Source organism: Caloenas nicobarica, chromosome 9 (genome assembly GCF_036013445.1).
Source record: "Caloenas nicobarica isolate bCalNic1 chromosome 9, bCalNic1.hap1, whole genome shotgun sequence".
Classification (NCBI taxonomy): Eukaryota; Metazoa; Chordata; class Aves; order Columbiformes; family Columbidae; genus Caloenas; species Caloenas nicobarica.
Window position 1 is genome coordinate 13,068,347 of NC_088253.1, and position 214,656 is coordinate 13,283,002.

Consider the following 214,656-nt stretch of genomic DNA (forward strand, 5'->3'; position numbering starts at 1 on the left):
GTACATACATTTCATATGGAGAAATTATAGAAAAAATATGATTTGAAAAAGGAGGCAATTAAGGTGAAGGTGTAAACATCACTAGCAGTTTATGTTCTGTTTTGGGTTTTTTCCTGCTCTTCAACCAATTGTTTACTAACAGACAAGTATATATAAACAGAAGCCACCTGGATTTGTTATACAGTTTGACTGATATGACTGTGGAAATGTCCCAGCTCTCAAATTAATATAGATCTTCAAAAGGTTTTGAGTAGTTAAACATCAAGTAATCCATATAGTAAAAGTCATAGCTTCGTTGTCGTTGAGAAGGAGAAAGCTGTGCAAAATACTGTTGTGTAATTTTAGTGGTCGTTCTTTCTTCGTTGGAGTGCCTGTCTTTAAACTTGGGGAAAGTTAAATTTTGTGGAGCACCAATCAAGTGCAAGAAAAAGTTTGCATCATCTTCCATACTTTCAAATTTCCCAACAAAGTCATAGTCTATTAAACATGGGCTGCAAAGCCTGTTGACGTGATCCCAGTGGATATCCATACCCACTGGCCTGTGGACGTCCAGGAGATATTGAATGAACTCTTTGAATTTGACTCCAGAGCCTGTCCTTAATGCTTCTTTGGTGGCATTGATGCGGTATCTGGAAATGATGGCTTTTCCAAAAACCGGGTGGTAGTAATTGTTTGGATGTTCAAACTTGTCCCGAAATGCAGATACTAGCTTTTCAAAAGGCTCACGAATAAAAAGCATCTTTGTGTAAGTGTTGAGCCTATGATAAATTCCTTTGTGATCAAACCCATCTAATCTTTTTAAATAGTTTCCATAGTGCACTGTGTTGTGCTGGATGTCTTTTGTGGAAGAAGCCAGCCCGTTAAGAACCATGAGCACCCTTTTCCAGTTAGAGCAGCCGGCTTTTGGTACTTCGCAGTATAAAACTCTATATTTATCTTCTACAAATATTCTAGAAACATGATAAGGAGTGATTATTCTTCTATTATTACTCTTGTATTTAGAACAAGTTTCCCTCATAATTCGCTTTCTTTCTCTTTGGATCTGGTAGAGACTTTTCCACTTACTGTTGTTTCTATCCTCAGATTTAAGCGTGGGCAGGTTGAGAACGGAGCTGTTCATGGAAATCAGAACTGGGCTCTTTTTAATTATAAATCTCCTCCTCCGCTTATGGAGCCTGATGGAATTAATTTCTTCACCTTTTTGTTGATCTTTCATCACAAACATTATGCTGCTTTGCCGTCTGTCTGTGCTTTGAAGCTTAGTGGGCACGTTTTCAGATAGGTGTAATGAATCGTCCTGCTTTACCGTTGCTACTCCATCTGCAGTATTTTTTCTTAATCTTCTATCCTGGTTATTGCTGGAAACACAGTCCTGATGGGAAAAATAGATTAAAGATGTTAGTAAATGAGTGCTTGTCACTGCTAACAGCTTGTACAACTTAATGTGGATCTTTCATACACCAAGGTCAGCAGAATTGTACAACAAAATGCATTTCTGCAAGTCCACTGTGATGTGTCTGCGTTGTGGTAATGACTTTTCTCTTGTCATCTTGTTTTGTGCTTATGTGAAACTCAAAGGCCAAGATGAGCCTGAACTGCTAAATTCCAGTTCAGGTTTGGATTTAGTTGTATTTTAGTTGGTGCCTGCACTGAGACTTTGATATGTTGTCTTTGAAATTTCCATGAAGGTACCTGAGTATTTTGAGGACTTAATTCCAGAGTGCCAGCTGTCACCCAAATCTGTTCCTCCACCCTCCCCAGCTTTCCGTAGCTTCTCTTCGCAGTCAGGGCAGCTGTGGACAGTGAAGCCTGACAGGGAGGAGAGGTTTATAGTGAAGATGTAGAGGGAGCAAGAGTGGGAAGTGGAAAGGACAGCAGAGAGAATGGGGAGGCTTTGCAGAGAAGGGGCTTTGGTGAGAGCAGCATGAGACAAGACCCCAAAGGGAGGCTTGAGTGAGGTGAGCCTGGGACCAAAGCAGTTGAGACCTCATGAGAAGCAGGAAGGGTGGGAATGAAGCTCCGGCTGGGGTTAGGCAAGTGAAAACACTGTGAGCAAGGTGGGTCTGTGGTAAGGGGTTTCTGGGACCTGCTCGTTTTCATTAGGTGCTTCTCAGTGGTTAATGCTGCTTCTGGCATACAGCCCAGATGTGCTCTGCTACTGTTGGCTTCTCAGAACAGCTGAATTAAATCCTTGTCTACATGTCTGTGCCTCTAAGACTGAAATTAGGTTCTGGACACTGTTTAACTACATGTCATCCCTGTTTTGAGATCTTGCCTGGGAACTGAGTGGCATATGAACCATGAGGGAGTATTTCAGCAGAGAAAGCAGATGTAGTTGTAGAATGTTTATTGCTTACCCCAAATACTTAATGTTTGTTTAGAGGTTTTATAAATTGTCAATTTATAACTTTCAGTCTTTACTTGCTGTCTAATACTATTTAAAAGTGGCTTCAAAAAATGAGATACTGGATGGATTTTTAAGGTGTACAGTATGGGAATTAGTAGTGTCATGCTCTTTCAAGGTGGTAGATTAAATCTTAATAGTGATTTTTTTGCGAGTCTTTCTGTTGGCTGAAAAAAGCGGTGATATAAGTAACTTAATAAACTTGTGCTGTTATGGAGGTTGTATCTTGCCATATCCTTCTTTAAGGGTGAGAGATTTTTAAAAAGTCTCAAAAAAGAGACTTAGTATTCATTACCGAAAGTACTGGTGACAAAAGAAGAAAAAATCTTATTATTTTGTAGGTGACTTGCTTAAATTGGTAACTACCATATAAAACTCAGAACAGAACAATATTAAACACAATTTTCAGAGTACTGTGCATGTTGTTGCAGAACTTGGATTTCTAAAAATGTTTTGCTGGCTATTCTGGTAGTGGAGGTGGTACATGATATGCAGACTAGGAAACCAACTCATAATTTATCATACAAGACACTATGTATTCAGTTTTTGGGAGTGATTGTTTCACTCTGCGCTCATCTTCAGAGGTTGTTTCTGATGAATGATATATTAAAGTTTTTGTCTATGTAAAATACATATTTCTAAATATTACCCTTTACAGAGTGGCTGAAATTCAATCTTAGACTTCCTAGATATTGACAGCTCTAATGATGATGGCGATGAACGGACAGTTTTTGGGAAACTCCAATGCCAGGATGTGAATGTAACTCTTCATCCAGAAGGTCAGGCTGGAGCTGCAGAGAAGGGGTGATGTCAGTCGCATCACACTGATTCCACCAGGCGATGGCATTTGGGGAACAGCTGGCAGCTGCACAGTTGTTCCTTTGCATATTTTTCACTTGTCCTTTACCGATGAAATCCTGACAGCCCACAGCACCCTCACTGCTGCTGTGGGTGTGCTGACAGCCACTAGATGGAGGAGTTTCACCAGGATTTTTCTTTAGTCTATTTTTAAGCACACCTCAAGACATTCACTTGATCAGTATGATTTCATACAAAATATTAATATATGCAAAGCTTACAGTATCTTTTAGGAATATCCAGTCTAGGAAAAAGCTCAAAACTAAAGTTGCCTAGCTTATCAAATTCATATTTTAAAAGGAAAATTTACACTTCATGGCAAAGCTTTGATGTGTTTTTCCTTGTCAGTGCTTCATCTCCACTCTAGTGGCCTTAGCTGAGCCATCTCTATATGTACTCTGTACTCAGGATACAGGTACAATTTTCCTTATGTACTTCCGAAAACTTACTTTTTTTGGTTGCTGGAATCCCATGTTATATTTTATCCCTAAACAAAGAAAGAAATTAAAGTCATTATTTAGTAAAAATAAAAACATTAGTTTCATTTTTTTTTCCTGGACTGATAAGCGTGTTCTCAGTAACTAAAAGGAAAACAGGAACAAGTTCTGTTAATGCAATGATAAATAGACCAATGGTGAATCATAATTAATGTATATTTCATAGTAACAATACTCCTTGGAAGGCCTCTTTATTTATAAATGTCATAACAATTGTGAAATGGAGTGAATGTCTCTACCTCTCTTTTATAGATGGGGAAACTGAGATGGAGAAAAGTGATTGCTTAACCTCAGCTAAAAGGCCAGGAGCGGAACAAGAAGCAGCTGAGATTCATGATCTCAGATTAGAACTCTTAACAATGGCTGTTCTTTGTGTACTTACTTACCTAAAGCTGGTGTTTCTCTCTCTGCCTCCCTGCCCCTTCCACCTTTGGATAGTTGGTACTTAATCATAGTAATAACTTGCATTGAGTACTATCCTTTGCTATAAAACCACAGCAACACAGAACGGAGTTGTGTGAGGTAATGTTTGTGGAGTTTTGGAGAGACAAAACAATACAGAATTGTGTTTTGCTAAGTCTTCTGGCTTCTACAGTGATGTCTACCTGAAAATATACTAATAAAGATGTGACAATCTTAGAAGGCAGCTTTAGGAGATGTGTAGGATCTCTTCACTGTTCCTAATCTCTGCTAAGTTAATAATACAAGAATGTATAATGGAAATGCTTCTTAATAATTAAATTAGTTTGGGGCTTTTCAATTTCTAAATATGTTGTCATCACTGGCAATTTTGCTTGAGAATTTCAGCTGCTTGAAGACTTCCGTTTCATAAGTCTGCATTATGAATCCACAGCCTTTTGACAAAGACAATTAGAGGTAAAGGTATTGCAAAGCATTCTAAGTGAAAGCATCACTGGGATAGCTCAGTCTATCAGCTTAACTCTTATGGTACTATGAAAGGTGTCAAACACTGTGTGTACATAGTTCACACTGCACCTTATTGCAGTTAAAGTAGCGAGTCCAGCTTACATGATTTTTTTTTTTAATTGGATCTACAAACTGGTGCTTACAGTAGAGTTTCAGTGAAATTGCTATGGTTATTTCTGTGCTGTTACATCTCATCTAGCAATGCTCATTGCTCTTTTGGTTTGTGTTTGAGCTTTAATTCCGCTGCAGCAATTTGTTAGCAATAAACTCAAGTTAAGGTGGATGGGGGGGATATTGTGATTCTATGCTTGTTAAAAGCAAAGGGCTTGTTATTTTTACTTCATCAGAAATATGTTCAAGACACCTTACAGAAGGAGTCTTAAGACTTTTTCCTAGTTGCTTCTCAAAAGTGTTTAGCTGCAAAATAACATCAGAAGGCATATTCTAAAGAGAAAACAGAGCTAATCTCTATCCTCCTTGTGTGGGTTCTGGAGGATTAAATTGGATTCTGTTGCCCCAAGTTTTAGGAGGTATTATTGAGCTGTTGTCCCGTTCTTGGTGTGAACAGATAAAGAACCACATTTATTCTACTGCTGTGTAATATGTTACAGAGCAATGAAGGTGTGGAAACTGCTGTCCAAGAAGAATAGCAAAAACTGAGCACCAGCGCTTTGAATAAATTGATACTAGAGCATGGGTGATTTGTTTAAACCATTAAAAAGTTCTGTTTGTCAGCAGATGTGACCTCTTCTTTTTTGCAAACCATAAAGGGACAACTTTAAACAACTTGAACTGGATTTGCCTTGGCTGCTTGGCCTCCACTCTAAGGCATTGTCAATACAGCTAGTTGGAGTCATTGCTTAACTTTTACTTTAGGCTTTCTTGTAGTGGAGCTTGAAATGAAATAGTATTTTCCTTATAAATTCAGAATATTGTTATGCTATCTATTCTCTTACAGGCAGAAATCGTATGTGTCAGGTACAGTTTTGAAATGATAACATGGTTAAGAAATGTAGTCTTGTCCTGTGGGTTGGTCAATTCTGTTTATTTTCTATGGATATCTTTTAGTTTCTTGTGTATTAATAATAGAATGCACTTAGTAATTTCTATAATAATGCTGTAATAGTGTTATTACAGATAATAGTAACCATTCTGTTAAGTACCAATTTATTCCTCTCAAGTATTTCATTTTTGATCTTTCTTTAAACTGGATTGAGTACTCTTAAGTCATTCCTCCTCCTTTGTCATGGATCTTGGAGATTTACTTTGGTTGTCAATACTGTCAACATGCACAGGTGAGAATTTATGTATTTAAATATTTCTTCTACTGTGAACTAGTTACACCTATTGCTGTAAGATGGGAGAATGGTTGTGCACTCTGCCCTGGAAGATCATATCATGTCTACAAATCCACTCCCTTTCTAAAGGCATTTTGAGCTTTTCATAATTGAAGATGTAAATCAGTGAGAAAAGAATTGGTCAACTATTGGAAAAATGAGCAAGTATTTTGGACAGAAAAGTATGAAAATATTGGAGCATTTGCTGTGTCCAAATAATAATGTAAAAGTTAGGTTTTTTCCCCCAGGTTTGTTTAGTTGTTGCCATTCGTCCTGATTTCAATGGGAGCATTAAGAGCTTGTAGCAAAACCACACACTTTGTGTAATTACCTGTTAAAGTTGGTATGTATCTGCTTTGAATAATAATTATTAAAAAGATCCACAGAAGTGTGAAGAACAGATTTGAGACCTATCTTTTCGTGGTTGATTATGACTAGTAACATTTTTGTAGTAGTGTTTCATAAAGGTAACTTATGAGAGATTAATACTTTGCACTGATATGCTATGCTTCAAAAAATTAAAAAAAAATGCTAGTAAGAGATGAGTAAGCGTTTATAGAAATGATTCTTCATTTACTGGCTTTAAGATGTAATCAGAACAACAATTCATGTTTAATGTAAATGTTTGGTGAAGCACTTGCCAATCTCTTCAATGTTTTCTGAATTTGTGACTTCCAAAGTTGGCTTCTTTTAGCTGTCTTTCTCATGATACAGTCTGTCACTTCAAATTTAAAGCTACATGGGGAAAAAACCTCAAGCGCAGTCAAATCAGGGAAGTTATAGTGCAAAGATCTACTATACTAATAAAAATCTAAATTTAATGTTATGCTACATCTTTATTGGCAATGTTACTTAGGAACTCTCAGATGTTATTGCCAAAATGGTAATATTTTTTTTCCTTAAATAAATCACTGATGTCTGTGGCACCCAGGTGATGTTAGTGATCATTAATTATTTGGTGCCAGACACGATGATGACAAACATCTCACTAGTGCTCAGAGGGAATAGCTGAGAGGCAGAATCATTCCATCAATTGTACATTGTTTATGTCAGTTTTCATGGTGTTCTTTTCTCTTCCCCTTGTGCAACCCTGATATTTCCAGACCTGAGCCTGGCCTATGTTTTATGTTTGTCTGTGTTGTATTTCATGAAATATGAGCCTTATGCTTCATCCAGTCCTACCATATAGTCAAACCCATTGTGAGCTTTTTTTTAAAATGCTACTAGCAACATAATAAAATGGCCTTCAACTTCCCTGTGTAACATTATATAGCTCTGCCTCTGCCTTCTTCTCTCTCTCTGCTTCAGGACTTAATTTTGGCTTGCCTCTGGTGTTTTTCTCTGTTCTGAGACTACACTACGGCTGAAATATTTTTTAATAAAAATGATAACTTCAAGTCCGCATCTGTGACTCCATCCCTTAATGGGCGTCTGTGAGCAGTGTATACTCGTTTGCTTCATCCTGATCTGTGAAATATGCTCTGGAAGGGCTGTTACTGTTGTTGCATGAACATCTGTGTCAAGTGTCCTATCTGCATGTGCTGCAGTCTTAGGTCTTTGTTCAAACACAACCAACATGTACTTCATCACAGAATGAATAGTAAACAAGTACCAGAACTCTGATTAGCCTGAAAAATTTCTAGTTTGAAAAGGATTTTCCCCAAAATATGGGTCAGATCATATTTTTCCACTGTGCTGGGTTTTCTTTTTGTAATTTAAAATCAACTCTTAGCTTGTGCAGTATAAAGGAACTGCCCATTTCTGATCCTAACTTACTCTGGTGTCTAATTCTTTACATATTTGAATGAAAGTGCTCATTAAATAGGTGTAATTATTTTTAATATAGCTACCATTGTAAATTGTTTGGGTTTGCATATATAAAATATATATGTAGTGAACATATTTGGAATACTTTTAAAATATATAAGCCTCTTGTTAGAAATTTTTTTATCTTTAAATTGAAGCCTAATTCATAGAACAAACTATGTGTGTATCTGTTTTAATTGTGTGCTATGTGTATATCCTTTTTATATCTAAAATTTATAGTTTGTTTAGGGAAAACCCCCTCAAACCCTCCATCTAAGCTACATACACAGTGTCTCACTCCAATACAGACGAAATGAATGAGGCAAAGTGAAGAAGGTTTAGCAAAGCTGTAGCACATCTTAAATTGTGCATCAAGAAAGAAGCAAACCTGTACAGTGAATCTATATAATCTCACCTCTTTGAGTCTCTTGTGAACATGTGACTATGTGGTGTCATTTCCCACAGAGGAGTAAACTTTCCTAGGGAGTGCTTTGGGTAAATGATACACTGCACAGCCCTTGTCAAAGCTAAATGCTCAGTGACAGGGCACACGTCATTGTGTTCTACCGAGACCTGTGAAGTCATGGATGTCTGAGACAGAGTGTCTGTTTTCACATTTGTTTCACACTAATTGTTGCAGTGGTAAATATAGCACAAACCATTTTTACTGTATCCTCTTTGGATGACAGGTTGCATGCAGGGAAACCTTGAGCCTCCAGCAATTTGACCAAAGAACCTATTTGTCATTCTTGGCAGTCAAACACAATCTCCATAACAGCTTCCACTTTTATGGCACCTTTTTGTATTTGTTTGCAGAATAATTATATATATATATGGCAAGAATTATTTTTACTTATTAATTGTAAGAGTGAATTATTGGGGAACTCGTTCGTAATGCAGCTTTTCTGGAAAAAAAATCCTAGATGCTACTGTGAACATTTTACTCTGATTTCTATTGCTACAGTATGTACTAGGTAGTGTGGTTTTTTTGTTGTTGTTGTTTTCTTTACATTGCAAAGAGTAGTAAGTTATTTCTTACTATTCCAGCTTTTCACACATGAGAAGCAGAGGCTGGTAGATGAATTTGCCAAACTTATCTAATTTTTAGGTTGTCATGTTTTGAATTACGAACTCAAATACTGATTTTTTTTTTTTTGAAACCTCCATGTTACCAGTCTAAATTTTGCTCTGAAAAATTTAAATCCAGACTCTTACAATGAGTTTTTAGTAATGTCTAGATTAGAATGCAAGTATCTGACTTTGAATCATGGTGGGATATTTTGTAGTCTTCAGAGGGATGTTCTCTAACAGTAGTATCTGATAGGATTGCCTTTTTTATTCTAATAAAAATACCACATTTAAAGTAAGACTTATAGGAAAAAAAGGTTTGAGTGCAGTTAAATAAAACAATTTTTGTTTGCTGTGCAAATATTAAACCTTCTCATGTTCTTATGCCTCCGTGGTTCTGGGATGCAACATCCATCTCCCATTACACTTTGTGACAAAGAACCCGATTCTTTAAGTCCATCTTGCTGATTTAAAGGAGCTGAAGACTTAGGTTTGATGGTTATTTCCTTTGCACACAGGGCAGTGGATAGAATGGTACTGTGGCTATTTTCCAGTCACTGAAGTAGCCCTTTGGAGCTCTAAGTAGTTCAACATGACTCTTTAAACAAAGGACTGCTTTTTTTTTTTTTTTTTCCCCCTGTTTTGGGAAGGCATGAGAAGTTTGCCACACTACTGAGGCTTCCAGTTTATTTATCTCCTTCTTCCATATGTGGATTCCTTTGTAAATCAGATAACTCATTCTTCCAGAGTTCTTAGCTTCTCGTTTCAATCCTGCTTTGCCAAGCATGCAATTTTTATTAGTTTAAATGCAATCTATTTGGGGAACTTTGAACTCTGACTTGTGGGTTATTCTTAAGCAGTTGTGGTGAGTAGAATACTTCCCAAAGAGATAGCCATTCACCCTCGTTTTCCCATCTCCGGTGCTAGTATTGTGCACAAACTGAATTGCTTGATATTGATCTTGTGCTTTTCAATCGGAGTTGGCTTCAGAGAGGTAGGCATTGAATCTGAGTGAAACCATTGGCTTCATATTTCTCAGTCAGACAAATCTGCAGTTTCTCCATCCCACAGGCAGCAGGCATCACGGTGTTGTGCTGTGTTTGTGTTGTGGAGTACTTATGATGGTAGCAGCTTGTGTGCACTTCAGTTGATTAAAACACGATTACTCTGGCTTTTTGTGACTGAAATGACTTTCTATCTTAATGAAGTAAGGGAGTCTCTGGACAGAAGTACTGAATATGGGGAAAGCAATGCAATTCTGAAGGGCATACCCTGGTAATAATTAGAAGCGTTAGGTTCATCTATCAGTTTGAACAAGAAAAAATTACAAATGGGGGAACCAGTGTAGAGATCAGTACACACATCAAGGGACTTTTAATGTGTGCCACTTGAGGACTTCCATAATGTCAAAGAACTTGGTATTCCCAGTTCATTTGTGGTACCAGTACAGGATTGGCTAATCCTGTATGTCCAAATCAAGCAAAACTGCACAAAATCATCATTCTGAAGCACAGAGCTCACTGAGTTGTGGCTGCTGCTATGTCATCATTCTTGTATTACATGGAGTTCAAACCCGCTCATATTTCTTTGACTTACAACATGCTAATAGAGCAGGTATATGAACCCTCAAAGAAGGACACATACTACTATGTTTTTTGATAATGTTCTTATGTTCTAAAATAGACTGAATCCATCTCCTTGACTAAACAATCATGTAACTTCCACTTGGTGTGTTTCCTTGATAGCTGATGAAGGAAAGTGTGTGGTACCTTTCATTGCAAGCTTAATCAAATGAATACAAGAAGCTGTTTGTGAATTTATTACGAAGAAGGTACCATTACTTGTTTACTTTGTCTTCTCTTTGCTATTTAGCCATCCTAATTACAGAGTGCCATTTTCTGACTTAATTTGTATTTGATAAGAATTCTGTGAAGCAAACAGAAAAGTCGAGCCTGTGCTATTTCATTCCCCACTGCTTCTGTGGACCTACCCCTGGTAATATTGTTAATTAGCATCATTAGCTTTCAGGCATTGTCAGCAGTTACTTGCAGTTTCTACTTAATACTTTTCAGTCATTTTCCATTCTCATATTTAATATTTGCACATCACCTTCATAGCATGACTTTGAGAAGGACATTACACTTTATTCAGGTTTATTAAAAAGCTTAACATATAGCACTGCACTTATATTTAGTAGCCTGTAAGAACTATTTGGATGACCGGAGGAGTTTCAATGAATCTCAAGCAAGCACTTCATGTAATTTGTGACTGTGGTGGAGGAGTCAGGTAGCCAGAATAGCTCACCTAGAACCCCAGAAAATGTTTTGAGAAATTGTGCAAGTAGGGCATTGAAGCTTCAATGGTCTTTCTATTGGAGGGAAGACAAAGTAATGCAGGTAGAATTCTGGACTGCTTTCATGTCACTCTGTAGAGATACTTCTTTAGGAGAGAAGGTACAGAAGGAAAGAGAAGGCTGCAGGCAAAATTTAAAAGGTAGATCTATACAGGCATGCCTCAGAGTGATGAAGTTCACTGGTTTGATAGGTTGACCCTGGATCGAATACCACAGATGTGCATCCGAATTCTGTATTTTGTTACGTTACAATTAGCTAGCCGGAACTGATATGGTTTCCCTTTCTCCTGTTCTCATAGTTAATTACTGACAAGTATTCCTAGTATAAGACATCAATATGTGGTATTAAAAAAAAAAGTGAACACCTGCAACTTCGCTACAAAAGGGGTGATAATTGGACAGACTTGAATACATTATGTGAGAAATGAGCAGGAGATCAGAGTTCTAGGAACTCTTATCCAGGCCTTTTATTCTTGACTAATGAGCAACTGAAGGACAGTGGTTATTTTCTGTTAGTCAGATCTCTGTGACCCAGATAGGAAGAGTCCAGGTGCTAGTCTTGAGTTTTAGCAAGCTTGAGACTTTTTAAGGGTAAGTGTAGGCCATTTTAAGATGTTCTGAAACTTTTAGAACTGAGAGTTGAACTTTTTTGCATAAAACTAGAAAACGTGGCCACTAATTCTAAAGCTTACCATTTTTCGGGAGAACTGTCCTACTCCCTGACTAAATACAGTCAGCCACTTGGTGTGTCCCACAGATGCCCCCTCCCATGCAGCCCACGGCCTGGGCTGCAGGAACCAGAATGGCTCGTGTGTATTTGCCTTTCTCTGGCCCTCTGAACCATCAGCAGTACCTGAAGCGAGAACCCCTCTGCCACTGCCATTTTATGGCCACATCTGCATTTTTTTTGTTCACACATAATAGCACTTCCTAGTTTTTCTAGTATCCCAATGTAGATTGGTGCATCAGCCCAAGAAGAGGCCATATGAACAGAGAGATGGAATTGTTTGTATCTACCTTGACAACCCAAATTTGGGACACAGTTGCTATGACAATTGAATCATCTGATTTTGTAAGTCAGTGGATACAAACAGTGAGTAGCAAATTGGCTGCTGAATATGGTTAGCTAGGGATGGAACTTTTAGCTGATGAGTGTGTGTGAATGTGTCTGATTTCATTGAAAGCTCTTCTACGATGGTCGTTGTTCAGAGCATTTCAATATATTCATGGTTCACTCAGTGCATTGCATACAATTATGTACAATTCATTCTCTCCATTTTGCATTGGCTAAAGGATCTCTGAAGTAATCTGCCACTCTAATTCTGTCTTCTGAGACAATTGTCTTGCAGATGGAACTATTTCCTGACAATGAAGCATACCACTGGGTATGTGGCTTACGCAGGATAATTTGATATTTTAACTTTTTTTTTATGCCTCTGCTCTAGTGCTGATTAAACCCCAGATTGTGACAGAAAACTGTGCGCATACAGGACTTTGCCTACCTGACTACTTGTTTCACCTGAAATGCAACTCTTTCACTTCAGATGTGGACTTTTTACTGAGCTACTTAGTATCTCATTGAGGTTTTGTTGCGAATGCATACAAGTTGCACTCTTATATGTAAACACTAGATAAAACCTGTTTTTAAATCTTTGAGAGCAGTAGATACAACTCTACTAGGTAATCTCTAGGTCTCAATCTTTTGCCTTATCTCAATTGTTTATTAAATATTTTATCTCTAAGTCAATCCATTTCAGTCTTCATTTCCACTTTTGATATTATGTTAAACACTTAGATTCAAAGTTGTGACTTCATTGTAACTGCAGGTGACTATTACATTTTAAATGGATAGTGTTCATCAGAAACAAACCTCTGACTATGTGCAGATCTGATTTGGTGGTCTTCTCATAGTCTTACAGTTGATCTATTTGGGGGGAAAATTAAAATAATTTGTATTTTTACTCCAGTGGCTGAGTTCCCTACAGCTTCGACTCATTGTTCAGAAAAGGAATATTTAAAACCTCTGAACTCCACTCTCTGAAGATTTGCTACTCTGAGAATCAGAATTGTAAGTGTGGTTTAAAAAAAAAAAAAAAAAAAAAAAAAAACACAAAAAAACCAAACCACAAAAAAACAACCAAACAAAACCCAAAAAACCAACAACTTGTTACAGTATCATAACAGCTCCTGTTTAAGCAATAATTATTTATAACTCTATAGCACTGTCTTTTCAATGATGAAAAACTGGCATTTATTTCAATGGGCACAGGATCAGTTCCTCAGTGAGTGAGGAGTAATGCATTATTGAGTTTTTTGCAAGTGATGGTAAACTGCTCTCCTAATCTTTTTACTCATACTGTCTCTTCTCACTGTATTTTTCCCAAAAAGGATTGGGAAGTTAGTGCTGCTCTACTGAATCCATGTGTTTTGGAAAACTACAGTGGGCTTGCAAAAAGCAAGTTTCTCCCTCTTAAATTTTATTAAAGAAGAAATATTGGATAAAATTGTCAGTGACTTTTTTGGTTTCCGCAAGAACTCTAATGTAGGAAAACTTGTTAAAAATATTCAGAATAAAGTTTTGGTCACATTTTTAAATTTCTTTGTCTCTGCCTCAATGAAAATTGAAACCTCAGGAAGATGTATGGAAAAGAACATCACTATTTTACACTTTCACTGTTTTTTTTTTTTTGCAGCCTTTTCTCTTTGCATAAAAAGGGACGGCATTTTAAAAACTGTCATAATGCCCTGCAGGAGAAGCTTTTAATTATCAAAAAAATGAAGATGTCAAAAACTATAACATAAGGACTAAGTCAGAAATAAAAATTTTCTGCGTTATTGTTTAGAATGAATTTAAATGTCTGTCTGTTTCCTGATGCAAGTCTAGCTTGGCTTTTTTAAAACCCCTTTTAAATTTTCTTTTTTATCTTAAAGCAGCTAATGCTTTCTGGCTGCAGCTGGTTTTATGCTTTTCATGCAATCTCAGGTTCTGTTTACACAGATGCTTTAAACTTTATTTGGTGGAGCTGAAGTGAACCGAACCTTGCCAAGGTACCACATGCAATTTCAGATAGATTTTTCTATACCTTCTACTAAACAGGACATAAAGATTCAATTTATTTTTGAGAAAATACATAGTAGCATGGCCTTGAATCCCTTCCCAAAACTGCTTGTGCATTTGGTTGGTTTGCATGGAAGTGAAATTCTTCAGAGTATGTTCCTCAGAGTCTTTCCTGCTGATTACACATAGGGACTTGGGACACCTACATTTTCACTTTTATGGTTTATATGTGGTGCAGGGCTGATAATTGTATAAAAGAAGAATATATCTTGCATGAATAAAATCAAATCATTAAAATTATAGGAAACTTTATCTGATCTCAGTTTACTATGTTTTAAATTTGAATCCATAGCTTTGTTTTGCTTGTAAACAAATGAAACTCTAGACTATCAATTGACATTATTTTCAATTTTCCCCGTTAAGGAAGGTGGTAATTGCCAAGCTGTTGACAGCAAGTGCTGAAGAAGCAATGTGAGCGATTTCCTTGCTGTCAGATTCTTCAGACAAGGCTTTCCAACTACATTAGTAATAACAGAAATACACAGTGGTACAGATAGACAATGTGGTCTTTAGCAAGCTTGTTTCTTGCCGATTACTGAAATCAGCTACCAGCCAACTCCAGTGTTGTGGTGGCGCATTAGCTTCCGGAACTCTCTGAAAGACTGAATGATTCATTGCATTCTTCTTTTTTATGGAGAAGCAATCATTTCCTGAAAGTTTAGACACACAACCTCTGGTATAAAGTCTGAATGTGTTTTTGCAGCACTGGGTCCTCAAGAGCTCTTTCTGTAGTGACTAATTTTGTATTTTATAATGGTGTGTTTCTTAAAAATGCATTCTGTCAAATCACAAGACAGATGCTGTCTTGGAGTGAATTAATAGGAGAAAAATCCTTAAGTAATCTACTGTTAGTAAATGACTAAGTATGGGCTAGGCAATTTCTGAGTTTATTAATTAATGTAGGCAACACTCGTTTTGTGTGTTGTTGTTTGTTTTAAATGGGCTTAATTTTCAACAGTTTGCAAGGTGGTATGTTTCGAAGTCTATGTGACATAAAATGTTGAGCTTAGCATGCTTGTCTTGGTCTGTAGGCTTGCGTTCATCCTAAATCCCTCCACATCAGTCTTCACAGCTATAAAATAGGAAGAATGTGCCTTCATCAGAGGAGTGCAGTGCATGTTGGCTGACTGGCCAAGAACATCAGTGCTTGGTGCCCTGCAAGCGTTATAATGGTGGTCTCCTTAATTGAGGATTACATTGCTGATCACAAGTAGTGCTTTTGAACAAAGAATGACCTTTTTTTTTTTCCTCTCATGTCTGCCCAAAAAGTTTTCCTGCTGTATTTTGTGCTGTCATCTTCGTCTTGGAATTTTTCCAAGTTCTGTCTGTGGTTTTATATTAATGTTGATGGACATACTCACTGTTGACACTGACATTTTCCCAATGCTCTTACTGTGCATGCTCCTTTGATGGGATAGATTTTTCAAATATCATTATCCAGTTGTTGTTTGGCCTCTCGTCCTGTCTTACCTAGGAATGACTGATGTAGAGAATAGAAATATTCCTTGCAAAAGTTAGATTTGTGTATATGTGAGCCAATTCTGTGATTTTTTTTTTTTTTTTTTTTTTCTTTTTCAGTGTGGGAGCTTAAGCTTTATTTGGTTCTACAGAGTGTTTCAAACATTTGGATATGGACAGGATATGTGGCTATTATGAGGTTTTAATGTTGTTTTTGAAATACTACTTTCTGGTCATTCTGAAAACCTGCATAACTAACACTGTTTAAAATAAGCCTGTTCCACTAACTTTTAGCCATGATTCCTGCCCAGGGAAGCGGTTGAGTCACCATCCCTGGAGGTGTTTAAAAGACATAGATGAGGTTCTTAGGGATGTGGTGTAGAGGTGGACTTGACTGTGTTAGGCTAACAGTTGGATTCTGTGATCTTAAAGTTCTTTTCCAACCAAAATGATTCTATGATTTCACCTCTGTCAGTAAAATAGTGAGAAGAAATTCTCTGTTATATCAAGGCTACAGAGATCTAAAACTAGATGTAGTATCTTTGCCTAAACCAAACTCCTCTGTGAGTCCTCCAAAAGGAATTAGTCTGTTTTATTGCTGTGCACTGATTTTCCCCATAGGACTGTCCTGCCTCCTTGTTCTTAGAGTTCTTTTTCTTCTCTTTCAACACCCTAAGGCCATCTCAATCACCAAAATGAATATACGTAAACATCTTAAGAGAGAAGTGCCTGTTATAATTTTCTAATGTTTTGGATATTTTTCTGCCTTCCCCTATCTGCATGTGGCTTTGTTTAAGCAATAAACTTGCAAATAATTAAAACTCCAGATAGAGATTTCTCTCACCTTAAAACTACACAGGGATTGAGGAACCCTAATTCAGTTGTTCTTGAATTAGAGAATTATTGAATATTAGATTAAAGTAATACAGAAGTCCTGGATCAAGTGAAGAACCCATGTGTTTCAACTGGATTTAATTATATTTATCTGTATGTAATATTTGCTTTAACACAAATAAACATCCAGATATTTGTGACAAGTAAAATGCTGCTACTAGTTCAAAACTATTGAATAAAAATTCTCTTCTTCTTTGCGTCACTTGTATTGAAAGTGAGAGAGCTATTAATGAACACATTGTATCCTATATTTTCATAAGAACACTGCTGATTTCATTTCAAGTAAAGTTATTTCAAATTAAATAAAAATTTGTGAAGTGTTTTAGAGAGTAAGTTACAGCATGAAGAACCTAAATCTTGTTAAATGTAATTTAATAAGAGCAGAAAATATTTTAGTTGATTTTAATTGTCCAAGTTCAGAGAAAAAAAATAGGTAAAGTACACTTACTGCAAAAAGCACAACATGGAAAGCTGTGTGGTTTTCTTCTTTCTTTCTTTTTATGGCTGAGGCTGCTGTTTTAAATGTACATAAAACCATTTTTTTGCAATTTCATATTTTTTTAAAAAGTATTATTGTAGAACTTGATACAATTCACAACCAGGTTATGTTGTGAAAGCTAAAAACCTGTGTTTTCTGTGGCTCCCTTCCCAAAGCTGAGCTTGGGCAGTAGTGCCACCATCTCTCATCAGTGAAGGTGAAGCTGGACCTGTGTGACAGCTCTTGCAGGAAGATGTCAGGATTGTGATGCTTCTGCTCATGGTCCGTTATTTTTTCATTGATCTTTACAAGCCTATAACTCTCTTAAGCAGCACGTCATTAGATAGATATTGAAAGGAAAATGCTGATGATGGCCCTACAAAACCAATAAAGCTGCCTTTATTGGTTTCATAAAAGTCTTTATTGCTCATGGGATCTTAGACTTGGCAGGCAGTGAACCACATTTAGGCACTTAAAACCTGTTTCTCAGAGGCATCTCCAGAAGCCTTTGGCCCTGCACTCAGAGTGCTCCACCCGTGTGAACAGATCTTTTCTAAGCTTCTGATTACTAAAGTCAAAATACACCACGTTAAACATATGTAGCTGCTCTGAGGTGTTGCTGGCCAGTGGAAGATGTCAATGGTGTCTCTTGGGAAAGGAACAGATTTCTTTGTTTCCAGCATTACAATGGCTAAGACAGTAAACATTAATTTTCATTAAGCACTTTGCTATAAATCTTGGTTTAATATCCGTTTCAGATGTTCTAGATAAATCCTTAACCTTTCAGTTGTTCCTTCTTGTAATCCTGTATCACCGATGAATCATGGCAGTGACAAATGGCACTGTTAGACCTCGCAACCACTTCTCTTCGTGTTCCTCCCCATGCATTTTCTTTAGAGGGTGGAGGAGGAGAAAGGGACAGGCTGGGGAAGATGCTTTGAATACTAATGCCCTTAAATGGTTCCTCCTTTTCTTCCCTTTCCTCAAGTTCTGAGCCTATCTGCACAAACCTAGAAGCTGCCCTCTTAAAATAAATAAACATATATATGTTAGTAAGTTGACTGATATAAACTGTTTGCTCGTCTTGGTAGTAAATTAAGCAACGCTAGATTATCAGTTAGTGATTTGCAGCCTTCCAGATCACTTAGTTCCAACAATGATGCACGTGAACGTCTGAAGTAGGTAGATTGTCTCCTGAAGTAGGAGCTACCTTATGCCATTGAGATCACTTGCAACGTGTTTATTGTATTATTGCAATAAATTGTCTGATAGCATAGCCAGTATGATTGAAAAAGTGATGTGCACCTTACAGTAACCAGAAAGTACAGAAATCTGCTCCTTTTTAAAGTTCCTAGACCTCTGTGGCAAAAAGTTACCAATTGTCAGTCTGACTGGAGAGAGAACTATTGCCGTACAAGAAGTGGGAGTTAACACGCCATGTAAGCAGCTGATTTGTCTTGGGCTGGAATGAACTTGAACTCTGAAACTTGGGGTGTGCCCCACCTTTAGCACCACCTGATGGGAAGACTGGCAGATGGGTACAATAACAACTCAAATTTATGCATAGTAGTATTCCAGGTGTCAGAGTGCGAAGGTACATGTAATTGAGCAATAACCCTGTTGTCCCAAGGAGAAAATAAAAACCTTACTCTACTGCTTTTTTTCCAGTTAAGATTCAGGTAAAAGCCGGATTTTGACTCAAGGTTAGAATGTAACTTTTAGTGAAATGAAGACACCAGATTAATTTAGGAAACTCTTATTTTGGGAATATTCGGTTTCTCTTGTAGTATTTCCTGGAATATAATTTTTATTACTATCAAAAGTATCAATGCACAATAAGTTTTAAAACCTCCAATCTACTAACGCAATATGAGATGTTTTAGTTTTCTCTGTGTATTTTCTGTTTTGAAGAAAATAGTACAGTAAATTTTAAAAAAGTTAACAGAACATGTCAACTCTTATGTAATGTAACAATTTGGTAGTGAACACTGCTATTAAACTGTCATGAATTGGCATAAAACCGTAAAAGTAAAAATAAAAGAGGGGAAAAAAAAAAAGAATATCTATCTGATAGGAAAACTTTTGTTTGGGATAATGAGACATATCAAAACCTGAATTTCATATGGAAAATGTCCTTTGTGACTAGTCTGCTGCAGTGGGGATAAGATCTGGCCTGGGCAAGCTGAGCCCAGCGGTCGGGTTGCGCGTTTATTTGCTGTGCAGTGTAGATCAGGTAGAGCTTGAGACTTTGCATGACCTGCCCTGTGTTGGAGCGCAGGGACTGCAGGTGAAATGCTTTTGCTGATGTGCAGCAGAGCAGCATGGTGACCTCGTTGGTGCCTGTATAGCCCCAGAAGCTGTGAAATGAGTGGGAAGGTCACCCCAGAAGGCGGCTGCGGTATCACAGAACAGGGCAAAGAACAAGCTCAGTCTTCTGAAGAGACCTGTGTTCACAGCTCCAGGCGCGTGTAAGAGCCAAGTACAGTCGGTACCTTCTAAAACCTGGCTCAGACCCTGCATTTTCATGATCCTGCCAGCTCTGTCTTGTTTCCGGCTATTGGTTTACTGGGAATAATCTTTCTTAACAAGCTCTCAAGGGTGCCACAAAACTTTATTAATATTAAGCAAAGAGCTTGGAGTTTCTCCGCCACAACGTGGAATATAGCAGTATGGATAATGCTTTAATAGTGTGGTTTTGTTTGTCACAAAATTAATTAATTAATTGTTGTCTCTTTGAACAACTGTAATGATTTTTGTGCTATTTGTTAATATATTTAGATTAGATGCTAAAGTGAAAGCCTAAACATGCTGTCAACTTCAGACACACTCAGGCAATTAGAGCACAGCCTGTGTTATTGTTTTATAATTCAGGCCTAGTGAAGTCATAAATTAAGAAGCTCATTAAATTTTCAATTGCATTAATAGGAAAATTCAACTTATTAAATTCTTTGGTAAGGCCTAATAACAAAACATTGGAAATGCATCTTTATTTTTTTTCCTCTATCTTTGTTGCCCAGATAGCCTTCTCTACCCTTAAGATAGGAAAAAATAAAGTAATAGGAATATAACTTGTAGAAAACAATGTCTCTTACGTGGAGTTTAACACTGATCCTCCTTGTCACATTTTAAAGAATTTTTTAACAAGTTCTCATGACTGAAAACCTGCCCCATGAATCTCTGCAGGCATCGCAGCAGCCAAGTGCCAGCGTCTGTGTGCTCTGTGCTTGGCACTGCCTTGTTTATAGCAGCACATCAAATAAAGACAGATAATACTGTTTTATTTGGCAATGCATGATACAATTTGATGCTATAGGTTAAGCTATTTACAAAATGAAATATTAAAAATATCCTAGTTTTCCCTGCAATTGGAAATTGTAAGTATATGTCTTTAATGGAGCATGCAAATATGAAACTGCTCAGTAAGCAAAGTCTGTACGGGTGGAAATGGCTTCATACCCATTAAAATCATAATGGCTGCATTCACAGTTGTGGTGAATTTCCTTACTTCATGAAGCTTATTTTTTTTGGTACCAGCTAATGGTTCAAGCCTAAATTATTTAAAATTACTGTAGTTGCACCCGGTTATGCTGCAGCTGATTTTTTTTTTTTTTTTTTTTAATTCACTGTGTGCTAGTATGCCTATATTATTATAACAGTACAAGGACTACAGAAATTCTTCATCCTGATAGATGTTGTTGGTATTTAATTTGTTTAGTGGTTATCTCAGTTATTGCTGAATTTCATGATGAAAACTTTTTGGTTTAAGCATTTATCTCTAAGTATATAGCTGTAACTGAACAATTTGGTTAGACTATATGTTGTTCTGTGCATTGGTTTCTTAAAGATTTCTTAGAGCAACAGATTCTGGCTTCTCAAATTTTTCCATCGTCAATCAGAATACTAAGTTTTAATGTACTCTTCCACTTATTTCTTTGAACAACACTGCGGCGATAAAGCGTGTTAAATAATTTCATTAACCTTGGCCTAGACTTGTACTAAGATTCTCCTTAATTGAGCAAGTGTAGCACAGATGTGAGGTCTATGATTACTGCAGCTATGCCAATCTACTGGCAGTGTGTCACTTTTAATGTGACAGCTGTATTCCAGCAATCAAGGGTTACAGCTTCTGGCAGCGTGAAGTTCTCATTATGCCATTTCTGCTCTGCAGTAAAATAATTATTTCAAAGCAAGCTGCTTCCTTCTCATCCCGAACCTGAGATCAGAACTCTTCCTGTTTATTGTTTTGTGACTTTTCACCTAATCATCATCTGCAGCAGCTGAGTTTAAAAGCTAGTGTTCTGAGGCTGACCTAAGGTGTATTACTTTTTAAAAAGTCATATATAGATATATATAAAAGTAACAAATCAAAATCTGTTCCAAAGTACATTTCTCTTGAGTAAATGAACTGTGACTAGCTAAAAATTATAGGGGATATTTTATACTTAATTATGTCATATACACAAATTATTTTTGTGAACTTGTCTTTCAGTTAATATAGGAACTATCAAAATGAATACTTTCTATAATGATTTCATCTTGAGTACATAAAAATAAAAGTATGTCTTGAGAAGTTGCCACAGCAGAAGCCTGAATCAATTTGACTGATTTCACCTGAGATATTTTTAAGAGGAATGTTTTTGTTGTTTTTATCCTAAAACAGTGAATTTTCTTTAAAGTCCAAGTGTCAAGCAATGTGTAAATGAACTGTTAAGAGTTGTTATCACAACAAAATATGCCCGTGTTTGCAGAGGTCAAAGGCCAAGCTGTCCCCTTTCCCCCTTCCCATTTCTGAAATTGCTGTGGGCATCTGAGCAACTGGTGAAGGAGGGTGGTTTGGTGTGGTGGTTTGGTTTTGCTTGTTTGTGGGGTTTTTGTTTGTTTTGGGATTTTTTTTGTGTGCATTTGTTTTGTGTCTGTGTGTCAGAGACCAATGAAGCAAGCTAAATTAAATGGGAAAGTAACACAAAAAAAAGCCTGAAACAAATCTGAATTATAACTACATGACCAAAAATAGAACCATCTTTTCTGGGATCTAATGACTACAGTGGTGATAGCAATTGCAATGGAAATTAGAAGAGCATCTTGTAGAGAGAATCACTTTTCATCAGCACCTTATTTTTAATAAATCAGTGCTGAATTTTAATTTGTAATTCAATTTCCATAATGCATTCACCTTGTGTAACTGAGAAATCAATATCATTGGATGGTTGTATTGTTTTCGCGCCTCTACTTTAGAGGTCACGTTCTAATTCAAGCAAGTATTAAAATTAACATTCGGTCATTTTAGAATAGGAAAAAAATTTCTGTAGCCTTAAGAAAAGTATACTAACACGCTTTTGGCAGCAGAATAGTTTGATGCATTACTGCTATGTGACAAACCCTTTAATACAGAATCCTTATTAATAATCCTATTAATGTTTCATCTAATATGAGGGAAATGGTAAATAAATTGTGGCTTTAACCCACTGCTGAGCTTCCAATTACTATTTTGCTCCCGATCTGCTTGCAATATATCATTTTTTTTAATATGACTGAAATGTTCTAACAATCGAGGGTTAGGATCCTAACAGCGTGAAGTCCTCATTACATGATTTCTGCACTACAGCAAAATAATGATTGTGAAGCAAGCTGTTCTCCATGTAACACTTACAGAATAACTCACAAGACTACCCATTTACCAGCTTCTGGTTATGGATTCAATTACTTCATGCCTCAGGTTTGTGGATGTTGGAATCATGTCATGCATCTGTCTTGAGCTGCACCATAAAAAGCATTCAAAGTGAATAAATTACAGGTGATGTTCCCCAGAAGCACTCTGAGGTTTTTGCTTTCTCCCAAGCCACTCAAGGCCATGTCTTCTAAAAGTTTAATGAAGGTTTCATAAACCATAAGAAAGCCCACTAGAATGTCATGACCTTCTGCACAAAAATCTACATTTTCCACAATTAACAGGGAGAAGAGTATAGCACTTGAGAGACAGCATTTAAATGGTGTATTATAGTCCCAAAACATATTAAACAGAACTGAAGGGCTAAATAAACAGCATTTCAGGTGGTTATGCAGATCTGTAAAGACAGATTTTATTTTTCCAAACAATAGGTCTTTGTATCAGATCAATGTAGTTTGTCTTCTTCAGTATGCAGTATAAAATTGGCAAGGAGATGAAATAATAAATACTTAAGTATTAGCAAGTGACTCCAGGTACAGCTGCTGTATATCTACTATTTATGCACGTAGCAGGGGAAAATTCAGGGTGCCTGACTGTACTTCATCTGACCTGCAGCCCAATTCTTTTTGTTCCTGTTACTATAGGATAAAATTAAGGCATACATTAATGTAAGACTAACAAAATGTTTTTTTCATTAATGTAGGACTAACCAAATGGATTTTTTTAGAAAAGCTTGTTTTTTCAAGAGGAAGGGATCCTGCTGTGCTGACAGTGTAAGAAAACTTGCAAATGGTGAACAACGGTTGATGGGTGATCCAACATAATTACCAAGTTTGACACTCAAGCAGTGTACAAACCATACCACAGTTTTAGCTCAATTATTGATCATGTTGTTATGAGAAATTCAGCATTAGCTATTGTTTGTGTGCTCCCTGGTGCCCTGGAGAATGCAGTAAGATGCTTACTTGAAAATGGAAATAATGAGTTCTCTTGGAGCAGGGTCTTGCTCTTTTCCTTCCTGTTCCTCCCCCTCCACCTTCTTTCTCAGCTTCACCCACCAGAATTTCACAGAGAACAAGGTAGTAAGGCTACTGATACAATCCTAACTCTTCTTAATAGCTGGTAAACTCATATGTGCCGTATAGGCATACGTTGTGCTCCCAGCTCACACTGCCTTGCTGGCCAGAGAGCTGGTCACAGCGCTGAGGCAGCTACAGTGCCGAATATTCTTCTCTCTCACTGAATACTCTGAAGCAACCCGAGGGGAAAAATAAAGATTATTCTGACATGACAAGAGAGATTATGCACAGTAAATTCTTCCCTGTTTCAGGAATTCGGCTGACTGTAGCAGACTGCCAAGTATTCCCTCGTGTGTCAGACAGGGAAGCCCTGTAACTCAGGACCGTGCTTGTTGTGTGCAGTCATTGCCAGGATTAGACCACATAATGGGCTGCATTAAATAAGCCTTTTGCTCTATAACATTAGGCTTCAATACCTCAGAAAATGGTGGTTATTTTCCCACTTTCCCAGAGGGCGAAATGAATGAGGAATTTTTGGATGTAGATACGTTGTTTTGACACTTTTGCTGCATGTGAAATGTGTGCCTGGTGGGTACGAAGTGGGAAATACTAAAACACCTGAGGAGTTTCTAATCAATACACACAGCTCTTCTGTATTTTACCCATTGACAAGAAAAGAACTTTACTTAAGTTATGGCTTGCTCAGCTCTGGACAGCAAACTATAGATCGAAGGAGACTGACACTCAGGTGTTACACTTGCGATTAGATGCTTAGGTGTGGGGTATTAACAAAGATATGATCGTGACATTTTTATGAATTTTTTTTAACTGCTCTATTTTTGTTGTTTTCCAAGTGTTACTTTTTTCACCCTTGTTTGATATCCCTGATCTGCAGGATCACTCTGAGAGCAAGAAGATGCAGTTTCATGTGTCCTTAATTCCTCGTAACCTTGGTGTTTATCTCATCCCTTGATACTGTTCCTTTCAGTGTTTAGTTTTAACAAAAGATTGAAGTTTTAAGTGCCATTTCTTTTACCCCTCCAAAACTTATGGCTGTTATAAATGATTTTGAATCCACATGGCTAACGTCATGCATCAGCTGCATGCCTTGTGGCAGCGTTAGTGAGGAATATAGTGATCATGTTATAATTTGGCTCTGCTAACATAATTAATAGAAGAACATATATATGTGAGCTGTTGGGTAACTTACTCTAGAGTCAATGCCCACAAAATCCTTACATTGCTATGCACTGAAAGCATGCCAGTTGTCTGCCATATATTGGCCTAGGGAGTATTTGTTATATTAAACATACTGGGTGTTCATCTTGATATAAACTGCTTAATTCAGTAGGTATCTTAGATATCCAGAACAATATATTTAGTGGATAATGCACGCAGAGAAACAAGAACAAAAGGGTTCTAAGTGCAAATGGTACAGACGGGATAGAATGGGAGAGAAACGTGAAAGGTTGTGTACAAGGTAACTGGATTTCTTCTTGTGATAAAAGAAATTGGGAGGTACCAAGCTTGGCAGCATGAGAGTCCAAGGAAGTTTCTAACACCATCTTTAATATCATTTCTCATAGGAGAAAGGCTTTAACATTACCTTTTTTCAAAAGCTTACGGTATACTGTTGTTATAGATAAATGCAAGATACGTGTTGGAGACTGGATCACTGCACTCCCTTTTACTTCCTGCCAAGTCTGGCCATTGAATTCTGAATTACGGCAGCCTCTCTGCAGGCTTCTGAAAGCCCTGCAGTGGCAGGAGGCAGGACCGTTCTTGAGCCAGGGAGGAGTCATCTTCCAAGCAAGAAGCTCAGAAGGTTTCCCTGACAGATGATGAAGTTGCAATGAGTGTTTGCTGCCTGTAGATGCTTGGGGAGAGGGGGTCTTGCAACAGGACAGGCTGAGATGTATCTTCTGGGACAAGAATGAAGACTATAGGGTATAGAAATACAGACCTGGAGAATGTGGCAGAAGTAGAAGTTCTCTGAGTAGCTCGGCTGGGGCTTGAAGAGCTTCAGGGCATGTTATGGTCACAGTGACTGTAGAGAATTTTTAGCTAGATCTGATTTGGGGAGCAGAAATGTGTGTGTGGGATTGCCACCTGTTAACTATTCCAAGAGATGACCTTCCTCTGCTTTTCCTATACTGCTTCCTCGCTGGTATTGTTAGAAACATGGCAAAGCATTCACTCCCCTTCAACCATATTTTTCCTTACTAAAGATTTCCCTTGTCTCCTACATTATTTAAATTGCATTGTGTAAAAAAACTACAATTGTCCATCACTATCCTGCCATCCATGCCTCTGCCCTTCTGGGAGCAGGACGCTGTAGGCTCAGCTGATTTGCACCACAGACTGGAATCCTGCCCTGGGCTGGCACTGGCAATGGTGGGACTCCTCAGGTACCGCTCTGCGGCTTCTCTTTGGGGTCGGGTTGTTCATTTGCACAGCATGGCAGGTGTCTGGAGGAGACCTCAAGTTAGCAGAGGGAGTTTAGGCCCTGGTTCCCTGAGACCGGATGGTCAAACACTAGCTGACTCAGTGCCTTTGTCCTGTAGGGCAAGGGGTTAGTGATCTGCGATGCCTTTCAGCTTGACTGGGAGTACTCGTGGGAAGTATGATGTGCTGGGTCGCTGTGGCTGTTTTCACTTCTCGTTGCTGAGGTTGATCTTTTCTCATCCTTTCTCTGTGGTAGCCGCTCACATCAGGAAAGTAAAAGCATAACTTGTGGGCTATGTTGGATAGTTGTGTAAATCAGTAGAGATGTTAATTTAAGAAAGAAAAGTCTACTTCGGTTGTGGTGCTCAGTCTCTCTTCTGTATCAAAGTCAGTGATTTCCTGTAGATTTTTACAGTCATCCTTCAAAGCTGAGTACAGAAAAAAAATAATTGCTCTGGAAACCTACAAGAGGGTTTGGGGAAGGATAGCATTCCCTTAAACATTATAGGATAGCAATTAGCTTAATTGCTTTTATACTTCGTTGAGATACTTTTCCTTTCTTCCTCACTACAGAAATATAATTACGGAATAGATGGCAGAATATCTGTTTTGCTGAAGCCGTGACGCTTGCTTCACTGGGACCAGATTTTAATCTACAGTGCTTTAAACTGGCTTATATAATAGAACTGGCTATAGTTCTACAGACACACCTAAATGTGAAGACTGACTATATGAGATATGACTGGCTGCTGAGCTGAGCATTATAGGTTAAACTACATTGTGCACCTAACTAATATGTTAACAAGAAACCCAAAAGTTCAAATAAATGGGCCATTTATTGCAAGATGATCAAAAAGCAGAATTGTGAAGCCTAACCTTTACAAAATCCCAGCTTGCTTTAATAGTTCTATATCTTTTAGAAAGAAACCTTGGGATTTCTATTCACATACTTCACTAGAGGTTTGGTCTTTTGTAATCTCTATCTTATTCTTAAATAGGAAAGGCATTATTTGCTTTTGTGGATGCACCTAAATGGATGCTTCCTGGAGTGACTGTTATGGACTCAGGTATCTATCATACCTCTGAATTAAATTCTAACTATGTAACATTTTTAGTGTTGATGTGTAGCACTTTGTAGTGTGAAGCATGTGAAGTTTCAGGGGGAATATTGCATTTTTATTATTGTATACTGCTAGCTTTTCAACAATCTCTTTGCATCATGTAAATATTTGCAGTAATTTTTGTTTAAAAAAAATCTTACATTTGAGTACTCAGAAGGTTTTAAATTGCATAATGCTCAGACTACTTTGCAGAGCTGTTATCATAAATAGAAACATTTTTTCATCAATAAGAAATCCAGTGAGCATATGTGTGCTAACTGCAGAAACAGCATGTGTACCTGCAGAGTAGAAAAGGGCTGAGCAAGACTCTTGAACTATTGCCCCTGCATGTTTTGTTCTACAGCTGAACATGCTATTAAACCATTCCGGGTGTACTAGGCAACAAGATTTGATGAGACCTATTGAACGCAGAATTTTCACAATGGAATTGCACCAATTTATTTAGCACAAGCATCTTTTTAACTATTACACTCTGAATAAGTGTGTGACCTCTGCTGTAACATTTGCACCTACATAATGTGACTGATAACATCAGGAATATTAACTGCAATACAGAATGCGACAGCTCCCTCATTGCTGGTGACTGTGCAGTTCTGCTAATTGTAACAATACTTTCTCTGCTGTGAATGCCTGTATGAAGCTGCTGCCATTTAAATGATTTCTCTTAAGCCACTGAACCTCGGTTTGATGGCAGTAGCTGTTGGGTTGGTGCAGCCCTGTGCTGGATTTGGAGCAGGGACCTGTTGATGAAAGGCTCCCCAGCCCATGACAGTCCCCTGCGGTAGCCACTCTTGGCCCGTGTTTCTCCTCTGCAAACAGCTGCCTCCGCCCCTGGAGTTCCTGACTGGAACAGGCAGCAAAGAAATCCTTCTGTGGCTCCTATTTCCACTTGGATTCGGTGATCAGGGTCACAACAAAAATAAGTGCGTCAAACTGAAAGGGTCTTTCTGCTTCTCTTAAATGTTCTCGTATCTAAATGTTACAAAAGTGCTGTGTATTCCAATTAAACTTAAACAGCAGCCCTAGCAGGGAGCAACTGCTGCGCACTCACAGGATAAATCAGCTTTCCTACTGAGCTCCGCAGCATAGTTAAAAAAGGAAAATCTATTTTGGCAACCTCCATAAAAAGTATGTGCATTTTCTTTGTATCTTCTGCAGTCCTCCTTATGTAGTTCTTATTTTTAATGGATACTGAATCTCTATGACTCCATGTGGGGTCAAAATCCTTTTAATATCAGAGAGTCTTACACAGTGGTATCATGTCTGCACCATCTTTTGCAGGCAGATGATGGAGCAAGCTGGGCTTGGAGTTTTAGTTGTGGGATGTTGTGCAAATCATTCCTTCCTGCAAATGGGAAGAATGATTCTTTTGCTGCTTGGCTCTTTTTCTACTTCAGCTGGAAAATCTTTGGGCCAGTGAGACTTTGAGCTGTTTAACCCACATCTGCTACACTGAGTCCTGAACTGGATTCTGGTCGGGGAGGATGATCGTGGAGCCAAACCAAATCTGGTTCATTGTCACCATTTTTATTGTTTCTATCCAAGCCATAATGGCATATGAACACATGAAATTTGGCTCATTTGTGAGGAGAGTAAGATCCATTTTGAGTATCTGAGTATATAGAAATGGCTACAAAGATTAAGCCCCTGGTGGAAAACCCGCTATATACAAGCCACGATCAGTGGTAGCTCTGTTAGCTGTGTTTTAAGAGAAAACACGTTATTCCCACTTAGCAGAGCAATCCGGTGCTGCTGTTTCTCCTGTGGTGCATCAACAAAATGCACTTTTCACCTGGCCAGCTACAAATAAATGCATTACCCTTGGTTAAGTTTCTTTTAGACTATCGCTGCTGTACTGTGGATAGAAATGACCTCAGCAAGGCTTATTAAAAACTGACACTGGCTTGTGCGATGCTTTGGCCATTAGTGCCGTCATAGCCAAAAGGCTCAGACAGCCAACTGTGCCCTTCTGTGGTTTCCAACCTTACCAAAAAGGGACCAGATTTAATTAAAGCTATTATGGAAGTAGCACTGCATAATGATTGACCCTGAGTGAGAGCCAAAGTCCCATTTGTTGGAGATTAATATAACTTCATATGTTTGAAAGGCTACAGTTCTCTGTGTTAAATGTAATAACTGAAATTTCATATCTGCAAGCCTAGTCATTCCAGGCATAAAATGAAAACCAACTCTGTATTTACTCAGACCATTTCTGTTGTTTGAATCACTTTATGGATACATGAAAGAAAGTCTGATGAAATGAATTATAGATATAAAAAACAGCAAGAGTAACATGCATTTCAGATTTTTATATTGTGTAAGGGGAGTCTTGGGAGTTCAGCTTGACAAAAAGTCTTTTCTCTTTCCCCCTTTTTTTAGCCTGCCTTTTTTTTTTTTTTAACCCATTGCCTATGAAATTGAGATGAGGACAAAGGAAGATATTAAAAATAGTTTTTCTGACTCGGAATAGGAAGGATTGTGAGGCAGGAGGATGCCCTGTGCATTGCAGAAAGTGGGTAGCAGTCAATAATATTGAAATTTTGAAGCTACATCATTTTACAAAATACATCAGTGGGACAGTAGTCCGGAGGACAGGTACGCATCTCTGCAATAGGAGGAGAAATTCTGAAGTATCCATTAGCTAACACTAGTTGCAAAATTTTATCCTGAAGCAGGCAAATATTGTAAGAAATCCACAGTGTTGCAATGAACTGAGAGAGGAAGCTCCTAAAGTGCTGCCATGTAAGAGAGGGGAATAGTAATGTACTTTGGAAAATAGAAATCTTCTGGTATATGTTTTCTGGTATATATTTTTTTCACGTGTATCTTATTTATTAGCTTTACAGATGGTCATAATGGCTGTATCTGGAGTAGTGATGACTCAGAAACATTCTACCTTCCCAAGAAACATAGGAAAATAAATGGACATAAAAGCTTTCTAAAGTCTTATTTAGAGGAAGAGTCAATATTACATAGTTAAAAACATTTTCATTTGCTGTTTTGATGAAGAAGCAGCAATATCTTTGAACTGCTGATTAATTTGGTGGTTTGTGCATCACAAGGTGACTTCTGCTAACTACATTTGTCTCCAAATTTCACATTCTCTATATAACGGGCCACTGTTTAAAAACAGGACAGATTTACATCTACCTTGAGCAGAAGGAAAAGGTACCTGAAGATTTTGCATAAGTGTAACTAGCTGGTTATCCTTAACGTGGAATTACTTCACTGATACGTAGTTATGAGTCTTTGTGTTGTATTTTCTGGAAGTAACAGGGAAAAGGGAACAAAGCCAACACGAGAGAAAAATCTGAAAGCAAACAAGCACTGTAGTATGATTAATGTTTAAAGGAGATCTGTTGGATAGTGGTGTTGAGCTGATTATAAGCATATCTAAGGAAGTCATTTTTCTCTTTAAAGTATGCATCACCTTGGATTTGAAATGTGATTTGTTTTATTTTCCACTGATGTCTTGCTTATTAAAGAGTGCTCTTTTGAATGGAAGAAGAGCTTGAAAAATATTTTAAGAGTTGGTTTATTGAAATGTTTAAATACTGCTGAAAGATTTTTATTATTATTAGAAATGTATGAATGTTTAGTCAAAAATCCCTAGCTACATTTTAGCTATAAATTCCCAAAGCAAACTTTTTCCTGGTTTGACTGAAAAGAATGTGTTCTCCAAAACCAGCTGGTTCTGTCTTTCAGACATGCTGATGTTCATCCTTGAGCAGATGTGAGGATTTCCCAGCAATTTTTCTGGAGTTTGATACTGAGTCATTTCATTCCCAGATGACTTGGTAGCAGCTCTTTAGGTGCCCATTTGAAAGACCTATTGGCTGTAGCTCCAGGTGCAGTTCTTTACTTCTGGCTTTTGAAGAGGTTGGCTTTTTCATGGAACTTTGTTATACTTGTTTCAGCGTAAGCAACCCTTTAAGCACTGTTAGCTATTGATATTATTTCTGGAGTACTAGGACTTCCAGACACAACCAAAAGTTGGGGCTGTTCTCTATGGACCTTACTAAGAGGAAACTTGGAGACAATGGAAACAATGATGGGCTGGAAAACATTCACTGTATTACTTTTTGTTTCCAAACCAAAAGAGAAATTAATTTATGATAAAGCTTGGCAGCGTTTCTAAAGTTTGAGCTGTTCTGGTTAAGGCTTATTTTTCATTGTCCCCTACTGTAACATCTCCAGAAATACTCTGTGAAATAGGAGCAGTCAGCTTGCAAATACGGTGTCAGTCCAGTTTCATGGGCAGCTGTCTGTATAGCAGGAGGTCACCATGGAGTGGAATAAAAAAGCCATCCCAAGCTGGATTCCTGTTCCCTTGGAAGTATAACACATCTGCAGCTGTCAAAATTACACAACACATTCTCAGAAAGTGGAGGCGATGACGCTAAAATGCTTCTGGTTTTGAGAATTAAAACACCATAATTAACTTTGGATGTTTGATCATAGGTCATGTATTACTGACTATCTGTGCTCTTGTTGGGAAGGAAAAAGTATAAATTTTTCAGGTTTAAGTGTTGTCATTTGATACGTTCATTCCATCTGTTCTAATTAGAAATTGAAATGTGCTGGGTGTGAAAATGGGATAAAATGTTTTTTATAAAAGTAAGAATTTTGGTTTTAATCCAATTTAATACAAGATTTTCTCATGAATTAGATAGAATTATTTTTAATATTTAGAGTAATAACAATTGGTTTTACTAAATAAAGTATGATTACTGGTACGTCTTACTTTTCTTTTAAACAAATACTATATTTCCCTGGTCTAGGAAAAATTACAAGAAGAAGGAAACAAAATTCAAGTGCCAAATGTGGATGCTTTTGCATGTTTGAAATAAGATCATCTGAAGAGAGGGCTTCCTTCTTAGAGTGTGTTATTTTTACAAAATTATGTAAATATTGTTTTGGTATAAGCAAGATATTTTTATAAATATAAAAATGTTTCTTTCCTTTCAAATTTTTTTCACCATTCATTGTTACAGGCTTTTGAAATGAAGAGTTATTTTTATTGGGGAAAATTGGAACATGTTTAAGACAGAGAAGGACATTTTGATGTCTACTAGTTTTCTCTGAAATTCTTCTGGCAAAACAGACACAATTTTGCAAACCATTTCACTTTCCACTAGGTATTTTTTTGAATGCTTCAGTAAATAATCGACATTGAAACAGGTGGGATGAGATGTGCTAGAAAAAAGTTTGCATGCACAGACTGTGTAGTAGGGGTGGTAATTGTGTCTGAATAATTGATAAAATACCACTTAAGTTCCTTTCCCTGCTTCTGGTTGCAAATACATTGTGCTATAGGCACTATATTAATGCTTAATGAAACAGAGAGAAAGTGATTTTTTTTTTTAAATATACCTCAGTATCTAGCATTAGAAAAACCTAAAATGTCAGCATTAATTGCTCAATTCCGTTACATGGCCTTATGGCTTCAGCTCAGTAAAGGGTTTCATAAGCTGCCAGTATTTACCAGTCAGTCATTGCTGACTTGCGGTGTTCAAATCTTTGCATTTTGTTGATTGGCCAAAGTCTGATTACATCAGAGTTATAGCAATATTTATGATTACTAAATGCTAAATTGTGAATTACTTTTCATAACTACAATACTGTATGTTTTACCTATAAATTTAGAGTCTATTCTAGCGATTTCAGAGTCTTGTTCTGGCTTTAAGAAGAAGAAAAGAACATAGTTTTTCTTTACCCTATTCTGTCTGAGCCTTTCTCTTAAAATATATCCCTGACAACTGTCCCATTTCTCATGCTTGGAAAAGAAGGTGGTTATGGCTCCTCAACCAGACTCTCTGCAATTTGGGAAAAAGAAAAAAAAAATATTGCTCTGTCAAACCTTGAAAGAAATCTTGCTTTCAAAAAGCAGAAGAAACTTGTCTCGCTGGGACTAAACAAGGGCAGGAAGTGAAGCATTTGTTTGTTTTATGAAGTCTGGTGAATTTTGATAATGAGCCCTTTAAAATATAGGATATTGAAGTTTTTCTAATTCTAGACAGATAAGAAATAACAGTAACATATTTCAGCCTCAAAGACAAAAGTAACCTTTTATCACCTAACTTAACAGTCTTCTTAGTAAAATGTCTTAAAAGAATGTGAAATGTTATTTAAATAATAAAAAAGCACCGTCTTTGAATAGTAGGGGTTTTTTAATTGCCATAATCAAAGTCCAAACACGTTTCCCTGCTTACTTTAAATAGATTCTCTTAATGACAGGTTTTTCCTTAATGAAGAGAACAAAGGGAACAACTCTGAGTGTGCCGGTGTGACTTCAGTATGGCAAAAGGTTTGATTTTTGACAGCCCCCACTATGAAAATAGGAAAACTGGAAGTGGCTTAATTAATGTGTAACTATGAATTGCTAGTTTGCATTTTAAAATACAAGCATTTTTTATATTAGCATTTGAATATATGTTTTAAATAGCAAAAAAGCCAAAGAAATCTTACTCTGTAGGTCACATAATGTATTAATTCACACTTAGTTTTGATAAATAATACAAAACACCTATTACAATTGGGCATTCTTGTTGAGTTTACTGACCTTTTCTGTGAATGTTGAGAGTGATAAATAGCTTAGAATAATTACACAATTCATGGAGTTTTTGGAGATAAGTCTTGTTCTAGTACTAAAAGCTGTGCTTTAAGAAGGGGAGACCTCTAACAAATTGTTTAATAAACAACAGCAGGTAGTCTTACTTAAATTCATAAGATCAAGTTAACTGATGTGTAATCATACTTATTAGGAGAAGATAATCCCATACTTAATGGTGATCGGATTTTCTATAATTGACTAAACCTCAAAAATATGTTCTACATGTGTTCCTTTGTAGAGAGCATTGTGGGCTTTAATAAGAGATGACTGTGGTATTAATAATATCTAAATAATAATTGGGGTAAAAGAAACAATTTTGCAGGAGGGATAGAAATCTGGTTTTAATATTAGATCTCAAAACAAGTTTAGTGAGTCCCATTTAATTTCCAGTATAATAGTGCTATTCCTGTTGTAGCTTTCCCCTGAATTCCCTGTGGCCTAAAAGGACCCGATATTGGGCAAGACATGGAAGGGCACCAAGGTGGGGCTGGGAATGACGGGGCAGCAAGAGGAACCGAGGTGACACAAATTCCTAAAGCGGTGCCTGCCCCAGGAGATGGGGCCCTGGTGTTCTCAGACAGGGCGTGTTTGCATTCCTAGGAGCCTTTTCCTATTCTGTCAAATCGTACTTATTTTTACAGCCACAGCCTGCTCCAAGAATAATTGGTAGTTTTAAAATAATTCTTGTGTTTGCGTACTAAGACTCATGATTGTTTGATATCAGTTTAATTGGAGAGGAAATGGCCACCAGTTTTTGAATGGCAGGCATTTTTTTGTTTTCTTTTGCTGTCTGCAAAGCTATGAATCGCAAAAACATATGGATAGAATCATGGCTGATATCTGAAATGGAAATGAGACGCAGGGCTGGGGAACATCTCCCTCCAGTCCACCCCTCCAGCGGCATCTGCTGGAAAGGTCACTGTGCAGAAGCAGTTTTGTAAGAGTTTCCTCCCTTCTGCTCCCTTTTCTCACAGCAGCATCTGGTGCAAGAACGAACTGCAATATGAAACTGAGTCTATTATTAAAACAAGAGATTATAATTTCTACGTCATTCTTCCCACCACCCCCCTTCTCACTGTTTGACAATAATCTAGTCTCATAATGAAATTCATGAGACCACAACAACAAAGGAGCTCATGGAAGAGAACAGGAGCTTGTCAGATGGTATAGATTTGCATACTAATGAAGATTATGATATTAATATTACGGCAACATGGTAGTATCCAAATGCCACTGAAATGGGGAATGATAGATCATGATTAAACTCCAAAAACAAAGAATGTATTTTGCAATATACCTACATCTTGCAACTGCTGAAGACAGAAATAAACCCAGTTCTTGTAACTGAACTATTTTGATTTTTGTGTCAGTTCAAGAAGGTTAATAAATGTAGACTCGCAGTATGTTTTATTGTCTGCACTTTATTGGAAAAAAGGACTCAAAACCTCAATTTTCTTTCAAGCTACAAAAGCTGATCACAAAAAGTACAATGGGTTAAACTTCATAGGACCGAGGTTCAGAAGAACATCATGTCTGTGACTTTCAAGTGTGGGGCTAAGACAGGAGGCTTATCTATTGTTGAGGTTTTATTCCTGTCTTTGCTATAGGATTCTTGGCTTAACTTTGGACAACCTTATGATATTTCCCTTTGCTTGCTTGTTCAGAAAAATTGGTTCAGAGACTGCACTGAGATCAGGAAAAGTGCAAAGCAGAATTAAAGCTTTTACAGCTCGCCTAGTAGACTTTCTACTTCCCATGTCTTCTGAACAGTTAAAGGTCTTGCTTTGCTCCACAAAGAGTGCTTGGCATTTGCCAAGTCTTGTGTCAAATGACAATTTGAGCAGAAGTTTTCTGGGCTTGATTCCCTCTTTCTGCTTTGTACGACAATGATGCCTGTGCAGAGACACGTGATGCTCTTGGAGCAAGGTGGTGATGTCTTTAGATCTACTCTGCATAAACAGAAATAAGTCTTAAGGTGTAGGACAGTAGACACCCTCACTTCCACTAGATTTGCCTTTTAATTAAAATACGGAACAGTGAGGTTACCCTTGTTACATGCAGCACTATGATTTTCCAGCATATTCTCTGCAGTTCAGCAAATTAGAAGTGTATGTTTGTGAAGATGAGGATCAGATTCTCACAACACTTGGCTGCTATGAGAGGCTTCTTCTGTAGCTCCAATGCAAGAAATTAACTTGGTGTAGGAGAAATCTCTGTCAGACAACAGAGAGTTATGGAAAAGCTGGAGTGTCTCCTTGCTTGGGTGTGATTGAAGGGGCTGACGTGCTTGGGAAGATTCCAGTGAGTCTTAGAGACCATGATAGACTTGAGTGAAATTTAGTGTTTGTCAGCGTTTGTGAGCCTAACAAAGCAATTCGTGCTTTTCTGTTACACCGTGTAACTTATCAGGGTCATTTTGCCCAAGTTAAAATGGTCCAAGCCTTAAATCTAAGTCAAGAATGATGCTTTGACAGCGAAGTTGATAAGGACAAATGGCACCCTGCAGACAGTCAGGCTGGTGCGGCTTTGCCGAAGTCCGTGTGGGAGTGGGGCCCAGGAGGTCTGCAAACCACAGATGCTCAGCAGCCCAGCATCACACCTTTGCTGCTCTAAGGGGTTCATCTGTATTTGTGGTGTTTCTGAAGGAAAGGCAGGATACAGGCAGCCATTTCATGCTCTGCTGCTGGTCACCCTCTTGCAGGGCTGTAAAATGGAAATACCAAGAAGCCAAGAAGGGGATTGGGAAATGCTGCACATCAGCAGAGGACTCTGCTGTCCTGCTCCACAGCCTGGGACAGCATCCTCGGGCTCAGTGCGGGCAAGGACGGGTCCATTACGCAAAGGCTTCTGTAAAGAGACCATGGATTTGTGTTCAAATATTTTTAAGTGTCTCTTTTTATAAAATTTTGCCTTAAGCAGATGTTTATTTCACATTGAGTGTTAAATAATGAAAAAGTTTAATAAGGTTCACATTCAAAACAGCTTAATTCTTTTTAGGGATTGTGAAAAAAGTGTTTTCCTAATATTGCTCTGTGTTTAGTAGGCTTCATAAGAGCTTGAAAGGTTTCCAGTATACCTTTCTTTTTTCTCACTATAACAAAAGGTTTTCACTTCACTGTTAATATGGATTAATAAATCCACATTAAATAAAACACGTAGGAAAGTGGCCATTCTGACAGCCTAAACCGTTTTCATTTGTGATGTCGTTTTCCAGAGGCGTTGATGAGCGGGCAACAGTTCCTTGTAGTGCTGCTTTATCTGCTCAAAAGCATTTTAAATTTGAGAGAACTACTACAGCATGGTAGCCTGGGAAGAAAATACACCTTGTTTAGTCTCGTCCCCTTCGGGGCAGGAGTGTTCCCTGGTGGGTGTTATTGGTGTCTTCCCATCATGGCCCATGAGATGGATGACGGTACCTGCAGGATGCGCTCTGCATGGCAGACCCTGGGATCTGTACTTCTCTTAGCAGGGCTTCTGACAGACCGACTCTGCTCACTTTGGCTGCAAGGGACGCATGTCTCTAAACTCTCTTCCTTTAGCTGTTCTATTAGGCTCCCTTTGCATTTCTCCTTCACGGCAGTTTTTTCATAAGGGTCTTTCAGTGATGGGAGGAACCTCTTGTGAGGTTGTCCCAACCTGCATGTTCAGCTAGTGTGTATCTGAGCACTGCTGTCAGCTTCTTTCCTAACCCAGAGTTTGTTGTGGAAGCCAGATTGCTCTGGTCCCAGGTGGTGAAGTGAGGAATTTCCTCTTGTCACAAGCTAAGGCAAGTGGGCGGCTCCCTTGTGCTGCTCTCCACAGATATTGCAGAGGGGCTGTGTTAACTCCTTGGGTTAAGGCACAAAGACACAGGTCAGAGGACTGAGACAACAGTGAACTCTGATGGTAAAGGGACCAATTGTGTAAAAATGTCATTGCAAGTTTGAGACCAGTTTGTAATTTGTACTTCTCTATTAAACAGTGCCAATCACTTGATGTGAAGCAAATTCAGAGAAATGTTCAGGCTCCTCTTAGCAAGCCTTGAACCTTGGTTCTACAACTACCTGAAAGGAGGTTGTAGCATGGAGGGTGTTGGTCTCCTCTCCCAAGTAGCAAGTGATGGGACAAGAGGAAATGGCCTCAAGTTGTGCCAGGGGAGGTTTAGATTGGATATTAGGAAAAAATTCTTCACGAAAAGGGTTGTCAGGCATTGGAACAGGCTGCCCAGGGAAGCAGTTAAAAGGCGTTTAGATGAGATTCTTAGGGACATGGTTTAGTGCCAGAGTTAGGTTATGGTTGGACTTGATGATCCTGAGGGTCTCTTCCAATTGAAATGATTCTATGATTCTTCAGACTTATTCATAAAAGAACACTTAAGATTGCCAGATGTTCTGACAATGAGGTAGAAGCCACCGCACTTCCATTTGTTTTTTACTGTTTATGAAAATAATAGCAACTAGAAGTTTAATACTGTTTTGACTAAGACTGTAGCTCTTCTTTGACTTCCTCAGCATTGACAATGATCTAGTACCTATTTGCCAGTATATGCATTAGTGGCCTTTAGACATAGCACAGCAGTAGCCTAGTATTTAACAGTACACTAATTGCATGACAGCATCATTTAATGGAAGTCTTGGTAAAACTGGAGGCAAAAGAGCTCTCTTTCAGCTTTCACTGGGTTCAGTAAGACCTATTTTTAACATCTTTTCCCAGGAACTGTTTTGCAAAAGTTACTTTTTTTGTTATTGTTGTTGTGTAGCGCAGTGACTCTATTTAGTATGGGGAGCTGGGATGTTTACCGGAGCCACAGTTCTCCTTTCCTCAGCCTTCTCCCTCTCAGGTCTGTTAACACCAATCTGTGCTATTTCTTCGTTTCTGGGAGTCTGGTGCTGGGCTGAAACGTTGGTTCTGTGTGTGTCTGTGTGGTTCACCAGTACATGCAGGCACTGAGGTCAGTCTTAGTTGTGGTTTAAGTAGCCTGTTAACATCACCAGGATTTTGATGGCTACTGGGGCTGAAGCTTCCTTTTCTTCCTGTCTGTTCTTCCCCTGAAATCTTGTTAGTTATGGGGACATTGCTTTATGCAACACAAATGAATCCATTATCTGTGAGAGAACCAGTTTCTACAAAACTGTTGGGGTCAGAAGCTCTTCACTTTCTTCTTCCAAACAGAAATGTCAATACAATGCAATTTTCAGTTCTCTTGAACGGGTGCATAGCTTTGAATGAGCTCCTAGCAGGAAGCGCTATAATAGCCTCTATTCAGTGCTGTTGCAGCCCACACTGCTTTTCATCCAAGGGCCATATGCCATGGACTGATCGGGGCTATTGCTTCATCTGTATGAAGTATCATCTACTTGGAATGAATGCATTTGCCTCAGTAACAGGGAAGTCTGATTTTCCTCTGATGTGTGAGGCTGCTTTGCAGAATTCAGAGACGCTTATTTCTGATTTGACAGAGACAACGGGAAGAAAATTGGCTCCTAGGAATATCTGCTTATCCTTAATCTTTGTGGTAATCTCTCATGGAGGTACAATAGGGCAGGGCAACCTGATTTAACTTTGAAGCCTGGTCTGCTTTGAGCAGGAGGTTGCACTGGAGACCTCCAGAGGTGCCTCACAACCAGAATCTTTCTGTGATTCTGTGACACCCTTGCAGTTTAGCAGGTCATCACATTTCTACTATGTTCATATTTTGTACTGCTTAATGCTTACCTTTCACAACTGCACAGTAAAACACTTGACCTTCCTTTGGAAACATTAAGGTGATTTCCCAGTGATTCCCAAAAGAACTAGAAAGGGATTTTATTAATTACTTTCAACAGTGGGTTTGGGCAGAGCTACAAGACCTGGCTGGGCTTAGGGAGTTGGTGGGTGTTGGTGGGAACAGGTGAATACAGGAGAGTATTCCAAAGAAAAATGTAAGTTGAATCCTAGTACTGAAGAGATGTTTGCTCTGAAGCTGTGCTCACTTACTCATTTCAGTATGATCATGATTTAAATTACCTGTCTGCTGTTTCCTTTCTGCAAGAATTTTGCCTATAAGTGGTGCCTGAAGCCATGTGCTGCAGAGCCAAAATTTTGCTGTTTGAGGTTCAATTGATTTCCCCTTTAGTTTAAAGGAAAAGCTCCAGGACACCAAACATCAATACTGTGACATTGCAGATGCTGGGCAGCTGATGTTAAATGCATTGCACATTTTGATCTTTTCCTGTGGCTTTCCCTTTGCTCAGATGCCTTTTGCAATTTCTGAATTCTTTTTCCCATCACAGCCTCATTCCCTTTTTAGTTCTTCTTATTGTATAAAGCTCTCTTAAAAAAATAATCAAAGGGTTTTCTGTAGTCGGTATCATTACTGTATGTCTGCTTTAAGTCTGTCTTGCTTCCTAAAACAATTACCTCATAATTTCAGATGTATTTGTATATTAACAGCTAATCAGCTTTTTACCCTCTGGTCTTCGTGCCCTTCTACACACAGTTCCTGACCCCTTTATCAGTGCGCCTCCCCTATTTTGTTCACAATTTAATTTTTGTATCATTCTGTCCCCTTTCATCTCTCTGCGCTACGCATATTTCAGTCCAGATTCTCTTCTATCCAATTAACTTTGTTCTATTTCCTCTGCCATTTGAAGAAACGTCATTTATGAAATAGTTCACAGAATAGAATTCCCTTTTCTGGTGCTCAGTCTGTAGCAGTTCACAGGCCAGATCACCCACAGAAGTCAGTGGCATAACTGAACTGGCAGCAGTGCCACAGACTTGAGCCCCAGATAAGGTTCAGTGGTTCTGTTTTGTGGCAGTTTCAAACAAGTGCTTTGGGGTAATAACGAACCATGTTATCTATGGCCAGCATGGTTAGAGCTGAGAAAGGAGTGGCAAACCCGCTAGCGATTCCTTAACACCACAGACAGCCTCGCCAGGGCAATCTTCAAAGTGATAACAATATTAAGGAACTGGACCATGCAACTAACAATATTTTGATAAGAATTTTCCTCAAAAAAGACTTTGCTTTACTTGTGGAAACCTTAATGTATGAGGGGTTTGGGTCCATGAAAGAAAAAAGAAGTAACTTCAAGCTTACATGCAAGTGGGCAGAATTTTAACAAGGGAGCCTTGTTAGTCTCTGCAGCGCTGCTGAAGAGTCCAGCAGCGTTGTCATGTCTGTAAGCGTGGTCTGCGCCCAGTGTTGTAACCCACTGTATCCAACCTGCAGTCCTCTGGTGAGCATCTCCTGTCTCTGATGGATCACCTGGAATTTCCTTTAGCCCTTTGCCTTTCCACCAGTTTTAGGAAGTTCAGAATATGAGTCTGAACTTTACAACACTAATATCCTCCTAACACAGTTAAGCTTCTTTCATTTTCTGTTTTCCAGTTTATCCTCCTAGTAATTCAGAGAATGACTTTAGAAATAGCATAAGAAACTACAGCTCCCAATATTTTAAAATAGTTATTCAGGAGGATTTCTGTGAGACAGTCATGTATAATTCCTGCAAGTTCATGGAAAAAGGTACGTGAAGTCATAACTGTGTTTTTTATCCCTAATCAGAGAGTCCCAGTCACACCAAAAAAAATCCTGTAAGCTCACTCTGATAGTGCTTTTAACTTGACTTCCCTGAATCTGAAGTTACTACAACTTGGTTAATTATTATCGTAGCCATTTATGAGGATTCAGGTCAGTGCTGAGAGGTTAATGCTTCAGTGCTGACAGTCTTCCAACACCTTCTGTAATTTTTCATGTCAGCCTGGAGAAGACAGACAAGTTCTCCTGTAATTTACTACAAAAAGATCATAAAACAGAGAGGTCCTGAAGAAGGATCCCTAGTGGTACTTTAATGTCCTATACAGCTAAATCCCCTCTTTGAATCTTAAGTGATTTTGTCCGTTAATGAAAAGATGATTAGTTAAAACTGAGATTATTATCCTCACTGTTTGTGTTGCTCTAATTCACAGTTTAAAAGATAAATTGTGTAGACAAGCACAAAAGCCCAGTTTCTGACTGTGATTTTTAAGAAGGTTCATTTAAAAATGGTTCATTAAAAATCAAAATGAGTCACAGGACCCAATTTTTTTCTTGGGCCTTATCAAAACAGCAATGGATGACATTAACTTCACTAAAGCAGACTTCATACATAAATGTTATACGTATCATTAATCAGTGTTATTCTGGTGCATGGTCAGTGGTGTAATTCCTGATCTGTAGCAACAGATGTGAACACAGAATTGATCAGAAGGTATTTTGTATCTGTGCCATTCTGCATGTGGGGTTTTTGTCATGAATGTATCTCTTTTTCACTGGGGAAATAATTTTTATACGTGTTGTGCTTAAAGCTGTGTGGTTTAGTGTGAGTGTAAACAGAATAATTACCAAAGTGATACATTTCCCTCTGTTAATGTAATAGACTTCTAAATGGACTCAAAGGAAATTAGGGAATTAATACTGAAGAGAAATGACCATGTAGCATACCGCAGTCAGCACAGAGATCTATGTATTTTTAATTAATGTTAAACCCATGAAAGAAGATTGTGTTTTCTTTCCATATGGAGTTAAAAAAAGCCTCAACAACACACGCACACACCCCACACACACACCAACTGACAAAACAAAAAACCATCCCCCCCAAAAAAACCCCAAAAACCAAAAGAAACAAAAAAAACCCCCAAACCAACCCAACCAAAACCCAACAACAAAAAATCCCCACCCATTTTTATCCTGTATATTAAGGTCATTTTCTGCCATCCGGAGTATTGGATTTCATGTATGTATATTAGCAGTCAGAATGTTGAATTAAATTTTTTAAAGTGCTGAAACAACACTGTGAAAGAGATGCCTTCATCTTGCAAAATGTGCAAAGGAACCGCAGTGCCTGGGCTCCTCAGCCTGCAGGGTCCAGCCAGCTCCGGGGGGGTCTCGGCCACACTGGGCCAACAGTAATGGGGCAAAACTAAACCCAATGACAGAGCTCCTGTTGGTTTCCAAGGAACAGGATTTAGCTTTTAACTTTCCAAAAATGCCAGTGGATTTGTAGGGTCCGATTTTTGTATGAACAGTTGCTGAATATCAGGTTGTGTACCATATATTGTGAGGGGTGGGGGGAAGGAGATTTGTGTCTTGCTAACAGGTTTGTTCATTCCCATAAATAATTAGGTATATAGCTGTGTTTTGTACTTGCATTTGATATCCCTTCTTGCAAATTGCTTCTCAGAAAATGTAGGCTGAGTTTAAAAAAATCAGTTCCCTGATGTCTATACATAAGTGAAAAGATAACGTGACATATGGGCGATGTGCTAGCCTTGCTGGGATTCAGAGCTGGGGCTCCAGAAGGCATGTGGGTCAGGTACAGGCACAAAAGGCCAAGGTGCAAAATGTGTACTTCCATTGACCGCCTGGGGATTGCAGTTACTGAGCTAGTGTGGTTTTCCATTCTCATCAGAATTTTTAATTCTAAACACTATAGGAATTTTTCAGATAAGGCATTTTGAAGCCCAGTTTCATCATTAACAGAATTCCAAATCTTTTAAGCATGAGTCTGTGAATTACAATTTTAAGATTAATCTTTATTTACTTCTTGTTTGCGAGTCTATTCTTGATCACATACAGAAACTTCATATGCTGCCTTCTGGCAGCTCTTGAAATTTTTTTTTTCGTCATGATTGGGAATGCACCATTTTCATTTGAAGTTTTTTTCTAAGAATAACTAGAAAGCAATTCTATCAAGGCATCTTTTGTGAATGCATAAATGGCTTGTGTGCATCGTACTACTTGAAGTTCTGAGAAAATAAATTTGGGTGGTTTTTTTGTGTCAGAGCAGGCAACACAGCAGGATTGTAATGTGATCATAATTTAATGTAGTAATTAAAGAATATTAGTTCAATATTTGGACTGGTGAACAATGGGAAACATGCAAAGAAATATTCTAGGATATATAGGAACATAGGTGAAAAGAACACTCAGTAAAATATTCCTCATTTGTTGGTGGAATAGCAAAAGTAATCACATGCAGTGTTCAGGTGTTTCCCACCTGCTTGACACAGTATCAGACTTCTTCTGAACGAAGCAACACTACAATGTTAGGATTTTTTTAAAAAAGAAGAAAAAAGGAAACTATTTGAATGAACTCAGTATGGACTTTCTTAGTTTACAGAGCAATGTATTTTAGCATAGAACTGGGCGGACTCTTTTGTACTGGGAAAGCTTTTCATAGTGCCCTTGACCCTATAGATAAACCGTGATTAGATGCCTTTGCCTTTCTGTTTCCTGAACGCAGGTCACTTCCGAAGCGAGCAGTGCACGCTCAGCTGGAGACTCATTTGAAATCCTGACTTGACCAGTTCAGATGTGTGCTAAGAAATAAAGAAATGATTTTTGTAAAGGCAGACTGGCCTTCTTGAATCCGAGGGAATGATGCCCTTCAGGTCCTGGCAGGATCCTGGCATTCAATTTTTAAAAGGCACATACAAAACTGTATTTTGAAGTCAGTATCTCAATGAGTCATTGTCCTAATCATTTGTTTGAGTTGCATCTTGTTGAAGGAAAAGGAAGAAGAGTGCTTTCTTTTTGGTTTGGACTAAACACATTCTATAATATTGCTATGTTATTAAGGATAGTAGGAGAAGGGTATAATATTAAAGGAGAAGGGTGTGATGGGCTGCTTTGGAGGGCAAGGCAAGAGTGTGTCAGTCAACTGAGGCACAAGAAGTGGAGTAAGAGGAAAACCTGAAAGCTGAATAGAAAAGAACTCTCCCCCCTCCTGTGCACGTACACAACAATTAGATCAAAGACTGCAATAAGCATGAGCTTGATGAAATTTTAAGTTGGCAGTACTGCCTGTTTGGGTAATGAGGTGTCGCTAGAGTAAAGATCACAAAATGTAACTACAAGAGAAAGAACCCTGCCAGGCATTGTTAAACCTTTGCTTTTGGCTGGAGTCTGAAGATTCTTCTGAATCCTTTATGCAATGGAAATTTTAAACAATGTGATTAACCTTACCTATGTCCTTAACGTAGCACTGGATTTGAAACATGCTGTGCAATCTTGGCTGCACCCTCTCTGTTAATCTGGTATTTGGAATTGATTAGTGAGCGTAATAGTAGGCAAAAAGATGCAGCTTAATCAACTGGGCACCAGCTGCACACCCTCCACACGGGCGCAAGAGACTCCTGCTAGAGGAGCATTCACGGCACACAAAGGAATAGGTGTGGATAGATACAGATTCTATGCTGCCTGTTACACTAAAATTTAAGATCATTAAAATTTAGAACTTTTGAATAGTTCACAATAGCATCAATAGTGCTACCCTGTTATACATAACCAAGACAGTAACAATCCATAGAATTTGATTAAATGGGCTGTATATCAATTTAACTGAAGTTAATGAGTGCTTTTCTACTGATTCAATTGGAATCAGCATTGGATGCAAATATTGCTTCAATTTTATGATAACTCATTTAAATAATCAGAATGCTCTTAAACCTGCTTCCATTGAGTAAATGCATGAGCCATTTTGGGTCAGCAAGGATCTTACCTACTTTATTTCATTCTGGATATTTGCCTAAAGTTACTACACGCAGATGCCTCAAAGCATTTCCTTGGTTGCAGTTTTCCATAGTTCTTAACTGTTGCCTCAAATTAAACCTGCTTACTTGTGTTTCTGGTTACATGTGTTCCCCCTGGTGCTGACAGTACCACGAGCCCTGGGCAGACGCTAAAACGCTCTTGTATTACACATCGCTGTTCGAGAAATCTCAGTGTCTTAAAGAGAGAGATTTACCCCAAGCTGCATAGTTGGAAAACCTGAGATATAAAGATAAGGGTTTTACCTGAAATCACCAATTTACAACTATGCTTAGCCAGGGAGAACCTAACTGTCCTGTCCCTCACTTGTGCAACATACCTCCTGGGCAGTCATATTCCAGTCTTTTTTTACCATTTTATTGCCATAATTCCATTTGTTATCCAATGTTCCTCGGATGTTTGAGCAACTTGGGTCTTAAGTCTTACATATTCTATGAAATATGCCAGTTCTTACTGCGTCGAATTGTTGGTCTAGAAGCATATCTCAGGATTTGGTGCAAGGCTGTGATTGTTACTGGGGCGGTTTCTGCGGCAGGTGGTGTGACTTGGTGGAGCTGCAGGATATCCCAGCTGCGGTGTTAGACACGGGGCCGTGGAACTGTGCAGAGCCCGCCATGCAGGGCCTTCCCTCTGCAACACACACGGTTGTTCTCAGGCAAACTGACCAAAGATTTGCCCCGTGTTTCCTACTGTCCCATCTGCCAGTAGATATTATTCAGGCAAAATATTGAATCTCTTTATTTTACTTTATCAGGCAAATTTTGGCACCTAGAAATTAAATTACTTTTGAACATATCCATCGTCTTTCACTGATTAAGTGATGACTGGTTTATCTGAAGTGTTGCCCTTTGTACAAATCTTTGTATGTCAGCATGTTGAGTGCAACTTTATTTGGCTAGTGTTATTTATCAGTCCATCTTTTTCTCTGGGATTGCTATACATTTACACTTTATTTCCTTGTTCTTCATAATAAGAATTATGCCTGATTTCTGACAGAGTGCTACAGATTTATATAAAGCTCATGATTCTATGTACAAGTTTGTGAAATTAGTCTGATCCTCTGGTTTGTACTTTCAAGTCCATACCCTTTGCTAAATAAGTGGAGTTTTATAAGGTTTTAAATGACCCTTGGAAAGGTTTACTTAAGATATCGAACTTTCCATGGAGTTATTTGTCCTACAGCAGTTTTATCAATAACCCGATCACTTTTTCTTTGTAATCTATTTTTATTTCTCCTCTTGCCTACTTCCATATTTTGAGGGAATTAACTAAGTAATGAGGATAGAGTTATTTTAATTGTCTCTAGTCATGTTTTTAAATTGTCTCATGACTGCTGTATCCGAGTGCCTGTTTGAAACAATTAATTGGTGACAAGAGGGGTGGGGAGGGTAGTGGCAAAACCCAAATTAGACACATTTGTTGTTAATTTAAAGAATCACTTTGCTTCAGCGGCCACATTGATCTGCTACATCAATGTACAACAAAATATGAACAAAATTACTTTGTTCCAGTTTTAGTATCTAGAAAATGCAGTACTTCATAACAAACCTGTAAGAAGGAAGCACAAAACTCCCTGATATTAATGGTCTTTAAAGTTTAGTGGGAAATAAATTCGTTATCCACTTGAGTACACTAATTGTATATTTATTCTTAATTATGTCTTGACTGTTTTGAGCTATTGATAAACATTGCATTTATATTTGTGTTTTGGTGAAGAAGAATGTTCTTGTTGCTGAAGTTCATTTATCATTGATTGCGCAAGGTCTTTCTTTTGCAGAGTCTTCATTTGCAGTTGACTATCCGAATTAACTGATTTAGATGGTTTTCTGGTTCCACTTACGCTTGGGTATCCTTATGATAATTCAAAGCTGTCTTGCACTTACCTACCTGTTCCTATTATACACAATCTACCAGAAAGCCTGTCAGTACCTAATATTCTACTTTATCTGTTTTATGATGCTCTGCTTTCAGAGACATGTAAAATTGTTAGTCCAAACTGCTGAAGAGTTTTCTTCAATTAATGGAGAAAAATAAATAAAGAAAAAAGGATATCTTCAAAGAACAGGCACATTCTCAGAGCAATTAAATACTGTCTGTAACACTTTGCGTTCCTTGGCAGGTTTGTATGTTGTGCACTTGGGGAAGAAACCTTTATTTAAAGTTCTGTGAGGTAAACAGCCCATTTTAGCTTGGAAAAAGCATAGCAGGAAATAAACAATAATGAGCAAATTCTGTCTAAACTGCTGCTTCATCCTCGCAACTGAAAAGTGCAGAACCTGTGCTGATTATTCAGTCTAAACAGCCAGGTCCTAGGTCATCTTGGGGAATGAAACGCTACATTTCAGTCACTGCTCAAGAGGCTGGATTGCTAAAGCTACTTTGAAGTTCTCTTGTGATCTTCTGTTGAGAGGCTGAAAATCAAAACTACAGAGAAGTTAAAAAGTAAAAGGAGCAAAGAAGCAAAACCTTAAAAAAATAGATTGAGAGGCTTTGACTTCAAGTATATTTTTCAGGTTTAGCTTTACAAGAATGTTTAAAAAAAACAGTCTTCAGTGGTCAAAGAATTGCTGAAATCAGTCTGCCTATCCCTAAATTAAAATGCAGACTTAAAAGCTAAATTTTGGGCTGCTAATGTTGAATGCATGTCCTTGATCTCTCGACAGATGTTAGGCATTGCTATATTTAGAAAATGGCTTTGGTGATCTCATGTTACCCACAATTCTTAATGCCCAAACCTTTTGTTTATTCTAAAGGTGCTGCAGTTTCTTGTCTGAGCCAGTGTGACTGTTCAATTAAAAGGTGATTTCTTGCTGTTCAGTGTGTCTGTTGCTATAATTTTTTCCATCACGATTAATCATTCACAATGGCAATCAGTTGACTTGAATTTTATAGCACTGGCAGCGTTATGACTGTCTGTGAGACAAACTTCCCACTAATTCCTCTTCCAATATGAGAACTTGTATTGCCTATGAATTCTTTCCAAAGTAGCAGGATATAACGCATTGACTTTACTGCAGTATACTTAATACAATAAATCAGGAGCAACGGTTGATGAAAATGTACTCTAAGGCAGGGGTAAATGTAACTACTCCTACATTTATACAGTCCTAAAATTACATTTGGCCCTTTGAAGGCAACCGTGAGGCTGATATGGCCCTGGGTGAAAACGAGTTTGACACCATTGCTCTAAGGTATGTAACTGTATGAAAAAATGATAGGAGTATTTTTAGGTATATAAACTAATTATTGTAATTTCACTTTCCCTATGCTATCTCTTTTTCCTAGCCAGGGTAATGATCTGTCTTATCACTAAAGTGCCTCTACTAAATCTTTTGAAATGTCAAAAGAGAACTAATATTTACACCGGAATAATAACTACAATTACTTACCCACTTTCCAATTTATTTGGAGTCAATTATTCTTTAGTACTAAGAGAAATAGAGCCTTACTGTAATACTGGAATGAATTAATCCTTTTTCACATACAGCAGGCTGATAAATGAAATTCAGCCTGTAATTTAAGAGCTTGGGGAAACAGGATGATATTAAGGGTGCTTTGAGTGATTGACAGTTTAATTTATTACAAAAAGCAGTAGTCTGTCTGTCTTTAATTACGAAACTGGAATGAACTCCAATGATTTCAACTGGGGAGATGATCATCGTTCTAGGAGGACTTTCCAAACAAAGTTTTTTATGGACTTCTTGGCATCACCTATCAATTACTACACACTTACAACCCTTTATTTTGTAAAAATTACTGATAAAGAATGCAATGTGTAGTACCAAAAGTGGTGCTGAAAGTTCATAGAAGCTGGAGAATACGATATATTTGTCTAGTACAATTTCCCACAAGTTGGTATCATATTTTCATCAAGAAGGAGAAAGGGTAATTGGATTTAAATGTCAAGATGTTCTTTCTGTAGGTTTGAAGTCACACATCTATTTTCTCAGCTACAGTTTTTGCTTGTGATTATGAAAACTGCACCCACTTGTCACTGAAGATGACAGTAAAGAATTCTCTAGGAGTGAGTTAAATGCTGAACCATAACCTGAAGGTTTGACACAAGCAACGTAACGCCACTGGTACAGACGAGAAATAAATTATTCCATTGGATTGGGTAGATCGTAGGTGAAATAATAATTTTGCTAAGAAGCAACCCAGATAATGCTAAGAAAGATTAATCCATCCAGCAATAGATTTCTAATTCAGGCAAGTACAGATTCAGATGCCCGAGAGGTGAAGACAGTCACCTACAGGAAGAAAATACTGGCAGATTTGTTTTCCTATCCTCTACATTTTTCTAGATGTTTAGAAGTAAATGGAATGAAACATTCCTAGAACATTAGTTATTGCCCTAGATTGGCAGCAGTTCTGTTCCACACGTTTAACCCTTACTGCTACTCCGTGGGTGTCGGCTTGTCCTGAATCCTGCTGAACTCCGAAGTAGCTTAAGCAGCACAGTTATTGCTAATTATCATTTAGTAAAATTTGGCAAGTAAGAACTGTCATCCTTCAGTGTCTGTCTTGGGAAAGGGTATCTGGGCTACGTCTTGTTTTTTCTAGAATCTCTCCAAATTAGAGGAGATCCTAGGGGGTTTCTCTCATGTTGCCAAGGTCCAAGGAGAAGCCCTATAAAGGCCATCTTCTGCGAGTGTGGAGCTCATATTCCTGTTGCATGTCATGTTCAGCTGTAACTGATTACACATGTAAAAATACTTCTTGTAAGGACAGCATCATTTCAGTTATGCACCTGTGTGAGCTATTTGTTATAGCAATGCCAAATATACTTAAAATAGACTTGTCTTACTAAAACTTTATTTTACGAGAACTGTTCCCAGTATATTGGTTAATTTTTCAGTTTTATAGCTCAGGTTTTTTTAAGAGGATGCTTCTAATGCTTTAGGAAATTCACAGCTCATGGATACTGTGTGATACTGAGGTAATTTGTGTGCCGCTGTGTCAGTCTGTGCACTCTGTTTTGAAGATGCAGTATCTTTGCTTTCTCTTATTCTGTTCTTTTTTCACTCCTATTCTGGACTGGTATCTCAAAGATCCGGCAGCATTAAAGGCTGGTTTACTTAGAGTCCTTTAATATGTAAGATTGTACCTTGGTTTAGCAAGGAAAGAGTGCTGAGCATCATGGAAAGAAGCAGGGATCTGTGACTGCTGGGTCAGACCGGCAGAATTCAGAATGAAGAGGGATGGAGGCTGTAAAGCCGGTGCACTAGAGGGAAGCGACATTAATTAGTCTGAGGTGAGGGAGAAGTCTGATAAAGTGAGGGAAAAGAGGTCCCGATGACCAGAATTCAGTATGGCCCTAGTTTGTGTTTTCTAATCAATTTCAACTATTACTGCTTTATCTTATAAATGGAGAACATTTAAAAACCTGGTGGTGGCAGAGTTCGGACACCTTGTTCCAAATGGACTGGTGTGCAACACAGTATATTTGTGACATCTCCCTGGCAGTCAGTTCCATTTCCAGAAGGTCTTGCATGGACCTTAGTTGTCCACTGTCAGAAGAGCTGGGCTTAGAGACCACATTTGGGCTAAAAGACCTCAGCCGTTCTTCAATGCTGGTGGCCAAACCCCATGGCACAGTGAGAAGAGACAGAAAACAGCAGTTGCTGGCATAAAGCAAGTTGATTCTGTGGGCTTTCTCAAATTTGTGAAAACATAATCCCTATATTGCTGTTCCTAAGTAGTTCCTTTAGCTGAGTACAGGCAAAACATTTATTCTTTCACAGGTTAAAAACTGGTCTTTCCTTAGTTATCGCTGTACAGGTGATTTGTGTAGATTTTTCCTGCTTCCTGCATGCTTGACTGGTCAATGAAAAGACAGGAGAGCAGGAACACTGTCTGGGGCCAGGGGTGATGCGCAAGACTCCTCATGGAAGAGAGCAGAAGTTTTGGGGTTCCACTGATCTTGAGTGCAGCAAGTGACTGACAGGTGTCTGCAGAGCGTTTCTCCCCTTCTCCTCTGGCTCACTCTCCGGGTGCTGTAGCACCGATGTACCAAAGCTGCTCTGTCAGAAAGTCTAATTTGACAGTTACAAATTTCTAAATAACTTACTTAATGAAAGCAATTCGTAAGAAATATTTGGTTTGAGAGCAAGAGCTATCAAATAACCTACTGTTGTTCTTGGTAATGAGATGCATTTCGCATCACTAAAATTCAGTGGGTGGACAGTAATAATCAGATGATAGATTACATGTGGCAGGGTAAGTGTGTAGCCATGATTATTGCCAAAGACATGAGTGTAAATCCTAGTTCTTACCACTAGCTCTAAATGAGCTTTCTTATCTGTGCATTATAAGCATGCCTTCCTTCAGACAATGGATAATCAGTAAAGTAGATTTTAGTCATTTTTATCTAAGGATGAAAAACTACAATCCTTTTTTATGCTCTTTTACCAGTATATGTGGATTATAGTAACTAAATATAAAAATATGACTATTTTCTTATTTTACCATCACTGCATATCATCACTTTACAGTTCCATGTATATCATTACTCACTGGGCTGTTATTTAAATGCTCTTTTTATACCGACCCTTGAATATCAAGATAAATTGTTGCATGTAGATTTGAATTTGAATTCCTAGTTGGATGGGAGCTTCAGGGGTGTGCTGGTTTATTGGGTTTTTTTGGGGGGGTGGGGGGGTGTGTGTGTTTTGGTTTCATTCTGCTTTTTTTTTTTTTTTAAAAAATCTATGAATACCAAGGAAATGAGGCTTCTCCTTTTCTATCAGTCTGACTGGTGTACCTGGCAGGGCTCCTTCTGTACATTGCCGATGTTTAGTACTATATATCACATGTACTTAATCTGCAGTTTTTAAAATCCTACCAGTTATATGGGGGCAATATAAATACCTGTTGTGCTGTGGCTCATCACTGGCCCTGCGTAGTCTGATATTGGGACACCCAATGGATGTGACGAAGTTACAACTTCATTCATCATTATTTCTGTGGTATTCAGTTAAGCAGGAATATTAGGAGTTAAGGTTTTGAAGAACAACCAGCCAGTTTAAATTGACTTAAAACCATTAAATGCTCATCCACTCATTAAAGGCACGAGGAAATCCTGTGGATTCCTTTTTTCCATGGCAGGTCCTTTTCCAGCAGAGCCGAGTGCCCTGTCGCAATGCGGCGGAGCGGGACGGAAAGCGCTCCCGCCTCGTGCCAAGGGAATGCAGGGAAACGGGTCAGGAATGCAGAGCTACATTTTAAAGTAGTTAGTGGCATATTAGTAGGATGATCAAAGAACCTGAGGCCTTGCATGATTTGAACAAAATATAGGTTCATAGGTTCCTATCTTTCCTCTGCTGGAAAGGTGCAGGGTCAGCCTGGGGAGCCTGGAGCCCTCCCACAGCCGTCGCTGCAGAGCGGGGGCGGTGATCCATCCAGACACAGCCCCCCAGACCATGGCCAACACAGGAGGAAGCCAAACACATTAGTAGAATTAATCAGTCACTATTCTTAAAGCGTCAAGATCTTAATTATTTTGTTGTTGTTGTTGTTCCCAATACGTGCAGATTGCAAAAGGCCCATGAGGTCATCCCTCTTTGATACTGTCTTAATTTCAAAATGCTTTATAAAGGGTCACATGGCAGGCCTAGAGCCAAGCTGAAATCTAGTATGTATAAAAAGTTTTTCTAGGCTTAAGAAGTTCAGGAACAGCAGCTCTGGAGAAGGTGAGGTATTCCTCCGTGACGCCTGACGGATGTCTGCCTAACCTGTGCCTATAAAGAATGACAGGGGTTCCATAACCTCTCTTAGCCCCCTGTTCCATTTTAATTACCTTTTGATGTGTAGAGTTTTTCCCAATCTACGTCCTTTTCACTGAAAATTAGACCAATTATGTCTTGTCCTCTCCCCAGCAGACACAGAGAATAATTCATCAAACTCCCTCTTACTAGGGGCCTTTTACATTAAGGTGATTCATCTCACATCCTCTTCTGATCCTCTGTTTTCTACATTAAAGAAAAAAAAAAAGCTGAGTCTTTGAATTTTCCTGCATTTTTCCCAAAGCTTTTGACAGTCTTACTGACTTCCTTGAACCCCCCTGTTCTGATCTACTTGCTCTGACAGGGTGTGCCCAGAAGCCAAGAAGAACAACTTCCCATCAAATTCCACATCTTTAGGGTGGCCGGTCCTGGCAACCAGTGACTAAAACAGGAGTGTCGTGAGTGTCTTGTGTGTTTGGTCAGATTGGTGAGCATATGATCCTCTTACAGCCACTGTTGAACATTTCCTGAATTAGGATGTTCACTTCTGGAACTGGTCTTTACAAGAATACCTTATTGCAAAATTTTTTATTTTTATTTTCAAAGTTTGTTTCCTTTCTATTTTATGAATGTTCAGAGACGTCAAATGCAATAAGCTGAGTACGAGAACAGAGCTGAGGAACAAAGGAAATTCCTCAAAAGTACATTTTTGCACAGGGTCAGTTAGAAAACACTCTTGTTTTCTGTCACTGCTTTTTTTTCTGCTCTCTGTGCAGAGGTAGACTCTAGGTACTGTATGGTAAGTAGATATTCTAAATAATTAATAATTTATGAAGTTGACTATTCTTAAATGATTACATTTTCAATGATAGCAGGTTCCTTCTCTGCTCCTGTACTTATCCCACTGAATAGTTATATATCAACAAATGCTGAAATAAATACTGAAAAACATTTTTTAAATTGTTGTGACCTGCATTTTGACTGTCGATCTTTTATTAAAATACAGAGCTTTTTTTTTTTTGCATTTAGAATATTAATCATCTTTAGTGATGATGGCTTGCTGTAATTCCCAAGTGACTGAACTATTCTTTCTGCTCTGACATAATTTGTAAATTATGGAAATAATGATTTACTTGAAGAGAATCACATTATGTAATGGGGTAGCCTCTGTTACAGTTGTAAAATCCCACCGAATAGTGTGGAAATTCAGTTTGGTAATGAGGTCACTTGAGATTACTGTTTTCTAGAACAATGCTGATGAGAACCAATGTCCTTCCCAAACTAAAGGCAAGATTTGGCTCCATCTTTATACTTGTCCATAGTTGTAATGTTATTCTCAAAGTCTAATTTTCAGAAACCTGAAGTGTCCCCATGACTGTGGTTTTGAATGATGTTTCATAAATGACAAGTATGAAAAAAGATAGAGAAGCTTTTGAAGACCTTTGGCTTGAATCCGTGAAAGTTAGAGGAAATGTGTTTTCTGGCTCTGTACCAGTTCTATGAAATATTTTAAATAAAAATATCTAGCTTGCAGAGACTGCCCATCTTCTAATATGTGAAGAAATTAATTTGAATATGAACTTAATTGCTGAAGAAAAATGCTACTTAATTATGTAAAGGACAGGAAAATGAAATATGACTTTGTTTTTATTCAGGAAGGAAACTTACTATGATATTCTGTAATAATTTAAGCTCAGGAGCGGCTTCGAAGTAGTGCACAACTGAGTGGGGATCAAGTCTGTGCATGGAACCAGACTCAACCTCTGATACAGAAAAGTCGTGCAAGCTGCCTATCCACATTAAAATAAAAAATAGAAAATACAATGTCTTTTACTCAGTCACAGCCTTATATGAGTTAAACCCTAGTCAGTGGCAAACCCTACCATTGAATTTTTAGGTGGGATGTGCAGCTGTCATTGGGTTAGTCTCACCTTTTTGTTCCCACTGAATGCAGGAAATTGAGTTTGGTTTCTGCTAATCAACCTTTTTTGTCGTATCCCCTTAAAACAAACCTTGGTTTCTGCAGGGCATGTGGAGGGTTCCTGCGTGGCTGTTCTGTTCCACAGCCTCGTGCAAAGCTGTGCAGTTGTTTCACTTGGCTTTGCTCATCTGAGGACTCTTCGCCAGAACAGAATGAGCATTGAATTGGGACCAGGAACTAAGGAAATAGAGCTCTACTTGAACAATAACCTAGTGAAATGAATGCAGCATGTAAATTTTAGCTACCTGGTTTTAATGTCAAGTTTTAGGGTAGCTTTCTGAGCAGTTATACTGAATTTGTGACTCTGTTCTTGCCCATTACCCTCCTAGTACTTCTGCTTTATTTGCAATAACATCAGCCCAATTTCTCTAATTCACTTTATTATATTGGCAGTGTCCTTGTCTAGTGACAGCCAAGGCAGCATGTGTCTGTTACCAGTTTCTTCTGTAAATTATAAGATTGATTACTACCCCATTCCTGTTACTGTATCTTCAGTTTATAATGGACGATATCCCTGGCAGTACCTTAAGCAGAAGAGGAATCTGGCTGGCAGTGGGCAGGAAACCACAGCTTGGTTATTCAGTGAGTTCATTTTAATCTCTGTATCTGTGATCATAAAGTGCAATGTGGTTATTTCTTCATCTCTAAATTAAGGCAATTGTGGGGGTGGATTTATGGAGAGTTTTCGTTATATTAGATGGATTTTTTTTTTTCTTCAAATGATTCTGAAAGCTGGAGAACTGTGGATAAAGAAATTAAAACCATTTCTTGCTGCATGTGAGGATCGTTAGGTTGCCTAATCTCTTATTAGGAAGCAGAATTTAGAAGTCTGTGGATGAGTTTCCTCATTGCAGAGATGTAAGATAATAAAAATTGAGACTGAATTTGTTTCTGAACTCTTTGTGAAAATATTATGGTTTACATCCAGCCTCCTTTAGCAACAGTGAATGTACCATTGTGAAACAAATGAGTATCGAGATAATATAATACTAAGATTTTCTTATCGGAGATTCATATATACCAATTACATACTGTGTTTTCAGCTAAATCTGTTGTCACCAACTAGATATAAAGTAGAAGATGGATTTGGGTAAGGGAAGATATTTTCCTTTATCAAGTTCTGTCTAATATTAGGAATATTTGAAATATTTTTTTCCCCTTTGCTTCATAGCAAATCCCCTTCAGGAAGCACAGTTACCTGTGACCAGGTTATGGTGTTTTCCCATGTTCCTTTTCTCAGCTGAGCTGGTGTTGCTGCATTTGGACACACTCTATGACATGGCAATGGTGAACTGAAGTGTATTTGCTGAAACAATCCTTATTGAGGTTGACAGTGCACCAGAGCAGACTAAAAGCCTGCACAGTCGCGGTGACTGAGATGAAGAGCAGTAATTTATAAAGCTTTTGTAATTCAATTGTACTTCAGTTGTGTATTTGTACACTTCTCTTCCCAGGCAATATATTTAACAGCCTCTGGAATTTATGATGCATTCCAGTGGTGTATCACAAAGTTTTGGAAAAGACTTATGTTAAAGCTATCCTTTTTCTTGAAGTTGGTGTTATTTCTTCTCACTAGTAAATCTATGCCGTTTTGATTGCTGCTGTGTTCTGTCTGCCAGGGATGACGTTTACTGCGAAGAACTTGGGGTTGGTTTTGGAATTCATTGAGGTTCAGGATTCTGATCATATTTATATGCTAATGTTTTAATCAGATGAATTCTCCCTCCCTCATTTTATCTAATGAATGATGACCTTCTCTTCTCCCCATTTAGTAATACATTTAGATGTTAAGTATAAATCTTCTTAGCAAATGAATTGCTTATGTATGTTTGCCATATGATATATCTCTCTTTTGGTATGAGCAAATGTTTTGTTTAAACAGGACAACAAATTTCCTAGCATCTTTCTTTTCCTTTTTTAATGCACAGTTAGGCACTTCGGCATGGTTATAATAATAATATATAGGTAGCATGCTGTATTATGAAGACCCTAAGTACATAATGTAGTAGATCTATTATGTGAAAATATACTTAACTGAAAAAAAACAAACCTCATTTGATGCTTGAAATCAAGGGAGTCAAGTTCACATCCTGTTCGAATATATACTCTTTGCATCTTTCTCTGACTGTTCACTGGAAAAACAGTAACCCTTGTGTTGAACTAAGGTGTGTTGGGTTTTTGGTTTTGTTCTTCTCCCCCCACCCTGAGCTTTCAGCAATCCAATGAAAGTCCTTCACTCAGGTGCAGACAGAAGCGTTTGCTCTCTAATGTCTGCGAGCACGGACTAAAATTTTAAGTCCGCTGTTTTCCACCCTGATGATGTTACAACATTTTCTTTTACCTCTGTCAGCTGAAGAAAATGACACACTAGAAGTATCAATTTGCATTCTCCAGGACAAAAATGACTCCATTAACTTATACCAATCAGTATGTAAGCGCCAAGAGTAAATATTTAGTCCTTCCCAGACAGCCTTTTAAAATCAGGATAGTGTTTTCCTTGCAAGCCATGTTTTTGTTAAAGGACAGGATATTGCCAAGATTTTGCTTTAAGGCATTTGTTAAATGTGGCACAGGCTGAAGGACAATTTTCAGTTCATACTGTACAGGTACTTGCTGGGCAGAAAGAAATCTTCATTGTACCAATAAACTGGAACAGAGTAGCCAATTATTAAGTCAACTATTGATCACCTGTGTGGTTGGAGAAGAGAGTGTGTTTGAGATGGACATATCATTTGCAATAAACACTTTAATGGTGTTATCTACACACATGAATACTTTATATTTTAGACATTTGATGGTGAGGGTATTAATGTTAGGATTAAAAGACTTGACCCCACTGCTGCTCCCTGCAGAACCCTACAGATGCTAAAAGTGGTTCTGACATGAAGTTCCGCAGTGAAATGCTTTGAAAGTTACGCCAAAGAGGGAAAGAGAAACAGGACAAAGAAAAAAAACATCAGGGTTGGGTATTTTGGATTTTAACAGTAAAGTGGAGCAGCTGTGAGGAAAAGCTCCTTTATAAAGACTGACACAAACCTGTAAAATGACCTTTACCTGAAGTAGTGTGGATGTGATCAGTAAATTCAAGAAGGGCTGAGGTGCTGTATGGTAGCTTAATGAGCTTCATGGAAAGGGCAAGTATGAAATTAGAGATGAATTAGTTTGTTGTAACTTAGATATTTGTCATCTTGTTCAGGAAGGACGTTTTCAATTATTTCCAGCATAACAGCCGAGATCAATCAACAGTTTTAAAAGTTAAATGCATGGAGCAGTTTGGAAAAGATGTAATATCTTTTATATTCAGCTGAGACTATGGTACTGGAGAGAGGGAGGTAATGAATGAACAGCCTGAGTGGAAGCTCTGGGTGTGTGAAGAAAAGAAAAAAGTGAGATATCTACAGGAGATATTTTTAGAAGTGGCTAAATCACGTCAAATGCAGTTATATAGTGGTGTTTCTGCTTGAAAGGATGAAGTTAAAACTGCTGTCGTATATTAGAGACCTCCTATTTATTTTAGCTTTTATTCATCAGAAAGAATCTGTAAAGAGATTCTGTCCAGGTGAAAAAGAAAGAACAAGAAAATAATGGTTTAATGTTTTTTACTTTCCTGTTAATGTCTTAAAACTCCCAAGAAATCCCGATTTTGTCATGTTGGCAGAAAAAAGCTACTGGTTGAAGGGACACTGCAACTAATAACTGCTTGACTGTGGGTGAGTGCCCATCTGTGTGTGTGTAAAAGTAGCTCCTGACCTGAAGGTGTTTATTTTGGATGGAGTGTGTGACTGGGTTGGCACTAACAGAGTGGAGCTGCGTAAACATGTTTTTTGCCAAGTCAATTGTGATTAGAGCACCCAGTAATAGGAATTTCAAATATGGGATTAGAGATTCCAGAGTAACTTTAAATTAGAAATAAGGTTGGCCATGTTGGTGGAAGCACTGTCAACAGCAGCCACCTTTAAAATTATCAGCAACAAAATGGTTTTGCAGATTTCACAAACAAATAAGGAACAGGATTTTTTTTTAATGCATCTGTTGTAATTTTATAGGCAGTTAACCCACCTGCCAGTCAGTTTATAAATAAAACTAGAATGAGAGATAAGCAGCTATTTACTGATAGTGTGATACCTACACGCGCAGTTTCTCCTGTTTGAAGACACAAAACAATCGATGCAAAGATTGTAATATGTGTGTGGAACTAACTAAGGAGAAGATTGCAACAGATCCTGTTAAAAGGGATATTATCAGATGGCAATTACTAATTATGTTCTTTAGAGGTGAGTCCCGGCTTAAGCCTGCTCATCGTATCGATTAATGATGTGTGCGGAAGCAGTCAACGTGTGCTGAAATTTGTGGATGGCGTGAGTGGAGCGAGGTGCTGCGAACACTGGAGACTGCAAAATCACACACAAAACCAACACCACAAATTTGCTGTTTCTGCACTTCTAGGGGTCAAACGTAACTTCATGCTATGGGCATAAAGCATTTGGAAGCGGTGGAGGAGGACAGGGTCTGGTGGGGCGGAGAGCGGCTGGGAGGGCCGTGGGGAGCTGGCCCGGGCCCCGCCGGGGCACTCGTGGTGGAGGGGGAAGAAAGAGGGAGCTGTGGGAAAGACTGTGTTCCAAACCAGGAGCTTTCTTTGAGATCAGGGACCAAGGGCTTGGTAAGTCCTTGGATTCCGTGAGCAGATACACGTAAGGGGGTTTGACAGGAGACCAGATTGCAGTTTGTTTGCAGCAGTGTAAGTTATATTAGCACCATATTGCAGAACTCCTGTTGATCATCTGTGGAGGTGGAAGATACTGTTTTTCCCTTGACTGGTAATTGTTAGTTGTTTAAGTGTTTTGAACTCTACAGCTGTGTTCTCTCAACCAGGGCATCCATTAAACACTTTCTGGAGCCCAGATACCTTGATCAGGTGGCTGTACCCGTGCCGCGCTCCTCTTTGGGGCTTTGCGTTTCTGAATTACCAATACGTTTGCTACTTGTTGAAATAATGCTCCACATTTTTCAAGTCCAAGTCAATCCTGTTCCTTTTTCTTTTAAAGCTCACCCCCTGCCAGAGGTATTTGTTTCTTTCATGCTCAGGTGTGCCATAGCTAAGCTGTGATACTACTTGGTGTGTATGCGAGGATTTTTTAGTTTCTCACCAGGGTATCAAAGCTGGAAAATCTCACATATTACAGCAAGATATTTCTTTTGTCTGTGTCCTGGAAGGCATATAATACTCATTTTCAAAGTCTGTTATGAGTCTACTTTATGTTAATTTACCATTGAATTACTATGCCTTGAGCTAGGAGCTTCAGGAAGCTCAGAATTCAGTATTAGATAAAAACCTATTCAGTCTACTTTGACATCAGCTCCCCATACTGCACAATGTTCATTTATTTTTAAGCTACCAATTCTTCTGTATTTGTACTGGAGAACAATACTGCGAATGCACAAAGGAGCGTCACAAGCGGATAGTGATCAAAGTGGCCACCTACCACACCTTTAGAAACAAGCAAAGGCTCAATTTGAAAGGGGCTAAAGTTAAAATTATGGAATTTGGCAGCGTAGTCTGAAGTGCAGCCACATTTGTAATTATTTCGTTTTCCTTTCAGGAGATCATCAAGTGGCTGAAAATTCTAATAAATTAATTTTACACTGTTACCTTAAGGTACCTATGGTACACGAGAAAGTCTCTAAAAAGTGTGGCATTCTTGTTTGCTTTGCATGTGGTTGAAAACAATTGTCTTGGAAAGTAGGTAGTACATGGTCACATGGTTAGCAATTACCATGTTGTAAGATTTTCTGCAGTTAATTTCCCATTATATGAATATTTTTCTCTTCTGTCCTTGTTTTCCACTCAGAAGCTATTAAAACCCCTAACGGAATGGCAATTAATGCAGCATATTTGGATTTACGTTGGCTAAAGTTTCACTGAGGCAGTGAAAAATATTAATTGGATTGCTGTGGTGGCAGCTTGTGCCATCCCATGCCACCGTCCCGCGGGGCCGTCCCTGGGCTGAGCGCTGCTGCCAGAGCTGTCGCTGCATCCACGCACTGAGAAGGACCTTGGCCATTCCTGTGCCCTTTGCAGGGATGATACGGACTCCTGTCTCTGCTGCGAGGAAGTGCTGAAAAAAATCATCACTTTGCTCTTTTAAAACTTGCTTGTCAAAAAATGCTGCCGAGAACAGCCCAGTGTTTTGAGGATGATAGCTTAGATAACCTTACAGGTCTTTCTTTCTTGACTTTCTTGATATCGTTGATGTTGTGAAATTTTGTTAACTGGTGTGATAGACTGTGCATTTATATTACTGGTCACCAAATCAGCTTCTGGCCAGCAAAAGAAACCCCACTCTTTCAGCCAGCAGGCTGCATGTCAGGGTTCACCTCCTGAGGTGCAGTCAGCTAATGAGTGTGAAACTCTCCAGACTTCTTTTGTGGCAATAAAATTTTTCAAAAACTGAATGATTAACAGGAAGGTCTCTGGATTGTGATGTGAAACTTCAGAGGAAAAAAGTGAAAACAAATCACTCTTTCAGCTTCATGTTCATCATGACACCCCCAATATTTAGGTACCCGTAGATGCACATACATTTCTACAGGTAGAGGTCCGTGTTGAAACACTGCAGTATAAACTGCACCTTTGGTACCAGCTGAACTACTTGCGAAGCCTGCAGACCCCTGCAGCTGTTGAAAGGCTGATGAGTATACAAGGTGAAAGGTGTGTGAAATAGTCAAAATGAAATACAACAGCAAACTTTATTTATTTTCCTGAACGCTGATGAATTTTGCAGTGTCTGTTGCACGTATTTTATAATGTTTTCAAATATATAGACTGAAAAATAGATCTGATGAAATGAGATACACTGTAGAGGCCTTTCTCAAATAAGGCTTTTATACCCACATATGGTATATGCTTTCCAACAAAAATAATGGCTCTTTGCTGAAATTGGGGGTTGGGGCATGACAGGGAGCATAGTACTATGAAGTCTCAAAACTGTGGAAGAAACTAAAAAAAAATGCAATTAATTTCTTCTGGGTTCAGTTTGGCTTCTTCATGAGTAACACGGATCCTGTGCCCTCACTCCAGGACAATGTTCTACTTGTCTGTTGCCCTGTGGCAGCTGGTGCACTGAGAGTGTTCCCAGCTGTGCTGTGGCTGGGAGGAGGCACAGGAAAAGAAATGGGGAATTCTGTTGTTTAGGAAAGTTATCTCTGGGAAACTTCTGTTTGCATCCAGCATTGTTTGCTTGTCTCATAAGAAAGTGGAAGTCTTTGAGCACAAGTGTAGCGTGGCGTCTGCCCGGAGATAGCTATTGGGATGTTTCCTTTGCTAAAACCCCAACAGAAATGGACTGTTCCTAAATGTGAAGTTTTGTCATATTTTGGATTTTGGGAGGTCCAGTTGCTATCCAGTGTTACAAACTACATTTCTAGGGATTGCACATCCACCACTGCTACCAACTTTGGAGCAACTTTTTTTCATCTGTTTTGGATCCACAAGTGCTCTAACAAGATGTTACGAACACCACAAGCCACAAGAAGACCTTCAATTAGCGTTCGCACCTTATGAGCCACCAGACATTCCACACTTTACATTAGTTTTACTGCTTGGGAACCTACTTGTTATTTTTTTGCTGTTGCTTTAAATTTACAGAATGTAATTTGAATACATTCTGTCTAATAATATAGAATAGCAGTTCATAGATCTGTAACAGGCTAAAACCCTTTCCAGTCTTAGTCATACTGTCTGACTTTTTATGTTCTCTACTATGATGTTTGACGTGTATGAACACTGCACTTTGTTACCTCCAGAAAGGTCACTTTGTATTGAGGAATTTTCAGGTGATCTCATCTCTGCTGCAGGCTTGGCATGTGATATTTTCTAATATTGTTTTAAGGTTAAATAAAATTGATATTTTTCCTTGTATGTGCTAGGAAAGAGAGCTTGTCAGATATACAAGGAAAGGGAGCCCAGCAGGGCTACGACAAGCAAAGCTATGGGTTAGAAGTAGTTTGTATGCAGTTAGGGTTGTGTCACTGCTGTATCCTTAACTGGCTCATCCCTGCTAGCCCACCTTCTTCAGGCAATTTGAGGCCAATACAGGACGCTTCTTATTTAGCAGCTGCCGTACCTATTGTGGATGTTCATTTCTGCAGCCGTAGCTGTGCATGTTTTTGTTGACTGCTGTCAGAAAGCCTACACAGTATCCATCCTTGGGTAACTCCAGTAAGTGAGAACGTTTCCCTAGCATTATACTAATAAGCTAGTGTGCGAGGATTTATCACGAACATAAGTTTTGTGTCTATTTTCTACCGGAGCATGAAGCTTTCAGTGTAGGAGGGAACGCCACCATGTTAGCCGTGCTATTTTGATGACCTCCACAGGCGGGCATACATGGCAGTCTGTCCCTCTAAAGTACTCAATTACACTGGTGACTTATTTCAGATATAAATTGTAACACACGTTTTAAAGAAACAGCCTCATAACAAAGGGAAGAAAGTTCTGTACCAGTGAGAGCTGCTGAAAATGGCAGTGTCCACCTTGGGACTGTGTGGCTCCAGGACCTTGCCTGGGGCACGAGCTCATCTGGAAGTGAGCTCGGTACCGTAACAGGGACTCTGACGCTGCAGGTGCAGGGTGTATGTGGAACTTGTCGTGCAGGGATCTAGGTCTACCACAAAAATATTTCATGCCCTTCTTAATATCTGGATAACTCTCAACGCGGTGTGGGTTAGATAGCTTATACCATGTTAAATGATCAAATGGGAACTGAATGCAGATAACATAAAAGGAGGACAGCTGGGCTGGTTTCAAGTCATAACTCCCAGGATCTATTCCTCCTTCTTCCAGGAATTGCCTGTGGGATGCAGTTAACAGTATTCACTTTAGTTAACCTTCTGGAAAAGACAAGATGTGATACTGCAGAAGCGTTGCCTGCCTTAGCATAGGGACCACCTGACACATTCCTGAATTTTAGGCAGCCAGTGCAGCAGTCCTGCATGTCCGTGCCAAGGTTCTGTATGTGGGTAAGGGAGAGCAGTAGGTGCTTTTCAAAGGCATCCAGAGGTTCTCTTGGGGACCAGTGCAGGCAGACAGGCACTTGGGCTCCTACCCCATCATCATTTTCCAAGTGCTTTGAATTCCATGGACAGAAGCTATGTCAGTGCACAAATGCAAGAAGCTAGGAGTAATAGTGCTAGCGGCTATCTTAACATCATGGACTTGATTTTAAATGTTCACAAGCTGTAACTGGAGAAAACAGAAGTTTATGCCTCCCTAAAGTTCACGTACAGTAGACAGACTTTGTTCAACTCATACTTAACGTGCCACTGCGATCCTAAGGTCCGTCAGACTTCGTTTGGAGAGTGCCCACATTTTTGCTTCGAGAGTGGAGTAGTTGGGAAATATGTCGCAGAGTTATTAGAAGGGAGTTACTTTCAGCGTCAGCCCTTGAGTGTAAAGCCAGGTGACAGACTAAAAGCATTCGAAGCAGCTCGTGCTTAATTCCATCTGCCAGTAACAGCTTCTTCATTACCAGGAAAGGGGGGGAAGGAAATACAAAGAAAGCTTCATATAATATACCTATGTATTTGCAAGCTTGTTTTCTGCCACGTGTAATTATAGTTATTGGTTTCCATTCATAATCCAGTAATTTGCTTAGTAACTTTCTTTTATAATCCAGTAATTTTCTCTTGTTTGATAGGAGCAGTAGGAATTCTGATGGAAGACTTAATCTTGTATGTTTTGGCCTAATTTTAGAAGTGCATTTTGAAGCCGGATTCTTGTCATGGTTTTCGCACCTATGTTTTCAAGTAGCTGCACATGATTTAACCAGGGATGCTTTGGTAAGAGTTGTGTGAAGAGGGGTAGCACTCTCAGGGAGCGCTCTGCGAACAGGGGGTGACACAGTGCTGCAGTAGGCATCTATTTAGCATTTATTTAGTTGTATGTCTTGGCAGTCTCTGAAATCCTCTGATCCTGCCAATTGCATTTCATGGCCAGTATTTCTGACTGACGAAAGGGGGTGAGAATTGCGATTCTTTCTTTCACTTATCCATTACTTTTGACACGATAGAAGTTGAGAGCTTTGAATGAGTTCTGAGCGTACTTTTGTCTTCCTTGGAAATTCATGGAAAATGTTTCATGACTTTAACACAGATTGAAATTCAAGGTGCTTCTGACACAGCTTGGGTAGATTCCTGACCTCTGAGATCAGTTAAGAGCAGATTTGCTTCCAGTGTCTGGAGACCAGCAGGGCTTTTTCAGCAGCTGGGAACGGCCTGTGCGGAGGTCGCCTATGTCAAGCTGTCCTTGGCACAGTGGTCATTATCTCCTCTGAGAAATTCTCTAGAGAAAGTAAATCTGGGCAAGTTAAGTCTTGAGGCCAGAGGCAACCTGAACTCAAAAAAAAGAGAAAAGTTTCCAGTAGGAAAAAGATAGCTGTAAACATGTAAATATTAGTTGCAAAGGCAGATAGAGGTGCTAATCAATGAAAGAGATTTAAAAGCTCTTGTCTGATTAGATTGTCATTTTAGAAATGCAAAAACCTGAGCATTTTGGCCCAGATGAAATAAAATTTCATGGTGTAAGTACAGATGTATTGAAAGAAACAAGTGTAACAGAAAATAAGAATATCTAGTTCCTTCACTTAAATCTCTCTCTGTATTCGAGTATGGAGATTTCATCACAACCTGAGCGTGCAGCTCAAGACACAACACTCTACACACATTGCTCAAATGAGATCGTAGCTATCAGTACCCAAATCTACACAACTGACTGCTTCAATACTGCTCATATTTGATGTACTCCAGAAAGTGAGACCACAAAGCAACTTCTTCCATGTCAGCCACAACTCCTGGGACCCTCCATGCCCCAACTACTTGCTCAAGAGAGCAGGTGCACTCTGCAGCAGCAGCAGGTTATAACTGAAATTCCAACTCAGCAAGGATGGGAATATTGCTTTCTCTCCAGTTAGTGATGGATTTCCCCCAGCAAGGGGAAGCTAATGTCTTGAGTTGGACCATGTCAATTTAATTGTTTATTTAAAGAATTGTTTCTAATTACTATTTTTAGTAAGAACTTTTAAAGCAGTCAAATGTCATAAGTTTCAGAAGTTTTACAGGTTTCTTGATTCAGACAATTTTCATTTTCTGTATGTGACCCATGAGTATTTAAGAATAAAGACACTAGTTATGGTCCATACTGACTCTGGGACTTGGAAGAAAACTTGAAAGTGCTGCCTCTTGGGCAAACTGGACAGAACAAATCTGATTTACAGACTTTCTGAAAGTGCTTAAGTAGTTTAAGACCACAAGTACCACTGACTTGAAAGTCAATAAGATGCTTTTGAGAATCCAGTCCACAGTCAGTTATTTTGTAACATGTAAATTGTTCTGCAGCAAAGGCAAGCAAAAACTGCAGTTACTGACTGCCCACACCAAATTACATTCTAACCTTCAGCTGGATCTTCTTGCACAGAATCATTGGAGGTTGTGCCTCTAGCAGTCCCATGGGGACCAAGGAAAGGTCTGCTCTGGCAGGTTTAAAATCTTAAAAGAAAAAATTAATATCTAGACCACAAAAGTTTCAGTGCAGGCATGGAGATTTTGGGGGAAAATCTATATTGTGTATTCATGGACAGGAGGCACATCACTTCTTTGCCTTTGGATATTTTTGTGCTTGATGCTGTTCCCAAAGACCTAAGTTACCAACACAACTTTGAGTTGAGGAAATTTTTTTTTGGTCTTTCTTTAGGTAGCCAATTTAAGTATTTTCATTAGGAAACTAGACTCCTTTCTGTGTGTTGAAGGAAGAGAGAGGGGCAGATTAGATGATGTGAATACCTTGCTTTGGATTCACAGTAAAACAAAGCACAGTGAAAAACTGTGGAATCATGAGCCATTTTTTATTAGTGGAATTACACAGCGCCTTTTCCCTCCCCCCGCCCCCCAGTAGATGCTTAGAGTCAGGACTAACAGTGAGAGCTTTAGAAGGCAAGCTGCCCCTTGAATCTGTTGCGGCAGAGATGAGGTTTAAAGTTACAAGGTTATGTTATGGTTTGTACTCATTTTAATGTTATACCAATGTGGAAACAAAAGAGATTTACTATTCTTGGATGCTTAAATTCTTATTGTATTTAATTTTTATTGGAACTGTAGCTGTAATAACTAGTGTGTTTTCTCTCCCTGTGCTGCTTTGCCTTCCCTGCTATCATGCTCAAAAAATGAAGAAAGGTGTCACAGCAAGAGAAGTACATCTGTGTTGCCATGCTTTGACAGCTTCTCTATTCTTGCCCACAAATTCTTACAAATGCACTGTAAACAGACATTTCAGCTTGCATTGTTCTTTCTTCCATAATATTACTTGTTTATAACATAAAATAAAAATTAATGTGTCGGGACTCTCTAGCATACTTCCAGACTACCTGGTGGAATTTCAGTTGAGACAGGAGAAAGCTCGTTAAGGGAGGCATTTTCCTCCAAACCCTTCACAGCCTTTCCAGAAGGGGCTAAAATTAAGCTTGGAAATGTGCCGCTTCATTCTGTCTTTCCTAACAGGAAACCTGATTTTGTTCTCAGTTTAACAAACCCGTCTAATTGTTGTAATTCTACCAGCTCTCATTTTTCTTTTTCTAGTCGTGTGGTATTTTCTGCTCTTTGCTGGAATGATTGTCTGGAGGAGGTAATGAGTTTTGTGGGCACAGAAGGCCGGTCAGACATTTGGTGATGATGACTCTTGCGGCAGTTGCAGAGGCGCATGGAAATGTGGATGTGGAGAGGGCTGGGGAGGACACGCTCTCATCTTCGAGAGCCCTGCTTAGCATCACATAGATCAGTAAATGCATTTGCTGGTGCTGGAAAGGTTATCAGACCTATCAATGTGGATGCTCTGTTCCGTGGCTCAGTAACACCAAATGTGGCAAATGTGTATTGTGTCTGTCTATCTATATGCACAATACATGTGTGCCTGTGTCCTCTAGCAATAATATGCAGTGCTGCTGGAGGAACAAGGAGAACTCAAATCTAAGTGGTCAGTGACATTCTATATTGGCCTCCATAAATCTGTCCAGTTGGGGAGAAGAGTTTGGAGCTGAAGACACAAGTGGCTGATTTTGAATCAGTGCCTGTTTGTGCCTTAATGCATTGGAGGGTTTGTTCAGGAACGGTTAGTTCATCCTTGTGAAAACATTAGCCTGCTGTTGCTGCCAAGGTCATTGTCAGCTGCGGTTATCTGGTGCCCTGGGACACATTTCCAAACCAGTGAAGTCCTTGGAAGGTTTATTTCAGTCTCTGTCCTTGTCTCCAGTATAGACGTATCATAAATACCTGTTACTATTCTTAACACAAAGCCAATGTATTTTGGGCAGTCCTTCAGCAACGTACAAAGTGTTAAGACCATTACACTGAGGTGACAGCAAACAGATTACTTGGTTTTTCTCTTTTTCCTGAGTACGTTGCGTTCGCTTCTGGTCTCTTACCACAAAATGGTCAGTGGCTAGAATAACATCACTGGGAAAGCATGAGCTTTTGTGTCTGTGTAAGGGGTTATTTCACCTCTCTCTAGAGCTCATCTCAAGGGGCTGGGAGTCCTGCTTGTACCGCAGGTGCCCAGGGCCCAACTTTCAGCAAGGACTGGTTGTCCTGGTGCTGGTGGAGCTGGGCTCAGCCTCACAGTGAGTGCAGAGGACGTGAGCGGGTTTGGCCGGCGGCGTGGGCTGGCTCGGGAGAGCGTGCTCTACAGCTGTGCAACACCTGCCCTACCTGCGGTGTAACCACCGCGGCAAGTGCGCATCAGGGGCATGTTCAGGCTGCTCCTGACCTAGAAGGTGGTTCAAATACTTTGCCATTCAACCTGATACCAGGCCAGCCTCCTAGAGCCATAACTGAGTCTTAATTAGAAAGCATAAAATTAGTATGTGAGAATTCTCTTAATTGGGACACCATAGTGGACCCATTATCTCCCTTAAAGGGAAAGTGATTTATTCTGTAGAGTTTTGAATATAGCACATTCGCATGCGGTAGGAAGAATTCATGGGCAGTTGATAAGTCTAAAAAGGCAAAATATAGGATCATAGAATGTCCTGAGCTGGAAGGGACCCACAAGGATCATCAAGTCCAACTCCTGTCCCTGCATATGAAACCGCACAGTTCACACCATGTGTCTGAGGGCATTGTCCAGTCTCTTCTTGAACACTGTCAGGCTTGGGGCCGGGACACCTCCCTGGGGAGCCTGTTCCATAATATCAATTAAAGTAAAAGCATAAAATATTCACTGCACTTCATTTTTTTGTTTCGTATTTTTTAGTCTTTTTAGAGTAGGTTATTTGATAAAAGACAAGAGATAAACATTTCATGACTAATCAACACCTGGTAAAACACTTCTCAGTACTGACCAAATGTCACCATTAAGCAGAATATTTGATAATGCCATCATGCTCAAGCAGCAGCTACTGTCAGTATCATGAAACAGTATTGCTTTCCTTGAGGAAGACCCAATTAAGAGAATTCTGAATACCTGTGTGTAGTCTGCTGTGCTCCTAATGCTATTGATCGTGCAACAGATTCCTTTGACTATTTAAGGCCCTAAATCAAGCCAAAGACTTCTATGAAGATAGCTTAATTTTTTCATGCATATGAACACATGCGAAAACCAAAATAATGGTTTTTTAAAAAATGTTGGGTTTATTGAAACTTAACTGCTCATTCAGACTTTGGGTTCATATTCTGTGTATGAAGGCCCATGACGCAAGCTAAAATATGAAGGATTAGTGTTCAAATATCTATCAATGATATGAGTAATGAAATAGATATGAACAAATGAGTGCCATGATATTTCATATGATGATTGAAAATGGATATTATATACATTGTCATGTGAATTTTGACACGTGGATTGGCATGCCTAACGATTTGAAATCTGAGATGGTAATTTGTGCTGTAGTTCTGAGTAACAGAAATAACCAGTTGCACACAACCTTTTAACAGCTTATTTCCTTTGCTGTGGAAAACCACAGATTTTTTTTTACCTTCTGGAATGCTACTTTTTTTTAAATTTCAAATGTGGTTTAGTAGGAGACTGGAAGAGTTGATTATGAGTGGAAAATTAACCTTTCGTTCTGAATTTAAAACACATTTCCATCTTCTGCAAAATTTCCAGTTTTCTTATTACCAAAATCAACATTATCTGTCAACAATACAAAGGGTGAATGTGATTAACCACCCACTCACTTGGAACAAGTGGTATCTTGATTCATTTAATTTAGAACATCTAAAGCTGTCAGCGACTCACCATCTGCTAGGGGTACCTGCTGTAGCCTGAAATGCCCTCGTAGCGATACGCGGTTTGGCTTTATAAGAGATACCGGGTTTCCTCATCTCGTGTTTGTGTAGTTTTCACTTAGATAAAAACTGAGCAACATAAATTGCTTCGGGAGTTGTAAATTAATTGCTCCCCAAATCAAATCTGTAATGCCTCTGGAGTAATTTCTGTCCATACTATAGTAAGAAGAGATCACATGGCATCAATAATTGACTGCATATGCCCAAATGAAGATATTTTCATTATGCAAATATTTCTGAAAGGTGTGTCTCCCAGCTGCTTTTTCATTGTTTCTCAAAATATTTCTGAATGGGCACCATTTTAAAATAATGCTAGTAGACAGAAGTCTAAATTTTATGTTTTGAGTTTTACCTCAGCTTTTGGGTGCTGGTAAGTTTTGCAAACAAAGCAGAGTCATTCCGACTGCAGCTGCTCACCTGCCCTCGCCTCTGGGCGGCTGGTTTGAATGGCAGGTGAGACACAGTTTATGGCATAGGGAAGATGTTGAAGTTTTTCTCAGCTGCATCTTTTACGCAGATCAATACAGAATATCAGTTCCTGGTTTTATCAACCTGGCACCTTTCATGACCATTGTCATGAAAGCTTTTGAGATTGCTGTATTTTTGAGATTGCTAATATCTATCCTAATTTGCATTCTACTTGAAATTAAAAGCAAGCCTTTCATAAAAGCAGTCTGAATTGGTAAGATCAGTGCCAGTAATACAACAACAAATTGTTGAATGGTCTTTGTCATGAACTGTGGAGGAAAGATAAACATGCGTTACTCTTAAACAGGAAATATAATGCCAGAGATTGTGTTAAAATTAAAGTAAAACATGGAATATAGCCAATAAAATGACATAATATTGGCTAATGATTTCTATCCCATCTATAACTTGGCATCAAATGCTGCAGATGTAAAAAAGCTGGCATTAAAAACAATACGCTTTGCAGTACAAGCTGAATTTTTTTTTTTTGGAGTGTCAAGTATAGAGCCACTTTATTTTTTTTAACATACCCCAGAGTTTCTCCTCTTGCAATACTACAAATCTTGGCAGGTGTAAAATTATTTTTTTTGTAAACATAACTAGTGCAGATTCAAGCATTTTTCAGAGTAATTTTCAAAACTTGGCTTCTGTGTGACCATCTAGCATCTTCGGAAAGAAGGAAAAAGATTTTGGAAATACTACAGAAAGTATACGTGGAGCGCTTCCAAAACCAGCTCAGCTTTTTGAGAGCATAGTGGAAAAGACTCACATCTATGGCCCTTTAACCCCACTCCCCCAATTCATTTTAGAACCGTGTTGTGTGCCTTTAGATTAAACACACATGAATTGGTATTGTCAGTATGGAAAATGCATTTTTGTTTTCGTTTCTACCTTTTATTTTATGTCAAGGGTCAGGAGCTGTACTTGTGCTCTAATTCTTCTACTTCTCTGAGCTGTGCAGCCAGAGGAGAGCGGCTGTTGGCGTTTGCGCCGGGTTCGGTAGGGCCGGGCATTCCCGCACAGTTCAGGGGGATCTTGTGTTTACAACAGTAACAACTTTTGCACTATTTTTTAGGTTCCAAAATCATTTCTGAAGACCACCTGTTTTCATCTTTCTTGTGGCTCCTCAGTTTTCCTGCACTATGACATGTCCATGGCCAGAGCGCAGTTGTTCAGGGTGCCCTGGGTGAGAGCCACGAGTAATGCTGATGCCAGGGTGCCACATAGCGCCCAAGAAAATAATCCACTTAATGATTAACACAATCATTTCAGATGAAAGCCAGGTTTGGTCGAGACACTCCATTCATTAGAAATTTTCTAGTGTAAAGAAAACCAAATAATGTAATAAAGGGAAAAATACCTGCGCTACCCAAGGGATTTAGAAAGAAACTTCTGCGGGTAAAGTCTGAAGGGGAAGGATTCGGTACCTTTAATTTCTTTTCACAGCTCCGAGCACACTCCTTGGCTGAAGAACAACAGGTTATTTAATTTTCCAGTGGCCCAGTTCCTCTATATAAAATGAAGGCAAATTCAGCTCCTTGGACACACTTTTTGTCTGCCTCGGCTTGGTTTGTAAATTCTCACGTACTCTGTGTCTGTGTAACACCCAACACCAGTGGGCACCAGCCCACAGCCCCGGGGACCTGCTCCCTTTGCTCTCCCTTCTTCCTCTCGTAAGATGAGGAATGAGACATCCTGAAGGCATTATTTTGGAAAACCACACATTCTTGGAGTCTAAATCGCATTTGGCTTGGTAGATATGCAACTGGAGTTTTGCTTTCAGGTGAATCCGCTGGGTGTATGGTTTGTCACTCATGAGTTTCCACTTACTTTGCCCTGTTGATTCCCACTGAGGGCTGGCTTGCAGTGAAATTGCAGCAAAGCAGGGCTGGTGATGGCCAAGAGTTTTCTGTCTCAGATATAGTTCCTTGTGTTTTCTGTGATATCAGAGAAGCTTCCTCCCCGCTTTCCGCAGTCAGGCGGTTGTGCCCATTCAGGTGTGTGCTCAGCAGGGCTGCGGTGCAGGGGAAGCACAGGGACTTGTGCTGGGGAGCATCGCTGGGCTGGCACTCTGAGGTGGCTAATGCTGGTCAGGCCACCTTCCCAGCGCTGCCACTGCTGGGCTTCTCCTACCTTAAAGCACAGTGCTTGACAGAATGGTACAAAATATTTTTTTCTTTCAGTATGCTGTTTGTTTGTTTGATAACAGGTTATACAATCATTCCTTAAATAGAAATATTTATCCTTAGCCAGACATTTTTACTGATAGGATAGGAGATTTGGAATCAGTCAAATGATTCAGCTTACGGGTAAATTTTATCACTTCCAGTGTAGGGAATAAAGTCATTTCCATTTCTTTTTAGAGCAGAATGATCCAATTTGCTCTGAGGTTGATCTGTAGGCTAAATCGTGGGAAGTCACACTGTAGCCTTTATGTTGATAGAGAAGCATGTGTGGGAGAGAGTTAAAATACTTAGCCAAATGCTTACATTTATTCTTCTCTCATCCCCTTTTTAATCAGTTCACAGTGTCTCTCCTACACCACTGCTATTGCTTCTGAAGTAATTAGGAATGGTTTAATCACTGCTTGATTATAGTTCTTCTCTCCAAGGTCTTTACAAAACTGGAACTCTCAGATGTTTGTATATACACGGCATTATAGTTTGGACACCGGGCAGTGTTGCTGTTTGGACTCTGCAGTGGAGTGTAAGACCTTTAACATCAAATCAAGCTATTCAGTGCTAAAAGCTAGCTTTCCTTTTTAATAATTTTCTTTGAAGCCCAGTGTTTTCATTTCTGAAAGTGGTCGCATGCCAGGCCTCCACTTGGGTGTCTAAATTTTGCACTCCAGGAGCAGTGGGATACTGGGCTTTACTAAATGGATGTACTATAGATCCCCCTTTTTGCAGGTACCTTCACAGCACTCTTTCTTCTGGCTCCTGCTGTCTGAAATTGCTCTTTCCATAACCAGCATCTTTCAGAGACTGGTTTCATTTCAGATGGATGTGTTTGCTGACCGTGTCAGGTTTTGTTTAAAATGGCCCATATGTGCTGCTTGCAAGGCAACCACTTTGCTTCTAGATCTTAAGTGACAATATCAAGGTTAGTAAGGCTCAATGTCTGACTCTCCTGAAAAAATTAATAAATACATAAATAAAATTGAAAACCCCATAGAATTCCATTCAGGTATATTTTTCTGCTTTCAATAAATTAAACTGCGCACCTTTTTGGGGGAGAGAAAAAAAAAAGCAGAATGGAGAAAAAAGGAAAATACTCATCAGGGACACAGAATTCCTTACAAAAAAGTCATCAAAATATACACAAGTTGAGAGCAGGATAACATGACAACATACAGCTGAGGAAAAATAGCTGGTTTAAAAGAGTTTTAAAACATTATAGAGCTATATGTACGTTATGATGTTTTTATGTTCTTACAGCTGCACAAAGCTTTAATAGCAAAAAACAATGTTATACAAAACTGTCCTGGTTGTAGCTTTTTATAGTATTCCTGAGCTTGGTTGCCTGAAATGTAAAGTCTGTGTGGGCCAGGTCATGGTAGAGAAGTCTGACAGTTTGGAGATGGATGAGACATGGTAAGCTGGTTGGCATCAGCTGCTTTTGGGGGCAGGAGAGGAGAGAATTTGACTGGTACCAGAACCTCTCACTGAATCCTTGTGAGCACAACAGAAATCTGTTGAATCTGTAATAACTGAAAATGCAGCTCTGCCGCTGGATTCTCCCTTTCTGTATGCTAATGAACGATGCTAATGTGCAATACGTCACTGCTCTTATCTTCTAGTGTTACTTCCCTGAAAGAAATGGCAATATGCTGCTGTTAAAATGCTTATCCACTTACTGAGATAACAAAAGGACACCTCACCAAAAAAGTGAAACCTTTTCATTGGTTACACGTAAACTTCAGAAACAGGAGAGAGTAACCATTTCAGAAAAGGTTCTCATCCCATGCGACCACTTCTTCATATGTCTAAATCACTACTGTGCAGTCTGCACTGAGAATATCTCGTCTATCTGCATTTGATTTATTAGTATATCTTAACTAAATCTAGGAATGCTTTTCTTCATTTCAGTGTATGAGCAAGTTCCCATAATACTGATGATAAATATATTTTTTAAATACTTAAAAAATAACTATTAAAAATATTGTCCTTTATTTGAACAAATGCCTGATATTTTGTGGTTTGGTGAACGCATGAAATAACCTTTTTTGAGTGTTATAAGCATAGACTTGTAAGTGTTCTTCAAGCACCAGAATCTAATCTATTATGTCTTTCTTACAAACACATAAATTACGTAAATTTCTTCAATTCTTGCATTTTTACTGCCATTTCATTTATTACATGGGAGTCAGTATTCTTTCTAGTGTAACGTAGTAATATAAAAATGAATAACACAAGGTACATGTTTTGCCTAGTATATAATAACAGGAGCCAGAAATTTTCTCTGTGCTTTTGTTCCAAAATTTTATACCACTTATAATTCAGCACATGAACCTTTTAATTTAGTTTCAATAAATTGCTTATGAGCCCCTTGAAAGCTGGTCCAGTTTAATAATATTAGATGACAAGAACTTTCATAAAAATTATAGTAACTCCATTATCTTTCTTCATTAGTGAAGGCATGACAGACACAAAGAATCCTACAGTTGCTCTGTAGGAATAGTTTATATTTGTTTTTAAATTAAGACATTTTAAAAATTAGTTCCTTTTTCACAAGTGATGGTTATTGAAAAGTTATTTAGGCTGGTTTTGTTATAGCCTCTCCATTAGTGAGGTAATTTACTGAACTGTGAAGACCCTTAACTGCATCCAAGGATTTTGGGTTTAACTAATCTGTTTTTATTTAGGACATTTCAGACACATAGCAAGCTCTTTGATGTGGATTTTGTTAGTGATAGAATTTTACCATAGACAGATGGAAAAAGATTATCATAGGCATTTATTCTTCCCTTTCTTCCACCAAGGTGCACCACTTTTACCCATAGAGGAAACCCCAATGTTGCCATGTTTTTAAATGCCATGAATAATTAACTCACCAGAATAGCTGCATTCAAAGAATCCTTTCTGTCAGGAAAGAGGTTTTGTATTTTCACAGGAGACTGAAACAAATATAGATGCCTAATTTTGGAAATTTGGGTGCCTTTAGAAGTTTGAGGTTTAGTCTTGAGAGATGAGTTTTCCTTGGTGGCTATTACTTGCCTCAACTCGCTTTTTGCCAGTCCTCTCCATCCTCTTCTTTTGACCCGCATTTGCCAGTTGCCATGTTATATTGCTATGATCACTGAACATTATTTTATCCAATATTACCAAAAAAACCACAACCACACCACAAAACTTTTTTCTTGGGTAATATATAAGTCAAATTTCTTTTTTCTAAACCCTTATTTCTCTTTCCCTTCTCCTCTTGCTGTTGTCAGGGACCTGCTTTGTCAGAGAGGCTCCACGCTGAGGTGCTACGAGTAAGGAATGAAACCTGTGGGAGGTGGGAAGCAATGAGTGAGAGAACAGAGACACTCAACCCCACGTAATAATAATCATATTGCTTTTGGTACCATCAAGCTTCACTATCCAGAGAAGCGAAGACGCTTTGTTGTTTTGGGTAAGTTTAAAAAGTCAATTCTCTTTATGAAATCTACTTTCCCCTCCCTCTCCGAAAAATGTCGATCAGTCAGAAGTGCATCCCAACAGATCTTTCAGTCTCTGATGTCTGGTCTTCTGAGTTACTCACTGCAACCTCTTACCTCTTTGAATTATTTACTTACTACTTATAAATACAACCCTTCAAATACAAATTTGTATATACACAGTTTTCGTCTGTATAATGATAAAAAGAAATCTTGCACTTTTGGGGGCTGTCTGCTCCATTTAATCTCATTTTATTTCTAACCACTCCTGGTCCAGCCTTTACTGACATTTCTAACATCCTTTTACTTTTGTATTGTGTACTTTTGCAGTTGACCCAACAGAGATAAATATAAATATCCCCCTATAGGGAATCCAAGCAGATGGGAATTTTCACAACTCCTTTCATATGCATGAGATTGACAGGGGTTGCCTTTCCAAAGAGAAACTGTGATTCAATCCCTGAAACAAAGCACCTGCTCTTTAAACTGATTTAAACCAAAGAATGAGTCAATACGAAGGGAGTGTAATTAGTAGACCTTGCTCTTCTGTACTGGAATTAACTCTTTCCTTTCTGATTGAGTGGAAGAAGGTGGGAAGTCAGGATGCACCAGCATAATGCTCAGTACTTTTTTACTGACAGACAAAGTCCTTGTAAGGATTTAATGGAATATCTTAGTGCATCATCATGTTTTGTCAAGCTGAATTATGGATCACACTCCTGAATGGATTTTTTAAATGTAATACCTTAGAAGGGAAGTCAACTTGTTGATAAATAGAAATGACATGCTGTGCTTAAAATTAAAAAATAGAGTGATGTATAGAAAGCTGAATACAAACATTCAAGTGAATTTAGTTTTGTTTTATTTTTTTCTTCAGGAAGAAGGAAGCAATATATACTGTGATTTCAGAATACAGGTGCAGACAGGACTCAGCTTTTGTCTTTTTCTAGAAATAGACTGTCATTAATACTATCCATGCCAAAATTCATCATCAGCAGCTGTCCTACCAGGTAGAAGGAGCAGCAGTCATTCTTTCTAAGAACAGCTCCTACAGTTAGGGCACACATAAGACATTCTCTAGTTCCTTTTATACTGGTTGCAAAAAATTTATTTTTTTGGAATTATGACAGGCCCTGAGCTGACTACTTATTTATAGGCACTGTTGTGAGGAACATGAACAACCTACTACTTGTGCTTGATATGGTCTTCACTCTTCTGTTGTATTTCAAGGAGAGCTTGACCCAGGCTCTTGAACAGTTGCAAATTCTATTGTAAAGGTTGTGTTTTGAAGTCTTCCGAACAATGTTTGGTATAGTCAGACATCATGATACATCATCTTACAGGCTGTTGGGGGAATGTAAGGACCAGAAATCCTGGGGATATGCTTGGGTCTTCATTTACTAATAGGCGTTACTGAAGTAGTTATTTCCAGTTGGGTAGACAACAACAGGGTTCTGCCATACTATGAAAAATAAGAACCAGGTAATCTGTGGAACCCAACAGACTTGCCTGTCTGTTTTCTGTAGAAGTTGCTCAGCTACAGTGGTGACAGGGAAATATATGAGTAAATGATTGACTATACTACTATATTGCAAAGAAAATAGAGAGCAATAAGAAACGCTCCTTGTATTTGCATATTTGTATCATTTTAAGAGCTGATTGTAACGAGTACATTTGAAACAAATGGAGTCAAAATAGGATTAATTCAGTTCTAAGTGATGTATTGCTCTAACATATACCCGTTTAAGCTACTGGATGTTTCTTGGGGAAAAAGGCAAGTAATGCAGGGAGGAGTGTCAGGAGGAAGACTTTCTGTGGGACAGATGTGTGTGCCTCACCCGCTGCTCTGATGTCTCCTTCATGCTCAGCAATCCCACAGAGTTCAGTGGGGTTTGGGGAACTCCATTATGAAATCAGGGAATGAAAAGATTGACCCAAGTATATGTTGAAGCCTAGGAGATGTGAATCACTGCATGAAAACTTGGGCTAGTTACTTGAGTTCAGATATACTGGATTCCACTATGACTCCAAGTATGGAAAATAATACTTGAAAGCTAAATCTGAAATTGGGGTGCTCCAAGACAGGTGTTTTCTCAAAGTGCTGAACCTTCAACAACATCCATGGACTTAACTGGAGCATTTAAACATGAGCAGCTTGGAAGATCAGTTTGATTTTAAAGCAACATAAATACAGACTAAGGTACATAACTTTTCTGTCTCTAAGCTGGGATTCTCGAGTGTCTCTGTGAAGCTAAGTATATGTATAAGAACTCTCTTTTATCATAAGCATATTTCCCTTAGGGCATGCTTCCTGTATGATCTCTAGAAATAGTTCTATTTTTAGGTGTGTTATTTAAAATGTTATACTGATGGCACATCTAAGCACTGCTAAAAACCTCTCAAAATGCTTTAATAAGAATGATTTTAAAGCATTTTTCTGGCTTAGTTGCAGCTAGAAATAACAAGCCATTAAGAAGCTAGTCACACTACTTTAAAATTGATGCTAAGCTGTTCATAACACATTCAGAACAAAATAACATTTTTTATTTGTTCATTAGAGAATGTGCCTTAAGGAGAATGGATTTTTTTTTTTTTTGCAGTAAACTAAAACAGTTATGCACAGAATAAATACGTGACAAAACAAGGAAGTGGAAGAAGAATCTGAAAGACCTATATACTGCAGTGTGTGAACTATTGTTCGAATAACATGACTGGCTTAATTGTTGTGCACATGAAAATCCGAGTAGGAACGTGTACTTACAAATGCCTTGACTATATGTGGGACTCTAAGAAAGACATGGAAGTATCGGATTACAAGGAAATGAATATTTGACATGCATTTCACAGTTGTTTTCTATAGTTGTCTTTGAATTCTTTCCTCACTGATGCTTGTTATCAGCAGTAATGCAGACATGACTGCTCAGCGCTGACACGCTACTGAGCACAAGGTGCGTGTCTATTGAGACTGGATATACAAAACAAGACAAGAAGCAGCTTTTTCTGCATGTCTTGGTGTCGGTGCGGTGACAATATGACACCATTGTGCACCGCAAGTGCCGTGAAGCTTTTAAAACTGAAATTCAGATATATTAAGGTGCTTTACTGAATTCAGATGGCAGGTGCTGCTGCCCCAGTAGCTGCTCCGATGGACAGTGATCTGTGTTCATGTGCTCTGCTGTTTCTCTTGCCTGCTGAGCCTCTCCCATTGCCTTTCTCTCCAGGCTTAGGCTCAGTATTTCTTCAGTCTTGCCTTTGTGAAAGTAGGTGTTTGCTCACCCAACCTCGTCCTCTGACCTTACGAACATTTGGTAGTAGTAATGATTTACCTTTTACTTTTGCATGGACATAGGATTATAACACACAGACTTTAGAAATGCCCCCAAAATAGTTTTATACCTTAGCCAGCACAGGAACGTAAGACTAGAGTGGCCAAATTAGCTCTGTGCATTGTGGAAACCTACTAGCGGTAGGTAAGAACTTACTGTAGAAGAGCTCCGTGTGACAAGTTTGGACACTGCAATGTTGGTGACTGATCCTGAAGGTGTTCTCAGAAAGCCAACAGCTCAGTGCAGACCATCCACAGAGCAAGGAAGTTTTGATGTTACCTCATCGTGCCAAGTGGTAAAGCATGCTACCTGAGGTGCTGTTTGTTCTGCTCAAGAATCCTGATTTCTACCCTACTCCTTGCCACGCTATGGAGTGACCACATGTAAAGCCCTAGACTGTGCTGGTTTTCGCTTGTTTTCCAAGGCTCTGAAGAACTCTTACATTTAGATCTCATTACAGGCATGCACCAAAATCTTGTCCTTCAAAAGTCTAATGTGGAAAGTCTTATTTTATTTGCATCAATTGCAAAGTGGTAGAGCTTTCCTTCATTTCCCAGGCTCAGAACTTATACTTTGCTTTGACAAAATGTTTACTGCAGTATTTGGTTTCCTTTCAAATCCAGCATCAGTTTAGACCCAGAGCAGGTAGTGACAGCCACTCGTACCGTGCTGCATCATGTGGGACACGGTGCAGCAACTGTCCTGCTGTTTCTCTGCTCTAATAAATGAGGAACCTGTGGGTAAATTACAGCTTGTGGTGCATGATCATGGACATTGTAAGTGGCTGCACCGCAGTTGTCTTAGCAACAGCCACATCCCACAAGCTAAAGAACGACTTCTTAACTCACAAGCGGATAGAGAGACATTGATGCTTTATCTCCACATGGAAAAATACATGTACATTGTATTAAGTGTTCTCCTGCCCATTAGAAATAATTTATAGGGAAAGCCTGTGATAAATGTACATTTTCTCTTTTACATGACTGCCTTGCATTCTTTCATGCGCTATGGGACACTGTAGCTGAGAGGACATGTGCACAGTAAACCTGGAAAAAGCAAAATGCCTTTATGTTATTCTGTCTGAACAGGGGTGTATTCCGTGCGTTTGAAAAAAAATCTTACCAGAAAGGTGATGAATTGCCCCAGAGGGGGCTTGTCAGGATTGGCCTCATCTGTAGACAGCTGATAAAAAGGAAAGACTCTAACTGTTGCTGGCTTTGGATCAGGGCTGTTTGTATAAAATGAGCTTCTAGAATCCATTCTCTTTGAGTGTGACCCACTGAAATGAAATAATTGATATAGGCACCAAAACCTGAATGATTCTATTGCTTTTCTGATGCATGTTTTTACATACGTTTATTGTGTGAGGCTGGCAGTAGAAATTGGGCTTCAGGGCCATGTAACTGTGCTTGATAGAGCTTTGTGATCCAGAATGTCTGTTTGCTGTGCTTTTATCCTGCGCTGAAAGGAGAGTGATTACTCTATCATGACGGGATAATTTTCAAAGATTTTACTGAGGATTATTAGTTTTACTGCTCTAATAAACATATAATTAAACAATGCCTCTGTATTATTGTATCCTACTCTGCTTTGTACACAATGGATTTACAGCTTGTCAGTAAATATTGAAACTGTGATGCGGTAATTAAGATTTACATAAACAGTCTCTGGGAGAAGGAGGAGAGATTTTTACTGTGAGACTCGGCTGAAGTGCTGCAGTGGTAGGAAAGTATGTGAATGTGAGGAGAAAACACTGGCTAGTTAATACATTTCTCCCCAAGTTATCTAGTTTTGTTCAAGATTCCAGCCTTAAATATAGTATAGTCTGCACTTTGAGGGAACAGAAATCCTTCTCAAAGTCTGGGACAGCACTCCCTGACATAAGCCAGGGCAAATGAACATCTAATCTGCAATTGAAGAGATAACCTTGAAGCAGGAGAACATATTTGGGAGCTCTCTTCCTCCACTAGACTGTTACAGCTCTATTCAATTTGACATGCCCTGAATTGCCAAATGCATTCCACCAAAGGACTTGAGCTGAGATGTTCAAACCTGACATTTGATTAAAAGCACAGCATACTTCATTAGAAGTGGTGAACCTTTTTCAGGAGGAAAAAATAAAAGATCCTAAAAGATGCTAAATTATCAATCAAACAAATTGCAGTTTAGGTATGGTATTTTATGAATGTTTTGTGAAACTTTGCTCATAAAAAATGCAGCTCTTGACAGAACTAATATGTTCAGGTTAGTTTGTATTTAGTACTAATCAGCTTTGCACAGTGCACACCCCGTCAGTTCTCTCAGCTGAGGAAAACAACTCAGTGGTTTACTGAGTGTGGGTGCCTTGTGCTTTCATTTAGATTAGGTGATTATTTAACTTGATGTAACACGATGTAAGCTTCTCCTGAGGAAGATTAAGAAAATGGTTCCCAGCAATATAAAATGGTGAAGACAACCTTTATCAGTGCATTATTTCTGTTAAATTGTAATGATATCTCCCCTTTGAGGCTACTTGGGGGGCATGGCTGAACTCTAATGTGCTTTGGAGTCATTAGGATTCAAAGGTTCCATGTTGATTCCCACAGTGGACCACACTAACAAGGCTGAAGGACACTGAATAAAGCTGGGAGGAGAGCAGAAGGAAGCTGTTAGGTATGTGTTTCCAGTGATAACACTGACAGCAAGCAGCTGGACAATATTTATACCCACCAAACCAGAGTACCCTATGCAGTCTTTCCCTGCTGTTGTCACTGCGTGCATGGTCCACACAGTCATTTGTTTTAAAAACTTAGTTTTATGTGGAGAAAAGACACAAGACTTACGCAAGTGTACTGTGTGCCTATGTGTGTTTTCCTGCCTCAGTAACTGCGGAACCCACTAGCACGTATCAAATAAAAGGAGCAGAAGGGGTCCCAGCGATAATTACGTTCTTAGCAGCTTCATGGAAATGGGCAACTGAGTAAAAAATCCCCATAAATGCTTGCGCTAAGGGAAGGTGGCAGTGTGAGCTCTCCTGCCAGAGGGTGTGCAAGAATTTGCAAGGCACAAAGACTTAATAAATGTCCCAACTGTTAGAAAAGCTTCAGCCTGAGCAGCTCAGTTCTTCAGTCGACCATGACACACTAATCTGTAGGAAACCAGAGTTTCGTTAATCCTGGTGCTCGCAAAGCTGCTCCTTACACGACCACTGTTATCTAAGGCCCATCTGAATAGACCACGACTGAGAGACTGTGAGAGATGCACCTATTGTGTATTCAGGAAAATGATACTGCTTTGATTAAAATCTTGTCTTTGGAGATATATATTTTTTAATAAGAGATAAGCATTAGGGATTTTTGAATTTACCTTTGGAATAAAATAATGTCCAGAAAGATTTCATTCCCGATATGCCAAGTCTTAACTATGTTGTCTCAATGATCCCTTAGTCCTGTTCATGTGAGTGAGAACATAACTATTTGTCAGGCTTTCCAGAATCAAGAATCTAAAATTAGATTTTTAATTGATGGCTGCTAAGTATTGTGCACAGTTCAGTTATTTTCCGTTGTTTAATAGATAGATATGCTCTTGTTTCTGAAGTACTACCTCTTGCTGATAGCCTGTTCATTATCAAACATGTGAAACAGAAATGAGTCTGGTGGGAGGAAAATGAGAGTTAGAGTAAATATTAAGGAAAATTAGACAGCAGTTACATTTACGTAATTTTGATTTCTGAATTGTGCTGCGATAACATCTACCCAACTAACCAGGCTTTTTCCTAAGGTAATTTGCATTCTTCCTCAAATATTAATGTCAGCATTATAAGATAATTTAACTCTTATTTTTGTCAAATTAAGGTGATTTAAAAATTATTTCATAGTGCTTTGTAAAGGCCATAGAACAAATTATGTAATTATTACATTATGCTAAAAATGTGAGTTTTATACTAATTATACTATAGATTCAGTCCCTGGAATTTTGCCATAGTTCATTCTATAGTACTGCTCTCCTGGGAATCGAATAATTTGGCACCTGATTGCACTAATTACCGTTGAGCTTCAGAACCTTTAATGCAGTGAAAATTCAATATTTAACATGCACTGATATTTGCAGGATGGGAAGGTGGAATTTACACAGAAATATGATATCCAATTTCTTTCTGTAATAATGCCAATAATTTAGAGTTAACTCCTATTAATATTTAGTATAGTAGTGAATGAAAGGAGTTGACATTATAGTGTTCTGATTATGATCAATAATACCTTGGCCCTAGGTGAGTTTTTCTGCTCTTCTTCATTCTTTGTGTAACTTGATATGGGAGGGAAGGAAGAAGCAATCAACTAATGAAGCAGTTTATAAATATCCAATACACATGCTGACCTACTTAAAGGATTGTGAAAGGGAGATTATTGTAATGTCTTAATATAGGCAGCAGTTTCCATCCCTATCAATAGTATACAGAATTATTTTCCGCTCTCTGAAAGAAAAATTTCTGACACTTAATGCATGTGAAACTATGAACTTCCTAATCAGTGTCATATTTTCATGCATAGTATTTATGTAGGAAACATATTAGATGTTTTTGCACTAAGTCATTTTGCATTCAGCTGCCATCTCCCATTACACATTTACCTTTTGAAGTGTGGCTGGGAAGTGTTTTGCTTTATGAGCCTCATTTGGGAGAGTGTTCTGTTAGGGGCCGAAGCAGACGCTCGCTATCGAGAAAAGAACCAGACTGGAATTAGGGTTCCTCGACGAGAAGCATAGAGAATGAAGTTCCCAAGTGTCTGCTCTGTAACCAGTGGTTTATGTAAACCTTCTCTGAGCCATTTGAGTTATTCTTTGCAACATGTCATTGAAATTACTTTAACTCACCCTTCTGAGTGTCACTTAGTGGTCCAGAGCCCTTAATTCTCACTGAAAACCATCTAAATACTTTTGTCTATCATGAGCACATCTTTGAATATCAATTCTCTCTTCAGCACACGTAAATGCCATCTTCCATGTATTTTGAGTACTTTGTGAAGTCTCTAAGTATGTTACCGGGGATGATATCTGTCTTAAAGGATTTCTGGTCTAATCATCTGAATTAGCTATTTGCAGGAGGCTCAGCTGCTATGGCTATGTTTTTTTTCCAAACTTTACTTCTGTTGTACTTGGCATTGTCCTTGACTTATTAAATCACTGGAATAGTCCCGGATCTTATCTGTATATTGTGTGAATGATTTCAGCAGGTCATCATTTTCTGACAAAGCAGCCTGTGTAATTTGTGAAGATTTGCTTGTCACATAAACCCAAACTTGTCTTTTCCCAGAATTGCTGGCATCAGCACTACCTCTAGGTAAAACCAGGAAAACTTTTTTCCCCGGTAAAAATCATTTGATATTTGTACTAGTATCATTGCTTCAAAGACATCTACCACTTTGAAGATAATTCAGGTATTCGGCTAATTCAGGATGTGTAATAGCCGATCCATTCTAATGATCCAAGTCTTTCCAATTTTTTCATTGAAAAGTTTGCTGATCGCTGGAAATACAGAGGGAGGGCTCCTAAATCTGTGTACCACTACTGTTCTGTGGTCTGTTTTACAATGGTTATGTGGCTACTGCTTGACCAGCCAAATGTGGACTGGATGTGCTGCTGTCACTGTGACCTTGGTGGGGACAGTTAACCCTACATAGCCTCAGTTTCCTGCCACCAAATGAGGATAATGGCTCTTTTTTACCTCATGGAAGTAAAGGTGGCATCTTGGAGGCTGTGAGGAACTTGGTCATTGTGCTATGGTGATGGGAACCAAATAGGAAGAGAACATTTTCAGGAGAAATTAGAGAAAAATATTCTTGTGTCCATATGTGAGAAGATGTCCTAAATGTATCCCAGTTCCCAATGCTTTCTGGCTCCCTGAACAAGCAATGGTGGCAATGAGAATTAAAACTGGACGCAAGGTGCCATCAGTCCTTGGCTCGAAACTCATGAACCTGAGAGAAAACCTACTATAGCACCTGTGCAGGACAGGAATAGGGCTGGACAGCATTTATGGTTCTGAGGACAGCTAAATAAGAGTATGTATCAAAAAAAAAGTCTTTTACTTGGGAATGTGCTGAATAGGTATTTATTTATTGCAACATTCCAAATGCATATAATTAATTGTTAATGCAGCATAGATGCTGCTGACATAGTGCTGCTTCTGGAATAAATCTTCAAGAGAAAAGTCAACAGAAAAATGACGAGATTTAATGAGTGAGCTGTGCCAGACCCGTACTGTAAAAATGTTTGCCTACTGTGCATATATAGCTTTAATTGCTTCTTCACCAAAAATATTCATATATATGCTCTTCCCACATTACAAATAATAGTATGCATTCACATAAACAGTAAGGAAGTCAGGCATGAAAAGTCCTTCAGCTGCCAAGGAAAGGTTTGGGGTTTTTAAAAAACAATTCCTTAAGAAACCTTTGTGCTGCTTCGCAAGGAAAAAAGAATTAGCCGAGCAGCAAATCCAACAGGTGTCCTGCAGCAGCCTCTGTGTTGGTGGATGCCTCGGCTGAGCCAGGTGCCATGGCCCAAAGGGGACCGTGAGGTGCTTTGCTCTCCTCACTGGTATCACCACCACTCTTCTTACTGTTGCTTAATCGTGAATTTTTGTAGGACTTCTGGTTTTAGTACTAATGATAAGGAGAAAAATGCTGAATCTTAGGAATTTTTTTAATGCATCTGAGGTTCAAATTTAGCATTTAAGGATGCTAACTACATATTACTGACTTTTTGCTGTCTCCTGACAAACTGGAGGGTTTGTCTATAGTTACTGATAGTACTTGAAACTCTGTCACTTTGTTCTTTGACTTCCCCAAGCTGGGCTAATTGGATGGCTCCAAAGAATGTGGGGAGTATTTTGGCTTTTGAAAATGTTCTCTTTTTCAGTCTGCTTTCCAACCTTTTCTCTGCTGCCTAATGACCCATTCAAAAACATTTCCAATGAAATTCTTGGACTAGATTTACATAAGATCATTAGAGTATTCTAGCTCCTTTACTTTAAAATATTCATGGCAGTCTCACATTGCTGGCTTCACAGAACCAATTTCAGGCAAAACTCCCATCAGCTTCACTGAATAAGGATGGCAGGGTAGAGCTCTAATTGTCAAAAGCTTCAGCTTTGGTAGCTGTGCTCCATGTCAAGTACCAACTCAAACAGTGCTTCATTGCACATTCTGCTTGCTCCGTGGAGTTGGGGAGAGGCAGGTTAGATGCTTTTTATTGTCCCCAATCTTTGAAAACAAATTGCAAATATAAATCTCAGCCTATGAAAGCTTTTCTGTATAAAGTGTGTAAAACTCCACTGGATTTGCAGCTTGAAAAGTAAAGTACTCTGTGCATCATTATATTAAAAATTCTGTGCAGGTTTGTAACTTGCTGGTCTATTATAATACTTGCTTTGGACATTTTTAGAATGGCAAGAGATGCTGTCCTGTGAAAGGGTGGCTTGATTTGTCCACCAAAGCAGTAGGGAATCTTTATATATGAGGTACCTCTTAGCTTAGGCAGGGAAGTTCTTTTCTGCATCGCTGTGGTATAAACAGTTTCTTAGGGCAGCAGTAGTGGGGACACCATCTCTGTCCACAGAGCAGCAGGGAGGAGAGCACACCTGAGACCTGGGGTTGGGAGGCTCGCTCAATGGTCACAGCAGCAAAGCAGACGAAGAATAATTTGAATTCTCTGCTTTTGCCAATAAACTTTGTGTTGAGCTTGCACTCTGCACAGACAGCGAGTGCAGCAGCCGCCTGTAGCAGTGGCCGTGCTGTGGGCATCCCTGCGGTGCAGCGCTGGCCCGCGTGCCCAGCCTGTGTGCCAACCCAGCAGTGCCTGAGGCCTCCGATTCCCTCTTTCCTCTTCAACCACTTCCAATGTTTGTCCAGATCCAGAAATGTTTTGCTCAGCATGGTGCAGTTCTTCCTACGCTGCTATGCCTGGCTTAATGAACAACCCAAGATGCAAAGAAAGGTCTCTGGAGAACAGTATGATGTAAAATGTCCCACCATCTTAAAAATTTATTACTGAAGCAACTGTGCTTGGATATATTTTTTAAAATGGAAATGAATAATTCAAGACTGTTTAAAATATATAATGTAACTTCAAATTAATCAGGTTTTTGTGTACATTGCTTGGCAAATAAAATGTGTCTCGAGGGGTTTTTGTTTTGTTAACAAAACTAGCCTCCCTTTCTTTTTTACCACAGAAGCAACTTTTGAAAAAGCTTTTAATAACATTTCCATAAAATGGAAGCATGCCCATCGTCCTGCTCCACAACCCGTGCATTTCACAGCAAAGAGAGGTTATTAGCTGGACCGAAGGCAGATGAGAGAGAGAGATCTGTCCCAGCAGTCTCCCGAGGCAGAGGGAGGGGTGTGCAACGAGGACAGACACCCCAGCGCTGCTGCCGGTGGCTCTGGCTGTCCCGTGGGGTGGCCGTGCAGCCACCCTGCAGGTGACACGGAGGCCGGTGGCAGCCGGGAGAAGGGAGGGACAGCGGGTGGGTGCTGGGGTGGGTGGGTGTGGGCAGCAGCCAAAACACTCTCCTGGAGCTGCGTGCGTGAATGAGCGGCCGGCTGCAGAACAGGCAGCTTTGGAAATGAGTGCAGTTTCATTCGTGTGTAGTATTTGTGGCTTTTCTAGGGAAGTGTACTATATACTCTGCCCTACAGAGTAGATTAAAACATATTTTAATGTCTGTGGTTCGCTCCCGTCTGGTTTTTAATGGTGTGAACGTTCAGGCCTGTCTTGCCTTCCAAGGTCTATCGAGCACAGGCTCTCAAACTCATCTGCTACAGCAGGTTCCCTTTTGCGGAAAGAATTAAATACCTGTTGAGTCAGAAAGCATATGGCCGACTGGGATGTGCAAAATTCAGACTGAACCTCCTGTTGTGTTTAATTTGGTGCAAGGACAGAATTGTAGGTCGTCTGTATCCAAAGCGAATGCCACACCTGTTGAGCCATAGAGTCTTCTCAGCCCAGTCTTCTCCTAAAATTGTCATTTGAGGTGGAACAAAAGAGGTGTTTTATTCCAGTGTTTGTCTGTCAGAAGTGAAAGCAGCAGTTTACCTACTGTAGTTCTAACTCCTGTGGTCACAGACATTAGAGGAATATTTGGCTACAGCCTTAAAATTGATTTACAGTATAAAACCTTATCGTTGATTTATCTTCACTGAAAACTATGAGGAGGGCTAGCTCTACCTCTTCATTTGCTTCATAAATCATTATGAATTTAAGTCTGTTAACATTTACTGTGCTTATATTTCTGTGCAGAGCTTGTAAGCTCTGGAGTATGTGAAGGTAACCATGAGTGTGAACACCAGCAAGTGGCCAGGGAGAGATGAGGAAGTTAATGATTCATCCCTCGATGAGCTGGAGAAGATGTGAACTGGTGGATTGATTTTTAAATAAAGAATTCCTTCTACCAGCAATACAGGCTTGTACATGCATTTTGCACGTTGCAACAGTTTTTGGAAACTAGGTAGAACATGTAGGATAGGAAACTGCTCGAATTAGGGGTACCACCAAGGATTAAAAAAGCTAAATTTTATTGATTTGCCTATATTTGACAGTGATCATATTTCTGCTCCTGTAGTTAATTAAAGATAACAATTAGGGCCTTAGAAACTAGTTCTGATAATTTATGAAGTGTTCTTATTTAGCTGCATATTTTGATAGAATCTTATGAATGAGACTGTTGGATCAGTTGAGTGTCATTTATAGCAATTCTTGCAATGTAGAATCATAGAATCATTTTGGTTGGAAAAGACCTTTAAGACCACCGAGTCCAACCATTAACCTATTTCTGATGCTGTCTGCATATACTCTGGTATTTAGATGAAAGCAAAAATGAGCTGATCTATAGATCACTAGGTAGGAAATGATAAACTGTCAATCATTGGCTTGGCTAAGGCTGGGACACCCAATCTCTCTCTGTTCGCAGAAGGTCTGACGTATTCTCCATTTATTTAGTATGTTGATATTAGCAATGTCTAAAAGAAGCTATTCAAAATGTGAACACAGAACACAAAGGTTTGTATAGATGACATAGGACAGGCAAATGTTGGCTAACAGAGCATGCGTGACTGACATTGCACATCTGAAATGAAACCATATGGTAGGATTGGTGTTTGTGGGTTTTGTTTAAAATAAATAAATAAATAAACAAACCCCTTTCAGCAGAAATATTTTCTAGTATCAAGCCAGAAGGCACATTTCCTTGTAAAGCTGGTTAGCTTGTACAATGTGCCCAGCACTCTGAAAACGCACAACCAATTCTTTGTATCAAACTGTTTGACAAGTGGAGCAGTAATATTTGGCATTATTTGGTAATTTACCCATTTTATCATTAGAAGTTACACCTATTTACAGAACTCAAACAGTGAGCAATTAGAAGACAAACATCCATCTGGGAGCATAGTGGAAAAACTGAAATGATGCATTTAAAATATTACTTAATATGAATTAATTCTAAGCCAAGTGTGACAAATAACAACTGCCAACATCTCATCCTCTCTTGTAGCACTGACTTGTAAACTATAATCACATCTGTTGTATTAGTATTTCTAATAACGGTGCTCGTGATAAATGATCACATCAAATGTTAATAGCTTTCCTAATGTTCACAAGAATGATTGCATAATGAGGTTACCTTCTCTTAAATTTATTGTGTGAAAAGTGTTCTGTGCAGTGTACTGACAAAAGCCAGTTTCCTATCAGAAGAACAACTTCCACAACAACTTCTTTGCAGCAACAATAGAATAGTGAAGCAGCAAGCAGGAGAAATGAAGCTGCCCAGAAAAATCTCCTTTGTGAAGGAGGGTAGGGGCTATAAATGTGATGTATTCTAGTGTGCTTCAGAGGCAGTGGCTTATTTGTAACTTTTTTACTGCAAATTAGTTTACATGGTGTAAGTCAAAAGCAAAGTAGAAGGCAATAGCAAAACCAAATTAGGAGAATAACAATAAAAGCAATGACTTCTGATCTTCTGCATATTCCAATCACTGCCTCTTACACTGCCAGAAAGTTTTTTGCACTATATAGGCTGTTTATATAATTAATGCCTACATTTTTTTAAATGAAGTCGTATCTAAAATAGATCCAAATCATACAGGATTCACCTGTTCTGTATGTTGTTTGATTTTCCGTAATGTACAAAATTTACTACCATGTTCACTAAGTCTTTCAAATTTAATTATTTGTGGGCGATTTTGGTGCTGGTCAGAAGCTCTTTGATAATCTGAAAAAAGGCCCATCAGGAGTTGTCTTAGGGGCAGGCTGGTGGCTGGGATGGGAACGTCCCGCGCACAGTTCCCTGCCTCGCAGCGTGCGCTGCTGCAGAGGCTCTTGCGCTACCCTCGGTGCAGAGAAAATGAACAAGGACAACGGTGTGTGCTCAGTGGATCAGATTCTGATCTCTGGTACAACAGTTCAGTGATTTATACTGGTCTAAAAGAGATCACAATCTTAGCTATGCAGTATTAGGAGAAGTTGAATTAACCAGTAATTTTGGTCCTGCTGTCTTTTTCGCAGAGAATCTGCGCAAATGGTGTGTTTATGGTCTAGCAATTCCGTTGTGTGTTATTTAGGGGCTGCAGTAATACAATAAGAAAGTATCAGAGCAAAGATCAATAACTGATGCTTGAACCCTGAGATGTACCCGCTTTATAATTCTGGAAATACTCGCTTCTTTGTGGTTTTACATGCAGAAGAGCGAGTCACACTAGCACTCGGGTTGAAAAAGAATTGCTCAAGCAGAAAGAAAAGGAGATCGTCCTGGGTTTCTTGGGCTTCTGAAGCACACTGTAAAATGCTGGGAAGGAGTCAATTTTACATTTTTCTGGTGTAGCTCATATATACGACATAAAAGATAAGATTATATCTATGATGTAGATTCTTCAAACGTATACCTAGTTCAAGACATTAAAATGGTGTGAAAACTATTAAGGCAGGACTAATTTAGAGGCTACACTGAATCGGGGAGGCATCCTGCAGTGAGCAAAGGACCGCACAGCAGGACACTGCCGGTGGCAAATCCCAGTTTGTGCCTGTTGGCTGCCTGTGGACAGGACCAGGCTGCCAGTGCCACGGTGGCTCTGCCATTCATGGGCGAGACACTGCAATGCGCTGCACAAAATCTGTGCCCTGGCAGTTAAGCAAATCAAGCATGCATATCATTTATCAACCTGCTGATTAAATTCATCCAGCTCTCATACATTAAGGGACAAAAGACCCCTCGCTCTTTCTTTAAAGTTCAATTTGGGAATGTGTGCGTGTGCATGCAAATTGTAGAGACGCACATGGCTTTCACACTCATGTATATGTTATGGTAAATTGCATAGCCCACTGGTAAGTATGTTTAGCAATTCCCCTGAGGACTCACTCATCTCTTAAGGACTTATTTGGACTTTCCAAACCACTGAACTGCTCTGACTAACCAACCTTATTTAAATTAACCTGACAGATGTGAAAATTTCCTCCTTTTTGCGGCCCCAAACCCAACTCAGTTCTGCAGCAGCAACTTGTTTGTACACTTTAAATGCTACGAAAACCCAGATATTTTAGAATAGGGCAGGCTGGCAAACCTGATCATCCTTGGGGCGATTCCTTTGGCATGCCCTTGCTGAGTTTAGTAAAAGAGCGGCTCTGGCCAGGCTTGTTCTTTCACCTCAGCTCTAGATGGGCACATGGGCAGCCAGACCGGGGGTATTCTCTGTAGCCTAGTGCATCAGCAAACAGCCCGTTTTGGGGCGCAATAGAGTAATTTACAATTGCTGATATTCCTGCTTGAGCTGGTGCAGGGAGTGCAGAGATATCGCAAGGCCGGAATTGCTGTTCAGGTGGAAAGGGACCAGATGCACTAGGGGGAACACTAGAGGTATAAAAATAAAGAGGCTATTGCTGTGCGAGGTGTAGGAGGGAGAGGAAGGCACATGGGAATTATCTGCAGGGAGGAAGCAGTGGCCTGATATCAATAGGCTGAATTCTTTAGTAGCTCACTTGCTCATTTGATGTCTGTGTCCCTGGGGCAGGGCTTGCCAGGGAGGAGAGCAGCATTCTATTGCTACCAGCTAAGGAAGCTCCTACTTCTTTTTGTTTGTTTTTAGCTGAGCGTTGCCCAAAATCCCAGAATTAAACTCTGTTGCATTACCTGTCAACTGGCTTCTTATTTAAATGTCCTGTGCTGCCTGTAGAGTAGCTTGCTGAAGCCACCAGGAGAGTGGCGGTGATGACCCCAGCGCCACAGCCCGTGGCTGGCGCGGCTCAGCCCCCGGCCGGGCTGGCACTGCTGGAGCTGCTGCCAGCGCTGCCTGCGCGGGGCTGGGGACGCTACGGGTGAGCTCGTTATTTTGGTGACAGTTGGGAGTGCTGGCACTGTGCCAGGTGGCTCTGGCTCTGTTTCCTTTGAGAAGGGATGTGAAATGATTGATCAGCGCTGAAAGCTTTTGCGTACGCTTCAGAATCTCTTGTTGCTTTATTCCGTATCTCACATTTTTGGGAGCGCGGTCCTGTTAATTGAGCTACCTCACGCTTGTTTATACGTGAATCCAGAGTGCCTAAACAGAATACTTAATGCTTCTGCTTTGGCATCCTCTACAGATGGACTGAGGGAGGTTTGTGATGCACAAGCTTTAGGACTAAAATCAAGAAGAGAAAACATGCTACCAGGAGTATCACCAGTCATTTGAAAAGGATTTTATATCATTGACTATCCTGTTAGTTGTCTGTTCTGAGTTTTTCCTTGTCCTCAGGTCTTCGACTTACACATGCAAGGAAATTGTCTTTGGTGGGAGCAAGGGGTAATATGTGAGTACCTTCAACAAGGAGAATGAAATGCAAATCCTTGACACCAGCACTATCCCTTTACTAGCAACATGGACACTTGTTCAGCAGAATATAAACTTGATTTCAGCTGAAACCAAAAAAAGGAAATGTTCACTTGGCACAATTGCCTCTTCCCTCCACCTAACTTTTTTTTTTAAACTGATGGATCATTTATTTGGGGGGGGGTGTTGGGAGTGGGGTGGGAAATCTGCCCAACTAGACATTCCCAGCATGCAAAATTTTAAAGAATAGGTTCTAAGTTTAGCAGCTAAAGTACAAGATCTTATAAGGCAGTGCTGGGTAACTGCAGTGACATGGTTCTCAGCTTCACTTATTCCTCAGTTCCTCAGTTTCAGAGAAGACTGGATTCCAAAAATTCTCTTCATGCAGCATAATCTGGTTATCATAAATAACTTGGTTCAAGATGGAGAAATAGTGGACCTAGTTGCTTTATCTGCCCATATGGTTCAAGAAAAATTTGTCTCTGTATAATCAGAAAATAGTTTAAAAAAAAGCTTTAACAAATGGTGAGAAAGAAAATATGGCTTTGTGCTAGCAGTACAAAACTGGGATTATGGGGTTCTTGATACTATTTTTATTTTTCCACAGATTTTCTGTATGAAATGACCAACTGACTGAGTATCGCTTCCTTCATTGGTAACATGGGGACACTCACAGCATGTTTGGAGGCTTAATTCGTGTTTGCAACACACTTTGAGACTCTCAGATTGAAAGTGCCGTTAGCACATAGTACTGATGTTAATTATTAAATCATAACTGTGCTCTGTGGATGCTCACAGCTGGGACTGGCACACCCAGGGATTTTGGAAGGCCAGCCCCTCCAATGCAGCTTGCTTGACACAACAGGAACTTTTAAAGTTGATTATTTGGCAAGGATCAGCTTCGGAGGTGTGTTCATGGACTGAGAACAGGTTTTGGCTTGGTGGATTTAGAGTAACATTTCCAAAATATTCTAGAGATCTGGGATATCACTGTGTAACTGGGGTAGATACACATGAAACCCCTCAGTGTACCCCAAAACCCTCCTGAGGTGAGAGACATGTTTCTTTGTGTTAGTGCAGCGCTGCCCTGAGCGGATCGGTTCTAACAGGTGTGTCTGTAACCAGAATGTAGATAACTCTGTAAGGTCTGTGTTCCTTTGAAGCCAAATGCACTTCTCCTGTAGTGTGGTGTGGTGTTTAGTGTTGGTGGTTTTGGTTTGTTTTTGTTTTTTTTTTTAATGGATAAGCGTTAAGGTTTTTCTACTCTCAGACAGAAATGTGGGGAGATCTGAACGTTGGGTTGTGCTTCTTGTATTGGGTGTTGTATTGGTGTTAGATAAGGAGAATTACGCAATGGACGTATATTTTAAAAGCAAGGTTTCATTTGGGTCTATAGGAATACATTTCAGTGTTTCAAGATGGCTAATGAGTTTTAATGCAACTGTTAAAAAAAGTCAGTCTTTTACAACCTTAATTTTTGTTTCTAGCTACATATTGCAGTAAACAAGAGAGTAATTGATGAGTTCCAGCAGGTACCCTGTGCCTTAGGTTCTTCTTGTGCAAGCTGGAAATAAATATTTATTTTACATATCCTGTAGAACCTGAATTCATTTGTATTTGGAGAGTGTTTTCAACTCCATGGATAGAAGGGCAAATATTCATAATTCAAACTCATATTGAAGAAAGAACGCTTTTAAATATCTTTTCTCTGTAATTTGTGATCTGTTGAAAAACACTTTCCTCCTAAGCAGAAGGACAGAAGCTGCTGCATCTGCGCTGTTGCAGCCCGTCAGTGGGAGCTGACGTTGATCAGCAGCTCGTACGGTGAGAATCAACATTTTGCATCTGTAGCACAGTGAGGATATTGAATAAATACTTTGTAGAGAGATAGGAAATGTTAATGGCTGCCACTCAAACTGCAGTAGTTCGTATTGCTAGGAATATTTTGCAGTTCAATTTGGTGGAAGTAGTATTAACGGACAGGAATATGAACATAACTGTGCAGGGAACTGTTATGCAGATTTCTGCCCCCCCCCCCTCCCCCCTTTTTTTTTTTTTTTTGGAACTGCCCTCTGAGCAACTTTCTGACACCAGAGTCTTCTGATATCTCTAAATGTTGCTGACTGAGGAAACAAACAACACTGTCACATTTGGAAAGTCAAAGCAGAAAAGTGTCTCATTTGTAGAGCGATTCATTTCGATTTTCATCTTGCTACTGTCACTGAGGATACATGAACAGCAGCAGTTGGTATTATCAGGAGACAGAAGCAGACCTGTTTCGTTGCCTGACTTGACAGCTGTTCCATGAAAGAGATTCATGCTCACAAAACCAAAAAAGTATGAGGACCAGATTTTCTTTTTAACCCTTTCTTGTCTCCCTGTACCTGGGTTATGCTTTATTAAAAAATCAAAGGGAAGGGTCGGGTTCTGTGGGAAACAGCAGAGGGATTTAGTTGAGCAAACTACCCTGTGTGTCCCATGTAACACTCCTTGGAGCGGCATCTCTGCCCTTGTTTGGACCAGCTCGGCCGTTTGGGGAAAGGGAACACAGGCGCCTAATTCCCGGTACCGCAGGCAGCACGTGGCAGAGAAGAGGTTTATGTTATTTTCCTGGATGCTCCATTTCTCAGGCAACCTGGATCCTTTTGTCAGGCAGCCCTTTTTCCTTTAAATCAGCAAATATGCCAATATTTAAAAGTTTTAAAAACTGTATTTCCTTTTAGTTTTCTGCTTGCTAGTTTTGAAAGAAATGTATTATTTTAGCAGATACTATTGCCAGGTGGTTGTGTTTTCTAAACAGTAAGGATCTCCTATTATGTTTTTAACTTGGCTGTTTTGAGATTTAGTTCCTAATACAGCATCCAGCTGCATGTTCACCCACTGATACCAATGTGATTTATGCAGTAAAAGAGTTTGTCTTACAGTTATTTAGATGAGAGGAACTTTAATATCCATTTGTTTAATACAAGTGGTACTGATTGCCCTGCACTAACATGCATTGGTGGTACCATTTCATTTAGCTCCTGCTGCAAAACTCTGCAAGTTTATAATACGTTACCATGAGGTGTTGTTGCTGTGAATTGTTATAGTCAGTGGGAAATACAGGACTCTGGAAATTAATCTCTATCAGAAAGTAAAACTTCTGTAGAAGCCTGTGCTCCATCACAAATATACACACCCCACCAATTACACCAGGAGGATGCCAGATTCCAGGGAGTGTTTAGTTAGGGCTGTGGAGTTTAATTTGGACTGTATTGAAGACAAAATGTGAAATAACTGCAATGCGTGAAAGAAACCAGAGCAGTTCTTTCCAGCGAGCCCAGGCAGTGCTCTGGGCATCTCTTTGACAGGGACTGGTCCCTACTGGGAGGCAGTGGGGCACTGGCTGTGGCCAGGCGTAGGTGCGGTGAGGGAACTGGTTTGGTCTACAGTCATTTCACCGTGCTCATGATTAGTCATTTTAAATGAATGACCCATTTATCTGGGGCCGGTGTCTTGGATTGCCTCTATAAAAGTCTAATTCAATTATTTCATTAATTATAGATACTCTCTTAAAGCTGTGACATTGAAGTTTAGAAGAGCTCTTTGGAGGTCATACTCAGAGATTTGGTTGGCTCTTTTGGATTTTCCTGCATTGGAACATGTGTTAACTGTGGCATTTGCCTTTGCAGTCAGATACGAAAACAAGCCTCAGTGTACATTTTCTACCAACATGAATGTGAGCACAGGCTTTGCGGTGCAGTGATGAGATCCATCTGGCTAGCACAGAAAAAGCACAGCATCGCTTTACTCGTTGAGTATTACCACAAACACCATGGACAGGACTGCCCTTGTTAGTGAGTGCTGTTTCCATTAGTATGTGTTTAAATAATATTTAAATCTTTTAAATAGGTATTAAGCACTTCCCTGGACAATATATGGCATGTACATGTGCTTTCGGGAGATGCAGATGATATTCATGTGAAATGATGCTCATCAGTCATGAATTCATTGCTCGTGAGCTGCTGAAGCCGTGGGGAATACTGTCCCTTTTTCACAGGACATTTTCTGTGTCTACTCCCCAAACCACCCTCAAACAGAGGAGCTCAAACTGCTCGAATCACTCCAGGTGTCTGATACAGTCCTCAGCTATGTCACACTGCCATTCTGTCAGAAGAAAGGAGAGGAAAGAAATGACAAAGAGTTCTTCTTTCAGATGGAGCTCTGATGCTTTGTTACCTGTTCACAACAATGGAACCTGATTTTTGCAATTAGCTGAAGGCTGCAGCCAGGAGTATTTTTACTGTACCCATCTTTGATGGTTTATTACCAAGTAAGCACACCATAAAAGTAGTTGCTTCTCATTTCAAGCCTTACCCTGAAAATTGTTGCCGAGCACCTTAACCCTTTTGTTTATTAGGTTGTCTAGGACACGCAGTGACTTTAAACAGTGAATGGATGTGTTTGGATGTAGTGTCGTATTATCTTATTATCTGCCATATAAGACCTAACAATGAGGTTGAAATATGAGGGATGCAGAAAGGGAGGGAAACAAAACTGCTGGTTGCTTTTAGAGATCTATCTTTTCAAAGTAAGCCTCAGCTTAGTTTTCCAGAGCTGCTGCTACTTATAGAAGTCATTCACCTATCTTTTTTTTTAAGCATGCAAGCAAAACTAATTACTTACTTCAAGCTTAGCATGCATGGAAGTGCTTTGCTAGATTCAGACCTGGAGTCAGCCATTATCCACTTGAATGACCAAAGGCTCTGCTTTTTTTTCTAGGTTTATGCGCTCATCCCAGTTCTTTCAGCCCAAAGACTCCTGGGACAGGTCATATGTTGATACTCTGGCTGACCAAGTACCCCTAACAAATTTTCACAACCTGGGAATCACAGCAGAGGGAAGGGACGGTCTGGCTGTGTTTGTACCGCAGCACATTCTTCATTTTCCAGGGAGTGCTATTAATATCTTTTTGTCACGTAAATGCAGGCAAGACTCCTGGTTATAAGCTCTTTTGTGCAGAGAGCTTGTGTGCACATACACCCCACCATGGGCACAGTGACAGGCACAGCCCTTGCTTTGCACGTTGGGTAGAAGGACTCGATTGTCTTACTGAGATTGTAATATTTGGTAGCAGTGCAGTCTAGATGTTCTAAACAAGGCTGTCTCTTCCAACTCCTTTTTCATGAATAAATTAGGAGCTAATTAATTATGTGATTTTATCCCATTTCCTCTTAAAAGCAGCCCTGCTGAGATTTTAACATGTGGTTACAGTGAAGTCTTAGTGTTTTAAACAAAGCCACCCCTTCCAAGTCCTTACTTTTTTATTAATAAATTATGAACCTATTAATTACGTTTTTCAAATCCTCCCTGAAAACTACTGTCCTAAGTCAATTGTATAAATACTTTTTCATATGCTTCTTATATTCTGAACAGATAGTTTGATACTTAGCCTCTGAATTTTATAGAATTATAGAATGATTATAGAATTATTAGGAAATTGTACAGATCTGGGTCTCTTTCCTGGAGAATATCATTTGCTTCAGGAAGAGCTTTCATATTATTTGATTTGCATAGAATGAATTAAGATTTTAAATTCCTTTTATACCTGTTTTGTAGTATTAGTTGTTTCACATGACTACAGACATAAGACATCCATCTATTTTTTCTGCCAAAATATATGCATTTTAAAACTTTAGGGATCATATACCATGTGAGTTGTTGAATATGAGTATGTATGTATAAGCAGGGACTGAAGAAAGAAAAATAAAACCCCCTGAAACTGGCTGAAAATAAATTGCAAAAGCTGAATAAGGAATACTTCATTAGCATCTCTGTAAAATATTTACCTAACCTCTACTATATATAGCAATCTCTACAACGTGTAACACCTGTAGGACCCACCACTTTGGTTTTCCCACAGTGAAATAAAGCTGTTTTGTGAAATACATGAATTAGAAATTATTTGTTTTCTGAATCTTTTTGCTCATCCCTTGTCCTTTAGTCCTGTTCAGACACGATCAGGTAAAACACGTGCTGTAGTCTCTGGTTTAGTGGCGATGCAAATCTGCTCTAAAGCAGAGGGTAACCAGTGCAAGTATTTCTGATTCGGCTGCTCCTGCAGCCGGTTGTCTGCAGGGAGGGCTGCCAGCCGGCCCTGACCGCTGCCAAGGACGAGAATTCCAGCCATGGTGCTTTTGCCTGGTGTACCCAGGAGCAGGGGTGACACAGTGGGAGGGAAGGGACAGTGTGGAGGTGCCGTGGTGTCCCCACAGCCCTGCCCGCAGGCAGGGACACGCAGTCTGGATGCTTGGGTGCAGGGAAGCGTCACGGAGTGGGTGTTTGCACAGGGGCTGCTGTCGGATGGGAGGTATTTGCTTGGGATCTGCACTGGCTGGAAAGTTTCCTCTTCTCAGGGATGGCAACTGCAGAGCAGTAGGACCGGGCAGAAATGATATGTTAGCAAAATCATGAGACAGCTCTCCACTGTTCTTTTGTTTCTCTTTTGAAGGTGAATATGAGAATTTGCCTTCTGTATTATCAGAAAGTTGGAATCTTCTCTCTCCTTTTTTTTTTTTTTTTTTTTTTTAAACCTTCAGAGAATGGCATGAGTGTAATGCAGTTATTTGGGTAGGCCAAGCTAGCTAAATGCATCAAGCCGTAATTTCACAAGTGTTGGTTCCTGAAGGTGAAGCCTGAGAGGTTGAGAGCCTGCAATGCACCTCCAGTGACATTGTTATTTCCCTTGTTTTCTGAGAGAACACCTAGTAAATTCAAAAACTGTAACGTTCATGCTTGCCGATGGTTTCAGCTGCTCATTTTCACTCTCTGTGTTGAACAGGAAGGCAGGAAATAATAAAATTAATTTACCCCTTAATACCTACATGCACTGTGCTAAATTAGCCAAAATGCAAAAGTTCTGGTCTCAAGGGGTAGAAAAACTAGATAGTTAATATGTTGGCAGGGGAGTATACACTGCTAACACATTGTAGATCTTGTTGAGCCCTTTACTGTGTCATCAGTAAGCAGCAAAGGTTTCAGTTGGGGACCACTGGCCTTTCAAGCATATAAAATTTTGCATAAATCCCTTTCCAAACTGCTATTCTAATACTTCAGTCCTATAGAAAGCCTGCGCTTTTTCAAAAAGACAAAGCAATAGAACATATTACCCACTTGGTTATTAAATGGGATTCTTGCCTGTAAATCCAGAATATTGGTATTTAGTTATGTTTGATCATTATACATTTTTGTGTCCTTAAACTAATGCTGAAAATAGAAACGCACACTGAAAAGCTGAAAACGTGCTCTAGTAGCTCAAAGAAAAAAAATCACAGAATACTCTGTGCTTTGTTACAGTGATTCTCAGTTCTAGGTATTTATCAGCTGAAATGCAAGTTACCGTTAAAACTTGCAGGATAACAGGGTAATAAGTAGCGAGCAGGTGGGAAAAGACATCCTGTGTCTGATGATTACATGTGTTACAGTAGCAGTTCAGAGATTACTTTAATAATAGACAAGGCTGCAGCCTGCTGAGCAGATGTATGACAATCCGTCCTTGACCATGCACATCTTGCTGCAGTTTTGAGCTTCACGCAAGGACAATTGGCTGCTAAAAATAACTTAAGAGATAACAAACTAAAATATTAATATGTTGTGGGATGCGATGATTCTGTGCACACTGAACAGCACTGCCATGCAAATGATGAATTTCCAGAAGGAGAGGAGAGAATTAATTCTCATATTGCCACATTGAAATGGCTTAAATATGCACCAGAGCTATTTTCGGTGACCAGACAATTGCATCCTCTATGGCTTTCTGAATATGAGCTGACAGCCTGCTCCAGGAAAGTGCAGTGCCATCATTTCTGGGCTCGAGCCAGGCATATCAATCGAATCATGGCTCCTCCAGAGCAGCCCAGTGAAAGAAATGCAGAACGAGCATGTCATTTTATATTGAACAGAAGGCTAAGAGTTTAATGACTGTTCAGGGACCTCAGGCAAGACTTCCATCAACATAGTTAGCCACTGTTGTTTTCAAAGGAGCCATGAAGTAAACACTAAAGCTGTAAGAATTTACTGTGTGTCCCTTGGCCCATGCGAAGGCTGGCAGCGTGCCTACATGTGCTGTTTGTTCAATATAGCAGAAAGCCTTCCTTTTATACCACTTGCGACATTTATGAAAATAAGGGTCCCAAGTTAAATTTATTTTAGGTTTGTAGGAGGTCTTCTAATGCTACTGATAGACCTTCTAGATTACTGGTACTTACATGTTCTATCCAAAGTTTTAAGGCAGAATGACCTTGCTGTGATGTGATAAAAAGTGGGAGTTCTTCCTTTGGCCTTGAGCACATAGACCAGGAAAAAGCCGAGCTTGTATAGTAACTTCAAATTGCATTTGTGCAAAGATTTAACTGCTGAAACAAAACAAGCAAAAGAAATCAGGTGGTATTATGATCTGTGTTGCATTTGGAATTGCTCATTGATCGATGGGTCTGGGAAACATGGATTGCACTTGTGAATGAAAAAGCTACAGTGCCCCTGAGATTCATGGTACCAGCTCATGAACTGTGCCAGGTGTTCCTTTTAGGCAGGCACAGAGGTGTTAACTTAGAGCAAGAACAAATAAAACCCTGAAAGAGGATTATTTTCGTCCTTTTATATCTATAGGTGGAGAGAGAGAGATACGTATATATTCAGTTGACAAATAAGCTATCCTTGAGCTAATTTCCTGTATGATAGCAATTATTCCTCTTCTAAATAGATTTACACTTCCTTTAACAAAGTACAAGTAGTACAAACGCTTAGCATGAACAACTCTACTGGTTTATTACTCTTTCAGCATGAGTGCAATGCCGTCTGTAAAACAATACTTTGTGTGGAAGACTTAATTAACCACAGAAATCAAGCAGGTACCTGGCTCCTTAGCTTCCAGCAAGGACTTTGACAGATTTACAGTAACTGAAGCTCTGATCCTGTTATTTGTAATATGTCAGGCAAATTTTAAACTTGATCTTCCGATGCACGTTCAAATGAAAATGCAACTGGCTAACGAGGTGTGCGACTGACCCGAGGTGGGGATGACCGTGTATGAGGAGAGCCGTGGCTGTGGTGATGTTTGTCTCATCGGGGGGCAGGAATCTTGCATTTCTTAACGAAAATTGAATTCCATCCATTGCTTTCCGTGACATACCCTCCCAGTAAAAGGTTAAATAGTTACTGTTAGAGATGAGTGTCAGAGCTTGGTGGGTGTTCTGTGCTGCTGAGGGGTTTCAGACTCTCCTCGTGCCCGTGTGTTGTGCTGTTTCTGTGGATGAATCGGGTGCAGCCTGTACCTCAGCTCTGCACTTGAGGCAAATTCCATCTTCCAGCTGATCTACCCAGCTGTCTTTAGGTGGACATGGTAGCACTCAGCAGCAGAAACATTTGGCCATTTAATGGCAGAATGTCCTGCTTTCAGCTGAGGTAATTTTCTTCTGAGTAGCTGGCATAGTGCTGTGTTTCGGATTTAGGATGAGAAGAATGTTGATAATACACTGATGTTCTGGTTGTTGCCAAGCAATGTTTATAGCAAGTCAAGAACTTTTCAGGAAGGAGGCTGGAGATGCACAAGAAGCTGGGAGGGAGTACAGCCAGGACAGCTGACCCAGACTAACCAAGGCATATTCCATACCATACAACATCATGCTTGGTATATAAACCAGAGAAAAGTTTGCTGGGACACTGCTGTTCGGGAACTGGCTGGGCGTTGGTTGGTGGGCAGTGAGCAGTTGTATTGTGCATCACTTGTTTATGTGTTCTTTATTATTATTGTTGTTGTTATTAGTACTGCTTTCTCTTTCTGTCCTATTAAACTGTCTTTATCTTAACCCATTAGATTGACTTTTTTCCCCAATTCTTTCCCCCATCCCACTGGGGGTGGGAGTGAGCGAGGGGCTGTGTGCGATGTTTAGCTGCCTGCTGGGTTAAACCACAACACAGAACAAATATGATTATTCACTGTCTTTATCACGAATAGCCTTTTGCAAAGCCTGAAGATAGGAAAATCCTGAAATGTATGTCTCTTGGATCGTTTAACAACTCTGGGCTTGATCCTGTAAGCTGTAGGTGGTAAAAAAGCACAGCTAAGCCACTGCTAGGATTAAGGAGCATTGCTGTATTTATCTCGAAGAGTAGAAAGTTGACATTGAAGTCTGGTGAGCTCCTGGAGTCCGGAGATGTTGCTGCCTGTCCAAGTCATCGCGAGCTGCTGGGCTGGAGCTGGAGGGACAGAATTTCACTGCAGTTGCTACTGGTGTTGCAGTCGTCTCTCCTGGCAGGCTGGGCTCCCACCTTCCCTTAAAGTGGGACCCTTGCTAACCAAGTTCTTTGTGCAGCAGCAGGGGAGCCTCAGATCTACCAGGACTGGTCCAAGCTGTGTGTCCCTCCTGCCCCTGTGCTGCCCCTTCCCCAGAGACCCCCAGCACTGCTGGCCCCGCACCGGGAGCCACCAAACACTGTTCTCTGGGCTCAAGGCCTGGGCAAACTGGGCTCCACAACAGCACTCAAGTTAGCCTTGGGGAAAGTGGTTTTAATAATAATAATAATAATAATATCCCTACTTGTCATTTTAAACATGATTTTTAAAATTAGTTTAATTTTTTTGTTGTTTCTAAATCCCTTGCTCTTGCAATCGGGTGATTATGTGAGTAGTTCCCATTTTATTTTTTAAGTGCTCTGCCTTCATATTAACAGAAAAAAACCCTCTACTATGTTAAGATTAACCACATAAATACAAAATAATTTAAAAAATCTTGTAAATTGATACTGCAAGTTCCAATAGCCTTCAAAATGTTAATGCTACAGTTTCTTTATATCTTCAGCCAGCATTTTTAAATGAAAACAATTTTAAAAAGCTTTAGAAGAGTTGAAGCTGAAATATACACCAATACAACAAGAGAGGGAGAAAAAACTTTTGCAATGAGGAAGAGAGAAATGTAGATCTTGTTTCTTTGCTTCAGTTTCTCCCAATCCTTAGTCTGTTTACACAGAAATGCTTTTCTGTCTTTGTTATACCACTCTGTTGTGTGCTAAGTATAAAGCAAATACTCACATTGTGTCACTGATTTCCACAGGAGGAGCCACCATGATTAAGTTGTACCATGTATGACTGCGTTTGCAAAATCAGTGCTTTAGGCAGTGTCTTTCCAAAATGATCCCTGCAATCTGGTTTAGGTAATAACAGATGTGCTGTGGGTAAAGCACTTTAGAAGGTATGGAAATGGATTTGAAGCCACATGAAATACACCTCACAGATTCCCCGAAGTCGTGTCTTTGTTGGATAAGAAAATGCAGGAGGCTGAGGGGCAATAACGTCCCAGGCAGCTCCTGGTGGGTCGATGCTTTAGGGGTGATGTTGGGACCGCTCATCTCGAGTTGGAGCAGCACAGCTGTCGGCCGCAGGCGCTGGGGAGCGCCCGGTCCCGCTGCTTCGGGAGAAAGGTGAAGAAAAGGTGTTCTGATGGCAACAGAGCATGTGTCAGAAACTTCATCGCTCTTCTGCGAAGGAAAACGAGTGCTGCTGAAAATAGATGGTACTCTCAGGTATCAGTGCAATGTCGTTTTCATGCACATTTAATCTGGCCATCTTTCATTAAAACCTAGTGGTGAACTGCAGTCGCTGAATCCATCTGTGCGGGTTGGGGCTGCTTGGAAATGAGTGAAGCCTCGATGGGAGAGGAAATCATGTGCGGTGATGCCTGGTTAGAGCTTCTGAGAGAGGCAGTGGGCTAAATTATGTGCTAATGTACAGCAGTGTGGCTCCACTGAAGTCACAGATTTATTGGATTTGCTACAATTCCCCTTTTTTTTAAAAAAAATTTTTTTTGGCTATACAGATATTGCAATCTTAAATGGGCTTGAGAACAAAAGCTGAACTATATTGTAGAATAGTTATTATCAACCCAGAAATGGCATTGTGGAATTTGAAAAGATTGAGAATCCCATGTGGGGAGATCCCTGGCTTCATAAATTTAGGGAACGGCTTTTCAGTCCTTTACATTTACATGTATACTTTCTATTGACTTTGTTTAAGCCAGAGAAGTAGCAAAAATGTCTGTTCCTTAAATAAAACCTGTAAGTAATGTCTGAAGATTCCAGGCTGTTCTATGAAAAAAAATGACATTATGTGAGCCTTATTTTTAGTTACATTAATGCCCCTCTATACTTTCTAGCAATTTACATGAACTTTCCCAGGGTATAAATTATAGTGGAAAAGCATAAACGAGAATCAGACTCCATGACGTTAAGTGAACTAAACTTGATAGCTGTGTTAACTGATACGTTTTTGTTACACTTGAATGCCTTCTTTCTCTTTTTCATTTTATTCTGAAGAACACACTCAAGAGGGCACAGGTAGAGAGCATTTTAGGCAACCTGGGTGGGATTTTTCTTGCTTGCCTCTCCTCCAAAGACGTTTTTCTTTCTTGAGAAAATAACTACTACTTCATATACATTTTAATTTCATGGATATTCAGGCGAAGCACTTACATTACAAACTGTAATCTAAGGGATGAATGAAACATACTGCTCTGCCCTATCACTCATGCAGTTGCAGAAAATCGAGACAAGTGGCAATAATATTAAAAAATCAATTTTGATTAAAACAGAATAGCTGTACATTGGCTGATCTAACTTCAGGCTTTGGAAACCTGAAAGTTAATAAAGCCCAAGGTTTACAAGTTTAATCTCTGTCTGGAAATTGATTTCAGGTGTTTGCGATGAATGAAATAATGTAATTGTAGGTGAATATTGTATTACAACAATATAGCAAAAAGAGAAATATATAGGGTAACTAGCATTAAAACAACTGGTTGCATATTTTCAGTGCTAAACGTATGCTTTTAGAAGCACATATATAGCGTGATATGTATTGTCTCAGATGCCATTTTCATTCTTTGACGCTTCTTATATTAGATTAATAACTCTGTGATTTGGGAGTCATAAAAGAACATACAGAACAGAATAATCCATGTACTCACTGCGGTGTTTTACCTAAAACCTCTGGAAAGTGAGCAAGTTGTCAGATAAGTGCTAGAGACGGCAGCATTTTAAGATGCTACTACCCTTTATCCATTTGTTTTTGTTTGACTGCATCAGGTGTTTTCATGTGAATTCAGTAATCTCGGCTCAAAGCACCTTTATTTGTGGCTTAAATTAAGGCAAGTTTAAACTAACCCCCAGGCATGGTTAGGCTGGGTCTAGACTGCCATTGCCTTCATTTTGTTGCTTGATTCTTTTGCAACTGGGAGCTGGGTTGGTTCAAGCAGCTAACTTTGAAAAAAAACCCAAAATATCTAGGAGGGGGAAGCAGCTGGAGAAAGTGAGTTGGAATTATTGTAACCCAGGGGAAAAAAAAGTTATTTTTCATTCCTAACATTGAAAATGAAAATGAATGAAATTTGTTTGGCCAGCCAACGGTGATTTCTGGTAGAGAGGCAGAAGCACGGATCTCATTGGGATCAGCTTCTTAAACCGAACTCCAGTCTTGGCCTCAGATCTCTTCCTGCAGAATACATGATTTTCACAAAAGCATATTCAAAATATTTGGTCACTAACAGGCAATTGTAGGATTACAAGGTAGAAACAAAGATTTAAATTTTTTTTCTGTATTTTTTAAATTGTGCTAGACTACATATTCGTTTCCCCTCCAATTTATCTAACACATGGGTAGGTAAACTTGTCTCTCTGGCTATTTCTATAGTTAAAGTTCTTCAGAATTATTGAATTAGGTTATGAATGTCCATATCTATAAGCAACCTTGCTTTTATTCCTATGCAGCATTACTTGAGTTCTTAGTATGTAAAGGAGCCCTATGCTCGTGATTCCACAGTAGGCCATTTTCATAAATAGAATTTGCTAAATAAGACTTATTATGGTTAAAATGGCACTTCCCTAGAATGATTGCTGTGTGTAATTTACTCAGTTTCGCAGAAGCCAGAGACGAGCCACACAAGGCGTGCGGCTGCCCTTCTGGTGCCTCGGGAAACACTCCTGCAGGGTTCCATCCAAAACACTCCCGCTAAAGTCATCCAGAAACACGCATGCGTCATCATGAGAAGCAGCTTAATCCAAGTTCATAAATGTCAGATCTTCCAAATTAACGTGCGTACTGTGGGTTGCACACGTTCCCATATGCCCGACTCGTGTGTGCCAGTACCAGACGGGAACCCATCCTGCCGGTCCCCTCCCCAGCGGGCGCCCTTTCCTGCAGACGTGCTCACGGTGACATGTGGCACGGAGGTACAGAATGACATTTTGCATGTTTAAATTAGCTTCATGTGTTTTCAAAAATGTGCTCAGAGCACAGGCAGTATTTAAAAAAAAAAAAAAAAATAAAAGGAAGTTCCTGTCCATAAATTGTGATTTTGAATTTTAAAAAGTACATAGATCTTTTCTGTACGCAAAGTCGTACTGCTGCTCGGCTGTGTCACCCAGCCAGGCTCCAGCACCTCCCAGTGTTAACCAGAGCGGGGTTCTGGTTCTGCTTATGAACTGGCACAATGAAGCTCATAATTATAAATACACAACAAGAGGCTCTGAATTTACAACCATCCTGGCTAAAGTTGGACTTCTAAATCCATAATCCTTCGTCTAAATAAGTGTTGTTGTTTAAAAAAGTGCAGTTTTGTTTAGCAGGAATCATTCAGGGCTCCAAAAGGGCTCCAAAAAGATGTGTATTGATACATGAAACTATTGTGGTTTTGTGTTCGTATTGAGTTATTTCTTTTGTGGGTTTTCTTGGAGGTTTGGCGGCGGGGTGGGGGGTGTGTGTGGGAAGAAACAAAACTTCTGAGGGGCAAATCTAGTGTTTGGTTGTTGAAATCCAGTTACCTTAGAAATAAAATGCTTTTGTTTGTCTAAAAAACTCTTTAACCTATTCCGTTCACCAGTTTAGGCAATAAAGTGATTTATTTAAAGGTTCAAGAATAAGTTTAGGAAACAAAATTGATACTTTAGCATGCTTCAGCATCCTGTATAGCTTAGCAGACAATTAATACTGCTTACTGAAATATTTACTTTCCACTCTTTTGCTAATAACAGCCAAAGTGGTTTAAACCACTGCATTTATACAAAATAATTAAAATGTACATCTTCACAGAGAACTGCTGCATAGTTTTACTATTAATTTGACAAATGTAATCCCTAAAAATGAGGCTTATCACTGAAATAGAAATAGAATTTTGGGGTCTTGCTAAGTAGTATTGTAATTGTAGCGTTTGGATATAAATTGCTCTTGTCTGTGAGAGAAGGTAACGGCTCATGAAAACGTATTAACCTTTCATACCAGGGCATGAGACAACGTCCTCACCTCCCTCTGTAGGTACCAACCTCTCCCTGTAAAGATTCACCTCAGTTTCCATAGAAAGGGAAAATAGTATAAAATCAATAAAATCATTATGGTTGTAGCTAATATATTTTAAAGAAATACTTGTAAGCGATGTGTATTACTAACACAATGAGATAGGTCTGTGCTTAGGGGCTTTGACACGAATATAACCACACAAACCCTCTGGTCTGCAAAGTGTCTGGCAAGCGTTTACATGTTAACATTCATTAAAAGATTCGGTCAAGCAATTCATGCCTGATTAATTGATTATCCCATGGTGACAGTTCATTTTTTGAAATTGCTGCCAACCTGAGCAGGAGCAGGACAGTCAGACCGATGACAAAAGACATTGATGGACAAACACTGGACTTACTGAATAGCTGCTAAAGTGACAGACCAGCATCTACAGAGTTTAATCAATGCCTCAAAGACATTGCAACACTGTAGAGATTGTTTATTTCTTTTCTGTGCATTTATGAATTGTTAATGCAGTCAATACATATTAGCTTCATTTGGTGTTTGGTTGAAATGCAATTTGAATTTTCCGAGTTAAGAGTTGCCTTAATATCAGCTTTTGTACAGTGAAATTTATGAGTCCTTACAGATTTATAAGGCTTTATTGATGGCTAGAAAGCCAAGCATAATTTCTGACTTTGTTTATTCCAGCATTACAGAATTAGTAAGAGTTGACATTGCAGGGCTTATTGAATAAATTCGTTTCCTTGGCAGTGTGTGCATTTTGAATTTTCTTGAGTTAAGCCAGAAAAAGTGGATGCATCAGCACAAGCTAGTAAATAGCAACTGCACTGCAAGAGGATTTCAAGCTATAGCAATGCAAGGAAGAAGCTCTAAACCAGAGCAAATTATCCACAGACAGTAAATGTGTTGGAACAGATCATCCCTTACCTAATGGTACTGAAGTCCATTGAATTACCCAAGAGACAAGTTTAGCCCAATATTAATTTACAGCAGATGTTTGACTAACTAATTATTTGAAAGAGCTTGAGTGTATTGCGATATAATTGCCTGATATTGGAGTGTATTGCTTTCAGAGCTTGTTTTTGTCCTTTCTTGATGTAGAAACAATAACACAAAAGTCATGGTGTAAGTTTTCTGAAAGATCAGTTGGTTTTGTGAGTACAAAGAAACAAGATTCCCAGATCCCCAGATGACCGCAGCTTACAAGCGAAGTCAGGACCTGACTGATCTGTAACCTGGCCCAGGGGCAGACATGGTTTTGAGCTTTGATGAGACAAATATTCCAAGCGCTGCTCTTCCTGCACCACCCGCCTCCACTCCTGTCCCTCCTCAGTATCCATTGCAGGGTGACAGGGCAGGACCGTGCAGGTGCAGCAGAGGTGGTTCTTTGGGCTTTCTGGCTCCCTTGCTACTGATGTGTCCGGGGAAGCTGCTGCAGCTCACATCCTTCTGGACAGCCCTGCCTAAAGATCTTCGGTGGTTCTCCTCTAGTCAGTAGAAGTTACTACTGAATTCAGTTGCTGTTTCTGCTACTGTTGATGTTGTCTTTTGATTTCCGAGGTTTCTTGAACTGATCTCAAAGCTTAATTAATTCAACAACACGCTGTAGGAAAGTGTCTTCTCTATGCATCTCACTTTTTGCACCACCATGTTTGAACCCGTCAGCTTCTGGCCTTTCCCTCCCTGAAGTTCTAACCGTGCAACGACCATGAGCTGCTCTGGGTATGACTGTGATGCTGCAAACAAATTCAAATGAAGAACAAGGAGAGGCATCATGCTGTATGAGTTCTGAATTAAGAGATTGTTGAGGAGTCACGGAAATACAATTTTATGAAGAGAAATTAAAAAGATTGCATTTCTTTGCCCAAGTAAAAGGAGCTTTGTAAGTAATATGAGTGCTAATGAGAATATTGAAGTAACGTTACTTGAGAATACTTTATTCTGCAGCAGGCTACCTTGCATTTTCCTCTGAATCTTATAATACTATCCATTGCTAAAGATGGGATATTTTAAAGGATAGATGGGCTGCTGATCTGAGTCACTATGGCAATTCTTATGCTCCTACTAACAGAGGCTGCTGTCATTTCAGTGACAATTAGCAGGCAAATCCTATTACAAGAATAAGATCACATAATCCTCAACTCTATTCACTATGATATGTGTTTAATTATAAGGCTTCTGCAGGCTACACTACTTTGTGCAAAAATTCCAGAAAATATAGAAATTGTGTTAGAAGACTTCACTTAAAAATGACAAGCTAGACATCTGCTACCTCAAAATTATTACTCCAGCCCTTTTAATTGGCATAAGTACTTTTCTGTGCCATGCAGGGTGGCTTTTTACAACTTGCGGTAATGTAGGCAAGCCAGCAAGGTCTGAAGCGTCACTAGCAGTTTCCCTCTCTGCTGCATTTTTAACTTTTTTACAAAGGTAGAAAGCAAGCAAAAGATACTTGGAGAGAGCCCAGCAGGTACATTATCCACTTGGTGGTTTGATCCTTTTAAACACGTTCATTAGGTGTAGCAGGAGCAATCGGGAGAGCGCCTGGTTGCACACTGGGGTGCATTCAGCCGTGACCCAGCCCGTCACCCCACGCCGCGAACCCTGCGCTGGGTGTCGCAGCATTGCTGGCAACTACCCAGCGATGAGGAAATACAGTTTTTATTTAACAGCAGCTACTGTCTTGTTTGGTTGGGTTTAGTCTTTCTTTCTAATAGGGAAAGAGATAACTCCAAGAAATACGACATCTAACCAAAATAAGATGAATTAAGGGCAACCTGTACTTCCTGTTTAGTTGGAGCATAGAGTAATTTCCATGAAGGATGATGGTATCATTAGAAGAATCCCTTCCACTCTTGCACAAGCTGGCTTTGGGCATATGTAGTTTGCATAATAAATCTTGTACTTTGTCCCGTGTATATTTAACTAGCTCTTCTTTACATGGCTTTCTACTCTTCAGTGTTTGAATTTTTACAAATTATTTAGCACTAGCTTAAATCTGCAACTTGTAGAGTTAGCAGTTAAAGTTTAATGGTGGGAGACTGAGATCTTTTGTTGTTGTTGTTACTTTGGAAAATGCTACCTAACAGTCTACATACAAACCTTGACCGTGCAAGCAGAATTTGGCCTTAAAGGCTGCACCATAATGTGAAGTTAGTGTAAGGTTGCTAAGGACTCTCAATATCAATGCATTTTAAAATCTGTTCATTATAATTTCTATCTCACAGAGCTAGAATAACTGCTGTGAATCTCCATTCCCATGATATACCATGCTATTCCCGATCTTTTATTGTACTTAATAGTTCCCTGGATTAACTTAATTGTGAGCTGGGGGCTCAGACACCTGAAAGTGTGCTGTCTTGGGCTGATGCTCTTTCCAGTTACCACAATTAAATCTCAGTTACAACAATGAGACAAAACAATTAACAGTCCTTCAAAAGTATAGTTATCCTTTTTCACAAAAATTTTTATTTTTTTTTTTTCCAGCCTACATTATTCTTGTTTCCCTTATTCTTCCCTGAAGCCCAGGATACCCTTTTGCAGTAGCTCTTTCAATTACAAGTATCAGTATTATGATTCTTTGTCATGCTTTGTATTTTGTTATCCCAAGACTCTAAATCTGTTCCTTTTCTCTTCCATGTTATCTTTAACATCTTTATAACAAAAGTGCTGCAAAAGCTATTGGAGAAAGATCAGTCTGTCTGACAACATCATTCTTTGTAGCATGGTAGAGTTTGAATAGAGGTGACCAGTTCTGTTATATGAAGCAGCATTCTCTTTAACAAAGGAGGATAAGCATCAGAAGCATCTGGGGAAAACCACTGATTCAAAGTGCTGCACTGTGAATATGAATTTTAACCAGCAATAAGAAAAAAGCAGAGTATCATCTTTGGTAAGCAGAGTTCAACTCTATTGAAGCACAGGGACTGAAGGAACTGATTGGGACACAATCCAAAGCAAGTCAGTGGAAAAGTTCCTGGTGACTTCAATGGTCTTTGAATCAGGTTTTCTAAAGCTATTTTAAAGCAGTTGTGTACATGAATCTTCACCTGCATTAGCAGTGAACATAATCATGGAACAAATTAGCTATTTATGTGCATGGGTGGATAACGCAATCCTGGAAAGATCTGTGTGCCCAACGCACCAAAGGCTGGAAGCAGAAGTGTCATTGAAACCTGCTGAGACTGACCACTGGTGCTTTTGGGTGTTGAACCGGGAAAGCTCTGACTTTCCTAGAGGATTGCTAGATGCTGTCCCTGTCCAGCCACGCTCCCTTCCGTCAGAGCTTGCACTGCTGTCTGGGCAGAGGGACGGTGCTAAACCGAGCTGCAGCTTAGAGGCTGAGGTTGCCATCAGCGGGAGCAGAGGCACGTGCATTGCTTCTGCATCCTTTCTTGGGGAAGTCGCATTTTAAACCAAACTGGTGATTCTGAAGCTTTGGTTATTCCCCAAATATCTCTTTCCCTTTCTGTTGTTTCAGATACATAAATCAACATTAGAATAAAAGATCTGAAAGATTTACCTTTGCAAAGGGGGTTAAGTATGGAGTGTATCTAACGTGCTGCTTCTCTGTGTCTGGCGCTGTGGAACTGCACACAGCTCTGCTCGCTCTGGGCCGACGGACAAGCAGTGCGGGTAACCACAGAAGAGCTACATGAAGAGTCATCCTCTAAAGTTACTCGAATAAAGACAAAACAAATATTGTGTGGCTTCTGAAGAAATATGGTGCTGGATTTTTTTCTCGTTGAAGCTGAGCGAGTCTGCAAACAGGGGCATTAAGTGCAGGCACATTTTCTGCTGACCCTGCTCCTGCACTGGCCCAGTGAGATAATGCACCTTTTCAGCTGTGTGGTTATCTGTATCTGGTGGAGAGCACTCCTAATATTACACACCCAGGAAGGACTCTGTTTTTTCTTCAATCTCCTTTTGGAGAGACCATTTCTGTTTTGTAGTTCAACCCAAATGTATAGCTTTAGGTGCATTTCTGGCAATTATACCCTTAAAATATTACTTTCAACCTTCATTAAGTCTGTGAGCCTCTAAAATTATTCTGTGGATATATGAACCTCTTTGTATAGAGGTCTGCTAGGTGTAAGCTTGCTTTCCTTAGCATTATTTTGGACCTTTTAGTTACCTTAAAAGCAATCCATGAACTTCCAGGGGTCCACAGGCCACACTGGCTTTTTGACAGCTACTGCACTGAAGTGACTGTGGAGAAGCAGAGACAGGGATGCCAGAGCTGTGCTCACAGATCAGCTCCACTGTATTTCTGAGCATCCCACGTCTGGGCTGGTTTTGCAAAAGTTGACGGAGGTACCTATGAGGGAGCTGCACAAGACTGTTTATGCATTGCCTCTAGAATAAAATCGTGCTGGGGAGAAATCCCTATACTGCCTCTTCACACTGTAGGTATACAATATTACTAGCTAGAAGCTGTTGAATTTTAAGTGTAAGGTTTAATTCCCATGGTTTGTACCCATCGCATCGTAGTGTTTTGTTGTGGGAAACAGTATCTACCAAACCTCCATGTAACATAGTGCATCATTTTGTTTGCCATGTCCAGCAGAAAGGCAGCTGTCATAATTTTCAGTTTTACTGCCTTCAAATAACCTTTCCAAATGCTAATCTCTTTGTAATGCATTCTCCAGCAATTTTAAATAGGCCAACATAAACAGCATGTAATTTGCAGGTTTACTTTCTTTGTTGAATCACCTGAGCTGGACTTTTTTCATAATAAAATTGGCATCTAATTTACCACACATATTATTCTAATCACAGTAAAAACTTGGAGTTCGCATACTGTGTAGTTATGCTTTCACATTATTCAAAACCAGGTTATATCTCATGAATTTCTGATAATTTTTTCTTTAGTTTCTGACAGTTATTTAATTGTCTTGTTATCATGGATCATTTGATTTTATATCAGATTAAACTGTAGTCTCAATGGTTCATTTTTGCAAAATGCTGTGTTGACAGAAAGGTGCAGAGAATTTGAATGGATATATATCTTATTAAATGCACATTTCAGCCACTGGCACTTAGCTTCTCTATAAAGCTTTGGATAAACATTTTCAGGTTGTATGTTGGAGTTCATTAGTTTACGTGTATGTGCGTGTGCTGGTTTGGTGTGTTCCGCTTTTGAAAACAGGCACTGGTGGGAAGGTGGAAGGTGCAGTGGTTGGCAGGTTATCCTGCAATATGACTCGTGGTTGCTGGGGTTGGGGGCGGGTTTTTTTTGCTATTCATGTTTTAGGGGTAAAAAAAACCAAGCAACACTCTTTAATGGGAATTACTTTGTTAAGGCCTATAATGCTTGAAGAAGGGATAATATTTTTACCGTAATAAAATTCTCTAACTAAAAAGAAATCACATTTTTTACATCTCTCACCTCCTATCAGGTAGGGCCCTAAAAGGCCCATTAATTGCTCTTGCATTGTGGGAAACAGAGAAGAGAGCTTGACACAGCAGGAGAGCAGGTGGTATTTGATGCTGTGTCTAAAACACAGTGATCATTTACTTTATAAATACTCGGTTTTCTTTGAAATGACATTTAACTAGACTAGGTCAACATTTTGAATTGGTAGCTAAACTAAAACAAGTTGGGAAAAGAATTATTTTCTTTTTTTTTTTGATCATTTTGTTTAATGTTTCATTCTGTTTTGGGATGTGTTTTAACCTTTGTTCTTCTTTTTTTTTTTCCCAAGAAACAAAATTTTGTAAAATTTAGATTTCAAATATATTTGTTTGGAAAGATCATTTTTGGCAAAACGTTTGCTGGCCATCCAGTGGGAATGGTGAGAAAGCTTCCCCTGGACTACAAGAGCATTATCAGATGGCACTGCCCCAGGGTATTGATTGAATATAAGTAGTAGTGCGAGTAGGTAAGCTTGAGTGGCATTTGTTTTAAACTCTGATTTATCAGGGCCAGCCAGTGACATAAGCGATTTGGCATTTACACACTGAAGTCATGATACAGCCTTGCTGGGTAAGATACTGACTGCAAAATGTTTCAATAGCTTCTGAGCATTCATTTTTAAAAAAAAAACAAACTGCAATGTATTAAGTCCAGGAAATGCAAAGAAAAAAAAATAGGAAAGTTGTTCTCCCCTTAGTATAAATAAACTACAAGACAGGTTCGATTTAAAGAACCTTCACCACCACTGAGAATCCTGCTGGTGTTGGCTGTCTTCTCGAGTTGTATTTGACGCTGACACCACTGTGAGGATGGGGAGACTTCCTGCTGCTTTTATCACTCCTATGCTGAGGGATAAACCCCTATTGTCTTTAGGACCCGACCTTGCCTAGAGAATTGTACAATTATTAAACCTGTTGTGGAGAAAAGGAACCAGCTGAATCCATCAGCTCTCTTCAGTGAACTCACTGGGCACTACCCAGGCCTGCAGGTGAGGGAGGGGGGATGTTTTAGCTCTGTAAATTAAAATAGCATGGAAGGATAACAAAGCTTGAAAAGGTAGTGTAGAGCTGTTCCTGTCTATTTTTCTGATGTGTTTTCTACCCAACCTGTCCACCACCCCTCGGTGGCTCTGAGCCAGCAGGTCTGGCTTTGGCTGGAGAGGCTTTTGCTGGCCTCACGTTACGTGCAGCGTGTGCTGCCCAGGGCAAAGCGTCACAGCAACACGAATGCTGTGCTGCTTGCTGTGGCACAGCTACGGGACGCTGTGATGCCTCCTGCCCACGAGACTATCAGACCACGTTGCTTTTCAGCTGGCCGTGGAACACTGGTTTTCATGTGCAGCAGCAGCCCTAACAGGAGTCAATGGTCATTCCTACCCCAGGGCTGCAATCTGGTGTTCAGCAGTGAGTTTGCTTTGACTGTGAAGTCTGTATTTATTAGTCAATACCAATTTTCTCCTCCTTGTGACAGGAACATTATCAGAGAAGCGACTTGCGAATTTGTCTAAAACACCTGCTTGGCCACCCACACCTGGGGTCCCGTTTCCCTGCAGCTGTGGGAGGTGGACACAGCAACCCAAACACAGCTACGCATTCAGAAATCTTCGCCTTGTGAAATTCTTGCCAAAGAACGTTTCAGCTTGCTAGATAAAAGAAGTAGAGACAGATTCAGGCAACTAGGCTAAGAAAATGTATCATTACACGTAACAGATCTAATGAGTGCTTTGTTTTGGGAGGAAAGTGAAAGCCGGGAAACAGAACTGCCTTTTCCCAAGGTAACTCCACCGCAGGGCACCTTCTCCACTGAGACAGCAGGCGGTGAATATTTTGCCACTATCAAGACCAGTGTTACTGTGCTTGCTTCTGATTCCTCTAAAGGACTACAAGAATGTAGTTTCTCTTGCTAATTAGAGCTGCTCTCATAGCAAATAGGGTTTCTCTTGGAATATTAACACTTGGGCCTCCTCTGGAATGTTTTTACAACATCAGTGTTTGGTTGCTAAAAGGACAGAAACTCAGAAACGTTTAATTAATGAATAAAATATTAAAATATTAAAATATTCAGAATTCTCGAAATGCTGTCTCAGCAGTTCTTTGTGAAACATCTTTCGTTATCGTCAAATGACTATCTGTTAGTGGTGGCGTGGAGGGCTGCATCAAAGTGGCTGAATGCTGTAGAAATGCCTATAAATACACGCACTCTTCTGAACTCGGTAGGAACCAGCATTTGCCTCACACTCCCTAATTTGAGGAATTTGAAATCTAATTAACATTAAATTGCAAGAAAAATATACAAAGATCAAGGGCCAGAAGGATGGCTTTGCTGTGCGAGGGAGGGAGGGGGCTGGAAGCCGCTCGGATGAGGCGGTGAGGAAGGAAGGAGAGGGAGGCTCAGTCCTGCTCCCCAGGCTGCCTCAGGGGAGACATTCGAAAGTCAGAGTTTTGTGCGCTACACAGCAATATAAGCAAATAACCGAACAATACAGTGAGGCCAATGCTGCAGAAGTTTCTCCCCAAAGCCCCGAAGTAAAGGGGGCAGGAGGCATCACGGTGACAGCTGGGAGTGTGGGAGCTCCTCTGCTGACCTGCTCAGGGTCGCTCAGAGCGAAAAGGAAAATTCTCTTCACACTTGGAGGGACTGTGGTGATAGCACATCCAAGCCTAATGTGAAGGGTAAATCAAGTACAACTCAGCCTTTGAAGATGAAGGGGAAGAGAGTAAAATACACTCATGCGTACTGTAGGTCTCTGATTTAGAATCTGTGATTTCATGGAGAAAAGAAATTGTGTCACTGAACTCCTTTGAGGAACTGTGTCCTTGGCTTATTAACTGGCTTTATGTGCTGTCCAATTTCAGACGAGGAAAGGGCTGCATTTGTGTGTGGGTCGTATTATTTTAGGAGATGTCTTAGTTAATTATTATCTACTGCAATATCACCTAGGAGATACTCTGTCATGCAGCTTGATACTTCATGCAGCAAAAGGTAACTCTTCCATAGTTCATTAAATTATGTTGTGGTGAACTTATCTCCACTGGGTCTCAATTAAGAAGTGAAGCCAGTGCCTTTAGAGGAAAAGGCAGAGAACAATCAGAATATATTGAATATATAATTTGATCTCTGGAAACAAGCAAGAGGAAAAATATGGTGTGCAAATGTGTAGACATTAAGAACTTGTTATATCTCAAAGATTTGTGCATGGAAGTATAATATAATTAGATCATTATTGTTTATTAGGAATATTTAGTGCTTTAAAAAATTTAAGGTGTTTTTTCCACGTTAACTACCATATATTTACTGTAGTAAATATTCATTTTCCTTACTACTTCCCTTTTCTCCATTTTAGCACCCCTGGGAACTTCAGTCATGCTGATTCTGGGCCCATTGTCTATTAACATGAATTATAAAACTGCAGTAAATTTTCTATTACATTCTAATTTAATTAAACATTTTGGTTTTAATAATATATATATTTTTATTTTCCATTAAAAAATGTTTTAAGTATCTAGCAGAACTAGTCCCTCTGGATATTTTCTACAAAACCCCACAAAGCTCCTCTCATTAAATAACTTTAAATGTGAAGAATAGAAAAGGAAGTTATCTCAGCTTTTGTTTCTCAGACCTCCTTTCCTACCATTCTTCATTTCTCTCCCATTTACATGCTTTTCTTTAGTATTGCTGTTATTATAATGGTTTGCTAAGTTTTTTTCTCCTACAAAATATAAATCTTCCCAAGAAGCATTCTGCAGTTATTGGTGAAATCTGCTACTGGAACAGGCAGCGACATGGCTGGTTTAACATGCAGCACTGAACACATCATCAATATATAGGTGTTAAACAATACCTGGCTTTGTAGATTCTTGAGTAACTTAATTCCCTTCGATAGCATGAGAATGAGCAGCTCATAAATGTAGAATAATTGGAATTTTAATTAGGTAGTGACTTAAGGATGCCTCCTGTTTACAAGGTAATAACATCTCTTGAGCTAAATGAATGGAGGGGCAGGTTTCAATTTAACAGCTTATAAAAAGATTTGTTGATTGGTTTCCACTATTAATCTTGGCTGTCCACAGTATCTAAGTGAACTTGGTGGCTGAGGTGCTGATGTTTGTTTGGGGCATGAGAATGGTATCCCAGCCTTCCTGAAGTTCTCACCCAAGTCTTTAGGATGGATTTTAAACAATTAGAGTGAACGACATTAAAGTCTCAATGAGTACCTGAATTGCTTAGCTGTGGCATAAATTTAATGATATCTACCTGCAGGTGTATACATTTACTTTTGTGACTATTTGAATACACGCGTTTTTATTCGTTTACAATGGAATAGTGAGAGGAATTTGTTTTCTTCTGTGAGATGAGCAGCATCATGTTTTTCCTAGCAGCTGCATGCACAATTAGGAGGACCCAATTAAAGCTGAAGTCAGTTCACACAGAGCAGCAGTGATTGCTGTCTATAATTTCTCCTGTGGTTTGACTTATGGGCATTAAGCTGTGCAGAACTTTATTAACAAATAAAGTCAAGTCAAACAAGTCAAGAAAGAAAAATGCAACAAGCTGGAAACTGAAATCTTGGCCATTGTGCACTACCTACAGCTTGAGAAAAGGAATCTTCCCTCCCACCCCTCTCAAATAGCCACTGGGCAGATGACCAGTTTTCTCCGGTCAGGCTTGTGCTTTCTGTCCTCCTGGCCACAAGAATAAGTGTTTGTGTATCTCCTCTGCTCCCATGTCAGCCACTCCAAATGCAGCAGGTGCAGGCCATCTTTCCTGTGGATTCAAGCCTAAAATAATTCCAAAGCCAAATATACCTTTGTTTGTCCCAAGTATTATCTGTGCCATCATTACAGAAAGCTCAGCACTGCCAGTCTTTATGCCAAATGGAAGGAGAAGGGTAAATGAATTAGAATGGAGAAGGAACAGGGCACCTTCTTGAAGGGTGAAGAATTTCACAAACTGCTTTTTTCTCCTTCCCGAGGCTGCTCAAATCCCACTGCTCCATAAAGAGACTTGATTCGTCCCAGCCTGTGTAACTCTACTCGTGTATGCGTGTACATATGCGGTGGCACAGCCTGTATGCACTGATCTCTTGGCTAATGCGCTACAAAAAGCACAACACCAGACATCCAGTCCCTGCAAAGAGCTTTATGAGAAAATGTGTGGTTTCCAACTAAAAAGCAGGAAGAGAAGTCCCAAAAGACTCCATTTCTGTAGGCATGAACAGCCAGTGGGTAGTGATTCTGAAAGAAGAGGGAAAGAGCGTGTCTGAATTGCCCTGATGTGCAGAAGTGGCCCCTCGCTGGAGCGTCGCTCCCCTTAATCACCACATAGGTCTCCTGAAGTGGCTGAGTCCAAAAAGGGACAAAGATGGGGCTTAATTTTACAAGATGCAGAATATTCTGACCCCCAGGCAGCAGAGCACTTCAGGCATCGCAGCAGAGCTAAAAGTAGAGACGCTTAGTTGATACCGAAGTACTTTTCTGCACTGATGCTAAGAGCTGGCATCTTGTAGGACAGAGCCTGTACAGGACAAGACTAAAATCAGTTAATCACCTTGCGTATGTCAAGTGCTGACAGATCCAAAACTGGTCAGTTACTTTCAAAAATAGACAGATTATTCATTTGGAGAAAATTATCATTATTTTCATAGGAAGTTGTTCATGTGTAGGGCCTATACAAGATCAATTATTTGGCTTTTTATGTTCTCGTGACTGCTGCTAAAGCAGTAGTTAACTGACGGTTTTGATGCTGATACACAAAACAAGCCGTAATAGAGAAGAAAGACACCTTTAATTTCAAGCTCCACTAGAATCATGAAAGGAAAATTAATGTTTACTAAATGAAAAAGGATGATATTGCTAGAGAGAAGAAGTTTTGTTTAAGCTTTTAAGGGAAGGTTAATAACTTTGAGAAATGGAAACATATATCATAAAACATGTTTAAAATGGCATAAACTTTAGAAAATCCAGAATGTATTTTAAACTTGCCTAAGCTCCTCAATGTGGTATCAAGTTTTAAAAATCAAGTAAACTGAATGATAGCTGACATATGGAAGGAAGCTTTCTAGCACTGACACATTTTCTATGAAAAATTCAATATAGCCTTATATTTAGAATAAATGTTTTGAGGTGAAATGAAAGTCTGCTAATCAACTTTTGCACATTTCTGTAATGCCTCTGCAAATTTTCAGGGGAATTTGAGAAGCATCCAGGCTTGTTCCCCAGGAATATACTTTCATAAAGCTGCCACTCCGAGAGTCTTCTGACGTATCGCAGTGCAGCTGAGCTTTGCCTGGGATATGTTGCCAAGCACCATAAACGAATGCAGCTCCGAGATGGCAGGTCACTTTTTATTTTGCCAGACACAACAAAGAGGTGTCAACCTCTGACAGTTTTTAAAAGTAGGCTTTAAAAGAAATATCAAACCCTTTTTTTTAAACCAGTCAGTATCTGAGAAGACACGCTCACAGAAGAAGAAAGGATAAGGAAATTTGTGGAAGTGGAAGCTGCACTATGTGAGTGATTTAGCACTGCATCACTCTGGTTTTATGCTGCTGAATATATTTGGGATTAGGTGGCACGGACTTTATGCCATCAAATAAATGGGCAGTGGATCTGAGTTGAGTCATCTGATGTGTGTCTGCACCACTGTGGTGGGATTATAACTGCTGCCAGGAATGCACTACATTTTGTGATAATCTCACAGTTAATATGCTTCGGCCTTTCATTTTTGTTTTGGGCTCTTGCAGTCCTTAGCTACCTTGAATTCCCTGCAGAGAACCCCTGCAGTAATAGGAGAGGGAAACATTTATCAGGTGAATTGCCTGATTTAACACAATATAGCACAATCTGTGAGCAGTAGGACAGGACAGGAACAAATCACAGCAGCTTTGGGTCCCAGTTCCCCATTGTAACAGTGAAGTGCTCCAACTCTGTGAAGCACTTGCTCACGGTCAACAGGACATACTGGTCCTGTAAATGCTGGGCTGTGATACTGTGCTGCTTTGACAGAAAGTGAGTTAATTTTCTTTGTGCAGTTAGAAACCTTTCTTTTTCATAGCTAGCATGGCCATTTTTTGGATTTAGTTTGGGAACAAGAGGTAACACCCTGGGACAGCATTAGTGGTTTTAATTACTCTGGCCTGAGACCAAGTGCCTCTGAGCTCTGCCTACAGGTGTGAGGCAGCTGGGAAGGGGGGCACAGATGGGGCAGCCCTTGGCTGACATCCACACTGATCAATAAGTATATTCCATCCCATTCGCATCATGCTTCATATTTAAGGAGAGTCGGGATCTTCTGGCTGGTCTTGGGGTGGTTCGGAGTCGGGACAGAGACCTGTTTGGAGCAGTTGTGTTTGGGACTGTCTTTAGTTTGGCCTTTTGCCATCCTGCTGTTTTGCAGAGGCCTCTGGGCCTCTCTGCCTTTTTCTCTCTTCTCTCTGAGATTGGCTGTTTGGGGCCGGGTGCTGCCGCCTGGGACTGACCGCTCGATGTGGACAGAGGTCATGAGGAATTGCATTGAGCATCTTTTTTTCTATATTCTGTTTGAATTTTATATATATTATTATTGGCAGTATATTAGCATTATTTTGTTATTTTATTAAACTGAGTTTATCTCAATCCCCAAGTTTCTCCCTTCCCTTTCAATTATTTCCCCTCTTCGGGGGTGACCGAGGCTATAGCTTAAGAGCTGTATTGGCTTTTCTGGGCTTTAGGCTGGAAAAAGTACTGATATTCTAACTGCTAAAGCATGTTAACAGAAACTGTGAAAAAAAGGAAAAGAAAAAAGAGGTGGTGCACTCTCAATACTATGTCATAAATAAATGCTGCATTTTTCATAAGACTGCCAAGGATATGGCATAGTCATGAAAGCAGGGAAAAATTGTTGTAGGAGACAACCTCTGTATATTATTTGTGATAAAACAGCTTATATGCAATTGCTTTCAGCGCTAGACTGCATTTCTTTTGAAGAGGGTTGCACTGGACAGTGTTTGATCCTCTTATAAGCAGTCGACTGATGAAGTCATTGCCAGCACTTCTTTCCAATGTAAAAAATAACCAGGTTCACATTCACAGTCAGTCTAAACCACAACCATTTCAAGCAACAGAAAAGGGAATATCATACTCATAAGACCACATTGCCCTTATAAGTGCCTGGCCTCAGCAGACAAGGCAATAGATCTTTTCCTTTTTGTCCTAGTAACTGCAGACTGTTGGGAAATAGTCTGCATGCAGGGAAGTTCTTTGCTGGGGGAAGTTCAGCTAAAGAAGACTCAGAGGATGCGACTGCAGAAGGTACATCTGCTCTTGAGTGGGTGGAAGCTGCTACTCCTGCTTGAAAAGCCTATCGGCGAGCCCACTTGCCTCTGCTTCTGTCACCAGATTCTTTTGTTCATGATTTCTGCTGATGCTGTTAGTTGACAAGCAGATTAAATGGCTTCCAGTTTATTAAGAGAAGTTGCAAATTGTAGGAAAAATACTTCTGAAATTATATATCCATGCTAGTTCATTTTCAGTTGTATTTATAAAAAGTTTCCAGCGTGACAAAAAGTGGTACGTTGTGCACTAGAATAGTAGTATGGAAATGTACAGTGAACATGGAGATCTGCACAGGACTGTAATTTGTGAGAAACAAGGTATATGTGCTCTGAATAAGTAATTAAGAAAATTTCAGTATAGCTATAATATTGGTATTTGCTCTAAGGCTACTGCAGTAGACAGTAATATTTCTGCACTGTGGCTGCCTTGTGCTGTCAGGTTTGCAATAGCATTCACATGCCAGCCCTTCAGACTGTCCCTCTCCTTCCTCCTGCTCCTCCGCATCACACCCGTAGTAAAGCAGAAAATAAAGAAGATGACAGTATTATGTTAGGAACTGGTAGATGAGGTAAAGACAGCAATTGCTGCAGAATCTCAGATGAGTTTGAGGCTTGGTTATGTTCAAACTTGACTTTAAAATTCTGATACAGTCCGAGTACGAAACCTTTTCCATTCTACATTGTGTTTTCACTCTTTTGGAGCTCTCACAACATACGTCCTTCGAGATGTATTTTCCACCTTTTACCAGCTCCCAGAGGAGCGTGTGTCCATATATATTCATCTTAAAGTTCTAACTGAAAACATACAGGTTTGTGAAAAGAGTAACCATATGGCAGAAACCCAATATTTTTTTCCCATGGGCTTATTTACCATATGGAGGGAAATTCACTACCTGAATATAGGTGTATAGAAACATTAATACTTCCCCTGGCTTTTATCTGGCAAAATCTCCCATTAGAAAAGTAGATACCATTTCAGAATATCCCTTCTCTTCTGACTAAAGTCTGTAGAACCCATGGTCTTAAGTACAGCTACAGATGTTGTAGTACAGCTATAGATACCGGTCCCTGGTGCACGTGGGAAGCAGTGGTCTGGCGTTCCTGACCTCCCCCGGCTGCCTGGTATTCATGGCCACAGTCCTGTCTGCAGCCCAGGGACTGGCTGGTCCTGCAGCCCAGGAGTGTCTGTCGGTGTTGGAGATGCCCCGGAGAGCTGCCAGGGTGGGCTGCAGCCCCTGGGCTCTGCTCTTGCTTCCTGGCATTGTTTGTCCAAGTTGCTCTCTCTGGTACCACCCAAAGGCAGCTCTCCTGAATCCAGGCTGTCCGTGCTGTCAGGGATCTCATACGCTGCCATGGCCAGGGCTGCAGAGGTGCTCGTTAGCGCTATCAGCTCCTCCACCGTCAATCCCGAGGGAGCAGGCAGAGCCAGCGTGCCCGTCCCAGCTGCTGCTGCCATCACAGACACAGCGCTGGAGTGGCTGCACGTTTAGTTACTGAGAAGTTTTGCATGTTTAATACCCTGTCACAGACAGGAGATTTATACACTGAAGAGTCGTCATTAGGACGGGGATATATGTATGAAGTTCTTCTTGTGCACCATGTGCAAATGTGCTTGACTTACCCAAAACAAATCCATTACTGCGTCTGCTTAAGAATAATGGCATGATTACTGCAGAAGCCAAGTTTTAGATAGTTATGTGGGGAGAATTATTAGAAGAGCGTTACGTTTCTGTACGATGTATGACTATCATTCATACCACTTCTCAACCCACAGCCCTGCTTTGTCCTGCGTTTTCCATAGTAATAGCACTCTTCACAGACGGTGAGAAAACGACTGTCGTAACTGACTCTTTAATGACCACAGGAATATCTACTGAATTTTATGTGTTGGCTTGGAAAATCTGTTTTGCCCACCCTAAATGCCTGTCTTAAATATATCTGCTCAGAGTGATGTGCATTATATAAATAAAACTACACAGACAGCATGTTTGTCAATCAGCAAAAAAGGCTCTACAGCCGCGTTCCCGGGCGCATGTACTTTGTAAGCATTGGTTTCCAACAGATAAATGTAATCAAGGTTTATATGCTCACAGAAGCCAACAGGATGGGATTGTTTCACTCGAAAGATCAGAAGAAAATTGTAACTAATGTTGTGGAAAATTACTTTGATATTGCTTTCTCGGTACAGCATCACAATTAGGTAGCAGTGTGAAGCACAGGGAAAGAATAAATGAATAGTAACAAATCAACACAAACAGCTACTGTCAGGAGTACTTTACTCAGTGAAAGTAATGTAAGCATTACTTAAAGTTTTATGACTGTGGATTTTATACTGGTTTAAGTAGTACATCAAGGTCTCACCATCATGCTTGCTAGGACTAAAACAATCAGGAACAATTTCCGGAACAGACAGATAAAACTAAAGCACCGAAGTATTTTTATTAATGTTGTTTCATAAGTTGTACTATTTTAAATTAAAGATGACTGAGTGTACTAACCATGAAAAACACCTTTTTGGACAACGCATAATTTTCCTCTGCTGCTTTTCAGTGGAAAATAAATGTTACTGAACTTTTGTCCAGCTTTCCTGATGAGATTCCAACACCTGGCCAATACATTTTGCTATATAATAACTGCATGGGAAATACAAACGCAAAGGCTAATCCAATAAAACTTTGCCATGCAGAGGCTGTTGTCCTAAGTAGATTAATGACACATGCATTTGTTCAATTCTATTGAGGGAGCAATCAGACAAGCAAATTACAGCAATATCGGATCTCCATTCAAAACAGGCCCTTGTAAGGAGAAACACGCTGCACAGGGGAAGGGGAGGATCCTGCTCAGCTTGCCAAAAATGTCACTTGTGATTGACAGATTTTCACAGGAGACTGTCTAGTGATGAAATATGCCTACCTCTCTCTATAATGAAATGAATGGATATTTTTTCCTGTGTTTGTTAAGCCACCTAATATGTTTTAGTGATAACTGGTATCATTTTCAGAAGCAGGGGATGTGCGGAGTTTCTGAGATCACTGGGAGCCAAAAGCACTTAACACACACGAAAATCAGCCAAACAGAAATAAGAGTAATTGTATCAAGCACCTTTTACTCAAGGATACAGTCTGGTTCCTATTATCATAAATAGTAATTGAATGCGAGAATTGAACAATTGATTCACACACCTTTGGCAGTAACAGCATCATTGGGATGTTTGTGTTTTAGCTGTGCAGAGCCCTGCCCACAGCAATCCAGGCCGTTACGGAGTGAGTTCCCCCGCGGGGGTAGGATCTCTGTTCGGGCTTCCTTTAATTTAAATGGGGTTGAGTGTCCCCTTCTATGGTTACATCCCTCTCAAAAATCACCTGCCAGTGTGCTACAATCAGCAGTCAGCATTCAAGAGGTTTGTGGCAGAGAGAAATGGAGAAGAAATTGCACTAGTTTTGAGACACCACTAGAAATTCTTTCACTTTCAGGAGCAAAGAAGTAACTTTTCAACGTAAAGTTACAGATTCTGAGATGCATTAGAGCACTGCCGGCATTTGCTGTCCATATGTCTTTCCCCTCACTCCCAATCTACCGGCCAATTTTGGTCAAATGTGGCCAGTACCGCCAGTTTTAATCTGTAAGCTCTTTAGCATCCAAGTACACAAAAATAAATTGCAAAAGCACTGAAGGAACTGGATCATTCTCTGCTCTGCAGTGATGATTCATTATTTCTATAGATTCAGCTGCGTCTGCTTTCAAAATTGGTGTGCAGTCGGACTAAATTATAAACATATTAAAGTACAGATTGTTTAGTGACATGGAAATAAGCACTTAATAAACCTGGACACAGAAATTAGCACTTAATCTAATTATGTAAGAGTTCTCTGTATTAGGGTTCAGTTCCTTTAAAAATGTTAATAATATTTTTAAATATACACAATCATGTTCACTGTACAATGAAGATGTCAATCGAATAGACTTTTTATAAAGCACTTATTTAGTCACAGGAGAATTTCAGCGCATATAAGAGCAAACACAGTGACCAAACCGCAGTGCACAGGGGCATTATGAGCTGGAGTAACTGCGCTGGCATTTGTCTAAGCTTTAAACCAGCCTTCATTACAGCCTTCGTCAAAGAGAAAGAGACTAAGTAAATTAAGAGATCTTGTGCCTTTTTGTACTTCTTGTGTACCCCTCGTTTAAAAGGAAACCAGTGTTCCGCCCACAGTTTTCTAGTTCTCACATTGATGTAGTCTTTGTGGCTCTACACAGTTTAAAGTTAATAGTATAGGAAGATGACACGTGCATGAATGGAAGTCATGAAGTTTCATGGAAGTTAAGCACATTAAGAGAATGCATCACAACATATTTTATGTTTCTTGCATGGCTCATTTATGCATTTCTTATTTTGCATCCTCATGACACGCTGAATATCACATCAAGGCAAAGGGGAATTCAGAGGCATATATTTGCAGGAGCTGAACTTTTGGCAAAATTTCTCATTTTCATATTTATAGTGGTATATCTGGTAGCAGAAGTTGGTCTCAACTTTAGCAGAAAATTAAGTCCATCCAGCTGGACCCTGTGTACCTTGGCAAAGATTCCTGCATAATCAGTCAATTGGTTCTTGGAACTGTTTTTTAAGCAAACTCCTCTTTTTTCTTAATTTCAAAATATAGCCTTTATTAAAAAAAAATTACATACCTTTGTTGAGGCAACCTCTGTGAAATACCTAAAACGTTAAGTTATAACGACAAAATATTAAATGTTAAAGAGCGAGTGAGTCAAATAGAAATAGGAAAGCTTACCTGGTGTCTGCTGATGAACTATTTCTTCTGGATCCTGCAGGTGAATGAAGACAACAAGCCCAGCTGCTCCAAACAGCAAGATGAAGGAGAACATACACGTCAGCCTCATAATTATTGTTCTCGGATCAATCCGGTTCCGACCCAGGAAAAGAACTGCACACAATCTCCAGGACGCTCTTCACTCATAGTCTCGTCCTCTCATCGGGAAGTCTGGTGTGATACATCTACAAGAGGTAAAAAAACCAAACCCCTACAACTTAACATATAGAACATTTATTTTTTCCAGGCAGGTTAGTAGATTGAAGTCCTTGTTTAGATCAAATAACTGATTTCTCTAGTATTTCTTTGGTACAGTTGAATGCAATTATCCAGTCAATTTCTGCCCCATCACTTTGTCTTTAATTGTATGTCACTGTTTTAGCGTGTTGAAAAGACAAGGTAAAACACCATTAGAAAGTGCAGTTTGGGAAAAATGGTCCTGCCATGGCTGCAGTTTGCACAGAAAACCCTACTAATAGCTTGCTTGCTTCATGTGAAGCATGTGTCACTTTTTATTTTTCACTGGTTAAACAATGTGAAAGCCATAAAGTGAGATAATGTGGGGGAAATGATCACTAGAGATGCACATTGCATGTCGAACATGGGGAGAAGGACGAACAAGTGGCAGGTGCCTGCTTCGCCCTTGGTAACAATATTCCAACTGAAACCCTGCACCACAGGTCACCATGCCACGCATTGAAAAAGCTCTGCAGGTGCATTGGTTCCCGAGGGAAATCCCTGTCCTGGTGCTTGGGTCACCTTTTCCTGGCTTGCAGGGAAGCTGAGGAGCGAGAGCGCGGGCAGCGAGCGGCTGTCTCTGCAGGAGCGACGGGCACGGCTGCCGCTCCTCCCCGGGACCTCCCGGCGGCTTCCTGGGCTTGGTTCTGCGGGCTCTCCCTGCTCGCTCTGACACTTGCCGCTACGTGCAGGCTCAGCGAGACGGCAGCAGCCCCGGTCCCAGGTGGGCACCTTGTGTGTCATGCTAAACCTCGTGCTGAGCACAGCCCTAAGGCAAAAACTTTGCTTTAAGCCTGTTTATAGTCCCGCTGGAACCAATGTCCATTCGGGTAAGATACTAAGTGAACACATCTAAAAATGAGAACTGGAAAGGAAAACCATTAGCGATGCTACCTGGCTGCATAATTAAAATAAATGCTTTCGCCACGCAGCTACACTGGTGCTGTGTTTTTTCAGTAACATGAACAAAGGTCCATTAGAGCAGTGGAACTGGTTCCCAAAACTGTAACTGGATTTCTTATCAGCAAAGTATTGAACACAAGGGCTCAGCCTGGAGATCAGCAACAGGGGTGGCAACCACTTTGATTTTCTCGCGTTTCTAACTGTAAGTGTGACCTGGTCTAAAGGAAGGGTTTTGGAGGTGGTCTTTGTTTACAAAGGAGGCTTTAAGTACAGAAAGACTGTGTAACAATAGTTTGCAGGGAGGACGGTGTGTGGAAAGGTGACAATTCAAAGTAGTTATGCCAGGAAAAATCTTTAAAGATTTGTTCTCGATGTGCCTGGAATATTTGGTGTGAGGGACAACTTGTTTGCTTTTCATGGTTTTCGTAGCAGGTTTTTAATTTTCTGCAGCGTACTGGTATTCTAAATTTCTAAAATGCACCAAAAGAAGAACACTAGTTACGCAGTCCTGATGAAGTATTTTCTGAGACTCTGATTGATAAAGTTATTTTAATGGCAACTATGTTTATTCAGTGTGCAAAGCAGCACAACTCCAGGCCAGGAACACTGGTGGATGCTTGCATCTTACATGAATGCAGAGTGCTAAGTTCTCTCCATACGTAGGTGAACTCAGCTTTATTTCCTGTTAAAATTATGGCAGACAGTAACTGCGTATTTTTATTATTTTTTCGCTTAAACCCTTCTCACCCCTTTAAAAGTAAAAATTAAAAAAAAAGTCACTAAGTTTTTCAGCACTAGCAAAACGAAATCCTTATGCAATCCTGTGCAAGTGCCTGTTGTGTACATGTGTATGTAGTATGGATGGATGCTTTGCACATATATTTATTATATATATATATTTTTAGGCATCAAATACTAACTGTAAAGCCCTAGAGGAGTCAGATTAGAGAAGAAGAATTAGCCTTCAAAGCAACTGTGTTACAGTTCCAAACACTGCTGTTATAAGCAAACAATTAGGGAACACGAACCACCCTGTCTCTAGTTCACTTCAGAATTTGTTGGCCCTAAATAGTCAGTGGTTTGGCGTAAATGGGTTCTTAGAACCAAATCCACCTGTGGCAAGGCTGGTACAACACCCAAATCAGACCATTGTTTTGTAAAACCGTCCAGCCAGAGCTTTCGAATTATTTTATTTGGTTCCCTAATATAAACATTTCCCTTTTTGCAACCCGTTGACGTGCTCTGCACGCCCATGGGGAGGAGGATGCTGCTACCCCGGCTCTACGGAACGGCACGAGGCGAGAGTCGTGGCCGAGGTTGTGCGGAGCGGCCGTGACGGGGCAGAGCACGAGGGGCTCCCAGCGCCGGGCCGGCGCGGGCAGCGCTGCCCTTCTCTGCTGGGGATGGCACAGGCGGCCGGCAGGACACGCCTGCTCGTAATTTGAGAGAGAGCAGCTTGAAAACATCCACTCTCAAATAACAAGGGTTTTATATTTGCCTAACGCTGAGTTTTAAGGTCATTTTTGAATGAATTGTACCCTTGAGCAAATATGGGTTTCTAAAACAATTATTATTAGCTTAAAATGCTAAACCCTTTTCCCTGGTTTTCATTTGTTGAGATGTTTTTGTTTGAAGTAGAGGAACCATCAAAAAAGAAGATCCCTTGCCAGTTGTTAATTAGTGTAAGGAATGCTACAGCAGCAGTTTTTAACATTATTCCACATCCTATAGGACAACTGTATTCAGGATCACGCAACCTTTTAGGTAAGACACTGCAGTGTCTTCAAGACACCTCAAGATGCAGCAGTAAAAAAAAGCTGGATGAAAGCCTATATTAAAAGAAGAAAAGGCTACATATACTTGCATAACTGTAAAGAAAGGCTGCTGTTTATTGCCTGTTGCCACTACACATCTTTGCAAGGAGTGAATATAGGAGTCCAAGAAGGAAAAAGAAAGGAGAACCTTGTTCCTCTTGACAAAATTATTACCTCTCAACAAAACACAAACTTCAGACATCTTTAAATTATGGTTCTAGGCTTTTCCACTCACTATTTGCCTGTAATTATTTTTTCAATCAGTTGACTGTAATTAATGTGTCCTAGGAGAGCGAAGCTGGTGAATGGGAACGGCTGTTTTATACATGCGGAGCATGTGCATCCCGAGCCCTCCCAGGCTGGTCGGGGAGTGACAGGAGCAGAGGAGCTGTGAAAGCAGTTAGAGCTACTGAAAAACATAAACCAGGGATCCTCATTAAGGAAACATTCGAAAATATAGTTTGCACTCAAATGGTCATTTTAAAGATGGATGAGATAAAAACTCTACAAAAAACCTTAGTGGAGCATCAGCTAACAGTTTCTTCAGGCAATGCTTCCTCAGGCCTGTGAGGGAGAGGGATGCTGTATGTGGGAGCTTTGGATTGATCCATGCAGAGCGCCGGCATCTGGGAGGCAGAATATGGACAAATCCATAGGCTTCTGCTTACACTTAGGATTCGCAGTCACTTTAACTGTGCTCCTCACAATGGGCAATAACGCATTTTTATAATTCTTATTAGTATTACTTGAGAGTGCAAGAAGATAAGTTTGCAAGCAGCTTCCAATCTAAACTCCATTTTCAGCTGCCCTGAACTTATTAAACAGATGGAGAGCGGTTCACTAGAACGTGCAATAATGAATTGAAACATCTAAGTTTTAATTTATTCTTCCTTTTTGTGGTGGATAAAACTCCTAGGTATCAGTATATGTTTTTCTAAGCTTTCCCATTACCATGGTATGTGAATGCTCTGCCCTTGAAAGCAGCAGCAGTGTGTGTATACGTGGATAATAATTAGCACTCAGATAGCACTTTCCAGTTCAAAGACATTCATTAATCACTAGAGTACTCCTATGAATTGTGAGGTGAGGAAGTATTAGCATTGGGTAGGATAGGGTGTTGCCTCATTAAAACAGTACAGTTTTAGGTAAAAATAATCCAAATACGTTTGTAGAAAATATTTGAATATTATAGCAAAATTTTCAGGCATCTAATCTTTTGTTTACAAACACAGAAGCAGGATTAGATCCCCCCTGCTCCCAAGCATTACTGAAAGTTACTGCAAACCAATATGATGGGAAAGGTTTATTTAAATCTTTTGACAGGAGTGGCACTGAAAGCAGTGCTTTGTAGGTCTGCTTTTTGCATTCACTGCCTGGAAGCCTGGTGGTCGAGCATTTTCACTGTGAGCAATTTGATATTACGATAGCGGATCAGTCCAAGAAAGACAAAGAGCCAGGCTGCACTCGGGATTGTGTCTGACAGCACATGGCTGTTTGGTCATTCATAAGTTCTGTGGACATGACATCTTCTCCCTTGTCTGCTGACAACTCTGTGGAGAATGGCATTGATAAGATAATAATCTAAGGGCATGATGTAATTCTTAGGCAGAAACTCAGGGGATTGCCTTTGGTCCATCTAGAACTGGATCTTTCTCTAATAGTAGAATCATAGAATCATTTTGGTTGGAAGAGACCCTCAAGATCATCGGTTCCAACCATAACCTAACTGGCACTAAACCATGTCCCTAAGCACCTCATCTATATGTCTTTTAAACGCTTCCAGGGATGGTGACTCCACCAGTTCCATGGGCAGCCTGTTCCAATGCCTGACAACCATTTCCGTGAAGAAATTTTTCCTAATATCCAATCTGAACCTTGCCTGGCGTAACTTGAGGCCATTTCCTCTCGTCCTATCACTTGCTACTTGGGAGAAGAGACCAACACCGTCCATGCTACAACCTCCTTTCAGGTAGTTGTAGACAACGATAAGGTTTCCCCTCAGCTCGTGTTCTCCAGGCTGAACAGCCCCAGATCCCTCAGCCGCTCCTCATAAGACTTGTATTCCAGACCCCTCACCAGCTTCGCTGCCCTCCACTGAACTCTCTCCAGCACCTTAAGATCTTTCTTGTAGTGAGGGGCCCAAAACTGAACACAGGATTTGAGGTGCAGCCTCACCAGCGCTGAGTAAATGGGGACAATCACTTCTCTAGTCCTGCTGGCCGCACTATTCCTGATACAAGCCAGGATGCTGTTGGCCTTTTTGGCCACCTGGACACACGCTGGCTCATGTTCAGCTGCTGTCGACCAACAACCCCAGATCCTTTTCCCCCAGGCAGTTTCCAGCCACTCCTCCCCAAGCCTGGAGCGCTGCCTGGGGTTGTTGTGACCCAAGTGCAGGACCTGACACTTGGCCTTATTAAACCTCATACAATTGGCCTCAGCCCAATGATCCAGCTGGTCCAGATCCCTCTGTATGGCCTTCCTACCCTCCAGCAGATTAACACTCCCACCCAACTTGGTGTCATCTGCAAATTTACCGAGGGTGTGCTCAATCCCCTCATCCAGATCATTGATAAAGATTTTAAACACAACTGGCCCCAATACTGAGCCCTGGGCAACACCACTTGTGACTGACTGCCAACTGGATTTGGCTCCATTCACCACAAATCTTTGCATCCAGCCAGTTCCTTACCCAGCAAAAATTATGCCTGTCCAAGCCATGAGCAGCCAGTTTCTCCAGGAGAACGCTTGGGAGAGAGCGTCAAAGGTTTTACTAAAGTCTGGGTACACAACATCCACAGCCTTTCCCTCATCCATTAAGTGGGTCACCTTGTCATACAAGGAGGTCAGGTTGGTCAAACAGGACCTGCCTTTCATAAACCCATGCTGACTGGGCCTGATTGCTTGGTTGTCTTGTATGTGCCATGTGATGGCACTGAGGATGACCTGTTCCGTGACCTTTGCTTCAAAGGAAAATTAAAAAAAAACCTCACAGAGCAAAGTGGTAGGAAAACTCTCCCCCAGGCAAAGGTCTGTCAATCTTTAGTTGAGGTCATCTTCTTTTTACGTGGGTAGAGCATCTGAGACTGGCTGTTTCAGGAAAACATGATGTCAGGGTATTCTGCTTCCACAGCACGACCAGCAACTGCTTCCCAAGAGCTTGGTCCCTCACAGAGAACGGGGGGACCAGGGGGCACAAGGTAGCTACAGCCCCTCATTTCTTTCTGTTGGCTGCTCACAGAGACCCTGTAGAACCCAGGCTACCCAACGCCCTGTGCAACTGGGTGCCAGTGCTTTCATTCCCCCAGATCATTGGTGAACAGCCCAGCTAAATTAGCCTGAAGATGAAAGGAACCGTGCCAAGATGAGAACAGAAGAGTCTCTTTCCCTGTGTGGAACCAGGGCAAGGGAAGGACCAAGGTGGGCCAGAGACCCCATAAGGCTCCTGCACACCACAGGGCATCTTTATACTCTCCCTTCCTGGGGCTTCACTGGAGGGTGCAAGTGCAACTCCCAGGGAATCAAGGAATGCAAACAAATACCAGCCTCAGGTTCACATTACCATATACATCAGCAAGTCAACAAAACACCCAAACTGTTTGCATACATCTACTGATTGCTAAATTGGACAATTACAAATCACCTATGAATGAATATAAATGCCTAGTTCACACGTACACAGGAAACTTTGTTTCTCATGCTGTGTGAGCTTTGGTTGACATTCCTTTAGCTGATAACAGGCTGCCGGCTCAGAGCGGAGTCAAAGCCCCCCGTTTATTCAAAGGAGGGCAGCACCACACAGGTATCTTTGCCTCCTGAAAGCAGGGATTGATGCGTTCCCACCAGGCGCTTTGTGTGCTGTTGAATAACCAGGCACTAAGCAGCAGAGATTAGCTTGGGCACGAGCTCCTGCTGCTCCGGTTACTCTGCTCTCGGGAGGCAAACTGGGATGTCTGCGTGGTGCCGCTGAGCTCTCTGGGGGGTTAGGGCCATGCAGCCTCTCCGGGCACTGCACGGAGAAACGTGGCGCTGCACGGGCGCAGCCTCAGCCGTGGCTTTTGTCTTGGCAAACTGTCCTCAGTTAACAGCATGCGTCGACTGGCAGTATTGTCAGTTCAGAGAGAGATGTTTACAAATGCAGACATATTTTTATAAGTCAGTCTTTACCTGATAGAAATAAAAATCACACGTTAAATTTCAGCACTCCCCTAGCTGATCTGGGGAAGTTTAACCGCGAGCTGTTGGCAGCTGGGAGCTGTGATGGGTTTCTGTCTTCTGCTGGATTTTGTTTTGTGTGTTCCTGAAGAGTGCCATAATGGTGCGCTTCCTTTATGCGTTATTAAGATAATTTTACTTAGATTGTGTAATATCATTAGAGACTGGGATAGTGACTGTGGGCAATTAACTGAATAGAAAAAAAGTGGGAACACTATTACTAGAAGAATATTAGAAAAAGATTTGCTATTATTACTGAAATTATCACTCCTAGATACATTAGCTGTGTTTCTATGAGTTGTGTGAACAGCAGCTGCTTCTCATCTCTGAAGCTGAGCCAAACATGCATTTCCTTGCTTCAAAGCCCTTATAGAGACAAAAGGCCTCCAAACACAGGGCACTAAGTTTTCCATCACTCAAGTGTCCACTCTCTGCTTTATCCCTGACTTCTAGATCAGTCTTGTCATGACATTCACAGAAGAAAAAAGGATTTATAAACATTATTCGTATTCACCAGTAAAACTAACTTTTTATAGCAGTTTTACAAATGCGGGCACTGTACTAGAGGTGGAGATATTAGAAGTCATATTATTCTGTATCTGTCAGCACTTCTTCTTGGAAACAGGAGATGCAAATGAATCCCAAATATTATGCCCCAAATTCCCTGGCTTCTTCAACACAGAAAGAAGTAGGAAACTATTCATCCTGTGGCTGCTTCCATTCACCAAACATTCATCTTTGGGTGCTGGACTTTCTGTCACTGTATTCTTGCTCATTTATCAGTAGAACAAAAACTTTGCTTTTCCCTGAGATTTGGAAAGAACAAATTTGTTCCCAGCTGATATTTCAAATCAAAATATTTTGTCTGGCTTACTTCAAGTTCATATGTAATTATGTTCTTCTTTGTGTAATAACAAAAAATAAGTATTTTGAAGAAGGCTGAAATAAGAAATTTTAAGTTGAATCTGTTCAAAATGCCCTGTCCCTGAAATCTCCCCAAAATTCTTTCCTGAAAAAGATCTGGATTCATATTTTTCCTTCATATGGGCAAAGGAATTAAACCTGTTCTGATGAAGTCACAAATAAAGTTAAAGGTTCCTCTGACTCTGACAAATCCTTGGAAATCAGAAGTGAAATACCTGAATCTCTGTGATACCGGCCGTGTCTGAAGGGTGATGTGAACCCTCGACCGCAGCAGCTCCAATGGGTACGTCCTGAGCCGCCCACCAGTGCTGCCAGATGCACAGACCAGTTCATCAGTTTGAATTTGAGAAACAAAAGCATACCGGCCCTGTGTGATTTCATGCAGCACTACAGCTCTCTGTTTTCCCAAGAACCACTTGCAGAGGCAGGGATTGGTGCTCGGGTGAATAGGACCTATTGACCTGCCCGATGAGCTGGCACCTCTTCTTCCCGGCAGCTTAATTAGTCTCTTCTGCATCCCAGCGATCCTGGGTGAACACGCTGAGCTGACCACCTACATTACGTGCCACCCAACGCACACCATCAGTGTTGGAGGAAATTAAGCAGAACTTATTGCCTTTTAACAGCTCTATTCTCCAGTCTCTGATGTCATTATGCATCTTGGCTTTCAGGATCTCCTCCAATTATGCAAAATGGGGATTTCTTACATGAAGAGTGTGCTGAAAATTATAGGGTCTTCTTTTGCTCACATATACATGAATCCATATACTGCAAAAAGTGGGGGAAAGGAGGTTTACAGGCTTTCTTTTGTTCTGGTGGAAACTTGTTCTGTCAGGTATCAGTGGGTCCATTTCTACTCTGTTATGTGTATCAGTTTTGTGCTTTGGACCTGCGCAACACCAGAAGGTATATTCACCCATATAACGTACTAAAACCTGAATTTTAGCATAACTGCAAACAGCTATGATACTGTTTTGTGTGCTTGAAGTCAGAGTGATAACATATGACCCTTTTTCCCATTCCAAAACCCCCGGCAAAGCTGCTCAAGCTGCTCCTCTCATTTCCATCACATAGTACAATAGGAAGCGGGCACTTCTGGTTTCCACTTTCATCTACAATTTAAGACCAAAAGGGACAGCACTCAGTAAACAACCAAAATAATCCTTTCAAAGTCGAGAAGATTTCTTTCCTATCTTTCTGGGTGCAAATTGTAGCAGGAGTCATGTGTTACTAATCTCCTCAGTACCGCGGCATTCCTTAGCAAGTTAATACACACACCTCTCCAAGATCCTCGAGGGGTTATAATGCTATTCCTAAGCTAAAATATAATCTCTGAAGCAGTTTGCATTTGAAATGAAAAAAGTCTCCTTCACTTTGTTTCAAATTAACATCTCACAGCAGCCGTACAGTGACAGTGTAAATAGCGAGTGTCAGTAATGAACGTGTCCAGCTTTCTTCCACAGCAGAGCAGAAGGCAACGCTTCGCACGGCACAGCTCGTGCGCTGAAAGCCCGGCTCTCCCAGGCTCTGCCTGGCAGCAGGATTTACAGGGTATTGTCCCACTTACAGTAATTAATATAGTACATTCTGCTGAATGCAGTGAACTCTGTTGTAAAATACAGTGGAAAGGTTCCTACTTTTTTAGGTGCCTACTTGGTTCTAGTTAGAGCCCAGTCTGAAATACTTCCCTCTTCCTCCATTTGCCTCAATCTCTGTTCTATTTAAAGTAATGATCACATTTTCAAAGGTTTTTTTAGATGATTGCACCATCATATGACAGTGGTGGTTGCACATCCCTGAAGGTGCTTCCTTTGTCTCTTCTGTAGGTTTCCTGGCTATTCTGAATAAAAACACCTTCTTTCAGAAGATACGATGCACCTGGAGTAAGCTGGACTTCCAGAGGTACCAAACAAGTAATTACCCCAGACATATTCTCTCCTTTATGTCAGTATGAAGCAAATGTACATTGGAGTTTGCTTTTAAAAACTGATTTTTCTGTGCAGTTTTAGATGTGGTAAGGAGAAAAAGATGGCAGAACCTAAAGATTTTATGAGCTCCTTTTATATATATATACGTATATATATACATATGTATATATAAACTTAAACAGTATGTTGCTAGCCATTGGATAAAAGTTCTATTCACATGCCAAACCTCTTGATATAATGAGATTTTAAGTAGTATTTATAACAACAATTCTGAGCAGCTTTAGGTACATATATGTACAGGGCCCTGTCCTCCAACATTACGGCTTAACTTTGTGCCAAATGTAACACGGTTCATGTAATACGGTGTGGAGATTCATGATTCCTCAATGCTATTTCCTTTTCCTAAAAGATAAAAGTATTTGAAGTGGAGATTCTTTGTCTGGGACTCGTAAGCAAGCAAGCAAAACAGGAATACTGTGAAATGGTCTCTGTAAGCTCAGAATTAAAAACCTTTGTCACAAGTAAGGGTGGTTTTAATTCTGCACTTGAGGAAACAAAACAGCAAAATTTCTGCAAAAGCAGAAAGAAAACAACCTCCTGGCTCACACTGTGTCTAGTTCATTGTGGTGCTACTATGGTTACTTCAGGAAGAAGAAAACAGCCCTCATAACCTTGAAATGGAACATTTTGCTGTGACAGTGGAGTGGCTTCCTTTATTGACTCAAGCAACTTTTGTAATGGTGTACATCTGACTGTTTTCACCCAATACTGGCTCTTAATCCTTCTAGCCGTGATGACTAATTTGTTTCTTATTGAAATTTTACAAATGCTTTCTCCCTAATGAAAGATCACCATCTGTTTAGTCAAGGTACTTTTTCACTTAGACTATGCCTGTATATCAGAGATAAGTTATTTCCTCTTGTTCTTTATTTATGCAGTTGAAACACAGCAGCAGCTAATGGAAATGAGATATTCTAGAAGCAGAGAACTATTTTTTTATTCTTCTCTAAAATACCTCTTAGATTTTCTTTCCAGCTTTCCTTCCTCCGGGATATATTGCAAAGCAAACTGAAACAAATATTTGCATTTTATTTTGAAGTGCAATTTCTAAACAAAATGAAGTAGAATTTTTGTTTTGAATTCAGTGGTCGCGTTACTGCAGCACATAAAGGGAAGCTGCGCTGGGTGCTGCGGGATTCGTGGCTGGGTGTGCAGCAGCGCGGCTGTGACGTGCCACTGTCTGGATGGGCTGGCAGGTCTGGACTGGGACTGAGCCCCTCCAGCTCAGTGTGGGACCAAAGCAAAGAAGCCCTTCTGCAAGCCGAGAGATCTCCTGGGTGCGCATTAGGGAAGAGAAGTATCTGGGGGCTTTGCTGTCACTTAAAGAGGTGTGAAGTGGTTCTGTGTAGTGATGGCTGAGGGCAAGTACACTGGAGCTGGTGGGTTGCAGAGAGGCAGAGCTGTGACACGTCAGGAGTTTCCTGGGGAAGCAACTGAGAGTTTGGGGTACGCAGTGCCTGTGCAAAGGCAGCATGGGGCTGTGTTTATTGGTGTGATAGTGGAGTATTGTTACACAGGGTGGTGAGCTTTTACCCTACCCTTGCACTCCTTGGCTTCTGAAAGTTTTGCATTTGGGCAAGGTCGGCTTTGGAGAGGGGTTGCAACACCACCTGCAGCTTCAGCACAGTCAGATTATACTTTAAAAGACAGGAGGGCATAGCTGCCAACAGAGGCATGAGGAGACAGACATGGTCTGTGTTTGGAACTGTGGCTGTTTCATTAGGTGGTGGGTGCAGTACCTGCAAGACCAGGTGAGGAAGGAGGTGCGAGGTCGTCTGACACACGACCAAGGTCCCCAGTGACACAGGGGAGCAGAGACACCGGTGTGATGGTCACCGTACACGGAACTGGGATGCCTGCGTGCGATGCACTTCCAGTTCTTCCTTATCTGTATGCTACTATGCACTAGAATTTCAGGCGCTCCAAATTTCAGAGCAGCCAGAGGGAAACACATAGATTTCAGAGGAACTATTCAGCCTTTTAAATAGTAGGAGATTTTCAATATTGAGCTGTAATAAGAGTCCTGAATAGGCATGAACTCTCTTTAAAATCTGTTCTGCAATGCTGGTAGAGTGGGAGAATATTACTGTTTGGTTTGCTGTTATTCAATTATTTTTAAGCACCTTTTGTCAGATTTGTAATAAGAACAGATAAGGCAACTAGCTGCTAGGCATACTTGTGTGCTGTAAATATCGGAGATCATTAAATGTCACTGGGAAAGTTCCTGTTGTTACATTGATACTCTGTAGGAATGGATATACTCTATTGACTCGATGCATTTGACATCAGATTCAGTTTGTAATTCCATCCTTTCTCAGCTTCTGCATTCAGTGAGGGGAAGGCAGACGTAGCCTGGAAACTTCTGTTCTTTCCTCCCTCTTTTTGCTGTAATGTAGACAGGCAGAATGGTGCCTGCTCCAGGAGGTGCAACAATTGTCAGAGTATTTGAGACACAGAGGAATCCCCCTGAGGAAGAAAAAGGGTATTCTGGTATTCCCCTCCCCAGCACCAATGCTCTGCCTGTGCTGATGAGATGCTTACCAGCATGTTAGTACTGATGAACTAGGCTCAGATAACTGAACAGCAAAGATAATATAAAAGGGATCTTTTCCTGTTGGATGTGTTTAGCCCTGTACCAGGCAGGGTTATTCCAACACCGAGGAATGGCAAGAAGTAATTGCATTGATTTTGGATTTTATTTGACATATAGATGCACTGTTGCACAGGGAGGAATTATGTGATTTGCATGAAGTTATTTGGGATATTTCTTATGAAAGCAGTAGCTGATGCTGGCTTTTCATGCCACAGATAAAAACTAATCATGAATTCATTAGTGACAGATGAAATTAAACTACTATTTTTTACCCTTTTTTAAAGGCTTGATCAAGTATTTGTCTTTTAAATACAAACCCCATATAGAGCAAAATGTGTATCTGAGGGGAGTATTTCCCACTAGTAATATTACTAGAGTAGCATCGCTATTGATATACCCTTAATTCCACAGAGCTTGAGGAACCTTGGTTAAAAGGCGGTGAATACTATTGTAATGGAAGAGGTGACCAGCAAAACGTCAAGGCTGGAGACAAGGACCAGGACGCTGCCATATCCTGCAGGACTTGTTCCACACCTGCAACCCCCTGAGCGCTGCAGCTCTTGTCGCAATTAAGGGACATTTAATTCTTCTCCTTTCTTCACAGTGTTTGGCAGAGATATGGTTCAAGTTAGTCTCACTGCTTAGCTTTGGATTTTGTTGGCTACGTCACTGTAATATCCCTTTTGGACTTTAATTTTCCGATGATAGCATATAGCTAAATGGTTTTCTTGCTCAGTCATACGGGTTTGTACTCCCTGCCTTCAGCGGTGTTGCCCGGAGAAACCAAACAAGGTGCAGTCCTGCAGCTCTGGTGCCGGAGGTCCTGGGGCTGGGTGAGTTTATTATCTTACATGCACAGTTTGATAGGAAAAAATTAAATATCTGCACTTGCAGATCCAGGGTCTCCTTAAGCTTTCATTAAACTTCGGTGGCAGCAGCTAACGGTTACAAACAGACAATGGAAAACAGTGCCAGTGGGGCTGAGCTTTTCTGGTTTGCCCGTAGCGTAAGTCATCTCCAGGATAAACTACATCAACTGCACTTAAACCAGCACTAAAACATGCTTCACTAACCTGCCCACAGAAATAGCCAGCACAGAGATTCCATGGCCTCCTAGGACTTCATAAAGAAATGATCATTTTTATACTTTCTGCTTTTATCACTCTGTAATTATTTCCACGATAAAGACAGAGGGCGTGCGTGAGCCAGGGCTCCTGAGGAGCAGGCAGAGCCCAGCAGCGCCCAGCTCGCCATCAGCACACCAGGGACAACGGTTCCATTCAAACCAGGGCGACAAAATTTTAACTCTCGGTTCCATCAAATTCGTTTTTCATATTAATGTCCACATGTCCAGAAAACCACCTTAGACCCAGTCTGGTGCTTCTTAAACCATTCTCTTTCACATAAATTTCCTACAAAACCACAGGTCTGTCCGTTTACAAACCGATTATGCCCCCTCAGGCCCAACTCCGGCACTGGCAAACTCCTCTGAAGCTTAATTCTGATTATTTGCATTTCCTGCGCTATCCACTATTGCTTCATGGTTTCACTTCATACCCTTTCAAGAAGTATTTCACAGATGCAGTGTTCTTCAGTGAAGCAGATGGGAAGGTTTCCAGCTCAGAGGCTTTCCTGAGAATTAACCTTGCCTGATCCAGCCGGGCAGTTTCCATCGTGAGCCGTCCCACCACCGAAATAAATTGCTAAGCCCACAGGGCGTAAATACTTGTATTAAGCTATCCAAATTTAAAATCAAGGCCTTAAAAATAAAATAGATACTGACCTTTTAGCTCATTTATAATTAAAACCCGTTCTAATGTTGTGCATATAAATAATAGATAGCTGTTTTCACAGATCAATGCCTTCTCCTGCTTTATAAGAAACATTTTTAAGTAAAATTACTGTGCCTTTAAGTTTAACAGGAAAATTTGATGTGTTAGCAACTATGGATTGATCTCTGTACATTTTTCAATTTTAAATTGCACTTTAAAAATGCAAACAATTATTAATATTGACTTGGACTAAAACAATATTGAATTTCAATATATTTCTGGCTTTTTTATGAATTACCCTGCACAGCCAGTGTGATTATGATGAAAGAGTATTTGCACGCTCAATTTCTTTTCAGCAAGAAACCTTGAAGAGTGCTAGTTGTATTCAGGCTGATAATGATAAACCTGTGCATTCAAGGAAAATAAGACTACCTTAAAAATCTCAACTGAAGCATAGTAAATTAATATTTCATCCTATACGTGCCGTTCTTATATCACGCTAGCTGAACTTTTGTTATTAACAAATATTGAGAATTTAGTTAGAATGCAGCTCACTGCCTGTGCCCTGTGTTTTGGTTGTGCATCGCATACAATTATGAAATTATGTCAATCCATCACTGCAATTTCCTGCGACTAAGCAAAGCGGCAAATATATTCATGTCCAGGAATGCTGTAAGATGCCAATTTATTTAAGTGCCGTTAAACCCACGTTTCTTTGCTGTGGCTGGAACGAACGTTTCATAGCTCTGTTGGTAGAGGGTTCTGAGCTTTTCTTCTGATCTCAACGATAATCTCAAGGCCTGTTTGCTAGTTGCTTGCTCAGATACCCCAGCATCTCCCTGGTGGCCTCGTCTCGGGGACAGCCCTTCCCTGTGCGGTGCAGCCGTGGCCAGCGAGGTGACTCCAGTGGAGCATCCTCGTGACAACACGCGGGAGTCGGGGAGCAGGGGACTCCTGAGAGCCTGGGGACACAACTGTCTGGAAAACAGAAACCCATTCCCCTGGGGAAAAGAAGTGTATTGGATCAGGACAAAATGCCAAAGTGTGACTTTTGTACAAATGGATTTTTAGAAAAATTTAATTTATTGGGCCCTTGAGTGGCGTTTTCATTGTGCTTGGCTGCTAACCGCGCAGGCAGCTGTGCAGAAGACTTGTGAACTGCCAGGGGATTTCTAGGCATGTGGAGGGCTCTGATATTCCCCACTTCATCCTCGTGCTCTCCCTTTGCAGCCCTTGGTGTGGCGGGAAGGCAGAGGGCTGGGGACCGTGAACCCCCAGCAGCCTGCCGGGAAAGCAGCTGCTAAATTCACTTTTTGCCGAAAAGTGGAATTGAGGAGTGTGTAGCAGGCAGCAGCCGGGCGAGCCTTCGTTTTGATTCTCCCAGGGAAAAAAAAAGTATTTTTCCAAACTTTCTTCTTCCACATAGAAAACTTCAGTTCTGTGAAAAGGGCATTTTGTTACTGAAAATCCTTCTCCTGGAGAATTCCCCAACCAGCTCTTTTTCTGGAACTTACTCCCACACAAACTGAAAATAACCCAAACTTGGTGACTTTCCAGTCATGTTACAAAAGCTAATGTTTTGCTGGAGACCCTGGAGACAACCGAGTTGTGCAACTTACATTCAGAATGTGGTAGTAGCCAGCTAGCAAGTGTCAGCAGCACTGGTGTGAGTGCTGCTGGACCTTAATTCAATCATCTGTAATGAATAATTAATGTTATTGAGGCACTTAACCTTGAATAGTGTTGTAATGATTTTGATTACGAAATAAAATCCAGAAAGCGTTTATGACATTTACTATTTTTAAACCTAATTATTTTGGAGAGCGTCATTCGAGAATTTTGAACGCTTGAAATCAGTAACACAGAAAAATGAAATGACGCGTGATGTTTCTGTACCTGACAAGGTGCTCTCTAGTGGGATTTCTCCCTTCTGTGGATAGAGCAGTAGGCAGGTAACAGCACGTGCCCTACTGTTCCCTCATTTCACAGGTAATCTTGTTTCATCATTTTATGCTCAGATGCCCATTAAAGTATGGTCACCTCTCTGTTATTTCACGTTGTAATAGCATTGTGGGTTTGATTAGAGCAAGTCAATTTTCATTGCCAAAATGGCTTTTTAGCAAAATGGTACCTTTCAGAAAATGTGGGGTTTGGTCATAATTTTGTCATGTAAGAGGTGCTTTCCTTGACAAAGTTAAGTTCTGTGTCCTATTTTGCCAAACTAATACTGTGAATATTACTATAATTTTATAATGCATACATATGTTGCATGAAATATAGTATATCGATAGAAAATAGTCTTAAGGACTCCAGCCTCCAGGAAAAAACCTGGAGCTATACCATTTTGATGCAGTAAATACAAACCGTGATATACTTCTCAGCAGAGAGAAGGCCGGTTTTTAAGAAGGAAGGATATTCTTCCTGTTAATTTTCCCCTTGGTTGATCCAGATCTTGCCCAGTCACCACTTACTCTTTAGCTTGAGCAATTTTGGATACACAACAGATTTTGTGCCTCCCGATCTCAGCAGCCGTGGCCGACAGCTTGTTGTGCGGTGCCCAAGGACAGGCACAAGGCAGGAGGGAAATATCCAGATCCTGAAATCTACCTTTTTGTAATTATTGTGTGTTCTCCTGCCTCATCGGATGACAGCTCATGGTTGTGTGACTCCAATAGAGGAAAAACAGCGTAGGATTTGAAGGAAAAATATTTTTTAAGTCAAATCAGGCTGCACATTATTTCTATCCTTCTTGTCATTAGCTTGCAATACGCTGTGGTTAGAACTGAAATGTGGCTGTGCCACTCTGGGTGTCAAGTTTAATCTGACAAAGCCATTAGAGGAATTCCTGCGGTTCCAGATAGCAATGTTTCACCTCTGCAGCCCTCTTCAGGGCTATCAATGACTGGAGTTTACGTACATTCACCATGGTGAAAATTACAGCTTTGCCCCTATACTGACTGGCTATGTGTGCCCAAGAGTGGCTGGACCACAGTGTTAGAACCCCAAAATACCCGGGTATAACAGAGGGGTTAAGTGTGCCATTTTAGACTTCATTCTGGACTTTCCCACCTTACAGCCAGCCCCCTCTGTTACTTTTAAAAAAAATGTTAATATTCTTTATTATTTATTTTTACAGATGACTTTTGCATCTCTTTTCAGTAGCATCACAACTGTATTATTAAATGTTGCATTGCGACACAGGGAGGATCTGAGACCTCTTCAAACCATTAGCTCTGGTTTAAACACGCTTCCAGCACACCCTATGTGAAGAAAGCACTAAAGAGCTGCTTTCCCACATAAGTATACTGTAACTGCGATATCATAAATGTGTGTAAAATATTACTACAGATCCGTAAAACAGAATGAACTTAGAGCATCAAGACTAACATAAGTAAACTGTGCATCTGATGGCTAATGGTTGTGATGTATTTGTGTTTTAGAGACCTACTGAAACATAAAAAAAAAGCTATTTTGGCTTGAACCATTAGCGGTAGCTTCTTTGCCGCCTCCATTGATCTTTTTCTCCTTCTTGCCTCACCCTTTTTTTTCCTATTCTGCCCATGTATAACAAGCAACTTCCTGTTAAAGTGTTTTAATGTCAAAGACATTAAAGTGATAACCCAGGGGACTTGGGAGACAGCACAGACAAACAGTAACCGTAGGCAGAGAGCAGACTGCTTGGGGGAGGAGTTTTCAAGCCGAGTGTACGTGGGCTATTTCTAAACTGTTCTGAAAAGTATCTGAGAAAAGCCGCCTTATTGTCATAGACTTATCTGCAGAGGGATTCAGGCACTTGTAGGAAAAAAAATAGGAGTCTATCAATCGGGAAAATAAACAACCCCCCAAATGAAGATGTGTCTGAGGTGGTGAAGGGGTTGAGCTGTGTCAGCAGCATCACCTCAGCCTCACTCCTCCAGCTCTTCCCAGTTCAGCTGCAGGAGGGGGTGAAGCTGTTAAACGAGGCTTGTGTTATCTACTTGACTGACTGCTTACCACTGACTAAACCCGTAAATCCTAATGATCAACACCATCTCTTTCCTCCACTGGGAAAACCAGTATAAAACTCACACAGTCGTATCAGAGAAGAAATACACAAGATTGCAAGTGAGCTGCTGAACCACCCGTTAGCACAGAGTGTAAGTAGAGCGTGATCCTCTCCGAACTGGCTTCTTGTTGCTTGGCTGAGATGCTGGACAGTAACTGGAGAATGCATCTTGCAGAATGAGAGAGGAAAAGAATTAGCAACTGGTTTTCTCCCACCCTGTGCTCCCGACTGTGGATTTGCTGCCTTTCAAAATGTTATGACTCATGCATAAAGTGTTGCTCATCTCCAGACACTCAACTTTTCACTAGCTTGAGACTTAAAAAAAAGAAAAAGCCATAAATCTGTCTTTGCTGTAGGTCTCCAGGCATGTAACCTTTACTGTATATGCCATCCTGGCATTCGGTGTCTAGTCTGTGCTGTGTTTATCAGCCTCACGTACTTGCTGTGTGCATTGCAGTCCCTTGGATCCTCCTGTATTTACTCTTTGCCACCCTCCCCCATAACTACAAAGCTAAGCGGGAACAGGATCTCTTGGAGAAACAGCCCAAAAGGGCCTAGGCAATATTTTGTGCTGAATTTCTCTCCTTAGACCTTTATATATCATTGGTGTGTCTTTCAAGACACCTCTGGGATTTTGAAACTAATTTTCCATCATCATTAGTGAGAAACTTATCCTCGTGCTTCCTTTCATTAATGTCTAATACAGGAGTGAGAAGAAGTGCTGTATATGCACACTCTTTTTAACTTGATGATGCCATATGCAAATAATTAAACAAGGCACAGAAGCAATGGTTAAACATTCTGCAAAACTTCCTCATTAAACTAAGCAATTATCTGCAAGAAGAGAGACAGCTGAACCCTCTCCCTCCACACCCATGATAAAATCTCCACATCTTGCAGATGTTTAATTTTTGCCCAGGAGGAGAAAAATCACATTTAATTACCATCAAGGGTGAGAACAACATGGTGGGTGCATAGATGGTGACATTCCGTTTGCCAATGAGGTGGCTGTGACTTTGCATGTGATCTGTTTGGATATTGTATGCAAGGTCACAGCTCCATGCAAAATCAGTGGAAACATTATTGAGTTCCAGCTATGTTATGTGCCACTATGCAAAAAAAATGATTCATGAAACTCTAGGGCTGTGATGCGCTGTTTGGTAGCGGTACAACTCGAGCAGTTAATACTTCTGGTTGTCTCGTCCTGCTTGCTGCATTACATTGACATAATGTCTTTGAGCTGAGTAGTGAAGTGAGCTGAGGAAAATGATTGAGCTGAGAAACAGTTCATCAAAAGAGAATGGTACTGAAAGAAAGTCGTATTTGTGGAGATAAATATATTTTCAAAACACGAAATCAGATTAAACCCCTCCATGTTCTGTTCTTGCAGTACAGTTTATCTATTTAGTCACCTGCACTGGCCCTGTCACTGTAATAGCCAAGATTTTCACAATCTATAGTTGTGAAAACAATGTTTTCGCTCCCATTTTACAAATGAGGAACTGAGGCAGAGAAACCTGAAGAACTTGCCTAGAGAAGTGGGAAATCTGGGGGCAAAAAGAGGCTAAGTTTGGACTTCCCACAGTTCAGGTTAATATTCTACCTATTGAATCCTCCTCCTTTTCCCTAGTTTCTGGAGAATAATGGAAAAGGTAAAATGTTAGTTTTTTATATAAGAAGAAATTGAATATGCAAATCTGAAAACAGGAATAGATTTTTTAAACTTAAAACCAGGAGGTGTGTAAATCTGCCAAGAACTTCAGTTAAGCAACTGTTTCGCACTAGCTAGGATGTAGGTTAGAGGTTTCAGCAAATACACAGATAATTAACTGAAACTCCTTTTGTTCTAGCTGACAACATAAAAGCAACAAGAGAAAGGAAAAAAAAATCACTGGGGAGTAGTGTGGTGTCTTACAAGGTTTCCGGTGCAGTACACACAGGATTACGTTCATGAGCTTTTCTGGTGCTAATGAAGGGGTGTCAGACTGGCAGCACCAAAACACGATGTATGTGCTGAAAAGGAGCAATATGAGAGGGAGTAGCTCAAATTTCTTTTTCCAGACACCAGTGAACAGTTGTGCAGGGAGGGCCACATACATTCGGTCTGTCTCTCTCCATGGTGGCACAGCTGGCTGCACCGGCAGCTGGAGACCGAGAGGTGGGCAAGGGAGCAGGTTCCGAGGTGTTGCCAGGGCTGTGGCACAGAATAGCAGTTTGCCTGCAGGGAAAGGAATCCAAGCTGGAAAAGTGCAATATATAGTGCTTTATTATTACTACATATTATGTGAAATATATGGCACATGATAGTTATATATTATGTGCAGTAAATAGCAAGGATATCACTGTCATCCCTCTGGAGTGTCCCTGTAGATCTAAATGTGCACAGAAAGACACACCTGTCCAGGGAGGACTGTGAGGTGAGGGGACTCACCAGCTTGCAAACTCTTATTTTCCTCACTCCTTCCAACAGTTCGTAACAGATTACTAAAGCACCATATTAATTTATTGTAATAGTGAATGAGGCATCTCCTAGAAAGCAGAAGGTACCTGAACCCAGCTTCTCCCATAGTCACCTTGCATCATAATATGTTAGCAGTGAAGTTATTATTAATTTTCCTTATTGTAATGGCAAAGTCAAAACCTTTATTTACATAACAAGAAGTTTTTTAACAGAACAGGCACTGACTGAGTTCCTTAGTCAGGTCTGTGAGGTGCTCAGCAGCATCTTTAGATGAGTTCCTGAGAGGCGTTTTACAAGGAGCAAGGTTAGTGCTGCAGGATAAGCGCAGTTCTGAAGTTTCTGGAGTGGGCTGGGAGGCAGATGTAAAGTGTGTTTAACAAGCGGCAGCAACAAGCAGAAAACCACCACTGGCAAAAGGACTTGCTGAGGTGTCTGTTGCTGCAGCCTTGTTTGCCAAATAAGTTGTCTGTAAACTCTGCCATCATTAAAATTCTCCACAGTGATAACAGCACTTTCCCTGGAACATTTTGTTGAAGCTTGCAAATGGAATTATCTAGTATGACTGCTCTTTTGAGCAGTGTAAATCTTCAACAACACTCCTAAATAAACCTGTGATATACTGTGCATGGAACACCTATTTTTATAAATATCTCTGCAGAGGAACGCTAGAGGTAGGAAGAATAAATTACAAGCAAGAAAATGGCATTTTAAATGTGCTCTAACCCTGTTTGCTCTGACTGTCTCTTGGCACTATTCTACATTAACTTAGCTCCAGCCCCTGGAAAGGCTGGAAAGGCAAAGCTCACAGCTTTTATTTATGCAACACAAAGTTTCTAAATAACAAGCATTAAAGAAGTGAAACTTTGCAGGGAAAAAAAAAAGAAAAAAAAAAGGTATGAACAAGAAATAATAGTTTAGCCTCTGTGGCCAAAAAGATATCAGCATTGGGAATAACATGCCATTTTAACAGAGATACATAAACACTATCACCTGAATATAGTACAAATACCAGACTCCCTGCTGGAGAAATCGTATCTCATTTCAGGTGAGGGACACCAAATTACCCTCTGTTGCCTTGTACGTGCTCAGCGCTCGGCACCTCACCATGCACAGGACACCTGTGTTTCTGCTTTAGGCTCTGACTGCTCCTCAGAGACCTGAAACGACTTCCCCGAATTTGGGTGTAATCCCAGGTATGAAGTACTTTTCAATCTCATCCCGAACTACTGTTGCGTGTAAATGTCCAAAGCTGAATTTAGTGCCTGGAAGGTGAAGGAAATGTTTAACAATGGCCCTTTGAGCACCAGAGTTTACAGCCCTGCCTGCATCAGCAAAGTCCGGGCTGTCTAGAAAGGACCAGAAAGCTTCGCCACATCCATCTGCTTCATCCTGCAGCACGCACAGAATGGGGAACTAGTGTTTCTCTCCCGTTTCACCCCAGCCCTTCTCATCTAATGCTGCTCATTTTAGTGAGTTTTAGGAGGACAGAATCCAGTCAGTCAGAAGAACCAATAAAGGTGGTGTAGAATGATGGTCCAGGTGCCGTATTATAGAGCAGCTAACAAATACAACAGGCGTTATCCAGAAGATACAGTTGCATTGTATTGTCCAAAGGAGATTCACAACTATAAGCCAGTAGAGAGGTGATGCTGCTGCTGCTGTACCGAGTTAGCCAATAGAACTTGTTATGCGATGCTATTGTACCTTTAAATAATGCAGAGCAGGTAGGATAGATCCAGTCATGTGCTATGGAGCTTGTATCATTTTCTACCTGTCTAGAAGACGACTTTTGTCACCCTTGCAATATAACTCCTCTGCAGCTGCTATGAGTGCGACATGTGCTGCTGCCAGGGGAAAGCACACAGCTTTTTAGGTATGGCCACAGTGAAGGATGATTGGGAAGAAATATGGAATTCATTTTCAGGATCACCTTCTACTCACAGCAAATGAGAAGTACGTATGGATGTTTTCATTTTTCACACTGTGCTGCCATCCCATGTGGCCCAGGCTTTGTAACAAGTGTCAACTCAACAGTCAGTTGGTATTCATTACGCCAGAACCAGAGCAAGGAATTTCTGAAGACTTCTAAGGAAAGCATATGTGGTTTCTCATGCTTGAGAGAAACTTTGGAAAAATCCCAAGCGTGGAGAGAAATGAGGATAAGAATTTTTTACTTTCAATGAGCCATATCTGCACATACACATTTCCTGTGTTACCATATTTTAGAAGGACTTTTGAAACTGATGAGACATGACCAACCCCCACTGCTTCCCAGAGATGTTGTGGAGCTCTGCTTCTCTTTTGTAATTCAGGGCTATGGCAGTAATACTTGCATTATACGCTCAGTTAAATTACCCTTCCCAGAGGCAGTGCTCCAGCCTGCTCCTGTGGGTACCAGGAAAAATGCCGCCTGTGAGAGAACAGGTGAAGCAGATTCTACTCCACTCCATCCTTACAAGCTGCAGCTGGTTGGTATCAGTCTTATCAAGAGCATTCACAGCCCTTGCAAGGAGTGGGGTGAAGCTGCTTCTGTGTGTTTGCTGCAGCTCTTTTGTGGCCAGTCCGTCTGATACACTTGCTGAGGCCGTGAGGTAGAGGTGGCAGCGCAGAGAGCAGGAGGGTCGGTTCATCCCCAAGGAGATGGGAAGGGCGAGTAGGGGGCTGCCGGCTGGAGGATGTGTGATGGGGAAGAGGCAGCTGGAGACCATGTTAATAGCAAAAGCATGGCAGTAGAAGGCTGAGATTGCAAAAGGGAAACCAAGCCCCAGGTGGGAGAACAGTGAGTGCCTGGGCAGTAAAGCTAGTGAGGGAAGAAACAAAAGAGGCAAGTGGGACTCCTGGAACAGAAGGGATACCAGTGGTATGAAGACAAACAGGGAGGAAGCTGTGGATTTTGTATCCTGACCATGTCCCACTCAGGTAAATGACATTTTACCTCTTTTTCTTTTTCCTTTGTTGTGTGTAGTGAGTGATATGGCAATCTCTGCTCCTTGCCTGCGCAGCTCTTTGCCAGGCTGCCGCGTACAGTGCCTTCCTGGGATGGGTGATGTGATCTCTGCTAGCAGGCACACTGCCCTCCTCGTTTGGAAAACATTTTGGAGTCTTTTGAGCTGAAAGGTGCAACACCAATGTATTATTCTCTGCTAAAAGGATACACCCATGAAAGAATCAATAGCATAGCCTCAACACGCTGCCTCTCACACGGGAGGCTCTTGGATCCTGCCCAGTGTTTGTAAAGCATGTGTAAATTAATGAACATATTCATTATTCATAATGACACAAACATATGAAAACCTTTTAAGTAAATACTTGAAGGAGTACTAAGCCTACTGCCAGAATGAAGTCTAAGGGTTCTCAGCAGCAAAATGCAGTAGAAAATTGTGGCTGAATGAAACAGATGTTTAAAATGAATGCTTTCAGTGTGCTGAACTAAACTATCATTCAAACACATACGGAAGACATATAGACTGGCTTTCAGTAGCACAACCGCCTGCAATACCTATACAAGCAACCTTGTTTTGGATCAGCAAGGCTTATTCTATTTATGAAATCAATAAGTGTAAAGCCCATAGACCATTTTAGTTATCAACCTTTTCCAAATGAATATCCCAAGCATTTCTAATCATAACCACCTGATTTCCATTATTTTGACCTCGTCCTCCTTTAGTTGGATCAATAATGTCTGATGTAATAATTCATCAACATATACTGGGAAAATTATTGATTCTACTTGTACACATTAGCTGGGAGAAAAATATGTCAGGCTCTCCCTTTAGTCTAAATGCCTTTCTAGATTTAAGTTAAGCTGCATTCGGTATTTGTATGGAGGATTTTAGTGCTGTATGTAAAACAAATCGCTGTAGCTGAAATGGATGTTTTACTTGCCTCAGTTCCCCTGATACTTTTATGGCACCCATCACTGCAATATCTGTTTTTCGTACTCTAATTGCTTTGTGAAATCTCTCGCTCCTCCTGTGCCGCTGCCCCTGGGCCCTGGTGCAGCGCTCTGCAACGCAGCCCAGCGCTTTCCATCCTGCCTCTTGGGGAGCCTGAGCTTGAGGCCAACCGGAGACTTTATTTAGTTGAGAGACGTACGATATAGGTAGAAAGCTTTCACATAAATCCTGGATGTTCACAAAAGGATCAAAAGCTTACTTGTGTAATAGGGTATGGGGTGGGATTAATATTTGGCCACAATATGTTTTCAGGTGTGGGGTTTATTGGTGAAAGTGGTATTTGAAAGAAGGTAATGAAGAAAAGCTGTATGTTACAATGTCCTATATTTTCTAACAGCACTGTGCCTGAGAACTATCAATTGCAAATCAGTTACAAAAATAAAACATGGAAATCTGGCTAATTTTATTTCTTAACGGCTCCATAATAGTACACCTTGGGGGAGGAAAATCAAAACACTAAAACAATGTGCTGAGTCATTAAGTGGAGTGAACCACTAGAACCATCCCTTCCTCCAGCAGCTATAATCTGTCATCAAATTACTTGCCTAATGCATATATTCTAATAGTCAACTGTAGTTTCTTCTTCATATCCGTTTGTTTCAGATGAAGCGACTTAAAAATTGCAAATGTTTCTCCCCTTAGATGCAAGAGCATAAATCATGAGTAATACTGAGCTCTCTGCCTCATATTGATTCTTTCCTGAACTAAGCCAGATGGGTTCAGATATGAGCATGATCTAATATTCCCCTTAGCTTGATTTATAGATTTCTTTGTGCATTACCTGGCCATAAATGAGTGTTGCATTATTTCTTGTGTGCCTGTCGAATTAAAGAAAAATATTCTCGTTGACCTTTAAACCTGGGAGAAAAAAAATGAGTCAGAGACATTTTACTGCATGTATTACAGTGATCTTAGTGCTTACATTCCAATTAAGAGTGTGTGATTATGAAAGAGGTCTCATAATTTGTGTTGTGTGTAATGATTTCATTTTCCTGTAAAGCACGCAGTAGATATACAGACAGTAGCATAAGCTACACTGCAAATAACCCTGGAAGAGAGAAAAAGAGGAGAACAATTTGGCACAATTCATTCCTTAATTTACAGAAATGAGCACTGATTGCAAGAACTGAGAAGTTTTTTGGGGAAGAAAGTAAAATAACGTTCTTTAAAATGCAGGCAGAGCAAGCAGAAATGCAGAAATGACTGCCACGTAAGGTGTTAATGCCATTAAAGGGAATGAGCATTATGAGGCATTTGCTGACCCCGGAGACCTCTTCTATGAACAAAATGAGTTTAATATGTATGAAAAATAACAAGCAATGTGTCATGAACCTATCATTAGGGCACAGCCCTGGGCTCAGGACTTGCAGCCAAACTTTGGTGGGAGACACTAAGTTTTGTGTGAGCAGAAAACTTGTGCTTAAGCTGAAGGGACTGACCACAACAATCCAGCACCTGCTGCAGTCTTCAGGAGTGATTCTATAGCCAACTATCTCCTCTGTATTTACTTTTAATTAATGTTCAGAGCTGTCAAATCTAGACATTAAAAGAGATAATATTTCCATCTTTGCCGTTCTTCAGTTTTTTGACCAGGTAAAGTATGGTAAACGTGCTCTGAAACTGCTCAGCAGACCAAATCCCTGTCATATTTCTATTCAGGTTGTATCTCTATTCTGTATCTGTATGAGGAGATGATGTTTTCAGTAAGAACAAAATTTTTAGCTTCTATCTTCTACGAAAGCACTCTAGCTTGGGTTTGTTTAGACTAGCCAACCTGTTCCCACAAATGAAAACAGGGGTTCAGGAATATTAATGTTCCCTTCCAGCCTCTTGCTAAGGTCATTGAACTATTGAGCGCCATTTCCTAGCCCATGGTCTTCATTGTTTTATTCCTAGATGGCTCTGCTGTGGCAAGAAAGCTTTTCTTAACACTTCCAATTGGCCAAAGGCTGAAGTGTAGCCAGTGGTTTTCATCTGTCCAGGGATGCAGCTAAACAGTATATATGGTTTTGGGGCCAGTATATTCATAAGAGAGGGTTATAAGTGTAGATTTTCTTTGGTTTGAATGCTTTATTTTAATTCCAGTAGCTGATCACATTTGTTTATTTTTATTACAGTAAGCTTCCAGTCCCTGAGAATGGGATTTGCGATGCTAAAGACACTTTTATTATATATGAGACTTCAAGTGATAGTCTTTGCCCTGAGGAGCTCACAATAAAAATACGCAGACAGAGAGATAAAAGACATGATTCAGCATCAGATGTAATTTGCTGTATGAAGCTGATCCAATTGTGTTTGAAGGATTTATTTTACAGATGAAGAAATTTAGGCACAATGAAATAACTTGCAGAAAATACCACAGAAATCTGGAAAGTTAGGATCTAAAACTCTGATTGACCTGTAGCTCAGAGGACAGACCTTCTCTTTGAAGGAGGGGGAACTATTTACGCATTACGCGAACACAAGTAATGTAGAAATTATATAGCCCTACACAGTTATGCCACGCAGCAGATAGGGTTTTTTTATTCCTCTGCTATGCAGAATCCTGGCGCTATCTTCTTTTTTTCTGTGAGCAGTTCTGATTCAGACATGCTCTTTTGACTTCTGGCACAAATGGTGCTTTGAAGAGATATGTTTACTAAAAAGACACAGAAAATACACCTAAATTCCCTGTTCTGGTCAGTATATTTATATGAAAAGTATTGTGGCAATAAATCAAAATGTAGTCATTGCCTTCCCTCTCCTGTGGTGATTTATAATTGTGAATTTACATCTGGCTAAAAGAGACACTGTTCAGACTTTCTAGCTTGCATGGTAATAACGGCAAACTCTCCTCTATTTCCTTTTAGCATGGCAATGGAGACTGAGAGCCCCTTCACCTTAACTCTCATTTTATGTGTTCATTGAATTGTTTAAAACCTTCTGCAAAATACAAAATAATAAAGCACGATCAGTGAAACCCTAAATCATCATGACGTTGTTATCCGGTGTCAGCTGGAGACACTCACTGACTAGAATGGAGTTTTAAGTGAAGCATTTTTCTATCTGGTAAACAACAACAACAAAAAGAGGCAGGGAAATAATATTCAAGAATTTTTTAATAGAATTGAGGGGCTAACGGCAGAATAAAACTATTTACCCTCTGGTACTATGGAGTTTTACTTCACAGAAAAAAAATAGGATGCTATAGGATCAAGACGTCTTGTTCCCTTTAACAACATTTCTCAGTCTGGGCAGCATAAACATCCACAAGTCACCTTCACATTTATAAACATAATTATCTTCAGTTCCCTTTGTTAAACCCACTCAGAAAGGGTTTTTTTCTTCAGTTGCCTAGAAAAACAAATACACAAGGCTGAGGGCTGGTAGCTTGCTTTTGGTATGAGCTGGATGGTGGTATTTGCATTTGAAAAGTAAAACAACAGACTGACCTGTAAGACCTTTACCATGTAATGAACAGGACCTGAATTGCAGTTTGTTTGGTGGAGGAGTTTTCTGCTGGCATCTGTTCGACTTTATTCCTGTCCTGAGATTGGTACTGGGGCAGCTGCTGAACGTGCTTTGGGCTCAAGGTGATCCTCAAGCTTCCAGGGAAGGGAGATGCTGTAACTTGTGCCTTTCTCCTGAACCCTCCTCTCCCTGCTTCAGTGTTTCTAGAACTGTATGGGCAGTACACAAGTCCTAAGAATTCACTCCACAGTGAAATACGTCACAGAAAGACTGAAGATAAGGAAAGAAAGACAAAATTTGCCTCTTAAGTTCATACGGATACCCAACACCTGAGCATCCAAGCCATGCATCTTTGCAATCTGTGATACCCTTCAGGGGGAACGTGCTGTGCTCTGCCGATCATCTCTGCACAGACAAATACCACTGTGCTGCTGGACACGTGCTGCCCCTCGTCAGGCAGTGAGGAGATGGACTAAGCTGAGCATCTTGGTAGTATCCATCACTACAGTCAAAGTGGTTAATCCTTCTCCTTGTCCAGCGGTTTATTCCATAATAGAAACACAGGAAGTAGTGACAGACAAAGTCACTTGGGTCATCTGGTTTATCCTTTGCTGAGAGAAAGATTGTTTCTTGCATTTGTTGTCTTTGCAGATGATACCTCACCAAAAATTACCACCTGACCTGAATACTGACAGAGAAATGGAATATTACTAAGATAAGCCATGCTCAGGTGCCTGGTTTATTGTTGTGTATCAGCAGAGAATGAGATCAGGGTACAGCTTGCAGGATGAACGGGGGAAGGACTGTAACCTTCCTCCTGCTCAGGGAGACACTGAGGGAAAGAACAGGAGAAAACGGAGCATTATGTGTCTGCAAACAGTACTGTCCTAAGGGGGTGGTAATCTGGGAAAATTGTTGGGAATCACTGGAAAAGGAATAAAACCAAGAGTGGTCTCTAGGGGTATCCTAAAGGAGTCTTCTCCCCTAATCATGGGGGTTCTCTGGGAAAGGATTGGGAGTCCTTTTATTCCCCATCTCTCTTCCCTATAGGACTCAGGAAAGAAGTCACATTACAGTGTTGATCTGTTTTCTTCCCATAGTTGTAAAGGGCAGAGTGGATGAAAAAAAAAAGGAGGATTATGCCCCACAGGCTCTGTGCAACAGCTGGAAGGTCCAGTTGCTCCTTAGCACCAGACCCTCCAAGACATGATTGTGTAATGTCAGCAATGGTTTTTCAGGGCTTCATGTGTGCTCTTGTAGCACTGGTTACAATTTAATTTCCAGCAGGTGTTTGCTTTCATAGCATTCAAGGTGACTCTAAGGCAAGACCTAGGGCAGCAAGAAGGAAAAGCAAGGCTTTGCAGTGCTTTGACTGATCCAAGGTTTGGGCTGTGGGAAACTCATCAAATACCCTGTCCCTGCCAGCAGGAATGGCTGCAAGCTGTTTCCCTCTCCTTCTTCAAAGGAGATGCTCACGGCCGGGCAGCCTCCTGTTCTCTGCCTCATGAATCCCTTGGGGCATGGATGGCAGGTCTCTTTTCAGCTCACCTGGCTCCTTCTCACTCCTCTGTTCAAGTCTCAGCTCTCGCTCTCAAATTTACACCTTCCCCTTACACACTTCTCCCTCCTTTGCCTCCTGCCTGTTGCCTCGCCAGAGGCTCTGGACAGCCCAGATCCCTCTCTGCTTGCCCATAGCAGCTGCACGTTGTGCTGTCTTTGCCTGATTTTATTCCGTATGTTTTGCAGTCAGTGCGGCATGTCTGGGAGGGGACAGAGGACTGACTGCAACGTCCAGTGACAGGAGGTCATGAAAACCAAAACCAGTTACTGGATCAGTGTCTTGCCATGGCCCATGCACCCTCTGACCGCCCTGCCCCGCAGGCACAGAGCCCCACCAGCTCCCTGCGAGATGGACAGAAGAGGTTCTTGTTCTTGGGGATGGGCAGGACATGCTGCTTTCCAAATTAGTTCATTTTGCTTATGTTCCATGGCAGGATTTTACCTTTCCTTTCTGAATGCTGTCAGCGCACAGGGACAAAAACTCACAGTGTTTTGGTGCACTGTTGTATTTAGAACAGCCACAAAAAATTAGGATCCAAATCATATCCGACCTATCATGTGATTACATGGCAGACTCGCATAGCCGGGTTCCTCCGCGCCACGCTCAGCCCTTGACAGGGCTCTCGCAAGCAATGTGAGTGATGGGCTCCTACTTAGGAACTGACAAATTCGTGTGGATCAATGATTATTAAAGAGAAAATGTCATTAAAGAGGACAGTTCGGTGCAGTATCATGCAAGAGCTGTCAATGTATCTACTGGGAAAATTAAAATAAAGTAGTCCTACAATGCATATTTCAAACATTCTGAATTTAATAATTAACTAAATGACAGAAGCAGCAGCCTATTTCCAGAATGCATTTTGGTGTCCATTAAAAACACTGATTCTCTGAAAGGCGAGAGGTTATAACTTCTTGTAATTCTTGCTAAAGCTTGCTAGGATCTTTAATTTACAAAATGTTTGTAAATTGAACTGTATGGTTTCTTTTTAAAATGAGGGTAGCAACTAAAGATCTTAACAAATTACTCTAAACTTTAAAAAAGTTTTCCTTTGATACTTGTAAGCAAAAATAATCTTTGTATTGGAAATTATTTCTAATTTTGAAGATTTCTGTTTCAGTGATAAAAATGAAACACTCGCGTGTCTTTTGGACATACCTGAAGCAATTCTTCCTCCCACTCATTTTGGGTCAACCACTGAACAGAAAAACTAATTATTCAGAGAGTTCAGTTCCTTTGGCAGGAATGAGCCCTGCAGATGTTAGTATTCCACTTGTTGTATGAAGCCCGTCATGGCTCTGCTGAAACAGCAGGGTGAAGTACTAGTAAAAGTGGCAGTATTGCGAAGAGGTAAATATTTGTACCGTGTAAAGATAGGAGATCTTTTAGAAAGTTTATCATGTCTTGCTTGACAGCAGTCATATATTACTTATTGGAGGATTTTTTTCGATAAACTAACGGAGAACTAAGCATTAGTTATTTTAAACACAGTATTACTGTTATTATTGGTCTTTTTTTTTTCTCATGATCTTTCAGAACTGAAACCCTAATTTTCAAATCCAGTACAAGTGCAGGACAAAAAAATAAAGAACTAAGTAAAACCAAAGGACTGGTAGAGAGTGAAGGGAAGTAAAAGGAAGAAGCTGGAGAAGTACTGGTTAGTTTGACAGATTATTCTGTTTTACAAGGGACATCATTAGTGTCGGGTTCTACAGAGGCATCAGAGTGAGTGGGAGATGTGCAGAAATCCAATTCTGGGCACATCCACAGAGCCACACATGCCACAGCATAGGAGGTTTTTTCCATCTTCCAGTACTTTGACTTTGTTAGAAATCTTAATATGGCCTAATTTTACAAATTTAGGTTCAAACTGTAATTCTTTCCCTGTATGAAGGTCTCACTCCTAGGCATGGCCTCCATTTCCATGATGTGATACAACCCTTTCCTGAGGCTTTTTGCTTTTCACATTTGTCGTTTGTAGATTTGTTATAAGCAAAAGCAGCAAAGCGACAGGATGGGGAGCCCGGCGGAGCTGCGGGGTTTGCTGGGGACAGCGCGGGGCAGGGTGGGCTGGGACCCGCAGCTCCTGCGCCGCACCGAGCTGAAAGGTTACAAGGAGAACCATTGCAGCCAAATCACAGAGCCCAGGGTGGATAAAAAATATCTAGGTGGAGCATTTCTACTTTCCCAAAACTGCATTTCCTTCCCAAGAATTTTGTATTTCATGACAAGTTTTGAAACTGAGACTTTTAATCTTAAATGAAACCAAAATTAGAGTGTTTGTATTTCAGCGATAAGGTGGAGGAAACCATGCTAGATGGAGAAACTGAGTGGCTGGGGGCAGGTAGCTGATTTTACTTTCCAAAAATGGCAGACAGGAGGCCCTAACATGGGACACAGGCGTAATTCTGAGGACAATCCTTCCTCCTACGTGAGCAACTGCCCTGTGCGTTAGGCCACACTTAACTCAGGCAAGGTTTTTGTAGCAAACAAAAATTGACCTTAGGAGTCTACAGTCAGTTGCCTTCTTTAGCCTTACTGCCTCCTTCTAACTTGGCAGCAAAATGGAGAGTTATTTGTTATATTTTCATTTGCAAAATTAAATTTGGAGAGGAGAGAGATGTTTCATACAGTAAACCAATATAAACAAAAATAGCCCCGCTGGGTAAGAAAATACAGATAACTGAGGAAAGTGCATGTAAATCCATATAAATTATGGCTGTGTAAAACCATGGTGCTGTGTATTTCTAGTAACCAACCTTCAAAAGAAGAAGATGAAAACAAAGGAGGGCAATGATACGTGAATTAGAGAACATAACTTGTGAAGAGGTTGAGAAAGCTAAATTCATAGAGTCCAGTGAAAGAGACAGCTCTGGGGGAACATGATCACAGTCTATAAATACCTTCAAGGTAACAATAGAAATGGAGAGAATTATTCACAGTCTCAGAAATTTGTGGGCCAGGGAGCAATGGCCTGAAGCTAAGAAAGAAAAAGTTTAGGTGAGATATCGGGGGGGAAAAAGAAGCCCTGAAAAAAGAATGCGACAGGGCAGTTTAATAGCCGAACAGGGAGAGTGCCCAGTGTAGCATAACGGCCAGGTTTATGCAACCAGTGAGATGGCATATCACTGGAAAAAAAGAGAGGAAGGCTTTAATCAGACACACAAGAGCCAGATCAGATTGAAGGAGTGCTTGGTCTCGCAGTCTGTGCTCCAGGTAATGTCACACAGCGCAACATGAACTACAAGGCAGAGCTGGTTCTTTGAACTAGCCCAGCTGCTGCTGCTCTTTCTTACATATTTCCTTTATCTGTCATGCACCCCCCTTCCCATTCAAACGTGGATGAATTCCATGTCTTCCCCTCTTACAGAGTTTGGCTTTCTGTCCCACTGACAGAGGCGTCAGAACTGCGGGAAGAAGGAGCAGTTGTTACTAAGGCAAGTCCAGCCAAGAGCGCTGCTGATACAGGATTTATAGAATCACAGACTCACAGAGTGGTTGGGGTTGGAAGGGACCTCTGGAGACCATCTAGTCCAACCCACCTGCTAAAGCAGGTTCACCAGAGCAGATTGCACAGGAATGTGTCCAGGTGGGTCTTGAATGTCTCCAGAGAAGGAGACTCCACAGCCTCTCTGGGCAGCCTGTTCCAGGGCTCTGGCACCTTCAAAGTAAAGAAGTTTCTCCTCATATTCAGATGGAACCTCCTATGCTTCAGTCTGTGCCCGTTGCCCCTCATCCTATCGTTGGGCACCACTGAAAGGAGTCTGGTCCATCCTCTTGACACCCACCCTTGAGATATTTATAAACATTGATGAGATCCCCTCTCAGCTTCTCTTCTCCAGGCTGAACAGACCCAGCTCTCTCAGTCTCTCCTCATAAGGAAATCTCAAAGTCACTTAAGGATGAGGAGCTGGAGGGTTGCATGAATAATACCAGTAATCACATAAAAAGCTCCCTGCGACACTGAAAAGTTGGAAGAAACTGCTGCCTCTGTTCAGAGCACCTCAAAAGCCACTTCTGGTTGGTCTCCATTGCCAAAATGAGGACATTTCCAGGGCTGAGCAGGACTTTTTGAAGAGAAGGCTTTTCCTGGAAGAAATTAATAAGTAGGACCCAGTGAGCTCTGGCGGTGGGTCCCCACTGCACAAGCTCTCCCCGCTGCTTCTCTTTGCCCTGGAAGTGCAAGGGAATGGTTCAGCCGGGGCTGAGACAAGCTGATACCAGTTCTCTAATGTGTGAGAGAAAGGTGTTCCTAACGTGTGCTGAGCACACTTCGTGAGGTGTGCTAATAATGAACGACAGCGAGTTCACAGTTCAGCAGATACCCTGGAGGGGAGTTTGGTTGCTTGGAGCAGCGTAGGAGGATGCAGGACGGGCTGTTGCTACCCGTGGGCATGGGGCTGCCGCTGCAAAATGATACACGATTCTCACAGAGCTCACTGTTGGTTGGCATCTAGTCAAACTCCTGGGTACACAGCAACCAGTACCCAGGGTGGTTTACAGCACAATTGCAGAGCTACTGCCAAAACAAATACTTGGTGTACAGCACAGAAACCTCTTACATAGAAACCTCCCACAAATACTGCCTGCTGCCCCTTCCCTTGGGGCAACCACAGCAAAGATATCTGCACACCCAGCACTGCTGCTGTCTAAGGGCCTTTCTACAAACCTCACTTGTGGGCATCGCCCCTAGCTTGCCAAAGAGACGTCTCTTTGCATGACACCCCTTTCTGTGTGTTCCCATTGCAGTGAAGTCCCCCTGGAGCATCGCTGCTCCGCAGCTGCCACCAGCGCTTGCACGACTGAGGAAGCACCAAGAGCTGCAGCGCATTGTGCAAAAACAAACAGGAGACAGTGAATACGAGCCTGCCGCGTATTTAATGCTAGTCCAGAAGCAGCACTGGAGTGGGAATGTTGTACCTGAAACAATTCTGTACCTTATTAATAGTTTAATTTTAGTTGTGTTATCAGTTAAAGGGAAAAGGCAAATGAATCTATGCTGAAGTTCTCCAGTTGAGAGTCACCACGTTTTAGACAGATGCAGAGAGTTGATGAATGTTTTGCTGGTGGTATCTTAGTGACGAGCATCTTGCAGAGGGAGCTTCTTGGTTTTGTTGGTTTCTTATTTACAAAGAACTACTTAATGTAATGATTCTCTGATGTCTTCATAACAGATAATAGAAGCAGCATTTCAAAAGAGATCTCTGTAAAGTTGGGAGTACAACTGGGTTACAGAGAAGGTTCATTTATGGTAAATGCCAAGCACTAAAAATATCAGACGCAGTACTTTGAAGACCAAAACCAATTATAAGTTTTGCTTTTGTTTTAAAGCTAAATCTGTGTCACTTGCTGCTGAAAATCCCTAACAATTACTACTGAAATAACAAATGTAAAAAAATTATAAAATAATGATTTTAAAAGTCACGCTTTTTATTTTAAAAGTATTCCCCATCCTAAGGAATCCAGGTAGGTATGTACAAACAAGTATTTCCAGAAGATATGTTCTTGAAAAATCTGGAAAGAATAAGGGAACAGAGGAGTTGCATGGGGCTGCTGCACCTTCCCCAAAGTTGCTTTCATTCAGTAACTTTGTTAAAACAATCCGCAGTTACATACATAAGCTCAAACGATCATATTTCTGAATAGCTATTTAACTGAAGGGAACTACAGCCATTCTAAAGACATATCTCTGTTACAATATATAATGAATGTAATCTTCAAGGAGCAATAACTTCTCTCAATTACACAATTTTTCTGTTAGAAATGGGATATGTTACGATCTACGTTGTCAGCTCCTCTGGCCATGGACACATAGACTTCTTAGTAAAGCATCTTAGGCACCCCCAGTATACTATCAATAAGATCAGTGATGATGTTAAAGCTTTTTTTTTAAATCACATGTTAACATAATCTTTCAAGCTATTTTTTCAATATAAATACATAGGGCACAACAGCTGTTTGGAGATCTCCAATTAGAGCTGTTTTGTGGCTCTCTACAGAAAATGCCTTTGGCTAATATAATTTAAACCTCTTCTGTAAATGCATTTCATGCTTTGAAGTTAGCTAATAATTTCTGTCATTTAAGAACAATGTTCTGCGATTTGCTGCTATTAGTAAAAGCGAGAAAAGGAGCGCTCCCCTCGGCTCCCTGCTCCCGTGTGCCGGTGCGATCTGCAGCCCCTGCTTCACCCGGAGCTGCTGCTGCCGGGATGTGCTGCGTGGGAAGGGGCAAGAGCTCCGCGACGGCATCTTTACAGAGAGCCTGGGCAGCCAGGGGAACTTCAGAGATAGGTCCCAAGGTCGTAGCCAGAATCGGGAAGGAGAACTATAAATTACAAAGCACTGGACTGCAGCCAAGCCCACGGGAAGGTGCATTTAGCATATCATTCTCTGAGCAGCAGGATGAAACCTTACCTCCCTTTCAGGCAGAATTTGAATGGAATTTGTTATAAGAACACTCTGATTGAAGTATCACCAACTGACTTGCCATGACAACTCGGAAATGGGTTGTAATAGCGGGGGGATCCTCTTCCAACCAGCCCAAAATGATGATGAGGATGATGATAGAGCCCTATCAAATATTTATGAAAACCAGATGAATTTCTGTGCTAGCTACATGCTGATATTATAACAGAGACCTCAAATAAACTCCTGGCATTAACCTAAGCTCAGGTTTCTCCCAGTGTAAACCAAAGTTTAAACAACAAGCTGATTCTAGTATTTTGAAGTAAAAAGGCTGCAATGGAGGTTAATAGCAATGTAGGTAAATGCAAGTAAATGTGATGATTTATTACTTGTAGATACTATTACAGACTTGTCGTCAGTGCTGTAGACCTCCTGGGTAAGGTGCAGAATTAGAAGAACTTCACATGAGCTATAGGCTCCTTGGGCAGTGGCTCCGATGTGTTATGTGCATATACAATATCAAATGCTGTGGGGATATGCTGAGCTCTCCAGAATTTGCAGCAAACACAAAACAATATGGGCAGGGCTGTTCCAAAGCATTAAAGAAATATAGTTTTTATGAGAAAAGGATGAATTCATCATTTTAAGGATACAAAAGTTACTTTAGATTTTGGATGTTGAAAAAATACAAAAAAGAAATGATCCATGTAAATTTTCTGTATCGTACACATAGAACCTCTGCTTCTGCATCTTGTTGTCGCACCATTAACTCTGAGACACTTATTTAGAGATGTGAGATAATATTATTGAGAGCCTTGGTGGGAAAAGGGACAGCTTGAAAGCAAATCCCCCCCCCACCTTGTCTGCAAAGGAAGAACACTGGCATTAAGTGCTGAGGCAGCTGCCATCCTTCCACTTGGCACTAACCTAGGTGATGGAAGGTGGTGGAGAGATGCTGGAGGTTTTGGGAGGGCTGGGTAAAGGCAGGGGAGAGTAGTAATTTATTGGACAGCAGCTTCCTCAGATGGATCATACAGCCGTAACTAATAAGCAGATGTGAACAATTTGCTAGTAAGTTATAACTGATTCTTTAAAACGCTGTTGCAGGGCTTTGCGACCAGGGAAGGTGCTATTAGCGAGAAACACTAACAATGCGGTGTGACTGAGTAGCTGTTGTGAAGAAAAGCCAGAAAAGTAATGAATTAGCTTCTGTAGTTGGAGAGTTGGGGTTTTTTTGGATGCAAGCGTCTTAAAGTATACTTTTGGGGAAAGCTGGAAAAAAAAGAAAGTAGTTGTAAAACATCATTGAGATGGCAGGGAATGAACTTTCCCTAGAACTGGCAGGTGTGGGAATCTGTTGGGTGGACTGAGTTCTGGAGTGGGAGATGCAAGGGTGAAATAACACTTGGTCATGCTCTGTTTTATATCCCAATGCTGTGATAACCCCCAGATGAACAGGTTTTGGTCACTGCAATGAGGACAGGATTATCTCTTCTCTTCCCTGAGAAACCAGGCAAATACATTTCTGCCGCAAGAAAGGGCAGGCTGTGGGCTGTAAGTTCTCCTTTTGCTGAGCCTTTGGCAACTGCTAAAATGAAGAAAGTAACTGCTCCTGGGAACTGCAACACAAAGAGGAGATTCACAGCATCCTCCCATGCATGTGCCTGCAGACTTGTGTATTTTATTGACCAGGATGCTACTTTTACAATTTTGTCCTTTATTTCATAGATCTTTTCCCAAATGGATTTTGTGATTCCCTAGGAAATGAGATGCCCAAAGGTTCACAAAACAGCAGTCTTTGGGGGTTCTTGCCAAATGAAAGAGCAACATAGTTTTTATTCCTTCTTATGCACTAGTCTAATTTCTGTTGCACCCTTTAGATTTCTCAATTTATTCACTAATTCATCTCTTACTGATTTATATGCTTTAAGCAGATCAAGCAACTCATGCAAAAAAACCCCTCAACCTGTTAAAGTATATTAAATAATTATTTATGTGACATCTTCCATTAAAGAACTTAGAAGCAACAGAAAAATTAATTGATCTTCTTTGAGCTAAGTAGTATCCCCATTTCAGGATATGAAAATGAAGGCATATTAAATCAAATATTCAAACATAGGTGCCTAAAGTTAGTCATCTAAATATACATGTCACCAGCCAACTACTGCTTTGATTCTCCCAGCTCAGAGGGGATCATTTTTGCATTTGAGGGTCACACAGAATAGAATGAGAAACCAGCAGTTCTCAAACTATTCCTGTTCAGGTGTTAAACGGATCGAATTTAAAAAACAGGTTCAGCTTTGGCTCAAATTAGCAACTGTTAAAAAGGAAAGCAAGTTTTTTTTAGCTCCTGGCTATAAGTAGATGTCAGATTGCACTCAGAAAGTTTATGTAACTGACCCTGTCACCTTTCCCAACATGAGTAATTGCTGCTCTCTCAACGAGCGCCATTTACATGCACTAACTGACTTTCCTGAGGTTGGTTGCTGCATGTTTGGGTGTGAAGATCATGCCCTGGGAGATTTTATCGTGCTTGTGCTGCTCTTTGGCAGCACTGAAGGCAGCGATCAGCCCCGTGCCGCCTCTGTCCTCATCCCAGGCGCCACCTCCAGCCCCTTCCCGCAGCAGCACTCGCGCCTCCGAGCGAGTGAGCCTTCCCTCTGATGAAGAGTGAAAGACCATTTATGGATTCCGTGTTACACATTTCGAATTAAGTATTTTAAGGGAGGTGCAATATTTGTCAGGTCTGCATATTTAATGGACCTTGAGCTATAAACATGCTCAAAAAGTGCCTAGTTAATATCAGTTTGACAATGAATTAGCACAGTGCTAAGCTCTGATGCATCAAATTAGCATCGCCCGGCAAAGTGTTTCTGAAAGGTGTCTTATATCTGCCAAGTTTTGAAATCAATTTGGGAGAAGAGGACTTCTCCCTCCACCCCACCTTTTTTCAAGTCTTTCTAGTGCCCTACCAGGAGTCCAAGGGCATTCCTTCAGAAATGCTTCAGAAATGTTAATTCTTTTCAAACTTTGTTTTCTTATCCTCATTCAAGAGTGATCACTTCCTCTTAGGGTCTTTCTTCGATGTACAATTTAAAATCCTCTCCCGCTCGCTCTGGGTCAGGAAGAGGTTCAGCGGGGCTCTGGGCAGAAGATGCACATTTGATATTCTGGGATGCAGGTGCTTTGCCGCCTCCAGTGGATGGCTAATAACTGCCAGGTGGGAATTCGAAGGAACTGGCACTGCCCCATGACATTCCTCTATGGCTTTGGTCCTGGCAACTTCCACAGCTTCCCCTCTCCCTGCGTGATGCTCATACAGCTGCGCTCCGCGGACCTGACTCTGCTGGAACACCCTCAATAAACAGAGGAAAGCTGGCACGCTCGGCTCTCTGAAGGGTTCACGACTCCGCTGCAGTTTCAGCTCCGTCTGCCAGCGCCGGGGTTTGTTAACCCTGCTGGCAGCCTGCAAAGCCACTCTGCTCTGGGAGCGGCGGGGGCTGGCCGGCAGCCCGTGCCAAGGGGAAGGCTTTGGAGGAGGAATTCTCCGGGGCAGCCTCATCCTGGTTGGTATTAGCTCACTTTGCTTGCATTCATTTTGCTCTATGGATTTTCAATAACTATGATAGAAGAGCGTACATTGCAACAAAAGAATTAAGATACGATGGTGGCATTTCTCTCCAGAATTTTTGTCTTCGTGTAAGCATGGATATAAATGGTAGGGTAAGGTTCCAGTATCTATTAACAGAGCTTTGCTTGAAAACTTGCTGTAAGAGCTATTGAAATGTTTTGCCAGCAAAAGTCAAATAACAGCACCTGTGAGAGAGGCTTGTGACATTGCGTTTTTATCCCCTGAAATAGTGGAAATTGGGTGGCCTTTGGAAGAAAGCCATTGAATGGCCAGTTTAATGGCTGCTTGCTATTAGGAACACATGCTGTGGTGTGGTTATCATGAGGTGGCATGTGCCAGCACCTAATGGCTCCAAAAGTGGCACTGCCAGAGCTGGGAGGCTGTCCCCAGCAGGACAGGGAGGGGCTGCAACAGTGTCCCCCCTTGTTCCTACCTCTCCCAGCCATCCTCTCGCTCTGCTGCTCATTGGTGGGGTCATGCTGTGAAGACCAGACCCTGCTGTCCCCTGGCTTGCCCTGCTCATGACACGTTCTCAACCACTGAAGCCACGGCTCCAGGTTTCAGCGGTGGCACTGGGAGCAGACACGGTGTCTGCAGAACATCTCCCTGTGGAGTGGTGATCCAGCTCTTGTTGGACTGCCATAGTTGTGCCTCCCAGAGATGGAAAACTCCTGTGGGACCTTGTGTGTTTGTGGTTGTCCCCACCAGCTCCTGCTCAGCGTCAGAAACAGGAGGAGGCTGATGAAGGTGTTGCTCCTGTGGCTCAGCTGAAGCCAGGGAGAACCGTTGGCTGCTGTGTGATGACTAAGGCTCACATGCTTATTACTTCTATCAGTTAGAGCTCTTAATCACTTTGTGCTGTTTCATCCTATAACATGAATTCACTTCAAGCTGTGAAATTCACCATTTTTGCCATGACTAATTTGTGAAATCTGCCACCTTCCTTCATGGTTCACTTTGTGCCCTAGTTAGGCATCATCTGTCTGATTAGGGAAATATGTGATTTGTTTCTTGCAGTTGAGCCAATACAATTCCATTCCCCTCCTTTTCTCCTCTTTGCACTCAACTGTGATTTCATCGTCACTTTTGCTTTCTGATGCGACGAGGATGAGCGGTATTGAAGCCATCTCTGCTGGGGTTTGCACGCAGCAAGTCCCGGCTTTCCTCCGCTACAGAATGTGTGAGTAGGGCTCAGTCTTGCATCGGTGGGACTCAACCTCAGGCTTTAACCCTGGCTTTGGTTAGAGCCCCCTACGTCTATTATATTATGTTTACCGCCTTACTACATCTCTCCCAGCCTGGTGACTGCAATATTTTAGAAATCATTTCCCACCTGCCTTGCCAGTGCCTTGTTTCACGATATGTTCATCTGTTACTCTTTATATAGAACATCCCTGGCATTACTAAATGCTATAAATGTACCCAGTATACCATAAAAATACACAAGCAGCTGCCTGGTCTTGCCTACAAGAAATACTATTAATCTTTTGGTTTTCACATGCTCTGGGCAAGATCCAGAAGGTGCTCGAAGAACATCTCATAACTGAATCGGGTCCTAAATTCTGATTTTCTCACTGATTGGTTGCTGTCTAAAAATATTTTCCCATACTCTTAATGTCTTAATTGTTCTTTGAAGATATTGCCAGCTCATCCATCCTTTTACCTATAATTTACATCCTCTTACAAACCCAGTGAAATATTTTTTTAGTATTTCTGTCACTGAAAAGTGGTGATAAATGGTCTTAAGATCAGTGGGAACAGCATAATGGATGTGCAGGAGAGCCTATTGACTTGCTTTTGCCAAAACGGAGTCCTGCCATGAAGTTCAGAAGGATCACGAGCTGCCCTGGATACTCTGCATGCTTTGAATAGTCCTTTTTAATGGTAAAGCTTATGGGTTTATGCTACACAGAGTTTTACAAGATAAAGATAGGAGAGCAAAGGAAACCTTCCCTCCTAGCTCTCCTCATTTTCTCCGTAACTTTACATCTCCCTCTTGCCTTATCCTGCTTTTTCTTTACCAGTTTCACTGAGTCCGAGTTAATCACATCCCTGTCTGAAATGCAATCATGTAAATAAGATCAGCAGCACCATTTCTATTTACAGATAAATAAATGGAAAAATCTCTGAAGATCCCTGGCTGTAATTAACCCTTCATCAGAAAGCCAGAGGAGGAGGTTCGGGAATGTCCCAAGCACGTATGTTCGTTACTTTGCCCAGCTATCGGAAAACCTGTGGGTCTGATCCTGCTTCTGCTCATATGGTTGATAATAATAAATTTATTTGAATGACTCTGAGAGCAGGATTACACCTGGTGCTCAACACCCTGTGCTCTTCTCTGTATCCACTGCATTCAGCACGGGAGTCGTGCAGCCGTACTAGCCCAAGCTATTTACTTACCACCACTGTGGACTAATCTGATGGCAATAAAAGCTTTTACTGTGCCATCCTGTTTGTGATCAGCAGAAATATAAAAAGCATGTTAGCAAATTGATTTTTGGCATTAATTGTGAGCAAAGAGCATTATACTGAGTACAGATAGGTTGTTGGGTTGTTTTTTTTTTTCAGGCAGAAAAATTCTATTTTAGTATTTTAAAAATGATTCTCGAAGATGCTGAGTTAAGCCCAATGGACATACTTTTCAAATACCATAAGGCAAAGAATCTCCTCAGTCTTATTAGCTTACATAAACATAAAAATTTGAATAATGTTTAAAAAGCTAAATTCTCCAGATAATCCATAATCAGTAAATGTTCATTACTGAGATGTAGCAAATATGCATGAGATTTCCCTGGTGATGTTTTGGTTACATGATTTAAAAGGCGTAGCAAAACCCTCCTCCATGCAGGGCCAGGCAGAAACTTCCATAGGCTCCAAAGGTCACTCAGCCGCAGCTTGGACCTTCCCAGTCCCCTTCAGGAACGAGCAGGAGAAAAATCAGAATTGTCTGTCTCGTTTTACAGCTCTGATGATTTATAAATAAATCATCTCCACACGATGATTGATGTCTCCATATAAATAATTAAGTCTTGACCTTATGTTATGACACCTGCTAATTTTTTGGCACTTGAAACCAGCGCTCAGGAGAGATCCTTGATACGGGATAAATAAAGGTAGGACTAGATTCCAGGGGAAAGGAGAGCCAGTTTTTTGTTTACCCTCATTTCGTTCTGTTTGATTCCATCAGCTAACTGATGACGATTATTAATCTCCATTGCTGTCTGCTCTATGGATTTAATTCCTGCCTGTGATTGCCGTTGGAAAGTTTCCTCCATTAGAAGCAGACTTTGATTAGATTTCCAGTAGCCACAGTTTCCTAGAGCTCCCCTAAATCGCTGTGTGACCGAGCCCGGGCACTTTACACCTATTTTTGTTTGTGATTTACTTTGCTTGGTGGCAGAGCTCCAGTAGCCTGGGTGACGCTGTCATTCTGCTCAACCAGGCTAGGTAGCAGGTGTCAGCAAAAGTTTAATTTGGAAGCTCATGAATTCAAAAGACGAGCTTAACGGTTATCCCCAACACAGAGAGCTGCTGTGGCCTGCTCCTGGAAGAGAGAAAATCCCAGGGACATGAAAGGAATTGATGAGACACCAGGCATCTGACAAAATGAAATCTTCTCAGGATAAACTGGGGATAGCTTTCTTATCAAATGGCGAACATCATTAATAAACAAAATAGATTTAGCGACTGAATTTTGGACTTTCACTTCTGAGCCATTCGGGTTTTCCATTCATCCTCCCTCACTGGTACTGTATATGCAGCCTGTTCTCTGAAGAGCTGCAACTTTTAAATCTTGCAATAAAATACAAGCATTTCAGGGTAAGCATCTAACATAAAAAATTAGCATCGGTGGGGTTTTTTTAGGCATGTTAATCTACGCACACCACAAGTCAGCTACAGACAGAAAGCAACATTATAATACAGTTATAATAAGGGGCTTTCCTAACCCCTCAAAAAGCTTAAAAAAATAACCACGCAGCTGTGACCGAGTATCGCATCGTTCTTGGCTACTTGCACAGCCAACGCCGGGGAATCCCAGCTGTCAGCAAGCTGTCCGGTTGCCCATCACTAGCACACTACTGCTAACACACTTGTACAAAATTATTCTTTGCTGTATGTTTGCCGTGTTTTGAATATGTACGTTCTTAAGGTTTCAGTGGGATGTAAGGGGCATTGCAAGGTCCGAGTTGCCAGTACCACCGGGCAGGGGAACGTGGGATGTGCCAAGAAGTGCACCTACGGGAGAGCAGTGCCTAAAGCAAACCTCTCTTTCCCTACAGATCAACTCCAAAAATGACAAAGTGCCTTAATACCCCCTCCTGCTCGCGCACAGACTCAACTCCGGGTGAACTGGATTTCCAGTCCACGGAGACGCCGGCCTTCATCAACTAGTTTGCCTTAGATCGCATTATTTTCCGTGCGGAAAGCCAAGCCAGACCCGCACCCGCGAGCAGTCAGCCCGGCTGAGCCTCCGGCTCCCTCCCGCACCTGAAGTTGGGGTCCCGGCGCCCCGCGAAGCCCCGTGCCCGAGCGGGCTGTGCCGGCCCCGCCCGGCCGCGCAGCGAGCGGAGCGGGGCGGGAGGACGCGCCGCAGCCCCGGGGCAACCGGCCCCGAGCGCCGCACCTGCCCCTCCACCCCCCAATTACCGGCACTGTTAACTACGGCGCCGCCCGCTCGCCCCGCTGCCGCGATGGGAGAGCAGTCCCGAGGTGAGGGGGTCGCGGGGGCCCAGCGCGGCCCCGCCGCAAGTTTGGGCACTTTCTCGAAGTGGTGCGGGGAAAAGTTGGGCAACGGCCGGGGGGTACGGGGGTACCGGCGGGACGCAGCCCTGCCCGGGCCCGCGGGGACGACTCGCCACTGACCTGTGCCGCGACCGCACCGCCTCCCGCGCTCAGCGCATCCTCCGCGCCGCTCCCGCCGCCGCTCTGCGCGCCGCAGCCGCGGCTCCGCGCCGGCGATCCTCGGTGGGGAGGAGAGAGCGAAGCGGGACAGCCCGCCCGCAGACGGGAGGCCGCCGCCCCGCTCCCCGCCTCCCGCCCCCCTCCGCCGCCGCGCCCCGGCCCCGCTCGGCGGCAGCGCGGCCCCCGCCCCGCGCCCCTGCGCACCTCCGGGAGCAGGTGCGGCCGCCGCCGGCGGGGAGCGCAGCCCGGCCCCGCTGCGCCCTCGGCGCATCATCCCTCGCCGCGGCACCGGGAGAGCGCGGGCGGTGCCGCCTTTCCAGAGGTGCCGTTCGCTTCTCAAGTTTGACACGTTTTCGCGGCGCCGTCCGCCCCCCCGGCCGCCTTCAAGGCTGCTGAATTATGCATTGTCTGAAGGGCAAATCACCGCCGTGCCGAACAGGGGGCTGCCGAAAGAAGCGTGTGTGTCTGTGTGTGTACGCACAGGCGCGTACACGGCTCCTGCTGGGAAACCGCATCGTGAGCTTGTGCCTGGGCGTCGCTGACCGAAATATCGCAACCCCCGCACGGGAAGTTGCGGAGGGACGAAAGGTCCCGGGCAGGGCGCTGGGGAGGCCTCTGCGTCCCTGCTGCCGGGTGGTTTTTGGGAGGAGCAGGGCAGGGAGGCTTTTCTCACATCCTCAGTGTGGATACAAGCATCCTGCCGGAATGTCCTCCTCCGGTCTGCAATTTAACAGCGTTATTGAAAATACATGTATTTTGAGAGCAATTGGGAAGATTGGTGGCCTGCACTTACTCCCAAAAGAAGGTCGTTGTGAACACAAACCCCGGGGTAGAAAAAGTAGAAGTAATGGGAAGAGAACCAAAGTGATGGTGCTCTCAAAGCAGAGCAGATGCACTGTACCCAGGGCATGGTGGAGACCAAGGCGCCTTGTCTAGAGCCTGGAATGTGAACTGTGGAGTAACTGCGCAGAAGGTGCCTCTTGCACTCTCTGCTGGCTATTTTCCACCCTAAAATACCAGAAGGCTTTTATCACACAACTGTGCAGCAGGATAAACAGTCCAATAACGGCAGAACCAGGTATGGCTATAATCCCCAAGAAAGAGCTCTGTGGCATGCCTGGCTATTGCTGGGTGTGATGAACTGGCCAATGGATGAAATCAGGAAACAGACAAAAATAGTGTCCCAGAGCCTGTTCATCCCAGAGGGATGCTGTGCTCTGGACCGACGACTCAGCTCCAGGAGTGGTGGGTCCCAGGAGCTGCCTTTTCTGCCAGGGAATCATGGAGTTGAGCTTTGGCAGCCCGAAGGAGCGGCAGTGGGGCTTGCTGACAAACAAAGCCAGCCACGTTATGTTGACATACTCGCCATCTACCCTTCGTAAGACGTGTGCATGCAGTGTTAAATGCATGTCAAGATGGATCCTATCTACAACCCTCTGAATAGTTCCAGGTGTGTCTTATAAATAAACTATGGCATTTTTCCTTTGTCTAGATTAACAGAAATACATTATACTTAGTCTGCTCCCTAGCAATCAGTCGTTCCAACTAAGTAGATGTTATTTATTAAAGTATTGATTAGGGACCCAATCCTATGGTCTTTAAGCAATCCAGCTCTTTGCTGATGAATGGAATATTTGATTGAGAGTTTTGAGATCAGACTTCATGTAATTCTATTGTCATAGGAAAAAAAAGTGCACATGGTACAGCTTTCCAGGGGGAGATGCATTCAAGCCAGTCGGAATTCAAAGGAAGAACAGCACACATTCCTTACATGAAAACTGCAATCATTGCTTTACTGGAGCACCTTCTGTCATATTCTTTGTGACGCAGGATGCATAGGCTTTAACAGGAAAAATAAATAAGTCTAACTGGGGAAAGTGCATTGGGTTACACACTATAAATGTAAAGCATTCCTTGATGTCTGTTGCTATGGCAGGTGACTGGGAGACCATTGTACTCTGAGGGCCAGCTCCTGTTCGCATGGCATAAGGAAACTTTCCAGCTACATCTGGGGTGGCCACTTTTGCAAGTGGGGTGAGCAGAGCTTGGCTCTGTGCTCTATTCAGGTTGTGTTATGAAAAATGCTGTAAATGAATGACCTTGAAAACAAAGCCCAAATAAGAATCCTGGCACTAGGTCCAGTTATAGTGACTTCTGTGCCCCTCTCCCTGCAGGACTCACAATTATGTTTTTCTTCAGTTTTTGTCTCAATTACTTGCAAAACATTCTTGGAAATTCGAAAAATAAGGTATATCAAAATAATGATTTCTGGGGTTTATTTTTGTGTTCGGGAGGATTGATTTTTTTTTTTTTTCTTTTTCCTTCCTCTGTCTCTCTCCAGTGGAACAGAAGGCAACGTGAATCCCTTTTGTTTACTTCTTTGTTTCTGCTCCTGACTGCTTAATAACGTGGGCAGATAAGTGTGTGGCTCTGCTGTAGTCTGGTGCTAGTTAGTGGCTATTACAGAGTTAGGAGGAAGAGCAACAATCAAAAAGCCTTGGTTTTTAGAAGGTAGAATGAAATAAGAGGACAGAATGGAAAAAAAAAAAGTAAGAAAATCATATTCTTGGTAACTGTGTATGCTATAGCAATAAAAGATTTTCATTCAGGTATTCATATGAAATGAGATTCCAAATTATTTTGAGATTAAAACATGGTAAAGCCAATGCGATATTTTCTGAAGGGAAGCTTTTGTATTATTAGCTGCACAGTCTCATACACTCAGGGTGTAAAGAAACATCCCAGCATATAAACTAGTACTGTTGTTTTGATCTAGTGATACTAGTACTGTGCTTACAATCGGAATTGCTGGTTATCATGTATCACAAATTGTCGCTTAGAATCCTATATAGAATCCTGCTTTTTAAAAAATTTGAAGGAATTGTTTACCTTTGTTTAATCATAAGCATATGCAGCATATATTTTCAGAATGTTTGCTACAAAATGCTGGAAAACATTTTGGGGAGGATGAAATTAATCATAAAGTTGGTTTTGGTGCTTCAACACATGTAAAATATTTCTGGTGAAAAAGATTGGAAATTATTTATCTCAGTGATTTGGAAGCTGATATTTATAGCAATATTATCTGAATGCTTTGGAAAAAGATTATTTCTCCCATCCTGCCAATTATTAGGAAAAAAAAAAGGTAAAATATTTTTTTATATATATATCATAGGAAAGTTCATCTTATTTTGAGTCTTCATTCATCTCTCAGAAAATAGCACAGGGAAAAAATGAAGAGAACATATGGTGTCTTCTATCAGTCAGTCATCATTACTGCTTCTTCACACTATGTCATCACCCCACAAATAGCAAATGAGTGTGAATTTCTCCCTGCTGAAAGAGAAAAGAGAAAACTGGTTAGTGGAGCCAAGTGAAAAAAAATAAATATTACAATAGCATCAGCTGGAAGATCACATAAAATATTAAAGACAATAAGAATACAGAGGGAAAAACCCTAAACTGTCAAACAATAGTATCAAACCTGCAAATGTTGAGCTGTAGCAGAACTCATGAATTTCTCTTGATTTTAAAACCAAGCTTGAAATATTGATGGGACACAGTCTCTCTTGCCCATTCTTTATGAATGATTCTGTGCTATTTGAGGTGCTCACACAGACAGTGCTCAAATAAGAACTGCAAGGAGTGTAATGTAATAGTTTTTCTCTGGGGCATCCGTAAAATCCTGAATTTCCTTTTTAAGCAGACATCTAGGAAAAATATAATTTTATTTAATTCCCTGATGTTCCTATTACACTTCTAGTGTAAAGGTTGCAATTCGAATCCTTATCTGCAAAGCCTCTCTGCCATTCTTAAAGTCTCTTGCAAAGAAATATATGACAAAGCAGCCTTGGAAATAGCTGCCATAGGAATTTAATAAACCCCAACACTGGAAACGTCCATCCCAGCTTTGGAAAGGATATTTCAAAATCAGCCTCCTCTAGAAGCAGCAAAAGCAGTTGAGGTTTATGGGGTAAAAAAAAGTGTATACATGTCTGTGTGTGTGTGTGTGTGTATATATATATATGTTTATCTGCAACCTGGTAGGTTTCCTGAGATCATGCAAATGCTCAGGCCAGGAAAACCCAAGTGCTCATTTTTTCCTTCCACCTTCCTCCCCTTCCCCCCAATGCTGTTGAAAGACCACAGAGACCCAAAGGCAGACCCTGTGAATAAAGCTCCCAGAGTGGTACATCCAGAATAGTGCAACAAAGCAGCAAATTAAGAGCTTTATAGGAAAGTCTAAAGCAAATCTAGGCCAGATTGTCTCCCAGATCTCTAATCCTTCATTCCCTTTGGATCCTTCCCTCAAAAAGCAGCTCATAGCAGGATGCTAATGCACCTGGACCTGAGCCCCATACATAAACTACACGGGGGAGCAAGCTCATTTGCAAACTCCTTTCATTTTGATGTCCAGCTGAAATTGGTGCTTACAGGTTGGTAAAACTATGGTTCAAACAACTACCTGGAACCATGTAGATGCTTGGACTAGAGTTAAATTTCTTCTGTGACCAGTCCCAAGATCTGATGCTATTTTATTGATGGTGCTTTAGAGTAGCCATGCCTGACCGTGGAAGCAGAGCTTTTAGATCATTTTCTAAAATTTGCTCACACTGCAGCCAGCAGTGAGGGTGAGTGTGGCAGGCTGGGGAACAGGACAGTGTCAGCTCGGGTCATGGAACAGGGAGAAGCACAATGGTAAGTAGTGCTAGGGATAGAAGAAAGCAGGATAAGAGTGAATTTTCTAGGAGTTAACTAAAACCCAGGAAATATGGAATCATTCCATGTGCTCTGCCCCTGAAGAAATGCTTCTGCATGTGTAGGATTTGGAAGCCAGGAGTGGCAAGGTTTGTATGGAGAGGCTGTGTCTTTATCAGACCAGGCAATATCTATGGGACAAACTGTTGGGTGCACAAACCATTATTTGGGAACAAAATAAAAAGCTCTGGAAAAATACAGAAACCTCAAAAGACAGAGTTGGAAGAGATGTGTTAGATCATATAGTTCATCCTTTGGTAGCAGCAGCAAATTGTCCCCTAGAGACAGAGGATATCAGTTATTTCATAAAATATAGCCGAAAGGCCCGAAGGAACTCTTCGGTTTAGACAGGGAAGCCTGAGAAGCATTTGATTTAGTCTAAGTGAGAACAGCTAGACCTGCCAGACTCAGAATCCAAAAATCGCCCTCAAAACTACCCTTTGGAAAGTAACCAGAAGCTGTAGCTTTTGTCCTCATTACACTCGGTAGGTGCTGGAAGGGTTTGTTTCAGCAGGACATACAAAGATGTATGTTGAGATACTTCCCACAATAACATATAATATAAAGGTGCTCCTGTTTTGTCTGTCCCCAAAGAACAGTGGTTGAGATGGATCATTTCCAATGGCCCTTTGAAGGAGTGAACCTGAAGGGCTTGGTTCTGTTGGGCAGTGTCGCTGTTTAAGGCATAATTTGTTGTGAGTGAAATGCTGCGCTGTTCTAGCTTTGCGTCTCCATGGGATTTATTTGAATCCAACCCAGTTCTGGCATTTGGAGCTTGGGGCTCCTTAGGAGTGACTTGGCTGTCCTGGATGGATTTGCTTTGTCATTTCCAGAAATAGTGAAGCTCAGGGATAGGATTTGTGTGCACCTTGTATGCAGCTCCTTATTGTCTGTCTTTGGGCATGAAATGGACCCCTGATCTATCAGTACAGTGACGGACTTTGCTGTGCAGCAGTTGGGACGACCCTGAGCATGTTTTTCCAAGTGGACGAGTGGAATGAATCATACTGGAAAGATGAATTGGAGAAAAATATGCTTAACGCTGGCCAGCAAAAGTGATCCTAGTGGGACCACTCCATCACTGAAGAAATGTGTCACAGCTCTTTCAGAGGTGACATAAGCAAGTTCCTTTTTAGGCTGCCAGGAACAGGGGCAGATCTCCTGACACTTGCATTCATTCTTCTTGACATTGTGTGTTTTTGTAAGTTGGTGGGATGACTCAGCAGAGAGGGAGCACAGTGCGGGCACGTAAGCCTGTTCCTGAAGAACCATTCTGGAGACCAACCAAAGCAAAATAACTACAAAGTGTAATCACCAGTGCTTTTCCTAGCCCCAGGTTAGGCCTTCTCTCTCTTCAGTCTCTTTCGCCTCTGTTCCTCCACCCCGGGGAACGTGCCTCTGCACCCTCCAGCCACGCACCCACTGCAGACACAAACCCACTTTTGACCTGATCTCCCTGTTTTCTTTTCCCTCTCGTGTTACTATTACTAGTTCTAGTTTTTTGGGGGTTTTTTAAACGTATAATCTGAAGAACTGATTTTGTGCGTGGTTCATGCGGAAGGGGGCTGAGCCTGTGAACAAAGCCAATATTTTTTGTTCTTCTATCATTCTTTTGCATCTTTGTGCTGTTTTCAATAAACAATTAAAATAATTACAAGTATCGCAGTCCACTGGGATTTCAGCTAGTCTGCTTGCTTGACTGTCCCTCCTTTGAAATGGGAATGTCTTAGTCTGGCACCGCTATATGATACACAGTGTCATTATATTATACTGTGCCTTGTTTCTCTTGTACTTTCACTGGCTGAAATACTGGGAGGGGGAAAACAGGAGGTAAAGGGGAAGCCTTAGATTTAGTTCTGGCTTTGCATAACCTCATTGGTTGGGTTTTGTTTGCAAACCCAAGGGTGCTTGAGATTCAGGTCACTTCTCTCAATCCCCCTGCAGTGGTAGGCGTGTGTGTGAATGCATCAGAGAGGAGAGATAAATGACTTGCATTATGATCCATCTTTATTTCAAATAGTACTCAGCAAAAGCGAGACAGTGGCTTTTGTGTGGCAAAACCCTGTTGATTTAATTTTTATTTCACAGAGCTGGCTGTGGTTTGGGCAGAGGTGCTATCTATCTTAACACACAGAGGGTGAGGGCAGCACAGACCTGGCATTTTTAGTTTGGCCAACTTCTTGGAGGAAAGCTAGCAGATCAATTTAGAAAAACATAAGTAAACTATCCTTGGCCTGTAGATTTTTCCCCAATTCTTCCTTCTTGGTTTTCATTTCTGAACAGGCATCATCATCTCATCTCATTAGAGGTAACAGAATCTGAAGGGTAAGAAGGCAAAAATCCTGGCTATTGACATATGTGATGCAAACTAGCTCTTATTTCCTTTGTAAATTGGGGATTGTGGAATACTGTAGCAGATGTCTTGTTAACTGGGGAGAGTCTGCTGTTGTCCTTTAAAAATCAGCTACTGCCTAGGTGCACTGGTTTTCTTTAGAGCTAAAGCAGTGATGCTTCCAGTATCAGGCTTCTAGTCTTCCCCAAATTTTCAATCACAAAAGCACCTCCAAGGTCACTTCCCGGAATACCTTTGGATTTTCATCACTTTTGGCCATCTGGACTGGCTGAGAAAGGCAATGTCAGTGAACTCCTTTGTGAACAACTATCCATATGACAAAGGGAAGAATGCCTTTAAACATCGTGAAAAGGGGAAGAAAAAGCTCAGGGTGGAATCAGGGTTTCAGTTTTATTTTGAACCGAGCAATGTAACCTTTCAAATTCACAAAGCATTGTCAGTTCTTATAATCCTTTATTAGTCTGCTTGGTTTTGATTTCTGTTTGTATTTTTACTATCTAGGGAAAAAGAGATTCTGGCATCCTTTGTTCTGAACGCTGTCAACTCTGATTGTAGGAGTAAGGTGAGTTAGAATGACTTGCGTGAGCAAGATTTAATTGACCAGGCACTTAGGGAGAAGAAAAAAAGAAAAAGGAATATCTGTATCATTTGATTCAAGCCTTCTGTCCATTCTGGAATAAAGGAAGAGAGAACACAAGCTGCTGCATTTGTGTGATTGCACTAAAATAGCAGCTTGTGTTTACATTTTAACTTTCCATTACAAGGCTGCTGGCTGCGTAGCTGGAAGCACAGATTTAGGATGTGGCGAGTACCTGTTTTGTGGGCCCTGTTGCCATGTCCCAAACAGCCAACACACAAACACTTCTCCTTTTGATGCGAGTGCCAGCTTCTGGGGCAAAGGCTTATGGCATTGGGGATTTCATTTTGTCTTTGTAATTGCCAGAAAAGGAGAATATGCAGAAATAAAAGACATAAGTAATGTTTGCTCTGTCTCTCTCAAACTGATTTTCCTTGTACAGTGAAAATGGTTGGCGGCTCTTTTTGCTGTTGTTAATTCAACACTGCATTGAAATTCTCCTTTATAACTTCTACAGCCAGACTCTGCCCCCATGTTCATTTTGGATGGTTTCTTAGGATGTCAAATGTCTCATTAGGCTCCAAGCGTGATATGGGAAAGCACGAAGCAATATTTTATAGCGTGGCAGACCTGAAGCAGCAATCGCAATGTAAATGCTCTCAGTTATGTATCTAATTCATTCTCACTGGTCTCTAATACAGAGGATCCCCTACTTGGCTTCCCCACATACTGACAGCTAAAGCACAGCCGTGTGCTGGAGTTGTCGATGACCTTTCTTCTTTAATAATTCATATTCTAGTGACAAAGCTGCTCTTAGGATTGAAGGAGCCCCCCTCCTTCTCCTCCCCTCTCCCCAGATTTTTTGAGAGACCAAATGAAGACCTGACTCTAGGTTGTCACTTTGCAAATCAAGCTGTTTTGTCATCAATACAGCACCCAATTATTTGACATTCTGTACCTTAAACAGCAATGATACAGATCACTGATAGGAACTCAGTGATATGTCAACTCTCTTTCATTAGGCATGCCAGCTCGCATTGTAACCTCACTGCTGCTGCTCTCAGAATACAGTAAACTTTTTGTTTGATCCCACAGGGTCCTTGGAGTTTATTTCATTATGGATTATAATATCTCCTAATGGAAACTATATAATAGACATCCCAAGAACTACCAAAGAGGAGATTTTGTGTCAAAAGAGAATTCAATTTAAATTAATCTTTTCAGACTAATTCAATTGAGTCTATTTTTGCTTTTCCTCACAGTTCCCTACACTGATTCTGCATATTTTGAATCTGTAATTCAGTAGTTCAAGAGTACATCTAACTAGAAAGCAAGAGATACATGTCAGACTGCATCTTGGGAGATTGCACATATGCGAGGATTTGATCTTTTTATATTAACAGGACTACTGCGTTTTGGTGGCAGCAGGAAGATCTCAATGTTTTTTTCCTGTATCTCATTCTCTGTCCTTCCCTCCTGTGATGTGTGTACAGGTATAGGTACATCTATGTATATGAACACATATATAAATATTCTGGAGATTTTCACTGGGGAGAAGACTTCCCTTTTCTGACTTTTAATTTAAATGTGAGAGACACACTTCTTTGTTACTTCCTATGCATCCATTTAGCCGTGCAGGACAGAGTTCTGTGTCAGCACGCATGGGTGCAGTGCACATGTGTTTAGTCTCTGTCTGTATCTACAACCTCCCAAGCCTGATGTAATAATTCATGTGTGGGTGACAGCCAGTTTAGAAATGATTCTCATTAAAATGGAAAGAAAATATAAAGAATGTATAAACTTGTAGTATTATCTCCTTATAGCTTGTTCTCCTCCACCCTCTGAGCAACTGCTTTCTACACTTTTCTCATGATTGTCTTTAGGGCAGAAAAAATGATCCTCTTGGCATCACTCTCTGACATAGTTTTCAATTATAGCACTTTTATTTCACAGGCAATATTGTATTGATTACGATGGGAATGCACATCCCCCTGATGCGCTCTGCCCCCTCCAGCCAGTGGGAGTCTGTCCTAAAAGGATGTGGGTGGAAGGCAGGTTAGGATTCACTTGCTTTAGGTGTAAAAAGCACAAAACAGTGTAATCTCTGAGTAGTACCTATTCACTGACACCCACTTTATGCACGTGTATCTGAGGGTTTACTGTGGAAGTGAGGGACCGGTTGGCCAAGCGTGTGCAGGAGGCAGAATCTGTCTGTATGGCGACACGTGGTTCTGAGCAGAAAGCCAAGCGCAGAATACGCTCCATCTCCTGTTCTCATTCGTGCTGCAGCCTGTAATAGAAAATAAATTAACATATTCATTTTAATCTTAGGCAAGCGAGAGTGACATGCGTTGCTTATCTGGCAATACAGGGTGTCTGTATCATCTTTGGAAGAACGGGGAACATGCAGGTGAATACAGACACCTCTGCAGAGCCGGAGCCTGATGAAAGGTGTGCGGTACGGCTATTGAAGTGAGAGGAGCTGAGTGCTCTGGAATCAGGCATTAAATACCCAATTTATTTTCCATAATTCTCTCCTTAGCTTTATTTAAAATTGTTTTGATAACGGGAGGCTTCTGGGCTCGGGAATTTAACATGGGGAGGGGAGAACAGTAAGACTATGTATTGCTGTTTCTGTAGGTATATATAGCATTGCTTTTCTTGTGTAGTGCAACATGAATTCAGATGTACTGCTTCCCCTCAGCACAGTAGGTAATACATCTAGCCGGAAAGCTTCAGTGGGATGGGGCAGGGAGAAAAAAAGAGAAGCAAAGAGTTCAAGGGAAGAGGGAGAAGAGAAAAATGGATCAATAGAAAAATGGGGTAAAAATAGTAAAGGGGCTAAGAGTGGTGAGCAAGAATGAAGGGATAAGGCATATGTTAGAAAATAGAAGGGAAAACATGAAGTGGCTTGAGGATGCCAGGAAATCACATCCCTTCAAAAAATGAGACTCTCCGGGAACCAGAACAAGACATGATGCTAGAGCATTGCCTCCTGGGCTGAGCAACGGCAGGAGCGAGAGGGGAAGCCTAAAAGTAAATTGAAGGGGAAAAACGAAAAGTGCTTTTGAAAGTAGGTGCAGCTGGTAACAAGAGAGAGGTGGTACTGCTTTCTATCAGGGTGCAAAGATGCTGGTTGTCCTTTTGCTGAAGATTGTGACAGATACAAATGCAAGGCTGGACCTACCATAAGAACTCCCTGTTTTCTACGGAATATGTTAAAAGAACTTAACTATATTGTACTTAGAGGCTATTTATTTGACATGCTGTAGAAACTTGCTTTTCATTAAGTGAAAAGGCAAATCTGAGCTAATAGCCTAATTTATAAAAGAAAGCGTCTTTTCCTTGGCATGCTTAATGAAGGAGTGGAGCTGAAGCAGAGAAGGCAGCAAGCTTCAGTGAGGTCTGAACGAGCCAGCCCCATGTGTCTGGCACGGGACAGCAGTGGCCACTGGGCCAGCAAATAGTTAGATGTAGCAGCTATTAGCTTTCATTTTGGGGCGCTTCTGAAATCCCCGTGTCAAGGTGTGTGCCTGCAGACGCAGGGGCTGCTCGGGCTCCCAACAGCAGCTGGCACCGAGATGCCAAACACTGCTAGCAGCTCTCCCAGCGGCAATGGGTTTTGGGAAGACTCTCCCTGCAGTCCCTGCACAGGTGAGGCACTGTTACGCTAACATGTTAATACCCCATAATACTAACCATCGGCCACCTTGTGTGGGTCTTTTCTGCAGCAGGTGTTAGTGGCTGTAATGGGATTTATTGAGGGCTCAGACTTCCTCACCTGGGGCTCCTCCCAGCCGCAGTGAATCTGGCTGCCCTGTGCACGATAACAATGTGCGTTATTACACAAACCTTCTCTCTTCGCCTCTGCGCTGCTGTGCGGCGTGGTAAACTTACCCAGGGAGTATAGAACGGCCAAGCTAATGACCACAAAGAGGAGTTAGAAAGGCGAGTTTGCAGAGCAAAGGTCTGGAGTCATCTTCTTTGTCTGGACAAAGAGCTGTGACTCTCCAAAACCAAAACAGATCAAGGATGAGGATTGTGTGTTCAGGTGCTTTAATTCCTATGGGAATACAGGGACTGAGAAAAACTGGAGTAAATATAAAAACTTAGAAATGTCCATGGATGATTCTTAAGAAGTGTGCTTAGAAAATTAGATAAATAATGAGGAACCCAAAGGAAAGTCCTGGTGTGTTCAGAGTTCTCCACGACAAGCTGCAAATAGGAGCCCTCTTTTTCTTGAATGGAAGCAAAGGAGAAATATTAGGAAAACATGTTTAGATTTTATGGCATTGTGTGGTATGGATGACATCTCATCTGCTACCTGTTATGAAGCAATGTTTACTGCTATCCTTTTGTATTTGAACATGTGTAATTAAAAGTCATTTGAAGAACTAGCACTGTGAAACAAACTGTCTGGGGTGCACAAGGTTATTTCCTTAAAATTTGGGTTTTAATGATGTGCAGAAAGGGGCTTGTTTAATTCCTCCCAAGCAGTCTGATTCTGTGTGTTTCCTTTGAGCCTAGTTTTGCATAAAGTTGCCTTGGGAAGGCAGCAGTCATCCCATTGCCTCGGGGGGAGCGGGCACCATGGGGGCAGTGGGGTGGCACCAGCAGTGCATTTGGCCCAGTGTATGAAGAAACGTATTTCTGAAGATGCTGTGTTTACTGAGCAGAGCTGAAACGAAGAATCGTGTCAGACCTTTCATTTCCGTGAAGAGGTTTCCCCTCTCCACACCCTCCCCCACAAACACTTGGCTTAAAATTAGGTCTGACTCACTTGCCAGATTGCTGTAGGTAGTTCAGAGCTAACGTCTCTGGCAGGCAGAGAGGCTGGCGCTGCTCAATAAACCTTTCTCTGAGTGCACACAGCCTGGTGTGCTGCTGGGACATCGATGCTCTGGGACCTTCCCCCTCTCTGTCACAGACCTTGCCTGGGGTGCCATGCCTATTTTAAAAACCTCTGGGTTGTCTTCTTATGTTTCTTGTCAGAGTGTGAACCACCAGCCTCATGCCTTGGGTTGCCTGCCCAAGCTGTGAACTGTGACAATTAAACCCAGTGTCTGATTAGTGCAAAATGGCCTGGTCTCTCCATCTGAGGCGAGGTTTAGTGACATGTGGCTGTCCCAGGTGGACTTTCCAAGAGGATGAGCAATCTCCTAATGCATCCTGCTCTGCAGCTGCGCTGGTTGTATGGCCGAGAGGCGTCTGAATGTCACCGGTAGAGGGAACGTGTCAGGTGCAATCATCCGTACTGCCTTTAGCAAATGCAATGGTAGGATCAAAGGTCTAAAGCTCCAGTAAACAGAACAAAACAACAGATAAAGGGTCTAAAATAAAATGTTCTAACTCAGAGCTTGTGTCTGGGCTCATCCCTACTGTAGGATTAGCTTCTCACTTGCTCCCTTTATTTCCTTATTTCTTCAGCTGACTTTGCTATGGGTTTTCAGTAACATTCTTTACGTTTAGGGGGTATGAAATAAATAATTTAAACCCTTAAGTCTGTAATTTGCCCTGTATTGACAAAACCTGATAGCTTCCCCACTGACGGCACTGCTGGCTCTCTAGCACAGCCATGGCTGGCAGATGGGGCTCTTGGCTGGGAGCGTGAAGCTACTCACTCTGGTGAACTTAAAACTTTTAATGAATGCTGCTAAAAGTTGCTTTTATTTGGGCATCTCTGAAGCCAGACCTCCCTGAAGGTGTCCCAGCAGCCTCAAGGGTGCCATCACACCATGATGCTGCACGTTCTCCAGGGCATGGACCATCTCATCCCATGGAGCTGTGACGTGTCCTGCCCAGTGGCCCCAGCCCCATGCTCAGCTCTAGGAGCTGTTGCAGCACGTGCACTACATAACTACAATAGGTGACAGGACAATGACATTCAGGCAATAGCATTGCCGAAAGCTATTCCCGTGCCAGCTGCCTCAGCCATTTTTCTGTAAAGCTCTTCAAAATTGACAGTGGGAAAATAGGAAAAGGGTTTTTATTTTTGTTGGTTTTTGCTTTTGATAGTCTTCAGAACAACAAAAGTTATTTTTACTCAGGCTGTCAAGGAAAAAATATCGCACTGAGGCAGAGGCTGAACTTGAGGCAGCTCAGGTGGAGCAGGAGCTGAAAGAGCAGAGCCCCACGTGAAAGCGCCTGCCGGGGCTCTTGTCTCCATCAGCAATCTGCTCCAGCCGGGTCCTGGCCAGGAGCTGGGGGCCCCCAGCCAAAAGAGGGCTGGGACACCTGGACATCAGGAGGCAGAGAGGACAGACAAGGGTAATCTGGACAAAGCTGTGCTCCGTCACCATCTAGGCTATGGCTCCTGGGAGCAGAAGGCAGGTATTTCTCCTGTCATGCCTCTGCACAAGGGAGAGCAGGGTGGCACCATCAAAAACTGCCCTTGCTATGAGCAGCATGTTCTGCTGTTGCTGCCCCAGCCAAAAAATATTAAATAAGGTTCAGCTGAGGCTGGGCCACCAGGGATTAATTCCACTGCAGGAGAGGGGAGAGCCAAAACTTCTGTCAGAAAGCAAAGGGAAAGTGATGTGAGAGCAGATACTTGCATGACTTCGTATTTTGGAAAGTCTAAAGGGGCTGTAAAGCTGCTGAGAAAAAAGATTCAGTCCGGTTCTGCATCTTCTAGGCAAGCAGGCAGTGTGCAGGGAAACCTGCTTCGAAGCACGCTTCAAATGGAAATGTCGTCGCTAATACCCGGTAATTGCTGTATTTTGTCCCTGTAATATACTGCATTCATAGCCAGACAGTATTTTACTGAAAGCATGGCAAAAAGCAGTCCTGATTTAATGCATCCTCACATGTGTCACAGCTGGGGAAGGGGACACGGAGACCGGCGGTGCTGAGCCCCGTGAGCTGCTGGAGCGGGGCCGTGTCCCCGGTACCCCTGCCACCCACGGACATGCAGCTCACGGGCTCCTGTGCGGTGGCTCCTGTTTGGAGTCAGATGTTGTTGTCTGTCTGACACATGAAATAACTAAATCAAGTACACCTGGAGTGTTAACAACTCACTTTGAGTCTCGAGAGAAAATACAGCCTTTTGAGCTAATACAGTGTGCAGAGGGGGAGGAGAGGGATGCGCTGGAAGATGGTTGTAGCTGTTGTTAACAATGCGATTTGCCTGGAATCTGAGAGGGCTATTAAAAGCTGCTGGTTTACGTTTTGTCTATATCTATATTTTACTAAAAATGTGACGTGTGAAATGTAGATTAGAATACATCAAAACTACCTGGTTCCAGGATGTGTCTTAGATGTGAACTCCTGGATTTCATCGGGCTTCAGGACACCTTCCTGAACAAAGACAGGCTGCCCCGCCGCTGGAGGAAGTTAAACACAAGGGAGAAATAATTTCTGTGTTCAACTGCTGCCAAATGATAGTTACTTAACAAAGCACATGTCTTAACAAACATCTTAAATATTTTTCTAGCCATATTTTATAGATATCACCCTTGAGACTGAAGGACAGGCATGCCAAAATTCCTTGGCAAAAACACAAGAAACTTTGGGGTTTGAATTAATTCTGTGAATCTCTGTCCGCACCCCTCTCCATCTCCCCCTTGCCACCCATTCTGCTCTAATCCCTCACCTGCACCCTTATCCGTCATCCTGGCCAGCCAGGGGGAAGCAAAGACTCATCTTCCTCAGTGTCTGCAGACAGTGCATTAGTGCTCTGCATAGGAACAGGTAAATGAAGAGCCCAGTGGGGAAGGATAAATACACCAGAATAAATAGCAGTACCAAAGGTACCCAATAAACGACATGCCTTAGATAAAAGTAGCCGCAGCATGTCAGTAGAGATGCGATGGCCATATCCTGCTCCAAGTGGGACCCAGCAAGCCAGGATTAACTTCATGGAAGTTAGCAGATGCTCCATATTTGCATCAGCAAAATCACAGATGGAATTGGCTTTTCTGAAATGTTTGAAGGAGAGTACGCATCTCCTGGCAGACAGAGCGCGGCCGGATCCAGCCCAGGAGCGGCAGGGCTGGAGAGCCATTTTACTCCTTTTCGGTTTTTAATAACTCCAGGTTTTAGCACTTCCACTTATTACTGCAGCGGCTGACAGGGGCCTACAGGAAAAGCCAGTTTTATTGAAACTGAAAAGGTCAGTTTTGTTGAGTGTTTCCATGGTGAAAATAATAAATTAAATATATTCAGACTTTTCAAACTACTCAGATCCATGGGTTGAGCTGACCAACTGGAAGATGTTCCCGCAAGCTATTTTAATAGTATCTTGTTGTACAGCTTTTTGTGTGGGGTGGGCTTCTTTTCTATTTTAATTGAAAAAAAAAAAAATTTACTCTTCTGTTAAGCCAGATTCTTGAGTGTTTGCAGAGCTGTCGGTTGACCCACCACTGTCAGGAAGCCTTGCGAAGGTCCGAAGCCCTCCGGGAAGGCAGCTTTTCAATATGGCCATTTCTGTATCACCATGAAGGCCCCGATTTGCTACCCCTTCAGTTGTGTGTGCAGGCTCCTGTTGACTGTTCTGCTAAGAGGTGTTTCAAGCAAATATTCCTTCATTTGCCTCTGGCAAATGCCACTTGGAACTCAGCTGCTTCCCACTGACGTCAGTGAGGTCTTTGTGTGTTCGCTGCTGCTTGGGTTGGTTTGTAACGGGATTAGGGCTCAGATTGATTTTGGTTGACCTGTCAGGTAAGTATGGTTTCCCATTCATTCCCTGAGCATTGGATGGTATTTGCAGCTACTGTCAACTTGGCAAGGAGAGATACATTCACCCTTCTCTGTCCCTCTTCTTGTCTGCGCTACAAACCTGCAGAAAGCCCCTGCCCCAACAAAGGCACTCGGGAGCCCAAGAGGCTCCTCCGTGCAGTGGCTCCTGGGATGGAGCAGCTAACACATTTCTTGTTCAGTGGTTGTAACTAAATGCCCAGTCCTGCTCTATGAATTTTCAAATAATTTCTCATCAGTCTCATGTACTTTCTATATTTCTTTTCCCTTCTCCTTGTTACTGAGGTGCCACAGGCATAAAAGCAAGGTCTTCCCTTTTAAAGAGTTAATCTGCTCCTACCACTCACTGCTCATTAATTCTTTCCTCCCATAATTTTGATAAAGCTCTTCCAGTAACCAGGTATGGTGGCATCTCCTACAAGGTTTCTTACCTTCTGTGGTGTACCTTGCTGTCACTGTGGGAGTCTTCCACATGATCACATAGGAGGGGCTCTTGTCACCTCCCCTGGATGTTGTGTAGGCATCATCATATGTGTGAATTATTAAAAAGGTGTAGAGAAGAGATGGCGCTGGGAAGGGAGAGCTCTGCTTCACAGTTGGGCTGTCACGCCTATCCCGATCACCAATGCCCGGGAAGTCAGGGCTGTGACTCCTGGTTGGTACTGCCAAAGTCCTGCGTGTCCCCTGCTGGATTTCAGCTGGGGACTGCCCGAGCACACAAAGGACAGTCTGGCCATGGCCTGGCAGGCTGGTTTTGCTGGTGGCTCATCCCCTGGGGAGCCTTGGGCACTGAGGAGGTGTGAGATTGCTGCCACCCCACCGTGAGCCACCTCCAGCAATGCGGGATGCAGAGAGGAGGTGAGAGCACATCAGTGTGAGATTCCCTGCAAAGACCAGGATCAAAGTGATTTTGTTTTAAAATTTATTTTGTGTGGATGTTTGTACCTTGAGATAACCCCAGAGTAGGTGAGCCAGTGCCGAGGAATCACTCTTGGGCTACTCAACCGTGCCCTGGCACCGTGCTCATCGCTTGTGTATTTTGGGCGCTGCCCATACCGCATGGGGGTGCAGGGATGCTGTGAGCTACAGACTCCTGTCCCAGCACCAAGCGGCACTGGGGACTGAGCCCAGCTGCACTTTGTACAGGCAGCAGGCCCCTGAGCAGCCAATTGTCATGTTAATGCAAAACCTGCCTGGGCTTTATAATCTTGGCTCTGTGCCCTTCGCTCTCTCCTACCCCAGACTCTTCTTTTTATCACGGCTTCTCCTTCTGCTCTGGTTGCTGCTCACCTCTGCACAACCTTTGTACCACTTGAGCAGCTTTTCTCTTGGAATCACAAGAAGACGGGAATGGCTGAATTTTGTATTTTACTTGCAAGACACATCTGTATGCAAATTGAGGGAATTGGCTTTGTGGTGTGGGTTGTGTTTGGATTTTTTTTTCTTCTCTCTCTCTTTCTTTTTAAATTTTCTTTTTGCCCATGGTAGACTGCAATATGTATAACATGGTAATCCTTGTATAATATCTTTTATAGCTCCCAGTTTTCCTATATCCTTGTACATGCCAGTTTCTCTATGTGGTACCATACACCATATGGCAGTGTGTAGGTGGTGGGAGGTTGGGTAGTGCTCCTCATCTTAACCTACCTTTCCACCCTCCACCACAGCTGCTGGTTCATGCAGAATACTCTCTCTGGTGGGTTTTTCCTACATTGCACATGCATTGAAAATCGCCAACCTAATAGCTTTTAGCTATTATAGCTGACTTCAGAGGTGTTCTTCAGTCTATACAGCCAAGAGCTGTTTCATTTTGCATTCAATGCAACAGGAATTGAAGACTGAAGACCTGGAAAACAAGTAGATTGCGAACTTTGGTTATCCACTGCTGCTGTCAGCTTGTATTCCCACTACTCTACATACACATACTTGCTTACTTATTAGTGTTTGGTTGTTTCTCAGCGCAGTTTTACTACTAAAATCTGCAGAAGTTTTGTTTTTAAAAACAGGTGAACACCTGCAAGTTTGTGTACGTGACTTTGTTCTTCGCCCGTTCCCAGGGACAGAGGTTTAAATGTAGCCAGCAAACTCAGAAGAGACCAACTTTGTGATCAAAATGAAGACCCAGCAAATAGCTGGTTTAGTCTTCATTTCTTAGGGAATATGGTGAACTCTGCAGAATTATTCATTTACTACACAAATGAAATAAAATGGGTCTTCGCCCCTTTCTCCTTCCACATAAATCCAATCCACTGTGACAGAATATCACTGTGATGTATGGTATTGTAGGAAGCAATTACCAAGATGGAAAGAAATAAGAAATACAGATTATTACTACCAATCATTATTTTCTTTATAGCTGAACTGGAGGGCCTACTTTTACTTAGGAAGTGTACACAGTCATAGAAAGACAACGCAGCCCAGTACGGAGAGGGAAGGAGAGGATTTATCCCCATTGAGAGGATAAAGATGTGAGGAACAGGGACCTTGAGGACGTCACTCAGGATGAAGCAGGGCATCTGTGGCAGAGCTGGAGCTCACTGCAGAGTCCCAGCGCAGCAGAGCCTTATCTGAAAGATCATCTTTCCTCTTATTAATAATGAATATGATCTTTCAAATAAGATTTTATGTATGTTTAAATTTAATAGCTCATCTTTCAGGACGGGCTCAATCCTGCTAGGTGCTACATCCAATTTGGGCTGGTTTAGATCTGTTGGGAGTTGAGGATGCTTCTCTTTTCCTGAATCAAGCCCTTAGCAAAGCTGATGCTATTGACAGATTACCGTTTATAGCTCGTTATTGCTTACTGTAGGTTTATTGCAAACTCCTTTCCTGCTTAGTTCTCCTTCCCTCTCTCAGAGCAAACATAATGTACAGCCCATGTAAATATAAAACATTAAGCAATTACTGGGTTATTTCAGATGCAGCGCTAATAATACATCATTTCTGAAATCCACAGCTTCAGATGTAGGGCATGCTGTACCAGTCGTCTCATACGCTGCTCGCTGGAAAGTGAGCTCAGCTATTACTGTTGTATCCCTGAGTTATTACTCACTCACCCCAGGAAACAAAGGGGAGTCCCGGAGGTTAATGTGGTTAGTAAAGCAATTTGAGGAAGCTGAGCTTCTATCTGCTTACACAGTGTACAGAAGATATTTAAACAGCAGACTTCCATCTCCTGCTCTTGTCTGCCAGCTCCTACATCACTGTCTTGCTTTTGTAATGACTGCCAGTCTTCTGCTGAAATGAGAAACGGTGAATTCGAGAATTTGCTGTGTACGAGGTCCCTCACGCAAATTGCCTGGCACCAGTTTTGAGAGGCTAGATGTGGGTCTCTTGCTGAAAATGAAGACTTCTGAATTTGCGTGGCTTTTGTGTCCTTCTGTCCCGCTCAGCCCCGGGACATGTCCTGGCAGCAGCATGAGCAGCGTGATGTGGGGGGCAGAGGTCCAGGAGGCAGAAGGGGACGAGGGGCAGGGATGTGGCCGTGTGCCCATTGCCCCGAGCTGCGGCCACATCCCACCACTGCCCCTTGGCACCCTCTGTGCTCCGCGTCTGGGCAAGTGGGGAAGAGACGCTGCTGCCTCTCCCCAGGACAGGAATACTGCCCCAGCCTTGTCTGTGGAGGGGGAACTTGCAGCGCACTTAGTCGGATGCAAACGAAGAACTGCTCCAAAACCCTCCTTGGGGCTTGGTGGTGCGTTAGCACTGATGTTAACACACCAGTAATACTGAGGAACAGCATCTCTGCATCTCTCCAGCTGCCCGTGAGCTCCCATGAACACAGCGGGGCACTGAGGCCCATGCGATGTCCCGTACGATGTCAGTCTGTGATCAGCACTGCTGTGAAGGGGGTCGCTGCTGCCAGCTGCAACGCTCCGCACTCCAGCCTGCTTCCCTTTGCAATGCACACAATGTATTTGAGGGTGTTAAATTTTTTAATAATTGCCAACGGCACATTGGTAGGGCAGGCTCAGCGAACTTTGTGCTGCCTGTGTTATGCCTGTTTGGTGGGTAAACAGCAGAATGAATCTCTGGAGCTGTCAATCCGGCGCCTCCACCAGCACTGAAGTCCCTGAAAAAGATGTTTTTCAAGAAAGGTACGGATGCGTTGTGCTTCCTTGGAGTACAGAGTTGGAAAAAAAGATAAGACATGCTCAAAAAACCTGCTTGCTAGTATTTATAGGCTTCCTCACTCCTCCAAATAATCCATCTTCTGAATTCCTGAAGTTCGTTTGGTAAAATATTAAAACCAATGCATCGCGGGTCCTCGCTGCATAGCAGGCTCAGAGTGACTCAGCAACAGCACACTAACCTCTGAGCCCTGCAAATTACCATGCCCCGCACTAATTATTTCTGCTTTAATGGGCTTTGTTTCGAATAGAGACAAGGCTGTTTGCAGTCGGGGGCAGCTCGGAGAGGAGCCCCACGTCTCGCTGTGCGGCGCGGCCCCGCACCCCGCAGCCCGGCCGTGGCAGAAAGGCCTGGCCGGCTCCGCGGCTGCCGGCCTCGGATGGCAGCGCTGGTTTTGCCTTTAGCGGTGATAAATGAGTTTTTACTGATGGATTTTTGGCTGGCCTTTTCCAGGCATTTGGCACACAGCTGAGCTAGTTGTCATAGCAGTAATGGGACTGGCTATGATCCCTATAAGGGGTCAGTTTGCTGATGGATTATCTTGCCCTTTCCTTTCTCACTTGGAATGTGAAAAATGGCGGTTCTTATGTTTTCTTGAAATTACCTGATCCACAATTCCGGCTTGGGACCCTTGGTGTGTTTGGATGCTTGGGCAGGAAGGGTTGGTATGACAGAAAGAGATGCAAATCACAGGAGCGGGATGCGATTTTAATCTTTGAACCTTGTTAAACCTGGAGTACTAGAGGGCATATGTTGGGTTCAGTGTCCATATTTAATTTGTGTTTGTGTAAGAATAAGCAGTGCTCACTTATCTCGGCATCATTTACCAATTGCATAAACAACATTAATAATTATGATTCATTTATTTAGATTTTTTTCTTGTGGGATTTCTATGAGCACAGAGGTTTAGAGAGAATTAAAAGAATATGGCTAGGTTACTAGCAAGGCATTATTTCAGGCTTGCTCTGACTGTTTATCACAGAATCACAGACTGTTAGGGATTGGAAGGGACCTCAAAAGATCATCCAGTCCAATCCCCCCGCCGGAGCAGGAACACCCAGATGAGGTTACACAGGAGGCGTCCAGGCGGGTTTGAATGTCTCCAGAGAAGGAGACTCCACAACCCCCCTGGGCAGCCTGTTCCAGGCTCTGTCACCCTCACTGTGAAGAAGTTTCTTCTCATATTTAAGTGGAACCTCCTGTGTTCCAGTTTGTACCCATTGCCCCTTGTCCTATCATTGGTTGTCACCCAGAAGAGCCTGGCTCCATCCTCGTGGCACTCACCCTTTACATATTTATAAACATCAATGAGGTCACCCCTCAGTCTCCTCCAAGCTAAAGAGACCCAGCTCCCTCAGCCTTTCAGTCATTCCCATTTGATTCAGCGTGCGAGCACAGTGGCCACAATCTAATTCTTTATGGACACGATAAAAATCTTCCAAGCTGAACATTCATTGACAGCCTGTTTGGATGGCCCTGAAGATAACCTGCAACAGGATCGAGGCAGGTTTGTTTGTGGGGAAAATAACTAAACTTAGGGCACCGTGAACAAGTCTCAACATGACATGCTTATAATGCGTTTGTCTTGTGAACATACAGAAGTTTCCAGTGTCAAGCTCCTGCTTTTGTTAAATTCAGAATTTCAGTGCATTTAAGGAGCAGTGATCAATAGTTCTTCACATCTTTCTCTCTTTCTGATGTGCAGAATTTGCTGAGCATGGCTGAGAGGCACAGCTGTGAGTAACAGGCTGCTATTCATTCCTCTGGGAGACACTGGCCTGCTTTGGCAAAATGATTATTTTTTGGAAGAAAAAGTTTGATTTCTCCTAGAAGCCTTAAGAAGCTGCAAAAATAAATATTTTCAGTTCAGAACTGGAGAAAATTAAGATGTTTTTAGCTTTCCCATGAAAAGTGGACTTCCTCAGGAGACAACAAACACATTTCTGTCATTTCTCATTCTGTAATCCTCCCCTCAGACATCCCCCACAAAAATTCCCCAATGCATTCATAAAAGAAAATTAGAAGGAAAAGTTTCAAGTAACCTTGGTATGTACAAAGGGAATTTTTATCATCTTTCAGTTTGCTGAAGAAAATCTCATTTCTGGAGAAGAAGCACCCAGACATATCTCTTTTAATGAATTTTAACCATGAGCATCAGTTTGTGATATATTGGCTAAAGTCGAGGTAAGAGTGGGATATTGATAGCGCTGTGAGCAGAGGAGAGATTGGCAGATAGCCTTTCTCACATTTTGCAGAAGAAATGACAAATCTGTTATTATTTACTGTCTTAAAATAACTTGCCATAGTCCAAAGCTACCCTCTGTACTTAGCCAAAGCTCACGATGACTTAAAGTAATTTCACTGAGTTGGCCTTTCAAAGCAAGGACGCTGGGACTGAGCCACCTACCAGTTCACCAGTATTAAGCATCCGGTCCCTACCGTTTATAATTAGGGCAGGAGAGGAGACAACCTTCTAATTTGCTGCTTCTCCAAGAGCAGCAGAACCACTGGGCTGCCCCTGTGGACTCTTGGGGCTACTGAACAGTTAATTATTTGGTAAATGGCACATGGGAAAATGGGAGGCTGGGAGGGCTCCTGGCCAGGACAGCCCCAGCCTGGTGGCCAGACACCTCCTGGTCCCGTTTCTGCTGGGAGCTGGGCATGGGGAAAGGTCCGTGCTGGCACCCAGGCTCTTCTCAGGGAGAATTTCAATGAAATAGATAAATTTTCCTTTTTGGGTGGAGCTGGGGGGAAGTTCATTGACTGATATTTTCCAACAAAACATATTTTGCCAGAAAGTCCCTACCCGCTCCTAATTAGAGGGCTGTATCTGGCCTCTGTGTTTCAGGCTTATAATTCTGTTTGGAGATCAGATGGTGAATTTTTACCACTGAGAGCAATTTCCTAAAAATCTGTTTAGTATTCTGGCAGTTTGCAGGATGGGAAAAAAAATTAAAACTGCTTAGGGGCAAATTTTCTGCTTGGTGCACAGGGAGTTTTAATGTATAATAACTGCAGCTGGGTGGGTAACTCGCTACACTGGAAATGTACTTCTTCATATCTTGAGATTATAAGGCAAGGTGGTTTTCTATGTAAACTTTGGGGTTTTTGCCTCTTTAGATCTCAACTTTGTAACTAAGAGGAGGCAGACAAAGTTAGTAATGCATGGAGAAGGGAAACGTGCACTATTGCTTTAATCAAAACTGGCTGAAATAGCTCAGGTAGAATTCTGCTAGTTGGCAATGTTACAATTTCTTAAAAATCATATGGTAATTGAACCTAATGTTTGTGCTGGAAGCTGAATGCATTTCAAATGTGAATTAGACCTATGTAATGCAGAGCAGTGGGGCATAATTAAGGCGCTTCATAACTGAGATTGTTAGATTTGCATGATACCCCTATTTTCAAGGCATCTGCACCATTTGTCCAGAAATGGACCAAACTACCTTAAGAAACTTCTCAAGAATTTGGGACAGAAGTGAGGAAGGGAGGACTTTAACATGATGGTTTAAGGAAGCTCAGCAGTGTGTTCTGAGGTGAGCCTTCTGATGGTCTCTAGTGTTTTATGGGATGTTGGGATCTGAACTGTGCCATGGTTGACAAGATTATTTTAGAGCGTACCTGATGCTTTTTTTTCTTCAGAAAACTTTGATTTCCTGAGCAAGGGGAGGATTTGTTCTAGGTGATCAGGCTAAATCCAATCCAAAGTAAACCCACAATCCACACTTGCAGGAGATGTGAGAGGTCTCAGCACCTGCTGCTTTGGTCTCCTGAACCCACTGCAGCTGAACTGAATTACTTGCTAATGGAGACACTGCTGAAAACATCTACGTGGCTGCCCTATTTTCTGATTCTTTAGCACTAGGTGGGTCTTGTGTTGGGAGTAAAAGCTGTCTGAAGGCTGATCTGGATGTCTCTGGTGAACACCAGCCCCAGAAGAGTGCACAAAGGACAGCAGGGCCTGGGAGAGGGGACCACAAAGCTGGTAGGTGAAACAGCAAAGTTAGATGCATAAAGAAAAGCCGAGGGAAAGCATGGATTCTGTGCCACCAAGATTAGGAGGAATTAAGTTCTGTCTGTGTGTCCAAAATACTCTTAATTAGAGATGACTGGAAGATCTGATATACTTTAGAGGTTTTGACAGTGATAGAGACATGGATACCTTGGGGTGAGAGTTTTTGTTAACTTTGATTTCCAGATTGTTCTCGGCAATGTTAGATGAGTTATTAATTTTAGTTTTAAAGTTGTCAGATTTCTACAAGCTTTTACCACATTTTTAAGTTTTCTTCTGTTCATCATCTATTACTAAGACTATAGAAGCTGTAATAATTTTAAAATTTCCTTAGTTCTTGTAATATTTCTTAAGCCACCCCAATCTGCCAAAACAAATAGTTCTCAATTATTGCACTCAAGATGTAAGGAAAACCCAAAGAACTCAATTAGCCTTTCCCATCACCGCTAAGTTGACATGAGAGGGATGAAGATCATACTTAAAAAAACCCCTGAACTTAAAAAGCTTGTGTAAGTTGGAGAAGTTGTTCCTAGTCACCACTCAGACAACATGGTGCCAGTATCAAAACAGTCTCTTTGTACAGAGCATTGTGAAAGAACAGAGAAGGAGAACCAAATGTTACCAGCAGAGCTCTGTAAAATGCATGTTTCACTTCATAAGGGCTGCTGCAATAGTTTTCTTCTGATTTCGACCTTTGTGGGTTTAATGTTACAGTGCTGTGGCTGAAGCTTTGGATTCAGTTGGAGACAAAAACCTAAAAATAAACCTAATTTGTTCTAAGACAAAACCTGAGGTCCGTGTAACTTTAACATGTAATTACAAGTGTGCTCAGGTTCACTCGACTAGTTCCTATAGAGAATCAGTTGATAACGCAGCTTTAATTTAAAGCTAGTAGCAGCACCTGCCAAAAGACAAATCAAGCAGGTTTCCTGCAGCTTCATATTGCTCCAGAAGCTTCTTCCAAATGAGCAGTTTTCTCTTACTGCTAATTCATTAACGCTACACTACTGTGCGTTGCTGTCAGAATAAGATGTGGAAGTTTCTCGGGGTGAATATTATCATTGTGGCTATGAGCGGCAAAAAGTAAGGCGGTTGTGAGTCAGGCGTTGTGGTTTGTTTGGTAGAGACGAGTTTGATGGTTCGGCACAGCTCCGGAGCGGCGATGCCTGTGCTGGGTCCCGGCAGCTGCTGCGGCCCCAGGCACTGGGTCTGGAGGTGGGTCCTGGCGGCTGCGGGATGCTGGTTTGCTTCAGCTAAAGAGCCGCGGCTCTCCAAGCGCTGGTTTGCTTCAGCTAAAGAGCCGTGGCTCTCCAAGTGCTGGTTTGCAGGAGCCTGCGGGGCTCCGGATGGCGATGAAGGGCTCCCTGCCACTGCCTGTGTTTTAAGAAGCTGTCTTCTGTAGGCTTTGGAGTAAGCTCTGTGCAGCTAAGGCTAAAGCAATCCCCAAGAAACAAGGCTAGACAATAAGAGGTGAGGTTGAACGGGTTAGACGTCCAGCAAAGGAGCATTTTAAGTGCAATTGCAAAAGCTTGTCTGATCCTAAAATTTGATTAAGAACAAATAGAATAATATTGCTAGGTAGTCAGAGACTTCTCTAACTACTTTAAGCCCTTGCCTAGGGCAATCTTTGAATATTCAATGCGATGACCTCTCTGATAATATTGCAATCACCTGAACATACAAATCATGGGGTTTTTAATCCATGAAGTAGGGTATGTTTTTCATTATTTTTCCCCTTGATTGACTGGCGCACCTTGAACTCAACTACTCAGCAGTTAACACTCCCCGATCATTGTATGCTGATCTTGGCTATGCTCTTCTCATCATAGGATTGATTATTTGAAGTCTGAAGTAGTTGCATGAGCACCTGCTAAACTAGTTTCAGATTATCGGAGTGTTTTGTGTTCTTTATTTTCTTTTTTTTTATTATTATTTCTTCTAAGAAAAGTTCGCCTCTGCACTGTGTTAGCCAGCTCTGCTGCCTCTCTTTGTGCAGAGCTGGAGATGCTGGTTCTCACTGCTGCTGGCAGCTGGGGACAAAGAGAGCATTTGATTCCTTGTGTCTTTGCACCACAACATTTGGCTCAACAAAAATACTCATTCACAGTTTCCATGTAGGCCTGTTTCCTGGAATTTGACCTTTCTCACTGCTCGCCTTCAGACTCTTATCAAGTGGTCCAGGTCTCTCCTGAGGGGCAATGCCCAAACTGGCCAAACTTTCCCAAAAAAACCCTTGTTGCTCTGCGCAACTTGCCACCTATCCGCTTGTTTATGCATGTATGTTTGTATCTTTCAAAACTGCGGTGTTCCTGATTCCTACTCAGACTAATTTACTGTAATTGCTAGATCCTTTTCTAAAGAATTTCCAACTAATCAATTTTCCTCCATCCCGTATTTCTGCAGTGTAGTATTTTTGCATGTTCTAATTGAAATGCACCCTATTGTTTGTGCTAGTTCCCCAGCTTGTCAGGACCATTTGCAATTCTGATCCAGTCCTCCAAGACATTTGCAGTCCCTTCTGGCTGGAGGTCATTTGCAAGTGTACTGAGAATACTCTATATCCTACCTTCCAGGTCACTGTAATATGGCATTGAACAGCGCTGGCTCAGGACAAATCCCCAAGGAATACCTTTGTTTTGTGCATCCTTCCAATTTGACAGTAAACAATCAATAAGTCCTCCCTGCTCAAGTCACCCTGTCTTTCTCGCATCCACCTACGGTAGTTTCAGCTGCACTGTGTGTCCATAGCTGATATAAAAATAGCATGGGAAACAGTGTCAGAGACTTACTAGGTGAAGTATGACATTTACCCTTCTCCCTTCGCCACAAGGTCTCCTACCTTGTTGCAGAAGTAAATGATACTGTTTTGACATTATTTTTATGTGACAGATCATGTGCGGTGCTGTTCGTCTCCTTCATGTCCTCCGTGGCCTTACAAATCACTTGTTTATTTGTTCCAGAATCCTTGACTGCCCTTTCATTCCTCACTCCGCCATCCTCCCCCATGTTCAGCAGGGGCACTGTCATTTTCCAGTTGTCCTGGGCATCCTCCATGACTTCTTGAAGGTGAACTCCTAATGATGTCCCTGACTGGTTCTGCGTAACAACCTACAGGCTATTTACCTTAGAAACTAGGTGGCTGAAGCAATCAGAGAGACCTGACTGACCTAAGTACCTTTGAGTCTGGCTTAGCGTTGGGGTTTTTTTGGTTTTGTTTTTTCCCTTAATATAGATGGTGATAGTTACTTCCATCATAGGTCCTAATTGTTAACCATCTACATGGTTGGTGTGGTTTAACCTGGCAGGCAGCTAAACGGCACACACAGCTGCTCACTTGCCCCCACCCCCTGCAGAGAATCAGGGGAAAAAATAAAAGTGAAACTCATGGGTTAAGATAAATACAGTTTAATAGGACAGAAAGGAAAAGCAATAATAATAATAATGATAAAAGAATATATAAAACAAGTGATGCACAATACAGTTGCTCACCACCTACTGACTAATGCCCAGCCTGTCCCTGAGCAGCCGTCGCCTTCCCTGGCCAACTCCCCCCAGTTTATATACTGAGCATGACATCATATGGTATGGAATATCCCTTTGGTCCATTGGGGTGAGCTCTCCTGGCTGTGTGCAGTCCACCTTCTACTTGATAGACCAGTGTGAGAAGCTGAAAACTCCTACTTAGCAACAACCAAAACATCACTGTGTTATCATCATTATTCTCATTCTAAATCCAAACCATAGCACTATACCAGCTACTAGGAAGAAAATTAACTCTATCCCAGCTGAAACCACAACAATGGTGTTGACCTTTTGATGTAGATTATTGCTCAAAAGAAAGCCTCAAAATCATCAGCATTCACCTTTGCCAAGCAGCACCATGACCCTCAGGGCTTTCCTCCAATTATTTAGTTACTTGCCTGATTTCTTAGTTGTACCAAGTTTTGTGATTTCACAGCCCTTGCTCCAGCCCACTTTGCCATTTGTCAATGCTGCCCTGTCAGGGTTGGGCGCTCTGTAATGCCTGGGAGCGTGGGGGGAAAGCCCTGGAGGGGCACCAGGGTTTGGGGCTGGCCTCCCTTCTGCTGCTCCGGAGCTGCTCAGCCATCGCACAGACATAATTGTCTCTTAGATTCACATCCATCCCTTGTTCTAGGTCTATGCTAAGCCAGTGTAGACTAATTAGATGATCTGGTCCTCATTTGAGCATTTAGGAGGCAGAAGGCAACTGGTAAATATCACAGACAGCCCTTGTCTTCATGCCGAGCCTCTCCATCGGGTTTCTGTTGCACGCGGCTGTGTTTGGCGGAGCCAAAGCTCCGCAGCTGGGAGGAAATTGCAGACAATGAAAGTCCTCTGGCCCAACTAGTCATTGTGATATATGGAAGAGTGGTGTTAATTTATATAAAGTGGCTTTTGCTAAGCCTGCTTCTACTTGAATTCGATTTTGAAAAGCAGAAATTATTCTGCCTCCTTACCGCAGACTTCATAATGCTTATTGTGTTCTCCGGTGGGGTCACTTGGTACCTGAAGCATCCCACTGCTTTTCTGCTGCAGATAAAATGGTGCCTTTTGTTTCCTCTTGTTCAGGCCTGACCTCTCCTCTTACCCTGCCATCCACATCTCTCTGACGTCTCAATTTTTGTGTGCTCAGCTGGTGCATGAGGAAGCCTTTGTGGAGGATTTAAAGGAGACAATCTCACAGGTCCTGACACCCTCCTTCTACTTCCAGCCCTTGGCCTCTCACAGCTGCAGTGGCGTCCTTCCTCCAGTGCCCCAATTCAGTCTGATTCATCTTCCTTCCAGCAAATCTGCCGTGGGAGCCCTCTCTCCCTCTGCGTGGGAAATCGCGTTCCTCAGCGTGCAGATGTGCTGATGACGGCCCAGTCCCCAGCTTCCCTGGCTGGCACTGCTCAGGGGAGTTCAGCTTGGATGATCTTTGAGCCATCCTCAGCATTGCAGCCAGTTCCCACAGGAGTCGATCCTTTTATATCCCAAGATTGAAATGGGCTTTTGGTCCTTGAGGGTTTATAGGCATGGACTGGGAAGTAATGGGGGAATTTTCTGATATATATATAATTAAAAAAAAAAAAATTGACTTCTTTTCTTACATGTATGAAAAAGTCCGCAGGCCTTGGCAGATGCTCTGGAATTGCTGTGCCTGCATTTGCTGCCTGCACTAGGCCATTTACTCAATATGCATTCACCACAGAAGTCCGGTGATGTTCATCCTACAGGAGCCTTTCTCTCTGTGGGATAACCCAGGGCTCAGTATTAGGCCACAAGTGACTCTTGATGTATGTGCTGAAGAGGGAGGAGGTGGTTTGGACGTTGCCCTTGCCAAGAGCAGCCTCCTTGGGGAGCGCTGGCCTGGAGCGGCTGGATCCTTGGAAGGACCTTGGTCTGCAGGGCAGCTGGACCTGAGTCTTCCCTGAGGTACGATACAATCTCCTCTCTTTAACAAAGATTGTTTTCTTCCTCCTCTGGACTTCCTAGCTCTTTTGACCAGGATCCATTCCCAAATCTTGATTTTTTTTTGGTTTTTTTTTTTGTTTTTTTGTTTGTTTGTTTTTGGTTTTTTTTTGTTTTACTTCCGCTATATCCTTTCTGCTACTTGTTCCCCAAGCTGGAAAAAACGAATAAAACCTTTACAACTCACAATGCACTGCTACTCTCACCCTGACCTTTTCTCCCTGTACTTCTGTTGTACCTTTCTTTACTTATAACCCCTCCACCTCATTTTCTTTCTTATTACTCCTGTCATGCTTCTCACTTGCCCATTTTAAGATTTTTCTGCACCTGATAGATCTGGTAAATGAGAATTGGATTGCTAATAATTAGATAAATTTCTGTGTGAAGACAAGGTTAGAAGGTCAAGACTAGCTAGTTTTGAAGAAAACTAGTAGGAGTTGATGTATAAATCAGAATTCAAAGTCAAATTTATTCCTATTTACTGTTTTAATAATAGGACATGGTAATATTAAATTGCATTGGAAGACAATAATGTGAGAAATATATTTTTTAGCACAATACATTGAGTGCATTGAACTTGCTCCCTTTGGGTATCAACATATAGTGGTGTTCATGAGAAAAGGAGTGAGGAGTTTATTTATATGGCTCACGAGAACTCACACCATTAGAGAAGATTTAATAGAAGAAATTTGTAAGACGTATGCTTAAGGTATGCTTATAAACATCTGTGTATCCATTGAGAAATAACGCCCCTGGCTTCATGACCACTGACAGGAGGGAGTTTTGCTATGAAATATGCAGGCGCTGCTTGCAGACCGCGGCACCCAGTAGAGCGTCTCCCAGCTGGTGAGAACGGAGGGCTTTGTGGGCAGCCTGGCTGCACGTGCCTGTTGGCTTTGTTCAGGATGGTAAAACTGGCTTCTCTGTATTTCAGAGAAGCTTCAAGAGATCTCTTAATGAGAACACACAGCTAGACGGATTTTAGTTTTATACAACTTTCGGTATTAAAAACACAGAAGAAGGCTCTGAAGGAGTTTGTGTTTTGTGCTCCCGGTGCACATCTCAAAGCCATTCTGACTGGGAGAGCTAATACGTGGAAGATGCATTGCTGACCACACACCTTGATACATCTCTCCACCCTCAGATGCGTGCACATGTATACAAACGTATGTGCACTCTAAGAAGCATTTTCTCCTATTACCTTTTTTGAATATTAAGCATCAATATTTTTGTTACTATTTTGCTTTTTGTTACCTCTTTAAAGCAGATGTTAACTAGCATATTAGACCCAAAATCAACCACAAAAAGCTGTTGCTGACTGATGCAGAACAGCAGGGTATTTGGAAATAACTGCAAATATCACAGCAATAGCATTGGCAATAGAGTAATAAAACTAAGCACATCTCTAGAGGGCTTTACATACTGCATGATCTAAGCCTTGTAAATCTTCTGTCATGCAGCAAAATACCAGTATAGCTCATTTACAATAGACAAGTGAAGGTAGAGAACGTGAGTCTGTTTCCAAAAGTCAAAGGGAACCCTCATCGGCTGTGCACACTGGCGCTGGTAGGTGCACGCTGGCTGCCCTGCGGGGATTAGCTAAGCCCTTTTCAAATCAGAAAAAGAAGATAGAAAAGACTTGATTCAGCAACACTGGTTCAAAGAGGAAACTCACAGTCGCTCAGTTTGCTGTGGAGGACAACGAGGAGGCACCGTGCTTGTTGCTGTCCCGAGCAAACCGAGGACGTCTTGCCCCGTGCACGTACAAGCTGACCAGGTGGAGCTGGGAGGTGTGTGAAGTTACCCTGTGGGACTGTTGCTCAGGGTGCTGCTTCTCCCCAGCCTGGCAGCAGCACGGCCAGCCCCCGGCAAAGCGGAGGTTTTGACTGTGGAGGCATCCACATCAATAATGTTAGAGGAATAGCTATTATTGTAAGTCTTTGATAAATAGCTACGACAAATAAGGGGCAGATAAGATGCTGTGATAAAAAGACAAATAGGTTACATGAGATACACTAGGAAGAAAACAAGTTAGATAGCTTTATAAATCACACCAAGGAGCTATGTGACACCAAAGTTTGCTCTTTGCTAGACAGGCTAATGGGGAAAGTATGGGCAGTACCTACAGCCAGGACAGCCAGACAGTGGTAAACGAGAGAAATTAGGTGTAAAGAGAGCCTCTGGGATTACAGGGAATTATTATTGTTTTATCAATACACCATTTAGACCTGGCAGCTAGGCAGACCTGGGCTCACATCTATCCTTCCACTTTTATCAATGACTTCAGCTTAAAAAACAGCAAAAATGGTCACAAAGGACTTGAGGTCCCTACAGAAACTTCAGGTGATGCCAGTGGTCCTTGGAGACCTCATGTTTTCCTTCCCATTGCTGTTAAAGTGCTCCGTGCTTCTTGATCCCTCTTGGTCTGGGGTCCCCATTCACACCCTCAGGGAAGCAGGGTCGGGGATTTCATCCTCTGCCGAGCAAAAGGGCACATCGCACAGCTCCGTCCATACGGCAGCAGGGTAGGAATCTTGGTAGCATCCTTTTTTGCAGGGATATGGGGGCAGGCAATCCAGGAGCCACGTGGAGGTGTTGTCAGGATTTCTGAAAGTCTCTCTGGAGCTGATGTGTTTCATCCCTTTTTAGAATCTTCTTGAGCTAAATGACACATTGATAAACTGTTGAGGATAAATAGTGTTTTCCAGACATTACCAGACAGTGGGGACTTTTTCAATGATCCTTTGTCACCATTTAAGATCAAAAAGGTTTGTAACCAGTGGAATGGGAGGAAGAAAAAGCTTCTTGATACTGCAGCGAGTGTTTAAGTATCCCATTGTTTAGTTAATGTGTTTTGACAGATATGGTTTCAAGATGCATAAAAGTCTAAAAAAACCCCAACTATATAAACCTCATCAGTCGAGGATTGGAATTTAGATTTACTTCTGACTGAACAGAGCTATTGTGTTGTACCATGAAGCTAGTGAGAATGCATAGCCCTAACAGCGCGTGGATTTAAAACACTATATACCAGGTGGACTTGCATGGTGTGATCAGAATACTAAGTGTCACTGGTGGTTTACAATGAGGCTGAGAGATTATTTGTTTTAGGAAGAAAGATGAGTAGGCCTGCTGTAAAAGTCTGAAGAATGTCTGATTGAGGGGACACATGGCAGACAGGCCAAACATCTTTCATGATGATTAAGCAGCATCAAACACTGAAGCTGGATTGCTTGTCCTGGTGATGCTGTTGCTCCCTGCGTGTCATGGCAAGTTAATCTGTGCATCTGGCTCAGCAGTAGCAGGGGGCAGAGGAGGAATTTTGGCATTTGGAGTATGTTTTATCACTTGTTCCCCTTCTCAGATTTCTCTATTTGAAGTAGGGTGTATGTACGTATGAGAACAGTCAGTCTGAGCTTTGATCTGCTTCAGAATTTGACCCAACATCACTGTAATCTTTGCCGTGTAGAAAAGGCGGCTTTAAAAAAGAGCATGGCACAATCTTCACCAATTTTGAGCTGGGCTTTGATAAGGTTTGTACTGCTGTTTGATTTTCTGCATCCTGCAAGCTTCTGTATGAAGTACCTGCTGTGCTACGGCTTCAGAGGGGAATCTCGGGGGACCTTGCTCGTTACTGAAGTTCCAGCTTCTAATCTGGTCCTTGCCTCGCTTCCTGCAGAGGGAAGGTGACATGTAAGCATGTCATGCAAACACATCACTTGCGTATTAATTGATTGTTTTGAGCCTTTCCCAAGCAGTACAGACCTCTTTCCCACAATGAACAGAAGCAATAGCAGTACTGCTGAACAATAATGTTTGTAAAATGGTAGCTTTTGGCTAACCGAGCTTGCCAGCACAGTCCCTCTTTGTTGGCCAGCAGGGCCTTCTGGAAGGCTGGCCAGCCCTGGCTGCGGGGACATGCTGCTGGTACACGCTTCTGGCAGAAAACCGTACTGGGAAAAGCAGACGCAGCTACTGATTTGGGTATAGTTACACTTGCTTACACTTGGACAGAGTTTGATCCTCAACTCCGTGGTAGTATTTAGGTTTCTGGTGCTTTGCTGTGTTCACTGTGTGCTCGGGCCGCCTACGTGCAGAGGCAACACCGCAGCTCTTCGGGGCTTACAGCAATCCTGTTAGTTAGGGTTTTGTAGGGGGTTTGCTTTTTTCCCTCAAATGTATTTAAACAACTAGCAGCATCATGCTCTGCTCTACTGAGCCAGTAGCAAAGGAACTAAGCGCAACAAGAACAGCAGGAAAAATACAGCAAAGATACGGGGGATTAAACAACAGGCATCTTCTCATCTTACCAGCAAAGCTTTTACCGAGATATCTTTACAGAAAGAACTTGAATGGTTCTGATTTTACAGAGAGTTGCATTAAAAATAAATGTAAAACATTAAGAATCCTGGAATTTCAGTCACTACGAGACTTCACGCTCTGGCAGTATATAAATATACTTCTCTTGTTCACGAGAATGTTGAAGTGGTTTGGGTATTCCTAGGGTAAGAGGGGAATGGTGCTGATGGATGGAGTCAGAGTTGCCACCAGTGTGTTGTAGGTCTTCTCCTGGCTGCTAATGAAGAGGTGCTTGCTGCCGTTGTTTGTAACCAAGAAGGCTGAGGGCTCCCCAATGCTCTGATTCCTGTGCTCCTGGCCATCTGTAACTCTCAGTGTAGTGGCATGGCATGAGCAAGAAAATGAAAAGGGAAAAACATTGGATGTCTATAAGTGTTTTTGAGAAATCAATCCAGTAAAATTTTCGATGAATATATTCATTAGTTATTTATGCAGCTCTATAAGCTGAAAAAAGATGGGAAGGAAGAAGCTGATGCCTTGAAGATTTCTGTTCCTTCATCTCCTTGTTACCCAATTTGGTTTAGTTATTAGCCTGTAAATGTCCCTGATAACTTAAAAATCTTGTCCAGATGGACTGATGGCTCATTATTAATAGAAATAGCTTTTCAGAACTCATTTCTATGTTTTGCTGAGAGGGTCTGGCCTATTCTTAAGAGTTCATGTCTGCTCTGATTTGAGAAAAGACTTTGATTCTTAATTTTGTACCCAAATACTGGGATGCTAACTGACAGTGTCTCCTTGCTTTCCTTTCCATTTTAATATACACAGTGTTGAAGGCCAAATCAGGCAAAATCGCTTATGGACTCTAACTGTTAACTTCAGTGGAAGCTTTGCCAAATGAGGATGAAAGTTTTTGGCTGGTTACCAGTTTTGATGCTGCAGAAATATTGGAAGGCCACATACCATATTTCACATGCCTTAGGCAAGCCTGGTGGAGGACACGAGATCACCAAAAGCAGGAGATGTCTTGGGGAGCACAGGTGGCAAAGAGGCTGCAGGTTGTGGAAGGCGAGGATATACAGATTTGGGAAGGAAGATTTGAGTACAGAAGTAGAAAGGAGACTTCGTACAAATAGAAAATCTCTCTAATACCCAACACCTACATCATCATCTTAAGAAACATATTTCACTTGGCTTTCTCAGAACTTAGACTCATGTACATGTAATATTTGATGACTTAGACAGAAATAAGTCTATTTTCAAAGCTAATCTTCACAACGCATATTGAATCTATTATAGATTCTCTTCTGCTTTAATAAAAAGCCTGCATGAATGGCTTAAAAAAAAAGAAATTACATCATAAATAGGACTGAGGCAGTTGCCTGAAAATTAGCATGAATATGTTGCAGTAAATACAGCCTCAAATAAATGCTAATAGTCCGTAGAACTGTTCAAAGATCTCAGTATGAGTAAAAGGGACATAAGTGTATCCTGCATTCTCTGGCATGTTGTGCATCTTTGTAAGGGGCAATATTTCCATAGCATTTAAAGGACACATTCTGTCATTTTATGTTATGATGCAGTCTCTGACATGAGAGCAAGCCCCACTTAAGCACAGTACTTGGATCAAGAATTTATGGCTTGTGTTTAAAAAAAAAAAAAAAAAAGTCCTTCTACAGAAGAGATATGAGAGAGATGGAACTAAGATATAAATGAAGTCCTCTGTAACTCATAAGCAAATGCATGGAAGTACATGAAGTCATGTACTGTATGCTCACAAGGACCAAAGGATGTATCACAACAGTTCTTCTGGTGGTTGCATGTATAGGAAAAGAAAAATACAGAAAAAGGGATCCTGTCCTCATGCAGTTTGTTCACTCCAGACTACTGCTCTTTTACATTGCAGTCCTCATCTACGGAAGGGATTGCCCAGCAGAGTGAAATAATTGGGTCAGGACTGTGATTGCAGTGTAGTTTTATTTTGCTAGTTAAGCCAGTACTTTACCCCAAAAGATTCAAGAATTTTGGATAGGTAACGGAAATGAGCAGACAAAATAGGAACAGCAAACCAAGTAAACTCAGAGCCACTCTGTTTATCACTTTTTCTATTTTCTTTTATTTCCCAGGGTTGTTTGGGCTGTACACATGTTGCCTTGTTGTCATTCCTATAGCCAATACGTTTCTCCTGCTTGGTAAGGGAACAAACCTTTTCCACTTACCTGTGAGAACAGCATTCTGAAAGTAAAGCTATTACTTATTTATAGGACAAATGAGAAGGTACTTGAGAGGAGATCAAGTACGTAGAATGAAATGGCAAGGTTTTCTTTTACATCACAGATAGAAGTGATTTGCTGTCATCCCTCATTTGGAAGATCCTCCTCATTGTGGATGCCCTAACGCATCTATCCCCGCGCAGAACATCCAGGCCTGTGTGCGCTGTGTTGTCATGGGGACCCACGCTTATCCGTGAACTCCGCTCAGATGGGGCCTAAACAATCACATACCTACACAGAGAAAAATTCTCTTTTCATCAAAAGAGCTGAATTTGTGCTCCTCTCCATCTCTCTGCAGAAGCTTGTTTGCTCAAAAGCAGTAATATGGAGCCAAATGTCAACATAGCTGCAGCTTTCAAGTTGGAGGGCAAGGATGATTTTTTTCCCCAGAGGTGGGGGTCTCCTGCAGTAGCCTGAGTGCATTGGTCTTGTGACCTTGCAGAAAAGAAGGACCCTCAGGAAATCTCAGGGTTCAGTCCTGCTTCCAGGCTAGTCCAGCACTGGTGGTTGCGGCCAAAGGACCGACCGACTGCCTGCCCGCTGCCTGCCAGCTCCTCTCCCTCTCTTAGAAGTGGAAGAAGCGGATTGGAAGTAAATCAACACAAAATAAAGTATCAAGTAAGGATTCAAGCTTCCTGCCCCCATGTTCCACCTACCCTATAGATATTTCCCAGCCTGTGGCCTATGGGTTCCCAATTTTTGATGGAAAACACAGGCTGATCTTGAAATGTGACAGCAATTCGGAGGGAGGAAGGAGAGACTGCCAGATGGCTCCGCTTTGCACCTTCTTCAGTTTGCAGGATAACTCGTCGTGATTTGCCATAAATTTATAGTTTTCCCTCATCTCTGTGCTGTGGAATGAAGCTAAACTTTTGGCCTCCTGTCTCCATCTTTCCACATAAGTAGCAAAATGATGTGGTATCATAGAGAGAGGATGAAGAAAGTTTGCCTTGCATGCATATGTATGAAGGAGGAGAGAAAATGGAGGTGGGAGCGCTGGGGAAGGAAGGAGAAGCAGCTCATGAAGAATATAACCAGCAGAGCTGGGAACACCCCCTCACTGCCCACACTGAGCATCTCATTCCCCCGAGAGCCTGGCTGGAGGTGTCTTAAATCCATGAGAGATCAGAAGGAACTATTTATTCGTATGATCATAATCTAAGGTGGACTTATAGCCTGAATTCATGAACTTTTGGAGGTATATTATTTGCTACTATACAAATCCAAATGGCACTTTCTTTCCTAATATTCTTTGTTCTCTTCCTCCTAGTGCAGCATAAAACTGGGAAGCAATTCCACTGGGGCACGGTGGGCCACTAATCTTCGCACAGGGAGACAGCAGGATGTGCTGTGCTTTCAGATCTGTGTTTCATCGTCCTCCTTTGTCCTTCTGGCCTCTCTTCAGAGCTTCCACAGAGAAAATTTTAACCATGTTATTATTCACTTTCCCCATTCTAACTAGTAGGAGTGTGTTAATGTCACAGTCTGTGATTATTTTTGGTGATTGTTATACCATTGCACGACCTTAATGCAATCTTTCTGGTTTATGAAAATGTTCATTTTCTTTTATGATAATCTGCACAAATTTAGCATGTATAGCAGAGTGGAAGTCAGAAACTTGTAGTTGGGAGTGCTAATTTTTCCAAGTTGAAGAGAGAATTCAGTACAGAAAACATGTCAATAGGAGGCTTTTGCAGCATGTGTTGCTTTTGCAGAGAAACTAAGTTTATGCATGTAATTTCCATATTCTGATAGAATTTGCAACCAGACTTTTAGAATCTGAAGTGATGTTTCAGCACTTCCAAGTTTGGATCAAGTTTTGTGCATGCACTCAGCTATTTATTAGCAGGGCGGTGTGGCTGTATCTGCACATGGAGCAAAAGGCCTCCTATGGCCTTGCTCCCCAGCATCTTCTGTGCTGTTTGAACAGAAGTCGTCTTGTGTTACCGGCTGAAGGACGAGCTCAGCCCAGGCTCCAGTTCAGTCATCAGCTCCGACTCCACCCTGCTGCTGAGGGAGGATTCGTGGCCCCACACACCCCCACGCAACCACTCCAGTTTCACTTCAGACCAGTCATCCCCAAACCCCACAGGTCCTTTTGTCTCCCTTGCTTGTGCCATTTCCATTGTTTTGGTACCTGTACAGCAGTACAACAGATAACATGAGATGTTCTCTCCTCGAGGATGATTCATTTTTTGCAGAGCCCCTTTTTTTGTCCATCTCCCAAAATAAACCATAAGCTGCTCTGTGGGCAGTTCTCCTTCAGCCGCCCCATTCAGGCAAGTAGTGCAGCTGCACCAGGAGACCAGAGGCTTGATGCTGCCAACGGTACGAACCGTTAGTGTCCAAAATATTAAGCTTAGTTATCTAGGTGCGTTTTAGAAATAAATCCGAATGGAAATATCTGTTGGTTTTAAGCTCTGAAATCTGTGCTGCTTTTCAGTACAACGTTGTGTTGAATGGGTTCCTACTGAGCAGACTGCTGTAACGACTTGCCCTCTGGTACGGCATGAGTGCACAGAACTCAATAATTGCTGTCATTTCAGATATAGATGTCTCAATCATGCTGCTTTGTTCAGAGACATCCAAACTTAGTTTTCGCTATAAATTTACTAAAGATGTGCAAGCAAATTAACTTCTACTCAAAAATGTATTTAAAGCATTAGTTTGCAAACAACTGTATGTGCAGAATTTTTGTTTTCTCAAAAGAGAAATGTGTGAACATGCAGCTGAGGTAACAATAATTAAATCCTTTCTGTCTGATCCCATTTTAAATGTTCTTCAATGCTACTGCAGTGACTACAAGGACAAAGCTGCTTTTGCTACAGAACATATATAAATGGAAATAAAGATAGCTACAAGTATATGTACTGTGCTGCATATAGGGCTCTGGTCAGAATAATAGCTGTAATATAAGAATGCATACTTTCTTGACAGCTCCTGCTATATTTTTGGTACTCTGACAGGGATTTCAGACACTGAGAACAAATCCCTTTTTCTATCCAAAAATACTATTCAAATGAAAATTGTAATTTAGACACAAAGGCTATGATTTAAAATAATCTGTGCAGGTTGTAACAAGAGTCTGTCCTTAATAAAACATTGATCTTCATCTTATTTGTCAATGTTAACATAGGTTTTTCTTGCAAAGGAAGAACTGTCTCCAGAAAGTCTGGTTTAAGCAATAAAGCAGGAGGAGAAGGTTCCCTGTTTTCCAGACTGAGAGTTTGTTTTATGGGGGAAAATTGTATTAAGGCTATATTTAAATGACAACTCGGCAGGAAAACAACACTGAAAATAAGCATCAGTTTCAGTCACATAAGATTTTGTGGGTTTTGGTTTTTTTATTGTAAGTCTTGGTGGCAAACCTGCTAGGACTAAAATTTTGCAGTTTTTATAAAAACGAGTTCTATTTTTTTCTTCTCCATCTCCAAAGTGCTTACAGGCCCTGGAGTGAGCTGAGATAATTTATACGAAGCAGGAGATCTTTCGCTTGCTGTTGCCGTAGTTCTGAGCGGTATGTCATGACAGTCGTCACGACAGATGGGCTCAGCGCTGAGTGGACCAGGAGTTCCCCAGGAGGCTGCAGCGGTGCCAGCTGTGTGTGCCCAACAACTCCCTGGCCTTTGCGGGGATGATCGGAGCTGATTGGAGTGATCTGAGAAGAGATGAGCGTTTAGGGAGGATTTTCGGGCAGATTGTCTCAAGGTGGGTCACGGTTTCTTACTGCAGGGACAGGTGAGGTCTGTGTGGGTTCCCTCTGCTACCACGGGTTGTCCCCAGGAGGACGCCGTCCGCTTGAGTTTTCTTCTTGTGAAGTGGTGTTGTCTTCACCCCAAAAAGGGTCTGAACTTGTATCTCCCTTGTTCAAGAGGTTCATCTGAGGCATGTAAGACTGGGCTCTCATTTTAAGCTGGTATTTTCCAGTTAGCTTTCTCTCAGCATGTTCCACGTTTGTCCATGTGTGAGCAAATGAGTGCCATGCTCAAATCCAAACTCCCAAAGCTTGCATGTGGGAGAGGAGCTGCTCTTATCCTACACAAAGCCTTGGTATGTGCTCCTGCTCTTCCTGTGCCACCAGGTTGTCAGGAGGATTTCCAGTTTCAGTGGAAGCTGTCAAATAGCAGCAGACTTCCCTCTTCTGCAAATGCCAGGGATAGGGAGGGGGTTTGGAAATCACATAACATTTTTGTGACAAACAGCTCAAGATTTAATATTTCTTAATCACTGCCGTATGTGAACAAAATGCACTATTTTGTAGATTAAAAAAAAAAATCTAGTGAGTGGCATCTGTTTCTTGTTGGCGCTGAGAACTGATCCAACGTTGCTTTTCTTGAAGCTTTCACAGCATAGGTCTGTCACAGTAACGCCAGATCATAGTATGACCAATATTTATCGTTCCAAGCCTACACAAGGTAGTACCTGTTGCAAATACTTTG

At 41.2% G+C, this 214,656-nt stretch overlaps 1 protein-coding gene across 1 annotated transcript; it reads right to left on the reverse strand.

Moving 5' to 3' along the window:
- Window positions 1-223: 223 nt before the first annotated feature.
- Window positions 224-128,864, reverse strand: CHST8 (carbohydrate sulfotransferase 8). Its single transcript, XM_065641193.1, has 3 exons — window positions 128,756-128,864; window positions 3,712-3,749; window positions 224-1,372 (listed from the first exon to the last, which is right to left on the reverse strand). Exons 1-3 carry the CDS (start codon window positions 128,862-128,864, stop codon window positions 224-226), a joined length of 1,296 nt encoding a protein of 431 aa, XP_065497265.1.
- Between the last annotated feature and the right edge of the window lie 85,792 nt (window positions 128,865-214,656).

What these genes read in the sequence shown, in the direction of transcription:
- CHST8 (XM_065641193.1), bottom strand. Translation starts at nt 128,864, where the DNA reads ATGAGGCTGACGTGTATGTTCTCCTTCATCTTGCTGTTTGGAGCAGCT. An exon ending in AGTTCATCAGCAGACACCAG is followed by an intron (nt 3,750 to 128,755) that starts GTAAGCTTTCCT and finishes TTCTTTGTTTAG; the next exon opens with GGATAAAATATAACATGGGA. An exon ending in GATTCCAGCAACCAAAAAAA is followed by an intron (nt 1,373 to 3,711) that starts GTAAGTTTTCGG and finishes TTTTCCCATCAG; the next exon opens with GACTGTGTTTCCAGCAATAA.